Below are 288,358 nucleotides of genomic sequence, written 5' to 3'. Positions count from 1 at the left end.
ATGCCACAAGCAATCTCGTGTCGTATGCGTTATGTGAGTTGACATCATCATCAGACTCGTCACTGTCACTTTGTAGCTTAAGGAGTAACTCGACTGCCATTCATGACGTGATGGCGCGACCCATCAGAATATTCCTCACAAGTTCAGGATCCATTCCCGCAGACCAAAAGAGAAGACAGTAATTAACAGTACCAAAACCGTTGAAAGATGGCGCCAAATGTGGACGGAAGCACAGGGGTGGCTGGGTGGTGAAGTGATGCATCACGGGGCATTGGGACAGGACCCAGAATGCCCTGCACCCCACCCCACCCCCTTTCCGCAAGGGACAGCACCAGAATGGGAAGAGGTGCTCTGTGGGATAGCTGCCCATAATGCACCGCTCCCAGTGCCGCTGCAAGTGCCGCAAATGTGGCCACGCCACTGCGCTTGCAGCTGACAGTGTGAACACACGGCAGCGCTTTCCCTGCTGCGGTCTCCGAGGGCTGGTTTAACTCACAGCGCTCTACAGCTGCACGTGTAGCCACGCCCTTAGATTCAAAAAGTGATCTTGGGCATACAAAGGTTGGAGACCACTGTCTTATATTATCCAGAGTCCATTGTCTCAAGAGTCAGGAAGACTTCCTGAGGGTGCAGACTCGGCCCCCAGCTATGCTCACTAAGCGGTTTCCTCCGCCACTTGTTAGCTTGATTGCTTTGTTTACTTTAGACGTAACTGTACTTCCAATGTCTCTGGCCTCACCTTGCTCAATTTACTGGAGACACGGGCAAACAGGTGAAACAAATTTCTTTTGTCTACGACAAGCTTGTTTATCCGCTCTCCTCAGATCGCTTGGTCTGAACGTATTTTAGGAATATATTTTCGGCAAACTTACATCATTCTTTCCACACTAACCACACATACCTCACACAATAACATTAATGACTAGGGCCGGTGTTTTCTGGAAGTTGTCGCTATTGTCGTGTTTTTTTTTTTTTCCTGAAATCACCTTTCATTTCTGGAATCGCCAATCAGAGGCGATGCACGGTGGGGGCACACAGGGTCAAGAGACAGCCACCCCCCAGATTTCTGCCAGGAAACATCCGCCTCCTCCCAACAGTGCAGAGCAGAGGCTTGGGGCTGACTGGTGCTGAGACTCGCCGCCAACTTCCCTCCTCACACAGGCCTGGGCTCAACAAAACTGCAACAGAACTTCCCCTGGGCAAGCAGGGCATTTGGCAGGGGGGCGCTGGACTCCCTCGGCCACACTGCTGAGCAGACGGTGCTTGCACCTGCTCTTGGCAACATCCACAGCACCTTTGACCCGCTCACCTACCCTGCACACAGCTGGCCTGGCTCTAGCCCTTAGTGACCAGAATCTGTCCCCTGCACAGCTGGCTCCTGCCTGCTCCCCCAGCACACAGCTGGCTGTAGGCACACTGCTCACATCTCGCTCCTGCACACAGCTGGACCTTGCCCCAGCTGCCTGCAGGCTCAGTGTTGTTCCCCCACAGCTAGAGCCCCTCCCTGATCCTCCTGCATGCCGATTCCTTCTGATTTTCCACCTTGTGCTTTGGCCCTTCAAAGCTGTTTACTACCAATGCCTAAAACGGTTAAGGCTTAGGCTAGAGTTAAAGAATTCGGCAAACATGTGCTCCATGTGGGTGGAGGGAAGTTATATGGTACAATCTGCAGCAAAGTTCTTGGCCGTGTTCAAAAGGACTGTATAGTCGGCGACATGGAAGGCCCACGTCATTTTGCAGCAATGGAAAAAAGAAAACAAAGGGCAGAGAGCAGCGATGTGACAGCAGCAAAGCAACGGCTCACAATTACTGGTGTGTTTGCACGACAACATGAAAATCGGAAATACAGGGGGAAAATAGTACATGTATATATTGTATTATTATAATGCCTATCCGAAATAGACAGCTTTAAAATCTGAAATTACTCTGTTTTCATTGCCAGAAAAGACTGGCCCTATTAATGACCAGTATGTCACCAGTTTTTATATGTTTCAGAGTAACAGCCGTGTTAGTCTGTATTCGCAAAAAGAAAAGGAGTACTTGTGGCACCTTAGAGACTAACCAATTTATTAGAGCATAAGCTTTCGTGAGCTACAGCTCACTTCATCAGATGCATATCGTGGAAACTGCAGCAGACTTTATATATACACAGAGAATATGAACCAATACCTCCTCCCACCCCACTGTCCTGCTGGTAATAGCTTATCTAAAGTGATCATCAGGTGGGCCATTTCCAGCACAAATCCAGGTTTTCTCACCCTCCACCCCCCCACACAAATTCACTCTCCTGCTGGTGATAGCCCATCCAAAGTGACAACTCTTTACACAATGTGCATGACAATCAAGTTGGGCTATTTCCTGCACAAATCCAGGTTTTCTCACATCCCCCCCACCCCCATACACACACAAACTCACTCTCCTGCTGGTAATAGCTCATCCAAACTGACCACTCTTCAAGTTTAAATCCAAGTTAAACCAGAGCATCTGGGGGGGGGGGTAGGAAAAAACAAGAGGAAACAGGCTTCCTTGCATAATGACTTAGCCACTCCAAGTCTCTATTTAAGCCTAAATTAATAGTATCCAATTTGCAAATGAATTCCAATTCAGCAGTTTCTCGCTGGAGTCTGGATTTGAAGTTTTTTTGTTTTAAGATAGCGACCTTCATGTCTGTGATTGCGTGACCAGAGAGATTGAAGTGTTCTCCGACTGGTTTATGAATGTTATAATTCTTGACATCTGATTTGTGTCCATTTATTCTTTTACGTAGAGACTGTCCAGTTTGACCAATGTACATGGCAGAGGGGCATTGCTGGCACATGATGGCATATATCACATTGGTGGATGTGCAGGTATACGAGCCTCTGATAGTGTGGCTGATGTTATTAGGCCCTGTGATGGTGTCCCCTGAATAGATATGTGGGCACAATTGGCAACGGGCTTTGTTGCAAGGATAAGTTCCTGGGTTAGTGGTTCTGTTGTGTGGTATGTGGTTGTTGGTGAGTATTTGCTTCAGGTTGCGGGGCTGTCTGTAGGCAAGGACTGGCCTGTCTCCCAAGATTTGTGAGAGTGTTGGGTCATCCTTTAGGATAGGTTGTAGATCCTTAATAATGCGTTGGAGGGGTTTTAGTTGGGGGCTGAAGGTGACGGCTAGTGGCGTTCTGTTATTTTCTTTGTTAGGCCTGTCCTGTAGTAGGTAACTTCTGGGAACTCTTCTGGCTCTATCAATCAAGTTTTTATATGATACCTTACAAGACACCTTCTGGATACATTTTAGGACAACAGTGTGTTAGGGGTGGTGAGTGTGTCAGGCCTCACATGAGAGAAGTATAGTGGGCCCCCTATCAGTTGGCACTGAGGGGCTCTGCGGGTTGCAGTGAGCAAGAGAGATTCAGAGTACTTAGTCGCAGGGAAATCTAAACAGATCCCAGCCTGTGGCTGTTTACCTGCCAATCACTGACCATTGAGAACTACAGAATGTAACAGAATTCCACCTGCGCCTGGAGCTGCACCATCTCGTGCTGTGATCACATCTGATGTCATAAGCTAAACAGGGACACGTCTATCCAATATTTGACTATGAAACTGCAAAGAAAAGCCCAAGATGCTGCAAGTGGTGCACTGGTGCCCTATCGGGTGAGCTACACCTTGTGAGTTTGGGCACTGACTCAGACATTTTCCTGGAGCATTTGGCATTTCTATATTTTAAAATAAACAAAAAACACAAACATTCCTTATACAGGCTTTCCCCTCAACTCATTCAACAGAAAGTTATTTTTGTAAACAGCTACCATCCAGGACAGCTATTACACCTCTTAAGAGGAATGCCACAAAAAACGCACCAAGCTGATCCTGGTATATAGGAATGTACCATATATATCAAGTTGAGCCTTTCTGCACTTTCTTACATCTAACAATGAGGTTGTCACTAGATCGTGAAAGATCCAACACTTTTCATAGCAGCCCTGGCAGTTTCCCCAAATTCCAGTTGCCTAGACGAAATTCCCCACTGGTTTCAATTGAATACAGTATTTACTTCCTGTCTTGAATTGTTGTGCGGTTTAGCTAGGAGCTGTGGAAAGTATGAACCCACTTTAGGTCTAGCCAGCCTCTGCAAAGTCTCATCCTTGATGACTCTTGGAATGGACACTGGCCTCTATTTATTGTTGTGGTCCAGTCTCTTTACACTAGCTAGGGTGATTCAAAGGGGATGCACACTATGAAGGTCCCTCAGGGAGCTGCAGAACCAGGCTTCATTCTAGAGTGGGTCCAGGGCAGGGGCCACAGGAGGAGGAAAGGGCCAGTGCTGCATCCTGGCTATTCTGCACCCTCGGGAAGCCCACAGGGGCCACTGAAGCAGGGTTGCGCCGGTCCCTACAGCCTCTGAATAAGGAACGTGCAGTTGGCCTCCACTATCTCTGTGCCAGTATAGAGCTGAATCTGGCTCTGAGGAATGATTCACTCTGCCCAAGCTGTTTGCACCTGATTGTTAGACGTAGACCAATAAGCATAAATTATAATTATGGGCTTGGTATCTGTTTGGTGTCTGGCTGGAAATACCCAAATTGCCTGGAAGTACTGGTTCAAATCCAACAGGGTGAACACAGCCCTCCATCTGCCTGAGGCAGATCAAATCCAATTCCACACAGTTTTCTCTGAGGAGATTTTGGATGGCCATTAAGGATCCCATGACAATTCGGGGGAGAGTAGAGATTTTAATCTGGCAGCCTCGGGCAAGCATCCACTGGCACTGTTGTGTGGTGTCACTCTGGTTGGCTGCTGCCTTTCCTCCCCAGAGCCAGCACCATTATGGTGGCAGACAGCAATGCCTGCATGTATATAGTTTGCAAAATACTTTAAGATCCTTCTGATGAAAGGTGCTCCATAAACAGACACAGACATATAGGACCATTAGGTTAGAACCTTTTCCTGCTTCTATTTGTCCATGTCAAGAGGCCTTTAAGCAGTTTCAGCTGTGGGGTAGGAGGAGTCACTTTTTGAATCTACCTGCATGAATCACAGGGAATTTTCATATTTTCCCAGGAGCCCTTACCCTGGAATTCTCTGCATTTCCTTATTTGGGAATAGGATATTCTTTATCTCAACCTATCTTCCAGACTCAAAGAGATGACTATTTCACTGATACTGGCTGCTGGCCAGGACGGCTGTTATGTGTCTGGTTTTTTTTGGAGGAATGCCACAACTGCACTAGGTAAAAAGAATCTTTGTATGCAATATGGATGTGTGTGTCATATTCAAGAAAATAGAGCCCTTCTCCGCTTGCTCTTACGGTAGTGGTTGTTTAAAAGTAGCTGGATGCAGTATGAAGGGCTGTGGGTGGGCCCTCAGTGGAAGAGGGCCTTCCACCCCAAGTGTGGACATGTAATTCACCCCTGTGCAGAGAACCTACACCACCAGGCCTGTGTGCCACTAAACTCCTGCTCAAACCCTCTGTATTCAAACTTCAAAACACACTGGCTGCTCACTAATGGGCCAAGCTAGAACTCAAAACGCTCAAAATACAGGGACATTCACTGTCAGCTCTGATTCTTGACCCATACTTTGCCTCACCAGCCATTTTCTAGGCAAGCTTCTGATTAACTCCTGACAAGCCCAAACACCATCTGAGATATCCACCGTCCTTTCAGCAGCACACCAAGGCTGATTCCAAAATAGGATTTAAAGCCTGATTAAGAGTCAAAAAGTCATCTCTGAAATATACATTAGAGGCTCCATAAATCATCTCTCTCTGGCTTCCAGATCAAGATTGCTCCCCAGCTGGCTGGCTGAGTTGGCTATAAGCCTGCATGATACTGCTGGAGCAGGGTCAGAACTTGGCCTCAGTATTTTCTGAATCAGTAGGAACATCCTTTTGTCTCAATTGCTCGCCACTTTCCTCCACCATCCTTCAGTGGCAGGTTTCCCTCCATTTTTCTGTGCTGCACCCTGCCTCTCATAGTAGAGGGCACAGGTGCCAACTTTCCGCTGTGCTGGGAGGGGTGCTCGACCCCTGGCTCTGCCCCTAGATTTAAGTGTAGGCCAGCCTAAGCCAGACCAGCCAGAGGCACGCTGGAGAACCAAGAGAGAATTACCGTAAACCAGCTGCAGTCTGTAGGGCTTGTAGAGCTTCCTCTTTCTAGTACACTCATTCCCTCTGCCTATCATGGGGGAAATTACCAATATCTCTGCACATTTTGATTGGTCTTTGAATGGAAGGAAACCCTGGTCAGCAAGTTGTTTTTATTTTTTGCCATACCCTTGACTGAACATATTGTAGTTTGTGGTCAGCACCACAGGCCAGATTTCCCTTCCTGGCTTCGAAAGAGCTTCCTGTCCTTGTGCCTCATCACGGCTATCAGATCCATGCTCGCTGTGGGTGGGACACCTGCTTGAATCATCTCTGCCAAGTATCAGCCAAAACCTCAGGCAAGAAACTTGGGTCCGCAGAGCTTTCAGGCACAATGTAGCTGCACCATACATGTTGCTTTCACAAAATTAGGCAGCAGTTTCCTTCTGAATGAGATTCCACCCTCTTCCCCTACTCAGAATTTCCAACGATTAAAAAAAAACAAAAAAAAAACGCACCTCTCTCATGGAAGGAAAACCCCACCACTTCCTTACCTCTCAATATAGAGAGGGGACATAAGTTGACTGACCAAGTACATTGGGCATAACATCTCCTCCATCCTCTATTGATGACAGCATCTAGCACAGTGACTGTCTTCTGTGGCTGGCAGCATGTCACACATTGACAGTTCTATGGGCCAATCCAACTCATCTATAAATGTGAGTCTAAGATTTTCGTGGGAGTTGGATCCAGCCCTACATGCATAGCACATAAAACAGACCTGGAAAGATTATCATTATTTTGGAGAGGTGGGAGATCAGTTAAGTCTCAGCATAAGAAAAGCCCAAAGACAGGATCCCATTACACAGGTTCCCCCATCTCTCTTTCCATTGCCCCAGTAAAGATTCATACCATGTCTGGGGCTCAGTCAATGTGATAGGTAGGAATAAAGTGGGGGTTGCGTTTTAGTGCAATCATTCCTGCTGGCTGCCTGCTTTATCAGCACTGTCCCCTTAGTCTTTGTTCACTAGCTGCCTGCCCACTATGAGAGAAAGGCCTAACCAAAGCGGTGTTCCAGGGCTGTATCTAGACATCATTAGCTCTGGGGTGTCTGTTGCCAGGGTTTTGTTCAGTCCTTAGAGATGTGGGCCATCTGGGGCACGCAGAACCAGATGTCACCAGAGTTCAGAATATTTGGGTCAAGGATTTTGATTTAGACCAACCTCTAGATTGGATAGTCATTTCCCTCCCCCATCCTTCAAGAGTTAGGTCAGAATTCAATTTGCAGAGGGCAGTGCAGAGAAATGCCCAGCTCTAAGCTCAGCTGTTGGCCATTCACACAGGGCTAGTTGCCAAAGTTATGGAAAAACTAGCTGAAGCACTTAAAACCCTGAAAAGTTCAGTAGCAAGAGTTGGCCTGAAAATTAATTGGGAGAAAAACCAAAAATCTTCTGGTTGTCCATTTTGAACACGCTGCAGGCTGTGTCATCTTAGTGACAGTCACCCAGTCGACAGTGTCTGTGATTTCACCTACCTTGGCCCTTCTGTTGAAAAGATGGCCAACTTTAAGAAAGAACTTGAAGTTGGACACCATTCCAATGAAGCATCTCCGAATGATCAAAAACGAATGGTATGAATTCAAGTTGAACAGAGAGATCCATTTTCAAACTACACAGGTCCACCCCTCTAAGGTAATATTGGTATCTGCTCCAAATGCCTACCAGCACACCTGAGAAAATCATCTTCGACTTTGACCTTATGAATGCAGCATGGAAGAGACCCTCCTGGAAGACCCAAAACACGATGACTGGATGGCATCAGACTTCTTTCCCGTACAGGCCTCATACCCTGTAACACGTTTGATTGGGCACAGGACAGGACAGGACATCATGGAGGTCCTTAACACATTCAGTGACCCCTATGCTGTCCAAGTGACAGCATGAAAACTAACCTAACCAGCGAATAGCTCATTTACAACCACACTGCAGCCAGTTACCCACAGTTCCATCACAGGGCCATTTCAGACAATGCTGCTATGCCTGTAGCCACAGGGCCACACCACCTTCTTCTCCCAGGTCATCTCTACTTTACCACAGACCTGGATGGGGTATGAAGAGCTCCTCCCTCAGCCCACTCATGTTTAAGAGGCAGCCTCCATACAGTGTTCCCTCGCCTCCCTCCAAAAACACCATTTGGAACATATTTCCTCCTGCCTCATGGGACTAACCCCACGTAACAGGCTTGGCAGAGGGGTTTGGGAGAAGAGTGTGGTTTTTCGGGGGGTGGAAGGCAGAATTCACATAGTGTATCTAGTGCCCATAAGGGAAGGGCTTTTAAGGTAGTAGCCTGTGGTGGGAAGGGGCAGGGTTTCAGATTTACCTGAACCCATTCTGATCACTCGAGCCTGCCTGCATGACACATCACTAGGCTCTGAAGCAAATACTGGCCATGATGGTCTGTGGAGTGTGCTCCTCAAACATGGAGGGACAGTCCTGAGACAGGAGACCTTCGCTCCCCAGTCATGCAGATAGACCTTCCATTGAGAAGTGCTGTGGAGGACATTTGTTCTGAAGTCTAGGGAAGAGGGAAGTCGTTGGTTCATGCTAAGCAAAAAAGCATCCTATGCTGCAGGTGATCTAGGACTGGATCGTCCAAGGCGCCCAGCCTTGGCCTATTCTGGCTCCAGTTAAAGTCAAAGTCAATAGCAGCAGATGTAGGCCAAGAGGAGTGTTTGAATAGACGCTGTTTTAGATGCAGAGATACTGGCAGTGAGTGTCTGGAGCATCCCTGGATAGGTACAGAGTACCAGGGGCACGTGTGCCACTTGAAGCATGGAAAGTTAGTTGTCAGCAGCATGGTGCATGTATACTCCTAACAGTCTGAAAGGGAGCCTGGCCTGAAGCTGATGCTTTGTAACACCATAGCAGACAGTCTGAGGTGATGGTGAGTTGCTCCCTCAGCCTGAGGCTCAGTATCTCTTCTTCTTGGAAGGTTATCAGGCATGGGAATTTTCTGTTCCTTGGAGCACACATTGAAACAAAGTTACACATGTGGGGTTTGATCCAAAAGTCACTCAATAGGAATTTTTCAATGGGTTATGGATCACGTCCTTTGCATAGCCTTTACACGTGATCCGATTTCCCCCTAGAATTTTTCCATGAAGCTCAGTTTACCACAAGACCAGCGAATTGTGCTTTGATGCAGATGTCTAAGCAATTTGTTGCTGTCTATACTGGATCAGCAGAAGTAGAGAATTTAACTTCAGCAATTTCAGGATCAGTTTGCTTTTGATATCAAAAGTCCTTTATGACCCTAACAGAAGGCATTTATAATAAGGCACTCAGTAAGCCTCAGCCTGAGCTACTGATTTAAGTTAGGATACCTGCCTACCTAATACAAAGCAGAGACACATAGGGTTGCCAACCCTCCAGGATTGGCCTGGAGTCTCCAGGAATTAAGATTAATCTTTAATTAAAGATTATATCACGTGATGAAATCTCCAAGAATACATCCAACAAATATTGGCAACTCTAGAGACACATGCACAAATATATATAAAAAGATGAGATTTTCAAAACGACTTTGGGAAGTAGACCCCAAACGTTTTTGGTCTTGCCACCCCAGGGAGCTGGAGGCCTTGGCCAGGGGTGGGGGGCCAGGGGCTGGAGCTGGGTCATGCTCCCTCCCTGCCCCCTTTGGGGGCAGGCCCAGGCTGCGTTCCCCACCCCGATTGTTCCACCGTGTCCCCCTATGGGGGCATACCCCACAGTTTGGGGACCACTGACGTAGTGGATTCAGCCATGAAATTCCTATTTTAAGGGGAGTTTTATGGTTAAATCTCCTGGCAGGTGGCTTTGAAAATCTCAAGCAACACATACAGAATGCAGCAGAACAATTTTACTGGCACTCGTTCAGGAAGTTCACTCATGGCTTTGCCACTCGTGACTAATCCAGGTATCCCACACTAAAGCTGCAAGAACCTTGGAACACAATGAAGACTGAGAAAGCTAGAAAAGCACGTTGACAAAATGGCCAGTGTTTTCCAGGTGGGAGAAGCAGTGATGTGAAATGATAACAGAATCCTGGTGCACTTCAGTTTAGACTAGGGAATATAATCCAAGTATTTTAAATCCTTGAAATTCAAGGGTTGCAGCATCAGATCCAGAGACAGCCAGCTCTCAAGAATGCATACATCTCTGTCCAGGTGATTAAGGGGACATGGACTCCTGTCTGCTAGATGCTGAAATGAGACCATTCAACTCACTTCATATAAAATAGTTAACACCCTATAGCCATCTGGTCACAACAGCTCTCAGCCCTACCAGCCTGTACTAGAGGAGAGTCAAATTTCAATAGTGTAGCAGTAGCCTATCTTCCTGACTTTCAGATCACCAGCACTGTAGCATTTAATCCTTCAGGACTGTGTCTCATTTATCCATAGATTAAATGGAGGACAGGTGTGAGAAGGTAAATTTAAACCCGCAATGGGAGACAGTATGAAAGTAAGAAGTCTAATGATTGGAGAATGGGATTCAAGAGATGTAGGTTCTACTTCAAAATGCCACTGATTTCCTGTGCGGTACTCAAGTCACATAGCCTCTATGTGCCTCAGTTTCCTCATCTATAGCACACAACGAATATCTCCAACTTTTGTGAAGTGCTTTAAGATCCTCTGATGATGACTCCTCGGTCGGTGCAGAGTGCTATAAGAAGCATGGACTATATAAATAACTGATCATTAAAATAGACTGCTGTCCCCCAATTCTTCTAACCCGTTTCAGCACATCAGACGACGTGACCACTGACCACAAAAAATAGCAGAGGAAGCAGACTGAAAAACTGGTAACCCCCTGTAGGAAATAGCTGCAAGTCATTGCATACAGTATGAAAGCCAGCCATGCCCTAAGGGAATGGAGTAGCTTCACTGCAGTTTCACTGTATTCTTACTCACGTGTGAAGCAGTGGAAGGGGAAAGTGGCTGAAGGGCAAACTGAGCGAATGCGGCAGCCAAGGTCCCATAGACCGGCTAGTTAATGAGAAGCAGGAGCAGAGACAGGATGCTAAGCTGGCTACCTGCACCATAACAAATGCACAAGAGCCGTGGTCCCCTCACTTAAAGGGGGAGATCATCACTGATGCTCAGAGGGACAGATTCACGCCTGGGCTAGAACTATTCAGGGAGAGAGACAAGGGCCATATGCCTCCCCTACCCAGGATCTCTTGGGGCTGGCTCAGCCCCTGGCACAGGGTAGGGCAGGTGTAAGTTGCACTCCTCTTGCCCAGGGGAGAAGAATCGCCAAGGCATAGGAACAGCCCAGCCAGGCTGCCCTCCTGTTCTGGTCCACCCTACTCAGAGTTGCGGGCAGAGGCAGCTTAGATTCCTTTGTGCCAGTTAAGATGGTGCTAAGGAACCATATGGCAACAATCAATCAAGCCCAGAAACACGTTACTCCACAACAGCAAAAAGAAGATAAATAAATAAAAATAAAGTTTCAGAACCTAGCTGAGGAAGATTGACATATAAAGCAGATTTTAAAAGTGGTATTGACACAATCAGAAAGATGTAGCTAGAAGCTGGCAGGTTTGGGGATTTTTTAGCTATGTAAACATAGAAATTAGAGAAAGGACTGACCTAGTAGATCAACTAGTCCGTTCCTCAGGGCCAGGGCAGATTAATCCCTATGGTATGTTCTAAAGAGCTTTGTCCTGTAAGTGCCATTCCTTGAGGTCTCTATACAACATTTTCCTTGGGAGACCAGTCACCAGCCTGGAGCAGGGAGACGACGTTGCTGAGGCACCAGGGAGACTCCATGCTGTACTAGATTAATTCAAAATAAATCATAAGAGGGGTTCTGAGTTTACCATACCTGGGCCTGATGCCCATGTGTTTTTAGAAGTGGAAAAATAAGATCCCAGCAAGCCATCTGGCAAACAGATACAGCCATGCCAGAAATTCAAGAGTTCAAGAAAACGCCCTTAAGTGTATACACAGGCATCTGTTCAAATCCCCATCTCTTAAGGGCAACTGGCGAGGGGGTTTTGGTTTTAATTGGGTTTGTGCTCCATTTTTCTTTATGAAGTAAAGAAATCACCTGTAAGCTTTAAGTAGCAGAAAGAACAGGTGGGTTCCAGCTTTCTTTTTACATTAGAAATATCAAGAATGTCAAGTTTCATCTTGTTTCGCCAGAGGATTTCTTGGGGTGGGGGTCTCAGGTGATGTTTGCTGTGAGCTGTTACACCTCAACTAAAAGTAAGGGGGAAATGATTCTTTAAGAAAAGGCTACCTTTCCCTCAAGCAATCATTATTTGTTGCTCTTAAACAGTACTAATAAAAAATACAGTTTCAAACAGTCCAATTAAACATTACTTCTCATTAGCTTAGCTTTCACTCTCGTCTCTTGTGATGTCACAGCTACACTGTCTCCATGGCAGAAAAGACCAGATTTCCACTTTATCAAACAAGCAGAAACTTCCCTAACTTTCTCCCCTCCCCCACCCACCCTTTTAGACGGAAGGTATTAAAATCTTTATAAGAAAAAAACCCAAAACAAATGAATTCCTACCATACACCTTGGAGGTCACCTTTAGTTTAAAAAAGGTGATTATTCATGGGCATGCAGTTATCAAACACAACTGTATATACAAAGAAGTGTACAGGCCAGCAACCCTGAAGAAGTCTGCAGAACTAATGGCTCTGCTTTGTCCAACTCAGTTCATCGTCCAGAAGTGCTGGAGAAGAAATGGCAGTACCCAGAGACTAAAGTATTTCTTGGGATCCTTTAGAGCTGGGACTGCACATCTGAATTATTTGAGTCTCTTCTCTGTTCCTAGAAACTAGCCCAAGAAATCAGTCGTTATTAACACTGATAAACAAGGTCCACATTTTGTGATTCCCCCTCCACCGGAGCGGTTCTCTGCCACCTAAGCCTCCTGTTGACAGCTACTTCCCATTAAAACCTTCTAGATCAGCGGCTCTCAAACTTCATTGCATCATGACCCCTTTCTGACAACAAAAATTACTACACAACCCCGGGGGGGGGGACGGGGACTGATGACCAAGCTCGCCTGAGCCCCACTGCCCTGGGGGGGTGGGGTGGCAAAGCTGAAGCCCAAGGGCTTCCGCCCTGGGGGGTGGGGGGGCATGTAACCTTAGCCCTGGGCGGTAAGGCTTGGGCTTCAGACTTGCTGGGGCCCAGGGCCAACACCAGACTTGGCAACCCTATTAAAATGGGGTCCCGACCCACTTTGGGGTCCCAACCCACAGTGTGAGAACCCCTGTTCTAGATCTTTTGCCAATGTGTGTGATGAATAGACTAACCTCAGATGCAGGCTTCCACCTGAATTAATCTGCAAGGGAAATCATGCGTGTCTTTTTGAAAAGGAGACCATACCCTGCACTGTTCTCCCCGCCAGGCTCTTCATTTAGTAGCCCCTTACTATGAAGAAATCTTGGAAATATCCCCTGGTCAAAAACCCTACGATGGGTGGGATTTTCAAGAATGCCTAAGCAACTTAACAGCACAAATCCATTGAAACTCAACAGGACTTGTGCCAAGTCACTTGGGTGTCTGAAAATCTCAGCCAGTCATTTTGCTACATCTCCTGCATCAAATCATATGAGAGTACTTGACATGATGTCAGAGGACCACAGCATTGTTCAGAGTTTCTGAACTGATGTCGTTTTCCCATTGTGTGTGAGGGGTGGGGGGAGTATGGTTAAATGTCAATCATGAGATTAAATCACGAGCATCACCCACCTGTTTCCTTCTGTCACAGCAGTGCCAGGCATTTGGTTGACTATGTTCCTACATGACAGGTTTCAGAGTAACAGCCGTGTTAGTCTGTATTTGCAAAAAGAAAAGGAGTACTTGTGGCACCTTAGAGACTAACCAATTTATTTGAGCATGAGCTTTCGTGAGCTACAGCTCACTTCATCAGATGCATGCCGTGGAAACTGCAGCAGACTTTATATATACACAGAGAATATGAAAAAATACCTCCTCCCACCCCATTGTCCAGCTGGTAATAGCTTATCTAAAGTGATCATCAGGTGGGCCATTTCCAGCACAAATCCAGGTTTTCTCACCCTCCACCCCCCCACACAAATTCACTCTCCTGCTGGTGATTGTGTAAAGAGTTGTCACTTTGGATGGGCTATCACCAGCAGGAGAGTGAATTTGTGTGGGGGGGTGGAGGGTGAGAAAACCTGGATTTGTGCTGGAAATGGCCCACCTGATGATCACTTTAGATAAGCTATTACCAGCTGGACAATGGGGTGGGAGGAGGTATTTTTTCATATTCTCTGTGTATATATAAAGTCTGCTGCAGTTTCCACGGCATGCATCTGATGAAGTGAGCTGTAGCTCACGAAAGCTCATGCTCAAATAAATTGGTTAGTCTCTAAGGTGCCACAAACTCCTTTTCTTTATGTCCCTACATGACAAGAGAGCCTTTTGCATTGGCACATGGATTCCAGAAGCCTAGAGGGATAGGAGACCAGCCAGAGCCTGTTCAGAGGGAAGAGACTGATCTACAGTAAGGGCTCCAGCAAAGCATATGCTTACCTTATGCACATGAGTAATCTCATTCAAATCAATTGGACTACTCCCATGTTTAAAGTTAAGCATGTGCTGACCAGGGCCAGAGGCCTCAGCACCTTGCAGGATTGAGCCAGACATGAGAAATCCTGCTGTCTACTAAAGTTCAGCACCACGCTGATCTAAACAACCAGATCCAAATTCTGACCTCTTAACAGGGATTATTTGCAGTCTATCTGGGCCAAATTAAATTGATATCTTTAGCTACAGTGTGGAAAGTACGTCTCACCAATTCGCCTCCTTCCCCAGGCATAGCTATTGTAATTTCCTCCATAGGAGGCACAACTGGTTAGTAGAACATTATCCACAGACTGTTTTCAGTGTCTCCCCTTCTAAACACAGACTCCAGAAACTAGACTCTTGATAGCAGAATCCTTGAATCCCAGGAATAACTTCTCTGGTGAATTCCCCTCCTCCTCCATACAGCTGCAACAGTCTTCAAGGCCAATGCCTGTCTTGTTCAGAGTGTCTGCTCATCTCTTCATTGGTGCTACTTTTAACCCTTCCATCTTAATTGCTGCAGAACTAAATGGGCCCCTCAGGGAAGTGTCCTTTTCTAACGGAGTAACCAAAAGCTTGGTTCCAAAGACCACCAGCTGCTCTGGAGACAAGCACAGCAAGCCAGGCTGACTTAGGTTCTTCTAACCACCCACATCACAGTTGTAACCGAACACCTCAGATTAGCTGTGAAGGGATTCAGTTGGTCAGGAATTAAGGGATTTGTCGTCTTCATAGTAAGATTGGTGCACTGAGGAAGGGGCAGTCCTTTACTGGACTCCCAGAATTGTTACCTATTTGCAAGTACCAAGCACTTGCCCCAGTTTGCTGGGGTATCGGCAAGATTTCTTTTGCTTGGAACCCTGTATAATGAGGTGTGACCACACCACTTCCCAATCAACCTACAGCGTTTAGTTACGGCAGTGGAGAGGTGAAGTCAGAGCAAGGCTTGGTATATACAGAAGAATGAAGCACCTAAAGCATTGTCTGCACAGAGGCTTGCTGTGGAATTAGGGGAAACACATTCCTGCCATTGGTACAACAGAGTACGTGGCTAACATGAATCCTCCCAGAGCAAGAGGCAACAATCCAGCACTGAGAAATAAGAGTTAATGGACTCGAATTTAACAGGTGGTGCCCAATTCTCTACTGGTGTAGACCATTTCAGCTCCATTAACCTCACAGGAGCTGCATCAATCTATATCAGCAGGGTATTTAGCCATAGTGGGTTTTGACTGAATGCATCATCAAAACTACCGGCATTTACAAGTCCCCCCAGCAACACAACTCTCACTACAAATGTGATCAAGGAAGTCACTTCTAAGGCAGCTTAGCCTAGAAAGTGAAAGCCATAGAAACATATCCATAAGTCACCAATTAAGAGTTCTGTGTACTACCCTGGCTACAAATAAGGAGCAATCCACCTACCCCTTGAGGTACTGAAGCACATCAGAATAAGAGTCTAAGGACAAAAAAGAGCTGATGAAATCCAGGAGGATCCCATTTATATCCATTCCATGATTACCACATAATCCTAAACCATGGACTCAGTGGGCAGCAAAACCCCATCTACAACCTTCAAAATAAGATGTTGCCATTTTAAGTGTCTGGCCCCATCTTCACTGCAAGACCTCTCCAGTCCCCTTCTTTACTCACCAGAGCAAAGCAAAAAAAGAACTCTTTGCACAAGATCCTGTTATCAACAGCCTAGCAATTCATTGCAGCATTCAACCCTGCCACACTGAGGGGAATGTGTATGTGTGTCTGAACTGAAGCCTCAACTCCATGCCTGTAAATACTCAGAGCTCCTGGGGAGAGAAGCAGCCTATCCTCACTGGCCACTGCTGGCAGCAGCAGAACAGAAGGGCACCAGAGGGAGGAGGTCCTGCTCTCCTAGGCCATAGGACCCCTTATAAACATACATCAACCATTTAGAAAGAGATTGCTGCTTATCAGGCTGCAGATAGCTCTTGCCATTCTCAATTTGGGTGTTATTTTATTTACTCATCATCACCTTCAGCTCCTCCTCCAGCCAGGTTACTCACACAATTGCACACTGATCAGGTGAGCAGATCTTGTATGCTCACACCCTGCTGCACCCACTCAGGCATGGCAGTGGATAAACCATTATACATCATGGGTAGTCAAAGCCCCTCTAATCCTCTGGTCTGCAGTGCTAGTGTGGGGTGGGAAAGGGAGTGGTTTAAAGTCGTCTTTCTCCAGGCGGAGATGTAAGCGAGAGAGTCTCTAATTAGCACCTCTTTCACAAGCTCTTTATTATATTTCCCTGATGGTTGGTCAAAGCTACAGCACCTGGTACTTAGAGTACTTGCAGAAGCTACATAGTTTTCCCATTATCATGCAAGGGCATGTAATTATGTGGTACGTGGTAGCTGTCAAATGAACCAAGAGCGGTTGCCAGGGAAGGAGAGAGCTCTTACCTAACATCTGAGCTCTGGAACATTCTACGGTAACACAGGTTTCAGAGTAGCAGCCGTATTAGTCTGTATTCGCAAAAAGAAAAGGAGGACTTGTGGCACCTTAGAGACTAACCAATTTATTTGAGCATGAGCTTTCGTGAGCTACAGCTTGCTTGCAGGTATCTGATGCAGACAATGACCCCATGACCATAAGGTTTGGAGGGGGTTTCATCCTCACTTCCCAATGAACAGTCACGGCATCTTACAAAGTGGTACAGGACTGCCACCTCCCTACATGCAGCCAGCCTGTCTGCCAGCCCAAGGATCAGCCCCCGCTTCCCTGCCTGGAGCAAGGATTGCAACTGTCCTTCTTGCGCTCTATGCTCAGCATTGCACTCATATAGCAAGGGAGGATACAGCAGGCCAAATGAGAGGGTGGGTAAAGAACCATGGAGGTGGGAGTGGGGGGGGGAAGAGAAAAGGTGGGTGTGGACTCGTATGCCTTTCTTTGCCTAGGCACTGAGAAGCCCAGGCTGGCCCTGCTCTTAAAGGCTCTAGTGAGAATTCCTCTTGTATGTCTCAGCAGCAAATGGGTAACTACCTTCACTTGGCAGAACAACTGACCAGTAATGCTGCCAACTAACAGACAAAACCAGGGGTTCATGCTTTATGGGACAGGCAACACATGCCTGCTCTTATCCCCTCCCTCATGTTTGAAAGGAAATACCAGGGCTAGGAACATGGCATGGTAACTGGTACCCATTGCACCTCACAACACTTACCACTCTAGGAGATTCCCCTGCTGAAGTTCTCAGCCACATGCTGGCAGCTGTTCTGAGTGGCCTGGAGCATCCTACTACGGGGGTGGGGCCTGTTTTAAAGGGGAAGGGTGAGACGAGTGAACTCCCCTCCCCCCGCTAGCAAGGATTGGGTGTCTGAGAGCTTGGTACTCCTCCCTGATAATTATGTATATGGGGTGACATCAGGCTGACTGAAAGATTGACCTCTGGCTTCTTGACCAACACTATTGGCAAATGGGCCAATTAGCACCAGTTGCGAAGGCTGGTCCACTAGGAGTTAGAAGGAGACAACTGAACAACCATCCAATGGAAACTGCTGGCCTGCCCGGGACAAGACTTGAGCTTGTGGCAATGAAAGACTGAGTCCCATTACCAGTCTCCCAAGTCCTGCAGATCCTCCCATGTTGACGTTATTGCGTGAAGTGTATTTGAATACTGAGCATTTCTTACGCTGCTTGTCAACAGCCAATAGGCTTGACAGCGTTCACTGCCCTGTGCTTCATTGGCACGGACAAATTATGCTTTCAAGAAAATGAAAGCACGCCAAACACTTGGGTTAGCTGCACCCCCCCACACACACACAGCAGAAGAGAAGCACTGTATTATAGCAGTGTCACGCTGTGCTTTAGTACACATGTAACATATTAATTGGACTAGGACTGGCGTCTCTCTAACTAGTGATCTATACTGTGCCCATCACGGATGTACTTGAATACATTTTACCTGGAGTCGCACTAGGCTATGAGGGAGATCCATGGACTGGTGTTCTGAGCACAGGACTGGGAGCTAGGAATGTCTATGCCCCGCTCTGACACTCACTTCCGCTGCGGCCCTGACCAAATCATTTCAAATTTCCTTCTCAGTTTACCCATCTGTAAAACAGAAATAATACCACCAACCCGGCTCACAAAGCTGCTGTGTGGAGTGATGTGTGTTTTCAAGGGTTTTAAGGATTGTAAATGTACAGACTTACCGTTTTGGCTTGCACCAAAATAACACTTGGCTAGTGCTGACTATCAGGATACACGGGAGACCTTTACTGCGTCCATCCGTATTCCAGGCTACAATTTTGTTGTGGCTCATGCCCTTGGAAAATGCAACTTCCCTGTCCATCCACTTACCCAATGTCACACAAAACCCTCTTCCTGTAAACCACCTCTGAGCAGCATTGGTAGCAGTGTGTGGTGCAGCGCTGAATGGGTTAATGTCATGTGTGCATCTGCTTGCATAAGTGCAGGCCAGGATCCAGGGGCATTTGTGTCACAGCGAAGCCAGGGATCACTTCCCTCTCATTATGTCTGGGCTACCATTGTTCCCCTTTCATCAGGTTGTCTCTTGCCTCCAAGTTTATAGTTTCGATTTCTTTGTACTGGGTCAGAGGGAACTAGTGCCAATTTCCCCAGCTGCACCTCCTGCAGTGGAGAGTGGGAGAGCTTAGCGCTGTCTGTGTGGGTGGCAGCATTCTTCTAATATAAACACTATTGTTGAACAACAGGAAGGGGAAGCCCTCCCAAACCTCTCTTGGGCTGTTCTCTTCTTCAGCCTACCTGCCACGCTTTCCCGTGGCATAGAGGACACTCAGTTTTTCCCTCTCCCCTGCTTGGGGACTTCAGCGTCTCAGCCTCTCTTAAGCCAAGAGAGGTAGTATGCATGGGTAAGTGTAAGAGGCCAAGGCAGGCTAAGCCTCCCTAAACAGCCAGCCTGCTGCTGAAAGGGTGCCCGGGCCATGGCCCCGCCTGCACTCTGCCCCAAGGCCCCGCTCCCGCTTGTTCTCCTCCCCCAGAGCTCTGCCCTTTCCCGTCCCCGCTCTGCCCTTAAGGGGGGCCTCAGAGGCAGGGGTGAAGAGGCACATGCAGGTGAGGGGCTGGCTGGCCAGTCAGCAGGCAGGTAGGGTGGAGGCCTCGGGGGAAGAGGCGGGTGGAGGGGGGAGACCTCAGGGGAAGGGGCAGGCAAGGGGGGGGCCAGGCGGGGCCACAGCCTCCCCAAATGGAGGAGTCCTGTGCCACCCATAATAGTATGGTTAGAGAAAGGGGCAGGGAGACAGCTGCTGGGTTCCATTCCCAACTCCACCACTGACTTGCGATGTGACCATGGGCAAGTCATTTAGGGACCAGTTTCCCCGGCCCCTGCGCAGAATGGGCAGGAGAGTGCAAGGAGGCTTCTCCCGTGGAACCCACCATGCAGGGCCATGGCCCTGTCCCCCTTCGCACCAGTCCATGGAGTGGGGCAGGCTGCATTCTTAAGGGATGGTGCAGTGCACGTGTCCCCCCTGCATGCCAGGGAGCTCAGGAATGGATTGTACCTCCCTGAGCTCTCCCTGGGGACTGGTGGTTCAGCACCGCCTCCAGCACAGGGCAGTGGATAAATGGCACCCTCTGGCCCTTTCCTTTGCTGTAAAATGGGGATGATAGTAGTGACCTGCCCTACGGGGTGCTGTGAGGCTCACTCACTGTTTGGTGCTCTGAGAGCCCCAGGTGATACGTGGGGCAGGGGAGTTGTTATTACTGCTCTCACTTTCCCGCCGTGCTAACACTTGCCGTGACCCTTCCTGCTGCATTATGTGAGTGCCCCCCCGCCGCACAGACACAGTGAGGTTGGCGCTGGGTAACAGACCTTTTGTGGAGAGATTAGATCTAGAACTCAAAACCCCAGTGTGGAGGCTTTTGGAGCAAAGTCCAAGCCACAAGCATCCATGGAATGCCAAGGTGTTACAGGAAATAGCACCTGTACAGAACCTGTGATGTGTTTTTGTGCCCCTGTCTGCACCTTATCCCTGGATCACACCTGCCATTTCTACAGTGGTCTGATTTTAATGAAGCAGAGGCTCAAATACCTTATTTCGGAACGAGGGATCAAATGAGGGGAGTCACCACAGTGACTAAATTTAACATTTTTTCCTGTAGGACAAAATAATTCTATTGAGGTCCATAGGCAATGCTCGCCAGCATGCTGAGCACCTCAAATTTTGACCACCCTAGCAGGTCTGGAATCCATGAATTTTGGCATCATAAGACAACACCGGCAGCACCAAGCCATGAAGCTGCAGCATCGTTACGCCCCGAAACAACATCAGGGTGCAAACATCCAGGATCAAGTAATCTGGGGACCTGTCACATGTCCTGCAAGCCATGTATGACTGCTGTGCGACAATCAGGTCCAGCAGCAATCCACAAGGGAAGCAAGGATTGTGCGTGTGTGTCGTTAGAGCAGAAGTTGAGGAGCTGCTTTACCCCTGGAGCCAGATTCAATGCACAGCTATGGGTCCTCGGCTGCAGAAAGTCCATGAGTAAGGATGCAGAGAAGCAAGGATGCACCCTTACTCTGCTGAGAGATCTGAAGTCAGCCACATGTCTATAAGAGGCTAACCCCAGAGCTGGCCCCAGAGCAACCAAGGCCAGGCCAGATGGAGGGAAGTTGTACTGTTCCACTATCTCACCTGGGCTCCCATTGGGTGAATCCCACCTGTCCCCCCCTCCCCCACTGCAGCAGCTGCAAGGGAGTCACACTTGCTCCCCCAGGGTGAATATGAATCTGGCCTCCGAGTTCTAGTCCCAGCTCTGCCACTGACTTGCCATGTAAGCTTGGGCAAGTGATAGTGCTCTATGCCTCAGTTTCCCCATCTGTAAATCAGGGGTAATGACCCTCACCTCCCTTTCAGGAGCCTTAGTTAGTTAATTGCCAGTGTAATGTAGCTGTCAGAGTGCTCTGCCATCCAGGGGTGAAAAGAGCTGTACAGAAGTGGGAAGGCAGACAGAGGGGTTCCCCTCCAGCTCCCCATTATAAAGACATTTCATCTCCTGTGGCAGGATAAGTGGATGCAGATGAAATACTTGAGCCATGACAGGCAGGGGGAGGAGGAATGCACCAATAGCCTGCAAAGGAGTTAATGCTAGGGAAGAATTCTCCTTGTGAGTCACCACAAAGGGAAGCAGCAGCAGCCACAGCCGCAGCCCTGGGAAAGATTCTTGGTACGAGAGCAGGAGTTCTGGGGATGTGTTGAGAAGAGAGAATAGAAACCAGAGGGCCCTCGCTTCTCAGTTAACCTGAGGCCCTTTTAAGCTACTCTGGCAGCATAAAGGGAGCTTAACGTACGTGGAAGCCAGCCCTTGAGAATACCCCCTGCACAGCTGGCTCCCCAGCCCATGTAGAACTGGTGTAAAGGCTCTGCATCAGCTCTGCTGCCAGGCCCCAGCGTGGAGGGTGAATCAGGCAGGCATATAGCCAGAGTGTACTGTCCCAGGGCTGGTCTCTGCTTCCCAGGGCCCCGAGACAGCAGAGCTTAAGTTTAGAGCAGCTTCATAAGAATAACTTACTTGATCTTATTATTAAGAATTATTAAGAATCCTGGGAAACTACATTAGACTCAAAAAAGGAAAATCTCATGGGAATTTTTGGCTACCGGAAAAAACCCTGCATGCCCCGCCTGGATTGAAAGAGTTTGCCGCCTCAAAGAGCGAATGGTGGCTGGGCGGGGTGAAAAGCCGCATAGCAATGGGAAATCCCCAACCTAAGGAAAATCCAAAACCATTGCTAGAGCAGGACAGGCTCTGAGATCAACCGCAGAAGCGTCCTGCAGCTCCAGCATTCTTTGTAATAAATGAGGGGGGGTCTGCCCCTCCACTCACAGATGGTTAAACCAGCCCTGCAGCCCTCTGGGTTGTGCAGACTGGCAATGAACGTACAACCCATACACTTCTTTAAGTATTAACATTCTTTCCTGTTCCTGGATCCTGCATTGGGGCAGAGGATGAGGGGGGCAGGGCGGGGGCAACGCGGACGGGAAGTGAGAGGGTGTGATGACGGGACAATGGGTTTGCCATGAACCGGATGGCCACAGCGGGAGGCCGTTCCGCAGAGATGCCTGTGGGAAGAGCGTGGAAGAGGGGGCAGCTAGTGCGAATGGGAGGACACAGCTCCACTGACTGCAACTGGGGCTGTGACAACTGACAGCAGCTGAGGATTGGCCCCAGGGAGCGAAAGGCCTTCTAGTAGGAGGCGACAGCAGCACCAGCGTACAGTCAATTCCGTTTACATCCCAAATAAGCCTGTTTTATGATTGGCAAGCTGAGAGATTCTCTGGACAGGGTTCATCAAGGACTTCGCTAGTATCACAGAACTGCCTTCAGCAATGGGTGAAAGGATGCATTCATATACTGACACTCTCATACCCTGTGGACACATAATATAAAGCAAATATGTCAAGCTTATTCACCTTTGCCCAGGGCAAATTTTTTTCCCCCTGACTGGCAGGTAAAACATCTTTCCCCTCCTATTACAGTCACCTGTGCTGCAAATGTGATTATTATGTGTATTGTCCAAGAAGAGCCCAGAGGCCTCAGCCAGAATCAGGCCTCCATGGTGCATAAACACAGCAAAGAGTGAGCTCCTGGCCTGAAGAGCTTACGGTTTAAATAGACAAGACAGACAAAAAGTGGGAGAAAGGAACCATCCCCATTAGTACACATCAGGGAAACTGAGGCTCAGCGCGATCAGGTGATGTACCCAAGCTCACACCGGAAATCTGTAGCAAAGCCGGGATTGAACCCAAATCTCAGGGCTTTTACACCAAGTCCAGCCCTTCAATTTTGGGCCTGGTCTGGTCCATTTTCATACCAATTTTGCAAAGCGGCTCTACAGCACGGCCAGCACAGCAGCAGCTGAATGGGTTTTTAATGCACATCCTTCTGATGCAGTACAGGCCCCCAGGGACATGCCTGCCTTTGCTCCAGGAGCTTAAATCAGCAGCGTACATCTAAAAAACACCACAGGGAGCGCGGGGATCTTCAGTGACATCATAAGGGCCAAAGCATCATATCACTGCCACAACTTGCCGGCTGGGTCCACCATTATCACGCAGCACAGCGGGCGGAGGGATTAAGGGATGCTGAGCTGTGAAAGTGGCTACAGTGCGAGTTAACCTTCTATGTCGGGCAGAGCACTTACTTACCTCCCCCTGGGAAAGCTGGGCAGGTATCCAGCCTCGCAGACTCCAGTCTGCCCATGAACACATTTCATTGCCTCGGTACTGAGGTGAGAGGTGGCGAAGCTGCCTCCTCTGGTGTCTGTGAGCACGGCAAGAAATCTCACCCAGGAAGAGGATTTTTGAAAGCTCTGCAAGGGGATGCAGCAATAAAGAGCAAAATACTATTGCCCAGTTAGGGGCCAGATTCCCACCTGTAGACATGAGGGGTGTGTCTGCAGGGGCAATTGCGCTGGAATGGGAAGATTTACCCCTGCAGGAAGGGCAGCTGTGAAATCCAGGCAGAGGCTATGTGTGAGAAGCACTGAATTATTATTATTACGACTATTTACAATATGAATGCAGCTCAGGACCCCTATTGTGCAAATTACTCTGCAAACAGACCAAGACGCAGCCCCTGCCCTGAACAGCTTACAGTTGAATCTGTGCCTCTCCTGTCTTGCCCCTGGTTGGCTCCATCCATTTTTAGGGCTGCTGCTCCAGCAGCTAGTTTTGATTACTTGGTGCAGGGGGGCCAAGGGGTTGCAACCCCTGCTCCATGTGAGCTTACTGTAACCAGGGGCTACGATCTGGGGGTGAAGCCGGTCCCTAAATTAATGGAGCTTGCACAGGGCCGAGTGAATGATTCGCATTATGGAACTCGCTAGGCTAATGTAACATCTTTTCTCTGCTCATGCTCAGATTGCGATTTCTTCTGCTCTATTAATGAATCGTCTCTAAGTTCTTGCATTAATCATGAGTACTCAGTGTTCACGCTTGTGCTGCTTGGTAGGGATTGGTCACAAAAGCCACACGGTATTCTGTGTCCTGAATGGGTGAGCAGCCGAGCACTTCCAGCATGAATTCTTGCGGCTGCAAATGAAACACTCCGTTTCCTTGAATCCTCCTATGCGCGACCCTAATAGTCGCTTTCCACAAATATTCATGCCAGCAAAACTCGATGGTGTGAATATTTGCAGAAAGCTAATGTAACAGCCCCCTGGTCTGTCACTGGGAGTTGACAACACCACCTCCAGCGCTAAAGAATGAGCCTCTGCAGCTGAGGCTAAAGGACAGCCCCCTTTGTTGGGAGCGGTAGCTGACTCCTGGCTCCTCTGGATGCACAACGGAGGGGGGGCACATAACACAGATGGAGCAGCAGGAGACACAAACATCAAAAGGGCGTAAGTAAGGCTGAAGTGAAATGGTTAAGAAATTCAAACCCATATTTTTGGGGAGTGCTTTGCATCATTCACCCAGCTCTGCTCCTGCATGGTTGCCGTTGGCTGCACTGGGGCGCCTGAGATGTGCTGTGAAGCAAGGACATTTTCCAAAGAGAGCTTCACTGATCCTTTTTCGGAATGCACACAGGCTGTATAACTGCGGCCGGCTGGGCTGGGCGGGCAGTCTAATGAACAATTGCCATCCCATGAGCAAATGGAGCGTGTCCTGAAATAGCAGGCTGTATGCTGCTCCTTAGCAACCCCTTCTGGTAGAGGCACGTCTGATGTAGGTAGGCTCTAGAAGCAATGGTCCTCACTTTCTGCTGCTAGAGGAAGGTGTGGCATGTGGTGAGGAGACTGCATATAAGAGGGGGAAGCCCTCCGCTCTGAGGACACCACCTGGGCAGGGGAAAGCCTTGACTGACTGACACAAAATTATATTTGAAAACAAACCATCCTCAAAGTACACATGCATCTCTTGCCAGCTCGGCCAGCCTGCTCCAACTAATCCCTCCACCATTCAGTACAGCTACCTAGAAGGCCGTGAATGCAGCTGGAGCGTACGCAGATAAATGCTGGAATTCACATTTGGAATGCAACACAAACAATGGCACAGTCTCTTATGTGACAAAGCTCTGTCCTTGCCTCCGTGGGTCCCACGTTTCCTGGCGGATTTCACTAGCCTCAGAGGCTCACTGTGACCCTCCACGTAACCCTTACCTCTCTAGAGACAAGGGTCACACTCTACTGAGCCATTTTCATCAAAAACCAGCGAGGGAGGTGAGAAGAAGTTATCCTTCCTTGCACAGTCTCTGTTGTCTCCCAGTCTCAGTGATTAATCAGGGGGCAAAGGGGGGGAGCCCAGGCCCACCCTCTACTCCGGGCTCCAGCCCAGGGACCCTAATAGTATCAGCTATGGTAGCTGACCTTTTAGAAACATGACATGTACAATTCCCTGGGCTACTTCCCCCACAGCAGCCCTCACTTCCTCAAGCTCCACTTCACCCTTACCTCAGGGTCTCCTTCCTTGTGCCTGATATGGTGTGTTCTACTCAGCTTCTCCAACAGCGCAACTTCCTCTCACAGCTCCTGACATGCACACCCACCTGACTAACTGGGAGGCTTTTAACTAGTTTCAGCCAGCCCCTGACTGGCTTCAGGTGTCCCAATCAACCTAGCATTCTCCCTGCCTTCTGGAAAGTTCTTAATTGGCCCCAGGTGTCTTAATTGACCTGGAGCAGCTGCCATTTCACTTAACCTGGTACCAGGGATTTGTTTAGCCTGGAGCTAATATATCTATCTCCCACTACTTTTCCATAGCCATCTGGCCTTGCCCCATCACATATCTCCTCCCCCCCCACCACCCCCGCTCAACACCATAGAGTTGGGCAACTAGGGATGCCAGGCAGTATGCTCGTGACAGACCATCAGCGTTGCCATAGTGGCATCCAGCCCTGTGCCGTATGCGGAACTGGAATGGTTGCAGGGATAAGAACCAACTGGTGACCCTTGCATTTTTTTCCTTATTCCGCTGCATCCACTGGAGGGGTGCATGGTCCGTCACAAGAGTAAATCGCCGGCCTAAGAGGTAATAACGCAGTGTCTCCATAGTCCATTTGACAGCAAGGCATTCTCTCTCGACTACTGCACATTTCTGTTCTCTTGGGAGAAGCTTTCGACTTAGGTAGAGGATCGGGTATTCCTCTTCTCCCACCATTTGCGACAGAACTGCCCCCAACCCCACCTCGGAAGTGTCTGTTTGTAAAATAAATCCCCTGTTAAAGTCTGGGGCTGTGAGTTCAGAGGGCCGTCCGAAGGTCTGTGAATGCCCATTCTGCTGCGTCGGTCCACTTTACCGTATCTGGACCTCGGGCCTTCACCAGGTCCGTTAGGGGACTTGCCCTAGTGGTGAAGTGGGGAATAAAATGTCGGTAGTAGCCTACCACGCCTAGGAACGCACGGACCTGCTTCTTTTAGGGCCAGTTTTGAATTGCCTCTAGCTTATTCGTTTGGGTCTTCACTATGCCCCTTCCCACAATATATCCCAGGTACCTAGCCTCTGCTAGCCCTATGGTGCATTTAGCGGGATTAATACTGAGGCCAGCCCACCTTAAGGTGCGCAGTACTGCCTCAACTTTCTCCAAGTGGGTTCCCCAGTCTGGCGTATGGATGATGACATCATCTAGGTATGCAGCTACATAACTAGTATGGGGGCGCAGCAGCTTATCCATGAGGCGCTGGAATGTGGCTAAGGCCCCATGTAGCCCAAAAGGGAGGACGGTGTACTGGAATAGCCCATCCGGGGTGGAAAATGTTGTCTTTTCTTTAGCTTCTTTGGTCAGAGGAATCTGCCAGTACCCTTTTGTCAGATCCAGTGTAGTCAAGAATCGGGCACTACCCAGTCGGTCAACCAGTTCCTCGATGCGTGGTATGGGGTATGCATCAAACTGGGATATTTCATTCAGTCGGCGAAAGTCATGACAGAATCTCATGGTACCGTCAGGTTTAGGCACTAGAACTGGACCACTGAGTGTAAGATTCTTCAATAACCCCTAATTCTAACATTTTCTTTACTTCGGCCTTGATTTCTTCTCTTTTGGCTGCTGGGATTCGGTAGGGTCTCAATGTTACCTTGGCTCCTGGGATCGTGCGGATATGATGATAGGTTTCAGTTGTCCGCCCTGGTTTTGTAGAGAACACATCTCTGTTGCAATTAGTCATAGAATTATAGAATATCAGGGTTGGAAGGGACCTCAGGAGGTCATCTACTCCAATCCCGTGCTCAAAGCAGGACCAATCCCCAATTTTTGCCCCAGATCCCTAAATGGCCCCCTCAAGGATTGAACTCACAACCCTGGGTTTAGCAGGCCATGCTCAAACCACTGAACTATCCCTCCCGCATTTTAATCAACGGTAGATAAGCAGTAGATATACATGTTACATATGAATTCCTTCCAGTGAAACATATTCCTATTTAGGATTTTACATGCTGCTCCTACATCTATAATTGTGGTTACAGAAACATTCTCCTTAATCAGAAGGCTGATCTGGGTGCTGTTCCATCTCACCATCTTTCTTCATGACCACAAGCATAGGCATGAAAAAATATTTTGATCTGATGGGTATTAAAATAAATTTGTTGAGTTAAACATGCTTAGCACTGACATGCTTTAGCATTGACATGCTGATTTTTATCTCAGACCCTAAGGTTACCATGCTTAAGAGCCAATCTCCAATTACTCTGGTCCCTTTTCCATTTTTAAAAGTTATTTTTACAAAATACACTAACTTTTGTAGCCCTCCTGCTAGGAGATAAGGACATGAGTTGTCTTTAAAGGGATTCAAGTATTTGAATCTTCAGAGTCACATAAATTTTGCCAATGTGTAAGGAAGAATATCCCAGGCTTAGTGTCTGAACAACTGTTTAAAAACACATGAAGAGTGTAAACATCAAGGAGAATAAATTGATTATTGTGGTCTGAGGAGCTATTCCAAAATGTAGGTGATGCCTCTAATAGATAGGAGTAATAGGGCAAAATTAAGAACTTCAGTTTAACAGTAGGAAACATTCCTAATGGTAAGATCACCATTCCCAAGAGAAGTAATGGAAACCTACCAAACACAAGACAAAGTAAAACAAAATAAAGCAAAAGGTAGCCTTGTAAATTGAAATAAAATTTACCAGCCAACCTAGAATATCATCTGTCCTTTCCCACAAGAATGAAAATAATAATGAACAAAAAAGTGACTCATATTTCTCTCACCTTGGTTGGACAAGCAGAATTTAGCAAAGCTGCTAACAATCCTGAACCGGCAAGGTGGAAGGTGGACAAGATACAGTAATCTAATTTGGCTTTTCTATCTCTAATTTTTATAATTCTTTTAAAACTGATCTGAACAGATGAATGAATGTATTTGTCCTTGTCCACTTTGTTAATATTGAATTTAGCCTGAAGGAAAATCCTGCAAAGGACATTATATGTTACTCAAGTATCACCCTTTGTGATGTTAGAGACAATAGCAAAACTTATAACAGATTTTATTTGGACTGGAAAAATGCTAAACAAGGCAAGTGCTTGCTCATGGAAATAGACCAAGGTGATTTCCAACATGTGAACATAAAATTAGATACAGTAGTAATTTAAGGCAAATAAATTGCATTGCAGGAAAATGCTTATATATTACTCCATATTCAGATACTGTATTTACCCCACATTTAATTTATATACAAAAGGTATATAAAAAGAATGAACTAGTAATTAAGTATTGACTTAATAGTTTCTTGAAAACAGATCTCATTTTGCAGCAGGGCACAAATGACTATGAGGAGTCAGAGGCTATCATTTACCTGGTAGACAGGTTTAATAATTGCTGTGTGAAGTTGAGGCTTTTACATAAAATGTATTGTGTTATTAGCCAATGGCTAGGTTTAGATTCCCGCTTTGAATGCTGTGGACAGACTTCTGCAATTATTACAGCAGAACAGGGTAAACAAAGCAAGAACCAATTACTTCAAAATCTCCATTCCTTCACGTTTTCCAGGATTTCTGTTTAAAGTTTCTGTTCTGGGATTGCGGAACAAGACACATGGACACGTTGTATAAATGATATATATAAAGCTTCCCATTTTCAGTTTTATTTAATCTTATATGAAGAAAGAAAGAAAGAAAATTTTAGTGCCCAGTAATGAAGCTGGGAGGAGCTGCTGTTGCTGCAGAAACAGCTTTGGAGAAGTCCCTGACACCCTGAGACTGCTGATTGTAACATTTGCATTTGCAAACATAGCCCAGCAGATTGGCTGGGCCCTTCCACCTCTGGAGAGCCTTGTTGCTTTTTGCGAAAACAGACTCACACGGCTGTTACTCTGAAACTTGTTGCTTTATAGAAATGAAACTTTTACTTTCAAGAAGATCATGTGATTTCCAGGAAAGGAAGTGCCATATTTGGGCAGGACCAATAGAAACCACTTGCATCATCACAGCTATACTAGAAATATGCTCTGAAGAAGTTTCATGTTGTTGTTTTATTAACCCCCGTCTTGGTACAGGGTCCACTCTGATTGGCTACAGGCTGTGATCCCGCGAACACTGTTGCCAATGTGCTGGGCTGACGACATAGTCCAGAAGAGTATAAAAGGGAGACTCGTTGCTGGAAATACTTTGATATTTCAACTATTCACAAAATCCCTGGTAACATCCTCTGGTAACAGCAAAGGTAACTGATCTGTTTTTTACTGATGCTATTAACTGATTAGAGCTGGGGAGCAGTGGGAGGAGGGAATTGAAAATAAGAGATTTGGCAGCTTCTGTGGAAAAAGCAAGCAGAATTCATCACAATCCCATAAAGCTGCCTTCAGTAGCTTCTCTTGAAACAACAGTGCAGTTTTGAATGGGTGCCAGGAGATACAAACGTTGGCTAGATTTCTTGGTAACTAGTGCACCAGGGGTGAGAGTGTGCATAAACTGGGGTGTGTGAGAGTGTGCATGCACTGGGGTGTGTGAGTGCAGTAGGGTGTGTGTGTGAGAGAGAGAGATTTTATGCAAGTGCTGCAAATTGTGCTGGAGGATGGAAGCTAGAGAAATTCCTTTTCTACACTTTGATTCCTGACGGTGCATGAACTGTAGCTTTGCAGATCCCTCTCCTCCTCCTCCTCCTCTCTATTTTCTTGTGGTTTGCAGAGGTGCTCTGAGGCATGTTCGCCTATATCTGCAAAGGCCTTTGCGCGCCTCAGATGAAAGGCATGCAGAAGTATATCTCCAAATGCCAAATATATTCTGACGAGACTCATGCCTCAGCCTGCAGCTGTGGCTTCCCCTTTCTTCCCTCTATGAATGTCACCAATACATTACTCAGCTGATTTGCACCATGTTTGCAATTCAGGGGAAGAAGGAATAATACAGACTTCTGGTGTTTCAGTGCTTAGATTGAAATACCTATTATTTCCCATCTGCATAATGCCAAACAGCAGGCTAACTTTTACACTGGTTCCTCAGCAGTTATAGTTGCTCACTTAGCACTTGCATTGCAATTTGCATTTGCAAAAGCACTTCAGAATATCTCTGCTGAATCTCTGCAGCATCCATGTGCCATAGGTTGGAATCATTATTCCCACTACACAGATGGGAAACTAAGGTATAGAAAGGTGGGAGCGGGAGAACTAAGGCATATGGAGGTATTTGTAGCTTGCACACGATCATGCTGCAAATCAGAGATCGGGTCAGGATTAGAATTTAGCATCTCCTGACCCAAATACCTTATGGCTTCACCTTGTGAACCACTTCAGCTCTCAGTAAGGGGAATTTGATATTGCATGGATGAGACAGGCTGCCATGGGATTGGGTTGGCTCAAGAGCCAGACATTAGATGCTCCTGAGATAGCTTAGCCGTCTCCTCTACTGAAGATGGGTACCAGCTGAGTGAAGGGGGACTGATCTTGTGTAACATTGGAATACAGTGGAGAGTAAGGTGTGGCATGAATTGCAGAAGATTTTTCTTAAACTCAAGGAGGGCTGAGGGTTCAGCATGTCTGCGAATCCCCTTCCCTCTCTTGTGGTTTGTAGCAGGAAGCTAGAGAGGAGCGTTATAAGAAACACCCCAGCAAGTCAGGTTAACTATTGGTTCCTCAGCAGCAGAATTGTTCATTAGTCTGTAAGCTCTTAGTCGGAGGGACTGCGGGACTGCACCTGGGTTGCAGATGCAGTACAAAGAGGAATGGCTCTATCTGCCAGCAAAGCCTGCCAGCTGCATGTGCCCCTCCCTTTCCCTGAGACTGGCACCTCCTGGGGGTTTCTGCTGGGCAACCGAGCTCCCCGCCGTCCACCCTGCCCTGGCTCGGGGCTCAAAGCCACCAGTCGCCTTGCTCGAGTGGTTGTCAGCACACCCCAGAGAGGGCTCCGGTGCTGACACAGGAGTTGATTTGGGGTTCCATCATGGCGGCGCATGTGAGTGACTCTCCCTGCATCTGCCTCCAGTTCATACAGGTCCTGCTTGGAGGTTTCCAATTCACCCGCAAGAATTCCGTTTGGTACCAAAGGAGCGACCTCCCCAACCCTTCCTCCTGCAATTAACCCAAGACTGGCTGCCTGATGGCCGCATCCGAGAGCGAGGGGTAAGTGGCTTTGGGGGAGCCGGACGCGGGTGCGGTCAGTGCAGCCTGGGTGACGTACACAAGCCGGTGGGAGTAATGCAAACCTGCACTATCTGGCTGTAACCGCTGCCGGCAGGCCGGAAAGGACACACCCCTGAGCAAGTGGATCCCACGGCAACAGCTTTTGCGCTTATCTCCCGCGGACAGCAAAGGCAGCCATGCCTGGCTGATATCTGCCAAGGAACTGCTGGAGACTGGCCCTCGGGGCTGTAAGGGTCGCCGTCGTTCACCTAAGCGGCTGTCTACTGTGGCACATGGCTGCCCGGTGACTAGCTGCTCTGTTAAAGGGAAGGCGCAACTGCCGAATTGGACGTGAGACTGCCGTGCAAAAGTACTGTCATGATTACAGGTTTGCTGAAGTGTGAAATATGACCACTTCTGTCTGCTGCAGGAAACGGGAATGGGAACATCTCCGTGAAGTATTTTAAGTTAAGGAGTGCCTGCCCTTTCTTTATCATTTGTATTCCCTTCGTGCCCACGGCCCAGAGCTGCAAAAGTAACTAGGCTTCTAACGCTTATTGAAATCAACAGGAGCTAGGTGCCTAAATACCATTGAGGATCTGAGCCTAGAGGGCCCAAGTGAGATGGGAACTCAGTGGTGCTAGGTGCTTTGCCAGGGCTCACCACACTGGCGCCTCCTGCTGGTCTTGGATTAGCTCTGCGGGTCAGTACACCTACTCCCAGTGGTGCTTCACCCAGTGTCCCTTCTGCTCCCAGACCCTCATCACTCCAAGGACTGCGGCATTCTCGTCACGACCCAGCCCTCTGGACGTGTCATGATCTGCGTTCCCCCCTTCCAGGGGCAAATGTTGCAGTCTAACCGTCCCACCACTTTCCCAGTGGCAACTACAGCCAATTGTCCGGCCACTTCCCCGTGGTCCCAGCACCCTCTTCGTCCTTCCCTAGGGCTTCAGCCTGCAAATCCCAGCAGCCAGCCAGGAGCTTTTCTCTGGTCCCTGCTAGCCACACAGCTCAGTCCAGGCTGCAGGCTTCCTTCTGCCTGCCAGATACCCAGTCCTCCCTTCTTGCACTCTAGGGAGTAACTGACCCGACTCTTCTTATAAGGGCCTGCTGGGCCTTGATTGGCTGTTCTTCACAGCCACTCTCCTATTGGCTGCTTCTTGAGCAGCCTTCCTTGGGCCCTGTTAACCCCTTGGATGCCAGTGTGGGGCAGACGCCCCATCACAGTGCTGTAGAAACTCATCAATTCATAGATTCCAAGACCAGAAGAGACAATTGTGATCATCTGGTCTGCCCATGTATCACATAACAGTCCATGTGACTTCCCCACAATAATTCCCGTTCGAATATGGAAAGAGATGTACTCAATAGACCAGGTACACAACACAAAAAGCACGGGGAGGGAAAGGAACCATTGTCATCCCCATTTTATAGATGGGGAAACGGAGGCCCAGGAAGATAGAGATTTGCCCCAAGTCACACGGAGTTTGCAGCACTGAGGCACCTAATTTTCATATTAATTAATTATTGACTAACAATCCATTTATAGCATTTCTGTGAACGTGTTTCTTCAGAATAACTGCACACATCCACCTTGTGTGTGTGCTTTTATCTCTTCTGATAGATGCCTAGCAGCTGTTGCTTGTTTGCGCTCACCAGCAACAGAAACCTGCAGCTGATCAACTCTGTCCTCCCCATTCATTCCCAGGGAGAAGGCAGCATTTCCTTGGGCTGCATTTTTTCCTTCAGCAGCACACACTTAGCTGGAACAGCAGATGTCTTCCCTGGCGGCTCTGGTATTACTCGATTGCTGTTATTTGCAGGGGTTGGTCTTTGATCTGCCATTGGCCAATAGGCCTGGCATAACCTCTGTCTCTGTCTTTACAGGGGTTCTCAAAAATTACGGTTTGCCTGGTGGCTGATTAAGCAGATCAACAGTGAAAACTACGAGGGGCTCTGCTGGGTAGACAAGCACCGCACTCAGTTTCGCATCCCCTGGAAACACACTTCCAGGAAGGATATCAACCCTAATGACTACAAGATTTTCAAGGTAGGATCCCAAATGATTCTCTTTTCCCCATCCCCACCAACCCCCATCTCCTGCAGAAGCCAGTCCCAGTCCAGGGTAACTAATTAAGAAGAACTGGCAAAACGATCAGTGTCAATGCTCTGACATTGCTCTGTGACATTTGCCTTATAATGGTGTGTCACTGCGTGATGCCCTTGCACTGGGGGGAGGGATAGTTCAGTGGTTTGAGCATTGGCCTGCTAAACCCAGGGTTGTGAGTTCAATCCTTGAGGGGGCCATTTAGGGATCTGGGGCAAAAATTGGGGATTGGTCCTGCTTTGAGCAGGGGTTGGACTAGATGACCTCCCGAGGTCTCTTCCAACCCTGATATCCTGTGATTGTAAGGATGCATCATTGTCACAGTGTGGCACCGGGCAGTAATTGGCTAGTGCCCTTTCATTCGATGGAGTATCCATCCACCAGGGTAACAGAACACAGAAGGGTTCCTTGGCAGAATGCACACCAGGCCTCAGAATAATGACCAGCTTCAATTCCCATGGCTGTGGGAGGACCCCGATGACCCTGGTATGGTTTGTAACATGTTCCCTTGCAGTACATCATCCAGTCACTTGCTGGCCCCATGTGCTGAATGTTTCTAAGTAGAGCGTGGTTTCCAGTAAACAAAAGGCAAAGCTGGAACTCAGGCAGCGTGGAAGCTTGTTTCTGCCTGTTGTTTCAGTTATTTTCTTTAATAAATACCTCCTATTTAAAAGACTGTTTCTATACATCATCATAGGGCTGCTGCCCCTTCTGGAATTTCCTGGACTTTCCACATTTTAATGGGGTCTTCCCTGCAGACTGCAGCTTACAGGCAATTGAAAGGTTCCTAGATAAATTCTGAGCATTATGAGAGGACAATGTTGTGTTGAGATGTGACATGAAATGTCTCAGCTCAAGCAGGTTAGAAATTTTCAGATGGAACGTTTTTCTGTTAGAAAATGCTGATTTGTCAAAATGGAAACATTTTGCCGGAATGTGTGTCAACTTCAGTGAAATATTGATGGAAACCAGGCAGGTTCCTAATCACACCCTGCCTGCCAGGGGGAGTTCCATAGAGCCCCTGCTTCCAGGTTCCCCAACCTGCCTCGCTCCCTGCCTGGTGGGTGGCTGGGATTCTGAGCAGCTCAGGGAGCTAGGGAAAGGTTTCCAAAAGATTGGAATGACGTTTTGGAATGTTACTTTTCTGAAACGAAATTTCAGAATTCTCCTTCCCTGGGAAATTTCAAACTTGCATTTTTTTTGTTCCGTTCCAGAATGATTTCCCCCCCCCCCACACCCTCGAAATTTCAGAATTTCCTGCAGAATGGGAATTCCAGTTTCAGCCAGCACTAGGCACGGCTAAGAGTAGGATTAGACCCTCCCAAAGACTGAGCTGGCAACAGCCCTCAGAAATCCTGAAGCTGGGCTGTCTGACCACACTGAAAATTACAATAGTTGCAGTGTCACGGCTGGTAAAGGCCAAAACAATCTCCCAGTTGATTCTGCTTAACTTTTGTTTGTGATCTTTCCCGTGGCAGCCAATTAACGGGCATGTGCCTTGGAAAACAAAAATAGTCACCCAGGAGACAGATCTCATTTTCAGGCTTGTTACAAAGAGTTGGACAGAACTGTGTTAATAGATCGTAGGCAATTCAGGGCAGGGCCTATCACTATACTTGTATGGTGCATAGCACCATGGGGCCCCAGACACTACCATTATATAATAAATAATAATACAGAGCAGTTGGGAAGTAGCCTATTGTAATGAATGAGCCCAAAACAACAGTAATCGAGGGGGTACCTTGTAAGAAAAAGGGAAGGGGGAAAATGGGATCCACTGATGATTTTGCCTAGTATTTCTCCATTGTACGCTGCATGTCTGTATTTAGACCCACTGTCCAACATGCTCAGATGCTGTGATGATGGGAGACTGTATATGCACCTAGGCAGAGCACATGTCTGAAATCATGCTAAAATCAGCACCAGAATCCTCGGCATCCTAGGAGGAGGCTGGGTCAAGTTCTAAGCTCTTGGGTGTTTGAGTCCTGGACCACAGTAACAAAAAGGGAAAGATTACTCCACCACAGTGGTCTGAGTGGAGGTTGGGGCGGGAAAGGAGGTTTACACTTACGGCAAAGTGCTTGACGGATCCTTTAAAAAAACCAACGGTGCTAATAGAGAGCTTGGAAGGAATTGTACAGAGATCTTCATGCCTTGCTGCCCGTGGGGCTAAGATCAACATGGCTTTCTGCTTGACGGCACTGACAGACTGCTCCTTCTCTAATGCCTTCCTGCCTGTCTTCTCTCCCCCAATCCTTCTCTTTATGGAAAGGCCTGGGCCATAACCAGCGGAAAGTACAACGAAAAGCTGAAAGATCCGGCCAAGTGGAAAGCCAACTTCCGCTGCGCCCTGAGAAGCACAAACATGTTCCTGATGATGCAGGACAACTCAAAGACCTCCGAGGACCCTCACAAAGTGTATAAAATCATCAGCCCAAGCCCTGATGCTGTGGCAGCCGCTAAAGCCACGGCTACTAAAAGTAAGGATGCTGGCAATACAGGCTGAAGACAGGCGCAGACAGACATGGTTCTGATTTGTGCAAGGAGCTCTTTTGTTTTACTCTCTGCCTGGCACCACTCCAGATCCAGTCTGAATAGAATGTGGCGTCATGTGGGAGAGATGGGATTTTAGGTAACTGCCTTTAAAAGTGACCAGGGCAGGGGAGGGCAATATTTCAAAAATACTTGTCCCCCAGCAACTCCTAGCGTTCTCAGTCAATGGGAGCTGCTGAATACTCTTGAAAATTAGGGCCTGTGGCCTGAACTGTGGGTGACATGGTTGGCGTGAGATCATGGTGCTTAGTGCTGCTCCCTGCTGGTAGGGCAGAAGTGCTAACCGTACCGGATGTTTTCCGAGGGCAATCTCACTGCCCTTCTCCTGCAGATTTCTGCTTTGAGGAAACCCCGTGAGCCAAATTCTAACTTAGTTGCACACGCGTTACCCTGTAAAGTCAATGGAGCTGTGAAGGCTATGGTGACGCAGGTATAAATGAGGGCAGCTTTCAAGGCTTCCCAACAAAGTGTGCAGAAGGTCATGAAGAACTGGATAAACTGGTGGCATTAAGGGCAACATTTTCAGAAGTGCTCACTAATTTTTTGGGTGCACAACTCAACACCGTAAAGGGACCTGACATTGAGAAAGGGGTCTGCATCTGCCCTCTGAAAACTAGACCTCTTCAAAGTGTCTCAAGTTGGGCACCTAAATTCACCAGTCACCTTTGAGAAGTTAGGCCCTTGGTGTCTCCAGTTGGACTCCTAAACTTGAGGGAATCCAAATTAGTGAAGAGTTTTCAACATATGGGCCTTAAGCCCTGAGCAAATCCCACTTCTTGGAACTATGGATCATGCTTAACTTCCCGTGTGAGAGATTCCATTTGCTAAACCACTGGTTTTTTCCTCCCCATCCCTGTGTAATTTGCTGTTGTCTTTTAGACAATAACCTGCATGACAGTAAAGAAGACATCAGCCCCCCTTCTGAAGAAGCCCCTAATCTGCATCACCATATGCCACAGCAACTGCAGGTACCAGAACTGGGGACGGGAGAAACTGGGGAAGTGCTAAGCTTGAAGGAGCCCTGGAATCATCAGAACCTGATAACGTTTCACTAAACTTAGTGGCTCATGGGAAATTAACAGGGATAAACTCCCCACCCCCACGTTGCAGAGTTCTGACTCAATCAACGTCACTGCTAGAGCCCTCCACGTGAATGTGTCTCTAGACAATGTCCCTGGGAGTTGCTTATACCCTGCAGGGACAGAATCTGGCCCCAGGAAAACAGCTAGGCGAATGATCATGCATCTCTTTTTGCAAGAAGTCATGTTTGCAACACCAGATCTAAATACACACACAGCTAGCTCCTGAGCTGCAATCACAGAAGATGATCCAGCTCAGTCTTCTCACTGTGTGAAAAAAGTTTTCCACAACGGAATGAGAGTTTTTGCCTGGGGGAAAACTGCTTTTGTCTGCTACCATGTAACCTTTTCATCCACACAGTGGATTCAGGTGAGGAGGGAATAAAAATTACCTGTTCTGATTTTGGCATGAAAACATCCACACATTCAGGACACGCTCTCTCCCCTCCAGCTCTTCCAGGAACCATGTGTCTGTCAAAGGCCTTGTCTACAGGAAAAAGTCTAAAATTTAACTAAGGGTATGATTCAAAATCAGTTAAGCTAAACCAGGGCAAATTCTTGTGCAGACACTTTTGGTTTGGTTTAAATCAATCTTGGTTTGGTTTAGCTTAAGTCAGTTGGGAATCAGTTTAAAGCTAAACTAGCATAAGCTCCTCTTAAACTGCAATAAGTTCCACCCAGTTGTTTGGAGCGGTTTAGTTCAAATCAGTTTTAAGTTAACCTGGTGCAGCTTTCTCATGTAGGCCTAAGACCCTGGGAAGATTCTGTTGGCCGCTGTGGAACTGCTCTAATTCACAGCAGCTGAGAATCTGGCCCCTGGATCACACTGGGGGGAATTGTCTCCATTCCAGCCTCCAGTGGCCATATGCCAGCATAGCTACAAACCCTCATGTCCATAAAGAAAGCCACCATTTGCATCAGGGGTGCTTATCCCTGTGTCAAGCAGGCTCCCAGGTTCTCAGCCCCTCCCTCTTGGATGTGTCTTCAAGTCAAGAACGCAAAGCGTATTTGGCTTGCCTGCATATCTGAGTAGCCACTCTCCTTGGCTCAGGCTGGCCTTAGCTGGGACTTGCATGTTGCTGCTGGGCCACTGGGAAGCAGCAAGACTAGCAACAGAATGAGGCCATGGCTGAATCCACTTCGCTGGTCAAAGCCTCTCTGTGAACGGGTGCCGAAATGCCCAGCTAATTGTAGGGGTGTTGCTTCACTGATGCACTTTCTCACGCATATCTCTATGATGAATCCAATAAAACACAAAGAAAATGGTCTTGGGTGCTTTGTTTTGCAGCCGCAGATAGAATTAGATTTGGAGATGTCGCTGGAAAACCCTCCCCAAGGTAAGTTACTTGCTGGTTTTTGTTTTTGTTTTTGTTTTTTTAAAGTGTAAATGATTGGATTCCGGAAGATAAAACCCAGAATAGAAACCGTGGTGCTGCATATGGCCCTATGCTCCTCCATTGTTTGTTCATTGAATTGGATCTCTTTACTGAAGGCTTGGGCACTCGATTGAGAGTTGGGAGCCTGGGGTTCTCTTTCCTGCTCTGCCACTGATCTGTTCAGCACCTTGGTTGAGTCTCTCAGCATTTCCACATGCCCTGGGGCAGGAAGCAGGATGAACTAGCCAGGAAATTATCCTGAGGCATACAGACTTTGAATCAAAGTCGTTGCTTCCTAGTGCAATAGCCCTGCGGCTTTTCCACCTTGTCTGGAATTCTGGTGGAAGGTCGGTGTTGCATTTAATTCTAATCAAATAGAACAGGAATGAATAAACATAATACATGCTTGGGAAGGAGATAAGAGAGAATAACAATATGGCGGAGCTGATAAACCTTTGCTCGAATAAGCAGTCAAGTTTAATCCTTGTTCAGTTCAGATTCAGTGCCCAGTAGTTGAACTGTGGTCTGATTGCCTTTAAAACCAGCCTATTCAAGATCAATTTCTAACCCAGCTATCAAAGACACCGCCCCATAGTTGGTGGGTCTGTGGCAACAAGTCTGCCAAAGAACCCCTGCGTGATGCCATCAGGGGCAACAGCCCCGGGCAGGTTCAACCGTGGTGCCAAGGTCATTGGGGAGACAGACCTTGGCCAACAGTGTCACACCCCCAACAGCTCGCTTTGGCCCAGCATGGTGAGGTCCTAGCCAAACCCCATGGGCAGGAGCAGGGCTATTGCAGGCTTCCACCGTGCAAAGTGAACTCCTGAGGAAAACCAGCTTCTAGTGGGACAGGTGGAGAGGTGCATGAGAAAAAACTTGTGACAGGCATAGAGACGTGCGTGTGATTGAGACCGTCCTCGGCTCTTGTTGCTCCACAGAGATGGACAGCGTGCAGAACGAAAGGCCAGCCTACGACCCTGGCAGGAATCTGTCCCAAGGCTACACCACCAATAATTTGGTGCCAAACAGCTACCAGTGCAGCCCCGACATACTCCAGTGGATTCTGCAACAGTGCAGCTTAACCCAGAGTGGCTGCAGCCCGCAGCAGCTGCCGTGGGCTCTGGATGGAGGTTCAGGTAGGCTGAGACCCCAAAGAGCAGAGCTGTACCCAGAGGCACCTACGTTTCATAATACAGCTGGCTCTCACTGGACCTCCCAGTGACTTCCTAGGCTTGTGTTAGAAATGTTGGGTGCGGAGCGTCGGGACAGTCCCATTGTATTCCAGGGGTGAGGGAATCCTGCCCTGCCTTCTGATGTGCTCGTCGAGAGCTGTGGTTCTTCACCGTCCCATGCCAGCAGAGCCTCCTCCCACAGCGTGGGCAGTTCCAGACAGGAAACCAATGGGCTGCAGGGAGGTGCCTAGGAGGTATCCCTCTCAACAGCTGCTCCAGCCCACGTACTCAGCTCAGAAACCAAGTGGCAGGTTATTGTACGGCATCCAAGCAAAAACAATGAAGAGGATCTAAAGCAGGGGTGTTGCCCGCCCCCACCCTGTGGCCCTTGAGGCTCTTAATTGTGCGCCAAGGGCGACTGCATAGAAGAAAATGCGTACTTGGTTCTCAACGAACATGTGTCCCTGAGCAGCATCATGTGACTTTGCAATGCAGTGTTTGTGTCAGCCCGGTTGCTGCAGCAAGGTGCTGGGAATGCTGCTGCCCAGCCAACGCCCACTGCATCTCCCTCAGCAGCTCTGATGTGAGCCAGAAAGACGGGGAGCAGCTACTCTCCCTTCCCTCCTGCAGCTGCTCAGCAGCACCCCTGCTGGCTGCCTGCCGCATTACGGGCGAGAGAGGTTGCTCTCTTCCCTGTGGGGCTATGGGAGCTGTAGGGAAAGCAGGACAGGAGTTTGACTAGCACGGTGTGGGTCCTGGAGGAAAGCCTGGCAAAGGACTTAGTCCCCTTCCCCACACAGTCATCCAGGGCTGCCCAGGAGAAAGGAAAGCCAAAAGCCATTCTGATTCTCTGCCCCATAGGCTAGAGCTCCAGCTGTGACCCCTTCCTCCTGCATGCCCGCTGCTGGCAGGACATCTAGGAGCCAGCTGTGCTCACTCTGGCTCCTGCTGGGGACTCCCCCACATAAGCGAACAGTGTTGCCCACTCTCAGGATTTTAAGCATTGAGTCCTGGGCTATTTGATATCTTGTTGTAGAGCCCCAGCTCCTGGAGTCATGTGATGAGACAAAATTCCCACCTTTCATTTAAAAAATTAGAAATAAGTTTCTGGTTGCAGAGAAAAGCTTGAAACCGTGAACTTGAGAGGCTCAAAACCAGAAGGCAAATAAAAAGAGCCCCAAATTGGGGGCAGGAGGGTGGTTATGTTTGGGGACTTGCATGATGATTTGAGAGCAAGATGGGCTGGTGACACCATGGGAGTCCTGCTGGGTAGGTTCCATGCCTGCCTCAGCAGTGGAAAGCAAGCCAAATTTTGGATTGGGATCCCCCCTGCTCTTTCTGAGACGTCTGACCTTCAGGCTGGGAAGCTCTGGGGCCATTTCTATAAAACTAAAACAAACGGCAAGGGTCATTCACCCTGCCCACCCTGAGACCAGACCTATGCTAGCTGCGGGCAGCAAGGGCCCTGCACTGAGCCACTCACCCACATCGGGTGTGTTGCATCTGGGTGGATCAACCCCCGAGGTCAGGGTCGGTCAAAATAGTAATGAAATCCATCTCCCCTCCCTGTTTGGATTCCCAAAAGTGAGGTTCAGGCGAGGGTTGGGAAGCATGGGGAGTGGTGGATACTGCAAAGGGCATTGCCATGGTAAAGCTTTATCCAATAGGAAGATCTTGCAGCATTTCCAAAAGGAGAGAGCGAGCACGCTCAGCAGCTATTGAATTGTCTAATGTAATGGCCAGCATGCTGCAGTGCCTTACCCAACTCTGGTAATTAACACTGGGTTTCTTTCCCCCTCCCCCCCTCCATCAGGGGAAGTACCATATGAAGACAGCCAAGGCTATCCAAACCAACATATGGGCCAAAATGGCTACCCACCGCAGGGGAGCGGAGCGGCAAATGGACCAGTGGAGAACTATCACCAACCCGTTGGCCAGTGGGTGACCCAACCCATGCAAAATGCTTATGACCCTTCTGCGGCCTCACTTCTACAGCAGCCCCTCCCATCCAGAACAGTTCCTGGCATAAGTCAGCTTCTTAATAGTGCAGGTCAGTATATCCCCATTATCTGAGAGCTGGCCGGTGTAAACAGGCACTTGAGACAGAAAAGACTTGTCGGATCATTGGAAGATTATGCTCCCCCCAATAGCAAATGAAGCAGATATGGAACTAGGCTTCGGAGGGTTAGATTTTTATCGGTAAATGTCGGTAATCGTCGACTTCACTCTACACACAAACCGAGGAATAAATAGTCCATCGATAAAAATTGAAATGTGCAGAGAAGCAGCATTTTTCTTCCTCTGCTGAACAATTCATGAGAGTTTGGTTTAGGGCTATGGGCTGTGCACATTTTGACCAGTGAGGTTGACAATTCGGGTTCTAACAGTTATAAAGCTTTAGCTTTTTGAAATCAAGGTCGGTCGTTAAAGAATTACTGCCTGGCCTGGCCTGCCCTGCCATCTGACCCCCTCCAATCACTTCCCACAACTGTGAACATTTAAACTGGGGGAGGGGAGGGGAGGGGGGAAATGCTTAAAAATAAACAATCGCCATTATCCTCCAGTTCTCAGAAATAAACACTGAGCTCTGCCAAGCCTACTTAGAGCTGATCCCGCACAGGAAGCCAGTTTGCCAGAAGAGCTCAGCTCCCGTTCAGCACCGAAATGAAGCTGTTTGCTAGATCTAAAACTTCCCCAATTCCCTTGCAATTACTCATCCCGCACCAGCAGGACGTGAGGGGCATTCGGGAGACAGTCTCTATCCCAAAGAGCTTCCAGTCTAAATGTGGAGGATGGGAGGCAGCAAAAGCAAAACAACGAGCAGTGACGCTGTGCGGGCATCTGGGCAGTACTGTCGTTTGTGCAGAATGATGATATTGTTTCCTTTGGACAGACAGTTTAGGGCTCAAAGCAGGGGGTTTTCAGGAGGGACTGTAGAAGAGAGTGGGTGAAAAGAGCGGCGCTAAGCAGAAACTAACGGGTTCGTTACTGCCTACCCGTCTCACAAGCCTATTGTTCTCCATCCTAGCGGAAGTCCTGTTTGCAGGGAGACCTCACTACAATAACCACGCGGGCGTCCAGAGCACTTTCCCGAGCGAAGCGCCTGCAGGAAACGCAGTGATCTATCAAACGCTGAATGGCCCGGGAGAGAACAGTTATCACCAGCCGGCGAATCAGTGGGCAGCCCCCGAGCAGAACAGGTTGACCCTGCTGGCCGCCCCTCTCCCAGAGCAGCATCCTCCTCCCCCCAACACAGTGCCATCGCAGAACAATACAGGTCAGTGACGCCACCCCAGCTGCCTGCCCCAGGGAAGGAGACCTGCCCCAAGCACAGAGTACATCCGTCACCCACCCCTCCCTCTTCCCTCTGAAGGTGAACAAGGGCTGGGGCAGACTTGTCAAAGCTTTAGGAAAACACAGCTATTGGAACTGAATGGCACCGACCTTTCCCACCCCACCCCTAGATTAGAGGGCCCTCTTCACTTCTCTTGGAGGTTGAGACATCTCGGCTTCAGGTTTGAAATAGATACCCCGCCCCACCCCCATCTCCGCAGCCCCGTCTCCGCTTGCAGAGGGGGATCCAGGAAGTTCCATGGGGGACCAACTGCAGGGATGGACAGGTACCATAACGCTCAGGCAAATGCTCTGCTGAGACTCCCAACAAGGACACCAGTGGCAGCCGGGCGTGGGGACGATGGGCTCAGCATGTCGGGGGCTAATCCAGCATCCACTGAGGTCAGTGGAAGTGTCTTCACTGACTTCAGTGAGCGTTACATCGGGCCCTTGGCAAGCAGCCTGTTCGGAACCAGAGCACACCTGTTCCCGTCAGGCCCTATATAGTCCAAGCGTTCCCTCGTCTCTTGCAGAAACCATTCCTCCCACTATGGACATCACCATCTATTACCGAGGGAGGCCGCTCCACGAGGTGCAGGTGGCCACCAGCAGCTGCCTCTTCGCATACAATAATGAGGACCCCACCTTTGCTCCGAGCTGCACACAGGTGGTCCAGTTCCCAAGCCCAGATGAGCTGTCTGACCAGAAGCAGGCCCAGTTCACCAGGCAGCTGCTCTTGAACACAGGACTGCTGCTGGAGCAGAAGCACAAGAAGATCTATGCCAAGCGCCTGAATAAGTGCAAGGTTTTCTGGGCCCTCTCCAGGCACTTGGTGAACATGGCTCAGAGCCCTGAGCCCAAGCTGCTGCCACGCGGCACCGAGATGGAGATCTTCGACTATGAGGTGTTCTCAAAGGGTGAGTCTGCATCCGGGTGTGGCTTACTCTATGGGGCCAGATTTACGGGTAGCAGTTAGATTAGCTGAGAGAAACTCCAAGAGATGTTACTTACCATACGTTTTCCCCATGGGGCTCCAGTGTGGTCGAGGTGCATAGGCTGACCAAGGGCCGGAGCCCAGCCTGCATAAGCACTGGGCTCCAGGTTTTGCCTGGGCACTTCGGGGAGAAGAGAGAATGGCCAGGAGCAAGGGTGAGGGAGCCCCAGAATCTTCTAATCGGAAAGCTCCTCTCGTGGCCACCGTCCCCTGACCATCCCAGGGCAGTTTATTTAATCCAGCCACCCCAATGCCTGCCTTGTCCTTTGTGCTACTAAAACCATCCTGTTTCCTTCTGCAGAGCTGAAGGATTTTAAGGAACATCAAAGGGCTGCATCTCCCGACTTCACCATCTACCTTGGCTTTGGGCAGTGCTTCTCCAAATCCAAGCCCAAGGAGGCCATGTTAATCCTAGTGAAGGTGAGCCAAGAAACATCATTCTCCCTTCGCTATGGAGGGAAGTGATGGCTAAATGCCAAGCATCCTTCGTCTCTGGTGGGATGGTTCAGGGGTTAGTGTTTGTTCACTGATGGTCAGCTCCACTGACTTCAGTGTTGACGTGCAGCCGCTAAGAGGCTGCGCCCCTCTTCTGTGTGGAGTGGCCATGGGTCCATGTAGCTGGTGAGGAGCTAATGCTTGAGTGGAGATCCCTGAGTAACCAGCGGGGAGAGATTTACCCCCCCACCCACTCAGCTTCACAGCCACATGGCAAGAAGTGGAGAATCCTCCTCTGCCTCTAAAGCTTTACAGTCCTGGGAGGGTAACTAAGCATCTCTTTCTAGCTTAATTATTAGTCCTCTTTGACTATCCAAATTCCCCTCCAGTGAGCCCTGCCAATGCACAGACCAGTCCTGGCTCGCCGCTGTTTGGGAGGGGTGGGAACGCATACCGTTTAGCACTCTGACACTACCATGACGGGTACCAAGATGAGAACCTAGACCGATCTGATGGGGCTGCAGCGTAGGCATAAGGGCCTTCTAGGGAATAGCCCCAGTGCAGAAACCCCTTCGGTCCAGTCACAGAGCCAGCCCTATGCTGCTTTCACAGCAGCCCTCGCTGCAGAGTGTAAGTTTAAGGAAGGAAGAGGTGGATCAGGCACAGAAAAGCTGTGGCCAAGACCGACCTGTACCCTGGCTATTCTGCATGCCTGCAAAGCCCACAGCAGGCTGTTGCAGCCAGCACAGGGCTGAATCTGGGGTTGCCAGACATAGGTGAGAGATGCACTTGCCACACGCTTGCACCGCAAGCCCTCACTTCCTTGTCTCTGGGCGTTGCTGACAGAGCATGTCTCCCCCAGCAGTCACCCCCTGGGGCAGGGGAACAGATGGAGGCTCTGACGGGGCCATTCACGTGGCTCATTCAAAAGAGGCAATGCATAGCAATGTGGCAGCACAGATGAATGCCTCCTGAGGGGTGTTTGTTTCTCTCTTGCAGCTGGTGCCCAAGTTCTGTGAGTATGTCCATGACATGGCCCTGCAGGAGGGAGCCTCGTCCCTGAACAGCGGGAACGTGAGCCTCCAGGTGTCAAGCTGCTTCAACAGCTTGTATGACCTCATTGAGCAGTACAATATGCAGATTGACTGAACCTCCTCCCCTCCCTAAGATCTGATCTGCACGTGGGAGAGCAGCATTGGCCCATCCTTGCCTAGGTCTCTGCCTGACTGGCCTGCCTTTGAAAACACTTCTGCCTTTCCCCTGCCCACTGGCATCAGTTTGCCCCCATCAGGAAGTGTGTGTGTGAGATGATGGGTGGCCTTGTGGCTTAGCCACTTCACTGGACTCAGGAAAGCTGGGTTCAGTCCATGCTGTGCCACCTCCTTAGTGACCTTGGGCAAGTCACTGCAGCTGGGGGCCTCACTTTCCCCATCTGTAAAATGGGAACAATTCCTTACCTCATAAGGTTGTTGTGAGGATAAATGCATGTGAGGTGCTCAGATATTACAGAAATAGACAGCTCAGCCTTCCCTACTCAGGGCCACCAATTGAAAATAGAGATTTTTTTTCTCCAGCTGAAATAAGCAGGGTACCAGACACTGTGCTCTGAAGGTAGAAGCAAGAGAATCTTCCTCTCTGCTTCAGGAGCTCAGCAAGAAAGTCAGGGTGTGCACGGGGAGGGGAATGACGGGGGGTGGGGCATACTCATCTACAGCACTGCAATGTAATGATCTTGTGTCTCTGTCTGGGCTGAGCAGGCTGGGTTTTAAGCTGACTGAAGGGTGTTGACAGGGAAAAAATCCTTATCCGCGCCTGTTGCTGACGTGAGTGAAGCAGGAGTCCTGGGGGTGGGTCGTACAGTAGCCCTGGCCAGCTCTCCTGGGGTCACAGGGTTGGTACAAGGTGAACTAATCCGTCAGACGGTGACTTAGCCACAGCTCCTAACTTCCATTGATTTGAATGGAAGTTTGGAGCCTAAATACTTGAGGATCTGGGCTTTAATCAGCTGATAGACCACTATGGAAAAATCCCCACCCAGGGCTAGGAACAGGGGAGAGGCCCCTACAGAAGACACAGACTCCACTTTCTCCTCATGCTATGTCCCTTTCAAGCGCTCGCCTGTCAGAGGTCTGTGAAATAGAAGCACCCATGGTTCAGTAGATCTGCTAGGCACGTCAGCTGTGCCCAAGTAGCATACAGACGGCTGAAGTAAGCAAGCTCGAGGAGGGCTGCTTTAAACAGCTGTGCCATGCCTCAGGCCCTCCCCTTACCCCAATGAGTTGAGAGGGGAACGAGGAGAATGAGTAACACCCTGAACAGTGTAGCGGAGGGGAGGCCCGGAAGCCACAACAGAGGCTGGTCCTGCTCCCAGTGGAATTTTGCCATTGACTTTCCTGGGAGCAGGATCAGTCCTATTCCAAAGTAGCTTGCTCCCCCAAATGTGCCCGGCTAATAAATTAAAGTTTAGCGCCGAACGCTGTATTCTAACCTCTCCACACTCTGCCTGAGTTCAGTTTGCAGGCCCAGCCGCGCTCGGCCTTGCGCATGTTGTATGAGCCCATTTGCCCTACAACTCCTTGTCGTCCTTGAGCAGGGGGCGGTCACTGCCTGAACCAAGTCACACCGACAACACTCCACTTCATTCTTTGCCAGCTTCTTGCCCCACAAAGCACAGTCACACAAGAGAAAAACATGCCGCCACCCTACCCCTTTTTCTGTCCCGCTTCCCTTGGACACCACAGCACGCATGCGCTGGCCTGCTGTCATCTGATGAACACACAGCATACATAAGCACAGATCCATAAAGCTGGCACTTTCCTAACCATACATGCTCAGGGTAACCTGTTGTTTTAATGGGCATAGGCCAGCAGTTCTTAAACTATGGTTCACTGGCTGACTACACCATGCTCCTTATTTCCTGCACCTCTTCTTCTTTTTTTGGTAATTTATTTATTTAGTACAGTTTCAGAATGCTTGTCAGGGGCACCCAGAGTGTAGGCTGGGTGCTTTTTTATTTATTTTTTTTCTTTTTAACTGCAGTGTAGCCAAAATCTCAACACCTTAATTGCCTTTCAAACAGCCGCACGGGCACTAAGTGCCACCGGTGCTCTGCCCATGTGAACAGTTGCGCTAGTGGCCACAGCGATGATGTGTGATCAGAGCAACGCCGCTTGTGCGGCGGGATGGGTCATAAGACATTGGGTCGTGACCAACACTGGAGCAGTAGGGGAAGGCCAACTGCTGTAGACTACTGTCAGGCGAGCAGGCTGGACTCTGACAGGAGACCTGTATGAAACTGACATTGCACACTGGATGTTGTTTTCCTCCAAAAGCAACTACAGATGTTAGCTTTAGGACTCTTCCCTGCCCTAGCTTAGGGGTTGCTATTGCTAAGACACCTGAGTATCAGCATGTTATCTGAGCACTGAGCATCTGTGGAAAGCAGCAAGAGGGAGATGAGCTTATCTTCCTCTTTTTGCCTGCCCACAATTCTGAGCTGTATATATTTATTGTGTTAATATGATTCTGGGTAGTTTCAGTGATATGTCATTTGAAATTTCTTGCATTCCATGAGTTTAGGAACTGAGGGTGAGTGAGGCCGTAAACGAGTGGCAATCCACTTGGTCATCGCACTGTGTGCGTGTATCACACACGGAGGTTGGCCTCCTCACCAGCAGCTCTAATTGCTTCCTCCTTTTCCTTTTAAGGCTGCTTGGATCTTTATACAGGTCATCCTGACTGAGCTGTGAGTCTCAAAAATGCAAGTGTCTCAAGGACTGACAGCTGAAAGTTTGATTTAAATAGAAAAATTAATGGACTCCAGGAAGTCTCATCCTCTGCCCTTCCTTTGAGCAGGCAAGGGCATTTTAAGAAAAAAAAAGAAGGGGTGGAGGGGGCGTATATAAATCAGGGAAGCAGGTCTTCCCAAACCTATGCACTGATGGAGCCCAACACACCTTACGAAGGGTGAGTGAAACCCTGGCCCTGCTGAATTCAGCGGGTGTCCTGCCATTGACATCACAGGGGCCCGGATTTCACCTGGTGGGTCTGGCAGAATGTTAAGCACTAATATTAAAGTATAATTTATAGAACACCTGCCCCACTGTGGTACTGTCCCTAGGTTTTTTTTATTGCTTAGGTAAATTGGGCATGTTTATGTTTTAGCTTCCTTTTATTAGCACAGGGCTCTGGGTTTCATCCAAATGGACTTTGGCCAAAGTTTTCAAAAGTGATTTTGGGGGCCCCGCTGGGACACTTTTTAAAAGGGCCTGATTGTCAGAACATGCAGAACACCTGCTCTCTCTGTCAGGCCTTTTAAGGTGTCAAGCCAGCACCCACAAACTGAACCCCTCTGCCCCCCATAAATCACTAGTAAATGTAGGTGATTGCAGGTCTGTGTACAACTCCCTGCTCCTGGATGGAATGTCACCTGTTTGAGTGGGTCCAATCTGGGGCTGACCTAGAGGACCAGCACTTGAGCAGCTAGCGAGGCCTTTGGCTTTGCAGCTGAACTGTGACTTCCAAATAGAGGCAAATCCCTTTACATGGGCTAGGGTGTAATTCAGTTGGTCTGGCAGTCCAGCCCTCTCCCAGCCAGCCTGAGAATGGAGAGGGGCTCTTCTCCTGACATCTTGTACTGGAGTTCAGTTTTACACCACAAGTGGGTTGGTCTTTGCTGCTGGTGGCCTCACAGAAGTCGTTCCAGCACGAGCAGAAAGGCTTTAGGAGTCTAATCTGGCTCCAGTTGAATTCAGTGGCCAAAGTAAATGATTCCAGGGGGAGGTGAATCAGCCTCAAGGGGCTGCTTGCCTATAGCATGAGGAGGAGATAGACAAGGGCAAGAGGAGGGAGACATGAAAACAGCCCCACACGCAACTGGCAAGATGTGCCAAGCCCCTTCTCCCTCTTCTCTATGGAGCAGCAGCAGGTCTGGTGCCTTCTAGCTCAGGTGTTGAAGGCTTTAAGTAGCATTTGACTTTAGTAATATGCCTTTTTCTAATGTCATGTCTCATGCAGCCAGAGGGTTTTTGCACTCGCTGTAGAGCAGGCATTGCATTCACTGGGAGAGGATTGCACAGCCCGAGAACACTCAGTGGTTAACGAGACTGTAGCCTGACAGGGCGTAACTTGTCTCACAGTGTTAGTGCGGTGTGTGGGAGGGATGGATGAGTCACAAGCCAGTCCTTCAGAAGCAGGCTATAACTAGGTTCTAAATGGTCCTTCCTCGTTATCTGCTGTAAGGAGGAAGGACCATTCAGAACCTAGTTATAGCCTGATAATGATGCTCATGAGAAAAATCAAAGCACAGTGTATCCAACATGATTGCGTTACCAACAGCGTGTGTGGACACAAACTGGGTAGGGAGGCAGCCTCAGTACAAGCTGTACAGTAGAAGGGCCTCTCGCTATTGCCCTGAAATGCCAAGCTGATCTGAGTTGGGTGCTACGGACTATTTTGCCTTTTTAATAAAACGACCCTTGTGATTTGATTTAAAAATTGCCTAACTCGCATCACAGGTACAGGGGGGATTGATTGTGTTCTCTCACACCTCAGTTGTGATCATGGGAGTTCCACACAAAGCAACACATTAAAGCCCTTCATTTTCCTTCTCTCCACAACTTGGACTGCAGAAGGAAGTAGGAAATAAAAGGACACTAATGACCAGCTGCTTCATACTAAGCCAGAAAATCAAATTTCATGGATCAGCCTCTGCACTGCACCTTTGGGAGGCAATCAGTGAGAGTGTGTTAATTAAATATGGATTTTTGTAGTGTACTTTTTGATACTTGGTTAATTACTGCTACTTCCCATATGATGGAATAAATAGGCTGCTTCCCCAGAGGTTGTAAACTGGCATAGCTCCTGACACAAATCATGCTTTCAGCAAATCAGAAGACCCGGAAGTTCTGGTTCTTCGTTAAGAGGCATAAGGTGAATATTGTTTCTTAGTGAAGAAACAGGGCCTTGATCCAAAGCTTAACAGGAGCCTTTCCAAAGGGGTTCAGTGGGCTTTGGCTCCAGCTGCTAATGTTGAAGGGATCACAAAATCTGAAAGCTTCTTTCCGTCTTCATTAAGAAATGTTTCTTAGAACTGTAATTGAGGCCAACTGTAATTCTCTTCTAACACCAGGTCAGTTTTTATACATTGTGCCAGTTTTTTGTGTGTATTCTGAGTAGTGCAAACCTTTCAGCTACTGATGTGAGCGAAGCTCTCTGTTCACATTGCTCATCTATGCATCAGCACGGGCAGGAAAAGTGCCCTTTTCCCCTCTTGTGTCTGTGTAAATAAACTGACATTCCACTGTCCTCCAGTGGGTAGAAATTGTTTATTGCACAACACCGCCAGTACACACACTGCAAACAGTGAAATGGATCTTGCTGTACAGAGCGCTTAAGAGATTGCTTAGCGTGGCGCTCAACACGCTAGGAGTCTTAGCTAAAAGGACGTCCTTCTCAATGGACCTCTTGGGCAGGCCGAGTCATTTGTCCAAGATACTCTGAAATAAGAAAGACAGTGAGTAACTGCAGAGTTGCAGCTTCTGTTGCAAGAAAGCAAAGAAACTTGAAGTTTAAGCAGCCCAAAGTTTGGGAGTATTTGGCTCTGGAGTTCCAGTTCAGAACCCCACTTAAATAGAAAAAAAAAAAAAACAACACTATCAAGTTGTCAGACCACCAACCCCAGAGCCCCCTAGGGCGTCCAAGAAGTACACAGTGCCTGTCCCTGGAGCACTGCCTCCTTCAGAAAGGAGGGAAAACAGAATTTGAGTAAAATCAAATAAACCAAACCTCAGCCTGGCTCTATGGTGCTGTTCACAGCACAGCATTTCCATCTTCCAAGGGAAAAATCCAGGGGGGGTTGCTGCTTCCATGTGCCAGACTGCAGCACACATTGTTCTGGGGGGTTTCCAAAGCCTGAAGCAAGACCTGAGCCTCTTCACTGACCAACTCAACAGCCACAGTGAGAAGATTTGGAAAAGTGCCTTTTGTGAGTGCATGTGCAGCTAAGGATGCGCCCAGATGCATCCAGCTCCCAAGACAGCAGGGTTCCCCTTGGTTGGTAATGCAACCAGTGCAGTTCCACTGGGCAAGAGGGGAGAAGTACACAAGGGGTACACACCCCACGTGAGATGGCCAAGCTCCGTAGGGGCTCCCTGCACTGGACAGTGGTGGGATCGCTGCCATCTGGGCTGAAGTAGCCTCTAGACATGGGGTTCCAAATCATGCCAAGGGCGTGGGGACGAAAGGACGCTTCCTTCATTCTCCCCCTTGCCCACAACCAAGTTTCCCTAGTGCTCAGCCCAACTATGCAGGCTGGGAACTGGGAAAAATTATTGGCTGCCCTGGAACAATGACCAAGGGCTGCCACGCCACAATGCTTTTACCAAGGCCAGCTCAACCATCCACAAGGCAATTGGCAGAGCGATGCTGCAAGGGTTTAACTTTCATTTCTGTTTGCTCCTTATGTAACCCCCTCATTAACTCAGGCCCTTCACAGGGTCATTGGGTGACAATTCCATGGGAATCTCCATGGGGAGGTAACACCTTGGAGAACCGAAGCCTTAGATTATAAACACCTTGGGACATAATTTCCCTGTCACCCCATATACGCCAACAGCACTATGATCTAAATTGTGCTGAGCACTGCAAGGACGGTCTCAGATTACACACCCATTACACATTTAAAGGAACTGACTTCCATGGATTTAGAATCTAACATGCCATCGCCCAAGTGATTTTTATATACATCAAAGATGGGGCTTTCAAAGTCCACCTGGGGATTTAGATGCCCAAAAATTCCCATCCATTTTAGAAAATCTCAGCCTAAACATACAGCGTCTCCAGTCATTTAGGAACAACACTGATAGACGCAGAAAGACTGATCAGGAAGAGGGGCAGAGACAGAAAGGCATCCTTCAAGCTAGCTGTATTCCTTAATAAAGAAGGATTGCTACATCAGGACGAATGCTGAGTCAGGATGACTGACACTGGAATCACAGGGTGAGGTTCTATGGACTGTGTTATGCAGCTGGTCTGACGAGACCGCCACATCGCTCTGTTCTGGGCTTGAAATAGATGGCTCTATGAAGTCTATCTGACCAGTGTTCCAGAGTGGGTATTTTCAGTTTGGCTCCCTTGTTGTTCTAGGGCCCACTCTAATTCCCATTAAAATCAATGGAAAAATTCCATCTATCTGTCCCTGATCATCGCTGTATCTGAGTGTATCATAATCAGTAGGTCACTTCCCCACCTGGGAAGTAGGGACAGGCTATTATTTCCATATTACAGATGGGAAACTGAGGCACAGAGAGGCTAAGTGACTTGTCCAAGGTCACCAGGAATCCACAGCAGAGCAGGGAATTGAACTTGGGTCTTCCAAATACCAAGTCGGTGCTTTAAACCACTGGGCCATTCTTCTCATTGACCATGATGGGAGCTGGTGTTAGCACAAGCCCAGCTCCCCACAACAGAGAAAGAACAGAAGCCAAAAGCCAAGAACAAAACATGAGGAGCAAAGCTACAGCCAAGTTACCTGGCGATGGACGTGGATGCTGCTGGGGCCGAAAGATGTAGTCCCATAGCTAGTGACATAATAGTGAGCAGGGGGCGGGGTCTGCGGAACCTCCAGGTCACTTGGAACTGAAAGGAAAGAGAAGGAGACATCAGCCTGCCATGCCACAGCCATGCAGTGAATCCCCAGAACCCCCCACCCCACTGACAGTGTAAAGTGCTTGACACATTAACTCATCCCTCCTGGCAGTGGAGGCAGAGCCTCAGCCGGTGCCAGCTGGCTTAGCTCCATTGACTTCAGTGTAGCTAGGGCGATTTATACCAGCTACGCATCTGCGCCAGAACGTGAGAGGCAGATAACAGAAGCCTGTTGTAAGGGAACAGCTGAGGGGCCAGCAGGAGCTGGCTGCCAAGTCACAGTGGTCTTTAAATAAAAAAGAGTGGGGAAAATGGCTCAGAGAAACTTGGGAGTTTATTAGGAGCAGTTCTTAACACTAGGGAGCTGCCTGTCAGAGATGGATTGTAGGACACTGCATTGTTGGGCCTTTTACAGATGGGGAAACTAAGGAAAAATGGTTATGCGGGTCAGGGCAGAGCTGGGATTAGAACCCAAGTGTCCCAATTCCCAGGCCTTGTGTTGCTGTAAGCCCTGACCATGCTTATGGTCATGCTTAGCTGATTACAGTCGTGCACTTAGAAGACTCAACTGAGATCAGGGTGCCATTGTGCTAGGTGCTGTGCAAACACGGCGAATGACAGGCCCTGCCCCAAACAATTCATGATCTACATAGACCAGAGACAGAGGAAGTATTAGCACCCCCAGTGTACAGATGGAGAACCACAGCAAAGACAGACGACGACTCAGGGTATGTCTACACAGGGATAAAAAAAAAAAAAAAAAACCACAGCAGCTGACCCCAGGCTCCAGGGCTGAAAAATTGATGTATAGACCTTCAGGCTCAGGCTGGAGCCCAAATGTTGGGACTCTGCCAGGGGGGAGGGTCCCAGAGTTCCCGCTCGAGCCCGAACGTCTAAAGCAATTTGTAGCCCTGCAGCCCGAGCCCAACAAGACTGAGCCAGCCGTGGGGCTTTTATCCCTGTGCAGACATACCCTCAGTGACAGGAAATCCTTCTACCTTCATCTTGTGGCAGAAACTGGCCCCTATGCTATAGCCGGATTCTAACCCTCTGCCCGTACCTTTGGGTAAAAGCAGCTCAGTTCGAAACCGATGGCCACATGTTCCACAAGTTTTAATTTCTTCCTTCGTCCTTAAAATAAAAAGAAAGGAAAAGAAAAAAAACTAAATGAAAGTGCCACTAAACACCTTTACAGCCATGGAAGACTCTTTGGGATTCAAAACAAATCATTTCTAAACAACTGCTCTTTCTAAAATGTTATGGACAAAAAAAGAGAGAGAAAATGTTGCCTGTGGTCTAAAGGGAGGATTTTGTAGTTGAGATACTAGACTGGTAGCCTGGGGTTTATTCCCAGCTCTGCCATGGGCTTCCTAAGAGACCTTTGCCAAGCCACTTAAAATGAAGATTACATAGCAGCAAATGGAGTTCTTTGAGATGAACCCCTGCATATTCCTGCTTGTGGGACCAAGACACCCGGGCCACAAGCCGGTGGCAATAGGGGAGTGGGAATATGCAGAGGTCACTCAAAGAAGGACCACAATTTTCAAAGCTAAGTGTTTAAATACAGATGTAGGGTCCCATTTCCAAAAGGGCTCAGAGTTGTTCCCCTTGAAGTCACTGCCAACTTCAAAAGGAGCAGAGTTAGACCAGGCTCAGTGCTTTTGAAAAATCCCACCCATAATCCCTATTTACACACCACAATCAAAGTGGATCAATTTTCAGAAGCACTCAACTCCCAGTGGAAACAATGGGACTTCAGAGGCACTCCGCCCCTTTGAAAGCCAGTCTGCTTTGGTTTGGATGCCTAAATACGGATTTAAGGCCTGATTCAGCAACGATTAGGTGCTGAATTACTTAGCTGTCTGGGGCAGGGACTGTCTGTTCTGTGTTTGTACAACACCTACCACAATGCGGCCCATGACCAGGGCTTCTAGGAGCTACTGCAATACAAATAACAAATAATAATAGAAGTCAAGCACACACTTAAGTGCTTTGCTGCATAGCAGTTCAAGTGCCCAATGTTAGACACCCAAGTTTGAAAATTGTGTCCTTAACCTCTTGGCGCTTCTGTTTCCTGTTCCGTAGAATGGGGTCAGTAGTTATTTGCTTCACTGGCATGTAGTGAGGATTCAGACCGTTGTAATGCGACTTGCTCTGCTCTGATGGAAGGTATTATAGACATGCAAAGAATGGGTCTGTTTTTAGAACTGATCAACATTTGTACTGTGGTAGCAGGTGCTCACACCCCCACTGCAGATATTTCCTCTAGGAAAAACAGGTTACAGGACATACGTACACGGTGTTCTTGTCATCCACATCTGGCCAGAAAAATTCTGCAGGACATTCTGCCGTTCGACAAGGTGCCTTCATGCACATGTGGAGACCAGGCCACTCCTCTGAGAGCTTCCGGATGATGAAGATGATCGCCATGAAAAAATCCCATGTGAACTGGAATTCTTTAGATGAATAAGGGAAAGAACCGGCTGCTGTTAATCATCACAGTTACCTGGACTGAGTTAGCCCATTTAGAGCACAAATGGTAACGGGCAGGCAAGAGTTGCTTGTAGGCTGGGTTATAGGCAAACAGTTGCACCAGGTGGGTTCTTTCCAGTTCACCCAGACTAGACACCCTGGAGGAGCAATTTAAAGGGTGGGGGAAAGTATTGGTGGCCTGACCCCATCCCACTCTGTGACAAGATCTATGCACTATATGCAGCATAGGCAAGAGTGGTAACGCAAGAGGCCTACAGGCCGGCATCCTGTAAGACTTAGCTTAAGCTAAGAGCATTTGCATATGCTGGGCCGTGGTATTTTGACCCAGATAACGAACTAGGCCAACCTCTAGGCTAGCTCAAGTCCCTAGCTGCCCATTATATGCAACCCCCCCCCTTCAAACCTGCAAAAGCCCCTAGACAAAACGTTGCCACAAGCAAACTGCAGATCTTGATAACGACAAAGTGTGTCAGCACAGTGCTAATTATGATCCTGTTTACTTTGGCTCCTTATAAGGCTTTATGAACAATGCTTGAGTGATAAAAATTAAGGAAACGTATCATTTGACTTGAATGATAAAAAACTATAGAAGGCTGATATTCTAGGGGCAGGGCAGAGAGAGACCAGGGGGGCACCTGTGTGTGACCATCTCTGTCTTCCTCTCCCTGCGTGCTTGTATTCAAATAAAAAGGACCTTAGCCTGTTTGAACCAAACAGATGAGGTGACTCGTTTTCCACAACAGAAGCTGGACCAAAAAACAGTCCCCAAAAGCCACGTCGTGCCCTTCTTTGCTTATTATTTGTCTTGCCATAACACCAAGCAGCCCCAGGCATAGACCAGAACCCCAGGGCGCTAGGCACTGTATAAACCGAACAAAAACAGAGTTCTTGCCCAACAGAGTTTATGGCCTCAAACTTTTATTTAAAAGTATTTTTCCTGCTTTTATTCCCATTATGGTAGTGAGGCCCTTCTTTCTGCTAGAGCACCAGAAAACGGTGACACTAAGACACTGAGCCGTTGGAGGGGAGGGAATGTTTAAAACTCTTTTAGGAGGGGATGGTTGTGCGAGTCAATGCCTGTGTAACTCAAACATCAAGAAGAGTTCCCTTTGTGAAAACTTCAGTCTCGCTCTCCCCTTTGAAGGCTGAGAAAATTCTGTCTCCAACCCGCCAGCAAGGACAGGGAAGATGCGGTCTGAGGATATTGCTCCTCATGCCAAGGTAAAACATAAAACTTAATGAAAGGGAGGAAAAAAAAGTTTACTTTGAAAAATCTCAACCTGATCTTAAATCTGGAATCGGTCTCCTGTCATCCCAGGCAGTTTATTTTGAGAGAGACACTGTGGGACCCCGATTTCATTAAGATCTTGGGAACACCCAAATCTTTAAGAAGTTGGAAGTTCTATTAATCAGGGTTTCCCCAGGTTAGAGAGAGATGCTCCAATGGGACAAGCCAGGGGAAGTCACATGGTTCTCTGTAGGCTAGGGAGCTTCAGAGAGTTCAACTCTTGGAGACACAACCCAGCTGTGGCTAACCAAGAGTCAGTAAGTGGGGATCATGCTGTACATGCACTGGACCAGCATGCAACACAAGTGCCAGTTTGTTTAGGGGAGTTTGGGTGCAGTACACGAAAGCAGATGGCAAGCGGACAACTACCCTCCACTCCCAGGCCAGGGAAAGCGAAAGAGAACATACTCAGTAGAGAAATCAGTGCCTTCATTTTCACCTGTCCTTTGCGCTGGCTTTCTGCTCCGGAGTTCAATATAACTATAGCCCTTCTGGTTGTTCTCTTTGATCAGCAAGGGTTTGCCACTGCATATGAGCAGGCAAGTGACCTTCGCAATCCAGTGGGCCGAGTAGAAGGAGCAAGCTTTCACCATGAGCCTGCAATGAGATTGGAGAGACATCAGCCAAAAGATTGAGACAGTTCTGCCCTCCAGCATCATGGAAACTATTTTCAGCCCCACCTGCTGCCAGAATATATGTAGCCAACCCCAGTTGGGACAACAATGGGGATTGAACCAGGGACCTCTCATACTGTATTAAAAACATGAGCATCTACCGCTGGAGCGAAAGGACTGAGACCCATTGCTAGCAGCTGGAGCAGACCCATTAAGAGAGCTGGTTGGGAATTTTTCTACTCAACATGCAGATTCATTGGAATCAAAACTTTTTGCGAAAATGTTCCAGATTCAAGAAAAAACTTTCATCAGCAAAGGTCTTCGGATCCAGGATGGAATTTCTGGTCAAAAAATCAGACCGAGTGCCCAGAATAGTGCAGAACTCAGGGGTGAGGCAAGTCCCTGCTCTGACTGATTCAGAGCAGTGTCTTGAACCTGGCTCTCCATATCCCAGGTCTGTGCCTCAATCACCATTGGCTAGTCTGGGGTGGGAGGAGCCTCTGTCTCTCTTTGCACAACAAATTTTGAAAGGTGTCAGTTTCGTTCCACTTCGGAACAAAAAACTCCAAAGCCTCTGCATTTTTTGCAACAATTGAAATGTTTTCTGGGCTGTCCTACTCGTTAACCCGGTGATACTCGGACTGAAGCTCGCAAGCCACAAGCACCTCCTGTGTCTCTCTGCAGCACAGGATATTAAAACACTGTGATTTAATTATTTACCAGTCTAAGTTATTAACCAATCAGGATGTTTTTACTATTTTATTAACCAATTGTAGTTGATAAAATGTTAATACTTGGTCAGTCATTTTGCTGAGAGAGAGAGAGAGAGAGAACACACACACCTACAGTATGTATTATTTAGTATATAATATTTAGTGTATATATACACACTAGATATTTCCCCGTCATACTTTTAAATATGAAGATATTGTACTGTGGTAAATGAAACAATGAATTCATGCTCCTTTGGCTCTTTTGATCCCTTATTTGACTCCTGAATCACTGAGGTCTGAGTATCACTGCACTAACCTCTTCTGAGGCTCAGCCACTAGAGGCTGACAAAGACTCACATTCTCCTAGAGCATCTCTCTCACACACACAAACTCACTCACTCATTTGTTTCTCTTTCTTGCTGGCTTTTCCTTCCCTTCTAGCCCTAGAAAGGCCAGCAGTCAAAAGCTTCTTCCTAAAGTAAATAGCTGCCCCATACATCAGACAGCCTGCGTGCTTGGTACATGTTGGGTAGCTAACAATCCCACAGGCAAACCACAATATTATTAGTATGGATGGATGGATTCATACACGCATCTCGGAGAGTGCCTCTTCCCGCTTCTCTCACTCTTGATGCAGCAAGATGACACTGATTTGAACAAGCTACCTTGCCAACATGGATCCGTTGGGTACAAATCACTTCTTTATGCAGAGATAAGAAACTTTAGAATGGATTGTTGAGTCTGCCATTCATTTTCTGGAAGGGAAGAAATGCCCTGGGCTCTAGTGTGTCATTCAGCAAAGAGGCCCAGCTTCCCCACCAGCTGTTAACAAAACCCCTCAATGCTCTAAAAGCTGCATGAACTGAAGCTTGGTGGCCAACTGAAAAGAAAAAAATTACCACCAAAACAAGACACTCCACTACACATACTTCTCCCTTAGTGAGAGGATGAGAGAACAAGTGACAGATGCGTAGTCAGGTTGCTTAATGCACTACTGGAAGGCACTCAGATACTACAGTGATGAGTACACCATAAAAACTTATACAGGGAGAATAGAATTAGATGTTCCTTTGAATATTGGGGAACCCCAGATCCTGACTGGATGGTATGATATGGCTGATAATTAACTCAAGAGGCGATGAATCCAGATCATGACACATTGTGTCCAAACTCATCCCCATGACTGGGTGAAGAGGAGTGTTTGTGAAGGTTCGGAGATGGGCTATCCTACAGGGTATAAGATCAACTGAACTGCAGGAGGAGGGAAACCTCACAACTTCTTCATATTACAATGACTCTGACTCTCAGCCTTGCCCTGGCTGTAAGCAGAGATCAACCAGAAAGGTAAACTACCCTAGCTGGATTTGTTTTTTTGCTGTGCTAACTCAGAAGTCACAGACAGCCAGACTCAAAAGGGAAGGCAATGACCCAGCAAGACACCCAGGACTGTCTGAGCTCATGAGATGAAGTAGAAGATGCACTCCTTCACCATGGCATCCAGAGTTTGGTTTTTGCCCCACCAAAGGGATGATTCCAAGGAGCAAAAGCTAGGTCTGTGGAAGTAGTTCGGGTGTGCTAGACCATATCTCCCTCTTCCCCATGAGTCCTTGCACAGTATATATGCCTCTTCTAGAACAGGGCTCTCTAAGAGATGAAGCTCAGCCATTGCTGGCTCTTTGTGAAAGAGAATATGGCTCAGCAAATGGGATTATGAAAGCGTCCTCCCCGTTCTCCTGTTCTCCCCTCCATAATGCTCCCTGCAGTTACTTTGTTCAGCTCTTCTAGATACTAATAGATGACTTAGCAGACCCATAAAGGCTGGAGACCAATGCTCCAGAGAACCCACCTCCCAGCACAAATCTCCACATGCATGTGGTTTGCCAACTCCCGGCGTTTCAGGATTACTGGCACACCCGCTTGGATAGAAATAAAGCCATAGAGAGGCATGTGACCAAAACAATATGCAATGACTTACACATGCAGCACCAAACACCACAAATGAGAACCATGCGTTATGAATTCCTGGGCAGTACACTGCTAACATGCCCTATTATTAATAATTTATATAACAGTAGCACCTGCAGGCCTCAGTTGAGTTCATAACTTCATTGGGCCGGTGCAGTACCCACCCAAAGAGATTTCCACTCTAGGCAGAGGGAGAATCATTCTTCCCATTTCACAGATGGAGAACCGAGGCTCCGAGAGAGGATGAATTGACTTGCCCAAGGTCACACAGAGTCTGTGGCAGAGCTAGGAGTTGAACCCAGATCTCTTGAGGCACAGTCCAAGGCCTTAACCACTAGGCCAACCTTCCTTTTGATAGCTATGAATTAATGTGTTTGTTTATACTAGTACCAACTACATGCTTCCCAGACAGACAAGAAGGAATGACCCCTGCGCTGACAGGCTCCCCAGCTCACATGGCCAAGGCAAGTGGGCTGGCTTCTTACCTTTGGAAGAAGCCCTCTGGGATCTCAGGTGAAAAGTAGGCCCGGATGTGGAGATCCTCCAGATGATCTCCTCCCCACCTCTCAGAAACCTCCTCGCTCTGGTTGAGATACGTGGGAAACAAGTAATAGGCCTCGCGGCAGTTCTGCGTTGTTTCCCACAGCTTCCCCGGCACAAACTCCCTGGCCCCTGGGTTGAGGTCCTTGGCATGCCTCACCTCCAGGCAGATCTCAAAGTGCTCCAGAAGGCTGAACAGCTTCCCCTTCTGGGCCTTGTGCCCTACCATCTCCTCAAAGACGTCCTTCATCCCTTCCAAGTAGAGCTGGTGCTTGACCAAGGCTCGCATGGCCCGCTGGCACAGCATGGCCTTCGACTTGAATGTCCACACCCAGTTGGACTGGTCTCTGATGGTAGCGTGTTCTCCCACCAGCAGGTCCACGGAGATGCTTTCCAGCTGCTGCACCAGGCGATATCTAACAAGGATCTGAACGGGAAGGAACAAAAGCTCAGCGAGCCAGGAAGATTTCAGTAATGGATGCAGTTTGGCTTAGGTACTTACAACACCCACATCACCATTATATCTGAGGGCCTCACAGTCTTTATTGTATCTATCCTCACAACACCCATGAGGAGGGAGGGAAGTGTTCTAATCCCCATTTTATGCATGGGCAACTGAAGCACCGAGATTAAGCAGCTTGTCAAAGGTCACATAGAGAAAGTCTGTAGAGAAGCAGGGAATTGAACCTGGTTCTCCCAAGTCCTCGGCTAGCACCCTATCCTTCCTCCTAGCCTCATCTCCCTGCAACACAGCAGGCACAAGGCTCCTCCAGCAATCACAGGGAATGGGACCAGGTTCCTTCTACACAGTGCACACCAGTACGAGGAAAACAGAGGCCATAGTTGCATCCAATGAATGAGCTGTAGCTCACGAAAGCTTATGCTCAAATAAATTGGTTAGTCTCTAAGGTGCCACAAGTACTCCTTTTCTTTTTGCATAGTTGAACTGAGGCCGAAAAGGACTATTTTTAAAAAGGGGGCAAGGGGAGGAGAATCCGAATCAGAGGCATTCATTCGCTCTTCAGGATAAATTCAAATGCTATTGGATGGCTTCAAGAGACTGGGGAGAGGATCATCTAAGCCAGGTTGGTAAGAGTAGGGTCTAACTGTATTGTTAAATTTATTCACCAAAATCTGGATTACTACAGATAATGCACTATAAGTATCTTATGACTTTTAAACCAAACTTTGTATTTGTGGATAAGTACTATACCGAGATGTGCAGACACTCGTTCCTTAACCTGTGTATTATATAATTTTAACATTAGCTTTAATAAAATGTTTAAATCTGCTGGCTGTGAAGATAAATTAGAGGCCTCAGTCCAGTTCCTAGTAGACAGTGTCCACATCACAGTGGTTAGATCAGGAGACTGGAATTAGGGACTCGTCGGTTCTATTCCTGTCCATGATTTGCAGCATGACCTTAGGTATTTTGCTTCCATTTACCTATAATGCTGACTCTTTCACACAACTTTGTTAGACGTCATTGATCGCTTGCAAAGTCCTTTGAGAAACTCAGCGGATAGGCCTTAGTAAGTGTAAGATCATCTCCGAGACTTGCCCCAGAAACTGAGGCATGGCTGGAGAGCAAAATGCCTTTCTTTAAGGCTTGTTCTTTCCAAACCACCCATCACTCTTGTGTCTGGACAATGGTGTGCAGGGTGGCATGAAACAGAACATGCAGGGAGGCAGGACACTGCTTCCCAGAGAAATAACCTGGTCATGGAGGGAGGGTTCTACAGGGACCCATACGCTCACCTTGAACATGGTTATTAGAAAGGCTGGCCGGAGAAAGACTGTGCTTTCCAGCTGCTTGATTTCTTCATACCATATAATCAGCCCGATGCGGTGGAGGTATCTCAGGATGTCCCGGAAAAGCTCTGTGCCCAGATGGCTCAGGTGCTCTCGGCGGGTGATTTCACTAAGTAAGTGGTTGAGGTCCATTATGCCTAGAGAGAGAACAGGATCACATGGACACTACTAACACAGGGTTTCAAACAGCAGCTGAAATGCCAGTGTGTGGGTGCTTGCCCGAGGCTGAGTCCTAAAAGGGCCAACATATATCAGTGCTAACACCCAGGTCTTGGCAAATCCCACTCCAGGTCAAAGGCGACTTCTGGCAGAACTGGACTCAGGAATCCTGAAGCACCAGGAGGGGCGGGGGGCACGGCGGGGAGCGGGGAGAAGAGAAGCTGAGTGCCTTTGTTTGCATGACAGTACCCAGGGTGTTTGTCCAACTCTCAGCTATTTCACTGCAGGGCTGTGGTAGGAGTATTCAGAACAAGCCAGAGGTAATTAGATATGCACACGTATACAGATATGTACCAGGCTCTTTGAAAAGGTTACTGAAATACACAGCTCTCCCCGTTATGGACCTAGTCCAGCAGTCCTTACTCAGATTAGTAGCTCCACTGAAGTCTAACCCTTTACATGAGGAAGTGTTTGCAGGATCAGGCCTTTGGCTGTGCACTGCCAATATGTTCCTCTAAGGAACTTAATGCAGCTCAATCTAGCCCAATTTAAACAAGAATGGACTTATTTACTCCCAATGAGCCCAGAGTGGAGACTGATCATTGGGGCTGCTACACTTCCCCTTACTCCGCACAGCACAGGAAGAGAAAATCCACACAAGAGGAACAGAGCCTGGAGCACCGAGATGGCATTTCAGCCTAACTTCTGTGTCTGACATCCCTGGCTCTTGTAGGTTGAGCCAATAGACGCAGGCACAGGAATGATCTACACTGCAGCCAGGAGATCCTGCTGCCTCCCCAGTCTCTGGTTCTCAGATACACTTTGCTCATTATCTCTAGAACCTCTCTAGGTCTAAGCTAATCCAAGGTGGGCTATTTTAGAACATAACTAGGCTGGCCATGTGCAGGGATAGTGCTGCTATGTCACTGGCTGGAAACAGCAGAGCTCCTTAGTTACTAGACATACAGTGAAATCGCAGCCCCCATTGTGCTGACGCGGGAATAAACGGAAGACAGAATTGACTAGAATATGGTTCAATGCTCTGCCCTGCAATAGAATGGGGTTTGCTTCCCAATCTCTCACCCCCTAGCCGTGCAGCGCCTGGGACTTGCTACAGGCCACCACCGGCTTAGCTCCTAGATTGGAAACGGTGTTGAATCTCTGAACTGCCACCGTGTCTCCAGTGGACTAGGGAGCAGTGAGTTTATTGGGCATCAAAGGGAGTCCTTGGCCAGCCTTCCTTAGCCAAAAAGATGGTGGCTGTGGCATAGGTCCCCTAACGCGGTGAACTCTCAGTGGGAAAGGGTGGTGGGGAGAAGAGATGATCTATCGACACCTACCATGTTCTGCTGTCCCCTCACTCTGCTCAGTATCTACGATTGCCGCTTCCACTTCCTTATAGACAGGGGGCAGCACTCGGATAACATTAGGAAATATTTCTTCATTCCTGACATGCTCCAAAATAGTAGTCTCAAGTTTTTTAATATCCCAGTAATTAGTGCAATTGACGGGAACAAGGTTTAAAATCTGGAAGGAAAGCACGCGGTTACTATGGAACACTCAGGGCGCCATATGCCATATTCTGTCTAGCTCGAGCCCTGATGCTCAAGCAAGTACTAATACATAACGGGTACCAAGGTCCTCTTCAGTCGGTGACGAAAGCCAAATGCTGACAGATTTTGGTGGGTTGTGGTGTTGGGGGGAGTTTTGTCGGTCATTTATAAAGGTGTTAAGCAGCTAGTAATCATGGGATGAGAAGGAAGATTGCCCAGTGGTTAGCGTGCTGGTCTAGGACTTGGAAGACATAGATTCAATTCCCAGCTCTTCCACAGACTTCCTCTGTGACCTTGGGCAAGTCATGTCATTCCTGTGTGTCTCAGTTCCCCATCTGTAAAATGGGGATAATAGTACTTCCCTACCGCCCAGGAGTGTTGCAAGGATTAAAATATTAGAGATTGCTCCTACTACTCGGGGCCCATATAGGTGCCTTAGATAGAGAGCAGCGTCCCAGAGGGGTCTAATTTCATGGGAAGAATAAGCAGCAGGTACAGGGACACAGGAGCTCTTTGAAATTCTGTTTTCATTCAGGTGTCCCCAAGAACAAGAGATGGGGTGAGGGGGAAGAAAAGAGAAACACAAAGTATCAGGGGGAAACAACAAAATGAAACTGTTTTCTTAATACTAAGGCAGATTGGACAGAATATTTTAAACTCCGAACTTGACAAAAAATTATGAATTTTGATGAAAAAGTACGGGAGGAGTCAAAATTTGTTGCTAAATATTTCCCCCATCCTCTCCCTTTTTTGTCCATCTTGTTTTTAAATAAAGCAGCTCTACTAATACAGATTTCCACAAAATTCACCATATAACCGTTCTTTATAACCTGGGGGTACCCCAGTGATGGGCTCATGATCCAGAGATTAAATTAAAAGCAGAGATTTAGTTAACCTCTCTGGGGCTGAGCACTAGAAGCTCCTTGGAAAAGAGACTGAGTCTCCCATTGGCCTGTACAGCATTGTGTACACCTATAGTGCTGTGTAATAACCAATCAATAGCCCTACAGTCAAGGTGCAGCTCTCCATCTCCTTCAGTCGGTCCCACTGGTCCACGTAGAACTCAGACTCCTCACTGCTTTCCAGGTTGTTGATGAAGTGGGCGAGGTTTGCCCTCCTTTCCTCCAGCATGGCCTGGATCTTGCTCATGATGTCCCGCTTCTTTTCTTCCACTTCCTCCTCAGTGCAGCAGTCTGTGTGGGTTCCCACGGGCAGGACCACGGAGTTTGGGACTCGCATGAAGAGGTTATTGATCCAGAAGCCAACCAGCTCCTGGAAGATGCCATTATTGAGCTGGTACCTGAAGAATCAATCAAACCAACACTCAGCCAGTTACTGCCAGTGCAGGGCATGACAATGTGCTCTGGGTCATCCCGAGGACTGAACACAACACTGCCACAGTAAAGAGCATGTGTCTCTACAGCTTGAGCTAAAGGACTGTGTCTCCTAACTGGGGTCTGTAGCAGACTCGTTTTCCTCTATGCATGAGGCAGAGAAGAGGACAACATACACTGAAAAGTGGCTTATCTCAACACCTTCCTCTAAAATAGCTGGTGTTGGATACATGAGACTGGATGATCATTCTATAGGCACTGCCCAACTGGTGTAGACTTATACATTCCACAATCAGCACTAGATACAGCAGCTGTTCAGTGGCTTCTGTAAAAGGAGTTTGATCTCCATCCAAGGGGCTGGCAGTCACATTGCAGAGAGGGCAGGCAGCATGCCTAGTGGACAGGGCATGGGACTGCACCTTGGGAGCCCTGGGTTCTATCCCCAGCACTGCTGCGGGACCTTGGCCATGTCACTTCCCTGCTCCGTGCCTGTGTTTCCCACACACATGCACACACCCTGTGCCTGTCTGAGCTAGTTAGATTGCGAGCTCTTCAAACAAACCCATTGCAGAACACTTACTTCTGGAAGTTAATGACCAGGATGACGAGGGCCTGTGGGGTGATGAACACATGGTGGGTCACGTAGTACTCCAGCTGCCCAGCAAAGTCCCAGAAGAGAAACGTGAAGTCCTGGATGTGGAATTCGCTGATCTCAATCCCCACTGTCCGCTCCTCCTCAGACACCAGAACCACTTGCCTCTGCTTCAGGCTCTTACAGATAGTGGATTTTCCTGCCAGCGAGGCCCCCAAGAACATGGTCTTCACCCTCCTGTCTTCCTCCACATGGCAGTTCTGCAGCTGGCTGAAGTAGCTCAGGATCTGCTGGATGCCCCCAGCACAGACTTCATTGGGAGGCTCCCGCAGCGGGTTCCCATTTGCCTTGAACATCTTCAGCGGCCTCCCTTCGAACAGCTCCCTGGGGAGCTGGCGCAACGTATTATTCTGCACATAGAGCTCCTGTAAACTCACCAGCTCCAGGACAGCTTGGGGGATGGCTCGGAACAAGTTGTTGGACAGGTTGAGGTACTGGAGGCTGCTGCTGCAGGTGGCCAAGTCCTTGGGCAGAGCACTGAGGCGGTTGTTGCTCAGCCGCAAGTGTTTGAGCCTCGGAAGACAGGAGAAGATCCCCTCCGGGATCACTCGGATTTGGTTCTGATTCAGTTCCAACTTCTCCAGGTGGACCAGGCTCTGTATTTCCTCGGGGAAGTCCGCGATCTCATTCTTGGACAAGATCAGCTTTCTCAAGTTGCCGAGCTTCGAGATCCCGGCGACGTGTTTCAGCTTGTTCCGGTCCAGGTTCAGGCTCTCCATTCTGGGGTCCTGCAGGACCGTAGGAGGCAGGACTCTGAGCCTCATTGTGGAGAGAGTCACTTTACTCGCGCGGTCATCTTGCTCCTGACCTAATGGACGGAACAGATCATTACAGTGTGTGAGCCTGATTTCCAAGGGCACTCCCACTGCTCTCGCCTAGAAATCTGTCTGCTCATTTAGGGGTCTGAAAGGAACGTGTTGGTGGCTGAGCACCATTAGCCCCACGTTAATGTAGCACTTTTCCTCCCTAAGGGGCTCAGAGCACATCACAAACTCTAAAGGGTCATTTACAGACCAATGACAAGCTGCTCCTGCAGTGAAGCACGGGAGCGGTTTTAGCGGTACCTGCCCTGCACCCCTTACACAGCACGAGACGACAGGCGGGAAGAGGACATGAATATTGCGTCTGATTGAAGCTGCAGGGACAGTAGAACTGCAGGGCTGGAAGGGATCACGAGAGGACATCTAGTCCAGCCCCATGAGGCAGGGCCACATCAACCTAGACCATCCCTGACAGGTGTTGGTCCAACCTGCTCTTACAAAGCTCCGACGGGGATTCCACGACCTCCCTTGGAGGCTTATTCCAGAGCTTAACTACCCCGATCATTAGAACGTGTTTCCTAATATCTACACTAAATCTCCCTTGCTGCAGATTAAGCCCATTGCTTCTTACCCAACCTTCAGTGGACATGGAGAACAATCGATCACCAACCTCATCACAGCAGCCCTTAAATTACCTGACTTGAAATTTGACTAGGAGACAAGTTTAAAGAAGCCATACTCTCTCCCAAAGTGCCAAGGGATCTTTCATGCCAACGGCTCAGGGCCCCTGGGCAATCGGCTCAGGGCTGACTCAGCTAGAAATGCTACCTGCTGAGTGCTCACTAATGGGTTTCCCCTCAGGAACCTACTGAGCCGACCCACGCTCTTTGCTGGCAACAGACAGGGTCACAGCGTGAGGCACACCACTGCAGCTGTAGCCAGCTAGATGTATTCATGGCTCAGTGGTCAGGAGCTGAGTTCAGGACCTTCCCTCAGGCCCTCACTGCCCTTGAAGTCTAGGGACCCCCCAGGCAGATATATTGGGATGCCCGGGGGGGGGGGGGGGGGGACAGACACAAGGAGTTACAGCTTGGGAACTGCTGGCAGCCAGGGCGTCAGAGGGACTGGTGTTGCAACCAGAGAGGTCTGGGTGGGAGGAGCAGCTGGGTGAAGAACCACCCCTGGGGGCTCAGAGGGACTAAACCCCTCAAGCAGAAGCCTAGCTGGCCATCCCCAGCCCAAATAGGAAGGGTGCCTACAGCAGAGGGGTAAATGCTGGGGGGGCGAGGTCTCTCCATGGGCAGAGGGGGCTGTTCTAAGCTAAAGTAAATGAGACCAACTTCTCCATTCTGCTTCCTGTCTGGGCCTACGGCTGTGGTGCATCCTCACACACAGCTCGGAGCTCAAGAGCTGAACTCAAATGACTCTCCCCACAGGACAGATCCTTGGGAGGTCTCACCCCTCATTGAGAAAGAGTTAACACCCCTCCTCTCCCCCCTCCCCGCACATCCTCCCCCCTCCATCCCCACATAGGGCAGAGAAAATACATCTGCCTCTCCCCATTCCCCCTCCCCTCCCCCGCTGGGGCAGTGAGTGAAACAGCAAAGGCAAATCTATCTCACTTCCTCCCTCCCTTCCCCCCCCCACCACGAGGAGTTTGGCGCTGGGCAGAAAAAATAGGGAAAGGGGGTCGTTCGTTACTCACAGGCTCTCTGCTGGGCCATGCTGTCCTTTCCTGCCTGCAGCAGCTGCAACAGCTGGATCCTTTCTGAACCTCAAACGTCCCTTCTGCAGTTCCCACCTCCTGTGGAAATGTTCTTTTGAGCCCTCCCTCCTCCACCCTAGAAGATGATTTCAAAATATCTTTATCACCCTTCTTACATAAGGCACAGTGAGAAGGAACTGGGTATTCATTAGTACACACAGTAAGAAGGAGAGAGTCCCTTGGGACCCCAGCTGTCCACTTCCAGCAGCCTCCAGTTAGCAGGGACAGCAGGTAAAGGTGTTGGTAAGTTTGCTTCTCCTCGCTCCTCAAAGGGGCTGCTGTCCTTTCCTAACGAACTGCCTTTTGAAAGGCAGGACAGGGTGGCTGCGTGATAGAAAAGCAGTAAACATACTAACGACAGATGGCTTGGTTATCCCCACACCCCAGCCAACTTCAGGGGCAATTGACATCAATGTATATCACATTCTCAGGGACAGATGACCATTCTTAGGAATCTTATCACAGTAGTGTCTAGGGACCAACCAGGAACGAAGATTGCGCTAAGTACTGTACAAACCATAGCAGACAGACAGTTTCTACCCCAAAGAGCTCAGGGTCTACATGCCAGTTCTAAGATCATGCCCAAGCCATGCTGTCCAGACCAGCCACAAGCCTTCTCGACACTATGGTTAAAAGGATACATGGTTCAGCACATGTGGATGTCAGGCAGAGGTGCCAAGAATGCAACTGACATCCAACAAGCATTTCCAAGACCATGTAAAATAGACAAAGATTTTCTTCCCGGAGGCCCCCTCAGCAGGGACAGCATTTTAAAGCCAAAGCACTGTCTGGACCTGCCCTCAACTTCACAATGGCCACCCACTCATCAGCCACGGTCAGCAGGGGCCGAAACATCTAAACAAGAGTCAGCAAGGCATCAAATGAGATTAAACTAGCTAGGGATAGAAAAGTGCAATAAGAAAACATTTACAAATACATTAGAAGCAAGAGGAAGACCAAGGACAGGACAGACCTGTTACTCAATGGAGGAGGAAAAGACAACAGAAAATGAAGCAATAGGTGAAGTGTGAAATGCTTTTTTAAAACAAGGAGTCCGGTGGCACCTTAAAGACTAACATTTATTTGGGCACAAGCTTTCATGGGTAAAAAAACACTTCTTCAGATGTTTATGCCCAAATAAATCTGTTAAGTCTTTAAGGTGCCACCAGACTCCTCGTTGTTTTTGTGGATACAGACTAACATGGCTACCCCTCTGATACTTGACAAAATGCATTTTTGTTTCAGTTTTCACCAACAAGGTTAACAGTGATTGGATGACTAACAAAATGGGGTAGGATCTGAGGCTAAAATAGAGAAAGAACAAGTTAAGTTAGCTATCTTCAAGTCAGCAGGGCCTGACAAAAATACATCCTAGAACACTTAAAGGAACTGGCTGAAAAGATCTCTCAGCCATTAGCAATTATCTTTGAGAATCCATGGAGGATGGGAGAGATCCCAGAGGGCAAATATAGTACCTACTTATCTATAAAAACGGGAATGAGGACAACTCAGGGAATTCTAGACCAGGCAGCTTAATTTCAGTACTGGGAAAGATAATGGAGTAAAATAATCAATTTGTAAGCACCTAGAAGATAATAAGGTGATAAGTAACAGTCAACATGGATTTGCCAAGAACAAATAACGTCAAACCAGCCTAATATCCTTCTTTGACAGGGTTGCAAGCCTTGTGTGTAGAGGGGAAGCAGTAGATGTGATATATCTTGACCTTAGTAAGGCTTGACAATGCTTATGAGAATATCATGTGAGACGAACTAGGGAAATACAGCCTTGAAGAACCTACTATAAGATGGGTGCACAGCTGGTTGGAAAATTGTACTCGGAGAGTAGTTATCAATGGTTCAAGCCGTAAAGTCAACTGTAAAGGCATATCAAGAGGGATCTGTCCTGTGTCCAGTTCTGTTCAATATCTTCATAAATGATTTGCAAGATGACAGAGAGAGTACATTTATAAAGTTTGCAGCTGATACCAAGATGGGAACATATCACAATTCTGGGTGCAACCCAGACTAGTCAGGGGTTGTGTCACCACCTACCCTGCAACCGTGGGTGTCTCACAATGCTTTACTATTTTAACTCCCAACTTGGGTCACTCACAATCAGCCTGCCAGTGACACCGTGAGGTCTGTGTACAGCAATAGCCCTGGCCCAGCAACTCTGACCCCAGCAGCCTGTTAGCCGTGCTTTGGCTTCCAGCAGCCTTGGTTCCTACCTGCAGGTTGACCCCATCACACTCCTAGTTCTGAATTTTCCCTAAAAACATGTGCTCGGCACTGTCCAGCCCTCTCCTTGACAGTTCAGATATTATAGGTTCATTGCCCCTGTAAGGGGTTAATATACAACTCACTATTTCAATTGGATTTACCAAACAATTCAGTTTAACACACAACACTGGATTAGTTTGATTAAAGAATAAAACAAGTTTAACTCCAAAGAGATAGATTTCAAGTGAGTACAAGGCGTTAAAGTCACAAATGGTTACAAGAGAAAAAGATAAAATGTTCTCTAGTAACTAAAACTTAAATTAGACTTAGTTCAAGGTGAAATGCTTACCATGTGTTCCCAGCAACACGGCTGACCAGATTGTCAGGTCAGAATCCCTCCCAAAGGAGTGTGTATGTACGGGTGTTTTTGCCCCTCACTTTTAAAGTCCAGTTACCTTTTGAAATGCATTTTCCTGAAGGTCACCCCTAGATAAAGTTCCTTCCCACCATGAGGACGGAGACATGGAGTCTCATGGTGAAAGAGGTTTTATGTTGTTTGTTAAAATGCAGATCAACCTTTCCTGCTCCCCTCTCTTGCCATCTGGTTTCTAGAATTCCTTCTCCCAAAAAGCCTCTATACACGTGACGTGCTGAAGGCAGTCAAGAAGTTCCAGTACCAGGCCAGGCCAATGGTGACTCATTAAAAATAGCATTTGCCTTTAACAGCATTGTGTTATACACCTTCATTCACTTAGTGCAGTGGTTCTTAAAACTTTTTTTTTTTGCAGACCACTTGAAAATTGCTGAGGTTGTCAGCGGACCACTTAATGATCTTTCCAAGCGTTGTTTGTACCATTAGCTAACTATTCTACGGCGCTTTGGATAAAAGTGCTATATAAAAAAAAAAACCCTTAATAATAAAGTTTTTTTGTTCTACAAATAAAAGCACACTACTCATATTTTAATATCAGCAGTCTTACCTTTCTAAGGCAATGGATGTGCCTTGTCTCCCCCGCCACAGCACCCACAGAGCTGAGGCTGGGGAGGAGGGCCGTTTCTCCCTGGCAGCCGCAGCCCTGGAGCTGGGGAAAGTCGTCTCTTTCTCTGGCGGCCGCAGCCCTGCACATCCCAAATTCCCCCCACCCCCTCTTCTCACTCCACTGCCCCCTCCCACCTACCCCCTTTCCCCCCTTTCACCACCTCACCTTACATGTGCATCTTCTCCACAGTCCAAGCACTTAATTAGTGGAGTCACGCCTGCGCAGGTCCACTAATTAGGGAAAATGCATTTCAAAAGGTAACTGGACTTTAAAAGTGAGGGGCAAAAACACACGTACATACACACCCCTTTGGGAGGGATTCTGACCTTCATTCTCATGGGCAGCCACCCAGGAGTGCACCTTAGAGGGAACTGTGGTCCATGGACCACAGTTTGAGAACCTCTGAGTTAGTGGTTCTTTAGACAGTGTTCCTTTTAAAACTGGACAGATGTAAGGGAAAGGGTTGTTCTAAGCCACATAATGAGATATCCAAGTACCATTGAACTAAATTACCTAATCTATGAAGTATTCAGTTGAGACAGTTCTGAGTTCATGTCAAAGAGCATGCAACAACGTAAACACAGACGTAGTTAAATAAATAAGATTTCCTGGTATGTTGAATATAACAAGAAGGACAAATTCACACACTTTATGTACTTTTATACATATTTTTCATGCAGTTGATCTCAACAAGTGTTTATTCCAAACAATGGCAGAGCAGTTCTAGTCTATATCTGTGTACTTGTGATCTTGTAACCTGAGAGCATGGCAAACGCAGACTGCATGCCTTGATGTGTTTTCCTTCTACCATGTAATCCTACCACAGATGATATCACATATAAATTGGGCCCTACCAAATTCAGGGTCCATTTTGGTCAATTTCACTGTCATAGGAATTTAAAAGTAGTAAATTTCATTATTTCAGCTATTTAAATCTGAAATTTCACCGTGTTGTAACTGTAGGAGTCCTGACTCAAAAAGAAGTTGGGGGGGGGGGGCGCATCACAAGGTTATTGTAGGGGATGTTGCGGTACTGCTACCCTTACTTCTGCACTGCTGCCACCTGCGGCACTGCTTTCAGTGCTGAGCAGCTGGAGAGCAGCGGCTGCTGGCTGGGAGCCCAGCTCTGAAGGCAGAGCCGCCGCCAGCCGCAGCGCAGAAGTAAGGATGGCCTGGTATGGTATTGACACCCTGACTTCTGCGCTGCTGCCTGCAGAGCTGGGCCCTCAGTCAGCAGCTGCCACTCTCTGGCTGCCCAATCTGAGGGCAGCAGCACAGGACTATGGGTGGCATGGCATGGTATTGCCACCTTTACTTCTGCGCTGCTGCTGGCAGGGTGGTGCCTTCAGAGCTGGGCATCCGGCCAACAGCCGCTGCTCTCTGGCTGCCCAGCTCTGAAGGCAGCGCAGAAGTAAGGGTGGCAATACTATGAGCCTCTAAAATAACCTTGCAACCCCCCTACAACTCCCTTTTGGGTCAGGATCCCCAGTTTGAGAAATGCTGGTCTCCCCCATTAAATATGTATAGTACAGGAGCACACGAAATACCAGATTTCACAATGTGTTTTTCATGGCCATGAATTTGGTACGGCCCTACATAAAGGGGTGATGAATTTCAAACCTAGTATTGTAATAAATACGTCTGGTAATATGTTTTATTAACATATAGCACCACCACATTTCCCTTTGAACAATTCTTGACAAGTTCAAGACTGATGCTGCAAGAAAATACAAATTAGGAAACAGTCAAAAGTTGTTTTAAAAGTCCACTTTTTTTTTTATGAAAGTCTGGCAGCAATATGTACATCTCAGCACCCCCAGTGTTAACATTTTAGTGGTCAATTCATCAGAAAAGTAGTTACACAGAGTACACACGCACCCAACATGATGATTGACTCTACAAGCTCCAGTTCAGAACAAGAGCTCACTTCAACATCTTGTCCAGACGTTCTTTTGCTTCCATATGGCCCTGAACGATAGGACCAAAATAAAGGCTTTGCAGCAAGGGGAATAAAAATGTGCCCAACAAGCTGTGGGTTTGGGGATTTTTTTTTTTTTTAAATAATGGGTCAATATCCGATTCAAATAAGTAGAATGTTCACTCTTTCATGTGGCGCTGAAACAAATAAAAGGGAGACCAGATCTGAGAGCTGTGCACGAGCCCTGCAGCTGTGCTGTCGGGATCATCTACAAGCTAGCGAATGCTGCTATTTTTTGGGCAGTGGGCAGGAGGACAGAAGACCACTTCTCCCTCTTTTCCCCCACCTTGGTGGCAGTGCCTGTGAACTTAAAAAACATGGGCTGAGATTTTTTTTAGAGCCAACTAGGATGTTCAGCCACACAATTTGCATTCAAATTATTGGAAGTAGTGTGGCTAGATGCCTTGGGGAGCTTTGAAAATTTCAACCATTTAATTGGTCTACTATTGCAGTCAACCAAAATCAGCTTCCAGTTACATACACATACCAATTACCAAGGCTAATGAAGGCGTAAGAGGGTAGCGTACTGCAGGGGCTTTCAACCTTTTCTTTCTGAGGCCCCCCCAACATTCCATAAAAGTTCCATGGCCCACCTTTGCCACAACAGTTTTGCTGCACATACAGTAGATTAAAAGCCAGGCCCAGCATTAGGGGGTAGCAAGCAGGGGAATGGCCTGGGGCCTGACACAACAGGCAGCCCTGTGAAGCTAAGTTGCTCAGGCTTCCGCTTCAGCCCTGGGTGGCAGGATTGGGCTTCAGCTTTCTGCCCTGGGCCCCAACAAGTCCAACACCGGCCCTGCTCTTTGGTTTATTTTGGTGGACCCCCTGAAACCTGCTCAGGGTCCCTTCAGGGGGCCCTCGACCCTTGGTTGAGAACCGCTGGAGTATTGTACGCCAAGCAATTATGCACACAAATCCAGGCTATTTACACACACTGTAAAGCCCTGTGTTACCTGGATTGTCTCATTTTTTAAAATCAAATAGTAACGTAGCAACTCAGAATCATGACCCAACCACAGAGCTCAGAGGGAAAAGAAAGCCAAGGTAAATACTGGAAAGATAAGATAGTTGAAGATATTCAGAAGGGCAATATAAGAGCGGCTAAGGAAGTTCTGTCACATGTGAAGCTTTAGTTAAACCCTTTGGCCAAAAACAAAAAACACACTCAGATTTATCTATCTATTTAATTAAAAATAATGAGATCACCTAGAGGGCACCTTGTTCTTGGCAGATGAACCCACCATCAGTAGGGCACAGTGTATCCAAATGTGCTCCAAGAGGTTAGGTAAGCATTCGTCTTCTAAATTTTACTACACCTACCTTCCACAGCTTCCTACAGTCATGTATATTATATTCTAATTCTTATAACAGAGCCCTTTCCTGATCTGTAGCCTAATCGTTTCCACCTTAATTTCCTTACATATAATTCCCTCCCCTTCCCAAACAATAACATGGACACTGATCAGTTCAGCATATTAAACCCACCAAAAAACAACCTAAACCATTCATCAGCCATTACTTTCTAGGCATCTGTCTTGGAAAAGATTTGTGTCAGCCTGATTCTGCAGTACCTGGGGACAAACATTGCTATTATGAAGAAATCTGAGGTGTTCAGAACTCATTACATGTGCTGTACCACAATAATGTGAGCACCAGAAATCCTAAAAATAGGTAACACGTTAATTCAAGAAATTACACACCCGACACTAGAGGTATGTTTACACTACAGCGGAACAGCTATAGCAGTGTAGCTGTGCTGCTGTAGCGTAGATCCTTCCTATATCCAAGGAAGGGATCTTCCCATCAATATAGGTATTCCACCTCTCCAAGAGGTGGTCGCTAGGTCAACAGAAGAATTCTTCCGTCAAACTATCCATAGCCACACAAAAGGTTAGGCAAACCTAACTACTTTGCAGATGGTATGAAATGTTTCACAGCCCTGAGTGATGTAGCTGGGTCAATCTAATATTTAGATGTAGGCCAGGCCTTAAAAGGATACCCCAGGCTCTATTTAAGACCCAAGAGTGGAGATTTATACAGAATAGCTACTGAAAGAGTAAGATGCAAGGATAAGGACAAATAAATGACACTTTCTGCATGGCTAAAACCATTCAAAATAACTTTATAAATTCTTTCACATTTCTGCTTTGTACATCGTTCCCTCTCACTCCTCAAGCTTGTTACTGAAAATTCACAATCTTTGCTCTTTGTTTTCTCTGAAAGGCAGCTCAGTAAAACGCAAAAACAACCATCGGCACGTTATTTACAAAATTGCAACATAATCTGCCCCCCCCTCAAAAAAAATTTAAGATTCTCATTAACAAGATACTCAACAAAATGTAAATAAATGCCACATCTTGAGCAGTGGTTTCTGAAGACAATTTATAAAGGTTAGCTCACTTTTGCAACTCCTGTACGACTGAGAGCGAGTCAAAGTTTCACTCACCATCGACCAGGCTAAAAATACCACATTTCAAGTATTAAATCAACGTATGAGAAGTTTTTAAAGACAATCCATAGTTTGATAAATAACACAATGGAAACAGTCTCTCTCTTTATGTTCTGAATATAAAAATGGTGTCCAGTTTTAAACTGTTAGCAAGACAGGTGCACAGACCAAAAATGTGATCAAAGTAAACCCTAAAAACTGTAGCAACTTGAGAGCCCCCAAAGTTTTAATATTTTCTAAGTCTCCGCTGAACTATGCTGCTGGTTTGGGGGCATTTGATTTCTGTCATTTGGATCTACAACGGGAGTTCATTCAAGACAAGAAATTCTATTCCCACGTGGAAAACAATTCAAGCTTCATTGGCAGATAAATCCTATTATACCCAGCTTCTTTATGTCTTCTTTCCAATGAGATGCAACTGCAGACTATTTATTCCCTCCAGAATAATGTCCTTGGCCAGGATAACCCCAATTTGCCTCATGATGGATCTTACTTCAATTCTCCATTTCATGCAGATCTTCTTCAGTGTCTGTCTTCTTGTGTTTCCTCATATGTTTGTATTTCTCAACATATGCCTTTACCAGATTGGCCACCTTCATGGGATTGATTTCTCCACTTTTGCTATGACAAATCTACAGGGCAAAAAACAGGTCATTCAGTTAATAAATATTGTTACAAGTGTCCAGAAGGATGAGAAACAGATGTCAAACTACCATTTGTACCTCAGACCTGCTTTCCCAATTATGCATTCATTGTGTAATATGAAACACTAGCTGATAAAAAGCATAAAAAATTAACATGTGAGCAGACAGCATATAGCACTGTGTGAACTCCAAGTGTATCCTTTAGCTCAGGGGTGGGCAAACTATGGCCCGTGGACCGGATCCGGCCCCTCAGGGCTTTGGATCCGGCCCGCGGGATTGCCCCCCGGGGTGCCGCAGGCCCAGTGCCGCTCTCAGAAGCGGCCTGCACCATGTCCCTGTGGCGATGGCAGCAGCGGGGGGGCTGAGGGCTCCGTGCGTTGCCCTTGCCTCCAGGCACCGCCCCCCCGCAGCTCCCATTGGCCGGGAACAGGGAACCGGGGCCAATGGGAGCTTCGGGGGAGGTCCCTGGAGGCGTGGCAAGGGCAGCACATGGAGCCCTGTGGTCCCCCCACAGAGCCTGCCCTGGCCCCGGTGCACACCGCTGCCGCCCCAGAGCCGCTTTAGATAAGCGGCACCAGGCCGGAGCCCGAACCCCTCCTGCACCCCTGCCCCCCCAACTCCCTGCCCTAAGCCCCGCCTGCACTTTGCACCCCTCCTGCACCCCAACTCCGTGCCCTGAGCCCCCGCCGCACCCCACACACCTCTTGCACCTCAACCCCCTGCCCTGAGCTCCCTCCCGCAACCCTCTTGCACCCCTGCCCTGAGCCCTCTCCTGCACTCCGCACCCCTCCTGCACCCCAACCCCCTTCCCTGAGCCCCATCATACACCCCGCACCCCTCCTCTGCCCCAATCCCTTACCTGAGCCCGTTCCTGCATACCACACCCCCTCCCACATTCCGCACCCCAACCCCCTGCCCCAGCCCTGCATACAATTTCCCCACCCAGATGTGGCCCTCGGCCCAAAAAGCTTGCCCACCTCTGCTTTAGCTGGCTTTATTGGTAACTCAAACATAACAGAACACAGATGTCAGTCTAAGCTTGCGCCGCAGAAAGGGCTCCTCTGAGGTTTTCCCTGGAGGATTTCTGTCACTGGAGCATGATTCTCATCATTTCAGAAAGACTGACTCCTCTTATGTACCTACAATGAAGCTTATTGGACATAACGTCCAAGTGGCTTGGCAAAATCTCTGCATCTCTATGCAGAATTCAAAATCCTGAGACAGAATGACCCAAAATAACAACACTAAAAGCTACATTTAAAAGAATGTTTTACAGTTGCAAAGTCAAACACTCAAAAGTTAGGAAATGCCAGAATTCAGGTTGCCTGTGCAACCTTAATTCAGCCCCCTTGTGTTTATGCATTTGATATGGTCTTAAACACATGATCCACATATTATATGTTCCATAGGCCTCCTGCCTCATTCAGGGAACAGGATGGATCTGCTCTAGTGATGAATCAGGGTTGCGTAGTGAAGCAGCCTGTTGTCTATAGGACCCCAGCCTAAACTGTTGCAGAAGCTGGAATGTGTGCAATGGAGGAGTCAGGAGATTGCAGGAAGAGGAAGGGCAATCTCATAGTTAAGGCAGTTGAATGCTACCTTAGAGAATTGGATTCAATCCCTGCCTCTGCCACAGAGTTTCTATGTAATGCTGGGCAAGTCACCTATACGAAACTTTTCACAGGTGATCAATAATTACGTGTTCCTTAATTTCTGAGTGGCTGACTTGCAGAAGTGCTGAGCATGAAGTCACCAGGAGCTGTGCTTTGAATGTATGAAGTGCTCTATAAGGCTAAGAACTCTGAAAAATCAGCTCTACGTGTCTCAAATTGGGCACTCAAAATAGTGGATTTCTTTAGGCAACTGTGGCATGAGAGGCCAATCTGCAAAATGGGGATAATGCCACTCACCACCACCACAGAAGTATTATGAAGATAATATTTGTGAAGCACTTGGATACTATTTTGATGAATGCCATAGAAAAACCCATGAGGAAAATAATAATTGTGTCTTTGAAGAATTTGATTAGCGAGCAACAAAAAAGGCCTAAAGCCACACACAGAACAGTGAGCATAAAACAAAATATTAAAAGCTGCTCAAGAACTGAGCACTGTACTGCATGATCATGTAATTAAAGACTGTATGATAATGAATACACACAAAAGGGCTGAATTCAAGTTGCACAAGCAACCTGAATTCTGGCATTTCCTAACCGAGTACTTGACTCTCCAACCTTAATGTTTTTTTAAAATGTAGTCTGTATGTAATTTCCTAGGTTTTTCAACAAAGCAAATTGAAAGTATAGAAATTCAATTACATGGCATCATGTACACATCCCTATGGGTCAGCAGCAGGGTTAAAACCTTTACATCAACTGCACAGACCTAATAGACTACCTGACAGTAGTAAGTTGTCACCCTCTATAGGGACCAGCATTTAGAATAGGATGAGACACATACTGTGCCAACAGAATTCATGGATATTTGCTGACAGCAGAGGAATGGCGAGACTCAAGAATCTCTAATTCTATTCTAGAATCAGGAGGTGAGTATCATCTAGTAGGCACAGAATATTTTGCCCGTTTCCCAAGCTTGATCCCTTCTGCCCTGTCTCCATCCCTGTCCCAGTTCCGTTTCTTCCATACCCTTGGCTCCTTATCCCAGTACCATTCGCCTTGTTTCCCCAATCTCCAGTTCCACTCTTCAGTCCCCAGTCTGCTTGCCCCATTGGTTCTAATAACCCCCTCCAGGCTCCCTAAATCCCAACCTCTCCCATGCACTGCCAGTCTCTCCCTCTCCCAGTTCCTCGTCCACTCTCTCCTGCTTCCTCCTCACTGACTCCTACTCACAGTCATTCTCCTCATTCAATTTCAGCCTCCCTTTGCCTACCCCATCCCTGGCTTCTTGCCCAGTCAGCCAGCCCAGTCTCCTCATCCAGTATCAATGTTCCACCCCCAGCTCTTGTTCGCCACCCCTCCATTTCCTTCATTAGCTCCTAGTTCTAGTCTCTCTCCCTCTGGTTTTGAATCTGCCTCCTTGCCCAATCTCAGTCTCTTCCCAGCCCGTGCCAGTTTCTCTCCCTTACCCATCCCCTCCCAGTCTCAGACACTAAGCCTGAATCCAGCCTTGCTCTCCCCCAGTCCAGTTTTTATTCCCTCTGCATTTGAATCAAATGCTTCCTCCAAGTTACATGGATGCCAGCAGGGAGAGGTCAGGGAGAGTGCAGGAGAGAGAAACTCCCTGCTCTCACTGTCAATGCCCAGCCCACCCCAGAGCAGTGGGGATCAACTATTTCAAGGAAAGTCTGGCTTTTCCCCTGGAGTTCTGGGCTGGAGGGAACATGCTCAGCTGAGCTGTGGGGATGGTGCATGCGCAGCCTGGTCAGCACTCAGAGAAGCTCAAATGAGCTCCATGAATTGAGAATCTTCTTCCATTTTAGAAGCTAAAACTAAAGAAGCCCAAGTACACGTGAACCGCGATTTTTCAAAGTCTTACAACTTGGGCAGATTTTCAGGGGGATGGCAAAAGGCACATCTTTGATGAAAAGGCCACCTCCTGCCAAATGTCAAGTCCCTGCTCCAAAGCTTGGGGACATGTGCTGTTCCAAGAAAAGGTCACAGAATTTAGCAGGAGAAAAACAACGTATACTTCCCTAGCTCAGTCTTGGAAATGAGACTGTTTTGGCTGAAATTTTCCAAAGACAATTCAGCCTGAGGCAGAACCCCAACATGGAAAATATCAGCCCAACCAGTTAAAGCTTGGCAAAGTTATTAGCAACCAAAAAACAGGGTATTAAAACGGGAAGTGTCAGAGAACTTTAATAATAGGTGATGCTATCAGCACTGCCTAAAACACCTAGTTCTTATGTCGAAGCTCTGCAAGATCCCATGTAGAGTTCTAGAATCTGCCACTCTGTTACAGCATGTAACTACAAGAGCTTATAAATGTAATCCAAGCTTTGGCACCTAACTGTCCGTGCAGTTCCCCTTCTGTTTTAAAAGTAAACATTTTTTTTTTTTTTTTTTTACCTTTTGTACTGCTTTTCGGAGAATATCTTTGTATTCCTCCTTGGTAATCTCCCTCTTCTGGTAAAAGGGCTTAATGGCAAGTTTCACTTCTTCCACAGCCCTCTCTTGCATGTGGAGTTTCTTCATATACTACAAAGCAAAAAGGAAGAATGAGTAACCCAAGATTATCTGTAAGCAGCCTCCCAAGTCCAGCCCTATTAAAAAAGTCAGCTGACAAAGTGAAGATTTATTTCAAGACTTAAAGAGTTACAAGTGCAGTGAAACCCACTTATAGTGAACTAGAATGAAAGTCACACGTTGTGCAAACTACAATTTCTGTTCCAGTGAAACCCTGCTCAGTGCCAAGTTACTCTGAAAAAAAATGAGGGTTCTACTACATTTTGACAGTCATTCCTCAATTCACTTGTTTATTAATTTTTTGAACTAACCTCCCTAATCCAGCAGCCTTGAATGTGAAGCATCCATCCATTGATAAAGAGAGTACCTAAAAGGCTCTGAGATTGTTTATGAAGGCAAATCACAGCTGGGAAGATAACACTTCAACTTCAAATAGCCCTAACATTACACAGAAAACATAGGTAGTAGAGAGGTCTCCAAGATAAAGTATTACAAATCACATCAAAAGCAGCTTACAATTCTTCTGTTGCAACTGAATTCACACTACATAAAAATTGCTGCTCAGTCATGGATTATCAGTGTTAGTAAGCCTTTTTTTATGGACCCAGCAGTAGATATAATAAACGTGATTTTTAGGACTTGCACATAGGTGTTAATAACTATTACAGGCCCAAAGATAGATAGTGAATCCAATCAAGAAACCCAACTCAGCATCAAGGCACTGGCAGTGGATGTAATGCAGGTAGGACGAGAAGTAATGAACTTAATATGTAGCAAAGGAAATTAGATTAGGTTAGATTAGATAGCAGGAAAAAATTTCTAATTATAAGGATAATTAAGTACTAGAATAAGTTACTAAGGGAGGCGGTGGAATTTCTATCATTGGAGATTTTTAAGAACAGGTCAGACAAAATACCTGTCAGGGATGGTCTAGGTATATTTTGTCCTGTCTCAGCAAAGGGGGATGGACTAGATAACCTCCTGAAGCCCACTCCAGCCCTACATTTCTATGATTCTCTAACTAAAGTATCTAGACTTCTGCTGTACCCAAATTATGTCCATTTCAAAACAGAAGAGAATTAATTCAGGTATTTATGCAAGTTTGAACATTCTGGCTTTCAGGAATTTACCATTTGGCATTTGATAGTAGGTCAAGCATCCCAAATGTTTTAAACTGCACTCAAACACCCCTGCAGAGAAATTTCACACTTGTGGTGGTTTGATGCCAACAAATAGAAGCAAGAAACTGATGCAGTCCTAGTCAGTTTCATTGTGATGGGCAGGAGAGAGGGGTAGGTGGCTATGCAGAAAAGAGCCTCACCTCCTCTTTCTAAGAGCACTCAGCTACAGCAGAGGTCTGCTCCTGTGGTCTAGCAGAAGCTGCAGAGTGAAACTAACTAGGGTAGAGACCTAGGAATGGGTCTGACACACAAAAGAGTTGTCACACAGAGGAAGACCCAGATAAACCAAAGACAAGGTTGGTCCAGTGTTCCACTGGCAGCACAGTGATCCAAAGCAAAGTTAGTCACTCTGTGGCATTAGGGACAGTGAAGTCACATGGCATGAAATAATATTTGTGACCCTAAAACAAGTTAAACAAAACAGAACATCTCATTCATCTCTCATTTCTGATTATAGTGACAAGCCACGGAAGTGTTGCTCATGATTTATGACAACACACAAATGCCTCAGTGGGATTGGCACAGCCTGAGCACATAACTCTAGATATATGTTAACATCAGGGCTTTCACTCACTTCTTCATTTTTTGTTTTATCCAGTGGAGGCTTAGGTGCTTTGATTTTCTCTTCCACGTCTCCAACCGAAGCAGCCTGATTTCCTGGTTCAGAAGCCGTAGCCAGGCTGTCTGGCTCTGGAGTCAAACTCTGTCCTGCCACACAGCCAAGCAGAGGAAGACTCCCCTGCATTATGAACTGAACTGTGGGCTGACTGACTGGTGCATAGGGTGGCAGGCTTGAGGGCAGAGGTGGTGTCAAAGGTATATTTTGACTGTATACCTGCAAAATAGAGACACTTTGGCAAACGCTTCTTGATATTACAGTGCAGAAAAGCAGAGTTTAGGGAATTTAAAAGCAGCTTTTACCCACTGAAACAGAGAAGTGACTTACTGCTAAACATTTCTTTAAGTCAAAAGGGCTGAGGTTTCCATGCCACAGCAAGACTTCTGTGCTCCAGCAGCCAGCACTACTTCTACTCAACTTCTCACTGGCGGGCAGCACAGACGGACAAGCATTTATAGTATGAACCATGGCCAAAAAGCTGGGTTTTACAGCAAGACAATTTGTTCCCCAAAAGCAAGATTTTGGGGGGCAAATAAATGCTGGAAAACAGAAGCTATAAGTATATTGCAAAGTAAAGTAATGAACTTTGATTTTTAATCTAAGTGTGAGCACGGTTTGAAGGAATAAGCAGTTAGCGGATTGCTGAAGTGCATGGGCTGTATGGAATGTACTACACGCAGAGGAAGGAGCAGAATTCTGTAATGAAAGGGGCAGGGCACAACGAGGTCACGGATGAGGTGGAATGGCCTTCCATGACACTTCGCTTTTGGAGTCAGAACCAACCTGAGAGGAATCTAGATCAGGAAACATAGGCTCAGGAATCATATAATTGGTTGGAGGAGGCTCATTTAACTGCACCTGATTTAATGTTTGGCTCAAGTCCTCTGCTTTCCAGGCCCCTTCCTTCGCTCTCTGAAGTTTGTAAAATGGCACTCCTAAAATTCCCAAGAAAAAAAGCATTTAACACCAGTGATAAACCCAATGCATCACAAGTACAAAGCAAGCCGTAAGAAAAGCAAAAATCTAGCGATGTGACTGGCTAAGAAAGAATTCTGTGCAGTGACTAAGTTTATATTTCACAACTTCTGCTAAGTGAGGATTTTCAGCTGCAAAAAGAAAATATGATTACACACACTAGCCCACATTTTCAAAAGTAACTAGTGATTTTGGGTGACCAGCTTGAAACATCTGAATTTTAGAGGCTGCTCATCACTTTTTGAAAATCATGCCCCAATAAGATGTTTGTGATGCAGTTCTACTCTGAAAGAGGTTTAACAGCCTTGCAAGGACAGACTTATGTTCATATTGTCTCAATGATTTCCATATCACATGTGCTAAGTAAAAAGATGATTTTTCTCCCAGTCTTGCACACTCAACCTGGGATCTGAGTCCAGCTGGATTCTTTCCATCACAATCACACACAGCACTGAGGCTCCACAGGACAAAGAAGGTCTGTGGCTACACCTGAACAATCTCACTGCCTTTCAATTACGAGCCAAGAGACATCTGTGTAAGCCTATTGTTTTTATTGGGTTTGCACAAGTATAACTGATTGGAACTTGTCAAACAATTCAGTTGATGCACAAGAAGGAACAAAATCCCGTTACGTCCCTCTTAGCTGTGTTGGCTCTGCAGGGCTAACAAGAGTGAAGAGCAGTTATCTGTGCCACTGGTCACTTTAAACAATGAGAGACCTGGTCAGCACCTAAAAATTAGATTGACCCAGCTCCATCGCACAGGGCTGTGAAAAATTTCATACCCTCTGTGATGTAATTAAGCCAACCTAACCCTCCCTCCCCCCATAGATGCAGCCAGGCTGATGGAAGAATTCTTCTGACTACCTAGCTATTGCCTCTCAAGAGGGTGGATTTACTACAGGAATTGAAAAACCCCTTCCATAGCTGTAGCAACTATCTATGCAGTGTAGTTGCAGCTGTGCTGCTTGTAGGGTAGACATACACAGTTATGACAATGACTTTTCTTCAGAGTTTCACTACACAAGTGTGAGACAGCTTTCTATTTCACCAACACGGTCCCTTACAGACAACATACTCAATGCATTATTATTATGGATATGATTTTGTCACAGTAAAATTAGGCAAAATTCACAGAGAAGTCATAGCAAAAATGTACAGAATCATGGTGGGGCTGAAGCCCAAGCCAAAATAGTCAAGGAGATCTGCTAAAGTCATGGAATCTGTGACCAAATCATATCCTTAGTTATGACTTTTTTCTGGCAACACACACACACACACGCACCCCCGCACAAACTTACTTGGTGTTTTTTCAGCAATCAATGCATCACTTTCTTCCTCTTGTAAATTCCATGTAACCCTTTTCACAAGTGCTTTAGCTTTCAACACAGGACCCTGAGATACTGCCTCCAGCTCAGGCTTATTTACATCATTGGCTTTTTTATCTAACTCGGGGCACTCATCGTTAGCATCTTTCACACACTCCACAACTTTATTTTCAGATAAGCTTTGGGTTGGTGTTGCGTCACTTTCATCCTGCACAATAACTTCCTTCTCTCGAGGTGATTCTATTAGAGATGGACACACTTCAATATCTTCTATTTTAGTTGTAGTCTCCTCCAGGTTCACACTGTTGTGGCTACTAACCACAGCTGAATCAGTCCCATCTATTAATTCCCTCTCAAGGGAAGCATCTATATTGTCGTGTGAAGCAAGAAAATTTGTGTTCTCTGGCAGCGGGGGCGCAGCTTCATTTGTAAATTCCTCAGAGATTTGCTCCATCTCTGCACTCTCTTGGGCATTTTCCTGTCGTACAACAGTGTCTCTTGGAGTCTCCTTTTCGGGTATGCTGGCTGACTGGAGGTTTAAGGAAACATCTTCCGGTGTTGGCTCTTCCAGCTCTTGTTTCAAAGAATGACAATGTACAAAAACACTAGATACATTGTCATCTGAAGACCTCTGATCCTTCTCTGGAGTAGAAAGCGATGACCCCTCTTTTGGCTTGTGCTTTCTTTCCTTGGAGCGTGATCTAGATCGTGGCCTTTTCCCCCTAGATTTAGTGCTTTTGTGCTCCCTTGACCTCGATACAGAGGGTGACCTAGATCTCCATTTTCTCCTCTCCCGTGACCTGGATCTTGATCTCTTTCTCTCCCTTGGCCTTGAGCTATTATCTTTTTTATCGTATCTCTCATAGCTTTTGTCTCTCCTGTGCTTCCGCCTTTTAGTTCTCTCAATGCTATTTGATCGGGAACGCTCTCTTCCTCTTGATCGAGAGCCAGATCGCCTTTTCTTTTTTCGACTTTCATAAAACTCAAAAGAGGAGCTGTCAGGACTCCCTGAGCGTGACCGGGATTTCTTTCTGTCCCTGGACCAGGAACCTTTTGCTTTTTTGTCTTTCGTTTTATCCTTTGCTTTCTTTTTTTTTGATCGTTCATGACTACTGGAACGATCACTAGAAGACCTCCTGTTCTTGGATTTCAATTTGCGCATTTTACTGTAGTCCTCTTCAGCTGACCAAGAGGCGGACCTGGAGCTTCTTTCCTTCGAGCGTGTTCTTGACCTGGACCTTGATGGGATTCTCTTATGTTCTTTGAGGAGTGTCTTTTTTCTTTTCAATTTTTTCCGGCTTCGGGAGCTGGAGTTTGACCGGGATCGGGAACGCGACTCTCTCTCCACTTGTTCTCTTTTATGGATTTTTTGCTGCCCATCATTACTAGAATGGCTATCTGGCTCCAGCTTCATATTAACTCTAGCTAGGTCTTCTGCATCAAAGAACACACGAGGACTTTCTCTGCTTTCTTCTTTTAAATACTCCAGATTAGAAGTTCGTTTGACTGCAGAGGAAGTACAGGGACTGCTTTGAGATTCTTCCTCATCCATTTTTTCTTGTTCAGTATCGGAGATCTGTTCCACAATCCTACCCTCTATTGTCACATCATCATGAGACTCTGTGTTACTTGATGGAACATCAGATGATTCAGCACCCGACCCAAAGATATTTTCTACCGTGTAAGGGGTAAAACGACGTACAGTTTGAAATGTTTGAACTCTGGGACTTTCAATCGAAATGGTTCTGGTGATATTTGTTAGCGGCACCCCTGAGACAAGCCTTTCAGGACTGCTGTTTGTTGAACTTGAATCTGAGCCTGTTGGATCAAAGGGATCGTATAATATTTCACTTTTGATCTGCTTTGGTTTTTTAATTGAGAAGAGAGGGGAAGGATTCTCTTTCCGTTGCACTTTGTTGTCTACAGGGCGGAAGGTATTACAAAACCCAGGATTAGACAGTCTGCTGGAATGCCCTGCATTTCCAGGAATATTAATCTTAAAGCTCTCAAAAGAAGAGCTTACACCTTTACTCCTGGATGACCCCAGCAGTGTTGTACTCCCATAGACACCTGTATTTGTGGAAAAAGAGCCTCCACTTGTGTGTGTCTGTTGTTGAGATTCCTTGGTATTTGACTTGTTGCTTTCCATCTTGCTACCTTTTCCTGACTGATTAGTGCTCCCTTTGCCAGTCAGCTGGGTTATACAGGAACTGGGGATGTCACAGTTTTGGTTCCCTGAAGGTTCTGATTCCGAATGCCTGCTGATGACTTCCTTTTTAATCTTTGGTATCCTGGGAAGCTCAGAGATATCAAGCCTCTTGGGAGCTGCTGGTTTTAGCAGCTGTCTCACATCTACACTTTTTGAACTCAAATTAGAGTTACTGTTGAAGGGTTTTGAAAATGTGGAGCAAGAGGGCACTGCATGTTTAGAATCCCCATTAAATCTAGGCATTTCATCTGATTTTAGACCAGGTCTGCTTGGATTTGCCACACTAAGAGTCTGAACAGATCTAGGAGTCATTGAATATTCTAATCTAACAGCTGCTCTTCCCGCTGTTGTCTGTGCCGGGTTCACTGCCTTCTTGAACCTGCTTAATGAGGATGATGTTGAAAATAAGCTTGATGAGGTGGTGTGAGGATTCAGCCCCAATGAAACTAAAGGTTCTGCACTGGAGCTGCTTGCTATGGTCCCTGAGTGCAATGTACTTGGTTGAAGATTTTCTCCTGATCCATCTTCTACTCTTAAGTCACTAAGTGAGTTTCTCTGCAGTGACGGAACTAAAACATACAAAAGAAAAAGTTAATCTTTTCAACATTTACTTCTTTTATTCCAAAATGAAAGTAACATTAACTCTGTACAAGTCTTAATCTTCCACTTTTGCCTGTGGAAGCATTCTTGGCAACAGCAAGCCACCACACCCACTACCATTTTAGTCAAATGCTCAAGGCTTATGTTGGACAATGGTGTCTTTGTGGCAATCAAATACCACTAGTAGAGTAAAAACTGCACTTGGAAACACCAAAGGCCATATAATGAGATGGTCTCTAATCTTTTAGCCATAGACCAATTAACATATGTGGACAGCGATATGTGGGGAACTAAAGAACAATTAGCTTTAAGAATTATGTTTAAGTTTTCAATATGAACAGATATTTTCCAAGATAAGAATGATTAAGTCAGGAGAGTGCATGTACCTGAATATATGAACACAGCACCTACCCTACCAAGTATTTAATTTTCTTGCCCAGCTCTTCATCGCTGTACTTTGAGCTATCTGTTCATACCATTTACAGTGTACTTCACAAATAAGAAGGCAGTAAACATGTAAAATTCCAGGAAAAATGGGTTTTAAGTTCCCTTTGCTTAATCCAGTTCACTGAGAGTTGTGATAAATGACAAAACAGCTACAGTGCAGTACTTATATATAGGGCCCTACCAAATTCGTGGCCATGAAAAACGTGTCACGGATCGTGAAACCTAGTCTACCCCCATGAAATCTGGTCTTTTGTGTGCTTTTACCCCATACTATACAGATTTCACAGGGGGAGACCAGTGTTTCTCAAATTGGGAGTCCTGACCGACCCAAAAGGGAGTTGTGGGGGGGGGGGGGGTTTGCAAGGTTATTTTAGAGGAGTCACAGTATTGCCACCCTTACTTCTGCGCTGCCTTCAGAGCTGGGCGGCCAGAGAGCAGCAGCTATTGGACGTGGGCCCTGCTCTGAAGGCACCGCCCTGCCAGCAGCAGCGCAGAAGTAAAGGTGGCAATACCATGCCATGCCACCCATAGTCCTGTGCTGCTGCCCTCAGACTGGGCAGCCAGAGAGTGGCGGCTGCTGACTGAGGGCCCAGCTCTGGCAGGCAGCGCAGAAGTAAGGGTGGCAATACCATACCAGGCCATCCTTACTTCTGTGCTGCTGCTGGCAGCGGCTCTGCCTTCAGAGCTGCGCTCCCGGCCAGGAGCCACCATGCTCCAGCTGCCCAGCTCTGAAAGTAGCGCCGCCGCCAAGAGCAGCGCAGAAGTATGGGTAGCAGCACCGCAACACCCCCTACAACCTCCTTACGACCTCACCCACAATTCCTTTTCGGGTCAGGACCCCTACAATCACAACACCCTGAAATTTCAGATCTAAATAGCTGACATCATGAAATTTACAAGTATTAAATTCCTATGACCGTGAAATCGAACAAAATGGACTGTGAATTTGGTAGGGCCCTACTTATACAGTGACAACCACCACCTCCAATTAAACCAGTTCTTCCAATGACCTTGTCACTATGCAATTAAAACAGAAGCATGGGTGTACATGTCAAAAGCTTACTATTTTGACCCTAGTTACTACCTACCACCCTGATCCCATAAACGTTTATGTATATGCTCAAAGTTAAGCACATATGTAGTGTTTATAGGATAGAGACCCATGTGACTAAATACGAAACAGTTAATTAAGAACTGAAGCCAAACCCTCACCTGCCCTCTTTGCTGTTAGTGAACCATCTCTGTTGATGACCACATCAGACCCACTCATCATGAGGAGGCTCTGTCCAGACAGGATGCTTCCCAACAGGTCAGGCGCAGGGGAAGCTTCTGTTTCTTGATCAGGAATCAAGACAGGCACACTTCTCCTGCATGTTACAGATGGGTTACATTTTCCTTACTTTTACATTGCTCTCAGACTGTACAAATGGATTACATTACAATGAGACTAAGATCAGCTATTGGGGGCTTGCAAAAGAACTGTGTGCTCAGCCAGTACAGTTCCCTTTATAGGAGCTGGCTTCACAAAAGGCATTCAGCTTCTGCTGCCCTCTGCTGAGAGGTGGTCAAAATACCTACTCTCTGGACTGGTGCCATACAATGGCAAAGTGAGTGGTTATATCAGATACCTGCATGTCTTCAGTATGCTCTGAAGCATGAAATCAGAATTAAAGCCAAATGCCTTCAGCCACTACAGTGGCCATCTGAAATAACACTACTTGGAAGTGTCACTCAATTGCTCGAAAAACACACACTTTTTTACCAAGACCTTATTAATTTTTTTAATAACCATAATGTGCCATTCAGAAGTTTATCATAAGCATATCTCCCAACATAGCTGTCTGGTCTATCTCAACCTTTCCTCCCCATTCCCCAGTTTACTTTTCAGCAGACCTATATTACTATCTCATAGAATTTACTTAAGTTAACTTAGTGGTTTATGGGCACCTATTGTAAAAGAACCGGAGTGCATGACAAATTAAATCCAAGAGCTAGATTAATGGGCTCAACTACAGACAACACAAAGCCCTCTCCCTGTATTACCTAACCATTAGGGAAATTACTTACCTATACTTTGTCTCCTCTGGAGACATCATTTTACTGGATGCCTACTCTTGGGTCTTTTTTCTAGAACTTCCATAACTCTCAAATATTATTGGCCCACTGAGGCACCAGTAGGCACAGCTGAAGGGCAGACTAAGTGCCAGTGTCTCAGTGCCGTTTGGGGCACTCCACTTCAGTTCATGATGAGCACAACGCAAATAGCAGTCCAACCTTTAAAGTATTATTTGTGCCAGAAGTTTATGCCTACATGACAGAACTACCAGATAGTGTAAAAATGTTTGCCTTCTAGCTCTGATGGGAAGATGAGCAGTAATTCAGTCAAGTGATGTCTTCAGAGCTGCTGAATTACAGGTAAGTAATTCTGCCTTCTGAACAAGAAGCTACCCCCAAAGCCATCCCACAGGATCACTGAGACTTCCCAAAACCTCTTCCTCCAAATGAGAGGTGGGGAAGTGGAGAAAAATATCAAATAGCCAAGAGGCATGACCACATTATTCCTGAGATTATCTTGCTTGCAAACTAAAGACAGGCAGCCACTTAAACCCATCATACCATCGGGGCAGTGAGATGACAACCTGGAGCTCCCTTATTTTTCCAGTGGGGTGGGTGGGTGTGGGTGTGTGTTTCCAGTCTTCTCTCCCCCACACTCACTTTCTCCTTGCTCTAGTGGGTTTTTTACTCTCCTTTTTCCTTTCACTCATACCCTAATCTGTCCCCCGGCCTCCCCTCATTCGCTCAGCTCTGTCCCGTCTCCGCCAGCCACCAACACACTGGAATCCTGAAGCTCTCACTGCACTTCCTTCAGCCAACTCCTCCAGTCAACTGCAACTGAACGTCCCAGTTCCAGCATTCCATTCCTGTTTATTAAAGGGATACTGTCCCAAATATTCTGCTGCTTATTTGAACAGAGGAAAGCTGAATCACTGACTGCCCAGTACACACAACCGGAGGTTAAAAGTGAACACTCTTTCTTCAGTCTCCTTCTAACCTCTATCAAATGGCAGAGGAAACAGATTAGTCACCCAAATCATCTGCTAGTTTACTGATCTCCTTCTCAGATTATATGCAGCTTCTTGCACCGCATTGTGTAGAACCAGTTATATGCCCACTCTTCTGAAGTGCAATATGAGGACCCTTTTTTGTGGTGCACGCCACTTCTCAGACACAATTTTTAACTGAGAGAGACTGCAGGTTCCTCAGTGCTCCCAGACAAATGTTGCATTTTAAACATATAAGGTAACAAATGGCCCGACCACGTCAGAACAAGAAGGGATAACTTCCAAATCTGAAATTTCAAAATGTTAGTTAGATCTACTGAATGAGGAGCAAGCAAGGAGGATGTAAAAATGGGATCCAGTGAATCACGAGGAAAGACAGCCAAAGAAAGCATGACAGAGTTTAAAGCACAAGGCTAAGTGCTTTAAAAAAAAAATCTCCCAACTGCAGGTGTCTCAATGTGACTAATTGAACTGTTACTAGTGTAAAATGTATTATAGTTAAGGCTATGTTCTAGTCACAGGTATTTTTAGTAAAAGTCATGGACAGGTCACAGGCAATAAACAAAAATTCTCAGCCTGTGACCTGTCCATGACTTTTAGTATATACCTCTGACTAAAACTGGGGGTGGGGAGGGTGGCTCAGGAGGGCGGCCCTGGGGGCGTGGTGGGTGCTGGGGGGCATGCCGGGTACTTGGGGGGTTGTGGCATGGGGGGGGTGCCACAGTTGTTTGGGGGGGGTGGGAATTGCAGCCCGAGGGGTGCCGCGGGTGCTGGGAGGTGGTTCAAAAGGGTTGGTGGGGCTTGATCAGGATCCCTGCCCAGCTCCTGGGAAGCAGCAACCCCAGCTCCTAGCTGCATGTGCTGCCTCTGCTCCACCCCAAGCCCCAGGTCTGCAGCTCCCATTGGCTGGGAACCGTGACCAATGGGAGCTGCGGGGGCAGGGCCTACAGGCAGAGGCAGCATGTGGACCTAGGAGCTCAGGGAGGGGAGTTCCTGTCACCCTTCCGGGGAGCCCCCCACCCCGAGGTAAGCACTGCCTCGCACCCCAACCCCTAGCTCCCCGACACCTAAACTCCTGCTGCTGGGGGGCAGGGGAGGGCCCAAGATTGCCTCAGCAGTGGCCGGTGCACCTGGCTTGGGGGCTGCCCAAGCTGCTCAGGCAGCCCCCAGACCAGGCGCATCCATGACTTCCGTGACAAACACAAAGCCTTAGTTGAAGTTCCTTAGCAACTGCCCAAGAAGGGCCAAAATGTGCTCTGATTCTGGATACCCAGAGTCAAAAAGCTCATTCAGTCTTATGACCCAGACTCCTTCGGTCTGTTTTTATACAATTAAAAAATAATAATAATTTGGCTGCCTTACCCAGAAAGTCCCACAGAAACGGGTCTAGCCACAGGCCGATGAGATCTTAATGCTGACTGGGAAAGAATTCTCCTTTTGGCGCTCACAGGTGAAGCTGGGTTGGCTGGAATCTCTTCATTACTGCAAACACACACAAAGGGAAACTGTCAACTTAAAAACCCTTGTTTAAACAATTATCTACTATTGACACCACAGCGAAGGCTACTAGACCTGAAAGAACATAGGAAAAAAGTTTCCTCCCTTTATTTTAGTTAACTTTTTGCATACAATAGTTCTTTATAGTGGTTTGTATGGGTGTCTCAAACTGCACCAGGAAGGAAGTTTTTTTGTCTCGTTTTTTTTAACATATGGGCAAACACAACTATAAAATCACAAAAGTTAGGGGGATATTCAAGGGAAGATGTCTTATCAGAAACAATCTTTAAATCTTTTCTAAAATATATTAGACTTCAATTTGGCAGTATCCCTTTAATGACAATGGTCAAATATGCTTTTTCAATTTAAGATTAAGCTTTAAAAAGAGGTTTCAGACTTATTCATGAGATAAGTGACTCAGAAGTGGCATTTTGACATGATCTGGCAGGATTTCTTCTGATTCAAGATTCTAAAATTGAAGGGGAATGGGAGAGAAGAGACCCATATAACCCCACAGATTCATTGTACTTTTAGAGTTAAGGCACTGCATCATTATAACCCCCAAAATTTGCTAACTACTTCTTAATAAAGAATATCACATTCAGTCACTAGTTAGTTAACAAGAATCAGATTCTAAAGACACTTAAGTAGCTTCACACACAGGTGACTAATGATTTTTGCATGCCCGACATGAGACTTCTTAAAATGGCTTGATTTTCAGCGGGTGGATATACTCAGCAATTTCTGAACATCAGGCCCCTCTAAAAAGTCTGAAGTTGGGCACAACCACTAGTCATCTTTTGGTCTGTAGTTTTATATTACTGGTAAATATTATGACTAAGGCTAAGATTTTGTCATCGTTATTTTTAGTAAAAGTCAGGGACAGGTCACAGGCTTCCATGAATTTTTGTTAATCGTCCATAACCTGTCCCTGACTTTTACTAAAAATTACGGTGACAAAAATGGGACTGAAGGGGTGATGCAAGCCAAAGCCTGAGCCCTACTGTGGCGGTGGGGGGCGGTCCAACACCCACCCCTTGCAGCAGCTCAGAGGTGTGGGGGCCCCCTGCCACCTGAAAGCTCCAGCTCCGCTGCTCCGGGGTGAAGCAGAAAATGTCACAGAGATCTCTGGAAGTCACGGAATCTGTGACCTCTGACATAATCTTAGTCTTAATTATGACCCCGCCTCCAAATACATATATATTTAAAATATTTAATTTTGAAGGCATCCAGGTATTTAGTATTAAAATATTTTAACAGCATTAGAACACATCTGAGAAATTATCAGATTTGTGGTCTTGATCCCAAGATCTTACCTGTCATATGGGTCCAGTTCATAGGGATCTCCAAACACAGACAGAGAAGCTGCACCAATATCTGCTCTCATAAGGCCAAGTGAGGGTTCTATCGTTTTATACACAGAAGGGAATGAAGCTCCATGTACAGGTTTACCAAGGCCAAGAGTTCTTGCAATACGGGAGCGTGCAGTAACCTCATTTTTCACCTGGACAGGATGAGGATAAAAAAGGTGTTAACTACTATGCATTGTAAGATCGGCTTCTATCAACATCCAAATTAGCTACAAGTGTAAGGAGGGAAGAGGGGGTGATACCTGGCACTAAAAGCATGTGGCAGTTTGCAAAAAATTGTTTTACTTTGATTTGGGTTGAAGTTTGCAGAGCGAGCAGGTTAAGAATGCGTGAGGTGTTGGGCATGAGTGTGCTCTGTGTTCGAGGCCCTAACTTCTCTCACTAGTGTCCAGCTGATATGGTGAGGACTGCAACGTTTACTATTTTTATTTAGTGTACTGTAGTCAGTATAATGGAACTTGCATAGGTTGATGAGGGTAATTTTACATTTCTGTGTAAAAACATTTTTATTGAACCTGTACGTCATGCTTCTAGTATATACACTCAGTAAGTTGCACATATTACATTGAAATGACCACTCAAGTTAATTTCTGAAATACGATACTTTAACACAAGGTTCTGTCATTCAAAAGGGATGCTATCAAACTCCACATGATCTTAACTACTCTAAAGACAGTGGAAAGGGAAAATTGTAACTGTAGGGAATAACCACCACTTAAAGCAGAGTATGACAAGCTGCAGCACTGCAGTTGTGCCACTGTACTGCTTGCAGTGTAGACATACCCTTAAGTTTGACATGGATGTAAAAATTCCATAGTTTATCAGTGGGCTTAGAAACAGAGGGTGATGGAGACTCACATTTCAAGTGAGCGTGGACTGCTGTCAAACAAAAGTGGCAGTTCATGCGCAAGAGCAGAGTGTGAAATCTGCAGGGTTCAGTTTATACATTGAACCATATGTTTAATTCCAGGGTTTGGCAGCAAGCCATGCAAATATGCTTAGATGTTAGTTCAAGTAGACTAACTTCCCATTCTCCCATACTGCAGAAGGAGTGAAGAAACTCCTGTTTCCCAGGGATTTCAGTGGAAGAGTTAGGGGCAGAAATGCTCAATCCCTAGCATTACTGGTCCAAATGAGAAACATGAAGAAGCTCTTTTCATACAGTGCTACAGTAGGAACACACAGTTACCAAAAGAAACTACACCATTTGCTCAAGAAACTCCCTGAAAACGCACAAGAACAAATCCGCACAGACACACCCCTAGAACCCCAAGCTGGGGTTTTCTGCTACCCAAGATCCATAAACCTGGGAATCCTGGACGCCCCATCATCTCAGGCATTGGCACCCTGACAGCAGGATTGTCTAACTACGTAAACTCCCTCCTCAGACCCTACACTACCAGCACTCCCAGCTATCTTCGAGACACCACTGACTTCCTGAGGAAACTGCAATCCATCGGTGATCTTCCTGAAAACACCATCCTGGCCACTATGGATGTAGAAGCCCTCTACACCAACACTCCACACAAAGATGGACTACAAGCCGTCAGGAACAGTATCCCCGATAACGTCACGGCTAACCTGGTAGCTGAACTTTGTGACTTTTTCCTCACCCATAACTATTTCACATTTGGGGACAATGAATACCTTCAAATCAGCAGCACTGCCATGGATACCCGCATGGCCCCACAGTATGCCAACATTTTTATGGCTTACTTAGAACAACGCTTCCTCAGCTCTCGTCCCCTAATGCCCCTACTCTACTTGCGCTACATTGATGACACCTTCATCATCTGGACCCATGGAAAAGAAGCCCTTGAGGAATTCCACCATGATTTCAACAATTTCCATCCCACTATCAACCTCAGCCTGGACCAGTCCACAGAAGAGATCCACTTCCTGGACATTACGGTGCTAATAAGCAATGGTCACATAAACACCACCCTATACTGGAAACTACTGACTGCTATTCCTACCTACATGCCTCCAGCTTTCACCCAGACCACACCACACGGTCCATTGTCTACAGCCAAGCTCTACGATACAACCGCATTTGCTCCAACCCCTCAGACAGAGACAAACACCTACAAGATCTCTATCAAGCATTCTTACAATTACAATACCCACCTGCTGAAGTGAAGAAACAGATGGACAGAGCCAGAAGAGTTCCCAGAAGTCAGCTACTACAGGACAGGCCCAACAAAGAAAATAACAGAACGCCACTAGCCATCACCTTCTGCACCAGCTCTCCAACGCATCATCAAGGATCTACAACCTATCCTGAAGGACGACCCATCACTCTCACAGATCTTGGGAGACAAACCAGTCCTTGCTTACAGACAGCCCCCAAACCTGAAGCAAATACTCACCAGCAACCACACACCATACAACAAAAACACTAACCCAGGAACCTATCCTTGCAACAAAGCCCGTTGCCAACTGTGCCCACATATCTATTCAGGGGACACCATCATAAGGCCTAATCACATCAGCTACACTATCAGAGGCTCGTTCACCTGCACATCTACCAATGTGATATATGCCATCATGTGCCAGCAATGCCCCTCTGCCATGTACATTGGTCAAACTGGACAGTCTCTACGTAAAAGAGTAAATGGACACAAATCAGACGTCAAGAATTAACATTCAAAAACCAGTCTGAGAACACTTCAATTTCTCTGGTCACTCGATTACAGACCTAAAAGTCGTAATTCTTCAACAAAAAAACTTCAAAAACAGACTGCTGAATTGGAATTAATTTGCAAACTGGACACCATTACATTAGGCTTCAATAAAGACTGGGAGTGGATGCATCATTACACAAAATAAAACTATTTTCCCGTGTTTATTTTCCCCCCGTACTGTTCCTCACGCGTTCTTGCCAACTGCTGGAAATGGCCCACCTTGATCACCACTACAAAAGGTTTTTCTTCTCTCCTGCTGGTAATAGCTCACCCTACCCGATCACACTCGTTACTGTGTGTATGGTAACACCCACTGTTTCATGTTCTCTGTGTATATAAAATCTCCTCATTGTATTTTCCACTGAATGCATCTGATGAAGTGAGCTGTAGCTCACGAAAGCTTATGCCCAAATAAATTTGTTAGTCTCCAAGGTGCCACAAGTACTCCTTTTCTTTTAGTAGGAACACTAGCACTCTCAACATTAAGCAGTCATGGGATAAGATGGAAGGTGCTCTCATGAATTGGTAACTGGTTAAGAGATAGGAAACAAAGGGTAGGAATAAGTTTTCAGAATGGAGAGAGGTAAATAGTGGTGTCTCCCAGGGGTCTGTTCTAGGACCAGTTCTATTCGACATACTCATAAATGATCTGGAAAAAGGGGTAAACAGTGAGGTGGCAAAATTTGCAGATGACACAAAACTACTCAAGATAGTTAAGTCCCAGGCAGACTGTGAAGAGCTACAAAAGGATCTCTCAAAACTGGGTGACTGGGAGACAAAATGGCAGATGAAATTCGATGCTGATAAATGCAAAGTAATGCACATTGGAAAACATAATCCCAACTATACAGATAAAATGATGGGGTCTAAATTAGCTGTTACCACTCAAGAAAGAGATCTTGGAGTCATTGTGGATAATTCTCTGAAAACATCCACTCAACGTGCAGCAGCGGACAAAAAAGCGAACAGAATGTTGGGAATCATTAAGAAAGGGATAGATAAGATGACAGAAAATATCGTATTTTCTCTGTATAAATCTATGGTACGCCCACATCTTGAATACTGCGTGCAGGTCTGGTCACCCCATCTCAAAAAAAGATATACTGGAATTGGAAAAGGTTCAGAAAAGGGCAACAAAAATTATAAGGGGCATGGAACGGCTTCCATATGAAGAGCAATTAATCAGACTGGGACTTTTCAGTTTGGAAAAGAGATGACTAAGGAGGGATATGATTGAACTCTATAAAATCATGACTGGTGTGGAGAAAATAAATAAGGAAATGTTATTTACTCCTCCTCACAACACAAGAACTGGGGGTCACCAAATGAAATTAATAGGTAGCAGGCTTAAAACAAACGAAAGGAAGTATTTTTTCACACAACACACAGTCAACCTGTGGAATGCCTTGCCAGAGGATGTTGTGAAGGCCAAGACTATAACAGGGTTCAAAAAAGAACTAGATAAATTCATGGAGCATAGGTCCATCAATGGCTATTAGCCAGGATTGGCAGGGATGGTGTCCCTAGCCTCTGTTTGCCAGAAGCTGGGAATAGGCTACAGGGAATGGATCACTTGAGGATTACCTGTTCTGTTCATTCCCTCTGGGGCACCTGGCATCGGCCATTGTCGGAAGACAGGATACTGGGCTAGATGGACCTTTGGCCTGATCCAGTATGGCCGCTCTTACGTTCTAAATTTACTGAAGACAGTACTGAGTAGTAAATAGATGAAAAAAGCTCCTCTATTAAGTATCGTTCTCATAGGACTATATTATATACATTGTACATAATTCACCTGTATTCAAGTCATGCTTGTGGCCATTAAAACAATGTATTTAGTGTGTGATGGCTTACAGTGTTACACCAGAGAAATTAAAATAATGGCAGAGACTTTTTTATACCAGCATAAACTGATATCTGAACTTACTCGTATCTTCTTCCCCTTTCTCCTCTTTACTCGACGCTTACGTCTCTTGATCCATGTCCCTGAACTCTTTTTTCCAACGGAAGACTTTGTCTGAGTTCTTTTTTTGCCTGCTTTCTTCTTTCTACCTGAAGAGACAAGCATAGCAAAGTATTTGACTGACGAGCAGAATTGTGTACACACACACGTAAAGTTTCCCTACAGACTACAAACAAGTTTACAAAAGAAAAAGCTGTGATGTGCTGCAAAGGATCCAAAACTAGAATTAAATAGTGCAGTTGGAAGGGTAGGGATATAAAAGCTCGGTTTAAATGCGTCACTGGTTTTTAACTGAATACAAGTTCTCTTTAAACGCATTAGAGTGATGTAATCATGCAGTACCATGGAGGTAAGCAGACATATCTACTGTACTGTTTTCAGTTTGTCTCATGCTTTGTTCACTGAAACCTTTTACTTTGTAGACTAGGAATCCTGGAAGGGTTCTGATCCCCTCACCTGTTTTTCTTTTCTGCCTAGCTGGCGCCCGTGGGTGCAGAGGTCGCTGGTATACCGCTGTGCTTAGCCCTGCTGCAACTGCATCAATTGTTTCATCAAGAAGAGAAGACATCAGATACCTCGGCACATGCTGCATTTCAGAACAAGAAATCACATAAGTTATACATATTGTAAATGAGCAACAAAAGTTTGAGATTGCTTTTTAAACAAGTGCAACAAAACTATTTGTGATTCAGCACCAAAGTTCGCTTTTCCCCGACCATCATGAATCAGGCTGTTAACAAGAAATGGTTCACCTTTAACATTAAGTCACTTGTATCACCAGCACATGCTGCATCTCAAGTGAAAACTGACATAGCATTTTAAATCTGCCTCAATGTTTAAAGCCAGGGACATTTTTACTCCAATGCTTTATTCTGTTGGGAGAATCTCACATCCACTGTCACTGTGAAACCTCCCCAAACCCACACAACTGTCCACTGGCTTCTCCCAAAGCAGGACTAATCCATACTGACCAAAAATGAAAGCAAAGTTGAGGCAGTGTGGGGCCCAAGATCTTAGCTTCCTCACTTTTCAGGCTACATTTTCCCCTTAAACCCCCACAGACACACCAAAGGCAGCAAATCTCAACACCAACATCCTGGAGCTAAGCTTAAGGATAAGAGAGAGACTCCTCTTCAGTGTCACTTCCTCGCAATAAGCAGGAACTACTATTTCATGGCTCAAGTCCCTTTTCCCTTGCACAAGAGGTGCGCACCCACCTCCAAGATCCAGCTCCTGAAGGTCCTGAGTTTGAAGTGCAAAACTCAGGACGTGAAGGGTATGTCTACACAGCATTTTGAAGCAGGCTGCCAACCTGGGCTGACAGGAGTAGGCTAGTGGGGCTTGCACTAGTGCTGTAAAAATAGCTGTACAGACAGCACTCTGAAGATGTGGCTTGGGCTGAAGCTCAGGCTCTGAAACCCAGGAAGGGGGGTGGGTTGTGTAGACCTAACCGAACTCTGATCATCCAGAGGAGATTAGAGAGCTCCCTTGATTGTCCAGTGGTAGCACAGCTTTTAGTAAAAAGGTAAAAAAACAACAACAACGTACTCTAACCCAGTAGTTCTCATCCAGGGCCATTGGGGGTACTCAGAGGTGTTCCAGGGGTATATCTACTCATCTAGATCAGTGTTTCTCAACATGGGGGTGCACAGGATGCATTTAGGGGAGTTGCAGAGTGCAGGGCTGGTGTTAGGGGGTGGCAACCATGCCACAGGGAGCTCCGTGAAGCTAAGTTACATGCTTCAGCCCCAGGTGGCGGGGCTTCGGCTTCAGGGGTACACTAGCTTGGAAAGGTTGAGAACTACTGCTCTAACCTAACCAGCTTGGTTAAGTGCTATGGTTTTGTGAAAGCCACATCTACACCACATATTACATTGAGAGTTCAAGGGGAAAAGCAATTTCAAACCACCATAAATTCAGAGATATTATTGCACTACTTTAGAATAACTCATGCTGATACAATGCTTGCAGTGTACCAGCCTATTACATTTGTATATATTTACATAAAATATGTAAACAAACTTACAAAAAATGACTTTTACATATAAACTCCTATACATGGCATACACAGGACAGAAAAACTGCTCTAGAAGTGTTTTATGGTTGCAAAGTAAACAAAATGGGAAATTAAACTATAGCTGACAGAAGAAATTTCATCTCAATGTGGTGTTAGCATTGAAGACTAATGAACACACTTTAAAATGTGAAACACACCCCACAAAACTTTTTCTTTAAAAAGTATTCATTAGGGCAGAACTGCATTTTAAGCTCTGTGGATGCCAACATGTGCCCCACACAAACATTTTCTGTTGGGGGGTGGGAGGCGAGAGGAGTAGGGGGTACCTAAACATTGAAGATTTTAACTATACCAGGTACATCTGGAATAATGCATGAATTACACAATGAAGTTTCTCCTTCCCCAAATACTAGAGGTAACTGAGGATATGAAATCAACACCTTTCTGTATGTGCCATGGGGCACAGCAGAAGAGCTTCTCTTAGCTATTGGATTTTTACTTGAGCTCTCGGGTCAAATTTAAGTATCAGCTAGAGTAAGAGAGGTGTGCTTTTTTTAAAAATGAAGTGAGCAATAATACCTTTCTAGGGAAAGTTTGTAATCATCTCTGCAGATTGGAGAAGTGGAGCTCGGAATGATTTCTTGAACAGGAAGTACTTGGCACCCAGTCTTGCACTACTATGCAACGATTAAGTCCCCGTGCACCACCTCTCTCATCTGCAGGGAGACAGCTACACACTGTATTTATAAAACAACAGGTAGGGAGAGAGTAATAAAGCACTAGCAGTTACCCTGCAAAACCTTTGATTTCAAAACACTTTTCTAGTGTGACTGTATTAAGCAGTTACCATCTAGGGTGAGAAAGGGAACATCATCTACCAACGACTTTCATCTATATTTTTCAAAAGTGCGTCCAACATTTTGTGGGATTTTTACTGTGTTATTGATCCTTTTTTAATTTGGGGGGCTGAAGATTGGGAGTGAGGAGTTGTGTCAACATACCATCTGGCATGACCTACCTCCAGAAAAGAGACTAACAAATTTAAGGCCTATTAGGGCTCTTTGGGGAAAGTCCTAAGATCATTTAACCTAAACCATGTTAAGGAGGAACCAGTGCATGCTGGAACCTTGCATGCACTTTGTTTTGATGACTGGACTTTTTGCTATATTTCAGATTGCTTTGAGTTTGTTCAAGATCTGTTTTTAAATAGCATTGTTTGAATTAGATGCACTACTGGAAAACTCTGAAAGGAAAGTAATTACTTCTCAGCCCATGGGAAACCAAGACAAGGTATCTTAGACTGAGTAACTTAGAAGGGAAAGTCTTGGTCTTTTGTTCTGCTTTTGTCATTTTGTTGCTTCTTTATGTCTCTACTTTGTTCTTCTTTATTTTTTGTTCCTAATTATAGGTATCAAGGCTATTGATCATCAGGCCATTGTTTTTCTCAGGTTTCATCTAGATTTTGTTTTACTGTCTTGTCTGATTGCCAGCTTTAACCATTGGGGGGATGGGAGGGAGGGAAGAGAAGCATCATCTCACCTCTGATCCAGCTTTCTTCCAAACCAGACCTCAGGATGATTAGACACTTTGCGCATCACTCAAACTGACACCAACCTCAAACTGACAATCACCACCCACTCACCCTCCACTGGACTATGAAAAGAAACCTATTTTTTCTTCTTCTCCCTTCTACTGTCTTCTCTCTTATCTATGTTTGACTATCTCTGTAGAATTTGACTTGACAAAGCTTGCAGCTTTGCAAGTATGTAGAGAACGTTTTGGTTGCAACTTAGATATTTTCAACAACTGAAACACAGATTGTTTTGCAACTTGCCAGTTTTCCTGTACTTCCAGCAAACGAAAGGGAAGGGATAACCTCATATAGCGTTACTGAAAAATTAAGTGTCTGAGACCATTAAAAAGAACCCAAAGATATACTGCCAGTCATGGGTACAGAAATAACCTCTAAACAGTCTATAAGCCATGACAGGTTGGGGCGTGAATTAAGAATTTTCAGGTTTATGCAAGTGAAGCCCTAACAGCATTGGCTAGAGCCTATACAAGAGCTTCCTGAGTTTTCAATGCACTTCAGTAGTTCTCATCTGGAGGACCCTAGTTATTCCAATCATGACCACGGAAGAAAAAAAACTAACAGTTTTGCACAACTGTGGGAGGACTTTGCACTGTGGACTAATATCCTCTGGGGTTTCAGAAGGATAAATTCAATTCCACTTGTGACTCAAGTATTAAAATGCAGGTCTCCAGAGCGGTCTGCAAATTAGTGGACTTCTCAAATCAATTTTGCATCTATATGATTTGCTCACACACTGCACAACTGGTACTGCAATTAGTCTCAATTTACCAGAATGCAATTATTTAATCCTGGACAATCAGAATTCCATTGCTACCAAACCTGCTGAGCTAGTAATGAGCGGGCTTGTTTTAACTCTCTTAAGAGAGCCTTTCAGAGACTTGATTTTAAATTTTAAGTTCATATTTCTAGGGCTATCTGGACACTTCCCAATACCTGAATTTGCTGTGCAGTTGTTATTCGGTTTCTGTTCACTGTTGCCCTAACTCGTTCGCTCTGCCGAGTCCTGGCTATTGCTCGAGTTCGGACGTTAAGACGTAGCCTACTGGTGGTAGGTGTGACATCAGCTACGAGGGCAGCAACCTCTTCTTCACTCACATGATCTGTATCTGAAAAGGAAAAGCCCTCTGGGTCACTTATCAGTATACATTCCTTCAAGAGTTGAAAGTTTTACTATAGAATCTAAATCAAGATACTCATTCTGTTTTCTGCACACATACACCCCCCCCTACATCACAGCAAACTGACCCTTTGGCAAGGAAGGCAGCACAAATATACCCAGAGCCAGATAACGTCACTCCTTCAGCCAGCTAGGTGATTTGCTGGGCATTGAGAAGAGTTGCTTCTACCCTGTCGTTCCCAGCCAGGCTAGGGCTGGTAATAGACCCACTTCCAAGTCACCACACTGTAGCTTACAATCGCTGAATAAAATCTTAATATACAACACTGCTTTCCCAGTCAATGAGCCCAAAAGTGGCTGCCCACCAAAACAAAGGTGTCAAATCTGGGACCTAAACAACTCGACAACATTTCTTCAAAGAACAGCTGTTTTCCATGATCAGAATCAGAGTAAAAAGTGTGATTTGATCAAAATACTTACCAGCAGCAGCAACAGCAGCATTAGCTGGTGCACATGCTGGACAGAACCATTCATCTACAGGTATCTCACTCAGAGGTGGATTAAGGCATTCCATGTGGTATCTAATACAAGAGCAACACACAATGAGAGTCTTATCAACACTGAAAGAAAAAAGCTTTTTTTTTTTTTTTTAATTTCCATCCAAGGGCCATATAAGGTAGTCATCTCATATGCAAACAGACACCTAATAATTCTGAGAACCACTGCCCTAAACTGTGGTCTATGGAGCTGCTTCTATTAGTTTCGAAAGCAATAATGCTTCCTGATAGTTATACCAGTGTCATGGATTCTTGCAGGATTTCCAGAAGTTCCTTTAACCACTTAAAGCTCCAATCCTCAGAAAATTCTGCACCCCTGATGGTTGCTTCGTGTTTTGTTGGGTATTTGTTGTGACTGGGATCAAATTCACAGAAAGAGATAGCAAATACAGAGCAGGAAAAACACTTCAAGGTGCTTTGGAGAAATTAAAAGCAGTGGAAAGGGTAATAGAGACATCAACTTGAAATAATGCTGGTTTCCAAGGATTAAAATAAGTGGTACTGTTGGAATCTTTACTTTGCCACACATCACAGACTGGATCTGCCTCTTAAATCGTGTAGTTTTGAATACCCGCCCCATATCAAACATAATCCAGGCATTACTCAGAGACGACTAACGTCTGCTGAAGTTTTCCACAATATCACAACCTTGTGTAACTGCACAGGCTAGGAGCTTCACATGCTCTCAAGGTTCACTCATATAGAGCTGTCTACACAACTGGGGCCCAAGTTTGCAGTCCTCCACATAACGTTTTACAGAGGCGCATATGTCCAGTTCAATTTTTAAGACAAAAAATGGGATAATGCTCATTCCATAATAAATATTTTAAAATGTTATTTGCCTAGCGATTTGAATTACTAGATTAAATTGTCTCATCAACTGTAGTCAACAGAAGCTGTACCACTGAGCTTTTTAAGATTATGCAACTCTGTTCCTTTTATTGATTCTACTCCATTTTCAACACCATTAATACAAGACAGCATAGCATTAGCTAAAGTCAGGATTGTCAGTGAAGTGTTTAATCTTTTGATGCAGCTTCTACTCAAACTACATGGCTACAAGACAATCAGTTTTGAATGGATTTTCTCCAGTGAATTACTCAACCTAAAAAGCTAAATGCTTGGACTGAGTTACATGCCTGAGGTTATACATTGTATTAGTGGCTCTCTCCAGCACAGATTTAAGACAATATCAACTATCAGATTAGTATGTTTCTATAATTGATGCTTTTTGCCACAAAGGAAAGCCCTCATGCAATTCTTACACATACAGAAAATCTGGACCTGTTTTCCTGGAGCATGTGACACTTTCTCCATTAAAAGAGAAGGATGACCCTATATATGTGATTACAAGCTATAAAGGGTGAACAGTGAACAAAAATGGGAAATATAATTATTGTTCCTGTTTCAGATCACTGAGACACAGGTAATCTTAGAAGTTAGGAGACTTAAAATTTGAAGAAAATAATTCTAGGTTTCTTTAGGACTTATCCTAGCCACAGCGTCCTACGAGAGAAAGCTAGAAGAGATGAAAAGCACTTTCTGAGAACAAAGCACTGAAAAAGTTGTAGTTCTGCAAAGAACAGATCTTTCTAAGAGTGAAGCTTATTTTGAGAAAAACAAAATTAGCTGAGATGCAAAGTGGATGAGGTATTATCTTCTATTGGACCAATTTCCATTAGTGAGTTGTCTCTCTAATACCCTAGGACCAACATGGCCACAACAACACTACATGCAAAATTAGCTGAGACAGTCACTTAAAAAAAAATAAAATCAGAACACAAAAAGTGAGGACAGACTTGCACAAGTAAGAATTTGAGTTAAGTTAAGAGTTCTACTTATCAAATCTTATTTTGTTAGGAGTTCTTTAGTTATAAATATTTACTATATTTGTTCAGTGTTTCAGCAATATGCCTGACTTTAAAGTTTCTACCTCCCAATCCCAACCATGAATGAATGTTTAAGTTCCCTGGGGACTATAGACTGTGAAGGCACGAACAAAGCTATACTTACTGATATCCATTCAATTTATTAAATTTCAATGGACAGTTTTGCAAGGTTGATACAAGTGGTGTAACAGCTTTAAATCTTTGCATGAGACTTTAGCCGCAAGCTATATTTGAATACCTTGATGCATCTGTATTCAAATATTTAAAATAAGAGTATTTTTTAAATTGCCTTAAAGATACTACCTTTTGCTTATTCTAAGTAAGGAAAAACAAGAAGAGAGCGAGGAGAAAGGTAAATAGACCCTTTTCCTCTCCCACTATAATAATCTCCTTGTTATGAATGGTAGCCCACAAATATTCAGTACTGAAAAACAGCTGTGAATTATAACCACTTCACTCCCTCAGAGGGAGCTCTTTGTGACCTCAAAGGAACTAACTCAGGCCTTCAACTCTTCTTACCCTGCATCACAGCCATCACACAGCAGCAGGCGGTCTTCTCTGTCACTTCTGCCACACACCTCACAAAAGGTTGGATCATCCTCCCCGCTATCACCATCCTGAGCTTTTGTATTCTCAACAGGAATCTAAACAAGAGAGTTTCACATTTTAAGTAGAAGCTTCTGTTCTTTTTATCCACCCTGTTACATCAGCAACAATAGTAGTTCACTGCTACAGTGACTGCCTATTCTACCCTAATAGAACCTCCATTTTATTCAAAGTATCTAGAACATGATCGTTTATGAGGTAAGTGCTACAACTTCCACCATCCATCTTCCTTATTTATGGGAGGTTTGACTGGATATCATCAGCAATAGAAAACTGCCATTTAAATCAACACATTAGGTCACAATTCTGAATAAGACTGAGATGAGAAAGGCCCAAGAGGTGTATAACTAAGAAAACTTCAAGTTTAGATGCTTCTGACTTCCTTGACATTAGTGGGATGCCACAAAGAAACACCCCTGGTGGTTATGAAAGTAGCACTATGAGTTGATTATTTCAAATTAACTTCACATAAACAGATATGATTAAAATAAATGGGAAATATGGTAGTAACACAGTAGAAATACATAAACTATCTTATGATAAGATGCCACCAGATCCCTAGAATTCTGAGAGAGGTTCTGTCTTCAAGACGGACAGTATGATGACTGACATGTTAAAGAAAAACGGACAATGCTAACTCATCAAGACCACAGATTATTAGAAGTTATCAATACATTGAACCTCTGGTGCTAGGAATTGAGACTCCATTATCTGATCTGTCATCTCCTCTTGCACATCTATTTACCAGTACAAAACAGTGCTAATGGGAAGAGTTCCATCACCTTATCTCTCCACATACAAATAGGAATAAACCCTGGTTAAATGTATTGCAGCAGCATGCACGCAGTTCTAGGCACTTTCTACTTAGTCAAAGATGGTCTCTGCCCAGAACAGTTTACAATCTAATTCCTTTTTTGCAAAATAGGTAGTTATGAAAGTTAAACATACCATATTCCCATTCCTTGTGACTTAAATAAGGCACCACACTTTGTGATGTGCCATAACTAGTATAGTTAGATAAAAGGTTTTAAAAAGCTAAAAAACAAACTTTCCCAAAGAAGTGATCAAATTAGTATGGAGGCAATCAGTCTAACAACTGAATATTAAATAAATCGTATGAGAGAAACATAAAATCTCTGAATAACTATTTTCTGGTTACATGGACTTTAGTTTTTTGAAGGTTAGTAGATGGCCTACCTTTTTTAAGATTTCACCACCAAAGCGCACCCGAATGCAAATATATTTAAAGAGGATTCGATCCACTGGACAGGAATTGGCATTCTAGAAGGAAAAAAAACCAAAATTTAGTACCTGTCCCATCAGTTAGGGTCATATGCAGAGTTCTCAACTCAAATCAGTTTTAAAAGGGCTGTTTCCATTTACTTGTGTGATATGTACCATCGTAGTTAAAGGACTAAACATCTACATTTTAAGTTTGCTTTCCTGGGTTTATTCCTTGACTGCTGCAACTTACACCAGACTTGCCAGACTAGAATCTTATTTTGCAGAAAAGAACATACTAAATTGTCTAAGTTAGCTCTAGGTCATTTAAATGTCCACACAAAATTGCCGAAGTGGTATAACCATTTTGCCAAACGTTTCCTTGGAAAAAAAAAAAACCAAAAACCCTGCTTTTTTTAAGACATGCAGACAAGCTTTTTTGAGGTTGGGAGTGGGGCAGAGTTAATGAGACAATGATAGCTGAAGCAGCCAATCAACAATTTTAAAATGTTGAAAAATGTTACTGAGTGCAAACACTACGTTTCTGTTTATTTGTTTAATTCTGGATTAAGACCAAGTAAGTTTCAGAGCAAATCATCTAGTCCGCCTTCTTGTGGCCCTTCCCTATGCTCAAATATGTAACAGATATTTAGCCTGATTCTGCAATAAGCGTGCAGAAATTCCGCTGAAGTCAGTAAAAATTCCATACAGAGCAGCTATGAAACTAGGCTCGTAACATGCATGCCTGCTTTTTAAACATGCAAGAAGTCACCCACTCACTCGGTAGTGACCTGCTCTACTATGCAAGAGACCTAAGATCAAGACTCTGAGCCCAATTTCTTACTTCCTAAAACAGAAGCCCAAGAGACAGTGGAGCAGAAGCAGTTTGTCATCTTGCCATCATTGCTCTCGATTAAATCTCACCCCTCTTTGGCCTTAGCTGCGAGAAGGGAACAAAAAGGGATGCAGGGAGACTGAATGGCTAGGAAGGGAAATAAGTTAACCCTCCACAAAATGTGATCGCTGCCAAATAAAGCAGAATCCAAGTTTTTGAAAATGTTTAATTAAGAAAGTGGATTTGAATATTCCAGCTACTTGCTGATATATCCTTACCATAACTCAATAGATCTTTACCAAGATATTACTGCAGGCTGATCAGAAGACAGACAGGTGTGAAAGCTTAACACGCTATCTTGGATAAAAGAAGATAAGAAAAAGGACTTACTTTAGACCACTCCACTATACAGTCCAAGCAGAAGTAATGGGCACAGCTCTCAGGAGTTCCAACAGCCTGATTCCTAAAGGTGTTGAGGCAGATGGGGCAGTTTTCAGCATCATCATCAGAAGAAATGTCCCCTCCATTTGTCTGTGGCGTTGTTTTCAGAGAAACGGTTGTTTCCCCAACAGCAGTTTCCATTTCTTCCTCTTCAGCATAGTCATCTTCTTCCTCATCTTCAGAATCTTGAATATCTTTAAAAAAAAAAAAAAAAGCTTAAATGTACTGCGGGGTTCCAGCATAGGAAGACACTAGTCCAGAAAGAATCCTGAGTGAGGAGATGCTTTTGGGAGGGAAGGGTAAGTACAATCTTTTTATCACAAGCCTAGACTGATTTTTCTCCCTCTACTTTATCAAAACACTAGATATTCCTTAAAAAAAAAAAAAAAAAAGGATGCTATTAAAGTCTCTCGGTAATCAGAGTTGTGATTAGTCTTACAGAAGATTAAAAGGAGACACAGCAAAATAAGAAGTATATCGCTGGTGGTGGTGAAAGTATAAATCAGGTTGGTACCATTTTTCCATCACAATATTCAAAAAGAGTAGTCATTCACTTTTTCATAGGAACTCTAAAGGGTATAGAGCACAGCCAGACATTCCCAATCATTCCAGAATAGGAACAAGATTTTTTGGAAGCGACTAGCAATTTTGGGTGTCCCACCAGAAACATTAAAGTCTCGTTAAAGTACAGAGCACTCACCCTCCAAAAATATCAAGCCTATTAAGGTGTCTTCAGTGGTGCACCCAAAATTTGAGATCCAAAAATCACTAATCACTCACTAATTAGTATTAATTCTCATTCGAGGCAAATACCAGGGCATTTCTCCATCCACAATTTTTAGAGAAAGGTTAAGTGTCCAACAAATACATAATTCATCTTCAGAAAGGTTCCTAATGCAGTTATCAGATAACACCAAAATATTATGTAATACTTTCCTCATAAAACAGGAATAGCATATAGTGTATCATATATTTCACAGTCAAGGCTCAGGAATGACTATTTTAGAGGACTGATAAATATCTTTCTGGCACGCAGTGCTCAAATCAAATCTGTACTCAATCAATCTAAACAGAGTGACTTGGAAAACTCTGGTCCATTCAGCACATCTTGCAGGTTGTGGGGAAGAAATAATTAAAATCCTAAAATATTTGATTCTCCTGGTTGAACTTCAGTTTCAGTAAAGTACTACTCTACATAAGCAGACAATAATCACATAATTGTGAAATTCTATTAATTTCTCTCTGCTTCAGTTTGTTTGGTTTTTTTAAGTGAACATTATTAAGGCCAAACACACCTTGAAAAACCTGAAAAGTCACAGCATTTTATTCCCAAGGGTTATGCTCACAATTTTAGCTTTGTAACCTCATACTTACAAAAATCAAGTGTTTTTTGTAATAAGCTGTAGAATGCATTGCTGGCAATCTTACAGCATTTCCATATGCAACCTAGGGCACAAGTACGCCTCTAATACTTTGTTACAGTGCCACTTGGGCAAGCAGGTATTATTGCACTATACAAGATTCTGGTTCTTTAACGAATCCAGGCAATACTGCTTTTGTCAATTTTAACATATTACTTGGCAAGATTGGCCCAGCAGCAGCAGAGAACTGAGCACATTCCACAACAGCTGCAAGCTTTTTATTTTTTGAAACCACATGGCATTGTTCCTTTTAAGTTTTCTTAAATGCCTATTTAGATTGTGGTTGCACCCAGAACATGTTATGCACTTCCTAGACACAAAGGAAGACAATCCCTGCCCTAGAGAGAATACAAGCTATAAGGAGACAGACAGGTGGGGAAAAGGTATATAACATACAACCAGGAAGATTAGGACGATGCTGAAAGAAATTAAATATGTGCACTACAAGTGTAATAGTTGTTCACTGCATTTCTTTAACGAATTTCCCTAAAAAGCACTTAGCACAGATTCAGCACTTTCAGGACTTCAGTTAGAGTAGCTTGAGCACAGTCCATTTCACCAATACTTTCAGAATGACAGACAAAAATATAACCAGTCACTTAATACCTGCATGGATAGCTGAGTAATAAATGCAAAACCAACAAACATACACCCCATTTTACCACTGCCTGTAAAAGAAACTGAAGTTACAAAATCCTACTTTAGTTTGAGCATACAACAATTTCCACTGCTAGACTCTGAGAGACTCCTCTGCACCACTTATTACCTAAAATTGGTGGATTACTTTCCATGGTTAAGTTAGAGGTGTGTTTTGGTTCGTTTGTAGTTTATAAGCAGGGGGTCCCCTTCACCCTCCATAACATCATTTTGCCAACAAGGAAGTTACATTTGAATAGAAATTAAAAATGAATTGGGAAAAAACACAAGACTTCTGAATAATTAGCAGGTGCTAAGAGTACATTATTATTAACATACTATGGTGATAAGTGTCACAGAATATTTAATAAAAAAACATTCATTTATATGGCATGTGTAAGAGTGGCTCAAGGCCATTTCTTACCAAGATGCAGTTGGAGAAAGGGAAACAGTCACTAAATTCTACTTTATTAGCTTAAATACTAGCATTTTAGCCAAACAAGAGCCAAAAATGCTTAGACTCCTCTTTTAATGAATCATGAAAATGGTTATAAACATTGGATTTACATTTTGTTGCTACTTTTTGGAAGGAAAACCATAGCCCCAGTTTCTCTCTTCCAGCCATCAAAAACATTTGAGGTAAACAAACATACAAAAGCATGTTTAACAGACTCACCCTCTAAATCTTCATCTTCACCTTCTTCCTCATCCTCCTCACCCCCATCTTCATCAGTGCCATCTTCTTCCTCACTTCCTGTATCGTCTTCTGAATCCCCACTATTTCCATCATTGCTTTCTTTTAAAATGACAAAAGGGAAAACACTAATTGCATCTACTTTGCACGTGACCACTCAATAAGCATATACTGCAAATAAAAAGTATGTGGGATAGTCAAGTACGTATCAGAAATCCTGCTGTGCACAAATTCATATAGAAACTGAAACGACAGCTATCCAAGGTGCTTTTTGCAGCACATCATTTATTATCAAGCTGTGACGGCACTGTTCAGTGTTTAATTGGCTAGTAGTGTAAAAAAGCCAACAGCTGGAGGCACAGAACCTATGAGATGGCATAAAGATTTAAGTTTTTCTCCCCCAGAACAGATATTTATCTATAAATACTACTTATTTTGGATAGGCAAATACTATTTCTAACCAAAACGGAAAGTATACAAGTACAGAGAGTGGTTTGAGCTACCTGCTTCACTCAGGAGCACTAGATTTGGTTTTTTGCTTAGTGCAGCATTCTTGTTTATCAGTTCGTCCTGATTGTCATCATCCATTGCAGGGCATTGGGAATCAGCTCCCTGAAAAAAAGAAGACTCAAGTAAAACACACATTCTAAAAAGTTTGACAGCTCACTGTTTGAATAAGCATAATAATTTTCTGCTCAGCACACAATGAGAAACAGTGGCTCTAGAGAGGTATATACATTGTAGAGGATGTTTGTAAAATGCATATCATGCTTTAAGTGAAAAAGCCAAAATGCAAATCCCTCAAATGTGTAACTTGTTCCAGTTTTCAGAGATACACATTATGGGTCAGAAGAATGTAAAATTTGTTCCCAAATTTGTAGTTAACGTTTTTCAATCCTGCACCTACTGACATCCCTCTTGCTGAAAAGTGGCATTTCTGACAGCACCATAAGATCCCAAGATAAGACTACTAATATTAAAGCAGAATGTTAAACACTTCAATTGTTACTCCTTAAAAACAATTTTTCTTTGATTACTTATCACTTATGTAAGCTGGAAAAAAAAAGGGTACTTATGGCACCTTAGAGACTAACAAATTTATTGGAGCATAAGCTTTCGTGAGCTACAGCTCACTTCAGCTGGAAACTGGCTTTACACTGGGCTCCCGAACTAGTCACTGACTGAAAGTGGCCACGCCCACTACACTTAAGGATACAAAATGTAACTAGAAACTTTGTTTTCCAATTCATTTCACCCATGATCCCCAGAGAACCATATTTTGTCAAGTAAAGTTTTAGAATGTTGTGATGAGCTAAATAGAGGCAGCTTTTTCTCAAGTTTGGTTTACACTTACAATTCAAAATTTCTTCGTTTGGGCCAGTGAGAACAAAAACAGGGAAAAGAGAGTATCCCATGTTATATCCAAGAGCCACAACTGTAAGGGGTTTTTTGCTTCCCTGGTTGTTAAAAGTTTAGAGTGGCAAGAAGTCAATTTGCGAATGTCAAGGGTGCTGAGTGGACCATTTATAGAGGAAGTTACAGATATCAGAGTCTACAGCTCACTGTATCCTTTGAAGGGAACCCAATCCTTGTACATAAGTACATAAATTCCAGTTCTCAACAGAATTCAAGGACTAATTGAAAAGAATTTATTAAAGTACCAAAGCACAATCTCAGTATTTTTTCCAGGACAAAAAACCAGGCAAAAGAACACGGTGTTTCAGACAGTCTAAATAAGTCTTTTCCTTGCACAGCTCCATAATGAGGTGTAACAAAAAACCCCCACAGATCCCATGACCAATCTTTCAAAGAAACAAGGAGACATGGTTTAGTGCACACTAATGCAACTAAAATTAATTGTTGTGGGTCAGTACAGGCTGGTAATAAACTGACAAACACTGAGTGATGTGCCAGGATACAAATCCATAATTAATGACAATCAAGCCATTGCTTTTACTCCACATGCTACGAGTACAAACTAAGAAACAAAGATTACTGTACAATTAAATATATTAATCTCTGGCTTGCTTACAGAAATCTTGTTTAAAAATACATGTGTTATGTCAGGATTCCTAGAGGCTCTCTTCAGAAAAGGGATATAGAAATTCTCCTATGAATGTGATGAGGTTCTAATTAGTTGCCTTGTTCTCCCTCCCACTGCGAATAATAGATACTAAAATAAGCTCTGAAACATCTCAGCGCTGTATGTTTCATTGAGATGCTCATGATGTGCCCTGAATTACACATCTTCACTCAGTCATTTCCTTTTGAAGCCATGTAGCATAACCCTGCACTAAATTAACAGCCTTAAAAATGCAGGTTTCACTAACCCATAAGACTAAACTATAAAAGCACTCTTTAATGTTAAGTGAAAAAAACAAAAAGTGTATCCTTAGTCAAAAGTTCCATTGACTTCAATGGGAATCTATCCTGAGTACAGGATTAAGCTTCTAGATGATTTAGTAACAGGGGTGTTTAAAAAACATTTACATTTGATGAAGACTGAATCACTTTCAGCCAAAGTCAATCAAAGTGATGTAACTGAAAGGATAAGAAGCACCTTAAAACTGCTAGTTTCCATTATCAGTTTTTCAAGTTTCAGTAGTGCATATTTATGTATTTAAAATGAGTCTCAAAGCCATCATATACAATATAATTAAATACTACACTAGTTGCATTAACTATACAACCATAATATTGTGGTAAAGTTGGGAAATTCCAAAGCTAAGATTCCTAGAGCAACTTTAGTCAGGCTACATTGCTGAGGTGGTTAAGTTTCTTAGAAATTCTTGTTACATTTATAGAGTACAACTTGGAATTTAGTTAATATTTCTATTAATGTTACATGTATCATCACAAAATACATAGGACAAGCAATGTGGCCAAGTTCACATCACTGTAAGAACCTTAATATTTGTACTTCCTGACCTTTTATTTTAATTTTCCATCTTTAATCCCAATCCAGGTTGATGCATTTCCTCTTTATCTTTTGACTGTTATTATCCACACTCACCCTTTTACACAATTTCCAAACTATCAAAGGTCCAAAATTTTAAAGAAAATGTGAAAGTTATGGAATCCATAGCTAAAATTCAGCTTTATCATAAAGTTCACCTTCTCTCCTTTCCCCACTCTCTTTACAGCATGAACTTCCATCTTTTCTCTCTGTCCTATGGCTTACAAATGAACTTGAATATCCCTATGAAGCTTATTACAACAACAACAAAATCAGACAAGAAGTGAACTGGAAGAGTAAGAATCAAACTTTTAATGATAGTTCTAAGGAATGGTCAAGTACACGTCTTCATGATTTCAAATGTACATGTATTCATTCATTCTGTTGCTTTGGAATGACATAGCCACTAGTACTATCTTAATTTGTACAATATTTTCACTCTGCTTCTCCAATGAAAGGTATCCATGAAGTACAAACGCAGCCAAATTAGCCACTGTTACTCCAAAAACCTACCTGATATAACTGATGACACAGTTATGACCAAGGCCCCATTCTGCATTTGCAATGTACTCAAAACACTCAGTTAAGTTAATGGGAAGTTTGCATTAATAAAGAACACAGAATCAAGCCCCAAAAAAGAAAGTTTCACATAGGCATTTGCTCCATGAGAAATTTGGGATAGAGAAGGGAGAAGACACAGCCTATGCAAATAGAAGGTGACAAACTGAAGCTAAAACAGATTCTAGTTTCTAAAGAGAGCAAACAATGGAGTTCACAAAAAACAAAATCATACTCGACAGCTGCCCCTTAAAAGAAAAACTGACAACGACAATGCATTTAAGGAGCAGTATTTTCTCAATGGCTCAGGTCCATTGTTTCTGGAATTCAATCCCACTGAGCCTGAGCCTAGCCACTTTTAGAGCAAGAGGATCTTTTTTTCCACCAGATCTGGAGTATATCATTTGTGCATTTACATATGTTAACCTTTCACAACTGGAGATGCGGGTGCAAATTTGGTTTGGGCCACAAGTGAAGATAATTTAAACGCTGTCCAGACCCTCACAATTAAACATGCTGTCAGAAATAACAGTCTCTATTCTGGAAAGCAACAGTACTGGAATACCACACTCGCAGATCATGACGGAGACACACTAGCAGACTTTGTGGAGTAAGACGGAAGCTGGGGAAGCTTACACAGTGATAGTACTGTGTAAGTCAGAGCCCTCAGCATCCATCCACCACACCACCAAACCCAAAGAGACCTTCACAGCCTTCTGATGTTCACCTAACTCTGAAACTTGCACTCTGGATGTTTTCTGCTTGGATGTGTCTTGCCATTAAGTGTTGGTCCACTTGCATCCTGTCAACATCCCCAGTTACTCAATCTCACGACACCTGTTCATTGTGCCTTATCATTCTCCCCCTATGAGTCCCCTCCCTCTTTACATATTCCCATCATACTCTCCCAACCCCTTCCCACAATTCTTTCCCCTTACCTTCAAACCCAACAAATGTCTCAAAAAAAATTAAAGCTAAGAGGGGGAAGGTTGTTACTATTTACTTCAAATTCATAAAAAATACTGAAGTGCACCTCTGTGCATATAGTTTACGCACCCTTCACACAACCTGAATACACATCTTATGTACACCAATTTAAAATAAGCCCTAGAAATAATCACTCACACACACACCAAAAAAAAAAAAAAAATTCAAGTGGCTGTAAAAAAATTTAAAAGATGAGCTCTGCAACATCTTAATAAAACATCTATATATAAAACAATAAGTAAATGTCAGCTGCCCAGATCACTGCTTGTATGCTGATCCTTTCCCTCACTGTTCTTCTGTCTTCATCTTTATAAACTGTGAACTCAGAGCAGAGACTGTCTTCTGTAGGTGTGTGTGCACAGCACAGTGTGAGGTCTACCATAACATACATCATAACCCCATACTTTCCTGTGAACGTTATTTATTAGTCTCAACATAGAAACAGAGTTTTAAGTCATTTACATTTAATTATGAAATAGTTAAAAAGCAATTTTCAAACTTGTACTTGCAAGAGGTTCTCTGAAGGAACAAAAGATTAAATGCTGAATGAATCTGTTTTGGTGGGAAAGGGGTATAATAGGTCATTTAAAAATTACCCAGGACCCTGACATTTTTATAAATCAACATTTTAATCCAACTGCACTGTCATCTTCTTATGTTGGGTACTTCGAGCAACCTTTAGGTCTACCATTCATTTTAAAAAAATGAAAAATTTCTTTTAGTCTACTTGCAGAAGCATTCTGGATTACAGAGACTCATGAGCCAAGAAAGCAGAAGTCAGTTAGATTTTCTCATATCTTTGAGGTTTTCAATTCCATTATTTTGGTCAATTATTTTGTTTTGATGACAGTAATCGGGAAGATACACACCAGGGAATACCTACAACTAAACTTAAATCTCATAAAGACTCGGCATGTAACTTCCAGACTGCACTAACCAGGAAATGTCTATTTTATTTGGGTTTCATAGTACTGAAATTGTGCAGTTCCCACTTAATGTCTGACATCAGAAAATCACTGGATGTGATTCAGGTTTCAGAAGCTGCAGTAACTAAAAACGCACATAAAAGTTATAAAGATCAAAACCTCATGAGGCTGAGAAAAAGGCTGGAGATACACAGGTTGACGACCACCATGATATGCTGAATGTAAAGCAACTAGAAGTTAAATTGACTCGGAAAAAAAACAATAGACTTAGACATATTAGATAAGCTTTGGGTTAGCAATAATTCCTCTACAGTTTACTGCTGTATATTTCAACTACATTATACATAATGTTGGAATTTGCAACAATAAGTCTAAATCTTTATTCCAGGCAGATTACAATCAGACTTATGCCTACATATTAGGAACTAGAACCACATAACCAAAGCCCTTACTATATTTTAAATAACTGTAAGGAATGATGCAAAACAACATAATCAACTTCCTAGAGTCCCAGAACCCATAACTGCAAAAAATGTGACACCTCTTCCCCCAAAATGAGGAATCTGAGACTATTTCAGATCTCTCTGTAAGCATCCGATTTGGGTTTTAATATCTGGCCTAAAGAAGCTTCCAGTGACAGAAGCCATATGACAAGCTTTCAGCATGAGAAAAGGCAATCAGTGTATGTACAGTATTACAAGACTTGAATCTTGACTAAAGATTGCAGTCTCAGTATTAATGGTTTAGTGTGAGATCTTTAAGGGCTCCCATTCTTCTGATGATTAGATGCTCTAATAAATAGGCCAAAGCAGCTAAAATCAGAGTAGTCATAATAAACAGATCCAAACTATTACAGGAACTCAGAGAACCAGAAAGCCGCAGTTAAACTTGACTTGCATGTGGTTAGATAGCATGGGAGGCAAGAGAGGAGGTTTGCAACTTCCTAATTATCCACTCCCTGGCCTACAGTGGCTTTCACCAGATAACCCACTGACACTTCTGAGGTGAAAGACCAGCATGTTACAGCACTGGCTGAGTATCCCCTTGTGGGCCAACATCAGACTGCTGTATTGGACCCAATCTTTTGCTCCCATGTGCTTTTAGATACACTGGGTCCAAGCTGTGTCCAAATATTGTCTCTTAGTCTGACCCTTTCAGGCCCACTGTCAGGATAGACTCCACCCCTTCTTGGATGTGGTACCCCATAGTCCAGCTGCCCTGAGCCCCAGAACCAGTGCTAGCCCCTCAAATTTGCCCAATATCTTATGCATGCCCTCCCCCAAGCTCCACCATTGGTTCTCTGTGGTACTGTTTAGCCTTTCAGGGACCTCATGAGAATTGAAGTAAGTAACACATAGACTTTACAAAACATCTTTAAACCTTGCACGCTTCACTCAAAAAAAACAAAAGATATACAGATATATGGAAAAATACCCCCCTGCAAGCAAGACGCTTCCCCAGTTTCCTCAACCTCCTGAGAGACCTGTGTCTTAGGGTCCTCCAGCATCCTTTTGTGTACACACACACACACTCCTCTTTTGGTTCTGATCTCTCTTTGCTACAGAGTCACCTTTTACCAACAGCTTCTCCACTATCATTCCCCTGAGGCTTTTCCATTCTCCCATCCTCTATGGACAGGGACAAAAACAGATCAGTTGTGTCCCCCTTGGACGGCGGTACAACAAAACAATACAGGGATCAAGACCTGGTAAGTATCACTGATTGGGTTATCCACAGCCATCGTCTGCCTTCCTGCAATGTCTGAAAACACCCAGGACTACCTTAATGCTTTGCATCCATGTAGCAAACATCATGCTATAATACTCATAAGAATTATAGCTATGTAACACTATTTGATTATCTCTCATATCAGATCAGAGATAACATTTAGCAACTTAAGTTGCAAGAATCATACTACAGTCAAAGAACTGAAGGCACTGAAAGCAAGGCACCAGTGCTATCTGCACAATGTTAAAATGAAATTAGATAACACAAGGTAATCTATATTTGGGGAAAATACATTCAAGTATTAGCACCACAGGGTCAAATTTTAAAAGTCTCCTTCCAAATCTACACACAATTTAAATGCTGTGAAAAGTTTATACATGTAGACATGTATACATGAAGGTTCCATGCAAGCCTCACCTATGCAGATAGCTGAGATGCCAACCAGCTGGAGTAATTCTAAATATTACAAAATAGTTTAAAACATGCGAAAAACTAAAGCTTTTTCCCATTGGCTGTTGATATCACAAACACACACACACATACACAATCCAATAAATGACGTGTGATCATATCAACAAAACTAGCTAGTTTTCTTATCTTTCTGTATGTTTCATATGATCAGTAAGAGGCACTGCAAACAGGGCAATTACTACACCCAACACCCCTGAGGCAAGCTATATTCACCTCAATGTGTCTTTCACATCCAGTTTTATTGCTAAATTGTACTTCAGAGGACATTCGAAACACTGAGATCAAGCCACACAGTGCCCATATCAATGAAGTAAGCAGTTTTGTGATGGTCCGTACTTTACTAATGTTAACATTCTCTGCCTAAAGGCTTGATACTGCATTTACTACAATAAGATAGCTTTTTAAGTAATATTTTTAAGGGTTTCGTAAGAGACACCCAGAAGTTACAGCTCTGAGCTTTTAAAACCCTAGCCCATCTTGCTGGGTGGGTTTGACAGCAACCAGATCGTCAGCCTTTGATTTGACAGAACTGCAGTCCTGCCCCCTAAGTCACACGGAGAAAACGGCCCCTGCCACACATGCGTTTAGTAGAAAAACCGCTTCAGAGGGGTTAGCCGTGTCAGTCTGCATCCGCAAAAACAACGAGGAGTCCTTGTGGCACCTTAGAGACTAACACGCTTATGTGCCACAAGCGAACCTCGCTGTCGTTGTTTTGTTTGTCTTGTTGTTTTGTTTTTTTAAAAGAAAAAAAACAGCGTTTCTGAAATGTAACCTCCAGCACCTCGGTCGTGTTCCCAAAGGCCAGTGGCTACCGCTTATGTAAGCGGAGCTGGGGCTCCGCCACCCTGAGCGAGAGCGACCGCGGGGCGGGGCGGGGCGGGGGGGGGACACGCTGCGGAGCGGCCCGACGGTGGAGTCCCCTGCCCGCGCGGAGGCCGGCTGGCGGGCGCGGGGAAGCGATGTGGTCTGTGGCCAAGGACGACGAGCGGCCAGGACAAGCCCCCACAGCCAGCGCGCGCCGAGCCCCCCCTCCCCGCAGCCTGCGCGCGCCAGAGTCTCCCTCCCGAGCCCCGCGCGCGCTCCACCCTCCAGCAAGCCTCTCAGGGCGGGCTGCCCACCCGCGGGGCTCCCTGAAGGCGGGGCTCTGCCCGCGGGGAGCAGGGGGGGGGGAGGGGGACGCTCCGAGAGCTAAGCCGGCGGGGGGGGGGGCTCCGAGCGCTAAGCCGGCGGGGCCCTCCGCTCCCAGCCTCCGCGACTCACCCCCGGAGAAGACCCAGCGCCGCCGTCGCGGCCTCGCTCAGCAAACGCGCCGCCGCCGCGCTGCCCGGCTGACAAGGAACTGGGGGGGAGGGGAGGGGGGGCAGACTAGGCCAGGACACTGAGTGGGGGGGACGCAACGGCGCTGGGATCCCCACCCGGAACCGGGCTCGTAGCACTTCCGGGTCACGCCGCGAGCGCCGCTTCCCCCACAGGGCGGGGACACAAGCTGCCGGGTTGAACCATCGAGTCTACGGCGGGGATGAGGGGGAGGAAGAGTGGGAAGTAGCGGACCGAACCATTGGGAGGCTGTAAGGAGGGGGAGCGTGTATCTCCGCCCTGCCTGGGCTGTGCGCAGCGGGGCTAGGGTGTAGTTTGCCTGTACAAATTTAGGGCAGCTCAGTAGCTGCTGAGGAGCATTCCCCCCTGCTAGGGGGAAGGGCTGTAGCGCTGGCTGCCATGTGGGGGGCACACACGCCAATCACCAGCAAATACTAGTGGGCAGGGGAGCCATATCACCCAGGTTTTGCTTGTCCCACTAGGAGCAAGACACCAACACCTCGAGGGCGCTGCCCCCATCCTCCGTACACCGCCCCCAGAGACCGCCCTGGGCATGCCGTGTGCCTCGCTGCCAGCATCGGGGTGGCGCATGCCAGGCAGGGATCTGCCATGGCCACAGGCCACATGAGCTGCAGCCTAGGGCATGCTGGGCCCATTGTCCACACCGTCATGGGTTCCAAGGCCAAATGGGACCAGTGTGACCTTGTCTACGCTACAAAATTAAGTCAACCTACGTTAGGTCAATATACAACCACCACAACAATTATTGCAGTTTTTCGTGTCCACACTACCCTCCTCACCAGGAGAACTTGCACTGATTGGGGGCGTGGGGGGGCCTCACAGCTGGATCCCCCCCCACCCTGCTTGCACAGGGCTGACAACTTGGCCCACCAGCCTTGAGGCAGAGGGGCACCACCTATGAGCCCACGCAGGGCTGACAGCCAACAGGTGAAGTAAGTAACATGTACATTGTGATCTTAACTACATAGACCCAAGCACTATGCCTCTCACGGAGGTGGAGCAGGTCGGTGCAGAGGGTGACTTACATCAGCGGTAGCAATGTTGTAGCGTACATGCTTACACAGTTAGGTTGGTGTAAGCTGCCTTACATCGACCTAACTCTGTCGTGTAGTAGACAAGACCTGTGATCATCTCATCTGACCTCCTGTGTAACAGGCCATAGCACTTCCACAACATTATTCTGAGAGCATATCTTTTAGGAAAAACATCCAATCTTGATTTTAAAATAGTCAGTGATGGAGAATCCACCACCACCTTTGGTAAGTTGTTCCAATGGTTAATTACTCTCACCATTAAAAATTTACACCCTATGTCCAGTGTGAATTTGTCTCACTTCAACTTCCAGCCATTGGATCATATTATACCTTTCTCTGCTAGATTGAAAAGCCCATTATTAAATATTTGTTCCCCATGTAGATACTTACAAATATTTTGCCCTCCCCTGCTCTAGGATGCTTCCTTCTAGTTGGATATCTCTCCCGTTTACCTTTTCTTTCTTTACTCAGGGATATATTTACAGGCTACAGGCCTGGGACACCAGCAATTAAAGGGCAACACCCACCAACCAAAAAGAATTTACCCATATTATTAAAAAAATCACCTTAACTTGACTTTTGTATAACTGTTGTTCAGACTAGATTTAATGGTCCCTTCTGGTCTTAAAATCTATGATCTCCCATATTACACAGGCCATAGAATTTCACCCAGTTACCCCAGTTTTGAGCCCAGTCACTTGTGTTTGATTAAAGCATATTTTCCAGAAGGGTATTCAGTCTTTATCCAGGGATGAAGAATCCATCCTTCCCTTGGTAGTTTGTTCCAATGCCTAATCACTGTCACTTAAGAAAAAATGTGCCTTATTTCTCATTTGAATTTCTTTGGCTTCCCCTGCCAGTGACTGGTTCTTGTTATGCTTTTTTATTATTTATTATTATTATTTTTGTTGCTAGATTAAAGAGTCCTTTTTTTTTAAATTCCCTATGAAGGTACTTATGCACTGTACACTCAACTCACCTATCCATCTTCTTTTCAGTAAAAGACTGAGCTCTTTAAGACTCTTACTATGCCATTTTCTCCAGCCCTCAATCAGTTTTGTAGCTCTTTTCTGTATCCTCTCCAATTTTTCAACATCTTTTTTAAAATATGGACACCAAAACTTTATGCCACATTGCTATATTAGTCTCACCAATACTGTATACAGAGATAAAGTCACCTCTCTACTCTTACTCACCCTTTTATACATCCAAGGATCACATTCGCCCTTTTTGCCACAGCTTCAAGCTGGGAGCTCACATTAAGTTGCTTCAGAGTAGCAGCCGTGTTAGTCTGTATTCACAAAAAGAAAAGGAGTACTAGTGGCACCTTAGAGACTAACCAATTTATTTGAGCATAAGCTTTTGTGAGCTACAGCTCACTTCATCAGATGCATTAGCTCACAAAAGCTTATGCTCAAATAAATTGATTAGTCTCTAAGGTTCCATTAGTATTCCTTTTCTTTTTATTAAGTTGCTTGTCCATTATGACCCATAAAACCTTTTCAGAGTTACTGCTTTCCAGGATACAGTCCCCCATTCTGAAGGTATGGCCTGCTTTCCTTGTGCCTAGACTATGACCTTTTATTTGGCTGTATTAAAACACATTTTGTTTGAATGGGCCCAGGTTATCCAGCGATCCAGATCACGCTGTATGACTGCTGTGTCCTCATCACTGTTTACCACTCTGCCAATCTCTGTGTCAACCACACATTTTTTCAGCAGTGATTTTATATTTATTTCCAGATTGTTGATAAAAATATTGAACAACATCAGGACTAGAACCAACCCCTGAAATCCCTAGTCAAGTTAAAGAGTCTGAGGCAGTCTTCGGTTATCTTGACCTCCTACCTCAGTTGAAACCTACAAATTGCCCTATCACTAGGATTTTGCCTCCAACGACATAACTCAGCATAAGAACAAGCCTTTTTTCCTGGTGAAGACAAGACCACAGAGGTTGGTGGAGTTCAGATACTTAAGTTATTGGAGATAAGAAAAAAATTACATATTTTAGCTATTTATCTATTTATTCACTGTCCAGTAATTCAGATAGGTCAAGAGATTTTTCCTCAACCTGTCAAAATCATCGTCGTCAGACTCTGGGCTACCCCAAGCATGGAAAGTTTGAACTCCAACCTTTTTCAGAATGTTATGAGCATATGAAAATGGGAGGAAGGCTTTAAAATGAACATCTTGACATAACTACAGAGATTGCAAACTAGGAGGCATCTAAGATGAAATACTGGCTCTGTTGGAGTCAATGGCAAAATGTGCATTATCTTCTTATTGCCAGGATTTCAGCCCCTGGAATTTTTTTTACCTAAGGAAGAGGATTGTAGAGTTGCCTAATTTTGTGATTTTATCACAATTCTTGTGATACATGGTATTTTTCTAAAAGCCCAGCTGCTGGAATCTATAGAGCCTGAGAAAATCTTAAGAAGTTAATTGAATGTACTCTAAATGCTTAGAAACCAGAAGGCAAAAAAACCCCAAACCCCGCTCAAAATTTAAAAAAAAAAAATACTCTTGTGATTTTTTAGCCAATTTCATGATTTTTGTGGGTGTGACTAATGATTTTTGAATGCCTGGGATTGGCAGTACTGGGAATGACAGAGGGACTATGGTGAAAAAGCAAGTTAGGATGGGGAAAAGAACAAGAATGAGAAGCAGACTGATGCATATAAATGCTTGGGGCCTGGTTTTATAGGGTTACTACTGAGCACCCACAACTCCTACTGAAGTCAACTGAAGGTGCAAGGACTCAGCACTTCTGAAGTTTTTCAAAGGGCTCAGCGGACAGCTGTTCCCGTAGTGACATTATGGCCAGATTTTCAAAACAGTGGCACATCCAACGTTCTGAGCTCATGCAAGTCTAGCCCTGATTGTGGCGGGTGCTGAGATCGTTCGACAACTCTGGCCTTAGCACGTTCTAAAAATTCACGTTTGAGGGTACGATAAAGGAAACAATAAACTAGCTCCACCACTAGAGGTTGCTCCTATACTCATTAAGAACAGCACACCCTCCTATCTGACTAGCCCGCTGACGATGTATGTTATCTGCAGTGTAGCTGTAGCTCTGGCGGTCCCGGGATATTAGAGACAAGCGGGGCGAGGTAATATCTTTTATTGGACCAACTTCTGCCGGTGGGAGAGAGACACGCTTTCACGTCACACAGAGCTCTTCCTCAGGTCTGGGAAAGGTATCCCAGCCTCACAGGACAGGGCATTTTGTTCCATGGGGCGGTGGGTATAATAGACCAGGGAAGGCTAAGCGCTGCCGTCGCCATGGTGGCTCCGCCCCTTCCCCGAGGCCCCCACCACCTGCTGCTACTGCCTGCCATGTCTCCTCCAGTCCACACCCCACCCTGCTGCTTGCCGCGTCCCTCCTCCTCGGGGACAGGGGTGTGAGGAGGGACGCGGAGAGCCAGTGGCAGGCGGGGGGAGTGAGGCGGCTCGGCTGGGCGCTGGGGCCAGTGGCTGGGCCAGTGGCTTGGCTAGGGGGTGGGGCCTTCAGGGGCAACTGGGCCCAGTGCTCAGGGGGCTGGCCTGGGGCTCGGGGGCCAGCGGCTTGGCCAGGGGAGGGCCTTCAGGGATGGGGGAACTGGCGGCGGTGGGTCTGGCCCGGCACTCACGGGGGCGGTGGGGTGGCAGCTCTGCCCACTGTGGCTGGGATAGGTGGGCCAGGGCTCCTCCAGTCCCGGGGAGGCCCCTCAGGGCTTCTCCTGTTACAGGGGGTGGTGGGAAAAGCAGGGCCGACGAGCTAGCCTCCCCAAAGCAGGGGTTGACCCGCCACCCATGTTTTGTTCCAGCTTGCCTTTTGCTGCGACACCAGGAGTACCTTTCCCAGACCCGAAGAAGAGCTCTGTGTGGCTCGAAAGCTTGTCTCTCTCACCCACCAAAGTTGGTCCAGTAAAAGATATTACCTCATCCACCTTGTCTCTCGTATCACAGTTAATAGAAGGGAGAAACCTCGTGCTATTAATGCTCAGAGCCAGAGGAGAGAACACAGCTGTTTCCATGCAGCCAGAGAATAGAAACTAGGCAGGACGAAAAGATCTGCTGATGACCACTCACCTACTGGCTGCATGCACATCTGAGAGAACCTAGGCAGTGCTCAGCTGACCTGTGCTTCGCTGCACTTACGCATCCCTGAGACCTTCAACTCCAGAGCAGCGATGAAGGACATAAAAGGATGCTGCAAAAATATGGTTTTAACAACACACTGGAAACCTGTGACCAATACACAGAGTGGGAGTTCATCCCCACCTGATAAGAGTTCACCTGAATAATAGAAAAGAGCAAAACTCAAAGGCTGGTAAGCAGTCTGTCTGCTGACACAGATACCTCAAGGTGCTTATTTTAATGGGGGTTGCCACACTAGTCCTGATTCTGCTTTATCAGGGTTTCCCCCGACCCTGCGAGCTGGGGAATGGGGGCACAGAAAAAGATGACACAACAAGGCAACCTTGCATTCCTCCAATCCCCCAGCTACCTCCAACCTGGTCGCTTCTTCATAGTACTCCAGCACCCACCCATCATGCCACTGATGGTACATTCTCCACTGCATTAACTGGTGGAGGGAAGAACTCTACTGGGATTTATGGAGGGATAGCTTCCCTCCTGAACTGGGCCAGTTCAGCTACAAACAAGAGCAATCCTCTTCCCCCTCTAAAAACATGGGACGGAATGCAAAGAAAATACAATGATAACGGAGACTAAATAGTAATATCATAGGTGCTGACTCTGTGGGTGCTCCCAGTGCCTCCCACCTGCCGTCGGCCCCACTGGTCAGTGCCGCCCCCCAGCACCTCCCGCCCGCCACGGATCAGCTGTTTAGCAGCTTGCAGGAGGTGCTGGGAGGGAGGGGGAAGAGCGAGGGTGGGGTGCACTCAAGGGAGGGGGCAGAATGGGGCAGGAAGAGACAGGGCAGGGGCTTGGGGGAAAGGGTGGAGTGGAGCAGGGGTCGAGCACTCTTCGGGAAAGGACAAAGTCAGCACCTGTGAGTAATATTACACTTCTTGCCTCCTCCAGGCCCAGATTCAATGCAGGCAGTGACTCAGGGAAAGGCTGGTGACCCTTTACCATGACATCTGCTTTGATGGTGTGAGTGCCTGGCCTCTGCCTCACATGATGCATAGTTCAGAGCCCCATGTAGGACAGAACATTTCAAAGCAGTTATTGGAGCAACTAAACAAATATATAGCAGATGCAAACATACCTGTGATACCTTATCATAAACATTAGGCATTGTGGGATAAGAGCTACAGTTGCAGTGTGATTCTCTAGTGTAGATGGGGCTTGCATGGGGCTGCAGACCCTTTGCCTAAGGTCGAGATTCACAAAGGTATTTAGGATCCTAACTTGCATTGAAATCAATGGAAGTTAAGAGCCTGTATACCTCTGTGGAGCTGGGCCTAAGATCCCAAGATGGCTGTTGCACTGTCAATGTACTAACAGTTGACCATAGAAGGGAGAAGAATTGGCAACAGGATATAGAGCTTCTGGGTCACCAGCTTAACTCCAGGCTGGAAGTTTTTACTATCTGATGGTTGATGTGCAGTGTGAAAGGAGTTTGGTGGTGCCCCAAGCCTTGATTCAAAGCCCACTGAAAAGACTCCATCGGCTTTGGAGAATTTTAGATCAGGCCCCCAGCTGGTCCATCAGGCCTGCAAGGTGTCAATACTGCAAAATCCTCTCTTGTGTAGTGCCAGCCTTTTCAGCAGTTGCACCAGGAAGGCCAAAAAAATTTCCCTCTGATTCCCTAGAAGTGATCCTCTCCCACCTCAACTTGGACTCTCATGGTTTGTCCAGTGGATAAGCAGAGGACTTCATCTTTCTCTAACCCCATAAAGACATGTAACCTCCATCCTGCGCACCAAAAAAACCTGACTATGGTTTGGTAAATCTCATTTTGAAAGGAAAACGCTGGTATTTCTATGTATAGATGAAAGACTTGGAAGGAACGACTTGTGCCATCTAGTCAGACCCCTGGCAACAAGGAGTTCACCATCAGCCTATCAGATCTCACTCAGAACACCTCTGAATTTGCTGTAACTCCCTTGTCAGACATCCTGTTTCTCTCTCTACTTGGGATTTGAGTTGATCTCCCACACCCAGAATCATAGGGTTGGAAGGGACCTCAGGAGGTCATCTAGTCCAACCCCCTGCTCAAAGCAGGACCAATCCCCAATTTTTGCCCCAGATCCCTAAATGGCCCCCTCAAGGATTGAACTCACAACCCTGGGTTTAGCAGGCCAATGCTCAAACCACTGAGCTATCCCTCCCCCCCCAATTAGCTCTCATTTACTAATGAAAGTGGCCAGTAGCAGCATTCCTATTTTCTAGCAGATGCACAGAGACACAAAACCAGCAGGGTAGCAGCTTTGCTTAATTTCTGTTTGTACTGTAGGCTGTGTTATCAGATGCCGTTTTAAACAGCAGGCTCTTTCTTTATTTACAGGACTGACACCCACTATCTACAGAACTAAGTAAATGAAACAAGAGTGAATCACATCACAGGGGTGTGGATCTATATTGGTTTCTTTATAGTTTTATCACTTTATCTATACCCTACCCTCTTTCTCATTCTCCCTTGATTTTCCTGTCCCAGGAGCTGAGGTGTTTGAGTCAATTGCTAACCATGCTCCTTCCACCATCAGATTGTTTTGCTAGAGAGTTTTTTTAACCTAGTTAGCTAAAATGGGCAGGTGAGGATTATGCACTGTGACATATCAGCCAAAAATATTTGCTGAGGTTATCCTGATAAAAATTGTACAAAAAGTCATAGGAGTTGGGGGTTCTGGCTTCATTGTAATGGGTCCTCTGAGACATGTTACAGAAGGGAAAGCTGAAATTAACATAAAATAACTCACTGGAAATAAAATTAATAAATACACAATATAATATATTAGAATATTTAAAGATTTTTATATATCTTTTTTAAGTAATCAGGTTAGTTCCTGGTTGAAAATTTGAGATTTCCCTCTCAAATCTGCACAGCTGATCTCAACCTCAAATGTTTGGATCACCTGCTGGGGAAATCACACAAGAAGGGAGAAAATAATTTTTCCTGTATTATTTCATCCTCTACAGTCTTCTATAGGTCTTTAAATCTTGACAGTCCATTGGAAAGAGGAACTGAACCCACATTACTCATGAGTCAGTCAAGAAAACTGCCCTATCTATTTATGAAAAAAGGAAGCAAAATAAAGCATTGGATCTGTGAAATCTGTAGAGCAATTACATACAGGTGCACGCATACAACCAAGAAACAGGCATGTTCCAGGGCCAGCACCGGGCTGGCACCTTGTCAGAAGTTGAAGAAAGAGAGAAACAGAATTCCCTTCCCTGATGATACCAAAGGTAGCTAAGTGAATGTGTCAGTGTATTCTGTTATTTTCTCACTGGTCTGAGAGAGAGATGAAGAGAGAGGGGGGTAGAGGGCTGCCTTAAAGCAACAGCCACTAACCACCGTATACTTTAAAAGAAAAACAAGCCCTTCATTTTGAAAATATTAGTTAAACACTGTTAGGATACAATATGGAATTGCACAGTTTTGATACAATACAGCATTTGTGGCCCGCTGAGAGAATCATTCTTATTACAGGGAACAGGAAAAGTCCAATCCTGGTCTCTTTTCACTAACAGAGCAAACAAAATAATTTTGTTCCTCTTTGTTTATGCCAGTTCTGGTACCAGTTTCACCTCGGCAATGACCCTAGCAAGGAGAGAGGCCATGCTGATTCCTATCCTACAGTATACCAGAGGAGGACATCTTCCATCATCCCAAAATGTGATCATCTTTAAAAATAAATTCCATCTTTTGCAAATTCTTGGTTTCAATGTGTTTTGAAACTGAGCTGGAGACAAAGGGCCAAATTCTCCATTTGGGTTAGCAAGTACTACTCCATTGAAGTACAGGGAGGTACTCCCATGAATGTCCCAGGGCCCTGGTCTACACTAGGACTTTAGGTCGAATTTAGCAGCATTAAATCGATGTAAACCTGCACCCGTCCACACAATGAAGCCCTTTATTTCGACTTAAAGGGCTCTTAAAATCGATTTCCTTACTCCACCCCTGACAAGTGGATTAGCACTTAAATCGGCCTTGCCGGCTCGAAATTGGAGTACTGTGGACACAATTCAACGGTATTGGCCTCCGGGAGCTATCCCAGAGTGCTCCATTGTGACCGCTCTGGACAGCACTCTCAACTCAGATGCAGTGGCCAGGTAGACAGGAAAAGAATCGCAAACTTTTGAATCTCATTTCCTGTTTGGCCAGCGTGGCAAGCTGCAGGTGACCATGCAGAGCTCATCAGCACAGGTGACCATGATGGAGTCCCAGAATCACAAAACAGCTCCAGCATGGACCGAACGGGTGGTACGGGATCTGATCGCTGTTTGGGGAGAGGAATCCGTGCTATCAGAACTCCATTCCAGTTTTCAAAATGCCAAAACCTTTGTCAAAATCTCCCAGGGCATGAAGGACAGAGGCCATAACATGGACCCGAAGCAGTGCCGCGTGAAACTGAAGGAGCTGAGGCAAGCCTACCAGAAAACCAGAGAGGCGAACAGCCGCTCTGGGTCAGAGCCCCAAACATGCCGCTTCTATGATGAGCTGCATGCCATTTTAGGGGGTTCAGCCACCACTACCCCAGCCGTGTTGTTTGACTCCTTCAATGGAGATGGAGGCAATACGGAAGCAGGTTTTGGGGACGAAGAAGATGATGATGATGAGGAGGTTGTAGATAGCTCACAGCAAGCAAGCGGAGAAACCGGTTTTCCCGACAGCCAGGAACTGTTTCTCACCCTAGACCTGGAGCCAGTACCCTCCGAACCCACCCAAGGCTGCCTCCTGGACCCAGCAGGCGGAGAAGGGACCTCTGGTGAGTGTACCTTTTAAAATACTATATATGGTTTAAAAGCAAGCATGTGAAAGGATTACTTTGCCCTGGCATTTGCGGTTCTCCTAGATGTAGTCCTAAAGCCTTTGCAAAAGGTTTCTGGGGAGGACAGCCTTATTGCGTCCTTCATGGTAGGACACTTTACCACTCCAGGCCAGTAACACGTACTCGGGAATCATTGTAGAACAAAGCATTGCAGTGTATGTTTGCTGGCGTTCAAACAACATCCGTTCTTTATCTCTCTGTGTTATCCTCAGGAGAGTGAGATATAATTCATGGTCACCTGGTTGAAATAGAGTGCTTTTCTTCAGGGGACACTCAGAGGAGCCCATTCCTGCTGGGCTGTTTGCCTGTGGCTAAACAGAAATGTTCCCCGCTGTTAGCCACAGGGAAGGGGGAAGGTTGAGGGGGTAGTCACGCGGTGGGAGGAGGCAAAATGCGACCTTGTAACTAAAAGCACATGTGCTATGTATGTAATGTTAACAGCAAGGTTTACCCTGAAAGAGTGTAGCCACTGTTTTATAAAATGTGTCTTTTTAAATACCGCTGTCCCTTTTTTTTTCTCCACCAGCTGCATGTGTTTCAATGATCACAGGATCTTCTCCTTCCCAGAGGCTAGTGAAGCTTAGAAAGAAAGAAAAACGCACTCGCGATGAAATGTTCTCCGAGCTCATGCTGTCCTCCCACACTGACAGAGCACAGACGAATGCGTGGAGGCAAATAATGTCAGAGTGCAGGAAAGCACAAAATGACCGGGAGGAGAGGTGGCGGGCTGAAGAGAGTAAGTGGTGGGCTGAAGAGAGTAAGTGGCGGGCTGAAGACAGGGCTGAAGCTCAAATGTGGCGGCAGCGTGATGAGAGGAGGCAGGATTCAATGCTGAGGCTGCTGCAGGACCAAACCAGTATGCTCCTGTGTATGGTTGAGCTGCAGCAAAGGCAGCTGGAGCACAGACTGCCACTGCAGCCCCTCTGTAACCAACCGCCCTCCTCCCCAAGTTCCATAGCCTCCACACCCAGACGCCCAAGAACGCGGTGGGGGGGCCTCCGGCCAACCAGCCACTCCACCACAGAGGATTGCCACAAAAAAAGAAGGCTGTCATTCAATAAATTTTAAAGTTGTAAACTTTTAAAGTGCTGTGCTTAAAGTGCTGTGTGGCATTTTCCTTCCCTCCTCCACCACCCCTCCTGGGCTACCTTGGTAGTCATCCCCCTATTTGTGTGATGAATGAATAAAGAATGCATGAATGTGAAGCAACAATGACTTTATTGCCTCTGCAAGCTGTGATTGAAGGGAGGAGGGGCGGGTGGTTAGCTTACAGGGAAGTAGAGTGAACCAAGGGGCGGGGGGTTTCATCAAGGAGAAACAAACAGAACTTTCACACCGTAGCCTGGCCAGTCATGAAACTGGTTTTCAAAGCTTCTCTGATGCGTACCGCGCCCTCCTGTGCTCTTCTAACCGCCCTGGTGTCTGGCTGCGCGTAACCAGCAGCCAGGCGATTTGCCTCAACCTCCCACCTCGCCATAAATGTCTCCCCCTTACTCTCACAGATATTGTGGAGCACACAGCAAGCAGTAATAACAGTGGGAATATTGGTTTCGCTGAGGTCTAAGCGAGTCAGTAAACTGCGCCAGCGCGCCTTTAAACATCCAAATGCACATTCTACCACCATTCTGCACTTGCTCAGCCTGTAGTTGAACAGCTCCTGACTACTGTCCAGGCTGCCTGTGTACGGCTTCATGAGCCAGGGCATTAAGGGGTAGGCTGGGTCCCCAAGGATACATATAGGCATTTCAACATCCCCAACAGTTATTTTCTGGTCTGAGAATAAAGTCCCTTCCTGCAGCTTTTGAAACAGACCAGAGTTCCTGAAGATGCGAGCATCATGCACCTTTCCCGGCCATCCCACGTTGATGTTGGTGAAACGTCCCTTTTGATCCACCAGAGCTTGCAGCACTATCGAAAAGTATCCCTTGCGGTTTATGTACTCGGCGGCTTGGTGCTCCGGTGCCAAGATAGGGATATGGGTTCCGTCTATAGCCCCACCACAGTTAGGGAATCCCATTGCAGCAAAGCCATCCACTATGACCTGCACATTTCCCAGGGTCACTACCCTTGATATCAGCAGATCTTTGATTGCGTGGGCTACTTGCATCACAGCAGCCCCCACAGTAGATTTGCCCACTCCAAATTGATTCCCAACTGACCGGTAGCTGTCTGGCGTTGCAAGCTTCCACAGGGCTATCGCCACTCGCTTCTCAACTGTGAGGGATGCTCTCATCTTGGTATTCATGCGCCTCAGGGCAGGGGAAAGCAAGTCACAAAGTTCCATGAAAGTGCCCTTACGCATGCGAAAGTTTCGCAGCCACTGGGAATCGTCCCAGACCTGCAACACTATGCGGTCCCACCAGTCTGTGCTTGTTTCCCGAGCCCAGAATCGGCGTTCCACAGCATGAACCTGCCCCATTAGCACCATGATGCATGCATTGTCAGGGCCCATGCTTTCAGAGAAATCTGTGTCCATGTCCTGATCACTCACGTGACCGCGCTGACGTCGCCTCCTCGCCCGGTATCGCTTTGCCAGGTTCTGGTGCTGCATATACTGCTGGATAATGCGTGTGGTGTTTAATGTGCTCCTAATTGCCAAAGTGAGCTGAGCGGCCTCCATGCTTGCCTTGGTATGGTGTCCGCACAGAAAAAAGGCGCGGAACGATTGTCTGCCGTTGCTCTGACGGAGGGAGGGGCGACTGATGACACGGCTTACAGGGTTGGCTTCAGGGAGCTAAAATCAACAAAGGGGGTGTCTTTACACCAAGGAGTATTTCAGGCAGGACTTCACGGAGGGTTCCAATAAGAAATGGTGCACCTAAGTTATCATTCTTATTGGAACAAGGAGGTTAGCCTGGCCTCTGATTGATACATGGCTAGATTTACCTCGCTGCACCTTCTCTGTGAGTGACTGCAGTGTGACCTAGAGGAATGAGTCCCCTAGACAGGGGAGGAGGCAAATGAGTACAAAACAAATCTGGTCTATTTCTTGTTTTGATCCACTCCATCTATCTTTTACATCTTTGGCTGGCAGCAGACGGTGCAGAAGGACTGCATGCCATCCACATCTCATGGCTGCTCGGCAGAAGATGGTACAATACGACTACTAGCAATCCTCATCTCTTGCCTGCCTGGCAGAAGATGGTACAGTACGACTGCTAGCAGTCCGTATCGCCTGCCCGCTCACCATAAGACGGTTCAATAGGACTGACTGCAGGACTAAAGAGAATGACCTGGTCAAGTCACTCCAAATTTAGTCCCTGCGCCCATGTCTGCCCAGGCGCTCCCAGCCGACGTGGCCAGGAGCACCTCGGACATGACGATGATGGCTACCAGTCGTACTATACCGTCTGCTGCCACAAGGCAAGGGGTTGCTGCTACTGTGTAGCAATGCCATACCGCGTCTGCCAGCACCCAGGAGACATAGGGTGATGGTTACCTGAGCGGGCTCCATGCTTGCCGTGGTATGGCGTCTGCACAGGTAACTTAGGAAAAAAGGCGCGAAATGATTGTCTGCCCTTGCTTTCACGGAGGGAGGGAGGGAACGGGGGCCTGACGATATGTACCCAGAACCACCCGCGACAATGTTTTAGCCCCATCAGGCATTGGGATCTCAACCCAGAATTCCAATGGGCAGCGGAGACTGCAGGAACTGTGGGATAGCTACCCACAGTGCAACGCTCCGGAAGTCGACTCTAGCCTCGGTACTGTGGAAGCGCTCCGCCGAGTTAATGCGCTTAGAGCATTTTCTGTGGGGACACACACACTCGAATATATAAAACCGATTTCTAAAAAACCGACTTCTATAAATTCGACCTTATTCCGTAGTGTAGACATACCCCCAGGGACTAAGAGCTAGATCCATCCTCTTTTGAAGTCAGTGGGGGTCTTGCAGTTTACCTCAGTGGATACAGAACTGGACCTTAAAAATCACACCTCTTCCATTTTCCAATATAGCAAATAGAGCTGTTTGCTCATTGAGACACTGCTTCTTTCCATATTGCTGTGTGGTGTGCTGGTTTCAGCCCCTGCTTTACACTATATGTTTTCAATATGAGGCACAGAGATTTAGCTTGTGCAACACTTACTGTATTAACAGTGGGAATCATGCAGCTAAGCCACCCAGAGCTGCTTTGAAAACACACTCTAGATCTCCTTTGCTTTTCACCTAAGGCTTGCATCCAGATTTAATAGGATTTCATTAGCACAAGGGGGCCTCCATCCCTGATTTGGGCCCAGGGGCACTGCTGCAGTATAAAGTAATAAATAAATAAATAATAACAACAGTTTGTAAGGATAACGTTTTACATGAGAAAACTTTAGATCTCTCATAGCACAAAGGGAACGAAGTGTGTCTTGGAAGTTAAACTAACATCGGTGTCAGATTTCAGAGTAGCAGCCGTGTTAGTCTGTATCCGCAAAAAGAAAAGGAGGACTTGTGGCACCTTCGAGACTAACAAATTTATTTGAGCAAAAGCTTTCGTGAGCTACAGCTCACTTCATTGGATGTATCTACTAGTCCATCTTGACTCACGGAAAAGGTTGAAGCACTTGTGAAATGTAGCCGGTGGATGAAAAGTATTGCAGAAAGAGGGAAGGATCTAGTAACTCCAACACCGAAGTTGTTAACCATAGTCAGAACTTAAGTCATGAGTAGGGAACACAGCAGAGGAATTGATCAAGTTGGCTTTCACATGGTTCTCCTCAGTTCCTCTTCTACTGTGTTTACAAGATCACCCAGGCTAGACAAATCATTGCTTTTGCCTTCATTTCTGAATGCATATATGGATCAGGATTAGATTCTCCAGTCTGGTTCACAGCAGCACAAAGTGGCCTTAAAGCCACTTTGAGAAAGGGCCAATGGAGAATTGTCCCTGCCCAAGGGAGCTCTGCCCACGGAAAGCTGTAGGACTGTCCCAGGTTCAAGGTGTGGGGCACAGAGAGCGTAGGGAGAAGGGCTCTTACACTGGGGCTGCGCAGCTGTGGATCAGGAAACAGCAGCCAGCCTTCTAGGTTCCCTTTCCACTGTGCTCAAGCAGAACTCAGGCAGGATGGAGAATCAACAAACTCCAAAAACAGGGCCAAAGGTAACCCTGGTGCAAGCAAGTGGCACTCCCATTAACTTCTAAGAAGATTGCACCTGCTTATATAAGTTGAATTTATCCCCCTTTGTTAAGCATCCAAAAAGAATCTTAGGTCAACCAGTTACCATGGAATCATGTGATGCATCTTCCAAAATGAGGCCAAAAACAAATGGCCAGAAAGAGCCAAGTTTGTGTCCTGCAAAGTAACTGCATAGGGCACCATATCAGTCCCTGCTTTGTGGATCCACTCTATGGCCTCCCAAGTCAGAGCCAGCACACCAAAGGGCCACCAGTGAGCACATGCTCTTCAGCCATCTCTGTTCCTTTAAAGTACTATTAATCCTGCAGATTCCCTTATAGTGTGCTGCACTCCGTGGCATTCATCCCCATGGTCAGGCATAGGCCAGGTTAATAGTATCAGCTGTGTTTTCAGCATACTGCTGCAGAGGTGAGGACAAATGGACAGGTGCCAGTCCCCCATAAGATGCTGCTAAATGAAGCTGAGGAGGGAAACTGAGTTCCCCAATGACCCCACAGTGTCTTGCTTTAGCTGTCAAAGCCCTCCTGATCCTCCTGATGACGAGTGCCTTCCTTGACCCCAGTATTCCATATTCCATTCTGACTAGATTGATGTATTTGTAAGATGGGCAGAGCCTCGGGCAGACGCCTCAGATCCATACAGCTGACAGCTCCCAAGGCCCAGAGATTGCCATTATCTGCATTGTCACACAGAAGTACACGCCCCTCATCCTACCCCCCAAACTGCCCACACAGTGGAGAGTCATGGCATAGATGTCACTGCTGTTAATAAAATCACTAGAAATGACATAGGTGGTGTCATGATGCTTACTTACTCTGTAATATGGTAACACCCTGTCAAATAGAAATCTCTGATGACAGTATTTCTGTATAATGTCTCTGTAAACAAAAGCTAACTCTTGTACGGACTGTTTCAGTTCTGATGTTTGCATGGCAAGGATTTGTAAACTTGTTGAAGCCTCCAAAATAAATAAAGAGTTAAAAAAAAAAGAAAATGTCTTTGCTAGTTGGAGTGCTGGGTGCGCACCTTTCTTTCAGAGGTACATGAACTGGCTAGCACCAGTTCTCTGTATTACAGCACGTGATATCTTTAGTGTTACAGAATGAGGAATTCAGAGTAGCAGCCGTGTTAGTCTGTAGCCACAAAAAGAAAAAGAGGACTTGTGGCACCTTAGAGACTAACAAATTTATTTGAGCATAAGCTTTCGTGAGCTACAGCTCACTTCATCGGAGCTGTAGCTCACGAAAGCTTATGCTCAAATAAATTTGTTAGTCTCTAAGGTGCCACAAGTCCTCCTTTTCTTTTTGCAGAGTGAGGAAGTGGACTTTGGCTTCTGACTAAAAACCACCTATTGTCTTCACCCTGTGGATTTGAACCTACTCCAAGCTCTCCTCTCCACTGTGTGTCACGCACAGCTAGGCACTGTGATAATTAGAACGGCAGCTACATTCTCCTCAGAAACCCCATCCTGGCAAGTTCACATCGTGGCTGTAACATTTATCTCTGGAGCAAAAATTAGCAAAGACAGCCTAGTTGGGATGGTGTAGTGAGCTAAATGTCCAAGTTTGAAATCCTGAGAGTCCCCGGTTCACCTCTCAGCAGTGTTGTCTCAGCCCTTCATCTTTCCAGTGAAAATAAACTTGGATCTGTGCAGATTTCTATGTAAAAGCCTTTAACCTGCAACCTAACCACATGCCGGTCTATAAAGATCCATGGCATTCTTCGTAAGAAAACGAGCTTGTCCAAGGACACTAAAACCACCTGTCTCTTCCCCTTACTGTTGTGTTGTGTGCTGATTAGTGGAGGATAGTTTGATCATAATTTGTGTGTTGCTGTGAATGTTCTTGGCACTCCCTGGCAACCTGTGTGAGCTGATCCCCTGTAGTGATTGATTTACTAGATGATACCTGCTTGCCAGCAGCTAATGGAGTTCCTCAAGAGGTAGAAGATGCTGAAGCTTTTGTTTTCAAATCTTGTTGATGACCTCTGCGGGGGGATCTTTACATTTTCCGCAAAATTCTCAGTGAAGTCAATGGACCTGATTCTGATCTCACAGTGCTTTTACACCCATATAACTTTGTTGACTTACATGGCATTACTCTGGATATACGCCAGTGTAAATGAGAGCTGAATCAGGGCCCAAGGGAATTTTGCTTGAGTAAGGAATGCTGAATAGGACACTACATATAAAATATAACCATGGACATTAAAAAAAATAATTAAAAAAAGCTATAGCTGATTCTAAGCCAAACAAGGGTGATAATATATATAGACATTTATGAGACTTAATCATGTTTTTATAATTCAAAAACTTCTCTGAAGTTTGGGTGGGTGGCCATTTTCCTACATTTAATTAATTTCTCACCAGCTTCGGCGGGGATTGCCCAAACTTTGCCCAGCTGAAGGCAGCACTGGCAACTTTACAAGACTCTAATGGTCAAACCAAATTTGCATAAAATGGAACAGAGCCTCCCTCATTAGTACTACAGAAAGGTGGTCTGCAGAGTGCAAGACCCAGCATACCATGCTTCATCTTGATCCTGAAGACCACCACTTAGCTTTGCCAGCTATCCCAAAAACTCCAGGTTCAGGTTGGTTGTTGTGATTGCACCTCTGACAGAATGCTGAAGCTGCATGCCAGAGTCTACCACTGACTCATTGTATAACCTCAACTAAGGTACTATTTGGGGCTTAGTTCATCTATCCATAAAAATAACTCTGGTATAATATAATTTATTTCATAAGGGTGTTGTTAGGCTTACTTAACTCTTGTAAAGCACTCTTGAGATTCTCAAGTGAAAGATACTATGTAAGTGACAGGTTTCAGAGTAACAGCCGTGTTAGTCTGTATTCGCAAAAAGAAAAGGAGTACTTGTGGCACCTTAGAGACTAACCAATTTATTTGAGCATAAGCTTTCGTGAGCTACATCGGATCCGATGAAGTGAGCTGTAGCTCACGAAAGCTTATGCTCAAATAAATTGGTTAGTCTCTAAGGTGCCACAAGTCCTCCTTTTCTTTTTACTATGTAAGTGAAAAGTGCTACAATTGCTCAGAGGACAGCATCAAAACCCCAAAGATTACAGAGAATGTATCTGACCCTTCCAAACCTTCAAAGGATTGTCTTATAATGTGCCCATCATATTTTGGGGGAAAATGCTAACTTCTTTGGCCACACTAAAACCTTGACAATCACCCCAACCCCCTGCAATGTGTCATTTGTGCTCTTCAATAGAATCATACAGACACAATTATACGTACTGTACAATTTCCCCATCACACTTTGTTGAGCATCACCAATATGCTTAGTGGTAGGAGCATAGATACTGTACTGCAAACACCAGCCATGCAGGCTCCAAGGATTTTTACAATCTAGTGGACAGTCCATATAGCATAGTCACAAACATTTATCAGATGACCAGGGACTTGAAACTCCCCTCATCAAGTGTTGTTATAGGATTACTTTGGAAGATTATTGTATTGCATATTATCATATTGTACAAATTCTTCATGCCCTCTTCATATATCATCTGCACCAGTTCTCCCCCCACCCCCATGTCTGCACTAGTTCTGCAAAGCCCATTGTGTGCAATGGAGTATTGGTACAATGCATATAATGAGCTCGGGGGCGCAATGCAAATAATCTACACCGTATCTATTCTCCGTGCAGATTACTACGCATTGCACTTTAAAGAAGATTCCATACGATGTGCTTTGGGAAGGACTGGTACTGTGGAAATCGGATGCACTATCTTGCACTGTAAAAATCTCTCCCTTCCCCGCCTCCTCTCCAGAGGACAGGTGGCGGAGGCGATTGCACGTTACTTTTAATCATTAGCGCTCAACAGCCCCCAGGCACAGGCAGACACGCACTCTGCGCAGACGGGCAGAAGGCTACAGCCCGGCAACGGGATGTGCAGCTCAGGGCGAGCGCTTCGCCTTGCGACGCTGCAGCCAGCAGGGAAACTTGCACGCGCAGCGGCAGGAGTGACTCCTAGTGGCGCGCGGCGGGGCAGCCACAGCCAGCACCGCGCGCCACCAGGGTCTTGTCCTGCCGCTGCTTCTGCGCTTGCTACGTGCACATTGACACTGTCCTCATGGCAAAGCCCAAACGGACCGTACCACTGCGCATCCCCTGCGAAGGGGGGGGGGTGTTGGGATGGGAGCAACCACCACATCAATGGGTTCCGTCCTTCTCCCCCTACTGGGCGCTTTCCTGGTAGCCAGCCCCTGGCTGGGGACGTCTATTACGGGCAGCTCGGGGTCGGATGCGGGCGGGGACGTGAGAGACGGTTCCACAGGTACAAATGGTTCCGCCCTAAAATAAGGACGTGCAGAACCGAACGCGCCCGCACCCCGCGCTGTAACTGGCAGGGGCGGGGAAAAGAGCGCGGGCCGAGCCCGTTGTACAGCGGGGGCGCCCGCTGATTGGAGGGCGCGGCGGGGGGCGGGGCCCCCGGGCTTCCGGGCGCACTCCCCATTGGCCGGCGGGGGCAGCGCGTCACAATGGGTGATTTGCATGAAGCGGGTTGAGCGGGGGAAAGAGGGAGAAGGCGGGTTGCACGGCAGCGGCATGGGCAGGGCGAGGGAGAGAAGTTGCAGGCGGCTCCTGCCGGGGCTGGCTGGGCAGGACGCGGGGTGCCCGAGGCCAGGGGGCGCCTAGCGGGGCAGGGTCCCGGGGCAGCGCCGCGGACGGGTCGAGCCCCGGGGGGAGGCAGAGACAGGAGCTGCCAGCGCCTCCGAAGTTGAGGTGAGCGAGGGGCTGGGAAATGGGGGTACGGCCAGGGCTGGGGTGCGCGGTTATTTGGGGGGTGCACCCCTCCCCCCCTCCCCCAAGAGGGGTAACCAGAGGCGGTGACTCCTGGCTTCCCTCCCGCCGGGGAACGTGCGCTGCCGGAGAAGGGAGCAAAGAGCTAGAAATCCGGGCTTCCCTGGCAAACCCAGCCCCCGCCTCCTGCCCGGCTGTGCGGGACTCTTCCCCAGTGCCCGCTCTCCCCTTCCTCCACCCGGGCACCGGCCATGGGTCTCATCATGGCTTTGCAGTCCCCCGTCCCAAACCATGGACCGTGTGTGCAAAGCCGCCCCCCCCGCCCCCCGGACTGTGTCTCTCTCCAAATTCCCCGGGCAGAGTCAGATGCGCTTTCAGTTTTGCAATGGGAATGTTAGGGGTGAGGCTCTTCGAAACCTAATGTCAAGCGTTGAAGCGCCATTGTCATTGCGGCTCAAATAAGCGGCACCTTGCACTCCCTTCTCCCCCATCCACCCCAAAAGAAAATCATCAATTTAAACAAAATGCCAAACTTGGCTTTCAAAAAGAAAAAAGTTCATAATTTAGCAAGACCTGGCAAATAATCAGCAAAAGTGTATCTGAGCAGTTGGTGTTTTTAAAGGCATTTAAAAAAAATGCATAGGAAACCTTGGAGATTAAAGTGTTCAATTTAGACAAGGGGGTGCTTAAGGTGGATTTTGCTGTGATAACTGCTGACTGCATTGTGTCATCCTCTGAAGACTTGTGCTGTCCCCTGTTGACAACAGGATACTACTCTGGGTGGACCTGATGTAGTAGGGTATTTTACATCATTTAAATTTTTTTATTGGATTGTAAACTCTGGGGCAGGGACCACAGCTTGGTATGTGTCATACAGTGGGGGTCCTGATTAGCACTGGAGCTTCGAGCTGAAGTTACAAGATATGTGTTAAATAGCTAGAGAGAAAGGAACCAGTTCAGAGTTAACCTGACAGGGAACTGTGAGCTGTTACGGACACACTCAAAAGGAAATTAATCAAACCACCAGCCCTATTGCATGTTGTGACTGACTCAAGCACTGCATGAAAGCTTTCTAAGGACTGACTGACTAGATTGCATGCCTTATGCCTAGGTTAGGGAAGGTCATAAATAAAGTACTCTCACGTCTCAATGCATAATGGTAGCTTGTCTCTTCCTGGCTGTTGATCTGATTTGTTTCTTCTGTGTTTCAGGTCAGTGTGCTGGGGTGGGAGGTTGTTGCTGGCTTCTTGGAAGCATGCATCCGTCTGCATTGGGTTAATCCTCCAGAAGCTGGTGAGCCACTGACTAACGCACATTGTGCTGTTAAAGACTCCACTGTGCGTGTGACAGCGGCTAACCTGCTTTTCGGACATCACTGTATACACGCCATCATCCTGCCCCATGAAGAGGCATTACTTGATCCTGGGGACTGCACCTAGCTTCCATCAACTTGGTAGGAGAGAGCTGTTCACATCCCGGCAGCAGCCCCTGACAAATTCACTGACCTGAACTATTGTGAAATCTTCAGAAAAGTTTGCTTGCAATTTGTTTCTTTCCTTTAAAACTCAAGCTGAGAGGGAGCACAGTACCTTTTCTTAAAATAAGTTCATTGATTGTACTATGTTTAATGAGTTCCCCTTGATACATGTGCCTTTCAGACACTGTGTGTTTGTGTTTTTTTTTTTTTTTTTTTAAATTAGCAACCTCTCAGTGGCAGAGCATTGAAAGACTTAATGCTTCTGGGCCATTCTGCTACAAGGACCCAGTGAAGTGTATACATTATGACGTGAACTAGGGCTTCTGTGACAGGAAACAGCTATAAAGTCTTCCTGGGAAGACTGCAAATGCGATAGCACATCTTCGAAAATGAGACCCTGCTTCCCTCCACCTCACCCATTCCTTCCAAAAAGCTAGTGACTTGGGGCTTTGTTTAAATCATGTTAGTTGGAGAAACTCTTCAGCCAGCCAGTGACATCTTGGTACCCAGTCAATGACTAATTGAACTCCTGCTGCCAAGGGTGTGTTAACAGAATAAACTATGCTTGGTATTGCCCTGGTGAGTCATTTTAAAGACTCTCTTAAATCTGTTTAGAAGTAAAGCATAAACCAGTTTCACCTTCCAGTTTTTCTTAGCACCTTTGCAGTTTCTTGTAGCTGGCTGTGTCTTAAATGAAGGCTCTGCTCCTTTCCAAGCCAGTTTTCTCTCCTGATTTGATCCTGCAGTGAAGTCTTACTGATAAAACTCAAGTGACTCCATTCATTTCTCTAGCAACAGAATGTGATGTCACAAATGCAGAATCAGCACTTCATTGCTTGCGTCATGCGGAAAGCAAAGGCGATGAGAGGGAAGTTTCAGATATTTGTGGTTGCATTAAACAGCAACAGTAAAGAGGACAGAGGAAGTGACCGAGCAAATTGTGTTTGGTAAAGTTCTTTCAGTTTTGCTCCATTATGGAAACTCACTAGCTACAGAGTTTGCTCTTAGGGTGAGGTGTGGGGCTGTTTTACTTCTAGATGACTTCATGACTCCAAGCCAGGTTAGTAGCGACCAGATACTGCTTACTGATAGCTGTTTAGTGGCCTCTGTGAAATGATTTGGTGCTCTCCATTTCATTCCAACCATACCTTGGGGGAAACCTAGCATTTCATCCCATGGAAAAAAAAAAGAGATGTTCTTTTAGTGGCCGAAAAGGCTCAGGTTTGTTTGTACGTAATTAGTAACACAAGAAAGTTTGAAGTCAGGTCTTATACAGCTACAAATCCGATAAAGCAAGAAACTGCTTTAAAAGAGAAAGTGTAAGTCTGTACCTTCCTGAGCAGCATATTCTTGCTAAGCATTTTTCCCTCACAACCTGAAGTGGGCATGTTTGCTCTCCTGAGAGGAAGTCAACTCTTCTGTCCTCTGATCACGGTAACTAAGTCCAGCTGGCTGGGTCAGAAACACAGCTGTGTCCTCTTAGCCCAAATAACCTGGAAGGGAGGAGAGCAGCTTTGGCAGCTGCTGGTGGCTGCATCTACACAATAGCTGCCTGGCTCTCTTGTGATGTTAAAAATAGGATCAGGGTGTTTGTGGTTCCCCTACCCCCAAATACCCTGTCAAGAATCTGCAAATGCTCATAACCTCTCTCCCAAAGTTGGCTTGCTCAATAGAGAGGCTGAGAACTGACTGGGTCGCAGAGAATTAACAACCTTCTCCTAGGGCAGTTAAGAGGCTGGTCAGTGGAAGGGTAGAGCAGGGGACTCTTGTATTGTAGATATCTGTGATGCAACAAGTCTGCAGACAAACAGAGGATGTGAATTTCTGAGGCCTTCTACTCTGATCGCTATTTATATTACCACCAGTCAGTGGCTTAGCTACACAAGTGATTCTACTCACAGAGCTGCACTGGTGGGACACAGCAGTAGGGAAACTTGAAAACCACTAGTGTAGACCAGGCCTGGTGCTTTTGCACCTTTCTCAGTTCAAAGTAGGACAAAACTTGGCTATGGTATGGAAGCCTCCAGGACTGGCTCCAGGCACCAGCATTCCAAGCAGGTGCTTGGGGAGGCAATCTGCAAGGGGCGGCCGTCCATGCGCCATTAGAGCGTTTCCACGGCGGTGGCAGGAATTCGGCACGCTGCTCAGGAGAGCAAAAAACAGTAGAGCCAGCCCTGGAAACCTCCACTTAATAAGTCTGCACTGAAACTTACAGCTATATAATGGGACAGTTCCTTATTTCATGTGTGTGTACATAGTCTATAACATGCATTGTGCTGAAAAGGAGACCCTTGGACTGGCCATGGGGAGGCTTTATAATGTCAAAATGTGCACTCCCTAGGCTGATACTTGCTGGGTGTGAGATCATCTTTGCAGACATGTTGATTTCAAATTCCTCTTAGGTGGTAGTTGCATTTCTACCTATGATATCGAAGTGTGACAATACCATACCTGAGAACCATATTTCCCCCCAAATTTACAATATTCTTGTACTAGTATCACATCCTGTGCAGCTCCAATAAGATAAGTGGGGAGTGTGAAGCAATAAACTCCCCTGCCCCCCCCCCCCCGTCTATTCCCCATGGAGAATGGTGTGTTGCTGGTTGTTTTTTTTAAAAAAAAAAAAAAAAAAAAATGCTTCTATGGTAAGAGTCTAGTGCCGTGATCAGACTAACCTGTTGTCACCTACAGTTCTCAATAAATACTACAATATCACTGTGTATACATTCATTATTACATTCATGACCCTGGGATGATGAAAGCTTAAGCAGATCCAGCTGTGAGGCATGATAGGCTGGCCCAAACAACTGAAAATGAAAATCCCTTCCTTTCAGTATCTCTGCTACATAATATTAAAGCCTCTGGGTTTTTTGCCTCTGCTTTCACTGCCTTGGCAGTAGTGGACTGTCCATTGGCTTGAGTAGGAAAGTGGAGTGGACTAGCTGTGCTGAAGAAGTGTGGTGTTTGGAGGTGTCTGTCTGTACTAGAACAAGCTGAAATGTTCACCTTACTTTCCTCTTCCAATAGCTCTGAGAAGAACCTCTCAGCTTTGAAGCATAAAAACCTTTGATGTAGGTGGGTTATAGTCACTCTGAAAGACAATTCTGCCCCCAGTTAAATGGTGTGTGCTTGTGTGTCATTTGCCTGGGGGGGCAGGGGTTTGTAGAATATAAAAACTTAGCAATTGTTAAACAGATACTATAACCTGGAATTCACATTTACAACAGGAAAGTTCAGGGCTAAATTAAAGCAAGGGCTTAAAAGCCGTTGGTGTACAGTCGGAGAAGTGAGTGTCTTGTAGTAGTGGAGGGTGCTGAAATGAAGCCTGTTTAGCAGAAAGATCCTTCAGATATTTTTATATTTATTCTGCTTTGATTTCAAAGCCTTGCAAAGGAGGCTGGTAGACCAATAGAGTTCACCCATTAGTGCTAGGAAATGCAAGCACCCTTGTGTGTTTGTAATGCACACGCCACTTGCAAATCACATGGTGTGTATTAGGTGCGTTTAGATCTGAATATCAATGAAGAGAAGCTAGTGTGTTAGGAATAAAAGAATAACAAAAAGTTAAAAGAGGGTCTGTGTTACTTTTACATAAGTGGAAGTAGGAGCTTATATAATACTTTTTAAAAAACGCTGCTGTAAGGAGATTCCATTGGGAGAGAAACTTGCTCATCCATAAACCACTAAGAGAATCTCCCAGAGCCCTCCAGGACAGAGCAAGAACCAGTGGGGAAAAAAATCATAAAGCAAGGTAGAATCTATTTTGTCTCTGTTTACCATGGTAGGCAATTATTTACTTTCATCATAAGGAGGAAAATTATGACTGTGCTTCATTAATCAAGTGATCTTCACTCCATGGCTTAAACAAATCACCCCTTCTGTGGTTTGTACACCCAGGAGCAATAAATAGAGCATTTGTAACTCACCTGGAGAGGCCGTGGGGCCAGCAGGTGCATTTTCCGCTAGTCTCCTCCACCTTGCATTATATAACATGCTGAATCCTGAAGAAATGCACTCTGTAGAAGCTACTTGCAAGAATTAAGAACCTAAGAATGGCCATAGTGGGTCAGAACAGGGTCTGGGAAGCTAAACTGCAACTTCATAACTGCAGTTTGCATGAAACAAACAGTCAGAAAATGTGTGTGTTTTGTTGCTGTTTGTTTCACCTAATAGAAACCAGAAAGCTAGAGTAAATTGCTTGTAAGAGCTCATTAACAATCTCAGTGAAGTGTTTTAGGGTAACAAGCAGAATGCTTGCCATAAGAACTGGGAATAAGATAGGCGGATGACTTTAGAAGTGTTTGATGCATGTATTTTTGGTAACTTGTGGTATGTTGAATGTTGGGTGGGCATGTAAGACAAGATACTACAAATTTCTGATCTTTAATTTCATTGTGGGAAGAGTGGACAGATGCCCAAATATGGCTGGCTATTACAGTAAAAAGACAGAACCCACTGTACGCTAGTGTTGTTTAGGGTGGGACGAGGAGTAAAGGGGTGTAACTACTACTCCCTGTAGCCTGTTTCTATGTTTTTGCATCCTGTCTCTTACATCCATGTTCTCTTCCCAGTCACCTCTCTTCCTCCTTTATGATCTACAATTTTAAACCTGTTTTTCCCCCTTTCTGGCTGCCACTAGTGCATGGAGAGTTGCCAAGTACAACTGTCTGCATCTAGTAAGGGTGGCACTTATTCCAGCGTAGTGCATGGCATGCAGGCTCACTGACCTTTGAAGAAAAATCATGTACTTGACACAAGATGACTAAAATTCTGCTCATGGTTGTGATCATTTCCACCCAGGAGCTTTCCAGATGGATGTAGTCCGTAGGTACATTAGGGAGATCTTACTCATCCACTTTAGAGAGGAGAGGCTGGATTAGGTGGACCATTGGCCAGGTAAAATAAGACATTATATAATATAATATAAAATAAGACACATAAATCGGTATATCCTAGCTGGTTAAAAATCAAATGCCTCCACTGTGGTGAGCAGAGTAAATCCAATACAGCACATTGCTCGTGGCCAGCTGGGCTTGGGGGAAAATCAGTGTAGTCCTGGACTGAAGGGCAGGGCAAGGCCCTTTCTGACAGTCTGCTTGTCTGAATATGGTACTTGCTCTCTAAGGCTGTCCCTGGAAGTCTATGAATTTAGTTCTTTTGCGGTGGGAGCTGAAAGCATTTGTAATAGACTTTTTAGTATAGCTAGGAGTCAAAGTCAGACTGAAACCATCCATTGGCATAATGGCTGCTACTGGTACTATCTACATCAGCTGATGGGGGCATTTTGGCTTTTAGAGAATGACGTGACTGCTCTGCCTATATAGTATCTGCGTTTCAAATATAAATGTGTAGCTGTTAAGTTGTTTTTAAATACAAAGGCTGGGGGTGCATGGCAATGCCACAGGGAAGACCACACAGACTCTTGGAGCCCCAGGCCAGCAGCCCGCTCCATCCCTAGCTGGGGAAGGGAAGGACTCAGCCAGAGGGCGGCACTGTTGAGTGATCAAGCAGCAGCTATGCCAGGAATTCCCATCCATTTCTCTCTGGCCAGGAAGATTAGTGGATACAACATGAGGTCTTGGGGCAGTGGTTAAATGGGCAGATGAGGAGCGGGGCCTTGGGGTTCTGTTGGGGATGCAGAGTTCTTCCTTCCACTGCGGCAATGGAAATGGCAAAGCCCTGAGTTGCACAACAGGAAGAAGCAGCTGAGGGATCTGACTTTTAAGTGCAGATAGGAGTATGCAGTTGTGGGCTCCAGGGAGTTACCTCTGTTAATGACATGGGAGGAAGTTGCAAAAGCAACCTAGATTATAAAATAACTAAAGCAAACAGGAGTCCTTGCTAGACTCATCATCGTTTTCTGCCCCCTCATAATGCAGCAAAAGATGCCTGTTGCCTGTGTTTGTGGCCAGGGGCTAGGCCTCTTTAGTCAAACTGGCTCTGTAGGATGTATCAGACAGCAGTTTTCTATTCTGTGGGAGCATGTGCAGGAGCGATCTTGGGGCTGTAGCTTGCTGACTGTCTAGAGTAAGCATGGGGATGCAGTGTACACCAGGTTCAGGTGTGGGCAAAAGTTGCTTGCTATTCAAATGCATCCAGCCAACCAGTTCCAAATCACTCTGGCATCCCCCATAAGGCCCCCGTGTTGTCCAGAGGAAACGCATGGTGAATGTTCCAGATTAACTGGCTTTGTGGGGAGGCGGGGGACAGCTGTTGAGGGAGACTTTACAGGGTGAAGGGGACAAGAGGAAAACAGTTGACATGCAGCGTAGTTCCCCCTTTTTGGGATAATCCTCAGAACAAATCAGAGATTGGTCCACATGTTTATTACAGGCCATTATTTTTTTGGCTTCCTGGAATAGCTTGATACCAGGGCTATACTATTTTTATAACTGGCATAGCCTGACTCCTGGGGCAGAGGGGAGAAAGAGCTGCTTTCAGTATGAGGACATAGAGAGCCTACATCAATGGCAAGCTCACCTTGGATGAGGGCATCAAAGGTTGCAGGAGTTGTTACCTTTCCTTCCACTTGTGAGACAAGGAAACGGCTGGTGTTGTATTTGGGTGTCCATTTCTTCTTGTTTAATCCCCTTTTTCTCTTTTATGCAGCCCAGGGAACATCAGACTAATTTCAGTATTGTTGCCACTTCTAATTTAGCAGAGCGTGTTCACAGCCATTCTGAGGCCATCGGTGACGAGGCTTATGGCTGAGAATTGCATATGCCACGCTCATATATCCTGCACTACACCATGGGAAAGCATGAGCATTACCCCTTAGCACACAGCATTGAGAGACCTTGGGCCTCTGGCCTTCTTTGGACAGTTAGGATGTAACTGACACTATTGTTGTTAAACAACCTAGGGGGATCAACGCTTCTATCCTCACAAACAGGATTCAGGACAGGGTTGGGCCTGCACAATAATACAGTACACCATCACATGAGACAGGCTTTTATCTGCATTTTAAATACAAGGGATTTCTCTCTCTTCCTTCGCTCCTTGCTACCTTTTAGACTCCCAGTTTCTAGTAAAATCACCCACCAGCCACCTGGAAATAATTACTATGACACCTAATCACTCTTTTTCCTTGCAGACATCTTGTTTTTATTTGTCCATGTCAAGAGGGAATTTTTGTCTTTTAGCTGACATTTGTTCGTTCTTTTCCTGTTAAGTTTGAAGGAGAATTCAAGCCCTTCCTCATCTTGGGAAGAAGAGGGACTGCAGCTGCACATAGGGTTACATTCAAGTGCTGCTCTGGGCTACCTGCCAACACAGCCCAGCTGTTCTAGAAGCCATACCCAGAGAGCTGTGCTCTTCCTTACTGTGCCAACCAGCTGCAGTAGCCCTGTAGCTGTCAGGAACTGGTGGGAAAACGGCCACACTGCCATCAGCTTTCTAGAATTAATGAGGGAGGAGAGGGGTTGGATTTTGTCTAACCAAAGGACCAATAGCACTGACTTTACCTTGGCATACAAGGGGCAGGTATGTGGCAAGATTTACTCCTTCCACCCCACCCTGAAACAGCACTGGGCAGCTCCTGCTTGTCTTACCAATAACTAGCAAGAGCCTTCACATGCAGAGACTGGCAAACTCGCTTCACTTGTAACTGGCAGACTTGATCATATGCAAGCAGCAATGACACGCTAGTATCCTAACCCATGGGTGTCTGGCTCTTGAGGTTTTTTTAAAATCCTCTCTCCCACTGCTTTACAAATACATCTGCTGTCATCAGTTTATTTCCCTTACTATTTATATGTTACTAAAGAAGGGGTCCTGGGGGCTCATCCCTGACCTATTAGTAGACATCTTGCCTTTTGCTGAAGAGATTAATTCTAACACAAAAAATAGCAGCTGTGAGAGAAGCTGGTTTGGAGGCATGGACAGAGCAGTGTGGAAACTCCATCAGAAAGATTTCTAAAAATGGTATAGGTCAGCAATTTCACTGAGAGGCTTTTCAATGGAGCTTTAACAACATAGTACCTGAATGCCTCACAACTAGAAATCCGTTAATGCTTCCTACCACCCTAGGGGGAGGAAAGAGGTCATTTCCCCAGCTGGAGAAACAGAGGCACACCCATCTAGTTGCCCATGGTCATAGTACATCTGGCAGAATGAGGAACAGATCCCCGCTTAGCACATACAGCCAGTCCAGCATCTTAACTGCATGAGCAGCCCTCCTCCTCGATCCCCAGTACACACACTGCGCTTTATTTAAAATATATTTTTAAATATTGTAGCACAGGATAATTCCTTCCTGCTGCTCTGTCGTGGCCTAGAAAAGGACAGCATCATCTACACTATAGCACAATGGGTTTTCCCAGGGCATAAAATTTTAATTAGGAACAATCAGGCTGCCTTGAAATGGGAATTGCAAGCAGCAAAAGTCAAATCATCAATAAAATATTCAATGGCAAATTGTATTATTGACACAGCCTTAGAGCATGTAAGAGCTAAAAGGCAGAGAGCTGTGGCTAGTTAACCTAAGAGCTCTAGGTGCTGTTCAGTCTTGTTAGGTTAAATGCAGAAGGCATTAACTGGAAGCAAACGCTCACTTCAGGGAACATTGGCGTGGATCGGGGTTGTGCAGCAGTACTCCTCCAGCTATTACAGCAGAGGGGACGTTGGGCAGGGAAGCCCAGCTACTGAGAACTCCATAGACGACACACTTCAGGAGGGATTCTGGCACTTCAGCTCACTTACTGGAATGGTGTGGGGTGGGGGGGGTGTGCACAGGATAGGGGGGAGACTGCCTGGATTACCCCTTCAGTCCAAGCCTCTATGTTCTACAGCACAAAGGCACCAGGGTTAAACGGGAGATATTCGGCTAGAGCCGAGACTAGAAAATTCAGTTTGATCAGAACAAAGCTCAGAAACCTTCACCCGGAACTCGGTGTGCATGCCCCCCACGCAAACAGGTGCCAGGCCTGGGTAATGTATCCCCAGGGGAGGATTTCAGCGGTGCTAGCTACAAAAGGGTCAGGCTGAACTGCTCTGCATTCCCTCTTTCACACAGAGAACAGGCCAGTCGGAGCTGAGCGAGGAGGAGTGGATTGGCCGTTGGCTGCACAATTCTCCTGAACAGTGATGGTGTGAATTTGTGACCAGAGACCTTCACCTGAGAACAGCTAATGACTAGATTCTGTCTACATCAAATCAGAGTGTTTGGCTCCGTTACACATTTCAGTAACAGCTGATGTTCTGATAGGGCTCGAGGAAGCCCAAACTGTGGTAGAGAAAATGCTGTAAACAGCTTCCCTAAATCATAGAAGTGTCATGACATGATTGATATAGGTCATCACAGAGCCCTCTTGCACTGCAGGACCAGCCAGTCTGTCCTAGTTGTACTACAGCCCTGGGTGGACTCCAGGGCTCCGCACTTGTATATGGTTCAGTCCCTCACTTACATTCACTCCAGGTACTAATTATGTCAGGGCCCTGCTTTCTGTACTGTAGCTGGTGAAGGTGTAACTTGCAGCCAGCAAAGCATTACTCCCAAGTGAACCCATTTCAAAGTGCTTTGGGAGATGAATTTAATAGGCATGGTTGCAATCAACACAACCTTGGTAAAGGAAGGAGGGGGCACAAAGTAATCTAAAAATCTTTGATTTGCAAAAGTAGCAGAGGAGAGCATGTCCATGTCTCTTTACTGTTGTCTAAACAGTGGGAACTGTGATACTGAAATCTGTATATAAGTTTGTCTAACGGTGGAGACGCTATTCAAGAATCAACTTGCAAACTACCACCATCAATAGAATCCTCCAGGGACATTAGCACAGTCTCACTCAGGGAGGGGAAGTTGGCGGGCACATTTTCTATTCCACTTGGCCTTACTCCTCTCTTTGTAATGGCAGATGACATTGTAAGACACAAGGAGGGTCATTCACCAAAGGCATTTATTACCTTGTTAAACTCAACTGCCTTTGCAGCGGCTGGACAACGGTTTATATGAGGCCCACAAAATCCCACTAGCAGCATCGCCGGAATCTAACACGATGTAGCTGGTAGCAGTGAAAATGTCACTTTAGCCTTCAAACTGCCTCTCTCCCCCTCTCCTCTCCACACCTACACTTACTCTGAGAGGACAATTCCAAGCATCTCACTTATGGGAGTAAGCAAAAGAGCACCTGATCAAGTGTTCCCATCATCCGAACTTGGACCCATCTTGCCCAGGAATGAAATAATCAGGCCTTTGACAGCCACATGCCTGCTGTAAGAGCAAAACACAGGAGCTGGGTAGTTCAACCAGCAATTAAATGGTTAACAATGTTTAAGAGATGACTCCACCAGCAGAGTTAGAAATGCTCTGATTCAGGGCAATGCAGCAGACTCTAGAGTCCTGGAGAATGCTGAGGTTCCATGCTGGTGGGGTTTTCTTAAAACCATCCCTATAAGTGACAGAGTTTCTTTTGCTAATCTGAATTGAAATACACTTGCCCCCTTTATGCAGTCCATGCACAGCCTGGCCAAGCAGGAGCCTTCGGACAGAGCACTACAAGTAAGCTGTTGAATGGAGGGTGAGGAAAAAGAGGACTTGTTTTTGCATATTGCAAAAACATGACTATACACCAGGGTCACTCACATTCAAGCAGGAGTCACAAGGGCTCTAACTTCCTGAGGACAAAAGGCACATAACTGAGAAATAGCTCATTTATAAAAGAAGAAAGCTGGGTTGAGAAAACACTGGTTTGAAGCAGGGGTTGTGGGAAACCAGAGCGAAAGCAGCGCACTGCAGCCAGGCAGCTCATTTTTACTCTGGAAGAAAGCTAAATGTTAAGCCAAGTCCACCCCTTTTGGAGGGGATTCCCCCTCCCATACAGAATGGGTGTAGCCCATTGCTCAGATCAGCCTTGCGCGGGAGGCTCACTTATTCTCAAACACCCTCCTCTCCTTCATGAATGGGAAGAGTTCAGCTTCTGCCATGCAAAGCAGTGTGCTGGGCTGAGAACTTAAACCCATCTTGGATTTTATTTACACTGCAGGCCCTGGGGCTTCTGTCTCTAACTGTGTTTCATAAACTTATCTCCCTGCTTGCCCCTCCTTTTCTGGCACATACTGCAGATCGGATGCCATGCTCCAGCAGTTTGCTTTCCAGCAGCATCTGCCTCCTTGGCTGATTACTCAATGGGTGGTGAGCTTTAGCTCTGTCCCACTCTTGGCTTGCTGCGCCCTTTCAACAAATTGCAATCATTAAGTTCCTTGGCTTACACAGCCATCCAATCCCTGACCTATGCCACCCTACCTATTCATTCATAGGGATTTTGTGCAAGTGGCCTGGAGCAACTACTCAATCTGAAAATAGTACTGGCTCGAGAAGAACCTGGACACAAGCAGCAAGTCACTAGGAGAGAGCCAGCCTGTTTGCCATGGTAATCTGCATTTGGAAGGAAAGGGCCAAATTCCACCCTTAGAGCTGGCATGCATGCAAAACCTTCCACAAAAGTCAATGGAAGTTATGTGTGCATAGCAGAGGGCAAGCTCCAGCAGCCACACGTGCAGAAACTCAGCATCTAAATACACAAACCCAGTGAGTCTCTGGTACTGTGAAATAAAAAGTTTCTTTCCAATGCAGCCTGAGTGCTTCGAACACTGAATCTGCCTTAGGAGTTTCAGAGCTTGTTGAACCTAAACTGAGAGGGTGGTCAGAAGAGAGCATGGGTAAAAATGACAACTCTCTACTCAATAAATCTGCTCGCGGTGTGGATTCAGTCACATCTGCTCAATTGACTGAATAATGTGATTTTGCTTATCACCATCAGCCCTGCAGAGTCACTACAGCTTCGGAGAGCTCATGGGTCAAAGGGAGATGTCCATTCATTCCAACTGCTGGCCCCAAAATTTGCTCCCTTCTAGGCCTGTGCAGGGACAGGGAAGAGGAGCATAGAAACACACGAAGACAAGATGAGCACAGTTTGGCCAACAGCATGCTTTTTAGGGGGGTAAGGACAGACGAGACAGAGCCTACTCCACCTTTCAGACCCCAACCTAGTTTCCCAACAGACCACAGCAAGCATGTGGTAAAGCAACATAAAGAAGGGCAGGGGATCTGCTATAAGTTTAACAGTAGATATGTAACTAATGGATGGGATACAGACAGAACCAGCGGGAGCATGAGGGTCTGATGCTTTGCAATAAGCTGCAAGTATTGTAATGAACATCCAGTAGTTGATGGGGTTTGGTAGTTGGAAATTGAGACTACCTGGGTTCTAACTCCACAGGAACATACATCCCTAAGCACCTGTGCCTCAGGATTCCCACCGACAACACTTATTTCCCTCTCAGGGGCAGTGGTAACTTCTAAATTAAGCACTTGCAGAGCCTTGAGAGGAGGACCAGCTAAAGGGCTAAACGTTCTCATCAATTTGTATGGGGCTGGGTTCAGCTAAAAGCAAGAGAGGGGCTGTTCCTGAACCAAAGAGCAATTTTCAAACGTGCCTTAGGGATTTAGGAGCACAAACCCCATTGACAGTCCCAGGGAATTGTGCTTTGGAAGATTCCCCTCCACTTTCCCAGGTTAGAGATCTGATCTCCACAGCTGGAAGGCAGCATACCAGAGGAATTCCCCTCCCACGTCAATTGCAATCATCAAGCTAAAGGGAGCTTGTTTACTACATTACAGCACAGGCCTGTTTAGAATGGCAGCTGGAGCCCAGGGTTTATTAGCTAACCCTGACCACAGTTAGTCAGCCTGCCTTGGAGGAGGAAGTGAAGAGTGGTTAAAAGCAGCAAATTGCTCAGGACCCAGCCTGAACCATAGCTCCTTTTCCCCTTGGGGGCTCCATATAATGCTGCTTTTGTACCTGCCTGGCTGTTGGCCCTAGGTGTTCAGTCACTAACTGATCACATCTGGATTTGAGCCACTGCAGTCTGAAGCCACCCTCTAATCGGAGCCGTCCTATGCTACTTCTTTGCCTGTGCTGCCTGGAAGGATGGTGGGTATTTTGACACTAGCAGGACCCCATCTCTTGGGAGCAGAGAGCATGGCAGGGTACTTAGCTGTCACAGATACCTGCTGCAAGAGGAAAGGGAGGCGGTAGGGAAAGAAAGCAGCATGACAGATATAATTTAATGTGTTCCAATGAGAAATTCCAGTGAGGGAAAGGGTGTGGTGTCCTTGCACATAAGCCAACATTAGTTCAAGTCATGACAACACTAGTAAGCCCTTCCCCCTCCGAAAACACCCAGTTCCTTATGTGATCTCTTCCTTCAGGATTTCTCCAGGAATGGTCTATCACCATTGCAGCTCTACCGGTGGGAGCACTGGTGTACACCAGGCACAGGTATTTCCATTGCATTGGCTAGACCCAACAACCCAAAGAGCCACCCCTGGCCTATAGTAATACTCCTCCCCCGCACTACTCCACTGAGCGCTCAGCCATGGGAGATCTGAAAACGGCCAGTGCAGATGCAGCCATGGAGGAGTCGCTCCAGCTGGTGCTAGCCCATCGCGCCACTTCGGGCGTTAGGGTTGTTTTCACACTTGAGCTGTTGGCACCTTGGTTAAACCCGGGCGGGAGGAGGCCAGACTAGGTGAACGCAATGGTCGCTGCTGGCCTCAAATTCCATCAGTCTATGAAAAGGGGTTTAAAAAGTCAGAGGAAAGACAGCTACAGCAAGCAACCAACCCTAATCTACAGAAGGCAACGCGGGAAGCTACCATGTTTTGTTGTTACTAGAAAGCTTTTCTGCCATTACTACTTCCAGAAATCGTCCCTGCTGAGCACGAGGTGAGGGGACGATTTCCTGTGAAACAGGATGTTTTCCAGGTGGCAGCAGCTTGCTCCCAACACAGCAGTGAAGAGGTCACAGCTCTTGAGGAAGGGAAACAAAAAGTTCAAGTGACCCCATACTAGGCAGGTGGCCCAAAAAATACATTATAAAAATATTTTTAAAAAATTTCCAGGAAAAACTGAAAAGTTACAGAAAGCAATGGCAAAAGTTTCCCCAACTTTTTCCCTTATTTTTTGACCTGCTTTAGAAGATGAATGACCTTGTTTCATTTCTCTGCTTGTCTATTTTGCAAAAGACATAGTAAGATAGTGCATTAAAAAAAATTTTTTTTTAAAATCTCACAGTAATCAGTTCCAGACCATGTTAAAAGTGGCAATGAGACTTCACCCTAAAACTCTGAAAACATAAGGAATTTTTTTTTTGCCTGTGTGTGGGGGTGTATGCACACGCACGTTAAAGGTGGGATTTCAGTGTTTTTCTAGCAGCACCATGTCTGCAACCATGTGTACAAAGAGGTTTCCCAGTCCCTATAACAAACTCCATCCACTTGCAGAGCCAAGGCCAGAATGGATTCCAGGGGGGAAGGATAGCTCAGTGGTTTGAGCATTGGCCTGCTAAACCCAGGTTTGTGAGTTCAATCCTTGAGGGGGCCATTTAGGGATCTGGGGCCAAAATTGGGGATTGGTCCTGCTTTGAGCAGCAGGTTAGAGTAGATAACCTCCTGAGGTCCCTTCCAACCCTGAGATTCTATGAACTCCTAAACCCATCCCCCTCCATAGACCCCTCCCCTACATTCTCACTGAACTTGTGGCAGAAGACTCCCATTGAAATCACAGAGCCATGATTAAGCCCAAAGCTCTCACCAGAAGTTAACAACATTGCTTAATTACAACTTTTTGTTTTGTTGTTTTTTTATATAGCCAGTGGATGGATGAGTTGTTGGAGAGCTGCAGTTCAAAGGAATGTTTGAGGGGTTAAATAACATGCAGGTGTTGAACTAAAGGAAGGAAAATATTACACAAGTCAAAATTTCAAATCCGTTACATTTTTTTTAAATAGCCTGCAACTCAAACAGGTTTGATGCTTCTTCAAATTTAGGGGAAATGTTCTCTCTCCTCTGCCTCAAGATAAAAGTTCCAGGGCAAACAGATTTTTAATCTCTGGTTCAGACAGTGCTAAAATAGGGCTTTATAATAGAAGTCTGTTTGCAATATACACCATAGTCTGTCTCTTCCTCTGCTTTTCTCCCTGCTACTGCTTAAACTGGGATTTAATAGCAAATGGGAATTTAACTGGGCTTGGGTCCCTGGAAAAATCCACACTTTGACCTGCAGATACCCATTTCAGTAGTCCATTAAATAGCAGTCAGTAATATAGTAAGCAATCAAGGTGTCTGCTGTGTTTTCTTTTGCTATACACATGACAATGTTTATTCTTCTAGTATATTTTGTCTGCAAATTTACTCTTTGGTTCCTTTAAAGTATAAACAAACCTATTTCTCTCCTACCTTGTGAAACAGGATGGCAGATGCATCTAACTGCCTCCAGCTTCAAACAAGCAGGATCTGATGGCAGGGCATCTGCAGTGAAAAGATCCTTTATTATAGACCTCACACTCCACCTTGGCCCAAGAGAGAGTTCAGATCTGCTGACTATAAATTCTTGCTCCAAGGCTTTGGTTCTCAGGCTTTCTGGATGGAGGATGAGCAGGCTCAGATCAGTATTAGTGGTCAGTTAGCAGGTCTGTGGATATTTAATGTGTGCACATGAGTGTGTGTGTTTTTTTTTTTTTTAAGAATCAAACCTAGGGTAGCCAATTACATGTTTCCACTTTGCCTGATCACATTATGCCTAACCCACCCTGCATTCGTCATCTAATACCGTACTCTTCACTTCCTGTCCTAAAGCGTTATGCAGTATTAAAAAGCTGCCATGTTTCATCCCAGAGATGGCTGCTATTTCAGTGACGATTATCTTCGTCTCTTGTTTGTAAAGTACTTTAGGGGTTTTTAGAAAAGGCATCATGAGTGTAAAAATCATTTGCTCATAAAATACTTAAAGCTTTAATTCACTGCACATGTGAATGGCAAGAAGGGGATTATAAGGAAAAATGCTTACTTACCATGAAGATATCACTCCAATGTATATACATTGTCTTGGGGTTACAATTCTGGGCCTTGGCACTTCCAGTCAAATGGGGATTTGTCCCTTCATGGGTTCAGAGCAAGGGAAGATAAAGAACTCCCTGCCACTCTCAACACTTCTTCCTTCTACACAAGGCCTTACCTGCTGCCCTGGTCAGCTCCATTATATTACATGCCCAGTGAGGCTGATGGGAAGAGTTAAGAGAGAACCACTGGGGTTGTGGAGGGGGAACAAAACACTCCTCCAGGTTAGGGTAATCTCACTGGAGATGCAGAGCACACCGGAAACCAGAGCCTAAAGGGCAGGTCAGGTCTGCAGCTCAGCTTCCCTCAATAGCGGACAATTAGGGAGCTAGGTGCATGGAAAGGCCAGAGTTTCAGATGAGTAGAGCACCATAATAGAATTCAATAACATTAATCAAACAAGGGGGTTTGGTATACAGAGTAGCTGGTATTCTCCAGCTCAACAGGAGGAACAGTAGGGTCATACTGGAGTACATGTGCATTAATATCAAACACAGCTGCCCTAAACCCTTCTATGGCCCAATTCCTGGCAGCCAGCCATTGGGTGTTCAGGAGTTAGAGAAATGTTATAGTGGGTGTGTATTTATTCATACACAGAAGGATAAAGCATTGGACTAGGACTCAAAACATCTGAATTCAGTTCCCAGCTGTGCCACAGACTCTGGTACCTTGGGCAAGTCACTTAATCTCTGAGCCTCAGTTTCCCATCTGTAAAATGGGGGTATTTTTTCTGCCTTGTTTGTTTTGTGTGGGATTTTCAGAAGCTCCTGAGTTAGAAGCACAAGCCCCATTGGAAGTCAGGGGGATTTATGCTCCTGTCTCTGAAGTGCTTTTGAAAATCCTTCCCTTCGAATGTAAACTGTTCAGGGCAGGGCTGGTCTTTCACTAAGAGTATGTCCAACACCTAGCACTGTGGGGCCTAGATCTTGGTTGCAGATGCTAGGAACTTGTAACAAATAGTGTGTGCGCGCGCACTTCAGAATTCTCCAGTACGCTTCTTCTGCGGGGAAGATGGAAAGCAAGTGGGATAATTTTGTGAAGGGGAATATGAACAAGAAACCTGTGAAGGAAACATACATTTGTGGGAGAGCAAGAGAGGCCCCCACTAAGTGTCTGAAGTCACACACACACACACACACATTATGGAAATCACTTGACACAAATCCTTTCTGTACGTTTATTTAAACCGGACAATGTTTGAGAACACAGGATACATTCATACATAGAAAGTGTTTTTACAAAGAACACAGCATCCAGGTCACATTTTTGTAGATAGGACTTTTGTAAAACAAAAATCAGGACTTTGGGGCCCTCTAGGTATGTCCAGTCCCATTCCCTAGACTTGCCCATTTCCAATTCACAATTAAAATACAGAAAAACCTGTTAGGACAGAGGGGTTTTTTTTAAAAAGAAATTTTTTACTGGCCATCAAGTAAAAACATTGAGCATGAAATGTTGGACAGCGTGTCCATCATTCCGCATATCACACAACCCAATAATGTGCACTTGTTAAAGAGCTTGTTCTGATGGAGGCTTGAGAACACTTTAAAAAACAGGATTATGGTGAGAAAAGTAACTCCCAAGATGTGCTCACCTGTTCCCAGTCTCTTGCAGTTCAAGCCTGTTTCATTTAGACAAACATCACGTTTTTGCCTGTCAACCCTATCCAATTTGTACATTGAGTAAGATTTGAGAAAGCGGCTTGATTTTTAGAACTGGGAGGAACTCTCAATGAATCTCAGAGTGAATATTAATCCCAATGTCCTGTTCACAGTCTCTTTTCTGACCATCCCTGCTCCCCCTCCCCCCACATTGGAGAGTTTCAAGTTGAATGGTATCCATTCACACCTAGTAAAACAGGTCAGGGACAGCTAAGCAGTTACTCAGCCCTGGAAAGCAGAGGTTTATAAAAACTGATGAATGAGCACTACAGAATGTTTGGAGTCAACTGCTCTCTCTGCTCCTGAAAGTCTCAGGCCAGCAACACAGCCTGCTGCTCACCCTGAGAGGAGAAACATAACACAATGGTCATCTTTAGTTTGGGACGCATCTAGATCAGAAATGTTCCTAATGCAGTATGCATTAGAATGTATTTGTTTTTTTAAAAGGAGGAAGGGCTATTTGGGTTCCATCCTTTGGAACTGTAAAGAGAACCCACAATGAAAGACCAGGCAGCAAGCTTCTAGGGGTAGGAACTATGTCATCTTACACCTGGTGCAGCACCTAGGGACCCTGATCTCAATTGGGGCCTAAAGGTGCTACCATAATAAGTGCAGAATAGCAGCAAGAGGCTGTTTCCCTTCTACTCCTCTCGTTTTAGCTCATGTCTATTGTATGACATGAACAGCAGCCTGGTTCTGAACCAGAACTTTTTCAAGGAGGAACATTTGGATTCTCTGCTGTGTATTTTAGGCCAATTAGGGCAGTGACAGCCACAGCGGAAAACCAATGGGATGCTCAAGTTAGAGGAAGCCACCATCTGAATAAACTTGTTTGCCAGTGTAAACAGTGAGCAGGCACAAGACAGCTGTCTTGACAAATGAGAGCGGCAAATACCTGACTAATGAACTACTCTTTTCAGTACTTCCATTAGGAAAAGGGTGAATGGCTGGAAATACTGGTTAATGGCAATAATACACATCACATTTTAGTATTGGGGACAACGGCCAAGACACTCCCCACAGAGCAAGCGTTCAACTTTCCTTTCCCCAGACCACAGCTCTCTCTGGATACAATCCAATCCTGGCTCAGTTAGATGTACAACTGGGCTTCTGCAATGTGGAACCAGGTGTAGACAGACCTTCTGCAGAGTTACAGGGCATGGTAGGTAGACATGCAACCTATTCAGCTGGCTGTAAGAGAGAGGCAGACATCTCTGGAGGAGTTATATGGGCGGAGGTTGAAGGACAATGAATCCCAAGTCAGGGTGAAACTACCTGTAGCAAAGATAGCCCTACTGGAAGCTTCATGCATATGCCAGTTTGCCATTCAATCATCAACATTTTTACCTCCATTTTTTCAATGACCTGAATGTGTTTTAGAAAGCAGGAGGGGTCCAGCATGTAAATACAAATATGAGAGTTGCGGTTCATTAGGAACTAGACGTCACTCCAGCTATTCCATTTCAACTCCTCTCTACTTTACAAATGATGCTGTTGGAAGATGATGCACTTGGCACAAGACATCATCATCAGCCCCTCAGTCCCATTATACCACATCTGGAAAGTCTTTGCTGACTCTGTTCAGCATCAGGCAGAAGCTCCTAGTCATGCTTCTGCCTGGTCCAAAGAGCAACAGGTTGTACAATTTCTCCCCCAGATCATACAAACCTGGCTTCCGCAGGACCACCAACCGAGTTCCCCATCTCCCAGGCAGCTGGATAGTTCCTTATGTTTCCCAATAAACATCCATTTTCCTCACGTTGGGTATTAACACGAGCGACCATAGGAGCGTCACAGTGCCTTATATGGGACACAGTCCTGGCTTCCATGGCTCCTTCATTGTACAGCAGTAGCACATAATATCCCCTGGGAAGTGAACATCAGAGCATGGCACAGAAGACCCACTATATGCTTTGAGTTTGTTTAGCCCAGACAAGTCTTGTATCCCTCATCAAAGGCAGTCCTTTGCTTTATCGACAAGGGTCTTTTGTCGTTTGAGGCATCTTATGAGGGCTACATGGATTCCCAGAAATATTTGCATCTTCATTTTTTGTTTTTAAAATAGATAAAGCATTTAAAAAAATACAACAGGTCTTTTTCATCCAAATGGGGTGGAATTGTTTTTGTTGTTATTTAAAACACATCAGTCTGTAAAAATACTTCGTATGGCCATCAACATCCATTCATGATACAAAGGAGTTAAAAAATATATATATATATATATATATATATGGAACATGGTTTTACTTATATACAGTTACACTTGCAAGGCAAATCACTCCTCCAGTGGCTGGGCCTTTCTACCTCCAGATGCTCTGCCTTGTTGATACGACTGCAAGACATACAAAAATAAACTAAGTGACCCCATCTTGGTGGGTTAGTGTTTTTAAGAAGAAAAGAAAAAAGGAAGATGTATGCTGCAACCATGCATTTGCAATATAAAATTATATCCTTCAATCTAAAGGGAGTGGAGATGAACCTACAGACACCAAGATGATTCCCTCCAGATAGTGAAACGAGCAGATACAATATTCCAGGTCTGGTGTTTATGCTCTTAAAATGCTACAAGGGAGAATTACAGGCGGATCTTTGCTGTACCACTGGAGACAGGACTACGTGGAGAAATGCTCGTGTTATGCAGCATCTGTAAGTACTCAAGACAGTGTACACTGCTGTGTGTTCTGATATTGACCCAATGTTATGGTCACTGTCTCTTAGGATGTTAAAAAGGGCAAATGTTTAGCAGAGAGGGGAAAGGGCCAAAGAAAAGATCAGCACAATTCACTTGCTTTTGCTAAAGAGAGCAGGCACCAAGAAGAAGGGTGCAGGTTAAATTAGCATAATTAACTGGACGGTTCCCAGGCTGGTTCTGGGGGAGGGGCAGAGATGCCACGGCCTGGTATAGAAAAGCGCTGTTATGAAGAAGATCTGTGCAAAGTCATTCCTCTCCAGTGCCATAGGCTGGGTGGGAAGAAAGGGTCACCAGGTTTGGCATGCCCTGTGCAGCTCTTTGAAAGTGCTCCAGGGTTTCCTGGAGTTGACTGGGTAGGGCTAGATGCCAAGTTCCAAAGGGGGCTGCTGGGAAGAGCATGAAGCTCTCCCTTGTCAAAGGTACAAATTTCTACCTCCCAATAACTAATTGGGCAATGCCTCTTCGTGCCCTCTCCCACCCCCTGCCACTCCAGCATGAACCAGCTGGAACGAGGAAGAAACACCACCCAGTGAAAATTCAGGCAACAGACACATCCCTATAGGGTTTTGTTCAAAGCCCACTGAGGTCAATGGAAAGCCTCCTGTTGACTTTGATGAGCTTTGGTCCAGGACCTAAATCCTCTCCTTTGCAGGTCTCCATTCCCCTCCACCAGGACCAGCAAGAGCAGCATAAGGATGAAAAATCACAATCAGTGGTGAAGAAAGGAGAGTGACTCAGAAGCGACCGCTTGGTCTGAGAGGGAAGGTGCTTTATTTGAAATGGATGGCATTGGGCGGTGGCACCTCTACCCCCTTGGCTAAGTGTCTCAGATGGATGGGTGGAGTTTGTAGCAGTCCTTTGGCCTGCGAGAGGGGACGGCGCATTACAGGGAGGTGGGGGCAGCTGCGGCTCTTTCCCCGTTGGTCGAGGCAGGATGCTGCACCAGGCCAACTGATCTGGCACAGCAATAACTTGATTCTCTGCAGAGAATCCAAAAAAACCAAGAGACACTCTCCAGGTGGGAGCTGTAACTGCTCTATGTTGGGATCTCCCACGGGACGTCTCCGGCAACTACCAGCACAGGGGCAGGGGATTTGCGAGTCCTTTTGGAAGTGCAATACATCATGGGAGTCTGGGTGCAGGCAAATGGGTTCCTGCATGTGCAGAGCAATGCCTGTCACTTGCTGGTGAGGAAGCTCTTAGTACTCAGCACACAACGTCCCAACCCAGTGAGTTTTTAACAGGCTTGAACTAGCAGAGATGACCCTTTAGCTGAACAGCAAAGACAGGCTTCAGGAGCAAAGTCAACTGCAGCGCTTGCTATGGCAGCGAGCTTCTCCCTAGTGGTGGGACGCAGAGAAGGGGACGCTGCCAGGTATAAGCATCATGGTCACATTGGCACCTATTCGTAGCGCAGACATCACGCAGCAGGATGCTTTTAATGCATTATTTCACGCCACACCACCATGGCCCCACAGCCCATCGTTTCAAGTAGTATGGCTGCCAGACCCCATCCCAGCCCTCACGCTCTGGTTGCCGCTTGCTAACTATTATTTAAGGGCCCTAACGCACAAGGATTTACGGTAGGCACTGCAGGACAACCAAGCCTTTGCTGTTTTAGAGCAGCTATTCGTTTTGCAATCAAATACCAGAGAAAGGAGGAGAGAGCAGGAGAGAAACACCGAACGGTCTGAGAGTTGGGTCACAGCCTCCTCCACGCAGGCGATAGCTGCCACCGTCGCAAGGAGACTAGACCTTTTGCAGGGCTGCTTGGCAAGATTGGGCATTAGGAGCACAACCGGGCTTAGGCCAGTTCAAACATACACACCCTCGGGGTTCAGGCTGGACACCAATGGGTTCTGAAGGTTCCGTGGATGGCCGAGGAACTGCTTGGCGCTTGGTCGAGGAGGAGAGTCTGTGCTGGGATGGAGAAGGCCTAGGGAGGAAAAACAAGTTCACGGTTCAGTGTAAAGCTGGATTTGTTTTGCTAGCACCCTTGGAACAGGTCAGTCCAGAGCCCCCCAGCAGGGACGCTCATGCAAAACATGTCCAGGGCCTGTGCCTGGACTCTTCTCAGTAATAAAGGGGGATCAGAAGGGGCTTCCCCTCTTCTAGATTACTGTGGAGAAAAGCCTACCCTGACTCCACTCCTGGGGATCCTCTTTCTAAACCACTCATATGGCTCAGAGCAGCCTTTAAAGGCTATGCTAAAGCAGCTTCTTTATGGCCCAGCAAGAAGGAGTGCTACTGGAAGAAGTGGCCAAACCTTTGTTCCATGTCCTTCCTCCACCACCCTCAACTCAGATCCCTGTGAATAATCCCCGTCTCAAACACGTCTCTGTAGCCTTCCACACCCCACACGTTCTTTATAGTGCTGTGCCCGCTGCACAGGATCACGTCCTTCATACAGTGGGAGTTCTCAGCTTTGTGCTGCAGTCAAGGCAGGTTTTCCAGTCTAGATCATCAGTACACACAACTCTCATCTGCTCCAGCATCCACAGTGCCAGTGGCGAGCGAACGCCTCCTCGGCTAAGATCTTGCAAGTTGTAGTGGAAGTTGCACGAATATATAACTCACAATGGACAGACTTTACACCAGCTCTTCCTGAACTGAATAGCATCAAATCCCCATGCGGCTGTGTTTCTCGCTTTGTTACAAACCATGTGTAATACTTTGAAAACTAGCTAGCATTTACGCTTCCTTCCCATCAGCAAGAGGGCTTTTCACACCGTCGCACTCATGTCTCTGCACTCAGCCTAGGAATCAAGAGCTCTTCTGATGTCATCTTCCCGTGTAAAGAGGCTGAACTGCTTTTAGGGATGAATGCAGCCACAACTCAGCTAAGATCACTGAAGGAAAGGACTCCCCACCCCACTTCCAAAGTTGCACGTGGCTGCGTGAAGAACCCATCTTTGGCTTGCAGTCCCAGCTCGGCCAGAACAGAGATGAGTTCCGTCTCTGTGCATTAGGAGACACCAGACTGGTCTCTGGAATCACAGGATGTTGATCCAGGGCCAGACCCTCAACTGGTGTCAACAGGCACAACTCTACCGCTGTCAGTGGAGCCGTACGGATTGACACCAGGGGAGGACTGGCCCCGCAGGACATACAGAGCCGTAACTGAACGGAAGCAGATTCCCAGCTAACTGTCACTGCTCCGTGTTCCTCTCCCCCTCCTGCCAGCTACCACAGCATTTGGAATTATGGGTCGGTTCAGTTTCTCAGCCACCTGCTTCTCCACCCAGACACGTACATTTAGTGAGGTCACACAGTCGTCCAGAACGCAGAGCGGCCAATTCAGACACGTGGGCTCCTGACCCAGAGCAGAGCTGCCAATGGCAACAGAGCCGTATGAGACCAGGGCCTCTCCCCACTTCAGCTCTTTCTTGCCTCCTGGCTGGGCAGAAACAGCCTCTGCAGCACCACAGCGAGGAGAGGGCTCAAGTGTACCGTGTGCCTCTCCAGGGCTGGTCACTTCTGCCCAAAGGGGGTGGGAAGCCCCGGGACAATCACCTCAGGAGATGGGAACACCCCTCCACCCCAGACCCACGGGAAGGTGAACAGTCTCCTCTAGTCTCTGCTGCTAGAAGCCAGGAATTGGGTCTCTCTCTCACTCACCCTGTCCACCACTCACATAATGGTGGATGCAGCGGGAGGCCCAGCCGCGGTCCTATCACCCACATTTGCTGACAGCTCCCACCGAGACACTACTGACATTTTCAATGCCCGTACCTACAGCACAGGCTCCTACAGCCATACCTAGGCCCCTAAGTAGAAGCAACCTGTCTTTCAGGGGGCAGAATAATCCCAGCACCCACTGAAGCCACTTCTGTTTTAATGCACCATGGTTTGAAAGTGTTGACATATGGACTGTCCCACAATCGCTCCCTCTAGGAAAGGAGTAGAAGGGGCGGGTACACAGGTAGCAAGCCAAACCCCCAAATCCAGCGTCTAACACTGCTCAAAGTCGTGAGTTACAGCAGCGCAGATCTGTCAGATCACACCAGACCTCTGGTCCTCCAGCCCCGATATCCGGCCGCTAGCAGGGCCTTATGCTCTATGCTCTAAAGGAAGATGAAAAACCCCACAATGCACTTAGCCATGGTGAGGACAATCTGTTCCCAGCCCACATGGCAGATGGGCTGACACTGAAGCAGGAGCCCTGGTGACCCTAATCTCAACACATGTAACAACAGAAGTATTTTGGTCGCGTCCATCCAGCTTTGATATTTTAACTACGTCCAAGCGGTGAAGGAACCAGACAGGAGGCAGTGGCGGGTAACAGAAGGAGAAAGCTACAGACACCTTGACAAGGAAATCTCAGGGAGATGACAACAGTTAGAATGGAGTTAGGAGGTTTTAAAAGCAGCATTTCAGCCCAGCATAGTGGCAGGTCTTAAAGCAAGCGCCCCTCTCCTTAAATAAATGAGTCTCCAAACTGCGTTCTGACCTCCGTTTCTCTGGCAGGCTGGCAGTTCGTGGTTAGTTTGATCCAGCTGGGGTTCATCCTCAGGTCTGGACTGCAAAACAGTCACTGTGGCTCCCGTCTGCTGAATAAACTGCTGCAAATTACATTGCCTCAGCTCCTTATTTAACTCCTCCAGCTCTTGATTCTGGGCCTGCAAAATACAGGGTGAACAGGATGAGCTCCACAGCCGTGCCTCATCTGCCGAGCAGAAAGGGTATCAATACAGTGGGACCTCCAGAGATGAAGCTGCCAGCAAGGCTCCTGATTCCCCTCCCCTTGCTCACCTTTCATCCTACTACCTCCTCCGAGTCCCTAAATCAAGAGACAGCAGGGCCACCAAGAGAGCAAACAACATCACTCCTCTCAATACCAAACACGCCAGCTTGTGCTGAGTGGCCACCACGTCTGTGCACTTCACACGCCCTCTTTTGGGCTGCACTAACACAATACTTCCAAAGCCCACAACGGAACCTGCCATCCTCCACCTGTGAGGTCAGACCTGACAACGACACAGAGAACCAGCATGGCCCGAGGTGATTAAGCCAGTTCTCGGAAGGCAACATTGCCGACTTTGCCTGCTGTTCATTTTTAAATGTAAATTAAAACTCAGATAGGGCACCCAGGCCAGAAAAAAAAACAGTGAGTGCCACAGGGGCCGACGCACCAGCTGGCCACTTCTCCTACTGGGGCTCTTATCCAGCCGGGATAAAGGAGTCTATTTTGAGTCACCTCATCAGACTCACTGGAATGGGCCTTCTGCTACTTCCCCTACCTAGCAGGGCGTGTAATTCCAGCAACGTCCTTCCCACAAACTCCTTTTAGCCTCTTGACACACTACCCCACGGCACTCCAACTCAACTAGGCACTCCGTCACACTCGCCCTCCTTTCTCTCGCAAAGGGCAGACCCAGATAAAGACAGAGCATGCTTCCCAGCTGGCCAAGCATAGGCAGGCAGGGTTATTGCTCAAGGCTTCCTAGCAGGGTTCTGGTGGAGACGCCTGTCTGCAAAGAGATACAAACGCACGCTTTGAATTCATTGGGTGCACATATTTGGAGCTCTGACTACATCCACCTCTACTTCCTCCTCCTCCTCCTCCCAACTCATCTTTGCGAAACCCAGGAAGTATAGCAAAGCAGGTATCCTTGAGAGACCTCTCGTTTGGCTGCATCATAGTATCCAGATGACACAGAGGAACTATTCCTGAGACGACGATGGAGCAGAGCTGGACCAAAAGAGACAGGATTTCCACCCCCGGGCAGAAGGGGCCACAGGAAACCAAGCTGGGTCCTGTCTACATTAGGGTTTGAAGAGCTTTGGTTACAAACCATGCTATGCACTACCAGAGCAGTCTATAGCACTATCCTCATTAATACGTAGCTCTTATATAGCACTTTTCCTCAGTCGCTCTCAAAGCGCTTTACAAAGGAGGTCGGTATCCTTGTGGCTACAGCTAGCAGTCTGTGCACCAAGAATAGGGAAACCACACTACAGGAGCTTCAGCCCGGAGTTGCAGCTGGCACAGCCGTCAGCTGCAATGCGAACGAGGTTTCAAGAGGCATCAGAATGGAATAGGGGTCATCTCAGGACAAGACTGGCACATTCAAACCTACTGACTCCATCTGCAGCCTGAATCAGTCCCTCCACTTTCACACAGCCCGGCGGGAGAACAGAGTCGCCGGGAGGTAGTCTTAGGATTTCCTCCGAGATGAGGCAGCGCGGGGGGAAGGGGGAAGGAGAATCAAACAGGATCCTCTCTCCGGTTACCCCACCGGCTGCTGGGCCCAAGTTAGAGAAACACCGGAGTGCAAAACTGCTTCAGTCACGGATGGTCAGTCACACACACATAATCACAAGTAAGTATTTAATCAGCGGGAATGCCAAGACAACATTCCCGTCGGAGGATATGGACTGAGGCTATGTCTACACTCGGAGCGCTTTACTGGGATCCCGCACTGGCAAAGTGCTCCGAAACGTGGACGGAGCCATACCAGCAAAGCGGCACTTTGCGCTGGGATAATCAAACCAACCTTGAAGTAGGAATTTTGAGAATGGTCCGTTCTCCATATGTCCACAAGGTGGCACCAGTGTCTACTAAACAGAAAAGGAAGAAAAACTAAAGCCGTGTGCTTAGCGCTTCTATTTAAGTAAAGTATAAGCACAATTACAAAACAGGCTTTGCAGCTATCCGCTCGGAGCCACCCACGAACAAGCAAGATGCTCTGATGGCTGCAAATGTAAGCTTCCCTAGCGAGGGGTGACTAATGCTGCTCTGTCCCAGGGGAGGCTGGGGAAGAAGTGTTTACGTTAAATCAGGCAGGGGTTAGGTGAACACAAGAGACTGGGAAATGGGGGCAATGTCACCTGTAACAGGCATCATACTAGAGCTGCCCTGCTTTTCTAGGGAGTTCAGGGGGGGGTGAGAGCCTTTTTACACCAACAGGAACAAAGACATTACCCCCCAGCCCACCTATTCACCCAGACCCCAGAATCCACCCAGCCCAGCACCCTTGCGCCACCAGCAAGCCAGAGGGGCTGCCGAGTTGTTCCAAGCCAAACATACGCCCAGCTCCCATGCTGCTCTCCTAGCCCAGCATCACTGTTCACACCCTGCTCTCTCCCTCCCTGTTGCATGGAGTGACTGCTGTCCTGCTCCCGCTCCAGGCTTTTGGCCAGAAGGAGTCTGTTAGGGCACTGCGTTTCCAATGAGAAATGCGAGCTGGTTGCCATCCGGATCTCCCACTGGAGGTAGCATGGCCCAGGAGTCCGGACTGAGCCTCAGGACGGCTGGGTTCTGCCACTGACCTTGGGTAAATCACTTCCCCTCTCTGCGCCTGGTTCCTGTTCCATAGAGTTTGTCATCTTAGAGGTGGGGATTGTCCCTCTCTCCCCCCTAGTCCCCACTCTGAGCTGGGGCCTCCAGGGGTGTCTACACTGCGGTAAGACTCCCAGGGCTGGTCCATGTCAGCTGTCTTGGGCTTGAAGGGCTGTACAATTGTAGTGTAACATTTGGGCTCAGGCTGGAGCCCACACATCTACCCTGCAGTTTTTTAGCCCTGCAGCCTGAGCCCCACCAGCAGACCGGGGCCAGGCGCACGTGTTTTATTGCAGTGTAGACACAGCTGAAGTGGTGCTGTCCTACAGCTAACAGCAACTTCCATTTTACTGGCAAACGAGTGCCAAGTGGCTGTGCAGGGGCTTGGGACGTTTCAGATGTAGCCTCCTCTGGTTAGTGTGCACAGGTCCTCGTCAATTCCACCCCCAGCACCTTATGCCACAAGCAGAGCGCAAGAGCAGCACCAGTCAGAGGAGAGTTCCTGGGGAGGCTGGATGCCAGCCGCACCTGCTACCTTGGTTTATTCCTTCCTAAAGCCAGAAGAGCAGAAGCCTTTACACCACTGGGTGGCTGTGAGGAGAGGCTGGGGATTGCTGTTAGCGAGGCAGCACATTTGGCTTCTGGCTCTTTTCACAGGCAACGAAGACAAAAGAGGGCAAGATCTGGTCTACACAGGGTCTGATCTCCAATTTAAATAGCACGAGGAAGCCAGATCAAGAGCATGTCTACACTACAGCGCCATGGCCGTGCTGCTGTAGCACCAGACTGTGGACGCCTCCTACATCAGTGGAAGTGGTTTTTCCGTCAGCGTAGGCGATTCACCTCTGTGAGAGGTGGTATCTAGGTCAATGGGAGAATCCTTCCGTCAACCTCACTGCGCCTGCAATGGGAGGGGGGGTGTGTGTTTGTGTGTGTGAGGTCGACCTAAACATCACGCTCTGTGAAACAGTTTTCACAGCCTGGAGCAACACAACTAGGTCGCTCCATTTTTAGGTGTAGACCAGGCCTTCGTGCTAAGCGACTCCCTCTGGGTGTGAGAAACTGTCCAAAAACACTAGGCCCAGGTGCACCCCCATGACAGCTGCCTGGGTAGCTTTCAGTCAGTCCCACAGGTTTTCCAGACACATGAGGAGAAAGATGCCATTTCTTGTACCTGCTATTTTAAAAGGGGCTGGTGGGCAAGGCAATTCTCTGATCTCTGCTCTTCTGCATTTTCTCCCTCCCACCCCACAGTCCTTGAAGAAGATTACACAATGAGCGAATTAACCTGAAGCTCTAGCTCACTGTAGCAACTGCTGTCCATACGGGACTCAGGTGTAGTGAGTTTTCCTCTCAGGACTTGTGATCCTCACTTGGGGTGGGGGCAGGGAGAGCAGGCTGAAGAGAAGGAAAAAGGGCCCCTTGCTTTGCCCTGAGATTCATAAAATCTTCCTGGGTTTAAAGTTTTTAAGAGGAATGATGTTTCCCTCCCGTCTTCCCTGCTGCATTTCTACAGCCACTGAAAAGCCCGCAGCACCCTAGGACCGGCTGCATAAGTGCTCCCTGGAGGGATGTCCCGGATACCACAGTCTGGGGAAGGACAAGTGTGCCCCTCAAGCACCAAGATGTGTGGCTGGAAAGCACCATAGAGCGTTCCCTGCGCAGATCCCACTCCTAGCCTGAGCAGGCACGACCCAGCACCATGAAGCCAATGCTGCTCCAAAGAGCCACCCTCGATGAGCACTCTCCAGCGTGGACATAGATTCATAGCTATTTAGGTCAGAAGGGACCATTATGATCATCTAGTCTGACCTCCTGCACAACGCAGGCCACAGAATTTCACCCACGACTCCTGCAAAAAAACCTCTCACCTGTGTCTGTGCTATTGAAGTCCTCAAATCGTGGTTTAAAGACTTCAAGGAGCAGAGAATCCTCCAGCAAGTGACCCGTGCCTAATGCTACAGAGGAAGGCGAAAAACCTCCAGGGCCTCTTCCAATCTACTCTGGAGGAAAATGCCTTCCTGACCCCAAATATGGCGATCAGCTAAACCCTGAGCATATGGGCAAGATTCATCAGCCAGATACTACAGAAAATTCTTTCCTGGGTAACTCAGATCCCACCCCATCTAATATCCCATCATATGTTATACCATCATACCATCTCCTCCATAAACTTAACGAGTTTAATCTTAAAGACAGATAGATCTTTTGCCCCCACTGCTTCCCTTGGAAGGCTGTTCCAAAACTTCACTCCTCTAATGGTTAGAAACCTTCGTCTAATTTCTAGTCTAAATTTGCTGGTGGCCAGTTTATATCCATTTGCTCGTGCCACATTGGTACTGAGCTTAAATAATTCCTCTCCCTCTCCGGTATTTATTGCTGTGATATATTTATAGAGAGCAATCATATCTCCCCTCAACCTTCTTTTAGTTAGGCTAAACAAGCCAAGCTCCTTGAGTCTTCATGTCCACAAGTGTTCCAGCCACATCAGGAGAAGCTGTGTTTCGCAAGAGTCAGTCCCTCTCCCCACACCCTGCACTGTAAGGTTTGCTAAGCTGGAGCCCACATGGCACTGAGCAGCAAAGCAGGGACCCATAGGAGTGGTACCACTGAACTCAGTGGGATTACTTGGGCACGTAAGGGCTTTGATTTGCATGATCAAGCCTCGGTCTGTTAATTCTCCCAGCCATAGTGCACTTCTAGGGGCTTTCTATCCACCCAAGTAGTATTGAACCCTAACTGTTGGGGTTGTAACATTGCCCAGACCACTCCCACTATCCATCGATGGCAACCCGACCAGAGCCGCAAAGAGCTCTCTATTGGTCTGAACTGTCAGGAGGGTTCTGGGGTTTCAGGCCAGGTTCAGCAGCTGGTCTCTGGGCAGCTCCCTAACAGTCTTGTTTAGGCCCCGCTCGGGAGGAAGGTCCGAGCGCGAGCGGAACGCGGCTGCATTCCACTGCTGACTCCCAGGGGCACGCGTTACTGAGACTGTACCTGTAAATTCCTTTCGGCTTCTTCCAAGGCCTTCCCCACGCTCTCCAGGCTGCTCTCCAGCTGGGCGCTCTGCTTGGTCTTGGCTTCCAGATCCTTTTTCATTTTGGCAGCCATGTCCTCCAGATCTGCAGGAGCCTCCTTTGCCCGCCTGGCCCTCTCCGTGATCTCTAACTGGATCTCCTTCTCCAGGGCCTCCGTCTTGGTGGTCAGCTCGTGGATTTTCTGGGTGTACTCCTCCATGGTGGCCCGTAGGCTCCTCACCTTCTCCTGCCGCTCCCTCTCGCACTCCTTCTCCAGGTGGAGCTCACTCTGCCAGAACTCCTCTTCGCCCAGCTCCATCTCATTCCGCCTGATCAGGTGCTCCAGATAAAGGATCTGGTCTTCCTGGCTGGAGCCCCTGTCCTGCTCCCAGTGCCTGAGGTCTGTTTCCAGGGAATCCCCATGCACCTCCAAGGAGTGCAGCTGCTCCTGCTGGTGCAGCACAGTCTTAAACAGCTCCTCCTTGGATGGATGGCTGCGACTGGTGCTGTCCTTCGAGTCTACACTGTCCCTCTTGTGCAGTCTCAGCTTGCTCTTGGCAAGCCGATCGCTGGAGCCCATAGGGCCCAAGTTAAAGGTCATAGACTTTTTAGGTTCCCGGGACCTGGGCACCTCTGTGCTGACCAGCCTGGGTTTGATGGGAAGGCTGGCCCGGATGAATGTCCTCTCGGGAGCCTGGGGGGCACTGTCGGAGGAAGGGCGCTCGGCCAGGCTGGGGCCCGTCCGCTGCAATATGAACTGCACGTCATTGGCATACTGTCCACACTTGGCCAGCGACTCCAGAGGGCATTCATGAGGTAGAAGCTGCCTCTCCTTCTCCCGCAGCTTCTGGATGAGAATGTACCTTCCTGTCTGGCCTGAGAAGAGAACAGATGAGTCACTAGGAGCTCAGAGAGAAATGGGGAATATCACACTTGGCAACATTTCATCACGCTCAGCCGCTCCACTCCCCCGGCCTGTACCCGAGAGCCCATCTGCATTAGAAACACGTAGAGCCTCTGGCAGCACAGCTCACAGCCGTTACCTGATTGCAGCTCTTCCCCACCACACTAGGGGACAACTTACCTGTAACTGGAGGTTCTTCGAGATGTGCGGCCCCTCTCTGTATTCCACTGATGCAGTGAAGTACAATAGGGACCGTCACTTGAAGAAGAACCAGGAACCTGGGGGGGAGGGGGGGTGATTTCCGCTTCCACCAAAGACCACCAATGTCAGTGGCTGCAGCCAGGCAGCATGTGTTCCTCCCAAACAATGCTGTGTCAATGCACCTCCATCCAGCCCTATGGCTCCCCTGGTCCTATCTGACTTCACTCCAAGCAGGGGCATCAATCTTCCCCCCACCCTGACTTTTCATAGGTCTATGTACTCCACCCCCACCCCCAACCAACTTTGCAGACTATAATATAATCACACAACGTTCTATATACTGACAACTTTGCCCCCATTCCCCTGAATTCTTCTGAAATGACACCGCCGGGTTCCAAGTCCTAGGCATTGAAGACTCCCCACTGAGTAGCAGTGTTTTCAGCACTAGGAGAATCAAGTCCTGTAATTACCCATTGCACACTGCTGGGGCTCTGGGACTCACACCACCAGTTTGTCTGCTTTCAGGATTAGACAACACAGTGGTGACGATTTTCAAGCCCTAGCTATACTACTGTCTCCACCCTTGCAGCCACCAGTGGGGAATTACAAGTTTTAAAATGTTCCTAGTGTAGATGAGCCTAAAAGACCACATTTCACGTGTGACCTCAGGCAGGATTAGAACCTGGGTCTCCAGAGGGCCTGTCTAACATCTTATCTCACTGTACCACTGCAGCCTCCGCTTGCTGGATGGAAAGGATATTAGTCATTAAATAAGATCATGAGCCAGCAGGTTTTCTGAGAGCAGAAACATCATAACTCAGCTTCAAACACTTTCTGATGCTTCTGAGATGGAGTCAGGAGATTTCGAGCACACAAGGTTTTGGCCCTGAGCATGGGGGTGCTTCTCTACTTGCACGTCCAATTAATGATGCTGCAGGCAGAGACCCGATTTGCCTCATCAGATCAGAGGCATTTGTAACCTGGTGGAGGGCAGGAGCACATATTGATGGAAACTTCAGCTGCAATTTTAGTGAATTTCCAAATCCCTAGACAGGATTGCCACTCACCATTACCCACAGGATATTCAGACAGCGCAATCAGCACTAACATGCACAGCTCAAGTTCAAGGAAACTGCAAGCACAGGCTGGGTGACTCATAGGGTATCTCACGCTCCCAGGCCATGGCCTGGCTTCTGCCTGCAGAAGAGCACATGGCCACTGACTGTTGTTTGTGCCCGGGGAACACCAGAGGAGGCAGAACCTGGGGCTGTCCTGCATTGCTCAGCGTGCTGACGGGAGGAACACATCTGCCCAGCCTCGCCTGCTGTGTGGCTCGCTCTCCAGTACAGCGTTATGGAGTTCACAAGCCAGGAGGGCTCCTCCTCTCCCTCAGTGCAGGCTGGCAAGGCAGGCAGGACGCTTGTGGTTAAGGTACTCGCCTGGGACTCTGGAAATCCAAGTTCAGCTCCCACACCTGCCATGGCCTCTCACTTAGGAAGGCCCCTGGGGTATGTCTACACTGCAATTAAAAACCCCTGCAGCTGGCTGGAGATCGCAGGGCTCGGGCTAAGGGCTGTTTCATTGCTGTTTAGACACTGGGGCTTGGGCTGGAACCTAGGCTCTGGGACCCTGCGAGGTACTCAGATACTAACATGATGACACTCATCCAAACACCCATCTAGATAAAGCTGCAGGGAGCTCCAGGGCCAGACTCAGCCGCCCAGCTACAAACATGACCAAGGAAAGGTGCCGTTCTCGACCGGAAACGCCATGAGAGAGGAGGTCTAAGAACCACAGTACAGTGTTTAGTGCTATGGAAACCAGACTGGACCTAGCCACGTGTAATGGTGCCAAAGCCACCATTTCATGCTACAGACGGTTCAGCGAGCTGAGAGATTGAGCCCTGGCTCACATGGGACCCTTGTCCCTTTGAACCCAGATCTGTGCATGAAGAGTCCTCCAGGTCTCGCCACAGGAGGGTAAAAGATCTTTTATTCCATTCCGAGTCATGAGGGAAGATCCGCAAAGGAGAGATTCTGAAACGGAAACTGCGATCTGGAGATAGGGATCTTTTCAAAATCACAACCACAGTGTATCTGTCAGGCAAGGAGCAGTCCATGGTAGGACTGCTGTCCCCTGCTGGGATTAGAAGCCAAACACCAATTTCAGCCCTTCTGGAGGAAGGAAGAAAAAAGAAAAACCTGAGCTGTGCATCTAATCAAAGCCAGGGCAGCGGGGTTGTTTATAAAGCTGGCATTGTTAAAGATGGGGGGTTGTCACAGCTGGAAGCCCAAGGAACAGGTGTCAAATCAGAACGTTAACAGAGCCTCTCTCTAGTTCATGCTTAACTGCAGTTTTCAAAGACAGGGTTTTATTATCCTCCTTGCTGCCTAACCTGCTTCTTCCCTCTGGGAGCCCAACGGCTGTGGCATTACTGTAGCTCCCATGGCCAGATGGGTGGGCACCTACGCCCATCTGACCAGCTAAGGGTAGAAGGGATTTATGCAGAGAGATGCCAGACTCTTCTTCCTTCTCCTTCCTAGTAATTACTGCATTACCCATGCAATCCCTTCCTTCAATTCAGGCCCCACCCCCAGTACACCTGTAATCCAGCACCGAACCTTCAGTGCAAACAAGGAGTTAGCCACAAACACGGGGGCAGAGATGGGTAACAACTGAGCAGAGATTTCACCACAATTCCAAAGACATCCTGCCAGGTGGGCTGTTATAGCTCACATTTAATGTGACATTAATGACTCTCTGATGCAATAGGTTATTTTATGACTACATCTGGAAAGACAATATACCAGAGTGGAATAGAGGGAAAGTTAGGAGTGTATCTGAATTCTACTGGGAGGGGACGGGGAGAAAAAAGGAGTGAGTTAATTGGACAGTCCCCAGGGGAAGCGGAAGGGAGGTTATAAAGATAATCCCAAGGCATTCTTGCCAACTTTTAAAACCTCACAACAAAGCAGACACTAGTCTGTCTCCTCCACAGCTGCTGTAACCTTGGGCAGACATTGCCCAGTCAGCTGCATTCTCTCCTGGTAAAGTTCACAGCCTTCATGGGAGAACAAACATGCTTAATTCAAACAGAGGAACCTGGCTCAAACCTGAAGCTGCCACCATCACCCGGAAGGTCCCAGTGAGTCGGCAGTTTGATGTGGTATGATGCCTCCATCATACGGAGACAATGTTCTAAAGGTGGTACATTTATAACCACAGTGGAGGGCGTGCTAAGGTACAGGCCTCCAAGAGCCACCCCAAGTTTCTCCAGCAGGCACAGCCCTATGGCAGGCACCAGGCGACTTATTTAGCACCATAACAGCGTTTGCTGAGCTTCCATATGAATAGGGATTGAAATAAAAAGGTGATGTCCTAAAAGCAGAAGCCAGACGAGAGTCCCTGTGCCTAAGTGTATGTCTATCCTGCAATCACAGGGTGTGACTGCAGCTCCCAGAGACATACTCAAGCTAGCTTTCATCTCCCTAGCTTGGGTCCTGGAGCAGCGAAGCCATGGCAGCACATGCGTCAGTATGGGTTAGTACCGCGAGTAATTACCCAGGGCTCCAGGAGGACTTGTACAGCCCAGGCTGAAGTGGGCACTGCCTGCAGCTTCACTGCTCCGGGGCCTGAGCTAGCGGGATTAAAACAACCTCGGGAATACAGGATGCAGTCACACCCCATGACTGCGATACGGACATACCCTGAAGACCTTCAAGAGCCAGAGGCAAACTCAGGCAAAACTACCACAGTAAATTGATCTTAGCGACGCTACTTCAGTTACATGAATAACGCAACTGAAGTTGATGTAGCTAGATCCACTTATCGCAGCGTCTACGCCGTGCAGTGTCGATGGGAGACGCTCTCCCACCGATTTAGTGCATCTTCACCAGACCCGCTAGATTCTCGCTTGCAGCAGCGTTGAGTTAGCTCCTTAGCGAAGATGGGCCTTCAGAGAGCATGTGTGTGGAGCTGGGTCTTTCACAAGCCAACTGAGGCTGGGGCTCCTGGGGCAGGGCTCGGTATTTATGGACAGTGGGTTACTGGAGAGAGGCTGACATTGGCCCATGTTCTCTACTAGTGCAAAATGGAGCAGCTCGACCGACGCCAAGTCTGCACCAGTACTGCATTCGGGCCAGCACCTTGCAAATGTTACGCCAGGGAGTGCTGCTGGCTACTGCCCTAGGGGAGAAGAGGAGATGCCCATAGTCTGAGCAGCAAAACAGCACCTGACACCTATTGGCTACGCTAACAAAGCTTTGTTACTCTGCTCACCCACTGACTTTCCACCGCAGCCAGCTCCCCAATAGCTCCTGGAGCACAACCGGGCCAGAGTCCTGCCTCACTCACAGTGGTGCTGAGACTTCGTCAGTGCTTGTGAAGCGCTCCTGGATCCTCCGACGGGAGGGGACGGTGAAGGACGGGCTATTAGTACGATTAGAGGGATTTCTCTTAGAACATGGAGATTAAAGGGGATCTCAAAGCTTGCCTGTGCTTTAATTATGCACGTGCTCCAGGGCCTTCTCCCAGTGTCTAAGGCCACATCGAGGTACAGCCCTGCAGGCCATGCCTCGGTTTCCATTCTACTGCATAAAGTGAGTATGTAATAGTGGCAACTCCTTATTTCACAGATCAGCGGTGTGCAGTCTTAGATCCGCCAACTCCAGGGACAAAACAACATTTCTGTGGCTGGTTCCTGTGGTTAGCCCTGCAGAGCCAACAGAGCTAAGTGGGAAGGAGACAGCTGGGTTCTAGTCTTTCTTGTGCCTCAGAACAGAACCGTTTACTACAGTAAATCACGCTCAGTCACGCCTAAGCAAACCCAGCAAAAACAACGGTGTGGCTGAAGGCCCAATTACTCCTGGTGGTTCTGTGCAAGATGGAAGAACCCAGCTGGCGGCTCAGAGCCCAGGCTGACTTTCCAGAGCTGGGAGATAATTTTCTTTCTTATCTGTAAGAGTGTATGGGAAATCAGAGATCCTGATTCAGCGAAGCACTGAAGCCTGGGCTTCACTTCAAGAATCTATTTAAGACCCACTGAAATCAATGGGATGTAAGCATGCATTTAAAGGCTGTTGTGAATCTAGGCCCGAGACAATTAAATAGAACCACATTTTGGAGCCCATGTCTGCATCATTTCCTGATGCCAATGACTGACCTCACTGCCTATTTCTAATGCACAGTCTGGGAGGAAAAGGAGAAATAGCTGCAGACACCCTGCCTGTATCCGTGCTCTGCTGGGTCCTGTGGGACAGTCTACTATAGTACATGGACAGGTACTGGCCCAAGGAGGTTTCTTCTCTCCTATGAAGGAAGAGAATTTCCCTAACAGAAACACTTAGCTGTGCAAGAAAACACATACACCGCTTCAGATCTGTAGGTGTAGCCACCTCAGCCAAAGACCCTTGCACATCCACTGTTGAACTGCGGGTCAATTGTTTGACATAGTTCTCTGTGGTACGCTCCCTTTCTCCAGCAATCCCACCCCATCCTGGCGTGAGCTGCTTAGATCCCAAGTGAGGCAGTGCTGAAAGAAACAGCTGTACCAATGCAATTAAACACACTTGTGATCCCACAGACGATCGTTTGCATCATGCTGTTTATGTGGCAAAGATCTAGAGAGTTTAGCTGTGCCCTCCCTGTGGCAAAGACAGCCTCATGCTCCCTGGAGGTCTCCTGCTACCTCAACCGGAGATTACTGTGCAGATGTGGACATGAATTTAATTATGAAGAGATTGGTGGGTTCTGAGGGAGGGGGAGGGGCAGAAGCAGGACTATTTTAATGATCTTAAATTTTTAAAAGGTTGAAAGTTAAAACCTGTCATCAAAGAAGAACTGGCCTGGGTCAAGCCTTTTGTGTTAGAAGTGTAAGACTTCTAGAACTAATCCACCAGGAGGCAGCGTTGGCTGCTGGTAAGAACAGGGGACTGGAGTCAGGATTCTGGGTTCTAGTCCCATTTCTGCCACTCACTGGGAGACTCCCTTGGGCAAGTTACTTCATCTGTATGTCTCAGTTTCATCCAGCTCCAAAGTGGATAATAATCCTTGACCACACCGCAGGAAAGACTTGAGAATGTATAGAAGCACACTCTCAGGTATTGCAATTAAAATTGATGTAGGTCATTAATGAAACTTCACCAGACATGGTGATTCAACACCTTACTTACCAATGGCCCGTGCCAATGCTATGACAACCTCCTGGCATGTGGTCTGATCTGAGACGCCACACACAACCCTCTGGATACCATCGACCCAGACCTTCAGCTCCATCACCAAAGCTGCAGAGGAATTAGACTCTCTGGACCATCGCAAGGTGGCTTCCCTGTAGGGATAGAGAAACAAGCGCTTGATTTCATGTGTGCTGTCTGATCTACTGTGCCAGCCCCTAAACACTTCAGAACAATCAAATTAATAGGCATGCAAGATTCCCCTACAGAATACCCATTTGTCAAAATGGCCAAGAGGCAGTTTGTTAATGACAAGAATGGGAGTTAGCCAATGGAGCCATGTTTCGGGGGGGGCCTAAGATCAGCTACCATTTGATGCAGCCGATTTCAAAGAGCTTTAGAAGAATACAAGACATTTTAAAGGCAGAGGGAACACACCTATAATGCCAACATCTCTGTGCGATCATCCCACAGCAGCAAGCGGTATCCCACACTTGACTGGACCTAAAACCAGCTGCTTGAAACCATTCTCAGCTCAGCTCTTTGCCCCTTGCCCTGTTCCCTGGCTTCTTGTAAAGACCGCCAGAAATTAGTTTGTCTCAAAAGACATCTCGAGTCCAGGACTGGGCCTAGAGGTCAAGAAGAATTTGTTCATCCCATTGTAAACCCAGTAACATTGAGAGGTCTCAGAGAACAGTTCTAGCATCTGACAGATATCACTAGCTTGCACTTTTTACCTGACAGTCTCAGGTTAATCCTGGCTGGAATCTCTTGCTCATAGCTGGTTGTGGCTGCCAGCATTGCCACTGTCAAAGCAGACGATACGCTACACTCAGGTTTTAAGCCCTACTAGACAATAGTCTTTCTCTTGCAGTTTCACAGGCCGCCATCCACCCTGAACAAACAATGGGGATAAGATGTGCAAGTCACAATGACTCCATAATCCTCCACGCACAGGCAACTTCATGAGAAAGTACTTAATGTATCAGCTAACAGTTACCTTGCCTAGGGATTTTAAACTACATGGGGATTTTAAACCATGGGAGAACTACATTTAAACTTCTGAGCCCTATTTTAGAACAACTCATGACCACTCAGACACCACAGGAATGAATAGGGTACAATTGCCAGATGTGGCCAGCCAGCGTGACAGAGCTGGACTCAGATCAGAAACCGTGTTGAACAGTTTATAATTCAACACTGACTAGGCTCTGGGTGTATCTAGCCACCACAAATAGTGCTGCAAATAAAACCTGCAGCTCTGTTTTAGTTGCTGTTTGCCAACAATCAAATGGGCAAGGCTTTGTTCACACCCACCCTGCAGGTTAAAGGAAACTTGTGATCACAGAGTCATCCAATCAGAATGCAGAAACCATTTCATACAACTTGGGTGACCAATCACAGAGTTTGAAAACATAGAATCATAGCAATGTAGGGCTGGAAGAGAGCTTGAGAAGTTATCAAGTCCAGTCCCCTGAGCTGTGGCATGGTCAAGTTAACCTAGACCATCCCTGACAGGTGTTTGTTCAACTTGTTTTTAAAAGCTTCCGATGATGGGGACTCCCCGACCTCCTTTGGAAATCTATTCCAGAGCTTAACTACCCTTGTCATTAGAAAGTTTTTCTAAATCTCCCTTGCTGCATTTTAAGTCCATTGCTTCTTGTCCTACCTTCAGTGACATGGAGAATAATTGCTCACCATCCTCTTTATAACAGCCCTTGATATTGGAAAACTTATCAGGTCCCCCACCTCAGTCTTCTTTTCTCAAGACTACACCTGCCCAGTTTTCCTAAGCTTTTCTCACAGGCCAGGTTTTCTAAGCCTTTTGTCATTTTTGTTGCTCTCCTCTGGACTTTTTCCAGTTTGTCCACATCCTTCCTAAATTATCACTAAGTATTTTCAACAGCCCGTAGGCTAAAATTTGTTCCCATAAAGTGACTGAACAATTAACAGACTCACCAATAAAACTCACTGTTCACAGGAAATTTGGAAGCAGAATAAAGGGGTTAGAGTTGAATAAGTTGTTCACTGCAAACATTTTAGCTAGTGCAGGCATGATTTGGCTCTGTCTACATTGGCCAGACAAAATGCCTTTTGCCTCATTGTTTCCTTGTGCTCCCAGTCTGTCTGTCTCCACCTGTTGTTGCTTGTCTTATATCTAGATTACAATCTCCTCAGGACAGTGGCTGTTTTTGTTCTGTGTTTGTAGAGTGCCTGGTATACCAGGGCCTACTCTACACTTGGGCTCCCTCAGTGGTACAGCAAAACAAAGACATAATGGGTCTGCACCTTGTTTTGGTTTATTTATAGAGTATTTAAAAGATCTGAGGTGTTTTCCAGCTTGTGCTTTTAGCTTTAGAAATATGAAAAGTGTCAGGTTGCTTCTCCCTTGTCCTTGCTGGGTGAAGCAAGGCAGGAAGCACACCAGATACCAGAAACCGATCGACAAAGATTACGTGAGCCACATCTCCAACAACAACAACGTTCCTATGGTGTGAATGTTCCTATCAAATCCAGCTTCCTATCAAAACTATGAAAAGAATCCCGAGTGAGGACATCTGGTGCTGCTACTCACACACCGGAATCCTAACTAGAAAGCCACTTTGCTGGCCACAATACCACACCTTGGTATGTTCCCTGCTGTCAGCCAAAGCAAACTCCAGAAATAGGACTTCACCCAGAAGAGACCACAATGCTCGGAGATGCCTAGAAAGTTGGGGGAGGAGGGTTCAACTCAACTAGCTAAATGCTTTGAATTCCTCTCTCTCTCCACCTAGGAACCCACTGCACTCTCTGTATGTGACTAACTCTGACATCTTAACTATTCACAGCTGTTGCCAGAAGACTGGGAGAAGGCAGGTGTAACGAGAAGCACGAGTGTTTAAGAGAACGCACTGCATACGTATCTTCTAGCGATGGATGAACTACAGATTGTCTGGAGACTTTGCCAAAGTCTATCTGAACCACAGGCACCAACTTTCCAATGTGCTGGGGTGTGCTTGACTCCCAGCTCTGCCCCAGGCCCTGCTCCCACTCCACCCCTTCCCCCAAGGTCCCACCCCACATCTTCCTGCCCCTGCTCCACCCTGCATCTTCCTGCCCGTTCTGCCCCCTCCCCTGGAGCACACCGCATCATTGCTCCTCCCCCCTCCCTCATAGCCTCCTGCACACTGCAAAACAACTGATCGCAGCAGGCGGGAACTGTTCGGGGGGCGGGGGAGGGTGCTGATTGGTGGAGTCTGCTGCTGGGCGGGAAGCACTGGGGGGAGCTGCCGGTGGGTGCTCAGCACCCACCTTCCCCCCCCCGCCCCGCCCCATGGGTGCTTGAGCGCCGGAGCACCCACGGAGTTGGTGCCTCTGATCTGAACTCTCTACATAAGGGCGATTGCAGCCTGGCTGAATGAGGAAGATTCCACAACCACCTGCTCTAGTAGGGTGGGCAGGACCACCCCAGGAATAGCTCTTTCCTACAGGATTTCAATACTTCCCCAAGCCAGCAAGGGCTGAAGTATATGATCATGGAATTTAAAACAAAAACAAAAACAAAACCCACCTTGAAAAATACTTGGTTTGAGTTTTGGGCAAGGATGGGATGACGGAAGGAAGGGACATTTTAAAGCTATTAATTTGTATTACAGTAACCCTTAGGAACCCAAAGAAGAACATAAGAATGGCCATAGAGGGTCACAATGCCAGATGCCCTAGAGGTAATGAGCAGAACAGGTAATCATCAAGTGATCCATCCCCGGTCGCCCATTCCCAGCTTCTGGCAAAACAGAGGCTAGGGACACCATCCTGGCTAATAGCCTTGATGGACCTATCGTCCATGAACTTATCTAGTTCATTCTATAACCCTGTTATAGTCTTGGCCTTCACGACATCCTGTGGCAAAGAGTTTCACAGGATCAATACCCCATTGGGCTAAGAATCAGATAGACATAACTATGTTAGCCAAAGCAACTAGAGAAACTAACTCATGGAGACAGTCACATTGTACACAACAGTGAAGTAGTTCTATTCCAGGCCCCCTTGTCTCCCCAAAAATTTATATCTGACTGGGAACAGCTGGTTTAAAAACACTCCATGATGAATTCCAGCTGTTCTAACATGGTGCGCGTGACCAGCATGGATGGGGCTGGATTAGAGATAGGCACAAACTGCTGATTTCAGACCAAGATAGAACCTTTTGGCAAGACTGGACATGGTTTGGACTCATCTCTAGCCTAGAAGAGTCTCTGATCTCCATTTAACCCCCTTCCACAGCAGCCAGAGTACAGACCAAGTTACTACTGGAAACTGGTTCAGGCTATTTAAAAGGGGTTCAGGTTTCCCAGCCCAGCATACACAGAACTCAGAACAAGATGGCATCTCAGTGTCTGGCTGGGTAGTGGCTGTTGAATTTTCTCTGGCAATTAGATTTTCAGCCAGAAATGTTTTCTTCCATGAGGCTGGCTCAGTGCAGCGAAAGTGCCCAAGTATTTCTGCTGAGAGCATGGGTTCTTGTGGGTTAGCTGGATTTATTTCTTCTTTTTATTTCAATTACTCCAATGAGTTGGCAACAATTCACTGGGGATTTTCCAGGAAATAACTGAAGCAGAAAAAGCAGCTCTCAGTCATTCTCCCCGCCCCAGCTGTGGGGTATAAAGGTGATGGCGTAGGTATTTTCAAAAATGTTTTGTTTACTCCCAGTTATCTTTATCTGGGAGGAAATAAAAGACCTTTACAAAACAGCATAAGCCATTAAAAGGTTTCCAAGATGTACCAGAGGAGTGTGCTGAAGAAAACCTCAGAGCTCAGATTGCCTTTGACAAACTCATCATTGTAGAAGGTCTTTGTCAGAGTCCCCCACCAAGTTTATCAGCGTCCGAGTGAAACTCGCTACTTAATGCTTTACAGTGAGACACTGGGAGGCAATTTCTATACTTGGAAAAACGTATAGAGTTAGAACAACCACCTTTCCAGTACCCTGACCCCAGGTTAGAAGAGAAGGGTACTGGAACTCCTGCGCCCATAAGTTGCAAGATCTCTCCATCCTTACCATCTAGCCACAAAGAACGGAGTATAGTCACAACCTCCTGAAAGCTATTGCGAAGGCCAGGCTGAGAACCCATGTGTTAATGCACGTGTTCTACTTAGCACGAGGTTGCCCTTAAACACAACTGTCCTTGTCCACTGTAAGGGCATATTAGTTGGTCCTGGTTAACCCTAGAGTCTTATTTGACAGGATCCAATTAGCAATAGCAAGTTTGCATCTTTATGTATATCACAAGGAAGGGTTGGAAATGCACAGTTTAAATACTGGGGATCACCCAGCGACCATGAAGACCTGAACAGACTGGTTAGCCACAGACACTGCATACAGTCTGTTCCTTACTTTAAGTGAGCCCTCTCTTTCACACATTCATCTAGTCTGAGGTGGGAGGTGTCTCCATTTCAGTTTCACCTTAGACATGTTCTAGAGTTGGCCTACTTGGGTGTGAAGTCTCTCTCATGGACTCCAGTTTGTGTGAGATCATTGGTTCTGTATGTGGTAAGCTCGGTCTTGGTTTTGCACATTCTGCAGTAGTGTCATGGTCCGCTACCATGAAGACTACTGTGGGGACTGATAGCTACCTAGCTTGCTGGAGTTTTTCACCTTCTTTCTAGTAGGCAGTATACATCACGCTCACTAATTTTTGATAAATTGGCTATTGTAGATCCCCACAGCCAAGCGCCTGGAACAATCCTAAGACTTAAAATGACCTGCCAAGGAGTTTAAATATTTGGGCTTGTGCTCTTTATTATGTACAAAAGGCAGGCCTGAAAGCTGAGTCTTTTAAAGCTTCCTTCAACTGCTTTTGCTTTTTTAAAACCCTAGAAAGTCAGCTCTGGTCTTCCCTGGATTTGCTGAGAGGGCCTATAAGTTGCCTTTGAGAATGCATGTGGTGAGCTCTCCTGCCTTAACCCAGGAGGCTCTCAGACTGGGGTCTATGGAGAACTGGCTGCCCATATGATGCTAGTGCCTTCTCAGTTCCAGCTCTACAAAAGGCAGCTAAAAATAGTTTCTTAACATGGCTTTTTCACGTGAGCCATCGCTTTAGTTGCCACAGGCCTATTATTCAATCAGCAGGAGGGCATGGTGTCCTGACGTGCTGCACACAACAAGCAAGTGCATAAGAGGAGGGCTGCATGAGGGAACTAGATGCGACAGACACTCAGCTTTGGTTAAAAATGCATTTCTAGCCCTTCTTCCATGCAAAAAGCCTTACAAACAATCCCAACACAAATAGACTATTAGGCCTCAATGGAACAAGCAGCTGAGCCCAATTTAAGCAGCATACCTGGGATGATAATTTGTTGCATTCCTGCAGTGCCTAACAGCTCCAACTAAGATCAACTGTGCTCGGTGCTGTATATACACTAGTAAGGGATAGTCCCTCCTCCAAAGAGCTTACAGTCTAAATAGACAAGGCGTTGTCCGGTGCTAGGGGAAACAGAGGCACAGAGAAGGTAAGTGACTTGCCCAAGGTGATACAGCACGTCAGTGGCAGAGCAGGGAATAGAATCCAGTCTCTCAAATCCCAGTACACTGCCCTATCCACTGGACCGCCACTGCTTCGAAGAGGATTCCTTCCACCCCAACAGTTTTTGGGTCAAATGAGAATCATCATGCCAACCGTCCCCAAAGTCAGGTTTTTACAGTGATGCAATCAATGGCAAATAGGAAGTCAGAAAAAAATGGGTCTGCAGGCTGGCCCAGAAGGGTGGCTTTCTTGATGATGCTAAAGAAATGCAAGTATGTATGCGAGAGAACATTTTTAACAAGCAAGCCACAACATACATATTTCCATTAGCTAGCGAAAGCCATGTAGCCATGTTTATTGATCCATAATTCTCAGATCTATCAGAAGGTTCCTTATTTGCACTCCTCACAAGTATGCCTGCAGAGCACAACTCCTTATAGAAAGGAACCCTTTGGAAGCATGGCAGGGCTGGTCAAATTCTAAGGCTTTTGCCAGTTTTTCTCCACAGGTTTCTACAGGACCATGGTTCTAAATTAGGCAATGGATGCTCAACGCCAACAGTTTCATATAGAAATAAACACACCATGTCTAAGAGCATGATAAATACGATGTTGCAGATAAATACGATGCTGTAGATGGCCAGGGGTATTGAAAATTGAAACACTTCCTGCTTCGCAATACTCCTAAGACACCCAATAGTGACCAGCTATTTTCCCCAACACTTAGGGCCCTAGTCAAAGTTCATTGCAATTGGTGGATGCTCTTTTCATTTGTTTCAATGTCCTTTGGATCTGGCCTTTATTCAAGTGGACAGTTCACGTGCATCGCTCTGGTCTCCTGCAAATTCAGCTGTGCCGATGCTACTTTCCACAATGTGTTTTCTCCCACAAGGCCCAATCCTGAAGGCGCCAAGTACGTCCTGAAGGGGGCCAAGAGTTGCTCACCACTCTCGGCTCCCATTGGCTTCCTCTCTCCGGAGATGGTCTGTGTACAGCCACCACACTGTATTTTTGTGCTGGTAGGCACAGAGATAAAGACTGGGCAGTATTTCCTGAACTGGGCAAGCACAACTTTTCACAGGGAGCAGTTAGTATCACAGCTGCCTTCTTCCCCGCGCGAGGCGAGGCGAGACACTCCTGTCACAGCTCATTCAGCATGACCCGTGGAAACTCGCAGCCCAGTTGCACAAGCACAGCTACTGAGTCACGCTGCTCAGAAGGATTTACAGGCAACACTTAGTCTGTGGCATCTGAGAGCAACCACTCTGACCCGATCGCAGCCTCTGTGCTGAGCCATTGCCTTCAGTGCAGAGCACAGCATTCAGCCAGTCACCCCAAGGAAAGTCAGACTCATAACAACTAAGGACTTGTTTCAGTTTGTACCATTTCCCATCCTCGTTACCAAGAAACTAGGTTCATGCTGGGCCATTCTCCCTAGTAACAATCCAGTGGCACAAGAACAAGAAATATGTATTTCCACTGCTGGGAGAGTCTGCAAGAGAATAAGGTTTATGCTAGTTTTTATTCTTACCAATCCCCTATGTTGACTGGCCCTGGTTATGTCACCTCATTCTCACAGGTTTCCGAGACTGTAATAGTAGCTGGAGTCAATCTTTGGGCCAGAAGCACTTTTCTAATTTCTTGCTTCCCCCTTCATGCTTTGTTAGAATAAAGGAGACATCCTGTTAGTCTGGATGCAGCGCTAAGTCTGCACTTGTATCCTCCTTGTTCGTCCCCTTTCTTTCGAGCCCAGCCTTGCAGGGACAAGGTTCTAAAAGAGTCACCTGCCCCAGCTGCAGTCCAGAGCGTCTTCCATAATTGCGCCCAAGCTGCAGATCCTCTGAGGCACTGCCCAAGTCAGACGTCCACATGCACAAGTGTAACCAGAGCACAGGAAGAGCCACGCTACGCCAATGGGTCCCATCTGCTTCCAAGCCCACCACAAAGCCCTTTTGACAGAGTGGGTTAGTCACATTGACAGCAGAACCCAAGAATGTTTTTCAGGAGACACTGACTCATGGGTGACTCAGGACCCACCTGTACCAATCATCCCTGCAATGACGTCGCCACACACATAGCCTCAGAGTTGGCTCCCCACCTGGGCTCACTACCAAAGCCGCTACTTGTCCATATCGCCCAAGGCACCATCAGCCTGTGCCAGGCTTTCCACCCCCCCAGTCCCACTCTGCATGACTCAGGCAGAGGAGGAAGTGGAGTGGCAGGGATGCCAAATAAACAGACCTGGCAATATAGGAGTCAAACGATCAGGAGGGAGGAAGAGCAAGAGAGTAAGCCAATAGGGGACGGAGGGTGAGGGTAGACACGGAACGGGGTAAAAGAAGACACACCAGACAGAGAACCCCAAGCTAAATATTAAAGTTCTCAGCTCCATGGGAGGAACAGGACTTGGGAGGAAAGGAGGAGGAGAAGGATCAATATTTGCCCCACAGAAACCTCAGCGACTACCGATTTCCCTCACACATAAGGCAATATCATCAGCTAGACTGCAAATATGGTCTTCTGCTAGGACTTCTATCCCATCGTGTTATTTCTCGGATGGACGGTGGTGACAGGTTCCCTCCAAACCCACAACATTGCTTGCACCATGGCTACACGCCTCATAATCAGCCTACTGATATCACTTCAGAAGGCGACGGAGAGCAAGGTCCACAAAATTACGAGTTTATGTCATTACTCTGGTAGAGAGAACTGGCTTAGTCCCCCCCACCCCAAGGAGGTCTGCTATCTTAAAGGGACAGCATGAATTTACACCACATTGCTTTTTTTATCCTACTATTGATATAACACACACAACTATAATGAAAAGATTAGAGGAAAAAATACTTCCTTGAATCTTCTGCACTTGGCAATACATCAAATAGCCCATTTCACAGTTTACTGTTGGTGCAAATCTGAGTCAGTGACAGAGAAGAGAAAAACATTTAAATAAATAGGACATTAACCCCTCCTTCCCCCAAAAAGGCACAGGGATTCGGGGCAGCTAGTTGGTAACTCAAGCTACATTTCACTCATTTTTTAAATTGCCTATATTTCAAGTGGACAGCGTTCCTTTAATCCATTGGTAATCCTTCCCTTGCCTGCGTGTCACATTTTCTAAATGGATTGTTCTGTAGCAATGTCAGGTTCGAGGCATCAGAATTTCTTGGAAAGCATTTAACAACTGAATAGACCATCTGGTTGTTACACCCCCTCTCGCTGTCAGGTGGAGGAGGGAGATTAGCTCATACATTTGGTCTTCAAGGCAAAAACTGGTTCCTTGTTACGTGGCAGTGCCTATCTGACTGGACAATCCAGGTTGAGTCAAGGCACCGGCAGTTTGTACCTTGATGTGGCTAGGTGAGGTCAGCCCTATACCCCTCATCTGCAGTTGACCTTGTCTAGCTACACTGCCTTACAAACTACCTGTGCCTCGTCTCCACTAGGATTTTATAGTCTGACAGGTATTGCTGAAAACACACACTCTGTTTCGCAAGGTAGACATTAGCTATCGAAAAAACACAAAAATCAGACTCACTTGCCGTTCTTCAATAGGCAACGAGGAAAAGCTGGACGGCACAGCGTTGTGTGTGTACCCATCTACTTCCAGACACACACAGCTGTTTTCATGCCCTGGTAGCAAAGTTTACTTTGAGCATGTCAGAAAAAAGCGTTTAGCCCTATTGCCATTTGCTATAGCCCTAGCCAGCTGATTACTTCTGGCAATCATTAACCCACATTCCTCCAGCAGTCTCCCTCCCAGGGCACAAAGGGGGTGGGGTGGCGGGGGGGGGGGGGGGGGGGAGGAACCAGCTGAACTGGAGCTAATCATAAAGCAGGGTTGTTTTTTAAAATCACTTAAAATAGCTACAGTGACTAACAATTCTCTTCTGTTTATGGCTAACATAAGACTCCTTCCCTCACCCCAGGTAAGTGATTCTCTGCCCTGGCCTATTTTGGTGAGGAAGCAATACCAGCAGGCAGCATGGACAGCAAATAGAACAAACCGACCTCCCCGAGTCTCCCTAAAAAGAAGGGCTTGTCTTCTAACTGGAAGTTAAACCTTTGGGGGTTGTGTTGTCTGAAAAAACAAATACATCATCTCTTCTGCCTTCTACACCAGCCATGGACATCTCCTTGAAGCCTCTCTCTGTTCTCTTCCTGATTCTCTTCTCCACTGGTGCCCTCTACAATCATCCTCAGGTGACCTCATCCACTGCCCTGGTTTTGTACTTGTGCACCAACAAGCTCAAACCTACCTGCCCACCCCTGCCCTCTGCCCAAGCTGAGGGCAGATCCTCATGGAGATCCTGCCACTTCCTTGTACAAAACATGGCAAAAACTAAACTCATGGTTCCGCCAACACCCTCTTCCCCATCCCTGTTGCCGTCTCCTCTAAAACAGCGTTTTTCAAAGTGCAGGTCGCAACCAAGTACTGGGTCGTGGCATGTCAGGCACTGGGTCGCTCTGGTCAGCACCGCCGACCAGGATGTTAAAAATCCCATTGGCAGTGCTGCCCAGCTACCTGTTCCCACACCTCATTGTGCCCCAGAAGTGGCCAGCAGCGGGTTCGGCTTCTAGACAGGGGGCCACAGGGCTCCACGCGCTGCCCCTGCCCCGAGCACTGGCTCCGCGCTCCCATTGGCCGGAGCTGGGGGGAGGCAGTGCCTGTGGGCGAGAGCTGTGCAGAGCCGCTTGCAGTACCTCCGCATAGGAGCTGGACCTGCTGCTGGCCGCTTCAGGCGTAGCACAGTCCGCGGTGCCGGGACAGGCTGGAAGTCTGCTTCTGCACCCCGCCTGCGCCGCTGACTGGGAGCCGCCAGAGGTACGTCTGGGCCCCAACGCCGCGCTCCAATCCCTTGCCCCAGCCCTGCATCCCCCCCCCCAACCCAGAACCCCTTCCTGCACCCCAAACCCCTCATCCCGGCCCCACCCCAGAGCCTGCACCCACAGCCCAGACCCTCTCCTGCACCCCAACCCCCTGCCCCAGCCCTGAGCCCCTCCCGCACCCCAAATCCCTCATCCCCAGCCCCATTGGGTCACGGGCATCAACAATTTTCTTCAACTGGATCCCCAGAAAAAAAGTCTGCAAGTGACTGCTCTAAAACCTCTCATTGCTCAGCCTCCTAATGCTGGGGTTGCCTTTGCCTCCTCCTCATCTCGCCCCCAAATGCTCACTGGTTCTTTTTGTTGCTTCTCCCTCTAAAGGCCTTTCTAAAATTCATCCCTTCATTCCTCACCTCCCAATCCCAAGATCAGGCTCTCTCCTTCCTCTCCTGTTGCCTCCGTGACTCCCCTCTCCCCAACCTACCCAACATCCAGCACCTAACACGAACACTTTCCCTCCCTCCTGCCCTGACCAAAGCACCTCTCTCCTCAAGGCCCTTCACCGGTGGCCTACGTGTAAACTCCTCCTGGGCTACATTTTCTGAGGAAAAGGGGCTGTTATTTTTTAATATTAACTACAACCAGTATGTAAAGGGGAAGTAGGTGCAAGTGTAATGTTCTTAACTTCTATCATGCACTTCAGAAGTAACATTTGATTTTAGTTCTGCCTCAATTGTAGATAAGCTTCTTTTTTTTTTTAAACTTATGGCCTCCATCTGTCTATTATCCAGTAGAAGTTCTTAAATGTTCCCCAGTAAGAGGGCTTGAAGAAAATCCAGCACTGAAGTCATATAGCAATCTCTCCCAAATAAGTACTGTCATCTTCAAAATTTTAAACTCTCATTTTAAACATACTATATTAAGTTTCTAGGCTTGTGAAGGTGACCTTCCAAATGCAGTTCCAGTACCTCTGCTGGTATTCATAGCTCTGCCAAGCTGTAAAACCCAGATCAGAATTCCCTCAATTTTCAGGGATGCTATTCAGAATCCTATAGGCAGCACTGAAACTGACAAGAATAGGGTCAATTTCTCGTTGTTGCTTTAGAAAGCTACAAGCAGCAGCAGCACTGGCAGGCAGTGGACCTACCCCTATGGACTCCCAAAAATCAGAGATTAAGGGAAGGATAGAGTGCAAAAGACATTCCCACAATACAGCAACAAACAAGAGACAAGCCTGCTTGACACCGAAACATTAGATTTTCCTAGCTACATCGCTCAGAGCTGTGAAAAATTTCATGCCTTGAGTACCATCATGAGGTCAACCTAATCCCCAGTGTAGATGCAGCTAGGTTGATGGAAGAATTCTTCTGTCAACCTAGCTACTGCCTCTTGGAGAAGTGGACTTAATTTTATTAAGATGATGTTGAAGTAAAAAGAAAACGGTACAGAGTTTAAGCATAGACGTTTCTGGTTATCCGGGAATAAGGTACAGATTATCAAGGGGTGCAAAATTCGGTTTAGGAACGGGTGGCATAAGGAATACATAATCTGCAATCTCCCCGATTGGGAGTAAAAGTTTAACGGGTCAAAGTACAGACATTGAGATATGAGGGTATGTTGTTCATATAATGACTATGTTCGGGTGTGGAGTGAGCGGATACGATGAGGAGGATGGATTGACCCTCATTTGGTGGGATTTAATGTTCAGTGAGTTTATGGTTCCCGTTCATATGGTCCAATGGAAAAGTCTCTCTGTCCCTTTCCCATAGTTGATGCACGATGTCGTACAATGGAAAAGCCCCTTCTGTCCACGTAGGAAGCGTCTACACAGCTGCATCACCGTGGCTGTACCATTGCAGCGACTGTAGTGTAGACATACCCCAGGTGGCAGAGCAGCAGAGACCATTCTCAGCAGCAAGAGGTTTAGAACGGGAGACAGAGAAGCAAGGAGAAAAAAAGAATGTGAGGGAGTTTTTTTGCTTTTGTTTGTTTTTAAAAGCTTGAGACATTTATTGTTAATGGAAGTTTGTTTCAGTCACAGGTAGGGCCAGGTGGTCGTTCCTCTCCCTCGGCTTCCGCAGTAACACCCTGTGCAGAGGATGGAGCTCAAGGGATATCAGAAATACAAGCACTCGTCACTGGCCCAGCAATTCCTGAGGCCTTTGAATTTGTCTAACACTCACTAGCCGAAGGCTAAACACTACAGATGAAACTCCCAAGCGGCGTCTAAGGAGAGGACCCTGGAAGGAATCTCAGCAGCTCCGAGGGTATTTGTTTTGCATTAGGACACTGGGATCCCCATCTTTCTCATCAGTCTGTGTGCTAACAGGTTTAGTCTGCTGTCAACGTTCATGCCCACTGGTGAGGATTTTTGAGGGGGGGGACAGGGAAAGAAGTGGAAGAAAGATAAACAATAGGGACGGACACACGCTTTCTGCCTGAGTTAAGTTTATTCACTTCCTACAGCTGACGTCTTTCATGCAGTAATTGCGTAAACTTCTCCAAAGCTACTAAGCGTGTGCGTGTGTGTTCACCTCCTACAAGGAGGAGGGGAAAGAGGGCAGGCGGGGCCACTTCATTCTGCTCCAATCTACTTTTGCCGATTTTCTTATAATCCATGATCTATTTCCATCAGAGATGGGCATGCTCTCTTACCATGTACGGAACATTTAAATTCTTCAGACTGCTTCAAAACACATCTACCAAAAATCCCAAGACACCCTTCCCCAGGCACAAAACCTGCTGACAGAACAGGATCTGCCCACCAAACTGCCTTTTCAGCATAGCCTCAGCTTTTAACAAGATGGGCCTCAAGCCTTTTGTGTCTATCCCTCCCTCTTCTTAATCCACCCCTGCCCAATTCTTCCCTGTGCAACCAACTGTGTGCAAGGCACGCCCTTGTTTTAGGACTTAGGCAGGGGAGGTGGGGTTGGGAGGCTCAGCATACAAGAGGCCTGGTTTAGAGGGCAGGGGTTCCCCCCACCTGCACTCAGCCAACCTATCAAGAGTGTCATTGGGACAGCTGCTGCCCACACAGCTCCTTCAGGTGAGCAGTTTACAGCGGTCAGGGGTACCAAAAAAATGGGACAAATACACTGGAAAGAGTGACCAGGGTGTCCCAGGGACACACGATCATCAAATTCACACTACTCCCTAAACATCCCCACCCTTCCCTTCCCACGGGCCAGGCATCTTCTCCCCATCTTTCAAATCCCTCCTCAAAACCCACTCCTTTGGCTTGGCTTTCCACTCCTCCCATCTCAACCTGCCTCAGCCTTAAGAGGCCACATAGAACCGATGTGATTCACCTGCTGTTTATTAGGATTTAATCCTCCTCCCTCCATGGTCTCTCGTGTTCTGCCTTCGTCCAAATTGGGCCCCACTCCTGAAATTCATGCACATAGCCCCACTGACCTCAATGGGGCTCCCTGCACATGGATCCCTGCACCTGGACTGAAGCCCATTAAAATCACTGGGGGGTCTGAGCTGATGCAGGAATCTGCTTGCAGAGAACTCACTGCAGGGCTGGGTCCTTAGACCAACGTCTTCAGGGTATGTCTCTCCTCTTCCTCAAATATCTATGAAGCACCACAGTGCTTTACAGACCTACACAAATGGCTGGTGTTTGTCTTACTTGTTTTTTTTGGGGGGGGGGGGGGAGGGGGAGGAGGCAGGGAGAAGCAACCACCGCTCCAGGCCTGCTGAGCCCTTAGCCCTGTTCAGAACACTCGCTGGAAGGCATGGGAAGAGCCGCTGGTACTTCACTGGTATCACCTTTCAGGGACTTCCAATCTGATCTGTTTTGCAAGGTGCACTGGGAGAAGTTTGATGGAGGTTTTAGCAGAATTTATACCCCGGACTCTGCAGGAAATCAAATGCCAGCATCTCCCATCTGCAAAGCCCTCCCAGATCTTAGCAGCCCCCCAGTAACCCCTCTTTTATAATACAAAGCAGCTCGGAGCCTTGATGTGGCCTTTCAGGGAAATGCTTTTGGCTTTTGTTCCGTGGAGGCACAAAGGGGGGGCTATTCTCAAGAGGTCAGACAGGCTATTTCCATGCAAACGTTTTGTTTTGTGAACAGAACGAGTTTCCCCCACATAATACCCACAGCTCAGGCATTCATTGGGAGCCTCTTTCTTCCCCTCACCCCACCCAGCGCAATTGGACATACCTCTTTATTGTGCATCCCAGGAGGGCTGGGAAGGAGGAACTGATGGGCTGATGCATAACAACAGGCATGCATCAGAAACCAAACTCACTCACCAAAGCACCTGGGCTTTGCTTGGATACAGCTATTTAGCTGGGCAGATGACTTGGGAAGAACTTTATTCAAGAATGCTCCTTCCCCAGTATTTTCAGGTCTCTGTGTGGGGGGTAATTTTAACTAACAGCTTTATCCCCCGCTCAGCCCAGTTTCTCCTTCTGCCTTGACCAATGAAGTCCTAACCATATTTTTATGACACCACTTTGTTGTTTGTCTAAAAGGTATTTATGTGGCCCGGACCCCTTACCATAGTATCTGAATGTCTCACCCTCTTTACACAAACACCCCCGGCAGTGCTATTATCCCCATTTTACAGATGGCGAACTGAGGAACAGAGAAGCTTAGTGACTTGCCCAAGACAACACAAGGCAGCTATAGCAGAGAAGAGAATTCACCCTAAGTGTCCAAGTTCCAGGCCAGCACCCAAAGCACTAAATCATTTGTTGCCTGAAGTGTCAAATTCAAAATCAGGTAAGAAAGGAGTCAACTCTCACTGGAAGACAGCGCTGGTGTCAGAAAGATGAATTTCAGTTCTTGCATGTTATTTGAAAGTGATTCAAAGTATGCAAATCCTTTTAAAGGGATACTTTTACAAGGGAACTCTTATTTTAGAAAAAAAACTCTCTATCCTTTAGGTCACCAACATGGTAATGTGGAAGACAACTTCAACTGTGAGCTCTTTGGGGCAGGGACGGTCTTTTTGTCCTGTGTTTGTACAACACCTAGCACAATGGGGTCCTAATCCAGGAGGCGCCAAGGTGCTGGGGCAACGCAAACAATTTCTGTTCAACGAGGAACCATGGAAGTTGCCACACTGATCTCTGGGACAATAATATCTCTGCTCTCCTGACTCCACAGTCCCCCTCTTTTAATTTCTCTGCCTCCGTCTGCACTTTTCAAAACACTGTTAACGCACTTTGAAAATACACCAATAAACGAAACCCCCTCATCCCACCACCCACCCACCTCCCACTCCTTTGGTAAAATTCAGAGAATATCCTGATATAGGAAGATGTGAAGAAACTGTCAAGTGAATGCAACTGTAAAACAAAGTTGTATCAAGACATATGTTTAAAAACATTAGCTTCCCCCCTCTTCCTATCATCCTCCCTGTAAAATGAGCCAGTAAAGAATCACAATGGACAACTTGCAGACACAGATTTTAAGGCCAGATGGAACCACTAGGATCATCGAGTCTGGGGGTTCCCAAACTTTTTATTAAGGTGGCTCACCAACTGCATTGTGTCCTTTTGTGCAAATCACCATTTCAGATTTGCACCCTCCACCCTGGCACCACAATCCTCATTGACACTCGGTGCAGAGGGGAGTGGTTGGAGCGTGAGCAAGCCCTACACTCACCCAGCAGGGCTGGGCCTGGCTCCCCTCTCTGGGCATTGCGACCTGGCACATGGGGTCGCAGTCCCCTGGGATCGGAGCCACCACTGAGTGGGAAGCGTGGGATGGGAGCTCGCTCTCCTGTGCGCATCAGGCTGGGTGAAGTGTATGTTTGCTTAGGCCAGGGCTCAGTGATGGGTTAATCTGGCCCTGGACATGGTAACCCAGCTAGACCCTTGTTGAGACGTAGCCTTTGGGAAACTCTGATCGAGTCTGACCTCCCGCAGAGCACAGGCCAGAGAACGCCCCGCCCCCAATCCCATTTCTCTCTCTTCCTCCCTAGTAACCCAACAGTGGAACAATTGGGCTACAAAGGTCCAGTAATCCTTTCACAAACATGTAAGGGGCTTATCTCAAATGTTTTATCACTGGGGTTTAATTGAAAGATTTCCAAAAGTCAGGAAGAGCTGTGCCAGGTTCCCCACGTGTATGTCGTGTGTGAGTGTGAGAGAAAAAACCAAAAAACAAGGTCTCACACAGATAAAAGCCCACAGCCTCTCCTCCCCTCCCCCCCTCCCCAATCCCAAGTAACAGGTATTACCAGTTGCTGGGAAACATCAAACCAGTTCAAATAGACCTAGCTTTCTAAAGCCACCAGATCTCAGACAAAGCAAACCTCTTTATCTTGCCCAGCTATACTGCTTTCTTTGCAGTTAATCCTCCCAGACACTCACTCATTACACACATCCTTTTTCAAAAGATGCATCCCGGGAGAAATAATTGGGATTACTCAATTGCCTTCCCAGAAAGATACGTTCCCCCCCCCCCCCCCAGCTTTGCTCTTCACTCCCAGTTAACGGCTACATGGGTCTTTAGAATTTACCCCCTGGGCCCAGGAAGACCAGAGTTCTCCCATAATTTAATGGGAAAGAATCAGAGCACTCAGATACTGCAGCACAAAAAACTACAGGACGTGACTCCAGAAGTGCTCACAACACACAAGTGAGCATGGCATCTGTGACACTTGAGTGTGGTTTTGCAGTGTGGCCGCTCACGCCTATACCAGGCTAACCTAGGTGCCACTTGCCTGAGTTAACTGCAGCAAAGACAAACCCTCAGAGCATACTACTGTGGCCACTTCGGCCTCCTCTACAAGTTGGATGCAGAAACCACCACTGGTGCAGCTTTACAGTGGCAGCAGCAACAGTGTTAGGCCATGTCTACACTAGTGCCGCTGTAAGCTTGCAACTGGATCGATGCAGCTGCGCTGCTGTAAGATCGCTCATGTAGCCACTCTGTGCCGACGGGAGAGAGCTCACCTGCTGACATAGCGCTGTGCACACGACTGCTATGCAGGCATAATTTATGTCTGGAGGGTGGTTTTTTCCCCACACCCCTGAGCAATATAAGTTTTGCCAACATAAGCAGTGGTGTAGACATGGCCTGAGTGTAGACAGAGCTCTGATGTTTTGTCATGGTGTCATCTAACTCTACTCAAAATGGGTCTAACTGGCATGAGTCTGAAAACACCAGGGGCCCATTCACATTAGGGCTCCCAGCTTTGCTAAAGTTGGTGGAGCCAAACTGGTGTCAACATTTGGAAATTTTTGTAAGCTTTTCCATGTGTGGGCCAGGCATCAGGATATAGTGCCGTTTGTGAGCAAGGCAACGTTTCTATCACTAGCCAAAAGGGCGGATACAAATCCATCATTTTTATTTAATAAAAAGATTTTTTTAAATTAATTTTTATAATCTGAGTCATACTGTGGTTCTTTCTTCCCATATTAGAGTCTTAGATTGCTTATGTGGCTGTTCTATACTAGCTTCTTTCATTCATTTCCTAATTGACAGCCAGGAAAAAAGCTCTATATAAAATCTGAAATTGTACTAAAGTTTCAAACTTCAAATGCTCCTCTTCATTGATCAAGAAAAGTCCAGGGCTTTATTAACACCACAAACTCAAATGCACAAATCAATAAGCAAACAGCCCATGTGCTATTTTCAGCCTCTATCACCTTTCTACAGATAATGAACTTCCACAAGTCAAAAAAGCAGAACCGCTCTGAAAAGGCTACAGCTCTCCATCTAGGTTTGCAGTTTGAAGTCAGTGTGCTCTTAAGTAACTTAACTGCCTTGGAAAATCCCACTCTGACCTATCTACGGATGAGGAGAGAAGCCTAATTTAAAGCTCTTAATTTTTGAAAATTTTGGTCTGTTATGTATAAAGTGTTCTCAATATAACATATCAAAAGTCTAAATAGATTTTAATTATTAACACTGAAGCACTTTTTAAAACAATTTTTAAATTAAAAGATTTTATGCCACCAAAAATAAAGAAAGAAAAAGACAGTGTTAGCCCCAGATGCTGCAAACAATTATGCAACACGCTTAACTTAAGCATGGAGTAGTCCCACTCACTCCAATGGCACTGTTCATGTGACTAAGAGTTATGTACCTGCTCTAGGCGTTTGCAGAGTCAGAAGCTTACTTTTCAAGGCTTTTAGGGTAAAATTCAAAGAAGATAAATTAGCAGCAGTGGCATTAAAAATGTTGTTATAATTAGGTTCATTATAAGTTTTAAAGTAGCAAAGGCACAAATTTGCATGTTAGTTTTTGGTTTGTTGTTTTTCTGTTTTTGTTTTTTTAAATAAAAGCCTCAACATGATAGAGATCTAGCTATCTGCTAGCCAAGGGATTTTACCTCATGATGGAGTTTCAGTTTCAACCACTCACATGGAAAAAAGTTAAGCCTAAACTAGCATAAGATGCTGGAAGACTCCTGATGCAGGCTTCCATTAGATGTAAAGTTTTAAAACACTCCAAGAGAGATGCTTTAGTCAAGCCATAACTAGGCTTGACATGGAAATTACTGGATGAAATTCTATGGCTGGTGTTCTAAAGGTGGTCAGACTATATGGTCATAATGGCCTTTTAAAAAAAACAACTATGAAACTAAAACACGTATTTGTCCTTCACTTCAAAAAGGCGCTGTTTTCCAAAGTTAGAACAAGACACTATAAAAACGAACACGTGTTTATTCACTCTCCAGCAGTCTCCAATTGCCAGGGTCATTAGTTGCATACACAAGAAGTTGTGCTGGTGTCCTACATGATGGTGTGACCTGCAATAGAAGGCAACTAGACTAGATGAAATGGAGGAGGGTCCTTTCCAGTCCTCTGCCCCATGTCCTATTGTAACGAAGCATCCCTGCCCAGGTTTCCTGCACAGACAAGAGCAGCATTTATAAATGAAACATCCAATTACAGATGCCTTTGGGCATTAGCAATGGTTTGGTCTCCTCACAGAATCTGAAATAATAGCTAGACCAGCCAAGGCAGGCAGCCTTGTACGCAAAACACAGAAAAGCTTGTGGATAATCAGGCTTTTATTGGGGTGCTCGTTAGGCAATGGAATTCATGCTCCAATCTACAGACAGGCCACTGGACTGCCAACATCCCCCTCTATGGCTGCTGCCTTGGTGCACTTCTTGCACAGGCTTGGTCCACACACACACAAAACTAGTTGACATAAATTGGTTTATCAATTTAGTTAAAATCGGTGCAAACCCCTTGTGCAGACACTGTTAGATCAGAAAAAAGAAAAGGAGTACTTGTGGCACCTTAGAGACTAACGTGAACTGTAGCTCACGAAAGCTCATGCTCAGATAAATTGGTTAGTCTCTAAGGTGCCACAAGTCCTCCTTTTCTTTTTGTGAATACAGACTAACACGGTTGTTACTCTGAAACCTGTTAGATCAGAGTGACCAATAACATTTTAGTTCATTCAATTATAAGGAGGCTGGACTTAAGTAACCAACTCAAACTGATGAGTCAGACAGAGAAATCTCTGCATTTAGACAAGCCCTGTGAACAGCAGCAACTCCTTGCGATTGTATAATAAACTCTTTCATCTGAGAACCGCAAAACGGGCACAATGGCCATGTTACAGAGGAATGTCTGGAGCACACAAGGCAGAAGTGACAGTGAGAAGCCCTGAGCATCACCTGTTTTTTGTATGTTTGCAGAAACAATGCAGGCTGAGATTTTTAATAGGAATCGATCGTCTAAATCGCCAAGGCAGCTTTGAACATCACTGCTGTAGTTATGTGGTATTTTATTCCCCAGAACTAACATACTTCCATGCTTCTTTATAAAGAGTCCATATTGATCAGCAGACCAGCACTGCAAGGCAGTCTTACAAAATGCAGCTTGTGTTCAGCATAGTGGAGGAAGGATAATGTTTGGTTAGGAAACATTACGATTTTACACTCGAGAGAGAGAGAGAGAAGTTCTTCAGTGGATGGTTTCCTTTTAACAGAAGTGTGTGCTCTGAGCAGGCAACATTTTGGCCTTGGAAAATTTAGACTAATATCAGGTCTAAACTTCAGAGTAGCAGCCGTGTTAGTCTGTATCCGCAAAAAGAAAAGGAGGACTTGTGGCACCTTAGAGACTAATAAATTTATTTGAGCAATCTGATGAAGTGAGCTGTAGCTCAGGAAAGCTTATGCTCAAATAAATTTGTTAGTCTCTAAGGTGCCACAAGTCCTCCTTTTCTTTTTGAGCTCTAAACTTAAAACACTACATCGGTGCAGCTGCTACAATGCACCTGGGCCTCTGTAGCACGTTAATGAAGACGCTCTATGCCGACAGTAATCCACCTCCACGAGGCGGTAGCTATGTCAGCAGGAGAAGCTCTCCTGCCGACATAGTGCTGTCTTCTACACTGGTGCTTAGGTCGGTGTAACTACATCACTCAGGGGTGTGGGTTTTTCACACCCCTGAGCGACGCAGTTATACCAAAGTAATTGTGTTGTGCAGACCTGCCCTACATCTGCTCCTAGGGGAGAGTCATGGGGTTGTTTCTACTGTTTATATTGAAAGGTGCCAAACCCGCTTCCTTCCACCACAAACTTCTGCCTCCCCCCTCAAAAAATTCCCCCAAACCAAGCCTCGGTATATCCTGGCTCAAAGACATCCCTTAAGTACCAGGGAGAAGGAAGAGGAGGCTACACTGTCAGTTTTGAACAAGACGCAAAGTGAAATTCAGAGACAGTTAGGATACGTCTACACTGCAAATAGACACCCATCCCATCCTGTGCCAGCTGACTCGGGCTAGTGGGGGTTCAGTCTAAGGGGCTGTGGGACCCTCCTACCTCATGGGGTCTCAGAGCTCAGGCTGCAGCCAGAGCCCTAATGTCTACACCACAATTTAACCGCTCCTTAGTCCAAGTCAGGTGGCAAAGGCCAGCCCGGGGTGTCTAATTGCAGAGTAGACACCTCCAGAGGCCTTGTTTAGGAACAGGTATGTTTAAAAACGTATTTTCCATCCTAGGATTAACACCCTTAATAACGTGTTAACTGTGTCTACACTAGGTAAAGATAATGTTTGGAATGTGTTGGTTTTCAGACATGACTTTCTTTTGTTTAGAAAGGGACTTTACCTTCCTATAAGCTTTCTTTATCCACCAGAAAACCTAGTAGCCATCTTCTCACTTCTCATTTTAAAAATGCAGAAAACAGTGTTTTTTCTTGGCTAGTTACAGTACCTGAGCCCTCTCTTGGCTAAGTACGGTATCTGAACCTGACAGACTGTAAGCTCTTCAGGGTGAGGTCTCTACGTTCCAATGTGTCCATACAGCACCCAGGACCAAAGTGCCCCAACCAGAGTCTTTGGGCGCCAGAGCAATATAAACGAAGTAAATCATCCTCCATAGAATGGGCAGGTCACTCAAAATCCAGAGCACCGGGTGGAACGGGCTGAACTTTGGCTCAGCCGCCTACACGAGGAGCATTCCAAACTGCTTGATGCGGGAGAATGACTGCTAACTCTTGTTCTGCCAGAGACCAGTGCCCGGCAGTAGTGGGGAAACTCAGCAACGACAACAGCTTTGCAGCAAGCAAATCTCATTAAACTTCAAAAGGGCCAAAGAAGAGAGTTTTCCTTTCACGCTGTTTATGTCTGGGGTTGGGTTGTGGAGGGGCCCAGGGGGTGACTACTACTTAGAAAAGAGGGTTTGTTTTTGAAAGTAGGGTATTGGTAGCCATGCCCCCACTCGGGCAGATAATGAGCCTTTATGTTGTTAGACACCCTTGCTTTCAGCTGGGGGTGCATGACTCACACCATGCTCCATTGTCCGCTGGCAGAGACCACGACGACAGGGACTATTGATTCAGTATCGCAGCAGGTGCCGGTGCTCTAGTGACCCGGGAAAATATCATCTGATGAAACTGGATACAGGGGAGGGGCAATTAATTAAAACTACCCTCTTCCCCCCTTCCGCTTTGGGAGAGCCTCAACTTACTTTGATCTGACAGATCATACAAAATAATAGGACTGGCGGAGGGTGGGAGGAGAGGAAATCACATCCCTGTTTGACACAAGGTCTTTTGGTAAATTATTGCAGAGCAAGCCAGAAAATCAACCACGCCCTGGAATAAACTATTCCTCTTTTGCACCTTCAGTCACCAAACAACAAACTTCTGTGTATTGAAACTAGGCATGCAACTAGGTTTTAAGTCCATCTTGTGCCGGCTGTCGTGTTTGTTACATGCAGATTAAATGCCTGGGTAGCAGTTTGCCATCTTTTCCGGTGGTAAAAGTTAACCTCTTCACTGCTGCGACAGACATGCCTTCCTGACGCAGTTAGGCTTTGTCCTCACTACTCACCTTTTAGCGACACAGCTGTGCGGCTACAGCCGTGTTGCTAACAGGTGCTCAGCGTAGCTGCTGTTTGCTGGCAGGAGACAGCTCTCCCGCCGACAAAGCGCTGTTCACACTGGCGCTTTTTGTTGGTAAAACTTGTGTCATTTGGGGGTGCGTGTTTTTTTAACACCCTTGAACAACAAAAGTTTTGTCAACGAAGTTCCAGTGTAGACAAAGCCTCAGATACCTTGCCTCTCTACGCACAGGTGCTGACTCCGTAGGTGCTCCAGGGCTCGAGCACCTGTGGGGGGGGGGGGGGGAGAATGGTGGGTGCTGAGCACCCACTGGCAGCCCCTCTATCAGCTTCCCCCTATACCCTCCCAATGCCTCCCACCTGCCAGCGGGCCCTGCCAATCAGCACCTCCCGCCCGCCACCATCAGCTCTTTCACAGTGTGCAGGAGGCTGGGGGGAGGGGGAGGACAAGGCACACTTAGGGGAGGGGGTGGAACTGGGCGGGAAGAAGCAGGGCAGGGGTGGAGCAGGGGCAGGAAGAGGCAGGGTGCGGGTGGGGCCTTCCCCCCAAAAGGTGGGCTGGGGGCAGGGCCTGGGGCAGAGCACTCCGCACTTTGGAAAGTCGGCGCCTGTGTCTCTAAGTACTTCCATGCCCTTCCATCACCTTAGCACCCACGCTCCTTTTCCACTTTGCATCCAGGTATTTACCCATTAAGCCCTCTTTGCATAGAAAACAATCACACTACAGTCAGTCTTCCAGAAGGCCTCGGATTCTATCCTGGGGCTAGATCGAATAAAGAGATCTAGCATAAGGAAATTGAAACACACACAGCATCCATCCATTCAAACCGCACCCCACCTGACATATAATTCACTATACTGTAAGCACCATGGCTATCACAAAATATTCTCCTACCCTACCCTTCCTAGCTTTCCCCTCTGCACACACCCAGACTTCCTACCCACCTTCCCCTCCAACACCATCTGCCCTCCCATCTAGCTCCTCTCCAACATGCCCCCAAGCAATTTGCTCCCCTCCACACACACGCTCGCACACACACACACAGCAAAGCAGCATTCAAAAGCAACACAGTCATGTTTTTGAATGGTGGAAGAACCCATGTATATTCTGGGGGTCTGGCCACAGGGGCCTTGTCGACATTAAGGGTCAGTTTAGATAAAGGCAAGAGGGCAAGGGAGGTCAGGGTCAACTAACACATGCTACAGTGTTTGGAAATGGAAGACAATGCTTCCAGGTCTACTCCGGCCATCTTTAATTTTGTTCCGCTGTCCAAATGGACCCATTGACAAAACCTCTCTAGCATGGAAATCGCTGGGCTCCCCAGAGCATTCTGTTCCATGCAGTGCATTTAAAAAACAGATCACGTCCTACCAGTGCACCCACGTAACTGAGCTATTGAAAGGCTAGTACTTTAATTGAACCATGACACCTCACAAGTGGCCTTCTTAACATAAATGGCAGCACCCCTGTGCTCAGGGCAAAAATAAAGCCCAGAAAGTATTTGGCAGTTTGGTCCAGCGTGGCCTTGTGGGGCGGGAGGGGGCGTGGTTCCAGACCTTCTTCGAGTTGTGCCCCTCCGTTGCCACAGGTCTAACCACAGAGCACAACTCCACTGAAATGTGCCTGCAACCCTTCTGGTGGGGGGTCATGACCTCCAGGTTAAAAGAAAAGGAGGACTTGTGGCACTTTAGAGACTAACAAATTTATTTGAGCGTAAGCTTTCGTGAGCTACAGCTCACTTCATGGGATCCACTGCATGCATCCGATGATCTAGCAGGGGTCTGGAAACGGGACCTCGGAAATTCTATGTCTAGCTCTAACACTAGCTGGATGCGCCTCACTTTTGCCACCTGTAAAGGAGGGGTTACTCCCAAGCTCCCGCACAGGGCTGTCGTGAGGATTAGGGTTTGTCATTTCAAAGCACAAAGCAGAGAACAACAGGAGTGCCACGAAGTTCTCGCTAGGACTGGGGCCACAGGCAGCAAGAGGGAGAGGCGGATGCGGTCACCTTGGGGAAGGAAAAGCAACACCCTGGCCATCCAGATAATAGCAGGCAGTCTCTTAGCCATTTCGTCTTGGTTTTTAATCTGCACTTCCCACCACTTGCCCTGCCCCTTAAGCCAGGCTCATTTGTGTTCAGCGCTGTCTGTCACGATACCCTGGAGCTAAAAAAGACCGTCTTTATTTTCTACCCTAATTAGACCTGACAATTCAAAATCAGTGGCTTCTGATTGACAGAGTCCATCAGAAGCAAAAATGCTTCTTTTTTACTTGAAGGCAATAATGCTTTCAACATCAGTGCACAGATCCCCCACCCCTACCCCCTTATGGACTTGGGGGTGGAAAGGTACTTCCCCACTTACGGGTGGCTATAATCTCAGCTGCAGCACGGCCTTTCCATAGAGGTTTTGCATTTTATACTATTCTAATCAGCAGAGAACACGGGAGGGATATGAAGAGCCAGTGGCAAGAGAATCCTTTCAGAAGTTTAAAAAAAAAGTCTAATGGGAAGAGACTCAAATCGTTTTGGGATATGAAGTTAGACGGTTTCCAATGCACCCTTATGAGGTCTTAGGCCTTGTCTATAGTCAGGTATTTTACTAGATTGCAGGGGTAGGTGCAACAGTTCAACACCTCTAGCAATAAACAAGGTAAAGTGCAACAGGCTGGCTGCAGCTCACCTCTGCTTCAAGAGAGCGATTTCCACCAGTGTAAACAGTGGCTTTGCCTGTCTGCACTAGGAGTTTGCAGCTGTGCAACTACGCTGATGGCAAATTCCCAGTGTAGACAGAATCTCCATTTTATGACAAATCTCAGCCAGCAGTACCCACACCTACTACACGAGAGCAGCTCGCTCAGCGTTGGCACAGGAGGGAATGCTGCACAACATCCTGGATGTCAGCACATTCCTCTTCTAAGGCACAAAGGCCCCTGTCACAACTCTGCACTTCCCCGAAAAATAGCTACTTAGGCTGGAGGTTTTTCTACCTGGCCCATCACCACCCCATACAATGGCTTCCTCTCAGAAGCAAATCCTAAGCAAGTTCAAAGATGGGATCGTCTTGTTGCATCAATGGCTTCCACGGGGCTTTGACCGAAGGTGCCTTTCACCTCCTCTCAGCTCATAAAAACACAGTGGGTTTCTCCCTCTCCCACAAAGATAGCCAGCGGCTAGATATCTGCTCTGGTTGATAGGTGTGCTGCCATCAGGGGTATGGCTGAGCTGGTGGTAGCAACCCTGGGAAGCTTTATGTAACATCACCATAGTGTGGACCAGGCAGTTGAGGGCCCACGGTCCTGGCCATGACATTACTCCAGAAGATGTCAGCAGGGATCTGCAATTCACCCTCTCGGTTAGTAGGTGATGAGGGAGGGTGCAGGAGGGACAAATCTCAACACTCTTCGGCAAGCTGAGGGCGTGCTGGCAGAGATGCCGGGTGCTGTTTTTGGTGGAGGAAGCCTGCGTAACAGCTGGAGGAATGGAGACGATTGGGATTTAATCCTCACTATTGACCAGATGCCACTAGAAGCTCCATGTATTCAGATGGCAGGAAAATTATAAATGCCAGCCAAAGCCGAGTGCGGTCAGATCTGAACATAAGAGGAGCCACGTGCCAATGTCACGTATGTACGCTGGCAGGCACTATGAGTCAGAGCTCAATCAGCTGCTTGCAATGACACATCATAAAGTTATTTAATGCTCCCACAGGCCCCTCCCTGTACGAAAGGTAGCATCCTGCATAGCCAGTACACTAGCAGGGAGACAGATTACTTGTAAATATAAGAAAATAAACTAGCACAATTGGTGATCAAACAATCCTGTGGCAGAACCACAAGACGCTCTGTAATTTAAAGGGTGCTGCACCCTGCCAAACTCCGTGCTGCACAGGACATAGAGGGAGGCCATCCCTGCCCCAAGAAATGTCCAATCCCCAGCCCTTGAGGGCAACTATTTTTAGAAAACGTACATCTGATTGTGGATTGAAAGGGGGCTCCTTGTGCCATGCCCCACAACTTCTAAAACTGCAGCGGTTGAGCCAGCCCCATTGCTATGAGAGGAAACAGGGGCACTGCTGACCTCCCCACCTGCCCTGCAGCCTCCAGAACAGCTCGGGTTTGAGCTGGGAGAGCTCTGCAGCAGCTCTCCCTTCCTCACAGGCAGCCTGCTGCCTTACAGAGGAGAGAGGAGTGGCTGGCTCTCCCTGTAGTTCCCACAACCCAGGAGGGAAGCTGGCAAGGGAGCAACCTGGAGAGCAGGACAAGCTCAGGCAGAGGCCAGGAAAATAGTTACAAGTATTGATTGTGACCCTTTGACCTTCCTGAAATAGCGCTTCACCTCCAGGCTGCGAAGGTCACACACCGCTGCTTTAACGAGCAGTTTGAGCACGGCACGCCCTGGGCGATGGGGAGGACGGCTCTTCACCCAGCCAGCCTCGTTCTTCGCTCAGCTTCGGAGCCAGATGTGAACGGAGAGAGGCTGGTTGTGTAATAGGCATGGGAAAGTGCTCCCGAAGTTAGGGGTGACCGGTGGGGAGTGGGGGGGTGGGAGGAGCATAAAGGTAAGCATAAATAGAAGGCACGTTTAAGGATGGTCCTCCTGAGGGAAAGCCCAGACCCCAAATCCACCTGCTCTCCCCACCAGCAGCCATCCTTCTGCCCAGGAGTTTGCTAGTGACAAACTCGCCTAAGATCCCTACGTGGTCGTGCATTGTGCTGCCGTGAGCTCAACCCGCATTTCCACATACATTTGGAAGCACGGGTGATGGGAAATAATCCCCTGGCAAGGTGCCAATTAATCCCTAAAAGGCAAAAAGTGAGTTAAAAAAATTAAAAAAAAAAAGTCATGTAGTGTCTGGGAATGCAGGTGTATCCTTTTAACTCTTTTACAAGCCCTCTAGTGTCCCTCTCGGTCTTCCATGCTCCAGAAACCAGCAAAACCCTGCCTAGCAGCCTGTATATGAAGCTAATACTTGCATGCCGTCTGCAGCTATTAAACAGGGTTACCTGGACTCCAAACCCATCGGTTGCATAAAAGAGCAAGAGACAACAGTACCTTGGGATCATTCACATTGGGTAGGCCATTGTCTTCAGCCAGTCAGAAAGCACCACTCAACTACAGAGGCTTCTCCCCACCCCTCTAATATTATTCCAAAGTATGACCCCATTATACACTGTATACAAGCATCCCCATGCTAGTTATTTCTAATGACAAGAGCCAGCGTTGAGCAACACAAACACCCAGAAGCCAGTCAGGAGCCTAGTTTGTTAAAAATGAGGGACTGAATGCTTGGTTTCCTTTTGACCCACTCTCCCCATATTTCCTGGCAGCAGTTTCCCAAGTCTCTCTCTTAGCTTAAGCGTTTTGTACCGCCACCCACCACCAGAGTATCTAAGCACCTTCCACATTCATTAGACTGACATTAGCAAGTTTAGGGAACTTCACAGAATCTGTCTCTTCCTCCTTTGCAAGTTCCAGAAAGCTTTCTTCAGTGTGGGGGGGAAATTGTGAATGTCAATCTGTCCCAAGCCACATGCCATCCTTGCTCTTTTAAACTGAGGAAGCAATCAGCTTTCTTTGGGGTGGGGGGAGATCCAGAGATGTGTGTGTATTGCATTTACATCATTTGCATTCAGGTTTAAGAATTTGAATGTCTTCATATTTGTGTTTGTTTTTCCTTTTTGCTTCTGGGAGCCTTTGTGGGACCAACACCTCCACAGGAAGGCCACAACTTGTGGCATTTCCATTGTCCAGGAATTCAAATGCCATGAGAAAAAGAGATCGTTGTGGGACCTACAGCGCTATCTGAAGTATTAAAAAAAAGGTGGTGGGGGGAGCAATAAAATCAAATACCAGAACTGCAGCACACCCATAAGAATGATCTCCCTGCTTCCTGTGGGAATGAAAGGAATAGTACACAAAGGTCATTTCATCTGTCCCTCCCAGGAGCAAAGGGTCAGATCCAAGCTGCTTGATCAAGCAAACTTTGGTTTACTTCACTGTGAGTTTGCCTGAACAAGAACAAAGTAAGGATCTCAGGATTTCCTTTGAGGGGCTGCACCATTCTTTCAGAGATCCTGTCGTATTCCTAGAGAGACAGGATTATGGGAAGGAGAGGCCCAACGCCTACTTATATAGGGAATTAATGGGAGGCTCAGAGTGAGCCTGGTTGGAAAACAATTCTATCAGCTTGTGTTTTTACCGTTTCTCTTCTCCTGCATGATAACAAGTCACTCTGGGCCTCAGCTCCCCATCTGCAAAATGGGGATGATACTTCTTGTGTCTGCCTTATCTATTTAGACTGACACTGTGGGGCAGCATCTAGATTACTATATGTTTCTGTACAGCACCTTGCACAAGGGAGCCTTGATCTCAGTTAGAGCCTCTAAGGCAGTGGTTTTCAAGCTGTGGGCCGCAGACCCCCGGGGGGAGGTCCACAGAGTGAGTAAGATTTCCAAAGGGGTCTGCACCTCCATCCGCAAATGAAAAAAGGTTGAAAACCACTGCTCTAAGGGTATGTCTACACTGGAATAAAAGACCCACAGATGGCTCTGGTCAGCTGACACAGGCTCTGGGAGGGCGAGGGGGGCGCTAAAAATTGCAGTGTAGATGTTTGAGCTCAGGCTGGAGCTCTGGTTCTGGATCCCTCCCACCTCGCAGGGTCCAGTGCTCGGGTTCCAGCCCAAGCATACACACATCAACTTTATAGCGCTGTAGCCCAAGCCCCACGGGCCCAACTTAGCTGACCCGGGCCAGATGCAGGTGATTCATTGCTGTAGAGACATACCCATAGGCATTACTGTAATACATGAGAAGTTTCTTCACTAAAAGTGTTCTCTTTAGAGCAGAAATCTGGATGGTTCCTTCCTATTACTGCCCTGAAATAGCTCTAAATGGCCTTGTTTAAAAATTAGCAGGAAAAAAAAAAATACACACACACACACAAAAATCAGCGAACAAAACAAAAACCATCCAGAATGCAGCCAGGGCCTCGGCAGAGTTCAAACAAGACTCTGTAATTCAGTGCAAGCTGCATGGTCTAAGAATTTCATCATAAGGCTGCAAAGAGGCTTTAAGTTTGTAGGGCTTCTGTCACCTGTAGCATTAGTTTATAGAGGTAGCATGCGACTGCATCAACACTGTCGTGTTCAGGGAAGCAAAATGCAGCCAGATAAAATGAGTCTGTCCGTGTGCATCTCTATACATCTGTACAGGACTAATGAATGCAGCAGTTCTAGGGGTTACAACGACCTAGACAGAGAGAGCTAGGTAAATAATGGATTAGCTATTTCTTGCCTGGTTGAAGATGTTAAGAGCTGTGTTAGGATTTCAGTAATTAAGGATATCAACATTTGAGGCACCTGAATGCCTCACCTGGCCAGGAAATAATGCTGCTGCAGATAAACTGGGTCACCTTTGGAGAGAAAGTAGAAGGTAATTGCTGATTCGGACCTTCCAGAGTAGATAGAGGGGCATATTCCGCCATGGTTCAATAGCCCACCCCCACTTACCTACCCACCTGGAAAAAAAGCCACACTACATCACCAGCACCCACAGCCACAGCTGTTCAATTAAAATGCAAGGTATTTTATTCACTGTAACTAAATTAGGTGTGACATACAAATTAAGAGTCCATAACTTTGATAGTTTTATTATTTCTAAGCTGGTAACTCCCATGAGATACAGCAGAAAATTCACACTGATGCTCTAGTGATTAATTAGGGAGGCCTGTTTTCCTGTATCTGCACATCTCATAACTGCAGTTGCCAGTGACATCCCAATACGACAACCTGCTGGATCACTAGAAACTGATTTGAAAAATCTTGTTTCAATGATTGTCTTACTCAAGGACAGAAACTTGGGCTAGTGCAACTGTCCTACTACAAAAATAGAGAAAGTGATTTCAAACATTAAATATTTGAAGACAAATAGGCCAAGGATGATCAAAGGGTGGTCCCTGGTTATTCTTTAATAAGGAGGCTACTTACCTAGGGCTCAGATACTAGAGTGATGAGGGCTACATAAGCATCTAGAGAGGTAGTGCTTGAAAAATCGACTTGTCCTGGCTAAGTGACATGCTGTGTGAGGGGCCTACACTATCACCACCTGCAGAATCCAGGTTCTCTCTGTTTTTAAAGGCTTGTCTACACAGTATGGTGTGGTGTATGCTGTTTCGAAAACACACTTACTCGTCGTCTATTAATTGGTCGATGTAGGCCCTGCTGGTGCACTTTAAGTGTCATTTGAAACAGTACTATGTTGAAGCACACCAGGCAATGTTTAGTTGCGCCAGCAGCGTCTACGGGAACTAATTAATGTGCAATAAAGTAGTGTGCTTCAGAAATCACACCTCCCCTTAGAATGCATTACCTCACTGTGTAGACAAGCCCTAAGTTTCTAACCCTTTTGATTGCAAAGATAGACCTCCACATGATTCTCAGATGGGAGGTTATGAAGTACTGTCTTCCTGAGTGCGCACAGAGCCAGTGCCTCTGCTGCAATGCATAGCTTTTGCCAAGCAGCAATGTGAAATTAACAAGTCTCTGTTCAGTTTCACTGCTTCTGTTCAGAATCTTGTAGGCAGATGTGAAACTACATATGTCTAATCAGCTTTCTACTGCTATTGGGAAAACCTACCAAGGCAAGCACTGCAGTTCTTTGTTTTTTATTTGTATTATCATAGTGCTTAGGAGTCCTAGTCATGGGACTACACGCCCTAGTCCTAGGCTACATGCTGTACGTTTACAAAGTAAATATAAGACAAGAGACAACAGATGGATACAGACAGTGGAGTACAAGGACACATTGCTTTTCTGCCTGCCGCCCCCATTCACACTTTTCCATGCTCCTTAAGAAGGGCCAGATACCTCTTCTCCTGCCTCTCCATCTGCAGCAACCAGGAGGGAAGAATGATACCTATAGCTCCTCTGCTCTTTTGGTCATGGGAGCAAAGCTACCAACTCACTAGACACCTATTAACCAGAGGGAGATATAAGAGATGACCCCCAAACAGGATCCTGGGACAGCACGATGGCGAACTCCTGACACTCTCCCTTTTCCCAGTAACACAGAATAGAGCATGTGGGATTTTCACCACCGCTTTGCTCCTGAACCCAACCTCTAGAGCTCCTCTGCCTTTCATATGTATAGCTAGACAGAGAAGGCAGCGGCTGCAAGCTGCTTCATGTTATGCACAAGAGGTACAGCTCCACGAAACGACTTGCCATTCCATCCCTCAGCTAGACAATGTTAGAGCTGCTCCAACCTAGGACATTATAATTTTGAAAGCCAATGACCTATTTAAAAAAAAAAAAGGTTGTGTTTTACACTCCTTAATGCTGGATAACTTAAAAAGTTGCCCAACTGCATTTACAGCGAGCGAGAGCATGTCTACACACACACACGTCAGCCTGAAAGGTGGGGAAGAGGAGGAGGTCTATTTGCTGCTTTGTGTAAATCCCATTTAGCATTAACAGACGCTATCCTGTGGGGAAAACAGATCACAAAAGTGACAATTATGAAATTGGCCATAAAGATCAAGATTTACGAGGGGATTTGCTGGCAGACCCTTAACTATTGCTGTAATCACTGTGATCAGCTCTAGCCAAATTGACTAAAATTTGACTTCAGGACACCATGGCAGTCCTGTCCCCCCACATGAAGCAGAGTTAGCAACATGACCAGAAAAAAGGAAGCCAGGGAAATGAATGAGGTATGGTTCTATGGCGTGAGTCAGACCCTTAACTCTACAGTTTAACTTCTGTACTGATTTCCTCTAGGGCAACTGCACCCTCCCAGATAGTTAAGCACTTGGTGATTACTTGCCTAGGTAGCAATTCTAGAAGAAATGGCAATGGTGTGTCTGCTATCCACCAGTACACACGTATGCACACACGTTTCTGTCCGATGGTGCTCTTGCCAGCAGGGTTTCTGAGTTTAAAAAAAAAGGGGGGGGTTATACGTATTAGAGGGGTTTGGAAAAAGTCCAATTTTTCTCGAAATATTCCCCCAATATGTGCTCTCCCCACAGCTCTCCTGGCATTGCTAGTCGCTCAGAAGAAGGCCCACCCAGGAGCTCCCAAAGCAGAAGCGGCGTGATGTGTGCAATCATATACAAAGGAGATAAAATAGGGGCAATCCCTTCCTCACTAGAGATTTCCCAGTAAACATGGACTTTGAGGTCTAAATGCAGAGCGGAAGTGAGCAGCAATTTTAGATGCCTGTCACTAGCTGACTGGTCCCTTTAGGAGGGAACGAGGTCCAGTGCACCCCCCCCCCCATCGCCGCGATTCTGGGAGCTGCCCCCTCCCCGGCGGGCAGGGCCACCCGGAACGCAGGGGTTTTAGGGCCCTGGGCTAAGGGGGCCCCGGCCTGAAGCTCTAAAGCCCCTTTTGGAATGTGGCCCTGTGAGCACAGGCCAGAGGACTCAGGAGGAGCAGGGACAGCTGCACAGCCAGCGGCTGGAGAAAACCGGCGCTTCTCCCTTCAAAGTGGTGCTTCTCTCCAGCCGGCTTTGAAGGGAAAAGTGCCGCTTCTTTCCGGCTGCTGGCTGTGCGGCTGCCCCTCTCCTCCACAGGCCGGAGGACTCAGGGCCCCCCCCCTTTTTTTCCCCCCTCCAGCAGTGCTCCTCCTGCTGTGCCCCCCAATCAATCGTCTTGCGCACCCCACGGGGTGTGCGCACCCCACTTTGGAGGCCACTGGTGTAGAGGACCAGACTCCCCAGCACACTCATCCCACCACTCTTGTCTATCTCAACTGTACTGTGTGAACGGACTTCTCTCAGTACAGGAGCAGGACAGAATCAAATCGGACATTAGGGCAGGCCCAGTGCCCAAGGTGGCAGAAGTAGGGGTGAAAAACCACCTCTGGAACTCATAAGGCTTGCTGCTAAATGCTGACCAGCACGGAGTTTGTACCAGCAAGATGCTGCACACCCTCAATTCCGTTTTCCCCTCAGTGGAAGCTGAAGACATGCAGCAGCTCACCAGATCAGGCATGCTGGTGGTAGGGCTCCCCCTCCCCTGCCAACTACCAATGGGAAAACTAAGGGTGCTGATGATGCTGTGTCTTGAGGATGTTTTATTTTAAACCCATCAATTGAGGGCTATGGGAAAAGCTATTCAAACTGGTTATTTTGCAGGCCTGTCACCTACAGACCAGACATGCTCCCCTCATTAAATCACATCTCTTAGCATTATTTGTGCATTAGGCAACCAAATTCTTCCAAGATCCTGCTCTGGAAACAAACTTGCACAAATTCCGAGGCCCTCTCTCCCGGAAAGATCTGTCCATTATTTGAGGCAGGCACTCGTGCTATGTGAAGGAGGAGAGAGTCTAACAAGCACTGTGACAGCAGGTATTGTAGGTAAAACTCATTTCAGAGGCAGGCAACCCATGTGGGGAAACCTATTAGAAGAGGCCAGCCATTTAGCCAGAGAGCAGACCAGGGGGTTTTAATGTCTTAGATGGACAAACATCCAAAGCCTTGAAAGCACAGTAAGCAAGAGTTAAGTCTTGTACTGCCTCCAGTCTGGCAAGGCTTACTTAAACTAAGTTATATTAAAGGATTGCTGGGGTAGAATCTAGCTACCCATCAAAGCTGTATACTTTGTCTAGTGAAAGTCCAATATGGCAGATCACGAACAGTTGTACCTGATTTAACAGGAGCCCACAGTGTGCTTGGTGCTGTACAGATAATACCAACTAGCTCTTGGGGTAAGTAACTTCATTTTACAGATAAGGAAACAGCGGCATAGAGAAGTGAAGTGACTTGCCCAAAGGGGCTCAGAAACAGAGTCAGAAACAGAACCAGGTCTCCCCAGTTGCAGCCAGTTCAGTGCCCTATCCAGAAACAGTCTTTGGGCAGTGATCATCTGTGCTGGTCAGCAAAAATATCCATTCTGTCCTATTCAGATTAGGTAGTGGGCTGTATTTTGTTTTTAAGTTGCCAGTCCTTCCCTTACAGCCAATGGGAGCCCTGTGAGCAGGCAGCGTGTGCATGTATTCAATGCAAGCAACTCATGGCCCTCAGACATTAAGTAAGGGCTCTTGAGACCAGAGAGTGGCTGAACTGGGGGAGCTAAGGGAGATACAAAGATGAGACTTTCCGGGACACAGTAGAGCAGTCCCACCTCCAACAGCCTCTGTGGTTATAAGGATGAAAGGAAGGAGAACATCAAGCTGGAACAGAGGGAAATGATCCCAGAGCTGGGACCCTCCTTCCAGATGATGTCATGGTATCCTCTCACACTGTGGCTACCTCTCCAGGGCAGGGGACCCCTGTTATTAGGAAGGCAGAGGTAACAGTAATAGGGGGAATTCTATTATTAGAAATATATAGTTGGGTTTGCAATGACCGGGGAAACCGCATGGTGAATTGCCTGCTAGGTGCAAACATCCAAAGACATCTCTGTAGACTTAAGTGCAGTTCCGAGAAGGAGACATTGGTTGTGGTATATATAGGTACAGAAAAGGTAGGAAACAGGTCCTGGAGACCGAATTTAGACTGCGAGGTAAGAGATTAAAGTCCAAGACCTCCATGGTAGCATTCTCTGAAATGCTTCCATTTAGACAGGCAGAATTGCAGGGTCTCAATCCGTGGATGGCACAATGGAGAGGGAGGAGGGATTTAGATTTATTAGGCATTGAGGAACCTTTTTGGAAAGGAGGAGCCTATACAGGAAGGTTGGGCGCCACCTAAACCAAAGCAGAACCAAATTGCTGGCATGTAAAATTAAGACTTTGTAGGGGAGGTTTTTAAATTAAGGGCTGAGGAAAAGCCAACAGGTGCAGAGGAGCAAACAGGTCAGACAGAGGCATCCCTTAGGGCAGGAGTTCTCAAACTTTTTCTTTCTGAGACCTCCCTCAACAGGCTATAAAAACTCCAAGGCCCAAGGGGGGTGGGGGAGGGGACTCAGGGCTCCAGGCCAAGGGGTGGCCCCTTGGGCACAGGCATAGTTTGACTTCTATTTGGGGGGGAGGCAGCTCCGCACAGCGGGGTCCAGGGAGGGAGCGCCACCTGCACCCCCGATTCACCTCAACAGCCCACCTGGCCTGTATGGACTGTGGGGGGTATGCAACCAAAAAAAATATAACTCAAAGGCAGGGGGACTCAGCTCAAAAAGTTTGAAAAAACTGCTCAGGGTGCAGGCAGGGGGGTAGCTCAGGTTGCAGGGAGAAGGATAGCTAGGGGCTGTGTGCCAGGAGGGCTCCCCTCACAGTGGCTGCTCCCCGAGGGCTCTGCCGGCCCCGGAGCCGGGTCCCGCTGCCTGGGCGGCTCTTACCAACTGCGTGAGCAGCCAAAGAGGGCTGGGAGCTGAGGAGCAGCTGCAATCCCAGGCACCAGCAGCAGGCGGGGGAATGCCACAGCTGCCCGCTCCATGGAACCACAGCAAGAGGAGCAGCTGCCCTGCACTGCCTGGCTCTGGCTTCTTAACCTACAACCTGGCCAGAGGCCTGGGCCTGAGGGAGAGCACGAAGTGGGGGAGGATGGAGCTGTCCCCGGACTGCCCCACTCTGGGTAAGGCACTGCGATTTGGGGGGGGAATTGCATTGTGCCCCCACAACTCTGCCCATGGGCTCGGGGCTTCTGCCCACGCAGAGCGCTGGGGCTAGGGGCTTCAGACCCATGCTGCTCCCAGCTTCAGTGTGTGTGTGGGTGGGCAGGGCAGTGTTTGGGGCTCCTAGCTTTGGCAGAAGGGTGGCCACCGGCTTCAGCCCTGTGCTGCTCCTTGCTTCAGATGGGGCTGGGGGAGGGGGAGGAGCTTCAGCCCTGCACTCGCTCCTGGCTTGGGGCGGGGGAGATATCGGCTTCAGCCCTGTGCCCACTCCTGGCTTCAGACCAAGGGGAGGGAGGGGGATGCTGGCTTCAGCCCCGCGGGGGTGTTTTGGGGCTCAGAGCACCAGGTTTCAGACAGACCCCTGGATGAGAACCGCTGCCTTAGGGGAAGATTTTATAAAAGGGATTCTTTATATCCTAGATAAGGAGAGGAGAGGATAGAAGTCGATAATGTAGAAACTGAAGAGAAATAGTAGAACAAAAATGAGTCCCATTCAGTTATGTCACATGAAGGCAAACAAATTTTATAAGCGCTTGTATGCGAATACTAGCAGTCTAAATACTAAGATGAGTGAATCTGAGTGCCTGGTATTAAGTGAGGGTATTGATATAATAGGCATCCAGAAACTTGGTGGAGCTATGGTAATCAATGGGACAATGGGTACAAAATATATAAGGATAACAGAGTAGGTCATGCTGGTGGGGGAATGGCACTATATGTGAAAAAAAGCAAAAAGTCAAATACAGTAAAAATCTTAAATGAATAAAATTATATCACAGAATCTCTACGGACAGAAATTCCATGCTTGAACAACAAGAGGATAGCAGTACGAATATACTACTGACCACCGGACTGATGGTGACAGTGACTGTGAAATGATCAGCGAGATGAGAAAAGCTACAAAAACTCCAAGTATCCTTATAATGATTGAGTACAAATCACCTCTGAATGGGAAACAGAGATAAAATGTCTAGAGACCATTAATGACTCCTTCTTGGAGCAGTTAGTCCTGGAACCAACACAGGGCATGGCAATCCTTGATTTAGTCCTAAGTGGTGCATAGGATCTGGTCCACGGAGATGAATATAGCTGAACCACTCAGTAATAGTGACCATAAGGTAACACATTAACATCCTTGTAGGGGAGAAAATACCAAAGAAACCAACCACAGTAATATTTAACTTTACAAAGAGGACCTACACAACAAGGAAGCTATTTAAATGGAAATTAAGAGGAACAGTCCCAAGAGCAAAATGCCTGGAAGCTGCATGGAAATTACATTTATATCACAAATAAAAAGCAAAATAGTAAGGGGACCAAGAAAATACCACCATGGCTAACCAGAGTAAAAGAGGCAATTAGAGACCAAAAGGCATCCTTTAAAAAACTGATGGTCAAATCCCACTCAGGAAAATAGAAAGGAGGATAAACTGTGGCAAGTCAACTGTAAAAGTATATTTAGGCAGGCCAAAAAAGAATTTGAAGAAAAACTTGCAAAAGGCATAAAAACCTAACAGCAAAACAAAAATTTTAGTACATCAGCAGCAGGAAGCCTGCCAAACAATCAGTGGGGCCTCTGGACAATCCAGGTGCTAAAGGAGCACTCAAGGAAGACAAGACCATTGTGGAGAAGCTAAACTAATTCTTTGCATCAGTCTTCACTGCAGAGGATATGAGGGTGATTCCCACACTTGAGCCATTCCTTTTAGGTGACAAATTTGAGGAACTGTCCGAGATTGAGGGGTCAATAAAGGAGGTATTGGAACAAATTGATATATTAAACAATAATAAGGCATCAGGACCATATAGTATTCACCAAAGAGTTCTGAAAGAATTCAAATATGAAACTGCAGAACTACTAACTGGTCTGTAACCTATCACTTAAATCAGCGTGTGTACCAGATGACTGGAGAATAGCTAATGTAAAAACCAGTGTGACTGGTACTACCAGGGAATTTGTTTACCCAATTTGTAGTTATTGTGTAATTTAATTTACCAATTTGTTTTTTTCCTTGCCTTCATGTGGTTTGCTGCCGTTTGTTGATTTTTACCTGTGTGTTGGTTAAACAGTTTAGCAATGTTACGCGCATTGTAAATGATGTTCAGCAATAATGCAGTAGCCAAGTTTAACTTAACAGTGGTTTCTAGCTCATTGCCAACTTAATTGTTCAAATATGGTAGATTGAGATTTATTTGAACAGTGGTTTTCTGTCATGTTAGATCACAATTTCTACAGAGAACAGCTCGCTTACTTACCAGATCAACGGTCATGGGTCACCAGTGTGGTTAGATGCTGGTAGATGTTTGGCTGCGTGTGTTTTCCCTGTGTGCGCCGCCCCAGCACTGCGCAGACAGCTGGTCATGGCAGACCTCAAGCTAACCACCCAATGACCACAAGATCCGTTAAGGGACGAAGGCACCCAGCCAGGTTTATTGTCGAGGAAGCACGGTATTAGTATCCCACAGACTTTACCAGACCACTAATACATGTATGCCTGAAACAATGGACCCCCTCAGTGAACGGCGGGACTTTCTGTTCCTCCTTAAGCCAGACAAAGATACTCCCTCTGAAATACATCTTTATACCCTGATACAAACAAATTAGTACTGTCCCCCTGACATAGTTAGTTACTGTCCCCTGACGTGAGTATTATTACTCATTACCTTGAACATGGTTCAAACAAAACATCTTTATTACGTACTATTATCCTGACCTTATCTTTTAGGAGGGGTCAGTGTGTTCCTGTTATCCTTGAGGAATGTTTTTGTACCATCCTTGACACTGGGATGTTTTGGTACCAGTTGGTATCAGGATGTCTTTGCATGAGTACTTTGTGACTTGCACTTTTTAGGAATGTGTATTTCTGCAGTATCAGCCCTGTTCTTGCCAGATTCTGTGAGCAAGTCCTGCCTCATATCAGGCCTCTGATACCAGGGCTTATGTCTTAGGGTCTCTTCCTACTACAGCATCTGGCACCAGCCATCATCTGAAGACAGGCTAGATGGACCATTGGTTTGACTCAGTATGGCCATTCTTATGAGTGAAGCATGTTGTCCATTCTGCATGCTGATGCTACAGAAAGCCAAGAGGGGCTTAATCAGCTGTTAGGGTACCCACACCTCTTGCCACCAAGGGAGCAGATCTCCTTGATGGAGTAAGGGCCCAAAGAACACCCTCCTACCCAGCAAGAATAGCTAGAAGGACTACAAGCTAAAGAATTTTTTTTTTTAAATAATTGATTTCCTTGTTCTCTCCCCCTCCCCCCACAAGCAGGGATTACATAAGTCACCGAGATGAGCAGGAATCTACAATCATATAAAATATTAACTGGATTGAAGGCAGCAGCAGAGAAATGAGTATTTTACGCAAGAATTGGTGCAATCTTGATTATTTGTATTTCCAGAACAGTTCACAATTTTCTTTATAAAGCAGCTAGGTATTGAATAGTTGTTATCTGTGTCTCATGAGAAACTCTGTTGAATTACTCAATAAATATGCAGACACACACCTTTATGAATATTTATTTACACCTTTCTGGATTAAAAAGGCCTTTAAAATGACTGTTTGCCAAGAGTTGCAATTACCCCTCTGCCATACACACAATCAAGTAAACAAGAGACCTAGGATTAATCCAGGTTGAAACCTTTGATAAAAGACACTTGGGTACTTTTGAAGTCTCTGCTTTCAGAGTATCTCACATGTGATTAATTAGCCAAAGGTAGCATAAATCTTAACCAGAACACACACGTACATAATGGGCTCTTTAAACAGCTAAAACCCCACCACATCTGCAGTGAGGCAATTCAATCCCTTATCTTTCACAAAAATGCCTGGTGCTATCTCACCCTCCACAACAGCATTTGAGTTTCAGTTAACAGCCCTGTAAAAATAAACTGTTAAAAGGGGGCTGCAGTACAAAAGAAAGAGCTTCCAATCAGTGAATACAAATCACAGTCTCACAGTAAGGTGGTGTTTTGAAGTTGAATGGAAGCAACAAAGATTGTGTTTGTTGCAGCTTCATTGATTTATCTGCACTTTTTAACATTGCATTTGTAATCTTAGAATCTGTTTTGCTAAAACAGAGAATCCTCATATTTATGGCTGCAAGACTGACCCATCTGAATGCTAGCTTAGCTATACACAGACCTGTTTCTCCAGAACCGGACAAACCAGTCCTTCTCAGTATGTAGGTGTTGCATTTTAAGTTCTCAGGGCCAGAACCTCAGCTGGCACAAGTTGGCACTGAGCCATTAAAACACCTGTGGAACTACATCAGATGCTAGCTTACGAAGTTTCCAGGTAATATGCACCATACTAGAACAGTTTAGAGCGTGGTACTTCACAGTTCCTCTCCATAGCATGAATTGGGGGTATATAGAAATCTAGAGTAATATTTTCAAAGGCAAATGACTTAGGAACCCAAGTCTTGTTTTCAAAAGTGACAGGCATTTGGGACTTTAAGTCTCAGAAGCTTTTGAAAATATGTTATCCCCATTTATTTATTTTTAAACTGTTTCTCTCTCTAGGTTGATATTAAATACCCAATAAAGGGACGTCAACTTAAGTCATATATATTATATTTGTAAACTAAGATTGTGTTTAAACATCTAAAATTACTGTAATGGGAAGTGATGAGAGAAAAAATATTTCTCAGTTTACTTTCTGCATTTGACAGCACACTGTAGCCGGTCAATTTCACAGTTTCCCCTGTTCATTGCGGGTCTTTCACACAGTATGAAGGGAGAGAAAAGCCACTTTAAAATACAGGAAAATATGTTTGCAAATCCAAAAGACTGTCAGGATGCCTAAGAGGCAGGTGTTCTTCTTGAAACAGACTAGATTTCAAGTATAGTTAAAAGCAGTTTCATAATATAGTTTTGTCCCCCTTAGACCAAAACCAAACAGGTAATGTTAGAGTCAGTTCTGGGGAAAGATACGGGAGCCATGCTGGCACAGGAATTTTGGCCACAGTGTAGCTACCCTGGGGCAAACCATCAGTGCAGGTAGAATCCAGCACTGTGGCAGATATTCCTGATGAGGGACAGTACGGTAGTGCGTCTGCCAACCAGGAACACAGAGTGTCCCCGCCCAAGGAGTTACGACCTAACTACAAGACAAGAGACTAAGGATGGATACAACAAACAGTCAAAGCAAGTGATCTGGCTTCAGGTCACAAGAGCAAGGCCTTGATCTAGATTTATACAAGTCCAAAGGAGGGGGACACAGGTACAAGAAAAAGAAACCTGGAACGAATAAAAAAAAGTAACATTAAGTTAATTACTGTAAGCAACAAACACTCGAAGGCACTCAAGAGCTCTATGACTACATATAAAGTCAAACAAGTATTATAGCAAAAATTGTCACATAAATGAATACAGCTAAGAGTGGGGAAGGAGCTAAACCTTTCAGATAACTTTAGCTGTCCCTGTTGTAGAATCTGGATGAAATGCACCATGAACATATACAGATGTATAGCACCATAGTCCAGTGGGTAAGAGACATGGCGCTGGAACTCTGGTGACTTGGGTTCTGGTCCCAGCTCTGCAACTAACCAGCTGTGTGACCTTGGGCAAGTCACTTTGCCTCTGTCCTGCACCCTTTGTCTTGTCTCTTTGGGGAAGGGACTCTTACCATGTGTTTGCTCAGTGCCAGCACAACGGATCCCGCATCTTAGCTGGGATTTCTAGGCCTGACTGTAATACAAACCAAAAAGTGATGGCAGATACCACGGAGCTAAACTAAACTGTGTATTCTTTGAGATGGCAGATGTATTTTATCCAGCTCCCCACTTGAAATAGTCAATGTGACACAAACAGCCACAAGCAAAGACAAAACACTTCCCATTGTGCCCCTTGCTACCCCCAGGGAGCTGTTGGTGAAAACAATTCCCTATAGTAATAATTAGACTAACAAGAACACTGGAAGCATTCTTAGAAGACCTTCTTTGACATACTGATTCTGGGTAACTAGAAGTTACCCAGCTTCCCGGCTGTGATTGCAGAGCCACTGGCCATTATCTTTGAAAACTCGTGGCGAACCGGGGAAGTCCCGGATGACTGGAAAAAGGCTAATGTAGTGCCAATCTTTAAAAAAGGGAAGAAGGAAGATCCTGGGAACTACAGGCCAGTCAGCCTCACCTCAGTCCCTGGAAAAATCATGGAGCAGGTCCTCAAAGAATCAATCCTGAAGCACTTGCATGAGAGGAAAGTGATCAGGAACAGCCAGCATGGATTCACCAAGGGAAGGTCATGCCTGACTAATCTAATCGCCTTTTATGATGAGATTACTGGTTCTGTGGATGAAGGGAAAGCAGTGGATGTATTGTTTCTTGACTTTAGCAAAGCTTTTGACACGGTCTCCCATAGTATTCTTGTCAGCAAGTTAAGGAAGTATGGGCTGGATGAATGCACTATAAGGTGGGTAGAAAGCTGGCTAAATTGTCGGGCTCAACGGGTAGTGATCAATGGCTCCATGTCTAGTTGGCAGCCGGTATCAAGTGGAGTGCCCCAAGGGTCGGTCCTGGGGCCGGTTTTATTCAATATCTTCATAAATGATCTGGAGGATGGTGTGGATTGCACTCTCAGCAAATTTGCGGATGATACTAAACTGGGAGGAGTGGTAGATACGCTGGAGGGGAGGGATAGGATACAGAAGGACCTAGACCAATTGGAAGATTGGGCCAAAAGGAATCTGATGAGGTTCAATAAGGATAAGTGCAGGGTCCTGCACTTAGGACGGAAGAACCCAATGCACAGCTACAGACTAGGGACCGAATGGCTAGGCAGCAGTTCTGCAGAAAAGGATCTAGGGGTGACAGTGGACGAGAAGCTGGATATGAGTCAGCAGTGTGCCCTTGTTGCCAAGAAGGCCAATGGCATTTTGGGATGTATAAGTAGGGGCATAGCGAGCAGATCGAGGGACGTGATCGTTCCCCTCTATTCGACATTGGTGAGGCCTCATCTGGAGTACTGTGTCCAGTTTTGGGCCCCACACTTCAAGAAGGATGTGGATAAATTGGAGAGAGTCCAGCGAAGGGCAACAAAAATGATTAGGGGACTGGAACACATGAGTTATGAGGAGAGGCTGAGGGAGCTGGGATTGTTTAGCCTGCAGAAGAGAAGAATGAGGGGGGATTTGATAGCTGCTTTCAACTACCTGAAAGGGGGTTCCAAAGAGGATGGCTCTAGACTGTTCTCAATGGTAGCAGATGACAGAACGAGGAGTAATGGTCTCAAGTTGCAGTGGGGGAGGTTTAGATTGGATATTAGGAAAAACTTTTTCACTAAGAGGGTGGTGAAACACTAGAATGCGTTACCTAGGGAGGTGGTAGAATCTCCTTCCTTAGAGGTTTTTAAGGTCAGGCTTGACAAAGCCCTGGCTGGGATGATTTAACTGGGAATTGGTCCTGCTTTGAGCAGGGGGTTGGACTAGATGACCTTCTGGGGTCCCTTCCAACCCTGATATTCTATGATTCTATGATTCTAAGTACAAGCTGGAGGCTTGTCTGGTTCTCCCACCTGTAGGCATTTGCTCTACCCAGACAGGCTAAAACAGAGTAAATATACATACTTTTCTCCTCCCACTACTGTGCTGTAGCAGAACGGTCAGACAGATTCAAGTCAGGAAGTAGCCAGTGGAGCAGAGAGCAGACTGCGCTATGCAGAAGTCTCCATAGCTGAAGCAGATTTCCCACCAGCATTTCACTTCAATAGGTGGAGACAATATTCCCCTTAATAGCATGCAAATAGATTTTGCTTCACCCCGCCCACCCCCTTCAACTCAAAACCAGAATGGCCAAAGGCAGGTAAATCATTGATCAAGCCCAGTGTAAGTATTCCCATTAAGGTCAATGGTTGCTTGAGCAGGCCCATTGAGTATCTAACTCCTTCAGCACCTGCCTACGGAGAACCACGTGGAGTGTTTCATAGAATATCAGGGTTGGAAGGGAGCTCAGGCGGTCATCCAGTCCAATCCCCTGCTCAAAGCAGAACCAATCCCCAATTTTTGCCTCAGATCCCTAAATGGCCCCCTCAAGGATTGAACTCACAACCCTGGGTTTAGCAGGCCAAACCACTCAAACCACTGAGCTATCCCTCCTGCCCCCCCCCCCAGCCTCAGCCTGTCCCCAGCAGCTGGGCTCGCTTAGCCATTTTGCTGACTGGGGGCTCCCCCGCCAAACCCAGGACTCCCCTGCCCCACTTCCCCCAAACTTGGGGTTCCCCCATCCCACCCACCCCAATTCCCCTTACAACGTTGCTTTGTACAGCAAGTGTAAGAACATCAACTTGTCTTAGGAAGAAGGCAAGTCTGGTAAAATATAAGCCTACACTGCAAGGCCAGGACTTGGGAAAACTATTTTCCAGTCCATGGTCTAGACTGGGATTAGGAAGTTTGGGGAAGAGACTCTTTCCATGCATGTAACTCATGGTGACACATTAACTTAACTTCCACTCAACACAAGATAGAGAATATTTCTGGCTGGCTGTTGCTTTAACCATTACCACCTTGCACAGGTTACCCTGATCCAACCATGTTCTTCTGAACCCTTTTTTTAAGTTAACCTAGCTGTAAGATACTGAATGAAGCAAATGTATCTTTTGTAAGATTACTGTCTCTAACTTCTCCCCCTTCCCCCGCAATTTCTCAGTGATCTAACAGTGACTAAATCAGAATGAACACTAAAACAGACACACGCAAACACACACTCCCCAGCATATAAATGCATAGCTGCTCTCAGGAAGGCAAGACTCACAAGGCATGCCTGTGTATTACACATGGTGCATATCAAGCCCGATCTGTTCAATTATTATTTCAAGGAAACTCAATCACCCATCTATCTCCAGTTATTGTAGGCTGTGCCTACTTAAGTATCTGAAACGTGTCACAGGCTTGGAACTTGTACATCATTACCACGTGACTCAGGTGTTGTAGCATGAAGAAGCCAAGTTCAGAGCCAGATACTAGGCAGTGGGGTGATTGTCATCATCCTAGCAAAGCTAACATTAAGTAATGTGAGAGGCTATTATGTCACCATGAGCAGGTGCCTTTCCCAGCTTGTTCTAAAGAGAAGTCTACACACTGCCTAGGGTCAAACACTCACCCCTCACCACCTTCTTGAGTGTTTGACCTCATGGTGTCAATTATTTTAAACAAAGCTCAGCTCCAGACTTCTCTCCAAGCTTGGTTGCACCTATTTTGGGTGCCTAGTCTGAGGTTCTTGAAAGGGACCTGATTTTCAGCACTTTCTGAAATCCAGGTCCTTTTAGGGGGGAACCTAAAATTTGAGGCACCCAAAAACCACTAGTCGTTTAAGAATCTTGAGTTAGTTTTTCCTCTCCCTCAAAAAGCCATTGCCACCTCCCTTCTACCAAGATGTGGGAGTGAGCCACCTACCTCAGTGACTCAGCAGAACCCAGCACAATCAATACCTGCTAAGAGGGTGGGGTGTTTCAAGCAAACAGGGTCAGCCTGCTACAATCACCCATTGTGGAACTAACTACTCCCAAGAACATCTGGAACCAGGGCCAACAGGTCCCTGTAGGGCTAATCTGCACACACAAGTTTCAGGAAACCAGTAGAGACCCTTGTGTAGACACTGTTAAAAGGGTTTAGCTGCATCTGTAAGGTGATCCTGTCTACATACAAGCTTGCAGCGTATGGACACACTTGTATTGGCTTAGTTTGCCCTCATGATTTATAGAAGCAAGTTCAAGCAATATAAGCCAAGTTTAAACACAGATAGGAGGGTTCACAAAGTTGCATGCTTTTTAAAAAAAAAACAACCCAAAAAACCAAAAGATAATTATACAGGTACAGCCCCTAGCGTGCCCGCAGTTCTACCAGTACATAATAGATGGTTTACATCATTAAAGCCTATTTTGTTTTCTGAACCAGCATAAGATATCCTTGTATAAATACTTTTATACTGGTAGAATTGCCTCTATGCTAGGGAAGGATTTCTACTAACTATGCTGCTATAGTTATGTTGCAAAACTTCCTAGTGTACACAAGCCCAGAGGCAATGGGGAAAATCAGAACAACAATGCAGAATAAAAATACCAAGAACAGCAGAAAAATGGAACTTAACGCTAAAAAGTGAACTCAGTCTGCTATCTGGTCATCTAAGGCCTTTGCAGGTCACATCTGAGACTCTGAAGTTCATTGTGCTAAACCAAAAGGAGGCAGAACAGCATAATAACCGAAAGAGCACTGGGCACTGCATCCTCAGATCATTCAATCAAATACTGTGCTGGATCCATTGTGCCAGGTAGCCAGAGCCAATTGCCAGAAGATTTGGACACAACCAGCAAGTTCTGCAGTAGATTTTTCATATTGTAAGTTTTTTTACCCAAGCCATCTGCAGATATTTAGGAACAGATACATTTCTTAGGACTCAGGAGGAGCTGTGGGTTGCTGTTTGCCTGGAGAACTGGATTTAAATCTTCAGTCTGCACATACATGAACATTGTGTGTCCGTTCTGAACAACCACTCACTCCTCTTCCCCATGCACAAGACATACAAGGGAAGCACAGGGCAGGACTGAAGCGTATTTACAGTTGGTAAGGAAGCCTCAATTCTCTCAGCCATGTTAAGCATGGGCTCAAGGCATCCAATTAATAAGCAGGGCTAGTTTCACATAAATTTGTTATTAAGGAAGGAAAAAAGATTTTAGTAAAACCTACACTTACCAAAAAAAAAAAAGGCAGCTGAAAGGTCAACAAGATATCATGCTCAGAGATAAGATAGGGGTTATTTTAAAGACATCCCAGAGGAGCCCATGATATCTGTGACAGAGAGAGCAGCACTGCAAAGCACAGTGAAGGATTCCTGGAATTCCAGCAGGCAAAAGGTCTTCAAATAAGTGAAATCTGAGGCCTCCCACCATGTCTTACAAAATTGCCCTGCACACCCCTGCCCTCTGGGAGTCATGCCTTTTCATTAATGGGATGAGAAACACTGCTACATAACCAGGGCAAGTGGGTTTAAGAGAGAACCTTCTACCCTCCATACACTTCCAATAAAGCTTTCAAGATACATGCACACACAATTTCCATCCAGCCCCCATTTTCCTTGTACAAGTGACTGTGTGTAGCCTTCTTTAGGGACATCCCCGGTACCCCACTGAGGATTCCAAGTACAGTGACTTGAATTTTCCTGGAACAAGGAGGAAACATGAATGGAAGTGTGCACAACCCAGTGTTCCTCTGCTGACAGCTCAAGGTGTCAAGCCACTGCAAGTTATGACTGCACAAACAATTTTCTTCAGAGGTTACCACACTAGGACCACCAAAGTTCTCTTATCCCAGAGCTTACTGGCATCACAGAATCCTGTAGCATTTGTGCTAGGAGTCTGCTGTGTTATTGGAGGGAGTGGTGAAAGTTACATCTTCTCAGAGATGCCTCTTTGGATCATTTCCATGAACACATCAAAACCTTCAGTACATCCTTCCCCCTCCCCAACTGTATCCATGCAAACTCATTTCTGATAAGTCCTTCCCACCCTTTTGGGACACGCTGTCAATCACTCTCCTTCCCACCTCACTCCAAACAACACACTATAAGCTTGATTCTCAGAAGTGCCAGCACCCAAAATTCAAATGGCAGTTAAGGGAAGTGGAGTTCTCAGTGCCTCTGAGGATCAGCTGCTCTAGGCAGGTCTACATTTCATCCGCACCACTGTAGTGCTTTAATGAAGATGCTCTATGCCAAGAGAAGAGAGCTCTCCCGTCAGTATAGTTAATCCACCTCCGCGAGAGGTGGTACCTCTATCAGCAGGAGAAGCTCTTCTGGCCACAGAGTGCTGTCTATACCAGCGCTTAGATCAGTATAACTTTGTCACTTCGGAGAGTGGATCTTTCACCCCCCAAGCGACCTAGTAATAGTGATTTAATTCTGTACTGTAGAACTGCCCTGTCTCTAACACTATTGCAAGGACAATGAACCAGAGTTAAAACCAGCTCCCCCCGCTCCCCAAACTGACCAGAGCAAGGATACTGGTGGTTACTTCTAGCAGGTGATAACTGAGCTTGTTTATGCTGCCAAACACACTTACTTTGTTCCAATGAAGTGCTCAAGGCTAAGTGGCCTCCTCTATGTCCCTATAACAGTAACCTATCAAAGGGCAGCTCCTTCCCCCACCAGCCTACTGCTGTTTTTTGTAACTATAAGCAACAGTCACGAGGCAAGGGAAATTAAAAGGCAAGTTTATTCCTATTGAAACATGTTATGGACTAAGGATGAAAAAACATGATGAGCGTAATCATACTCTGCAGAAGGAAAGAATAAAAAATGATGCAAACACGGACACTGGCCAATTTCTATTAAACTTCGCCACCACTCAAGACTCTCTCAGGTCCCAAGAGCTCCTCCTAGGCAATGTGTACTTGAGAGATTTGGAGAAACCTCAAAGCTTACATCTTTCCTTGAACTGGCAGTAACAGGAAAAGGATCATACAGAAGACACCAGCCTTTTTCTAGGGCTACTCCGGCCATGCCAGCTTCAGTTCATCCACCCACCCCGCCGAACATGCCTTCCACCAGCCAGCAAGCCCACCCTCTGCTCAACTCAGGGTGGTCCCCACAACAGCCCAGCCTGGCACCCAGCTCAAACAGGGAAATTTTTCATCTCTGTTACTGTAGAGACGGAGATGCTGTACGGAGATCATTCCAGCACCCAGCTGGAACCCTCCTACATCAGAACTGACTCCACTCTGGTGCTCCAACTAAAGCCTCCAAGACAGACAAAAATACAGTGCTTCCACTTGAACTCATGTGCAGTGTTTAAGGGATTTATTATTTATAACAGAATATCACTCAAGATGACACAGACAAACCTAAAATGATTTTTTATTCATCCCACATGCCTTTGCTGCTCCAATTCAAGTCCAGCTGCACTGGGGGGGGGGGGGGGGGGGAAGAGCCTAAGCTGACTCATAACATTAAACAGCACAAGGACAAGCACAAAGTAGCTTTTAGAGTAGCAGCCGTGTTAGTCTGTAACCGCAAAAAGAAAAGGAGGACTTGTGGCACCTTAGAGACTAACCAATTTATTTGAGCATGAGCTTTCGTGAGCTACAGCTCACTTCATCGGATGCATTTTTGAGAGTAGCTTTTGCCACTGCTGTGCAGATGGTAAATGGGCTTAGAACCCTGCCAATGCCAGGAGGGTCATGGCTAGGACAGTTTGCACAGCTCACCAAGTCATTTTATCCTGAGCTGTCATTAAGAGATTTCAATTTTTATGGGAGCTGCATTACTGCGCCTGAAGCTGACAAACAAATCACGGGATCTCAGGATTTGGATCGTGACTTCCCTCCCCCACCCCTTTTTTTTTTTTATAATACCCGTGAAGCTGGCCTCGCTAAGAGGTTATTTCACTTCAAAGGAAAAAATAATGGCATTTGCGCATTTATACTCTGCCCACTTGAATTTTCAAATAAAATGAAAACCTACCATTTCTCTGGAGGGACTGACTGCTCCCAATTTATTTCTCAAGTGCCCAAGGCTAATCCCAGCAGGTACTACCTATTTCTTATTTTCAGGGAAGTGCAATGCAGCAGGGACACAGAAACTAACTCACCTACTTCACATTCCTAAATTAAATTACAATGCAAGCTTTTTGGAGAGGACAGTGTTTTACTGCATGTTTGTACAGCACCTAGCACATCCTTATTGTTGCCACTGGGCACTACCACAGAATATTACACCTCCTTATCTACCAGTAAAGATTTATGATCAGTTTGAGTTTGTTTATTCATTTAAGATGAAAGACTGAAGGAAACATATAAAGATATTAATTTCATAAAGCAAAAGTATTTCTACTAGGATCGACACACATTAGTGACTATTATTAGGACCCTGCAAAGACTTACGGGCTTAGCTTTACAGAATTACTCAAGGTAGTACAGTTAAACACAGATGTAACTGTTTTCCAGGATCAGGGTTTGTGTGTTATGATAGTAATTAACCCCATTATTCTACCTGCTGTACATAGTAAAAGACTGTCCCTGCCCCAAAGAATTTACAATCTAAATAGATCAGCCAGACAAAAAGAATGGAGAAAAGCAACATTATTATTCTGATTTTACATACGGTGGATCTGAGGCATAGACAGATTAAGCGTCTTGCTCAATGTCATACAGGGCATCTGTGGCAGAGCCAGCAATTAACCCAGATCTGCTGATTCCCATCTAGTACCGTAACCATTTTCTTCCTCCCCAAAAGCTTTTATAAGTGCCTAGTAGACCAACCACGTTAATACTCACTTCTGGACACCTGACATGTCAGGTCTTCATCTTAAGCATAAATTATACCCATTAAATTAGCAATGGAAAGGCTTTAAAAAACACCCGCAATTATATCATAAACCACACCAAAATATGAACTTTTTCAAAACTGGGACAGAGCTACTGAAACATATGTTATTGTTCAGACTAAGATCAGACAGTGTGATCATGGGTGTGGATAAAGGGTCTGGAGAGCCCATAGTCAGATGGATGATGAACAAAGCTTTTACATTTCTATAGCACCTTTCATCTGGGAAAATCAGGAGCACTTTACAAATGTTAATTAGAATCTAACTAGCAACCTGGGAAATAGCTCAGTATTATGCCCATTTGACGAAGACTGAGGCAAAGAAGGTAGGACTATGGAAGTTCTTGTTCATATAAGTGACTTAAAAGTCTAAGCTCTTGTTATCAGGGATATCTTGTGGCACATTTACAGGGCAAGGGCATTGGTTTCTATATTAAAATAATAATATTTGCAATTTTATTTTCTAGTCCATTTCTTCTGCAGTCTGACATTTTTTGCTTTTATTTTTTTACTGCAACTGCATGCTAAACAGAAGTTCTCATTGAGTTGTCCACACTGACACCCTGGTTCTTCTCCTGAGGGGTTACAATTAATTTAGAATACAAGGTGCAGGAGTAGTTCAGATTAGTCCTTCCACTGTGCTTTACTTTGTATTTGCCCACCTATGTCAAAGGATTTGTCAACAGTCATAGAGCCAGTCAGTGTCAGAACTGGGAACAGAACCCAGGGGACTGCCTGGGACAATAAGGAGTAGAATAGAAGGGAATCAGGACAAGCCCCATAGCAGCAGCAAGGAAGACAGACTTGTAGAACAGGTACAATGGCATGCTGTAGTGTGTCTTAATGGAAAGAACCATTAAAGAAGGTAAATGGATACAGCTTCAGGGGGCCATTTCACCTCTCACTGCAGATTTTACAGTACCTGTATTAGGCTGCACTGGTCTCACCTTCTCCCCAATATTTCTGCTATTACTGCTCTGTCTGGCATTGGAGTGAAATAGTTGTGGAAGGAAAAGAGATCTGTTGTTCACCAAAAACCACAACAGGTCCACTTAAGACACATAAGAAGTGTTTAAACCCTCCATGCAGAAGTTATGCCATAAAACGGTATTGGTTTTAACTTAACAACTAGCTGTGAGACAACTGAAAATCCTGTTGCCCAAGAGAGGGTAAATACAATTACCTACACAACAAAAGCTAAACCTGCGGCAACCGGTGCCACCTGTACCCATTCCGGGGTGGCACAAAATCTCCTGAATGTCAGAGATAGTGACAATTGGCTGTCTCGGGGCACAGAGCCGGCACATACAATGGAATTATTCATTTGTTAGGTCTGCCAATGGTACAATCTTCTATTCACGCACCAACCCTGAGTGACTGGCGGGGGGGGGGGGGGGAGGGAATACAGCTGGCTAGACAGCAAGTAAAAGGTTAAATACATGTGAGCCAAACACAAGGTGTAGCATGCATGTCTCTGAGCCGCAGCTGATTATGCCACATGCAAATCGCTTCAGACAGACAATCCACTGCATTAAATGTAGGTGGGTGGTTGTTGTTGATGTCTTAATTCCCACCCTGGGCTTTAATTTCAACAGATTGTATTTAAAAGCTCTTCCTAGGCTAGGCTAAGAACTTTTTAGTACTTATAGAAGAATAAATGAATTTCCTCCTCCACCACCCCACCCCCAAGCCGTGTCCCTCTCTCCTCTGCCTTAAGAAGAATAAACCAGAAACTCCAGATAATCTGATTTCACAGCAGGCTGCACTTCCATCTAAAAACAGCCCAGGAGATGAAAGGGGACTTAGACCTCAAAGAGTGGCATGTGGGGAGCGGAATGAGCCGCACACAAGAAGGCAGGCCAGGTGAAAAGCCCACAGAGAAATTTTTTTAAAAAAAAATACATAAAGTATTTTAAAGAAAGAGCTAAAGGAGGTTTCCTCCGGGGAGGAGAAAATAATGGAGCAGGTTGCCAGGGGGCCACAGGAGAAAGCAAGAGGGACAGTCATTGCACTAAGAGGCCGGGGGCAAAGGAAGGACGCTGGGTGGATGTGGGCTGCGCCCTGGGGGGAGGGGGGGGGAGACAGGACAGGACAGCAGGGAGGCGAGCGGGGGCACCGATCGCCGAGCAGCAGCAGCTGCACCTACCTGGCTGAATTTCCTCTCCCAGAAGCCGGGACAGACGCAGCAAAGCAATTCCTCTTGGCAGAGCACCTCACCCAGCCCGCAGGAGCAGCGCCTCCTCCCCGCGCACACACACAGAGCTCAGGCGGCGGCTGCTCTCCGCTCCCCTTTGCAAACTTGTTTGCTGGGAGCTCGGGCCCGATCCTCTTCCGGCGCCTCCAAGGCGCGGTGGCGGGGGGCAGCGGCGATCGCCCGAGCTCAGGCGGCGGCGGCGTCTCCAGCCGCAACTCCTCGCTGCGAAGGTCTGAGCAACCTGCAGCCTCCCTCTGCACGGCGCGGCCCCGCCCCCCGGCCCGGCCCGGCCCCGCCCCCTGCCCTGCCAGGGCTCGCAGGTGTGGGCAGGGATCTGTGTAAAGCCAGAGGCTTATGCTGCTGGCCCAGGCTCCTCAGCCAGCCCCTCAGCTGAGCACCCCCCCCACTCGTTGGGTCGGGGGGAGGGGGTCAAATTCCTACCCCACTCCAATTTTGGCCACATGCCCCTATCTTTAAAAGCCCCCTCCCACTCCCCCAAAAGGCCACAGATCCAAGCCCTGGGGTCTTCCAAATCCAGATCCTGTTCCTTATCCTGTGGCTTAGTCCCCTCACTAAAAAAAAGCCTGGGATTTTAAGGTCCCCTCCTGCACTTTTCAAATGTCTTACTTTTCTACACTCAAATCCGGGGGGGGCTGATCTGCATTCCCTTCAAGTCAAGGGGTGGCCTTCCATTGAGAAAGTCTCTTTCCCACCATTATCATTGTCACCCATGGCAAAATTTGCAGATGATGCAAAATTACTCAAAATAGCTAAATCCAAAACAAATTGCCAAGCGTTGCAAAGGGATCTCACAAAACTGGGTGGCTGAGCAACAAAATGGCAGATGGAATTCAATGCTCGTAAGTGCATGTTGGAAAACATAATCCTAACTATACATACAAAATCATGGGGGTCTAAATCAACTGTTACCACTCAAGAAATAGATCTTGGAGGCACTGTGTGGACAGTTCTCTGCAAACATCAGCTACAATTGCAGTGGCAGTCAAAAACCTCACAAGGTTAGGGACCATTAGAAAAAGGATATATAATAAACAGTGTATCATGATGCCTCTATAATAATCCATGGGACAGCCACATATGAATACTGAGTGCTGTTCTGGTTGTCCCATCTTGAATTGAATACAGAGAAGGGCAGCAAAAATTATTAGGGGGATGGAGCATCTCCCATATGAGGAGAGATTTCCAAGTTGAAAATTCCCGATCTTTTAAAAGAGATGACTAAGGGGAGAGATGATAAAGGTCTTAAAAAATATGAATGGTGTGGAGAAAAAGCATTATTTACTCCTTCTCATAACACAAGAACCATGGGTCACACAATAAAATGAATAGGCAGCAGGTTTAAAACAAAGATAAGGAAGTATTTCTTCACATAATATGCAGAGTCAACCTGTAAAACTTGTTGCCAGGGGATATTGTGAAGGCCAAAAGTATAGCTGGGTTCAAAAAAGAACTAGATAAGTTCACGGAGGACTGACCCAACAATGGCTATTAGACAAAATGGTCAGGGACGCAACCCCATGCTCTGGGTGTCCCTAGCCTGTGACTGCTGGGCTAGATAGGTGGACCACTGGTCTGACCCACTGTGGCCATTCATATGTTCTTATCAGAAATTCTGACCTGTCCCCTCCTCTCTGCCCACTTCCTTCTCTCCACAACTCTATCCCCCTCCTCTGAATTTTGCTTCTATTCTTTTGTTATCTTAATAATTTTTCTTTATAAACAAACTGTAAATTGTGTAATACAAATAACTGATTCATATCAAACTGGTCAAAATGATCTGGACAAACTGGAGAAACAGTGTGAAGTAAATAGGATGAAATTCAATAAGGACAAATACAAAGTCCTCCACTTAGGAAGGAACAATCCATTGCATACAGACAAAATGGGAAATGACTACCTAGGAAAGAGTACTGTGGAGAGGGATCTGGGGGGCATAGTGGACCACAAGCTAAATATGAGTCAATAGTGTAACTGTTGCTAAAAAAAGCAAAGATCCTTCTGGGATGTATGAGCAGGAGTGTTGTAAGCAAGACATGAGAAGTAATTCTTCCACTCTACTCCACGCTGATTAGGCCTCAACAGTAGTAGTATGTCCAGTTCTGGGTGCCACATTTCAGGAAAGATGTGGGCAAATTGGAGAAAGTCCAGAAAAGAGCAACAAAAATTATTAAAGGTCTAGAAAACATGACCTCCAAGGGAAGATTGAAAAAATTGGGTTTGTTTAGTCTGGAGAAGAGAAGACTGAGAGGGGACATCATAAAAGTTTTGAAGTACATAAAAGCTTGTTACAAGGAGGATGGAGAAAAATTGTTCTCCTTAAACTCTGAGGATAGGACAAGAAGCAATGGGTTTAAATTGCAGCAAGAGCTGTCTAGGTTGGACATTAGGAAAAACTTCCTGTCCTGGAATAAATTTAGGGAGGTTGTGGAATCTCCATCATTGGAGATTTTTAAGAGCAGGCTAGACAAGGATGTCAAGGATGGTCTAAATCAGGGGTTGGTAACCTTTCAGAAGTAGTGTGCCAACTCTTCATTTATTCGCTCTAATTTAAGGTTTCGTGTGCCAGTAATACATTTTAATGTTTTTAGAAGGTCTCTTTCTATAAGTCTAGAATATATAACTAAACTATTTTTGTATGTAAAGTAAATAAGGTTTTTAAAATGTTTAAGAATGCAGAGCCCCCCGGATCGGTGGCCAGGACCTGGGCAGTGTGAGTGCCTCTGCAAATCAGCTTGCTTACCCCTGGTCTAAATAATACTTAGCCCTGCCGTGAGTGCAGGGAACTGGACTAGATGACCTCTCGAGGTCCCTTCAAGTCCTACACTAATATGATTTTTACCATTCATATTATATATGTACTGAAATGTTTAATGTATAGCTAAGGTTAGCTAGCACATGGCTAATACATTATGAGAAGTTTATATACCATTTATAATGTTTGTTTTTCTGTGTATTTTAAAGTTTAATAAAAAGTTAATAGAAAAAATACTGACCTGTCATGGAAAGCGTTATTTATCCTACATATCTTAAATCACCTCCTGTTATTTGTTCATTGTAGGGCCTTTGTTCCACCTCATCTCCCACCTCAGGGGATGGGGGGAGGGTTGAGAAGAGCTATGTGGAACCATAAAGAAATCCCAAACCAGCCCACATTCCCCTACTTCTGGGTTTCACTCCAAAACTGAAAATTCAGACTATGTTTGTGAACCACAGCAAACCTGGGCCATTTTACGGTTTCCAAGTACAAAATGACCATTCCAGTTTCCTGTCGTAGACAAAGCAGTTTGCCGTTGCACTACCAACTGCATTGTGAAGGCTTAAGAGAGCTCCATGTAAGCTCAAAAGCTTGTCTCTCTCACCAAAAGAAGTTGGTCCAATAAAAGATATTACCTCACCCACCTTGTCTCTCTAATATTCTGGGACTGACAAGGCTACAACACTGCTTAAAACTTCCTCAGCTTCCAGGGCTGTAAAGCTAGCACCTTTTATGAGCACACCACATTTCAATTTAAAAAACAAATCCCTTTCTAGTCGAAGTTAACTGGCACACCAGCTTCTCCGTTAAAACAATACATAAAGAGCAATGTGAATACAATGCTGTTGTTCATTACAAAGTGCTGAAGGTTTATTTCACTTTTCAAAGTTAGTGTTATAGACCAGTTGTTTTAGAATTAAAACCCAGCACCCACTTGCAGCTAAGCATTATAGTTAAGTACAGAAATCAATTATGAGGCCACCTTCTTCTCCTCCAATGCTAAATCTATGCAGAGTTAGTATCAAGGGCCCAGTCCTGCAGTGTAACCATAAATCTCCTCGGTTAGCATTTCAAAGTCAATAAATATTCTCTGATGTTTTACTCCTGGTGAATCTTCCTCTGCTTTCTATGTCACAGTATTGCTGGCCATCCACTTTCATTGACTAATAATAGTAACTTTTTAAAAGCCTAAAGAAATCCCAAGGTTCAGATCCTTCAAGGCCATAAAAGGTTAATGGTTCTTTAAACAAAGCAGCTCTAGGACAATGGCTGAGATAATACACACACAGAGAACTCAAGCTCAGGGCCTCATTGGCAACCAGGTGACAACAGTAATTGAAGCTGATATGACCACACAAGGGGGGAGTGCTCTGCTGTAATCCAAGCTGCACCTGTAAGAAAACAACCTGTTACACCATTTGAGCTGCTGCCAGCTAATCAGCTGGTACTTTCACCAAGTGCACCTGGAGTCCTTATGGGTCCAGTGCTGCTTACTTTTAAGTCAGTTGGAAGACTTCCAATATGAGCACAGGAATTGCCGTACAGGATTTGAATGACTCTATCTAGACAAGTATTCTGTCTCTGCCAGTGGCCTGTACCAGCTGCTTCAGAGGAAAGTGTAAGAAACCCTCCAGTAGGTGGTTATAGCATAATCTGTCTTCAAACAAAGTTTTCTCCTAAACTCCATAGTTGAGGGGCTGGCTTGTGCCCATAAACTGACTGATTTATATCCCTCCCAAACTCTCTTTTTCAGCCTTGCTACTACAACTCTGGATGTTCTTTTTATCCATAAAAATATCCAGTCCTTTTTGAAATCCTGTTACACTCTTGGGAGCAATGAGATCTTGTGACAATGAGTTCCACAGGCTATTTGCGTGGACAAAGCATTTCTTTGTCGATTTTAAAATTGCATTGACTTCAGTAGTGCAGAACCAGGCCATATATTTTTATTCAACTTCTTCCTTCATCCTCCCCTCTCTGTATCAAAGCAGTTTGTACTCAAAGATTGCAGGACTGGGCCCATGATCAGCTGAGAATTATCTCAATGTGAGAGTGAGCTAGTTTTAGATTGTTCAGACTCCACATGGCTCACGTAGGCATATGGGAAAGTTTTCTATCAGCACTGCTCAGAGAAGCAGCTCAAATGTTCCACAAACCAGGGTTACAAAACATCAGTCTGATCATATCACAGCGGCTTATAAGATTCCAGATTCCTTAATTACAGGCTTTAGTCTGTGAATTTTAAGGGAAATCCCTACAGCATGTTGATTTGGATTATTACTGAGTAAAAAAGCCAACAGGGAGTTACTATCAAGCACAGCAAGATAAACTTGCTTCATAAAAATAATTAAAAGCCTGTGTTTTTCCAACGATAGGGCTGTGCCATAAAACTGTCGCCTTTCTTCGCAGAGATCTACATGGGGTTTGAGAAAATAATCTCTGTTTAGAGAGGAACTGCCTGGAATGAAATGTGCCTACTTGATGTTTTCTAAACTCCAATCATCTGCCAAAGCCGTTAAGGATTAGAGCTTTAAAAGATCTGAGACCTGACTAAAGGACTGTGGGGCAGGCCCTTCATTTTAGGTATTTTGCAGTCTACCCACTACAAACTTAACAAACATGATACAAGGAGAAAAGGAGGTTTGGGAACATACAGGTGCCTCCCAGCATGGTGAAGGGCTATAGTAGTGGTGAAGGACTATAGTAGAAGGTCCCTGGTGCTGTGGATGTTATAGTTTCTCCTCACCATTTTCTCACTCAGAAGACCCATTTCTTCCATGAGGCCCACAACATAAATATCAGTATCTACATAGAATATCTACCTACAATCTAAATATCTTCTCTGTGGGCCAGATTCTGAACCGCTTACTCCTGGGGATTCATACCTGATTCCACAAATCAATGAAGCTACTTGAGGGTAAGGTACTACTCAATGGGTGCAAGTGTATCAGACTCTGATCCTCTATGTATCTGTTAGGCCCTGATCCTGCCAAGGCTCATGTGCACATGCTTAGTATTAAGCATCTGAATCATCTCATCAAAGTCAGTGGGTTTGATGAGATTACTGTCACATGTTTAACATGAAGCATGACTAAGTCTTTGCAGCTTTGGGATCCAAGATTGTTAACTCTCCAGGAAAGGTACAGTGCCAAATTCATTATCTGATTTTAGCAAACAACAGATTACAAAAAATAATCCAAAACTCATCTCCCCCCGCCCCGCACCAGAGATACTTTGCATTTGATTCGCCACTAAATTACTTTATTTTGGTACAACTGCAATGGAATAACACCAGTATGACATTAGAGAAATGCAGGGATGGACCAGGCCCTTTGTTACTAAACAGCATGGGCTGGATTCTCTATTGTGGGCCAACAATTTGCTGCTGGGGAAGCGTCAGAGCTAATTGCCAGCACTCTGATTCTGCGCCACCAGTGCCAGCATTTGTTAAAGCAGCGAGCGGAGGACCAGCATAGCATTATGAAGCATCTCTGACACATCCTTCCCCTTCCCCATCCCTTGCTGGACAGTGGGGGGCAGCTACCTCAGGAGCTTTACAGCAGCAGGGGGAATTCCACAAGGGAAATTCTCCACTGGCTATTTACAACTGACAGAGGTTCCATCTGTGATACCTGAGAAGTGCAAAGGGCGTGGAGTTCAACAGATAATCTGGGGTTGTGTGTCATTAACTGGAACATGTACACTTTCTATGTGTTTTTCTATTCCCCGAAAGGTTTTTGTGGTGTGTTTCTATTTTGAGATTACTGGCGAAAGGATAGTATTCACGCTGGATCCTAGTTATTGTGGCGGTTGTTCTGTGACGGGTTACAGGACTGTTGGGCGGCATTACATTATTATACTTACATATGTATTACTTTATACTTGGCTAGAATACTTTGTATCCTGTTGGGTGAGCTGTGTCAGACTTACAGTGTCCCTTGGGGTTTGTAAGTGATGCAATAGGTTAGTATATTCCTGTCACCCAGCAGCTTTAAGTGATTTTTTAAATTAATTTTGTTGTTGTTTTGGATTACTATTTATTATTATTCATTATTTGTTAAGAGCAGATAACGCATCTGTCACAGTATAAAACAGTCCACTGCCCTGGAGAGTTTACAATCTAGAAGAAACAGAAGTGTATCCGCCTCGTCCGCCTCCCCCCACACACAAAAAAGACTATTCTGATAAGATTTATATCTTGGTTTTTGTTTGGACTCACTTGGACGATTTTGATCAGAACCAAACTAAATGGTCTGAGGTATGGTAGACTTCTTCAATTTAAAAAAACAAAAACAAAAAAAAACAAGAACCAAAAGAGATCTAAAATCTAAAGGAGGTCAGTGTGATACCTTATAGGATCCATAAAATAAAAACATACCAGTTTCAGGATCAAAATGGTCCTTTAGTCCCCAATCCTATGAACATTTATGCACATGAGTACCTCTACGCATATGAGCGATTCCACTGAACTTGGAAGCTGATGTGTTATTGAGACTATCCACTGAGATGGGTTTCAAATGTTAACTGTATTTACCACTGTCTTTATGCTCAACAACTATTTTGGAGAGACAAGGTGGGTGAGGTCATATCTTTAATTGGACCAACTTCTGTTGGTGAGACAAGCTTCTGAGATACGCAGGCCTGGGAAAGGTACTCAGGGCTTGTCTTCATGTACAGTGCTACCGTGGTGCAGCTGCACTGGTGTAACTGGTGAAACTCTCCCCTTGACACAGCGCTGTCTGCCCAGGGGGCAAGGTTGGCATAACTGCATCAGCATAGGGGATGTGAATCTTTCACACCCCTGAGCTACGTAGTTATACCAACAGAGGTCTGTAGACATGGCCAGACTATATCTCCCATAATGCACCATGGCTAGGGACTCCCATGATGGACTGCCTCCCTTCTCCAACTGTGGAGACCACAGTACATCATGGGAGATGTAGTCCAACAATGCGGGATCCCTGTCTATAAAGGAGAATGGGAGCTGGAGGCACCCGAACTGCAGTCTCCATGAGTCACCACACCAGCATTTCCAAAGGAAATATTTTGGAAAATGAATTTCTGCCAAAATTGAAGTTTTCCATGGGGAAAAAAACCACTTCTCACCCAACTCTACAATTAAGCACTGTGGGTCTGATTTTCAGGATGTGCTAAGCAGCTTCAGCACCCTCTGATCGCAAGTGGTGCAGTGTATGCTCAGTACTTGTGAAAAATCAGGCTCTCTGCAGTGCCCGAAGTTTATCACTAAATGTGTCTATTGCCTCTTGACCAACCAACCAGTGCAGCCTGGTGAAGGAGCTGGAGCTTATATTTCAGTTTTGAGTAGGGTGCCCTGTTTATATAATGCACACTGCACTATACGTTCCTTGTTTCCTCTTATAGAGGATTTTTCCTTACCTTGGGAGTATACCTCTTGACCTGCTGATGCTCCTGGAGTTTCTGAGTCACAGTTCTTTCCTGACTCAGCAGCTATATTTCATGTACTGCAGAGAAATTACACAGCACACTGGCTGCCTGGCTCAGCACATGAAAGGGCACGTTCTCAAGAGGAGGTTTTCCCGCCCTAGAAAAGATAGGAAATACCAGAATCCAAGTGTTCCCAAAGAAGCATTTGCATCAACAGACAAAAAGAATCACTTTCTCAGCCTAAGAGGTCATGTGCTATGTTGGGGTGAAATTTTTCCATGAAGAGAAGCCCACCTAAGAGCTGTAACCTGACACCAGAAGTGAGGACGAGCGACCTTGGGTCTTGCAATAAATAAACCATACCATGTTAAGTGTGTGACAGGCTGCCTTAAAGGCAGACAAGTGCAATCTGGGAAGTATAACCCAGGTAACCACAATGTTACACAGCTGCTCAGTACCCTTGAGGACTGATCCGTTTTGTTTCACTGTGGGCCATGCTGTGAATCCATGGTTAATGTCTTTATTTATAGGCTTTTCGGAGTCATTTGAGCACCACAGTATCTGAGGAATTGGCGCCTGACCTACTGAAGTCTCACTGTAAGCTCTGCCCAGTTTAAAAGTTTCAGTTCTGCTGACTTTGCTGGCGATCAGGGCCCTGATTGGCATCACTGGACAAGAAGTGGCAGGAATAACACACGCTGTTTTGTTTTTCAGAAAGTACTTTCTGATTGATAGATAACACATCGTGCAGAATATTTCAGTAGTGCCATCATTCAATATCGGTAGCGCTCATCGCCTACTGAGAGCCAGACTCACATTCACTGTGAAGGTGGAGAAAAAGGTGCTGTGTATGGTGAACAGAAGGCACCAACTGGTAGCTTTCAACGAGGCAATCCTGAAGGAAAACATTTCTAGGGAAGATTGGAGCCTCCTGGACGACTGCGATGACGATTATGAGAACTTCAGTAAGAGACTGAAATGTTGTGTGAACTCAGCTGAGAGTGAAAGACCAAGAAGAGCTAGCGGAAGAATCTTGGAGAATACAAAGACTTTACTGGAGAAGAGGAGGAAAATGAAAAGAAATGGCAGCGACAGGCTTGAGTACTCCCTTCTCTGCAAGCTCATACGAATGAAGTTGAAGGAAGACTTCAAGAAATTTCGAACTGAAAAGCTCCTAAAGGCTGCTGAAGATCGTAAAAGTCTCAAAAAATTCAAACAGGAACTGGCATTGTACAGGTCATCATTATCAGCTTTGGAGAACAGGGACAGAAAATCAGTAACTGATCGAACAGAGATGGAGACAATTTGCAGGGATTTCTACACCCAGCTGTTTGCATCCCGTATAGATGTCCCAATGCCATCACTTCAACAAATCAATGAACACATACTCCCGGTTCTCATCAGCGAAGTCCGTCACGCAGTCCATCAAATGAAAGAGGGGAAGGCTCCAGGTAAGGATGGTCTGACAGCAGAAGTACTTAAGGAGAGAGGTCAGAAAGTTTGGAAAGCTCTCGCCCAAAGGTTCAGCCAGAAGATACCATCCAGTTGGAAAGAGTCCAATACCATCTTGCTGCATAAGAAAGGCAATCGAGAAAATCTAAAGAACTAGCGCCCGATCTGCCTGCTTTCGCATATCTATAAGTTGTTCACTAAAATAATAACAAATCAACTGTCGCGAAACCTGGATGAACAGCAACCTAGAGAGCAGGCTGGCTTTCAAAGGAATTACAGCAGAATAGACCAGATCTTCACTCTAAACCAACTACTAGAGCGTTCAAGGGAATACAAGTGCCCTTTGTGCATTGCCTTCGTGAATTATGAGAAGGCGTTCGACAGCGTAGAGACTAACACTGTTTTTGAAGCTCTTTCAGAACAGGGCATCAGCGCGAAATATATCACATTACTAAAGGAAGCAAACTCTGGCTGCAGCACAGACATATTGCTGTTCGATACTCTCCTCCGAATCCCCATCGAGAAAGGTGCGAAACGAGGAGATACACTTTCACCAAAACTATTCACAGCCTGTCTTGAATTGGTTTTTCGACACACAAACTTGAAAGGTGGGATTAATATCAACGGCAAGCGGCTAAACCATCTCAGGTTTGCAGATGATATTGTGCTGATAGCCAAAAATACAGCCAAGCTTGAGAGAATGCTTAAACAACTGAACGCGAAAAGTAGTCAAGTCGGATTAAAAATGAACCGGTCAAAAACAAAATACATGAGATCAGATGTTCTGCCAAGAACCCAAATAACTCTTGGAGGAGAGCAGATCCAAGAGGTTGATAAATACTTTATTTGGGCCAGGAAGTCAATATGCGCCACGATCAGAAAGGCAAATTGTCACGCAGAAAAAAAGCTGGATGGTACGCATTCAATGACATCAAGGACATCCTCCAAGGAAAGATCAGCAAAACAACTTGTGCGAATCTTTTTAACTCGACCGTGCTTCCAGCAATGTTATATGGCAGCGAAACATGGTCGCTGACAAAGATTGAAGAACATCAACTGTTTGTCACACAGAGGGCGATGGAACGAATATTTTTGGGCATTTCGCTCCGCAATCACATCCCCAATGAAATAATTAGGCAGCAGTCTGGAGTGCGAGACGTTGTTGTTGAAAGCAGGCTCAGCAAAATGCGGTGGGTGGGACATGTGGCCCGACTCAGGGACAACAGATGGACCGCAGCTATATCCGAGTGGTATCTGCGAGAACAGAAACGGCCATGCCGTCGGCCTCCAAAAAGGTGGGATGACTTCCTAACAAGGAGATATGGACAAGCATGGTGAAGGATGGCCAGAGCGAGAGAAGATTGGAAGACGTGTTGTGATCGGCTCAGTCTCAACTGATGAAAGACCAACAGTCTAAGCAGTTTTGTTTTTCATTAGGACAGATGGGCTCTTACATTTTCCCAATTATTCCCCACACTGAAAGGCCATGCAGTGAGCTGACTCGTCTTTCTATATGAGGAGAACTGGATATGCCTTCTTCTGTAACACAACCCTGCTACCCCTGGGTTCTTTGTCAGCAGTGTCAGACACCTCCTACTGCTCCCAGTGGAGGCTGAGCATCCTGCTACCACACCGCGCACAGCCCGTGGCATGAAGGATTGACCACATGGCCCAAATTCTGATGCACCCACCACTCAGTTAGCGACCAGGTCAGAAACAGAGTGGCTTTTCTGTTTAAATCTGTACATTAATCAAACAAGCTCCTAGTCATCTGTAAAGTGCCGCTCTACTATAATTTTTCCCACATTGGTCTGAATTACTTTATTTCCACAGAGAAGCTACACCAGTTAGGGTGTCAATCGTGCAGTTTAAAAACCGGTGCTCTACAGATGTGCAGTAAAGGTCTTGTAATTTTGATCGACTTAACTGAGGATCCAGTGACCACAAAAAAGTCATATTTCTGCACAAGACAAAACCTGGTGCCACTGACGTCATTCTCATTATTATTAGCATTGCAGTATCACCTAGAGAGGCTCCAACCAAGATCAGGGCCCCATTGTACGAGGAGCTATATATTCACAAAGCAAGACAGTCCCTGCTCCAAAGAGTTTACAACCTAAATAGGCTAGACAGATGTTATCATCCCCACTTTACATACGAAGTACAGCGAGATTAAATGGCACGCTTAAGGTTATACAAGAAATCTGTGGCAGAGCCAGGAACTGAAACCTGAACTCCCAAGAACCACTCCAGTTCCTCAGCCATCCTTCCTAAGTCCTTAACAAAACTCCCATTGCCTTCAACGAAACAAGGATTTGGCTCCTTTCCTCCTTCGAACCAATTCGTTTCACCTGCCTTCCAATGCTAACCTCCTTCACCTTGCCCTGTAATTGGATAGAGAGGACTCACTGAGGACTTAGGCTTCATGGAATTGTTAGAACTTTTGGAAAGTTTGAAGTCTGGTGACATGTTTCATGTTTCTCAAAACCAGCTCTCCCCCTAAATGAAAACTGTTCTCCACTCCCCGAAGAGAAATTTAATTTAAAACCATTATGTTTTGTTTAACTAAGCAGCAGAGTGTGCTGTGAAAGATGCCACCTTGAAAGTAAGTGATCTTGTTTAAAAGTATTTCTTGCTCTGTTTCCAGGACAACCAGAGGAATGAAAAATAAAAGGTAATACAACATCAAAGCAGCTGGGAAGCTGTAATTTGTCAGAGCCAAACAGAGGTCAGGTCTCAGAGTCAAAGATTTTAAGACCAGAAGGGACCAGAATGATCAGCGAGTCTGATCTCCTGAACAACACAGACCAGAGAATTTCACCCTGTGACCCTTGTATTGAGCCCAATCACTTGTGTTTGGCAGAAGCCCATCTTCCAGAGAATCATCCAGTCTTGATATGAAGACTTCAACAGATGGAGAATTCACCACATCTCCAGGTCATTTGTTCCAATGGTCAATCACCTTCCCTATTAAAAACTTTGTGCATTATTTCTAACTTGAATTTGCCTGGCCTTAACTCCCAGCCTTTGGTTCTAGTTCTGCCTTTCTCCACCAGGTTATGTTCTTGTCTAAGGACAGAATTTCAAGATTCTAACGCTGTGTGAGTTCTCGCATCCCTTGGGGGTACTTCAGGGCAGCCTGAGCATTTCATGTGACTTGAATGTGAACGGAGGGAGCTCAGCAGCACCTTGCAGGATCAGATCTTTACAGTGTAAGAGACCTCCGATATTGAGACCCTGATCTTCTTATGTGTTTGTACAGCATCTTGTACCTATGCAGCTGTATCAATAATAACAACAGCTGACACTGCCATATGTAGCTGTCTTCCCCCTCCACTCCTATCATGTTGTTAATATTTATTGCATTACACCACTACCTGGAGCCCCAGCCAAGGATCATTGGCTCAATTGCACCAAGTGCTTTACAAACAGTCCCTGACACACAGAGCTCAAAATCAAGACCCAGTAGATAAATGAAACAGAGTAAAGGGAACTGGGGAAGAGGGAACAGTATGACCACATTTTTGTGTAATAAGTAGCACTCTGAGATTGCCACTGGTTTAATCATCTACTAATCCATTGCATCAGCTATTTACCTGAAATACCAGTTAGGGGACAGACCTGAGCGGCCAAATCCTAATCATATTGTGAATAAACACCTCAGAAATTTGGATCAGCTTTAGTTCATCCCATTACAAGGAAAGGAGACAGCAAATACTAATAATAATATTTAATAAAAAATTAGATCTAGGTTTCAGGACTTCCCACCTGCAAAGTTTGCAGGTGAGGGGGTTATTTGGATTTAGAGTTTTGATTCAGGCTCTTGTCTATCTTTATTAGAACTCCCCACTGATGTCCCAGGCCCACCACCAGCAGTGAACTGAGCTGTGTGACATAGGGCAGAGTAGAGGTAGAAGAGGGCAAAAGGAGAGATAGTGGAAAAGGAGGTGAGATGAAGAAGTGAAGGTGGAGGGAAAGAAAAAAAGGAAGGAGCAGAGAAGGGGATACCAGACAAAACTCTAAATACCACCAATGTTTATTTTTCACATGTATTGGCTACTATTTTATATATACTATTTTATATAATCATCCCAGGAAGTAGCACCATTACTTATGTCTCTGGGTATGGGAATGCAAACAGTTATCGGTGTCTCTGCTTATAGGGAAGCCTGTGACCTGAGCCATCTGGATTTCTCAAGCATTTAGCAAATGCAGTCACACTAATTTAGTTAAGGTTTTCAAAGGATTCCAGGAAAAAGTTCTCTCCTTCCCAGGGGCACTGAAGCAGTGACCTCCTGACCCATCCTTTACTGTTAGGTTTAAAAGCAGCACTACAGCTGTTAAAGTTTTTCTTACCACCTCAGTGATTCTGTGATGGGGACTAAAGCTACTGGGACCACGTACTGTTTATCTAGACCTGACCTTTCTCCTTTGAACATGGAGAAGCCTCTTCACTGCAGCACCACACAAGCCCAACCTTAGATACAGTCACTGACTGGCGCTCACTCCTTCCAAGTGTGTAAATATACCAGTGGCGTTGCTAATCTGTCCCCCACTGGGGGTCGGGCTTCCCAAGGGTGATCTGGTTTGTCTATCTTTCTGCAGAAGTAAAGGCATTTAACCTGCCCTGGCTTGTCTATGAAACCTAACCCTCTATTCTCCTACTTTGATCTGGGGCTTCACTCAGCCTCCAGAAATAAACCTTTCACTTTTGAAAATATAACAGGCTAACAGGTTATCATCATCAGTCCCCCAACACAGGGTCCTTACGCCATGTAAATGTCCCGTCCCCCAGCCTCCAGCTTTTTAGCAATTTTAACTTTAGAGGAGGTGGGCTGAGTGTGGTTAGTGCACATCATTGCCTGGCAATCACTGGTGGAGGCAATTTGAGATACTTCTCCTCATGGACCGAGGCCCCAATCCAGCAAAAGCACCTAAGCTTGTGTGTAACTTTCAGACTTAACTCCCATGTTGTGCCATGGCGGGACGACTTACACTTACGTGCTTAAAGTTAGACATGTGCTTGAGGCCTGAGTGTGGGAACTAATATATTCCTTGATTCTCCAAGGATGTAACTTTTGTATTTATTTACAGTGCAAAGTGCTACCAGTCAGAATTCTCCATCACACTAGGGGTTGTTTCACACACACTTCACCCAAGTATGAAGGACAACCCACAGTGGAGAGTGAGGCCTGGGTGCCCAGAAAGAACCCCCATGGAGTGGAAAGAGGGGAAAAGGTGGGATAGGTGTGTCCAGGTGTGAACTCCCATTGCTAGGTTGTATGATTAGGATCAGCCGCCAGTACTGACAAAGGAGAGTTTAATGAAACACAATTGCAGGTTGGGTCATTAAAGTACTTTATAATAAAGGAAGAATTCAGGTCTGGAGAATGGCTGGTGCTCCACAGTGGTACCTGGGCTGGGAAACAGCAGGTAGATTCCCAGCCCTTAGCTTCCCAACTGTGCTGGCATGGGGGAGTAGCATGCTCAGGTCTTGAGGGAGAGCCTTGGGCTCATTCAGGATAATTGAGAGTGTGTATATAATGTCTGCTGCAGTTTCCACGGTATGCATCCGATGAAGTGAGCTGTAGCTCACGAAAGCTCATGCTCAAATAAATTGGTTAGTCTCTAAGGTGCCACAAGTACTCCTTTTCTTTTTGCGAATACAGACTAACACGGCTGTTACTCTGAAACTTGACAGGCTCTGAAGATCATCCTTAAAGGGGATAGCTGTATCTGGCAGGGCAACCAACTGCAAAGCAAAGCTAACCCCTTAGGCCTGCACATAGTATCTGTCACATTTTGAATACCATAGCCAAGTATTCAGGGGTGGGGTGATAAACATGGAAAGGCTTTTGTGACGGGAATGTGTGGGACCCCAGGGTGTGGGAGGGGGAGAGAAACAGCAGGAATCTGAGTGGCCAATTAAATGTAGATCTGGGAGTAACTGTACACCTTGATGCATTGTTTCCCTATGATTAATTAGCTTTACCTATGTTTACACTTTGTCATTGTTTAAAGTTACGTTTCACACATTTCTATAGCACAATCTCATTGTGGAAGACTTGGAGCAACACACCCCTGGCAGTATTTTATTGCACTGGCAAACTTCTCCAGTGATGCTTACCCTTTTCAGAGTGCTTTTACACCTTCATGATCTCAAACAGCTTATCCCCATTTTTACTGAGGGGGAACTGAAGGCACATAAAGGTAACAGAGCAAGTCTCTGGCAGAATTGGGGATAGAACCCAGGCCTCCTGACTCCCAAGCCTGAAATCTAGCCACTGGACCACACTGCCCTCTCCTGCAAGACTCCATTCTATGCTTTAGGTCAAATACAGGTTTACTCCACACACTAGGAAAATGAGGAATCTACTAGTGAAAAGAGACATTCCTTTTGTATTTTGCATGAACTCCAATTATCTATTTTAAGACATTACATTTTCCCCCTTATATGACATCAGTAGGCATGCCCCAGCGAGCCACATTAATGAACCCCCTCCCCCGTTCTTTATACTTTAGAAGTGTGGGTACTCTAGAAGTTGGAGCAGGGATCTGGCTGTCAGAACTACTGTGTTCGCTTTCCCTACTCTGCCACCATCTGACATGGTGAGCTTCATTTTCCCATCAGCAAGGGGTGGGTAGGGAGAATTAATTAACATTTGTAATGATGTTTAAGCTCCTTGAATGAAAGGGCAACGTAAGCATCAGGGATTTATGATTTAAGGGCAGAGGGTTACTATTAAAGAGCAAATGATTATTAACAACCTAGCAGGTAGAGTGGTCTGAGTCCGGAGCCATCTGATTGCTACATCTCTTGTTAGTTTTCCTTCCCTTCTTCCCCTCAAGTGGAAAGCTTCCCCACGCCAGCTGCTACACCCAGTTGCTGGCAAAAGTCCAACTAGAATCTTTCAGCCATGGGAGCTTGATGCCTTGTCCTTTACACAGACAACACTGGTTTGTCAACAGCATCAGCCAGCAAGGGAAGGAGCCAGGCAGGAAAACAATATAAAGGGAGTATCAGGGGGTAGCCATGTTAGTCTTCATCTGAAGAAGTGGGTTTTTTACTCACAAAAGCTCATGCCCAAATAAATCTGTTAGTCTTTAAGGTGCCACCAGACTCCTGTTGTTTTAATATAAAGGGGGGAGGACGCACATGGCCTTTCCACAACTTATGGGCAGGGATGAAAGAGAGGATTTTATAGTCAGTGTCAGGCTTCAGACTTGCTCCATGAGAGGAAACAGATCTCTGAACACATCAGGGCAGATTCACCCTGCCCAAGCTCTGCAGAGAAAGGGGAGCAACAGATAATTGTGGCTCCTTGATCTCAAACTGCCAGGCCCTGGTGTAAATTAAAGTTGCTGAGGAGAAGCTCTAACCTATGCCACCACCTTAAAGCCATTGGTGGCTCATAGTCATCCTGTGATCAACCACTACACCAGGTCTTTCTCCTTCTCTGTCACTTCCCACTGATACGTCCCCAGTTTATAGCAAAAATTCTTGTTGTTTGTCCCTAAATGCATGACTGTGTATTTTGCACTATTTAATTTCATCCCATTTCTATTACTCCAGTTTACAAGGTTGCCCAGATCTTCTTGTAGGATATTCCTATCCTCCTCTGTACTGGTAATATCACCCAACTTTGTGCCATCTGCAAATTTGATTAGCACACTCCCACTTTTTGTGCCAAGATCAGTAATAAAAATATTAAATAAGGTTGGTCCCAAGATCGATCCAGGAATGCCACTAATAACCTCCCTCCAGCCTAACAATTCACCTTTCAGTATGACCCATTGTAGTCTCCCCTTTAACCAGTTCCTTAATTCTCTCATATTAATCCCCATCTTCTCCATTTTAACTAACAATTTCCCATGTGGAACTGAATCAAATGGCTTACTGACATCCAGGTAGATTACATCTACTGCATGTCCTTTGTCTAAAAAATCAGTTATCTTATCAAACAAGGAGATCAGGTTGGTCTGGCACAATCTACCTTTTTAGAACCATGGGTTTTTTATCCCAATTACCATTAATCTCTATGTCCTTAACTACTTTGTCTTTCAAAGTTTGTTCCAAAACCTGACATACAACTGAGGTCGAAATAACAGGCCTGTATTTCCCTGGATCACTTCCCCCCGCCCCCCACCTTTTCTTAAAAACAGGAACTATATTAGCAATTCTCCAATCACAGGGTACAACCCCCAAGTTTACAGATTCATTAAAAATCCTTAGAGGGACAATTGTGGGAAATTGCAACTGGAATTTTCTTACTTACTATCAATAAGAGGACAAATGACTTTCCTTGTTATTCTTTTCCCGCCCCACCCCACCTCGAAAGATGAGTCATGCAGTGGGTTCCTTATCGACTGAGCTTTGCAGTCAAAAGCATGTGGGAAGAAAAGAATAAAATCCCTACCAAGAAGGAACCGATTATCTCTACGCTGCTTGGCCTCTGGAGGAGCAAGATGTTTTTTGGCATAAGCAAGAGATCCTCAACTACTTAGCCTGGGCTAGCTTTGTAGGACACAAAGAGCTTGCTGGTTATAGAAGTGTATCACTTTTTGAAATTTAAGATTGTAACTCATTTGTTTATCCGTGTTTATCTACTTTAATCTTATAAGTAACTCTAGTTTCCGTTGCCTAATAAATCTTTATATAGTTTGCTATAGGATTGGCTACAAGCATTGTCTTTAGTGTGAGAGGTAAGGTGCAATTGACCTGAGATACCTTTGGGACTTGGAGTAACTTGGATGCTGCCACATATCAGGGGGTAGCCATGTTAGTCTGTATCCACAAAAACAACGAGGAGTCCAGTGGCACCTTAAAGACTGACAGATTTATTTGGGCATATGCTTTTGTGGGTAAAAAAACCCACTTCTTCAGATGTTGCCATGATTCTTGGTATAAGGGACCATCTATCAGAAAGATACACACACTTGAGACAGACAGTCCCCTTGGGTACTCTGCTCTGTGACTCCATGTTTAGGTTGTTGTAGTACCTGAGGAGTTTACACTTGATAATTGGTTGGTGAACTCTAAGTGTAGAATTCACAACCAATCTGGGGTTGTGCCCTGGTTCTTAATCAAATGATAGATAGCTTCACTGGGCCTAAAATGGCTACACAATCCAATGCGAAAACCAGTGGTGAGGAAAGGCTGCTGGGACTTTACTTCAGCATTGCTATGGCCTGTGTTGAAGTTTGTTTTCATGAAAGTTGAGCTGCAGCTGGAATTAGCAAACTGTGAGCAGGGGGTACTGAATGCCCCCTCTAGTCCGAGTCAGGTTAATAAGCAGCACTGACTACCTTAACGGCAATTCCCCTTTATTTGGGCTTTTGCCAGCCAACCCCCTGGCAGCCTCCTGCTCCAATGGGATGCTCTAGCACTCACTGTCTGTGATAACTCAGCTATCATGGATCCTTAGTGGAACATGATTCAGGGTGAGGTAGAAGGGGCTTTTGGCTACGGCACTGGGGCAGAACTCCTGAGAAGATCTGGGTACAATTTCCAGCTGTGCCACAGACTGCCTGTATGACCTCAGGCAAGTTGCTTACATCAGTCCCCCATCTATGCAGTGGGGATAATATTACTGCCTTTCTCCCAACCTTTGTCTATTTAGACAAAGTTCTACAGAGCCGAGTTTGTCTCTTGGTAGATATATTTACAGGGCCTAGAACAATGATAGTACGGTTGTGGGCCCTCCATGCTACTGGAACAGAGAATAACTATTATAGACACGCTACAGAGGAGCAGGGATTTATTTTCTGTTTTGCAATTTCTTTTATTATAATAACACCACTGCCCTCAGGGGTTTTAAATCAACAGCAAATAGGTCAAAACATTAATGTGTCTTATTTACTTTTCCTGTCCGGAATGTAGTGCTAGGTTAGGCCACAGGACCATGTCTCAGGCAATTGGAACAGTTGGAAATGCAACGATATAATAAAAATGCGTTACCTAGAGAGAAAACAGTTTAGTCTAAGATCTACCCTGTAAGGTTGTATTCTTAATTTAGGGTTCTCTAGTGACTACAGAAATCATAAAACCCAAATATGGTTTCATTTGTACATGACACAAACACTGCGGAGATAGAAATACTGCCTCCATGCACACTCAGGCATGTACTTCATTTTTGGTTGTAATGCTTAGGCAAAAAAAAAATAAAATAAAAAAGCAGTTACCTCTAAATACATGAAGTACTTAGAGCCCTCATACCCACAGTACCTGAGTGCCTCACAACCTTTAATGTATTCACCCTCACAACACCCCAGTGAGATAGCATTTCCCTATTACCCCATTTTACAGATGGGAAACTGAGTCAGACAGTCTAAGGCTACGTCTATACTAGAGCCGACCGGGGCGCCACTGTAAGATCTCAAGTCTACAGGAGACAGCTCTCCCATCGACATAATGAATCCACCCCAACGAGAGGCGGTAGCACTGTCCACGTCTGTCAATGTAACTGATGTCAGTCAGGGGGTGTCTTATTCATACCCCTGAGCGACATTAGTTATACAGACATAAGTGGTGGGGTAGACATAGCCCAAGTGACTTGCCCACAGTGTCCAACAGAGCATAAAACTGAACCTGTGTAACTGACTAGTGATTCTTGAGACAACTTAGAGGGCCCTGATTTTCAAAGGGCAAGTGCTCAGAATTTAAGATGAGCCCAGAAAATGGAGGTACCCAAAAATCCCTAGGCACTTTTCAGAAGTTACGCCATTTGTTTTTTAAGTAGCAAAATAAAGACTTTCAAGGACCAATGGGGAGAACCTTGCACTTTAGGACGGCAGCAGTTGGGAGCAGGTACTTAGAATTGATTAAGAGTTACCCTCAGGCCAACTTACAGCAGTGGGTAAAGATCATGTTTTATCTGGCTATCTTGAAGGTCTTCCATTGCTGCCCCCTCTCCCCTCCCCCGCAACCAACAACCGCAATTGTCTAAGTAATGTTGCCATACCCAAAACACATTCCAACAACATGACTGGAAATTATCCCCATTCCCAGCTGATCAGGAGGAGGAGGAGAGGAATCCAAGGAAGGAGGTGTTTCTAGAGCAGTGGTGGGCAAAATACAGCCTGCAGGCCAGATCTGGCCCATCTAACATTTCTGTGCGGCCCGCCAGGCTCATTGGCTGCCCCAGGCTGCTAAAAGTCCCATGGCGCAGCAGGGTGCTCAGGCAGGCTGCCTGCCTGCTGCAGCCCCACGCTGCTCCTGGAAGCGGCCAGCTGCTGCTGGAATGTCTCTGCGCGCCTCTGGTGTGGGGGAGAGGCAGCTCCATGCACTGCCCCGACCCCCCGCACTGTTCTCACAGCTCCCATTGGCTGGCCAGGGTGGTGCTTGCGGGCGCAGGCAGCACACAGAGACCCGCTGCTCCCCTCCCCACAAGGGGCGTGCGGAGATGTGCCATGGTGCCAGGAGCTGGCCGATTCCAGGAGCGGCATGGGGCCACGGCATGCAGGCAGCCTGCCTGAGCGCCCCGCTGCGCTGCCAGCCAGGAGCCACCTGTGGTAAGTGCCTCCCGGGCAGAGCCTGCACCTCGCACTCCCTCCCACATCCCAACTCTCGGCCCCAGGTCAGAACCCACTCCTGAACCCAAACTCCCTCCCAGACCCTGCACCCCTCACTCTCTCCTGCACCCCAACACTGTACACCAGGCCAGAGCTCCCTCCTGCACCCCAACTCCCTCCCAGACCCCACACCCTCTCCATTAATATAGTAGAAATGTGGGGCCAAAGACAAATTACCAAAATTTGTGGAGTGGCCCCCCTGTGAAAATTATTGCCCACCCCTCTTCTAGAGGATAGTTACCCTCACACTTTTAAAGCCCTTAAGGAATATAGCTGTGCCATGGTAGCATACCAGGCACTAGTGGTGATTCCACAGTGACTGGCACAGCGCACTGCCCCAGGAAAAGCCGAGAGGAAATTGATTCCTGCACCTGCATCAGTGCAATCTCTTCTTTAGTAATACAAGGCCTGTTCCAAACCCCACGGAAGATTTCAGTGGGGTTTGGATCAGGCCCATAGAGGGAAGCAGAGAGATGGCAGTAAATAAACTCATTTCACATACCTCTCTCCTTTACTCCCACTGTATATGGAGTATTGGTCCATCAGTACTAGGGGCCACTGCTTCGGAGGAAGTAAATTCCTAGCTGTCTATGGACCTGCAAATAGCTGAACAAGAGATAAAACTTCAAGGAAAGTTGCTTGAAATCACATCAAAGCTAAAACAGAGGGGCCCAGCTGGGAATCCATTTTAAACAGCTTCTTAATCCAAAAGCTGATACATCAGTTGCTGATTTAAACATCTGCCTGACAGGCAGGGTGGGCAGGGCCAATGATCTTCCAGCCTGTTGCACATAGATCATGGGAGAAAGCATGTGGTAAACACACTAACTCCTGGGGCTCCCCAGGGAAGAGCAGGCTCTTGTGCCTGTTCTGAACTGGTACCGCTCACTCTGCTGAGTTGGAGGCAGAGGGAACCACCAGACGGTACAATTATTCCCCTTCTCCTGCCCCAATCAACTCACAATTTTTGGTGTTTTTCTTAAAGCCCTAGCTCCAGGTGGCATGTTATTACATAGGAATCTCACCTTCCACTGGAAAAAAAAAAGGCTTTTAACATGCATAGTAATGGAGAAAGGTTGTCACGACCTGAGTGTATTCCAAAGGCTCAAAAAGAAAAAAAAAAAAAAAAGCAACTAGAGGGCAAATAAGAAAAACCCATATTTTTAAAAACATAGCATGATTTTGGGAGGCTGGACTCATTATTTCTAAAGGCTTGGGGGTTGGTGATCCTGCTTCCTTTTATTCTATATTATTTTGAGAGTAAATGTCTTGTGAATATCTACATAGCTGACAACTGGGTTGGGGACTTGTCCACATGACCTTCAGGAGACAGGCCTGGGAACGTAAATTCAAAACTCTGCTAGAAACTAAAAATCATGTTCTCACCTACTAACCCTCTTTGTCTTCCGACTGCAGTGGTGTTAAGTGCCCACTTCATTTAAGTGGTTTTTTACAACATGTGTTAATCCTTTATGTTTAACAATCTGTCCCACCTTGTATTTAGCTTGGACACCCAGGGCTTGGCTACACTTAGAGTTGCAGCAGTGCATGCAGATGCTATAGCTCTTCAGTGAAGATGCTCACTATTTATGCTGACCGGAGATGATGTAGGTACTCCACCCACCTCCCTAAGAGGCAATAAGTAGGTCGACAGGAGAATCCTCCCATTCACCTAATGCTGTCTACACCAAGTGTTAGGTTGGTTTAACTGGGTTGTATGGGGGAGGGGGGAGTGGATTTTTCAAACCCCCGAATGACAGAGTTATACTGACTTAATTTCCTAGTGTAGAGCAGGCCTCAGAGGAGTAAGTTTCCCAGACCTGAAGAAGAGCTTCTTCCACCAACAGAAGCTGGTCCAAAATGAAAAATATTACCTCACCCACCTTGTCTCTCATATGCACACCACACGTCTCTGTCAAGACTGTGAGAATGGGTGCCCCTGGGCTGGGCAGTAACAAATGACACTGGGTCAGAACTGAGGTGCATTATGCGTGCTATGGGCTCAGGACTAGAGTAGCAGGAGGTGATGTAGGTCCAGATGGAGATGCATTGGCAAAGCTGGTGGGGAACCTGGCATAAGAACAGCAAGGCATGCTATAGATCCGGATTGAGGTGCATTGGAAAAAGGACCCCACACTGTACCTTCCTGCATATACACGGTTCACCTCCTGTAAGCCTGCCTTCCAGGTCCTGCAATATTCAGGACAAGTAGCAACTTTTAGTCTGGGTCTCCCATTTGTCTATATGGCAATCTCACCCGAGAGTGTTTGTCCCTGGGGCCACCCGCTCAGGTCTGTTTTGATGCCAGCTGAGGGGGACGTACCAGGAATAATCTCTGCATCTTGACAGCTTCATCACAGCAGGGAACTATTCATGCCAGACTGACCCACTTACAACACTGCCTGGGACCAGGGAAAGCTTCTGGGTTTGCCCTATGTGTTGAGGGGCATAAAGTTTAGGATACCGAGGACAGTTGAGTCTAAATTTATTTCAGGCCAGATCCAAGTGCAAGCACCCACTGGAGTCCTCTGAAAAGCTATTTCCTACTAAATATGTTGCTTCAGTTCACTTGGCTGACAAGCTTTTCTCCATCTACCTCTGCCAGTTTGTTACAATGTCATTCACTACACATCCAGGAGGATACAGCGCACTGAAGGGATAATTGAGACAATCTCTTAATTAAGGGATAGATGCAACACCCCTGGTTAAAGCAGCCTCTTTGCTCCATTAGTCATAGTCTGTGAGATACACAGCTAAGTTTGTTTGTACTGTATATGCAAAAAGAAAAGGAGTACTTGTGGCACCTTAGAGACTAACCAATTTATTTACATACAGTATGCATACAGTATGCATCCAATGAAGTGAGCTGTAGCTCATGAAAGCTCATGCTCAAATAAATTGGTTAGTCTCTAAGGTGCCACAAGTACTCCTTTTCTTTTTGCAAATACAGACTAACACGGCTGTTACTCTGTACTGTATATGTTACTTACTATATGTCTACTGCTTTTCATCTTCAAAGCAGTCTGAAACATTTAACTAACTTATTTTCTACTCTCCTGTCATGTGGGAATTAGTATCCCCACATTACACCTGGGGGGGAAATGAGAAATAGAAAAGTTAAGTGACTTGCCTGATGCCAGAGAGGGAGTCGTAATAATGCCAGGAATTAAAAACAAAAAAAACAAAAAACCACTCAGTAGTTCCTGGCTTCCAGTCTTGTGCTCAGACTAGTAGGCCATCCCACTTTATGGCAAGGTGTAGAATATATCTAGCTCTCAGATAGTGCTTTTCCTCTGTGGATCTCAAAGTGCTTTACAAAAGGCACAGAAGGGTGAAGTGACTTGCCCAAAGTCACTCAGCAGCAGAGCTGAGAATAGAACCCAGGTCAGAGCCCCAGTCCAGGAGTCTATCCATTAGGCTGCACTGCTGCTAGAATAATCTCCTTTATCTTGTGCACGTGAGGAAGTCAGTTACGTACTCCAATAAGCGAGCTGCATATAACACAGGGAGCAAAAAGACCAGGCAGTTGGTAGCAGAGATGGGTGAATAGTATTTATGAACATGTGTTTGATTAAGAGCTGCAAATTCACTCCTGTGGTACTTGTGGCCCATCTAACCAGTTTCCACTAACATATATACGAGCTAAATTCTGTTTACAAGAAAGTTCACAAAAAGAGAAAGAGTCGCAAATACCCTGTGCATGGAACCTTAAACTCCTCTCAGCATCACTGCTTTTTTACACCGGGGTAATTCCACAGGCTTCAAGGGTGCTGTTCTTGATTTACACTAGTGTAAGTGAGAGCAGATTCAGGCCCTGTGTGTCTACTGATTTATCTACATCAATTAAAAAAAAATCTACATAGTTAAACTAGTCATCAATCATCATGTTTCTATTATGCCTCTGGCGTTTAGGGCAGTGACGAAGCTCCTCCACTCCTGTCTGTTTCTGGCAAGTCTTTCAATGGCTCCCCAGCTGTGCCCCAGGTTTTTCAGTTTGGCTTCCACCACTCTTAACCAAGTTGTATTTGGGCAACCTCGTTTTCGCTTGCCTTTAGGTGTCCATCTTATGGCTACTCTGGTGATGGAATCAGCTTCCATCCGAAGCACATGACCAATCCATCTCTAGCGCCTCATGGCAATGATGGTACTCAGAGCCTCCACTGTGTCAACAGATCTTGGTTTGAGATTGTTCTAGGCCAAAAGATATGGAGGATTTTTCTGAGGCAGGTGGTGTGGAATGAAGACTGTTTGGACATGTCATACTTTCTCATTCCCCAGCATTCTGCACTATAAAGTATTGCTGAAAGTACGCAGCTCTGATAAATCTTGAGTTTGGTTTTGGTGTTGTATTTTGATGATTTCCAGACTGTATTTAAGCTCCTGAAGGTATTCCTGGCTTTACTGATTTTGTTCTGGATGTCCTGGCTTGTTCAACCATCCTGGCTGATGGTGCTGCCCAAGTATGTGAATGTTTCTACATTGGTGAGAACATAATCCTCTATCCCAGGGGTGGGCAAACTTTTTGGGCCGAGGGCCACATTTTGGGTGGGGAAATTGTATGCAGGGCCGGGGCAGGGGGTTGGGGTGCGGAAGGGGGTGTGGGAGGGGGTGCAGTGTGCAGGAACGGGCTCCGGGCAAGGGATTGGGGCAGAGAAGGGGTATGGGGTGTATAAGGGGGCTCAGGGCAGGGGTGCAGGAGGGGTGCGGACTGCGGGAGGGAGCTCAGGGCAGGGGGTTGGGGAGCACAGGGGTGTGGGGTGCAGCAGGGGCTCAGGGCAGGGGGTTGGGGAGCAGGAGGGGTGCGAGGTGCAGGCAAGGGGCCCAGGGGAGGCAGTTAGTTCGAGGTGTAGGCAGGGAGTTGGGGGGTGGCGTGCAGGAGGGGTTTGGGCTCTGGGATGACAGTGGTGCACACCAGGGCCAGGGCAGGCACCCCGCATGCCTGCCCTGGCCCCATGCCACGCCGCTCTGGGAACCATGTCCCTGCGCAGCCCCGGGGGGAGGGGGGAGCACAGGGCTCCACACGTTGCCCTTGCCACGCCTCCAGGTACCTCCCCTGAAGCTCCCATTGGCCACAGTTCCCCGTTCCCGGCCAATGGGAGCTGCAGGGGGCGGTGCCTGGAGGCAAGGGCAACGCACGGAGCCCTCTACCTCCCCGCCCCCCTCCCCGGGGCCCCAGGGACGTGGTGCCGGCTGCTTCTGAGAGCGGCGCGGGGCCTGCGGCACCATGGGGGGAAATCCCGTGGGCCGGACCCAAAGCCCTGATGGCCCGGATCTGGCCCGCGGGCCATAGTTTGCCCACCCCTGCTCTATCCGTACTGGTGATGGTGAGGCAATATTAAAGGTCATGATATCTGTCTTATTTCAATTGATTTGCAGTCCAATTTTCTGGCTGAATGAATTGAATCGAGTTGTTTTTTCTTATATATGGTGTTGGGTATGTGATAGGAGAGCGACATCATCTGCGAAGTCCAGGTCTTCAAGGGATGAGAAGAGTGTCCATTTGATGCCTCTTGGCATGTCTTCTGTTGTACGCCGCACTACCCAGTCGATGACAATGCTGAAGAGGATTTCCTATGTGACACACCCCTGACATACTCCTGTTTTGACTTCAAAACTGAGCTCACTGTGATCAACGCTGCATGTAAAGTTGAAATAGAAGCTTTTGATGACGTTGATTATATGGAAAGGAATTCCATGTGCCCACAGAATGCGCCATAGGCTGGTCCTGTGAATGCTATCAAAAGCCTTCTCAAAGTCTATGAAATGTATGTAGAGTTGCCGTTGCCATTCTAAGCACAGTTCTATTATGTTTTGTAGACTGAAGATCTGTCCTGTACATCCACGCCCTTTCCGAAAACCAGCCTGCTCTTTTCTGAGAACGCTATCAACTGCCTCTGATATATGCGGGACTATGATCTTACACAATACTTTGGTTGGCACAGATAAAAGTGTGATACCACGCCAGTTATTACAATCACTGAGAGTTCCTTTCTTTCGTATCTTCACTATAACCCCATTGGTCCACTCATCTGGCACTTTTTCCCTTTCCCAGACTGATGTAAATAGAGGGGCCAGGATAGATGCTGCTAGTTTAGGATTTACCTTGAACAATTCTGCATTCAAGTTATCCTTGCCAGGAGCTTTCCCATTTTTTAACGATCTGATGGCTTGAATGATTTCTTCCTTAGTTGGGGTGTCTGTGTTGATATCAAGATCTTCTGCTTCCTGGATTTTCTTCCTCTTTAGGTGGCTCCCTGTTCAGCAATTCTTTGAAATGCTCTGTCCAGCGCACTTCTTGTTCTTTTTCGGTTGTTAGTAGGTGTCCTTGTTTGTTCCTGATGAGACTGTTTGTTGGTGTCTGCCGTTTACCACTGATTGAACCGTCTACAAAATGACACAGTTTTTGTTCACCATGAGCAGCTGCATCTTCTGCTTGTGTGCCAGATTATCAATATAATGCCATTCGTCCGCTCTCACAAGGCGTTTGACCTCCCGGTGTGCCTTGCTATACGGCTTGTGCTTTAGCTTCTGGGATTTTGTGTCAAACTTTTTTCTTCAGGGCTCATCTGGTTTCTATGGCGTTCCATGTGCTGGGTGTAATCCACCCCTTCCTTCTCTTCTGCCTGTAGCCTAGACAGGCTTCTCTACTCTATTTATAAATTGCTGGTTTCAGAGTAGCAGCCATGTTAGTCTGTATCTGCAAAAAGAACAGGAGTATTTGTGGCACCTTAGAGACTAACAAATTTATGCATCTGATGAAGTGGGCTGTAGCCCACGAAAGCTTATGCTCAAATAAATTTGTTAGTATCTAAGGTGCCACAAGTCCTCCTTTTCTTTTTATAAATTGCTGTTAGTTTGTCCCACTTCTTGTTGATCTCCTCATCTGCATTCCCCTCCTCTTCATCAAGGTCTGCAAGTGCTTGCAATCTGTTCTTTAACTGCAGAACAAAGGCTTTCTGTATTTCAAGGGACTTTAGCTTGTCAATATCATAACATCTATGTCCCTTGTCTGGTGGACCCACACTTCTCAGTTTTAGCTTGATGGAGGCTGTCACAAGGTGGTGGTCGCTGCCAACATCTGCACTGCTTTCCCTTCAGCTGGAGAGAATTTTAGAAGGAAAACCCCCCTAGAAGTACGGTATGCAGTGTTGTTGTAGCTGTGTTGGTCCCAGAATATTAGAGGGAAACTCATCCATTTCATCCTCACCCATAACAATGTTATTTTGTTCAACCTTGGAAACAACCATGGGTACTAGGATGGTTCCCCAATATGCTAACAGATCTTTAAGGTGGCATTGCAAGGCTTCAGCCCCCTTGCGGATCCCACCCTTAGTCACATAAATAGGACCAGGCTCTTTGCTTCAGGAAAAAATACATACGGCCATAGGCATCAAAAAACCTAGGAAGACAACCTTCTAGTGTAGAGATTTATTTTGTGTGTAATTTTGTCCATATGCCAGAGGAAGAGTTGTTAAAAAGGAGAGAGAAACACTCCTTTTCTTTGCCTCTTAATCAGGCAAATTGGAAAGGGCCCTGGCAGACAACTGTAAATAATGAGTCAATTTAACAGAGCAATCACAGAGTGTCAGATCCACCTGATTAGCTGCTGTACTGACAGAGTGGAGGTGGCAGTTGTAACAGCCCCTTGGCTATCTTCAGTTAACACTTTCCCTTCTTCACACCATCTCAGATGGCCCCAATCTTAGCCAGCCAGTTGCTCCTGAGCTGTAGCTCACGAAAGCTCATGCTCAAATAAATTGGTTAGTCTCTAAGGTGCCACAAGTACTCCTTTTCTTTTTTGTCTATAAAGTGCGCTTCAAGATTTGCTCATGTTGTAGGCTCCCCACTGCCACCCCCACCTCAGCTTCCATGTCTATAAAATGGGACTGATAATGACCACCGCTGTAGAGCACTTTGAGATTTTGCTGATGAAAAGCACCACATAAGAGCTAGCCATGTGGAGGAGATGGTCCCAGCCTTAGAAGGTGGAATAGGGTGCAGCAGGCAATGGAGGGCTTGCTTCCCTCCTGGCACCTACTCAGACTGAAAACATACAAATAGTAGAGGAGAACGACTCCCTTGCTAGTGCAGTTGCTGCAATGAATACAAGCACCGGGGGGGGGGGCGTGTGGAGGCGAGGGAGAGAGAAAGAGAGAGAGAGACAGCCCTAAAACCAAGGGCTGGGTGAAAACTCTGGGCTCTCCTGTGCACTCAGGCTAGGTAGTATCTTGAGTGGCCATTCTGTATAGCTTGTATTAGCCTATTTAGATTGGGGAACCCCAAATTCTGGTATCTATCAGTGCTTGAAAGATCCATGCACCCAAGGCAAGCAGGAATCTTTCCTGAGGAATGTCAGGAACATCTGCATTTCATTAAAAAAAAAATGAATTACTTGTGGCACCTTAGAGACTAACCAATTTATTTGAGCATAAGCTTTCGTATGAAGTGAGCTGTAGCTCACGAAAGCTTATGCTCAGATAAATTGGTTAGTCTCTAAGGTGCCACAAGTCCTCCTTTTCTTTTTGCGAATACAGACTAACATGGCTGTTACTCTGAAACCTGTCATTAAAAAAAAAGTCTCTAGCCTTTCTGGTTGCCCAGCGCACCTTCCAAATGGCTATTGCCACAAGATATCAGCAGTATCAAACAAGGCAAAAAATCATTCCTGATACATGGTTACCGTTAGAATTACAGTCCTAATAACTACACACCTCTTTAGATAATGTGCATTAACCAGAACTTCTCCAGTCCACTAGCTCCTCATTAACACTTCATCATCTTGTGACAAATCATTCCACCTTAATTACCAGTGCTACAAACTGACAATTGTCAGCTCCTCCAATCAATAGCATACATCCGCATTAAACCTTCTTGGAGTGAATTTACTATTAGCCACAGTCTTGTTCCAGTAATTATTTGCTAGAGATATTTACCTCAGGCGCAAACAGCACAGGGAACATTATAAAACATAATCCCACCCTAATTAAATCAAACTTTCTTCATGAGAGACAGTGCGTGTTTATTCCATTTAAAAAGAAAAAAAAAACAGAAAAGACAAATTATTTAGTGATTCTCTGGGATGGCCTTTCTTCACTAATACTAGCTTCCCCAGTTAAAAAGAACAGAACAGCCAAATACAGAGCTGAAATTCCTGCTTACTGCCTGGAATGGATTTGTAGCTTGTTCTTAGATTATTTTACAACACTGTCCAGAGCCTGAAATCTGGCAGATTTTCCTGTTTGACCCACCAGGAAGACAAAGTAGATCATAATTGGATAAAGTGGTCAGGGTCTGTCTTGGTTTGGACGTGAACAGTATTGCCAACCTCAAACATTAAACACACTAAATCAGGCCAACAATCATGGAATTTAAAAAACACACACACATTGGGCTCAGTTCATTAATCATCGGGTTTCTGAGTCTTCAAGGTCCACTTGAGTCACATTCTGAAGCTCTTCTCTTGAACCAGGAGGGCTATTAAGTTAATATCAGCTTTTATTTAAAAAACAAACAAAAAAAAAAAGCCTCACATAATCACAAAACCCCAGCTTCTGGGTTCCTAAGAAATGTATCAAATATCATGTAATAAAAATATGTGCATTGGCAACACTGTGTAAAGCACTTTTCTTTTGCTAAAAATGCCTGGCAAATTCCCCTGAGGAGAAGAAGCTATTTAAAACAGGTGATAAATTATCCATTTAGAAGCAATGAAAAGGGATAAGAGGGCTCAAGGAATTGGTCATGGGCTTCTATTTCTTGATCATTAGTTCAAATCCAGGCCAATGGCAACCAAAAGTTGTTTTTCTAAAATGAGCTATTGTGAAGTACATTTGAGGACTCAATTCACTTGACAGATGTCCCCCCACAAAAAATCACCCCAAATGGCCTGCTTCTTAACAGTATCCTCACATAGTCTGTTCAATTCTTGGCCTATTCCACCATTGGTGTGGCAAGTTTTCTTATAGCTCTTTCCCAGACCCCCAAACTTTCCATGTCATCAGGACTCTTTGACGGCCTGTGAACAACAGAATTTGTGGGCTGGAACATGGGCTGCTGGAATCCCACGTATTCTGTGACAGCAGAATTTGTTGTAGAATCCAACCTTTGCTGCAGAACCTCAGCTCTCTTCCTTCCTTCCCTCGCTCTTATGCTTGCAAAAAACACCTTGAAAATGTGAACCAAGTATAAATGAATGCTGTGATGTCTCCTTGGATCGGAAGACAACCGGAACAAAATAGCACTAAATGGGGCTGAACTGGTCAATCAATCCCAGTGTATTGTTAATTTTGGGCCTAAAAATAATTTATCAACATTGTTAACTATTTCACTGCTGATTATATTATTAGAAACATCCAGCTAATGTGCTCCTCCTACAATTCCCAACTGCCTACCTACACTTCCTAATGCCACAAATGCTCCCTGCTTGACTGCCACAACTTGACGCTTCCTCCTGACAATTTATTTGTAGAAATCGTGTTACCCATGCTTACTTTCTGGTATATCAAAAGCTGAAGACCACATAAAAATGAATATACTATCAGAATAAATACAGGGCAACTGTACTGCTATTCAATTTCATTCATTATTTATTATTTGCATTGCAGTAGTGCCTAGCAGCCCCAATCATACACCACTGTGCTAATCACTGTACATACACTGAACAGTGAGACAGTCCCCACCCTGAAGAGTTTACAATGCAAGTACAAAGCAAGAGACAACAGGTGGATACAGACAGATGGAATAAAAACAGGGAAACAATGAGACAATATCAGTCAGAATGATAGGCAGTAGTCTCAGTACACCAGCTGCCTAACCTTTAAAACCATTAAAGACCTATATTTTATATGTAAATTAAACTACTGCATATTTCCAGTCTGGTGCATGAGTGTGTCACAGAATGAAGGAATCCTTCCATAGTGTACATGAGAACCCGCTTATAGAGTACAAGTTTGCCTCCAAGCTTAGAGCTGCTTGGGGTGGATATTATCAGCTACAAGGAAACTGTGATCTTCTGTGATCCTTAACTGACCAAGGAAGGAAGCATGGTCTTGTGGTTAAGGCACCAAACTAGCACTCAGGAGACCACGGACTCCCTGTGTGACGTTGGGGAAATCTTGTGCCTGAGTGCCACATCCGTAAAATGTGGAATAATAATACTGCCTCTGTTTTGTCTATCTACAAGTTCTTTGGGGGCAAGGACTATCTCTGACTAAGTGTATGTACAGCACCTAGCACAATGGGAGCTGGGTCTCAAGGTACTACTGCAATATAAGTAATAAGCTGCAAACAGAAAGATCTTTGCATTGTGACAGTGTCATCACATAGTGACGCAACGTGTTATGACACTGCATTACGATGTCACATCATACATTCAGGACTGTATCCGTCCTCTTTCACAAGCCAGGCCTGCAGAACACCCCCTCAGCACAAACTGGGGCTCTTCTGGGGTGGAAGGCAACCCTAAGAGAGGATTTATAACTCCAAGAGCCTTGCATGATGACGCTGTTAATTTGCTTGCTCATATTTTCACAAATGCTGCTCTGTGATTTTTTGCCTTTGCACAACACCTTGCAATTCTTGCTGATAAGAGCCCTTCCCCCACAAAGGATGATTGGACTCACCCTCTGTTTCTGCACTCTGCATGCCAGATTTCTCAGACAGCCCCTTCTTTACAATGCACTCTTCACAATCCACAGCAGCTTCCCTAGATTTAACTGAGCCCTTCCTTTCTCACCCCTCCTCCAGGCTGCAGAAGAACAGAACATAAGACAGGTTTTTCTCTGTTTGTGCTAAAGCAAAGTGATCATTTTCAAGAGAAGCTCTCTCAGCAAGACAGCCCAAATCCACCTTCTCTGAAGCACAATGTACCCAGTATAACCGCAAGTCCTGGAGGTCCTGATGGATTTTGATCAATCAATGAAACCAAAACCAACCTGACATCACTTGCTAGTACTAATTTTTCACCTTACCAAAAAAAAACACACACACAAAAAACAAAAAAAACCCTGAAGCCCCTAAAATAATTTTGTATTTTTTTAAGCCTTTTTCAGTGGACACGTCTTGAGATATCCCTCTGTCCCACAGTCAAACCTGCAGTAAAGAGCATTTCTAGTAAGCATACATTCTAGATCCTCAGCTGGTGTGGCTGCACTGAAATCAGTGAGGCTGTGCTGACTTAGACCAATTTATACCTGCTAAGGATCTGGCCCTGAGTCCTCTCTTACTCAACCATTTTAAAGTTTTGACGACAATTCTGTCTGATTTGTAGTTGCACACCAGTCTGAGGCGATGGATTTCTTTAATAACCTCTTGCAACAGGTTCCCCTGTACATGTAAAGGTTTGGAGTGGCCTGAGCGCACTCTCCTGGTAATAGGAGACAGAAGGGTGATGTGACAAGCGAGTTAACACAAATAGTGACCCCCGAATGCACACCGCAATAGACTCAAAGCTAGCTGCAACTCAAACATGTGAGCAGAAAGGAAGAGGACGGCTGGGAATTAACACAAGCAGGTACCTGGAGAAGGCCTGGTGACCCACTTGATGCTTCTTGATGTGTGCCGCCTGCCTTTCTTCAGCGCCTGGGGCACTTCTCTGGGGGCCAGGAAAGCATGGCTGGCCTGCTTCTCGTTGCCACGGCCACCTAGGCTTTCAAACAGGAGCTGGTGACCAATCAGACCTCGGGCTGGAGCACACTCAGCCTTGGGTCATGTGACGCCAGCATTTGTGTGAGTGAAAAGGATGACAGTGTCCAGAGAACCAGGGGGAGCTGCCTTTGAATGGGCAATTCCATCCCCCTCCCCTTCACCCCCTTATTACTGGAAAAGCCCATTCTATTGAGCTACAGCCCCTGAGGGAGGGAGAAAAGAAAGCCCCCTGCTTGAGAGAATAGAAAGGGCTGAGCCAGTGCACTAAAGCCTGCCCCATGCCTACCAAAATTGGATTCAAAAGCTTGGCCCTTTCTACTCATCCTCTTCACATCCCCATTTTATTCCACCCCAAGATCCAACAGCTGCTTCCCTGGAGAACGAATGACTCAGCCAGCCGGACTGCGAATGAAGAGAGTTTTCTCTCACCAGGCCCTGGTGGTGAGTTCTTTTGGAAACTGACGTGATCCGGACTTTTCTCGCCATCCCCAGGACCATCCCTCTGCCTGCACTGCTCCTGCACAACCACCTGCAGCTCCTCTGGGTCCTGTATCTGCCCCACAGATACAAATGCAGACACATGCACTCAGCAGTACTGCTTTCTGGGGCTGGTGCAGAGCTGTGCCTCTCCCCCTTGGGACACAGGAGCAGCGGCAGCATGTGTGTATTCTGACATGATACCTGTAACCACACCATTGTCCTTCTGTTCAGTTCATACACCCCATAATATGCTTTCTGAACAATCCACAGCAGCGATACCAAAGCCCTCCTAAGGCAGGTGATGATGAGGAACACAATTCAGCTACAGACCCCTTCATGCCATTCGTTCCCATTCAAATGCATGGGGTGTTCACACTGGAAATTAAAGAAAGCACTCTCCCCTTCTGCTCGTGGGTTAGCGATGGTGGGGCTTAGCTCACTGTTGTTCTATGGGGGAAGTTTGAACCTTCCATAGCTGGTGACTGTAATAGGCTGGCAGTGTTTACCTGAAATACTCCACCCAGTTAGCTGGTATTGATCCCAGGGTTAAATAGGTTCTGCTGGCTCACTAATGCACCGGACTTATTACCCACCCTGAATAGAAGGGAGGTGAAGGTGGCTCTCTCGCAGGAAGAGAGGATCTAGGGTGTGGGCTCAGCAGTCTGGAGGGAAGAGCCATAGAAACAGCCTGGGGAGAAGATTTGAGATGAGTTATTTTATTGTTTTCTTCATTAATAAATCCAAACCTCGGGGAAGGGGTGAGTTTGGCTTCTATGTACAATGCAGAATGGTCTATGTGCCTGATTCTCAACTCCATTACCTTAGCTACTGTATCCTAGTGTGCTCAGTGGTTTGAGCACTGGCCTGCTAAACCCAGGGTTGTGAGCTCAATCCCTGAGGGGGCCATTTGGGATCTGGGGCAAAAAGTGGGGATTGGTCCTGCTTTGAGCAGGGGGTTGGACTAGATGACCTCCTGAGGTCCCTTCCAACCCTGATATTCTATGATTCTAATTCCACTGATTTACTAGGGTATAGTGGAGATGTGAGGCATACAAACGCATAGCTCAGCACAGTGTGTTACTGAGAATGATATGCTGCTCACTGGTTCCTCATTGTTAGTTACAGAATGCAGGAAAACAAAGAGCTCTGTGTCTGCTATTAAAACAATTAACAAAACAATGAGGGTGAATCATCCAGTCCAGTCAGAGAAATGGACAAATGAGTTTTACTGGCTGTTCAGAAACAGGCCTTTTCCTGCTGGACTTGTTTTCCTACCTGTACAGTACCCAATGTCCATACACCCATCCTGGCCTCTGGGCTCAGCAAAACCATGGACATTAGGGTCTACTGAAACCAACAAGGGATGGATATGTTCCGGGGGTAAGAATTCATGCTCCAATTCTTTTTAATCACGCTGTTTAACTTGAGTGGGTGTGGAGCTTTGGCACGGCAACAGCTCGAGCACCCTGCAATGTCAGGCCCAGCCTTTGTTTCCCTTGTTTGTCCACCCATGAAAGGAACATTCTCTCACTGACTGATACAAAGCCCTTCTCTTGGCCTAGTGTGTTCATATACACCAGTGCATTAGTTCCCCAAAAGCCTTGTAATAAAAGTACTCTCAAATTCCCACAGAAAACATACAGGGTGGGGGGGATTTCCATTCCCATCTCCAGGGGCCTCACCTCCAAGTCACCCACCTGAGAGTCAACAGCCGCACTCTTCGTCCTCCTCCTCCCCCACCCCGTTCCTTTTGCCCCTGATGCAGGGCTCCAATTTCCAATTTCCACACTTCCCTGCCTGAGAGTGGCCAGTCTTCCCACAGCCCTTCACCCAGAGGGCTTCCTACAGTGTTCCACTCTTCTGGGTATCCCTACCTGCAAGTCCTACCCCTGCTCAGCAGGGCCCATCCTTCCACACCAGCTCTCTTGCTTCCTGGCACAGCAACCCTGAGGAGCTGGATCTTTCTCTTTTTCATAAGGGTCACTGCCCAAACTCTCCTATAATGCAGCAAGGGCTCCTCAGCTCTGGCCATGGCCACTGCTCACCAACAATCTTCCTCTGAGCTCATCACCAGCAGCTCACATATATACTGTCCTCCTTCAGGTCTCCTGCAGCCCTTTCCCTCTGACAACTCTCTCTACTGCACCTTCTGTCTCTCCTCTGGCCTCAGGCAGCTCACCTGCCCTACTTCTCTCAGGCTCTGACTTACCCAGTCTCCAATTTATATGGCCCAGGGGCCTTCTCTTGAGCTTAACTGGGAGGCAGCTGACTAGTAGTCACAGGTGTCCTGGACCCCGCTCCTTCTTAAAGGGGCCAGTCAACCTGTCACAGGAATAAAACCGCTGTAGCACCCAAGGGGAATGGTAATAATGCCAGCAGCCCCATTAGTGACCCCACAGGTGGGATGATAGCAGACCAGAGTGATAAAACAAGGGCAAGTCTGAGGAACTTCCTATGGGCAGCTGAGAAGGAAACAAGGGAACTGCCTTTCCATCAGATCAAGCCAGTCAGACATTAAAGAACAGCAGCAGTGTTATTATATTATATTATTACTGTTATAGATATAGCTATATAAACACCGCCTCCCAGCTTATAATTATATGGTTACATAAAATGGCACAGCAGGCTGGGCATTATTGCATAGTAACCCCACACCACAATGAGTTGCATCATTAGGCATGAATGATGAAAGATAAATCACCACCGGCCATCAATGAGGAGTGTTGGTTATTAGACCGCAACTTACACTTGGGGATGTTTTATCATTCCAGCTACTAAATGGCCACACTAATGAAGAAAATAAAATGCCCAGTGTTTCAAACACAATAGGAATAGTGCCTGTCTGTGCTAAGCCACTGTTCCACTATGCCGTTTTAACTGACACTGCTTGGGCCAACAGCAGGGCTGGAATCGGAAACCTCAGCGCGAAAGCATGAACCGTTACTGTTTCAGCTAAAGCAATAGTAGCGTGGCTCATAAACCTCTTTAAACCGGAAGTAATAGTCGTAGACTCATAAACCTCGTATGTGGAGCAGCCCCTAGAGGGAGACAAATATCCACATGCTCCTTGCAGGTTACACTGTCACCACAGGGGTCTCTAGAGCAGCCTGCTGAGCTCAATTCCACTCTGTCAGTGCAGCAGGTTCCAGGGATGTGGCTAATGTGACATATTTGACAACGGGGAGGGAGGGAGTATCCCACTTGGCTTTGATTTACTAGGGTATAGTGGAGATGTGAGGCGTACAAACGCATAGCTCATCACAGTGTGTTACTGAGAATGATATGCTGCTCACTGGTTCCTCATTGTTAGTTACAGAATGCAGGAAAACAAAGAGCTCTGTGTCTGCTATTAAAACAATTAACAAAACAATGAGGGTGAATCATCCAGTCCAGTCAGAGAAATGGACAAATGAGTTTTACTGGCTGTTCAGAAACAGGCCTTTTCCTGCTGGACTTGTTTTCCTTAGCAGCTTCCTGTGGATGAGATGGGGTGGAGCTGATGTGCTCCAGAAGGAGTTCCATTCAGCCAGAAGGAGGGGGCCATCAGATGAGACATGCCTTGTAGCAGAGGATTAAATAGATCAAATGGACGGGGATCCCAGAGGACACCTCCTCGTTCCCAACAATTACAATATTACTATGCAAAAGGCCAAAGGATAATAACGAAACATTAGACAGGTTTAACGATGGGAAAATAACCCATTTAATAATCCATGTCTGAAAGTAAGTAATGTTTTCCAGGCTCTGTTGGTTTGTTTCGTGACTAGCATTGCTGCTCCTGTTCAATATCTCCTCGGGACTGGCACAGGAAAGCCAATTATTAATATGGTGTGCTAATGCCCCATCAACATGATGGTCCAGCTTCACAATGCTTTCATGCACTGACTCAGTGCTGCAACGTGAAGATTCAACATCAAGATGCAGCATCACAATGTGATTTTCGTTAAGGGGCCAACCCCTCTGGGAACCCCCCAAAATGCGATATGAAACCACTAGTAGGGCTTGTCCACACTAGTGAGCTTACAGTGGCACAGCTGTACCGCTGCAGCTATGCCGCTGTAAGATCACTCATGTAGCTGCTCTATGCTGAAGGGAGACATAATAGAACCACCTCCACAAGGGGTGGGAGCTAGGTCAGTGGGAGAAACTCTCCTGCTGATGTAGTGCTGTCCACACCAGTGCTTTTGTCGGTGTAATTTATGTCGCTCAGGGAAGTGGTTTTTTCACAGCCCTGAGTGACAAAAGTGATACCGACAAAAGTGGTAGTGTAGACAAGTCCTTAGAGATAGAGACAGGCTGACAGAAATAAAACCCAACCCTAAGTAGAGTGCCTTCTCTACTTCCGGATCTGGAAGAAGGCCCAGAAAGTATTGATTTAATTCTTAATTGAATGCATGTTTATGTGAAGTAATTCAGACTTATTCCATCAATGCAAACTTGTCTAATAATATTATCCACACAACCCAAGAGCTTCGTCAGCCTTTCACAAAAGATCCATTATTCTAGGCCAATTTATTACAAACAATGATAGAATCATCAGATCCCAAACTGATACACCAGGAGGCTAGCACCGAGGTTGTTTTTCTGAACAACAGAACTAACTAACTACGTGGGAGCAGATAAAGGGACAAACTCACAGAGATTAAGTGACTTGCCCAAGAAAATCTGTAGCGGAGAAGGGAATTGAACTCAGATCCCCCCAAGCACCAGACTAGTAGCCTAACCACTAGACCATCTTTTCTCAAAAACACTGTGGTTTGAACCTCTACTGGTATAAATCATTATAGTCACTGGTCCTTGAACTAATCTCAGAGCCACCCACAAACTGGCTAAGAAAAGTTGAAGAAAGTTCCCCCTTGGTGTTCATCAGCATCAATCTTTGATTAGCCAGCAACACAATGTCGTGCCTCTCCCTCAGGGTCTGAGCATGCTGCTGTGGCGGCTTTACCTGCACATGGTAACCTGGGGAGGCAGGACCAGGAATCTTACTTGGGAGTCCATGGTAATGCAGAAAGAAAAGGAGTACTTGTGGCACCTTAGAGACTAACATGGTAATGCAGAGCACTGTTACCAGGCCAACCTTTTGGTGAGCTATATGCATGTCTTCTAAGTGGGTTGTAGTTGTTTCCCTGGCACCTGCAGCTTTTCATTATTCCTGTGGTACATCCTTCTCTGCAGTATCTGAAGGAGGAACCAGGTGAGCATCAGAGAATTGGGGATCACTTTGAAGGAACAGGAACTGCAGGTTTTGGTGCATTTCTGAAGCTGAGCTGTGCATCACTGACCCTTTCATGCTAACAATTGTAGGAGGGTTTAGCAACGGCACACATAGAGCGAGTTCCCTGTCAGAGAGCATTGACGACCTAGTTGAATATTAATGGACGATGGTTGTGCTTTCATGGGCTCTCCATCTTTAAAGGTCTCGGTCTCTGACAGAGCTATATCAGATCCTATATCTGCTGATGTAAAATTAGGCAGCAGAGTTTGAAATCTAAGAAGAAACATCCCTGTTTTATGGGAAGTGAGACCTTTCATTTAAGCACTGAAGGATCCAACTCATCTCCCATTCCCTTCTGTGGAGTTACTGCAGGGTTGAATTTGGTTTCCAGGGTGGAGTGAGCCAGAAGCTGAGTTTCCAAGACAGGTGTCACAATTTTTAAAACCCTATCTTTTTTGGGGTGTGTGCTAGGGACTGGCCTTCAGTCACGTAGTCCTGTGAGTGAGCCTAGCCTCTAACTCTACTCCTCACTCAGGAACTTCAACCTGGATCTTTTCAGCCAGCCACAGCACTGCTTAGAAGCTCTACTGAGACCTTGCATTTCCAAGCAATGTTCAGAAGTTTCAATACAGCCTTGATCAACACATGCTGCAGGCAGAGCACAAGTAGTAGTGTTATTAGGAATTTGGAGATCTGAGGCAAGGTTAATGTTGGGGAACAACACCCTCATCCCGAGATGATAATCATCAGTATATGCAAATTGCCATGGTGCCTCCATCTTCACAGCCAAGACTCACAAGGTGATAATGGAACTTTGAAACTCATCTGTCCTTGCTGTTGTTGGGGGAAGAGGTCCAAAAAAAAAAATGAAGTTACAAATTGGGGTATATGGACACATGACATATAGGAGAAGGGGGAGGAGGCACCTAAAGAAGAGGCTACTGCCAGGCAGTGTGGCGGGGAAGCAAAGGGAAAGGTGGAAAAGAGGCTGGGCCACAAAGCAGAACAGCAGCCAACAATTGTGAGCCCTAGCAACGCCTGCTCCTTATCCCCTCACAAATCCGGATGGCACAAGGCAAGAGCATCAACATGCACAGTGTCTGTCCCTCTCCCAAGGAGCCAGTTTACACGTGGACCCCCAGCGTGGGAAGAAACCAAATGTGCAGTGGGTTCATAACCATGTAGCCGCTCAAGAGACCCATTTCCTCTTAAGATGCTAGTTTTGTTCCATGGCAACCAGCCAAAACCTGGGATTCTCCCTGACTCCCAATTAAATCAGAGAAGGATGAGCCTAGGATTGAGATCTGAGACCTGGAGTAAGATGAGGAAAGCATCGACGGCTGCAAGGTACGTTGCTTTATTAGGGACAGACAGCCATGCTAAACACGGACTGCCTGATACAGAGAGCACTACCGGCTATACTTCCAGTCACAGTAACGCAGCCAATGCCTAGGGCTACACAGGACAGCAGGACCCTCTGTCAGCCCAGAATGCAGTATGCTTTCTCCTACCTATATGCCCCATGTAGCATGTCTAGTGAAGAGAAAGATAGAGACACAAGGAGACAGGGGGCAGTAGGGGCTGGGTGGGCAGAGGATCCATCTATACTATAAAAGAGGGTCATTTGTAAAAGTACTTGCAGCGAACAATTTATACCCCCAGTCTGGGTGAGGCAAGAGGTACTCTCTGTGGCCCTCTCTGCTCTGTCCTATCCAGGCTGACAGGTCAATGGGAAGGGAGAGGCTAGGAGTGGAAATAAGTTGTTGGTGAGCAAAAAATAGAATGAAGAAAACCAGTCCATTGTCAGCTGGTGATGCACCCTGTACTTCCTGGAGTGTGAATCTGACCTTCCGAGCTGGGATACAAGCACTGGGAACCATCCACTTAGTACCAAAGGATGTGGCTGTCATCATGGCAGCAGAGCTGGCATTCACGCAGTAAAACAACCTAGGTGGGACTGTGACTGACTGTCTCGTTTTTGGAAAACAATTGTGGTCCAGGCCAGCAGCAACCTTGAGATGTGCAGCTTCCATTAAATGGAACTCAAATAACAAAAGGACTAAAGATGTCTGAGAAGAATTCCTCCTTCCATCCTCCCCAGCCGTTCTGGGTAATACTCATCTCCTCAAGTTTCCTCTGTGGCAAATCATGACCCAAAAGAAGCTCCCTACAATCCACATTGATATCATATGCAAACGGACACCCAGGAAAGTATAGGGCTGAGAGCAAGGTTTTGCAGTCATTGCTAAATGTGATCTATGGAGGGATGATGTGCAGGTCAGAACATATGACCCCCACCTATACAGACACTCCATACACATCCTTCCCCCTCCCATGAAGCCAGTCTGGGTTTGAACATGTGCCCATCCCAGTTAAATCAAAACCATCTCTCTCTCACACACCACCAACCAGCCACCCACACTCAAATTGACCCTTTATTTTTTTGCTCATCACTCTCTTCTCCAGACTAGGCCTTCTGTGACAGCTCTTCCCCCCCCCACCCCGCCCCACCTGCCTCTGTAGTAGGGTCTCTTTCCCAGGGATTTTTTTCCCCAGTGTAAATAAAACTGAACAGTGGGAAAGTGCTCAGTGCAAACACACACATATATATCTCCAGTTACAGGTAAGATGTAAACACTGCTGTGAATCACAGCCTTAGCCATAGCAACACATATCAGTGCTATAGAGACAAAGGCTTTGAGATCACAAAGTAGCTGGAAAGGCACAAAAAGGAGGAGGAGATGGGCCAATCAAGGCCTAGGGAGTGGCTGGCTGGTTGCAGAAGGCAATGGCGCAGAAAGATGAAAAGCCAGGCATAGTAAGAAATGGATCAGGTGTCTCTGGATTTGAACACTGGTACGTCTGACTCTTTCTCCCCGTGTTTCACACTCACTCTGGCTGTTCAGTGAGACAAGGGCTTGTGTTCTGACTTAAACTGCTACCACCAGCACCCCTCTGAATATAAACATGCTGCCTTGGCCAACACACAGAATAAAGCATGCTTATCATTCCATGGTGCCCGAATAAAGACATGCCACAAACAAAGAACCAGATTGTCTAAAAATAATGGTGCTGCGTCAGTGTGGGGGCTGTGAAACAAAATGATATGAAGTGTTTGTCTCAGCTGCTTTATCCCTCTATTGTAAGGCAGGCTGGGTGATTAGAGCACCGGGAACCAATGGTCATTCATCCAATGGCTGGATTTCCACATTCCTTCCAAGTGAGACTGTATTTCATTAACAGGCTCTCTGGGCTGGGGGCGGCAAGACAGATACCACAGGTGCCACATCATCGCCAGTTCTGCAGCACACAGAGTACAGACAACTTGGGCCATAACCTCAGCTGGTGTAAGTCAGCCTGGCTCCACTGATTGCCACGGAGCGACACTGATTTACGCTAACGGAGGATCTGGCCCATCATTTATCACTGCACAGTTAGCCCTGAGATGGTGCTGAAGGGACAGCCCTGCGAACTGAACTCTTGCTTTATCCAGAGAAGAGATACTGCACGTTACAGCAGTGCCATGAGGCCCCAACTGAGATCAGGACCCCATCCCACCACGTGCTAAACAAACGCACTGTCAGTCCCTGTCAGGACTCAGGGGAGCTGGGTTCTATCTAGTCTCAGCTTGGCCACTGGCCTACTGAGTGCCCTTGGGTAAGTCCCATCCCTGCTCCGTGCCTCAGTTTTCCTATCTGTAAAATGAGGATAAGGCTACTGATCTCCTTTGTAAAACGTTTTTAGATCTATGAATGACAAGTGCTATATAAGAGCTGGGTATTACTATCATACATACAGTATTATTATTTTACAGAGAGGGAACTAAGGCACAGTGAGACTTGCCTCAATGCAGAGGCAGGATTGCTCTGTAATTTTCCGTTTGACTAAAATCAATTATTTTTTTCTTGGTGTAAAGGTTCAGTTCCAGACTTTTAAGGATGACCTGGATGTCTAGCAATTAACAATCTGTAATGCACCCCAGGAAATTAGGGATTGCTTTCTGGTCTTGATTGTTTGCTCTCTCACCCAGCCTGGGGCATGGATCCCAACAAAGGACAAAACAGAGGGATAGCTTTTAATTGCTCAAAGCCAAGATTTTCAAAAGCAACTAGTGATTTTGGGTGCCTCTGTTTTTAGGTGCTCAACTTGAGATACCTAAAAGGGGCCCAGTTTTCAGAAACTGCATCGCATTTGTCCTCTGAAAATCAGACCTCTTTAAGGTGCCTCCCACTGGACACCCAAAAATCAGTAGGCACCACTGGAAATCTTGGCCCAAACCTGACTCCTCTTGCAGATCACACTGTCTGGTGCAGAAGGGATTTCTGGCTAGTGCTCATAAGCTCAGAGTGGCTGCAAGATGGGGCATACAAGGGTGGAAAAACAGAGAGAGGCTGAGGAATTCTTAGAGTTCCTGTAAGAAATCAGATCACCCCAAGTCCTCTATAGGGAAAAAAGAAAGAGTCTCAGCTTTCTTAACCTCTTTCCAAAATCTCTCCAGGAGCATTGTGACCCTTTTGGCTCTTGCAGAGAACTAAAATCTCTGGGCAATGTCCTCTTGAAAAATGTGGGGTTTTTTAAACCAATTTGATCTTCGTCATGCTGCACCACCCAAAAATAGAAAAAGAGATTACAATAAACCACCCATCGTGTACAAAGAGAATGAGATTAGAGACAGTGATACAGGTTCAGAAGCCTTCTCTGGACAGCTTACAAAAAGAAGCCATGCAAAACAAGATCAAACCTAAGCATGATTATTTGGAGAGAAGGGAGGGAACTTGAAAGACACTGTTTGGAGCAATGCAAATTGGAGCTGTAGGCATGTGTTGAGGAGGGCACAGGAGGGTAACTAGGTTGGGAGGCAGAGATGAAAGGGTGTTGAAGGGTTAAAGGGCTATATTGAGCACACAGAGGAGACTAAATAGATTGGAGGGTAAAAATCCAATAAGGAGATCTAACAGTAGGGAGCCAGGCCCTGAAACAAGGAGGATGATAATGTTAGCAGCCAAGGAAAGGATTAGAGAGGAGAGGTAAGAGCAGATTTACAGCTGGGCAAGAGGAAGATGCCAAGATTTTAATGAAAAATAAATAAAAGAGGAGTTTTACCTGGAGAGGAGTTCAAACTAAAACGTTAGCTTTGGCAACGTTCAAAATCCAAATATCGCAGCTGGCCCCTAGCTCTTTAGTAGCCCAAATAGCTTCAAACTTCAGGGAAGTTTGAAACTAGATCCAAACTTTCCAGAATGGGTCCCCTCTCCTCTAGTATAATGAAAAGGAATAAACCAGGAAAGAATGTGTTATTATGTTGGGGTTTTCCCCCCTATCTTTTAAATATCAACCCACGGTAAAATAAAAACTGAAAAGGAAAGGACCTGTTATGTCATCTAGTCTATTCCCCTCAACTCCCAGTCAAAGCAGGATTGGGCTCTAGAGTCAATTCTCTAGTGTTTGCAGTGGAATGTCTATAGAGAAAAACAAAATGGATTTAATGATGGGAAAAGTGTGTTACTGCAGTCAGCACATGGCAAAATACCTAGACAGCTCACAAAAACAGGCTACATAATTATCTCTTTAGAAGAGAAAGGGAGAACTGTATACAAATTATGAAGAGAAAAAAATAAGCCGATTACCCACGGTATGCAGTGCCAATTACTTAAGCAAACAGGATCAGGAAAGCTGGCACAGCTAGAGGCTGTGAAACAGAGAGTCTGGGCAGAGGGGAAGGCTACAAGGCCGGTAATCTGATCGACTGACCACAGTTGTCAGTGCCCCGAATACAACCCTTCCCCATGGCATCAAAAGATAGTTAGTTGCATGTAGCTAATCGAAAACAACTTACCCAAAAGTAAAGATGGGCAAGAGAGGCAAAGTGTGGGTCTGAATCCAAACAGATTACAGGTTTTCATTCAGACCCATTAGAGAGACCTGGATTAGAACTTCCCCAAAGCTCTGCAGCGGAGGAGGGAGTCTCTATACATGGGTTTCTGGTGCAGGCCCATTTCTCTATGTGATGATTGTTCTGACGCGAGAGTGTTAGAAAGCCGCATTCTAGTGTCTTTGATCCTGCATGAAGCTGGGATCACAATGATCCAGGCACACAATCCTGGCATCGCTAAACTGTTAGTGTGTGTCAAGGGGGCGTAACAGCCTCCTTAACTAGATGTTACGATACAATGCCCATGGTTCATCCTCAGAGCCAGAATGGCATGGGAAACGGCAGAATAAGATTCTCCTCATACTGTTCCACCACACCTGGTAGACAGGGACCACCCCTACGGCCAAAGGAGTGTTCAGTCTTCATGCTCATTCAGTCTTCTTCTTCTGTGTTTACCAACAAGGAGGCCATGTAATGCTCCTTTGGGGAAGGTGGACACTTGTCCACTGGGAACCAAACCAACAGCGTCAAGCTCATTTCATGCCATTCAGTGGTCATCAGATCGAAACAACTTTTAATCGCTACGAGTTCTTGAATCTCCAGCTGAAAGGTAAAATAGTCTATAACCCTTTACCAAGCTCCTGGGGCATCCAGTCTCCCTGCCAAGAATTAAAGCTCACTAGCTCTAGTGGGGAAGGGTACAGTGATCACAAGGCGGAGTTATGTGGCCGCAGCTTTAACTCCACTAGAAAGTGACTTATAAGAGCACTCCATCCCTAGGGCCAAGTTCACCCTCGGCTATTCCCATGTCACTAAGGCGTACATGTACCCAGCATAAATGAGAGCAAAATTTGCTTCCTAGACATCAAAAAGCTATAGAGAGACCAGCATCTTGTCTCCCTCTCCTCCCACTTCATTTCTACTGGCTGAGTGGTTAAAGCACTCAGCTACCATCCTGAAGGGCATGAGTTGGAGTCAATCTCAGGCTGAAAGGCCACCTTCAGTTCACCCAGCTGCAAAATAGGTACTTGCTCCATCAAGTTCGGGCAGTCAAAGGCAGTCAAATGTGATGCTGGCCACATCAGGCCTCTGTGGACAGCTGGCTGTGAAACTGACGTGCCTTAACCTGCATCAGCCCAATGAGCCATTGGCTTGGGGGAACTTTGTCTAAATTTCCTTCCCTCCTTCTAGGTCAGCCTATAGTGAGACCACCAATGGCCAGTCAGATACTATGGCCTCATTTGTAAAGCTGCTCAGGATCCATAACTCCAACTGAAGTCAGTGGGAATTGCAGCTGTCCAGCACCTCTGGAAATCAGGCCCTATCAGTCCATCTCTCATCTACATCATCGTGGGGAACTATACTGTTTTGGCCAAAAGATGGAGCATACAGCCTCAGAGGTCTTTTCCAGCTTTCTTTCCTATAAGATCTACCCTTCTCTCCCCTCCCCCCTCCCCTCCCCCCAATGACCAACACTTGGCTTTTATTTTGCTACTAAATAATCTGACAGATATACAGCTCAGTAGCATTACATTTTGCATGTGTTATTGGCTAGGAATTCGATATACTGGCTAGGACATAATGAAGGCCAGTGACAGCCCAGGCTAGAACACGAGCAAGCGAAAGCATCATTTAAATTTCAGTTGCTGCAAACACAAAGAAGGATAAAATCTTGCCCAAGCCTAATGTTAATTAGATGGCACAGTCCCTGGGTAGGCTTTGTACCTTCTCCCTTTGGGATTAAGGAGAGGGGTGTGAGGATCAGCAAACTGAATGGCTGACAGTTGAAGGTTAACATTGGGTCAACAAGCTCTTTTCCCTGCCTTTCAGTTCTGAGACCTGGCAGGGGGTATAACCAAGGGCTTGCAGGGACCACATTTAACAAAGGGAATTCTCCTTTCTTTTCAGCCTCTTCTCCTCCATCGGAGATGAACGGTCTTTCCCTCCTCATTTTTAGAGTTGGGCAAAACTCCCCCAGTCTGCCAAATTGATTCTAATTTATAATGGCTCTGCTGATTTATCAGCCTGATGCATTTGCTTTCCAGACCCAGCTAACACCTGGGTCTGGCCTGGGAACCCAGCCCAGATCCCTTGGATGAAGGATGCAAGAGGAAAAAGCCAAGCGATTATTTTCCTCCCATTCAAAGCTAACTAGTCTCTCTTATGGAATAGCACAGCCTCTCCTTTGCATCTCTGACTGGTGATGTAGCCAATCTGCTTGTATGTTGACATTATAATTTGCATGGACCCAAACTTCTGGAAGGGTTTATCACTGGATTAGGACTCAGAGCACTGGGTACAATTCCTGGCTGCAACACAGGCTTCCTATCCTATGTGACTTTAGGCAAGCCTGATTCTCAGTTACACTAATACCCCTTTACACAACAAGAGTGGTGGAAAGAGGGCACTGTATAATTATACTGGATTTATAATGCCTGTAAATGTTCCTGTGTAGACAAGCCCTAAGACAGCCTCCAACCTTGGAAAGAAATCCTTGAAAGTTTGGAAGAGATGTTTGGATCGGGGGTTTTGGTTTGTGCCCATGCCTATGATTGCCCATGTCTATTAATAACATGTAGAGGGCTTCACCTAAACAAAGGAAGAGAGCTGCAAAAAATAAAAGGTTCTGAGAACCGTTGTCCTAAAATAAATGAAAATAAACTGAAGCCTGAGCACTTAAGATCCATCCAGGAAATAGAAATTGTTTGTCCGGCTTTGGAGCCATTGATCTCAGAGCTGCACGCCCCAGTCGCTGTCGTAACCAACCATGAATTAGGAAGCATCACCCACCTCCCTCTGTATTTTTAAGTGAAAGGACCTTGCAAAGTCTCATTGCCAGAGTGTTACCTGGGTGAGACAGTCGTGAATTCTGACTCCCAGAAAATAAATGCTTCCTAGATTTTGTCCAGTCCTGGGTAAATCTGCTCCTTTAACTGAAGACGGCCAGTAGAGCCAACATTTTCAAAGGTCCAAGGTGGACACAGTAGTTCTCTCACTATGGTCTACCAGAATAGACAGACTGCCATGTGGAAGATACGGGGGGGTTGTGAGAGGAAGTGACCCAGGATAGGAGCTTTCTGTTATGAGACGATCGGCATGAGATAAAAAATAAGAGAGAACCAGCAACACAAGTGAAACACTCTGCATGCAGCATTCAGTACTTACGGTCTTTCTCCTGCATCTCTTTTCTCCTGCCAGCTTATCCAAGTCTGCCGGTTCCAGGACCTGCTGGATTTTTCTGGAAGATAGAGATTTTGTCTGTTTATGATGTTATTCTGCGGCCTATTAAGTTCTTTCCCTCCCCAGGTTTGTTTAGCCATCATCATGTTTAGCCTATGATATCAGGAGCCAAGGCAGCCATGTCACAATGTCCCACTGCAGTGTACTATGAGATGGCTGCGACTCCAGATATTATGGACATGGATGCCAGCTCCCTTGGCATGTGCTGCTACAAAGCTGGCATAACAGCAGCCACTGGATTAACCCACCCCATCACCTTCAGCTGAAAGAGAAACCTGGGTCCAGTCCAATCACCTTGCCACTCTCAGGACTAGTTCCTCCACTGATCTCTCTCCAGCACACAGTGAAAGCGGATCACCCACGCCTGCCCCATCTGACCTAGACTGACTTTGCTTTACACTCTCCAAACATGGCTCTTTCCTGCCACTCTGCCTCTCAGCAACAGGTTTCAGTGGTCTGCCCCTCCCTTTAGCACGGTTACTATGGTGACATCAACAGAGACCTAAGTAGGCCCCAGGGACAGAGACATGCAGCCAGTATGATTATGATCACGAAACCCACAGAGGAGCAGGAGCTGGCAGCTGGTGAGTTATAGGGACATAACTGTGTGGGGCAGGCACCTGGGCAGCTCCATCTACTTGTATTGGGAACATTTACAATCCAGCCTGAGCTAGTCAAGCTGTATTCAGATGCAGCCCTTAGGGGAAAAAAATCTTACAGAATGTAATCACAATGACTAATCTTTCTATAGACTTCTGGGCCATCCAGTGCCATTTAATTGTATCCCTACTACAGGACAATGCAAAAAACAAAAACAACAAAACAAAAACCAACCCAAACCTACAGAAAAGTTACCATTTTCTCTTCACTGCTATAGTTTATTTTGGGATACAGTAATTGCTACAGAACTCCATTACATTTCCATACAACCCTGTTACATTCTATAATCTGTTTCCCTAAGGGAGTTTGCATTAGTAATGACTATGTTAATACTTAGCACTTACATAGTGCCTTCCATCCAAGGATCTCCAAGCACTTCACAAAGGTGATTAAGCATACTTATCACTGTTTTACAAATGTGGAAATTGAGGCACAGAGATTAAGGCCACTGATTTCGAATACCTCCGTTTTTGGATGTCCAACTTCAGACACTTTCATCCCAGTTTTGCCAAGTGTTGAGAACCCACAACTCCAACTGCCACCAACAGGACTTGTGGGTGCAGAGCAGCTCTGTAACTTGGGCCCAGAGTGCTTTGAGATGGACACCCAGAAATTAAGGCACCCAAAAATCAGTGGCTGAGCTTAAAAACATAGCTGACAATGATTTCTCCAAGACACTCAGCAAGTCTCCAGCACAGATGGAATTAGGAGCCCGGTCTCCTGTCACCCACTCCTATGCCTCCCACAATCATGCTCATAAAACCTCAAGAAGCACAGTAAATGTGGAAAAACCTTTCAACAGATCATTGTGGAGCAGACAGGTGGAGAAGAGGGCCTCCATGCAGAGCTCAGAGGAGAGACTGTGGCAGGGAAGCTGTTCAACAGGGGAGAAATCAGTGACTTCACAGAGATCTGTCTGTGACATGTGAACCAATCAAGAGCCGTTCTAAGCCAAACCTCTGCCAGGCAACAATCTAAAGTAACCTGCAAGCCATCCATATACCTACCGAGAGCTTCTCCCCCTTATTATTTTCTCTAGACTCTGTTGCTTCTATTATGGTAACGCTGCTCTAGATCCATAGGTTATAAGGTCAGAAGGGACCACTACAATCTAGCACAGCGATACTCAATTAGATCTACCTGCGGGCCAATTTGAGAATGTTATAACAAGAGGCGGGCCATTTGCACAGAAGGCTGACAAAATAATTATTAAAAAAACCCCACTTCAGCTGTCAATAAATAAAGACCTTGATTACAACATAAGTATTAGTTTCAGAGTAACAGCCGTGTTAGTCTGTATCCGCAAAAAGAAAAGGAGTACTTGTGGCACCTTCGAGACTAACCAATTTATTTGAGCATAAGCTTTCGTGAGCTACAGCTCACTTCATCTTTTTACTGTCAACTTTGCAACATTTCCTCCGGTTCACATTCATTTTTTGGCTCCGTTTCCATCACTAATGAAAAAATGGGTAGGTTCATAGCTCCATTGCAACTGATGCTATTGCATGAACTTAAGATCCAGTAAGCAGGGCTTAATTTGTGCTGGGCTAGCTGGGGCTGAGCCCCAACACCTCAAGGCTTGGCAGTTCATAACCCCAGCACCTCTGGGCTCCTTGCCAGCAGCCACCGCTTTCCAGGTGCCCAGCTCTGAAAGCAGCACCGCCGCCAGCAGCAGCGCAGAAGTAAGGGTGGACATACCATTCAGCTTCTTTGCCTGTCTACACTAGGGGCTTACACTGGTGCAACTATACCAGTGGCTGCCCACTGATGGCTGTGATGGCAAAGGCAAGATCTTAGGTCAGATCTATGCTATAGACCTATATCAGCATAACTACGTTGCTTAGGGGTGTGAAAAATCCCCATCCCTGAGCAATGTAGTTATACCAACTTAGCACTGTCTACCTGGAGGGTTATGTCAAGGGGAGAACTTTTCCTGTTGACATAATCCACCCCCCAAGAGACAGTAGCTAAGTCTGCCGACAGGAGAAGCTCTCCCATCGGTGTAGTAGCGTCTTCACTAAAGTCAGAAAATACAGGGAATCATGAAATACACTCTTTCCTACTCCCACAAGTACAAGAGACAACGTTCCTTCATTAATTAAATGAGATGTCCTGGATCTGAAAAGGAAGTTTCATCACCTCTTCCCTCAAGAGTTACCCTGACAAACCTGCAGGCCACGAACAGGCCAGGTACATTATGGGGAGAAGAGTCATCTTTTCTGAAGTAACCGGAGCAGACAGACTAATTGCCTTCTCCAATAGGGCAACTCGGCTGTTCTCAATTATCACAGCTCACTCACTTCATGCCCCCGCCCCCTTACTTTCCTGTAACTTATCAGAGTAAATTGCACCAGTTCAGCACATCTACCGTAGGCATTTGGACCAGGTTAGTAGCTACATCAGTGCAAACTTCTAGTGTAGACAGAGAATTTGCCTCCTCAAGGGTATGTCTATACAGCAACTAGATACTTGTAGCTAGCCTGTGCCAGATGACTCAGGCTCACAGGACTCGGGCTGTGGGGCTGTTTCATTGCTATGTTGACTTCCCGGCTCAGGCTGGGACCCAGGTTGTAGGACCCTGTGAGGTGGAGGGCAGCAGCCTGAGCCTAGAAGTCTACGCAGTAATGAAACAGCCCCACAACCCGAGCCCCGCAAGCCCAAGTCCAGGGCAGCCACAGGTTTTTCTTTACTGTGTAGCCATACCCCAAGAGGCTTTCAGTTGTAGGGTTTCACTTGGCAGGTCCTTCCATGATCTAATTGACTTCACTGAGGTAATATGGTTCCTACCTGCTAACAAAGATTTCTTCTCTTCTTAATTGCAGATCAACCTATAACAGTAACTCTTTGGAGCTGGTGTGAAGAGCCAGATAAAGAATGGATGGGTAAGTACAGAGGCAGAAAGTGATAACAATGGGGGGCGGAGGGGATGCAGGACAGGAAATTAACTCCTTTTCCTTGTCTCACCCCTATAGGATACACCTGTCTGCAAGGTCACACATAGACAGCAGAGGTGTTCACAGGCCACTTCACCTTGAATGGTCCCTTGAACTATGTGATAACTATTTATGTTGAACAATCTGTTCCATCTTGTAGTTAGCTGTGATACACTGAGTTCCTTTCCCAGACTGGAATAAGAGCTCTGTGTAGCTCAAAGCTTCTCCCTCTTCCACCAACAGAAGTTGGTCCAATAAAATTTTATTAAAGCTAATATTAAAAAAGTATATAATACATAGGTTGGGAAAAGAGTGTCTGTACATCTGGGTATAGTGCTTAGATTATCCACAAATACAAAGATAGGTTTTTAAAAATCATATGATCCATAGAGTACATAACCAGCAATAACCCAAATTTAGGTGGATAGATTTAACAATACGAATACTCAGGTACATCACTCATGAAAAGTTGTGCAGAGATTTGGTTGTGGAAAGCAAAATATATCAATGAGTAGAGATTGTCCCTCAGTAATTGAGAATTAGGTGGGTTGTCCATTTAGAAAATACAATCCATGAGGAAAGCATTTGTTACTTTCCTGACTGCGCTTCGCATAGGTACTCCAGCTCCTGGTATTGCCTTGTATTGTATTGTCCTTGTAGTAGTTGGAAAGGCCCAACAAAAAAAATAACAGAACGCCACTAGTCATCACCTTCAGCCCCCAACTAAAACCCCTCCAACGCATCATCAAGGATCTACAACCTATCCTGAAGGATGACCCATCACTCTCACAGATCTTGGGAGACAGGCCAGTCCTTGCTTACAGACAGCCCCCCAACCTGAAGCAAATACTCACCAGCAACCACACAACAAAACACTAACCCAGGAACCTATCCTTGCAACAAAGCCCGTTGCCAACTATGCCCACATATCTATTCAGGGGACACCATCATAGGGCCTAATCACATCAGCCACACTATCAGAGGGTCGTTCACCTGCACATCTACCAATGTGATATATGCCGTCATGTGCCAGCAACGCCCCTCTGCCATGTACATTGGCCAAACCAGAGAGTCTCTACGTAAAAGAATAAATGGACACAAATCAGATGTCAGGAATTATAAACATTCAAAAACCAGTTGGAGAACACTTCACTCTCTCTGGTCACTCAATTACAGACCTAAAAGTCGCAATTCTTCAACAAATAAACTTCAAAAACAGACTCCAACGAGAGACTGCTGAATTGGAATTAATTTGCAAACTGGACACCATTACATTAGACTTGAATAAAGCCTGGGAGTGGATGTGTCATTACACAAAGTAAAACTATTTCCCATGTTTATTTCCCCCCACACGCAC

At 46.3% G+C, this 288,358-nt stretch overlaps 4 protein-coding genes and 1 long non-coding RNA gene across 11 annotated transcripts; 2 read left to right on the top strand and 3 right to left on the bottom strand.

Annotated features, from left to right (window-relative positions):
- The first annotated feature begins 30,087 nt into the window (after positions 1–30,087).
- On the top strand, positions 30,088–51,523 carry IRF7 (interferon regulatory factor 7). Its single transcript, XM_084630733.1, has 12 exons — positions 30,088–30,274; positions 32,032–32,168; positions 34,056–34,218; positions 36,548–36,755; positions 37,708–37,796; positions 39,196–39,244; positions 40,222–40,419; positions 42,269–42,505; positions 43,484–43,732; positions 44,322–44,705; positions 45,084–45,202; positions 46,217–51,523. Exons 2-12 carry the CDS (start codon positions 32,146–32,148, stop codon positions 46,364–46,366), a joined length of 1,869 nt encoding a protein of 622 aa, XP_084486859.1. The 5' UTR covers positions 30,088–30,274; positions 32,032–32,145; the 3' UTR covers positions 46,367–51,523.
- A 55-nt stretch (positions 51,524–51,578) lies between these two features.
- Positions 51,579–69,521, bottom strand: LOC311521970 (malignant fibrous histiocytoma-amplified sequence 1 homolog). The gene is made up of 11 exons (XM_084630732.1): positions 69,453–69,521; positions 66,915–67,794; positions 66,009–66,300; positions 64,788–64,974; positions 63,235–63,425; positions 61,422–61,903; positions 58,084–58,241; positions 56,160–56,319; positions 54,924–54,994; positions 53,748–53,854; positions 51,579–51,714 (listed from the first exon to the last, which is right to left on the bottom strand). The coding sequence occupies exons 1-11, from the start codon at positions 69,469–69,471 to the stop codon at positions 51,697–51,699; spliced, it is 2,565 nt and encodes an 854-aa protein (XP_084486858.1). The 5' UTR covers positions 69,472–69,521; the 3' UTR covers positions 51,579–51,696.
- A 5,005-nt stretch (positions 69,522–74,526) lies between these two features.
- Positions 74,527–121,985, bottom strand: PHRF1 (PHD and ring finger domains 1). Its single transcript, XM_084631631.1, has 18 exons — positions 121,838–121,985; positions 113,455–113,563; positions 112,934–113,053; positions 110,150–110,394; positions 108,901–108,984; positions 107,617–107,741; positions 105,132–105,232; positions 104,468–104,640; positions 100,380–100,509; positions 99,888–100,012; positions 95,223–95,410; positions 93,772–93,891; positions 90,560–90,714; positions 86,065–88,869; positions 84,648–84,724; positions 83,745–84,005; positions 81,873–82,001; positions 74,527–77,833 (listed from the first exon to the last, which is right to left on the bottom strand). Exons 2-18 carry the CDS (start codon positions 113,537–113,539, stop codon positions 77,696–77,698), a joined length of 5,061 nt encoding a protein of 1,686 aa, XP_084487757.1. The 5' UTR covers positions 113,540–113,563; positions 121,838–121,985; the 3' UTR covers positions 74,527–77,695.
- A 38,334-nt stretch (positions 121,986–160,319) lies between these two features.
- On the bottom strand, positions 160,320–283,828 carry RASSF7 (Ras association domain family member 7). 6 transcript variants are annotated; one of them, XM_084632538.1, is made up of 7 exons: positions 283,703–283,828; positions 283,334–283,406; positions 181,081–181,235; positions 173,786–174,681; positions 167,960–168,128; positions 165,338–165,445; positions 160,320–163,149 (listed from the first exon to the last, which is right to left on the bottom strand). In XM_084632538.1, the coding sequence occupies exons 3-7, from the start codon at positions 181,181–181,183 to the stop codon at positions 163,118–163,120; spliced, it is 1,308 nt and encodes a 435-aa protein (XP_084488664.1). In that variant the 5' UTR covers positions 181,184–181,235; positions 283,334–283,406; positions 283,703–283,828; the 3' UTR covers positions 160,320–163,117. The 6 variants fall into 6 exon arrangements, with proteins under 6 accessions (XP_084488664.1, XP_084488666.1, XP_084488665.1 ...); XM_084632540.1 differs by lacking the exons at positions 283,334–283,406; positions 283,703–283,828 and adding exons at positions 267,575–267,699; positions 268,469–268,506; XM_084632539.1 differs by lacking the exons at positions 283,334–283,406; positions 283,703–283,828 and adding an exon at positions 268,469–268,560.
- On the top strand, positions 255,729–264,374 carry LOC311521892. 2 transcript variants are annotated; one of them, XR_014711995.1, is made up of 3 exons: positions 255,729–255,893; positions 260,319–260,413; positions 261,399–264,374. It is a non-coding gene; the product is annotated as an uncharacterized lncRNA (long non-coding RNA). The 2 variants fall into 2 exon arrangements; XR_014711996.1 differs by having other exon boundaries at positions 260,319–260,435.
- Positions 283,829–288,358: the final 4,530 nt, after the last annotated feature.

The sequence above is a fragment of the Lepidochelys olivacea genome, assembly GCF_965140295.1.
Source record: "Lepidochelys olivacea isolate rLepOli2 genome assembly, chromosome: 6".
Lineage (NCBI taxonomy): Eukaryota > Metazoa > Chordata > Testudines > Cheloniidae > Lepidochelys > Lepidochelys olivacea.
The sequence above is the reverse complement of the archived record's forward strand: the minus strand, read 5'-3'. Positions and strand labels throughout refer to the sequence as shown.

Bases quoted from the DNA above. Each gene is read 5' to 3' on its own strand.
- PHRF1 (XM_084631631.1), bottom strand. From the start codon at position 113,539: ATGGATGATGACAATCAGGACGAACTGATAAACAAGAATGCTGCACTA. The intron at 104,641-105,131 runs GTAAGTATTTTG...TTTCCTTTTCAG, and splicing joins TGCTGCTGTTGCTGCTGCTG to ATACAGATCATGTGAGTGAA. The intron at 84,725-86,064 runs GTAAGTTTGTGC...TGGGAATTTTAG, and splicing joins GATTGCTGAAAAAACACCAA to GAGTGCCATTTTACAAACTT.
- LOC311521970 (XM_084630732.1), bottom strand. The intron at 66,301-66,914 runs GTAAGTGTTCTG...TTGATTCTTCAG, and splicing joins CTGGTCATTAACTTCCAGAA to GTACCAGCTCAATAATGGCA. The intron at 54,995-56,159 runs GTACGTATGTCC...TTTTATTTTAAG, and splicing joins GTGGATGACAAGAACACCGT to GACGAAGGAAGAAATTAAAA.
- RASSF7 (XM_084632537.1), bottom strand. From the start codon at position 191,179: ATGGGTACACACACAACGCTGTGCCGTCCAGCTTTTCCTCGTTGCCTA. The intron at 168,129-173,785 runs GTACAGTCTCAG...TGTATTTTGCAG, and splicing joins AAGCCGAAAGGAATTTACAG to GCCCAGAATCAAGAGCTGGA. The intron at 163,150-165,337 runs GTGTGTATGTTT...TATGTCTTGCAG, and splicing joins GTCCAGCCTGAACCCCGAGG to TCGTATCAACAAGGCAGAGC.
- IRF7 (XM_084630733.1), top strand. From the start codon at position 32,146: ATGGCCGCATCCGAGAGCGAGGG. The intron at 32,169-34,055 runs GTAAGTGGCTTT...CTGTCTTTACAG, and splicing joins GCCGCATCCGAGAGCGAGGG to GGGTTCTCAAAAATTACGGT. The intron at 45,203-46,216 runs GTGAGCCAAGAA...TCTCTCTTGCAG, and splicing joins CCATGTTAATCCTAGTGAAG to CTGGTGCCCAAGTTCTGTGA.